The sequence below is a fragment of the Puma concolor genome, chromosome C1 (genome assembly GCF_028749965.1).
Source record: "Puma concolor isolate L17-30 chromosome C1, mPumCon1.1.hap2, whole genome shotgun sequence".
NCBI classification, from domain to species: Eukaryota; Metazoa; Chordata; class Mammalia; order Carnivora; family Felidae; genus Puma; species Puma concolor.
Window position 1 is genome coordinate 13,031,851 of NC_141674.1, and position 282,636 is coordinate 13,314,486.

General features: G+C 56.3%; 1 protein-coding gene and 1 long non-coding RNA gene across 2 annotated transcripts; one reads left to right on the forward strand and one right to left on the reverse strand.

Annotated features, from left to right (window-relative positions):
• The first annotated feature begins 5,832 nt into the window (after window positions 1–5,832).
• Window positions 5,833–237,835, forward strand: IGSF21 (immunoglobin superfamily member 21). Its single transcript, XM_086715833.1, has 10 exons — window positions 5,833–6,007; window positions 107,392–107,504; window positions 163,530–163,651; window positions 201,536–201,654; window positions 225,025–225,140; window positions 227,826–228,300; window positions 235,725–235,810; window positions 236,174–236,366; window positions 236,762–236,800; window positions 237,600–237,835. Exons 1-10 carry the CDS (start codon window positions 5,938–5,940, stop codon window positions 237,671–237,673), a joined length of 1,407 nt encoding a protein of 468 aa, XP_086571959.1. The 5' UTR covers window positions 5,833–5,937; the 3' UTR covers window positions 237,674–237,835.
• Window positions 164,046–166,505, reverse strand: LOC147577807 (uncharacterized). The gene is made up of 3 exons (XR_015254137.1): window positions 166,347–166,505; window positions 165,823–165,977; window positions 164,046–164,243 (listed from the first exon to the last, which is right to left on the reverse strand). It is a non-coding gene; the product is annotated as an uncharacterized LOC147577807 (long non-coding RNA).
• Window positions 237,836–282,636: the final 44,801 nt, after the last annotated feature.

Here is a 282,636-nt window from a genome sequence, read left to right on the forward strand (position 1 = left end):
TCATACTTAGCAAATTCAGTGACACAGGAGAAAGTCAAATCTTACTGATACTTTATTTTTTTTTTAATTTTTGTTTAATGTTTATTTATTTTTGAGAGGCACAGCATGAGTGGGGGAGGGACAGTGAGGGAGGGAGACACAGAATCTCAAGCAGCTCCAGGCTCTGAGCTGTCAACATAGAGCCTGACGTGGGGCTCAAACCCACATACCGTGAGATCATGACCTGAGCTGAAGTCAGACGCTTAACTGACTGAGCCACCCAGGCGCCCCCTTACTGATACTTTCTAATCTTGATTCATTTATCCATTCCTCCATCCATGTGCTCATCCACCCATCAATCCTCTACACACTCACCCACCATCATCCATCCATCCACCCACCCATCCACCCATCCACCCATCCATCCATCCACCCACCCACCCACCCATCCACCCATCCACCCACCCATCCACCCGTCCATCATAACTCAATAACTCTCACCTCCAGCTAGCCATTCATCCACCCACCCAATCATTCTCTCAGCCATCCATCTTTCCATTCATCCATTCTTCCTCCCTTCCATGTATCTATCCAACGCTTTCATGAACACCTGCCACCTTCCAGGCACAAGTAAATGTGGGGACAAATCAGCTGTGGTCCTCATCCTCATGTTGGCTGTAGTCTCCGAAATACATAAAAAACAGTGTGATCTAGGCAAGAAGCTTCACTTCTGTGCCTGTGTTTCTTCGTCTTATTCTATTGGGGTTCAACACAGAACCTGCCTCATAGGATTATGGAAAATGTTCAATAAATTAGTTCAAGCAAAACACTTAGAACAGCACCTGGCAGCCAGTAAGCCCTCAATAAATGTCATCACGTGGTGGTGGCTGTTATTGTCCTTCGTGTGATTATGGTGATGATTATGAGTGCCACCATTACTACGATGGCGACACAGGGCGCTTGTCCAGGACGGAAGCGGCAACTCCCTCCATCCATCCCGGGTCTCCACCACTCTTGCTTATGAGATGTTTATAGGTATTTATGCAAAGAAGTTTCGCAGGCCAAACAGTTTGGGTTTCAAGGAAATAGAACTGAAAAGCTCTGCAGGATTTCTCATAGCCTTTAATATGCTCATGTGAATTGTAAATCTCCAAGAAGGGGGCGGGGCATGACCTCATATGCGGCATTTCAAGAAATGTTTATTGCAAACTTGCAAAACAAGTGGTTGGGGGACCCAGCCATTGGCCTCCTTCTCTCTGCCTGAGCGGGTCCCTGGGCCCCGCATTTCCTGTCCCTCACTCCTTCACGAGGCCCCTGCTCATTCGAGTCTCTGAGCTTTTAATACTGAAGCCCGTTCAGCAACCCATAGCCTCAGATTCCCCAGGGAAAACCCTCTTGGGTCCACCTGGGGCAAGAGTTGCTAGGGCGGGCGTTTGAGAGTTCAGGTGGGGCTGAGGTGCATTAAGGACACAGCGTTGAAGTTCATTCCGAGCCACTGACTCCATATCGATTTGGGTCACCGGTGTTAAGGCGTCACTTTCAGTGGTGTTTAATTTAAACAAACAATAAAAAACTCAGTCCTGTCTGATGGATGTTTAATTCCCAGCACGGAGAGGCAGAGGGCAAGGAAGGAAGGAGCCTGAGGATGTCGGGCATGAGTGTGTCGGGCAGGGAGGAGGGGTGGGGCGAGGAAGAGAGAGAGAACGTGTGGATCTTGGGGGGGAGGCTGGGGATGGCCCACCCTAGATGTCTGTCCCCAGAACCCAGCATCCCTCTACCTTGGCTGCCTCAGAGCGTTCTTTTCACCGCTGAGTCTCAGTTTACTTATCCATAAATTGGGCATAAATGAAGCCGCCACAGAGGGCTCTTATGAGGGACGAGGGAGGTGGAATACGCCAGGCTCACGCATCTCATTTCCCAGCCAAGTACCGGCTCCCAGGGTGTGTGCGCGGGTGTGTGTGCACGCGCACACGTGCGCCTACGCGTGTCTCGTGTGCACTCGTGTGACTTGGCCCAGAAGGGCTTCGAAGCGCTCTGGCCTCTCCCTGGGTTCACATCCGGCTCGACAACGAACCTTGCTGTCCTGGACAAGTTGCTTAACCTGCTCGTGTCTAAGTTCTGTCATCTGTAAAGTATGGATAATGATAGAACCCACTTTGTATGTTACTGTAAGCATTCTTATGCTCCCTGATCACTTTAAGGGTGCTTGGCTAAGAGAAGCACTTACATAAATGCTTACCACCCCCACTGTTACTACAAATGCCATGCAGTGTCATTCCCCAAACCAGCAGAGCCCATCCCCCTGGAAGCCAGGCTGGGGGAGGAAATGATACGCCGCCGCCGTGTTCCCCGCCTCCCCCCCTCGCTCCTGGAAATAAACAAGCTAGAGGTCACAGAGGGGTCTCTTTGACCTCTGGGGTTGTTCCCTAGGGTCAGGAGAAGAGAAATTTGCTTTGTGCTGCAGTGCCCTCTGTTGGGAGAGCCTTGATCAGTAACCACGGACAGAGGGAGGTGGCTGCTGGGGGAAGTTTCTGGGCTCCTGCTCTGCCCAGGGCCCAAGGAGGAGGCATGTCCCGTCGTGACTCATGGGTCTGAATGCCAGGACTGCAAAGTGGAGGCTTCGCGCTGGCAGCCAGTCCATTAAGAGTCAGGAACAGAGGGACGGTAAGTGAGTTAAAAGCCTGGGGCTGCCTTGGGTGAGTCACCCTGTGCGCTCTGCTAACCGTGCCTCTCGGTGCTTCAGATGTGCCTTTCTCTGGGGCGAAAGGAAAAGCTCCTAAACTGTGTTTATGAAGCAGGAGCTGGAGGAGTGGGCTTCCCCAGGAGAAGGTGTGCAAAGGTAGCGGGATCATTAGGAACAATCACCATATGGTAATAAACACACACTTTGCAGCCCAGCCCCTTTGGGAAAACCAACTGTGCACCCGGGCACCATGTCCTGTCTCTGAACGCACCATCCAGCGGGCTGTTGGTTCTTTGAAAAGATTCACTGCCACAGGATGCCTCCTAGCAACTGCTAAGTGCCAGCCTCGTGCCCGAGGAGCTAAGGAATAGAGCAGATCAGACAGAGTGCCCTGTCTTCATCCATCGGTCCGTCCGTCCATCCATCCATCCATCCACCCCTCCATCCACCCTTCTGTCCAAGAAATATTTATTCTGAGCCTACTGTGTGCCAGGCCCTGGCCAGGAAGACGAGAGATTATAATACAGGGTGATGTTACAAGAGAGTGGAGATGATTTGGAAGTTCTGGGGCTGAAGGAGGGTTAATCGAAATCTCTCCCACTCTGCCCCAGCCCAATCCTTGGTCCGAGGAGGCAACCCTCCCTTGACTCTCAGACCTCCTTTCCAGCCTCTTTCCAGGTATCATTCACAGCTGACATAACGGAGGTGACTCCGGACCCCCTTCATGCTGCTCCCTGGGGATTTCTCTCCCAGCAGGTATGGGCCAGGGCTGGAAAGAAGCATCACCCAGGCCGGTAGAGGAGCTGGATCCCCACTGATCCCTGGATCCCCTCTCTAATGGCTGGGCCCACAGTGAGTGCGGACAGGAAACCCCACCTATTCAGGCTTTCACCTGGCCACCTGCTGCCAGTGCACCTGCCTGGCTGTGCTCTGATCTGCTCTGGGCCAGCGGAGCAGGAATGCCCACATGGTGAAGCCTGGCATTCATGGCCCGTGGGACTCACGGCAACATGCCAACGTGAGGATCCTCCCAGATGGATGCTGCTCCCCAGCCTGGAAAGCTCTTCCATGGGAGGGCTCAGCACCTGGGAGGGAGTGGGTTTTCCCGGCTTTTTCCTAGGCCAGAGGTGGGGAGGTAGAGGGGAAGGCAGAAAGCAGGGAGGGACTGTGCCCCGTGGCATGGCTGGGCCAGCCCAAAAAGAGGGTTTGGGGGCGAGGTGACCTCAAGCTGACTCTCAGCAACTCGGAGAAGGGGAGACCTGGGGGGGGTGGGGTGGGGGGCGAGACAGAGCAAAGAACAGCCAGCCAAGGGAGAAGGGTCTTAAGACTCCAGGGCTGGAGCCATATCCAGCCCAATCAGCCTGGCAGCCAATTAGTCTGATTCAAAAAAAAAAAAAAAAAAAATACCCACGTAGGGACAAACTGTAATCAAACACCTATTTATAAGGGTTTATTACGATCATTATTATTATTTTACTGAGAGGATCATTCTAAAGCCTGTCAGGTGAACGTATGCTTTCAGATCTTCATAAATGCAAATCGCTCCTTCCCCTGGGCGGGTAGGCGTGAGCTGCAGCGAGGTTGGCTTGGGAAGCCCTGTAGTGAGGCTTCCAGAGGGCAGATGGAGGGAGCCGCTCCCTGCCATGGGGCATCGCTGCGAGAGGCTCGCCTAAGAGACAGCTTAGCAACCACCAACTGCCCATCTCACTCCCTACACGCCCTCGAAGGGCTGCTGGAGATACACCTGGCTGTATACCCATTGCCCATCCAGGTAAACAGAGCAAAAGCCTTATGCAGCAACCTGACGAAGCTGGGAATTCTCTACAGAAATGGCAGCTGGAAATTCTCCATAGAATGTCATAGAAAGAACACTGGATCAAGAGCCCAGAGGCCTGGATTCTGAGCCCCAGTTCTGCCCCTGGCTGTGATGACCTTTCTGGGCCTCAGCTTGCCAGGGGTGAAATTCCCTGCCAGACGCCAGGCTCCTTGCTCGGAACTTCCCCATCTAACCTCCACCCCCGCCCCCAGCCCACTCCAACAACTGGAGTACCTCTCCCCTCCCAGGAGACCTCAAGGCTCAGAGCCAGGCCTGAGGCTGAGTGGTGTGTGTGTGTGTGTGTGTGTGTGTGTGAGAGAGAGAGAGAAGATACACAAATCCCGAACAGCACTCCTCGGGCCTGGGGAAAAAGTGTCAGGCCTGCCAAAAAGGTGAAAATGTGGTCTCTGCCAGGAGGAAACAACCAGTTCCTAAACCATTCCTGGCTGGATTCAAGAATGTAGCTATTTTTGGAAGGAAGGAGAAAACACAACATTCCTGTCGGTACCTGGGGGAGGCCATCCATAATTTGGGAAGTTTCAGATGACTGATGCCCCTAATGCTTCCCACTGAGAGCATTAATAGGTGGCAAGGCCAGTCCTCTGGGGCCACACCCTGCCTGCTCCGCTGGGGGGGGGGAGCGGGGGGGGGGGGAGGCAGGGCTTGCTCTCAAGGGAGGCTGCCTCCCTCCATCAGGCTTGGGGGTGGGGGGTGGGGGGTGAGCCCAGGGACGGGATTAAGTGGAGGGGGACCGGGTGGAGCCGACTTCTGGAGGGCAGGGGTGCTCGGTCAGCTGGGGGAGGGCTGCGAAGCTAAGGACTGCGCGGCGAGTTGCGAGTGAGGAAGGGAACCTGGGGTAAGGAGTGGGGGTGGGAGACAGGGAGGAGGGGGAGGGGGGGCGGGGAGGGGGTGAGCTCTCCTTCTCCCTGCAATAAATCGGCTTAGCGGACGAGAGCCGAACAGCCCAGAAAGGATTAAAGAAAAGTCTGTATAATACAGCGGAGAGCGCGGCGAGGGGAGGGAGGGACGGAGGGCGGGGGGCGGGGAGAGGGGGAGGGGCGGAGGGAGGGCGCGGGGAGGGGGGCGCTCGCGCCGCCGGGAGAGGCGAGCGCGAGGCAGAGGGAGCGCGGTTCGGCTCCAAACTCCGGCGCTGCCGCCGATCCGACTCCGGGGCCGCGGTGGGCGCCGCGCGCAGCCGGGGGAGCCGGGAGGCGCGGCGCGCCGGGAGGACGCCCGGAGCGCAGGGTCGCGCGGCACCCCGCAGAGCCCGAGCCGAGTGGAGCCCGGCGCCCCGGCGGCCCGGCCGCGGCGGCATGGGGGCGCCCCCGCGGCGCCCGGCGCTGCCCGCCACCGTCGCGGCCGGCGGCCGGAGGCAGGAGCGCGCCTGAGCCCATGGCGAGGGGACCCGCCGCCTCCGCCACCGCCTCCGCCTCGCCACCGCCGCCAGCTCCCGGGCACCATGCGAGCCGCCCCGAGCCTCCGCGGCTGCGTCTGCCTGCTGCTCGCCGCGATCCTGGACCTGGCGCGCGGTGAGTGCGCGGGCGCCCGGCCGGAGCCCGGGGTGGGGGACGCGCGCGGGGGCGGGCCGCCGGGGAAGGGCGCGGGCCCGGGGCGCCCCGGAGAGGCTCGCGGCGCGAGCACCGGTCCCGGCGTGGCGGTCCGCGCGGTCGGTCGGCTCGGCCACGGAGGGAGGAGGTGTCCTCCGAGGAGAGCGCGCGCGGGTCTGTGCCAGGTGTGTGTGTGTGTGTGTGTGTGTGTGTGTGTGTGTGTGTGTGTGCGCGCGTGTGTGTGTGTACGAGCGTGTGCCTTTGTTGCGTCTGTGGGTAAGGGTGTCCGGGAAGGAGCTGTGTGCGCAGAGGGTGCGGGAGTGTATTTAGAGATGTGAGTGTGCAGATGGGCTGTTTGAGTGTCTCTGTCAGTTCCACGGAGAAGGTGTGCGTGTGAGCCAGAGTGAGCCAGAGTATTTGGGGGTGTGAGCTGGTGCCGGCTTCTCGGTGAGGTGTGAAGTGTGAAAGCTTGTGTCATTGTGTGTGTGAGCGTGTTAAAGGGTGGGGAGTATGTGAGGTGTGGCGTTTCTCGCGGGTCCCGAGTGTGTGAGTCTCTTCAGGGGTGTGCGGCAGCAGATGACTATTTCGGGGGGGGGGGGCGTGTGTGCATAGGATGGGGGGGATGTGACACTTGGGCAGGAGTATGCGTGTATGTGGGATGTGTGGAGGTGCAGGCGCGTGGGGGTTGTGTTGCTTCGTGGTCCGAGAGCGTGTGTGCGTGCGATGGAGCGTGTGGTTTTAGTGTGGAGGTAGGGACGGATGCGCCCGGGAGCCCAGGAGGTGTGAGCAGTCGGGTGTGTGTCCCGCAAGGACTTGGTCCTGGCCGAACCAGCTCAGAGAAGCTGGAAGCTGAGCGGGGTCCCCAGAGCGAAAGATGCTGGCTCCGCAGCTCCAAGGTCCGGGGCTCGCGGCCGCCTTCGGTGCCTCGCGCCCGGCGCCGCCGCCTGGTGGGTCTTACATGCTACCGGAGCCCATCCTGGCGACCCCGGCACCTTTCGGGCAATGAGCCGACCCACGGGCTAAGAGCCCAGCAGGGGGAAAGCGGGACCAGCGAACAGCCACGGGCGCGGAGACCAGAGGGTCCGCGTCCTCGAGTCCCAGCCAATACCAAATGCTAAACCTGGGCGCCCAGAATCGGCCCCTCTGGAGTCACAGCCATGAAGGGGGGGGGGGGTGCGGGGTGCCAAAAAGTAGCCATTGTGGCCAGTAGGATCTCAGCCCCTAGCCCAACTCAATAATGATGGTAGGGGGTCAACTCTGTTTGCCTTGCCCTGCCGGGAGGTGCCTCACCAGGCTCTGAGAGTGCCTGCCAGGAATGGGTGCTCCCCCCCCCCGCCCTAAAATAACCCCGCCCACGAGGTCCTCGGAGAGTGCTGGGTCTGCGGATGGGAGAGGCTGCAGAATTTGAGCCTGAATGGTGGTCTTGCTGGCAGAGAGGGGGAGGGGTTGTGTGTGACCCAGAAGAAATGTCAGCCCCATACTTTGTCCCCTACCCTTTGGAGCAAAAGACTTTCCAAAGTGGATCAGAATCTCCCCCCAACTTTGGGGTGAGGGCTCCCTCCGTCGGATGCCTCTAGAGGGAAAGGTTATATGGGGGGGGGGGGTCCCGGTTCCAGCGTTCGGCACTGGGCTTTGTTGAAAGGCACTGGAGCCCTCACCTGGACATTGCAGGGAGAAGGGATTGGGGGTTGGGGGCAGGAGGGGAGCATCGTTTCCCCCACCCCGGAACGTGCAGAACTGACGCGGCAGGGGTGGGGTTGGCGACTGATGGTTTAAGCCAACGTTGGGAAACCCGGCCCCGTCAGGACCCCACCCTGCGAGGTCTCCCCAGGGCCCGAGAGCGGCGTTCTTCGGGCTGCCGGGCTGCGGAGAGCTGACCCGGCGTCCTGGCGTCTCCGCTCCCCTTGCCCGCCTCTGCAGGCTGCAGGGCGCAGGGGGGGGCTCGGGAGCCGCGGGTGAGCGCGTCTGGGCCGGGGGAGCCGGCGTGGCCTAGAGCTCGCTGCTCAGGGTGAAGGAGGAGCGCTGACTCGGATCACGGACGGGAAACTTTCCGAGCCTGGGGCGCAGGCAGGGTTCCTGGGCCGCCGGGGGGCCCTCTTCTCCTCCGCAGAGGAAGCGAGCGTGCGCGAGGGTGGGGTCCCTCTTTCCCGGTTCCAACTCTGTGCCCACGAGGGGGCGGGGGTACGAAAAGGGTCAGCGCGAGATGCAAGAGGCTCTCTTGCCGGAGGAGGGCGCCCTTCCGGGATGCGACCGCAAGCCGTGCACCCAGCAGTTGGCTTAGCCCGGCCACCTGCCACGGGCCGCCTGGGAGGGCGAAGAGGGTAGAATCCAGGGCAGGCATTCCGAAACACGCCTGCCAGTGGTGGTGTGGAGGGGCCGGGGGGAAGGCGATGGCGGTCTCTGTTAGGTAGGGGCATGGCTAGCGTCCCCTTCCCTGTTGTACCCCTAAGGATCGCAGACAAAAGCGTTCAGCTTTGCAGAGGTGAGTCTGTGCCTTGGGAGAAGGCGCTCCGCTGCACACAGGACTGGCTGGGCCATTAGCCCCTGCCCCTAACTAGCCCCCCTCCCCAATATCTGACTCTGCATTGGAGAAACCCACGTTTCTCCGGCTTTCCGGATCACCCAGGAGCGCCCCGAGGCGTCTTCAAGTCTTCGGGCCCCAGTTTCCCCTGCCTGGGCACTTCTGGGAAGGAAGTCCTGCGGTTGTCCCTGTGCAGTGGCCCGGGAGAGGGGGCACCGGGGATGGGGGGTGGAGGTAGGGAAGAGAGTGGTTCTTGGTCCTGCCTCCTTTGGCCCCGGGAACTTCTCCTGGAATTGTAGTGGGTAGGCAGGCCCAGGTAGGGCGAGCCAAAGGCCCCTGCCGTTCTCCCTCCGCAGCCGCGTGTCAGCAGGTGGGTGGGTGGGAGGGCTGGCTCGGGAGGGCCGAGGCTGCCGCAGCACTGAGACTGCGGGGGCTGCGCGCGCGAAAGCTGCTGTGCCGACTTTTAAGTGTTTATCCTTCCTCCCCACCCCCACCCAACACTCTGGGCGCGGGGCGGGGGGTCGGGCACCGCTGGGTTCCTTCTTAGCCCCCGCAGGGCAGTGACGGGCCGAGCCGAGAGCCGGAGGCTCCGCCCCTGCTCCCCCAGCCGCCCCGCCCCCAGCCTGGCCCCACCCCACAGCCATAAACCCCACCCCTTTCCCACCCCAGCTGCAAACTAGAGTTTTTCCTGAGAGGTTGAAGTAATTTTTTGCCTTTTGAGCGCAGAGAATGTCGGAGCTGGAAGCGACTTCCGCGATCATTTATTCAGTGGTTCTGAAACTCCTGGTTTTTGTTTTTAGCAGGAGGACCCTCTTAGCGTAGGAATTGATTCCCACCCCCCCTGAAATCCTAACGCCTGGGGCAAGACGGCAGGCGCAAAAGGAGAGCTGCTCGGGCTCACGCGGGCGAGGAGGCTCTACGTCGCGCGATCCTTACACACGAGAGTCTCCCGAAACAGCCTGAGATTGCTCGTTTCCTAGTATCTGGCCGGGATTCTGGTTTTTCAATAGCCACGATTGTGTGCATCAGCTGCAGCGTGTCACGCACGTGCTAGCCGCTTCACAGGCCTCATGCAGCTGCAAAATGGGTTTAAGCTCCTTTTTTCACAGATTAGGAAACTGAGGCTCAGAGTGTTAAGATTTATTGGTGGCAGGACATCTGGCTCCGACCAGCTCCCACCTGGCCCGGCCCCAGGCTCCCTCCTTGTTTCTAATGTTCCCTCTATGTGGGGCACAGAGAATCCCTTGGGCAGGGGCGGCCGGCCACCGGTGATGCCTCAGGTTGGCCTGGCTAACCCGACTTTGCAGAATATCTGTCGCATGCATTCTTGGGGCACTTTAAGTGACTTTCTCGGGTTTCTGGGTTAGCAGGCATGAATTGGAAGGCAAAGGCCAAACAAAGAGCCAAACAAGAGACTGGTTAGTTCTCTTAGCTGGGTTTCCTGGGATCCACGCAGGTGTCTGACTTGCCTTACCACCCTACCCACATCTGCAGCATTCCCCAGACCGCTTGACGTGTTTACTCGGGTGCCCAACAGATGTTTATTGTATAGTGTCTATGTGCCAAGCAGAGTGCTAAGCACTGGGAACATGACCTTGAACACAGTAGAGAGTCCCTTGCATGTATGGTGTTCACAGCTTAGCGGAAAATTGATTTCTTCACTCATAGGGCAGGGGCTGTACCTCTGACCCCCACCGAAGGCTCACTGTGTGCCAGCATTCCGCCCTGAGCTTCATCGTTCTTGTCCCGTCTAATCCTTACTAGCACGCTGGAAGGTAAAATTAGCCCCGTTTTGCTGATGAGGAAACTGAGGCTGAGGGAGGTTAAGTGACTCGTCCAAGGCCATCCAGTCAATAAGTGAATGAGCGATTCAGACACAGGACTGACTCCTTCCCTCTGTGCTCTGATGTCTGCTGGTGATGATGGCCGTCAGGCACTTTCTCAGCTCCGGCCACGTGGAGGGTTGCAGGGTATGCAATTCCCTGTCTGGATGTTATCCTCATTGAGAGGGAATTAGCCGGTGTTGTTCTGCACAGATGGCGGAAGGGATTGTCCCCAAAAGCCCTCGCCATCATCAAGACAGTGAATGGGCATCCGTTGTGGGCAGGGCATGTCAGAAAAGAGTCACACCGGGACCCTCACCCCCGCGGGCCGAGAGGTCGGGCAAGTTCATGGAACACTAATAGCTATCCAGGCGGACATGTGTCCAAGTGATTGACATCCCCTCCAGGAAGTTCTTGAGGAAGCGTGATTCCTTGGGGCTGTCAAGGGGAGGCTTCAGAGAGGAAGGAGAACTCGAGCTAGACCTTGAAGTAAAGAGAGGACATGAATAAGCCAAGGGCTAAGGAAGAAAATGTGCCAGGGGGGAAGCCTGGCTGAGCAAAGAGCTGGAGGTGAGATTGTATGTGGCAGGACTAGCTCAACTCAAGACTGGTCTCCCCAGAGTCTTTTTTGAGGACTGGGAGAAACGAGAGTGATATTACGGATAGCCACCATTTATTCCACACCTATTAGATGTTCCTGATACATTAAATGCTCTCGGGAATCTGGGCGGCAGTGTCATGAGCCGTGTTTTGCAGATGAAGACGAGAGGCCCGGGACCTTTCTCTTTCTCTCTCTTTTCCTTCTTTCTTTTCTTGTCTTTCTTAAATAATGAATGAGGCTCAGGATCTTTTTTTTTTGTATTATTATTAAGTGGAACAACTGTGAGTTTCAAACCCAGGTCTGAAGCAATCTAGAGACACTGCTGCTCCCGGAGGAGAGGAGAAACTATTTATTTTTTCATCACTGGAAGAAGGAATGCAACAATCCTCTACCACTTGCTAGAGGATGCAGAGCCTTCTGTTTTATTTTTTTTTTTTAATTTTTTTTTCAACGTTTTTTATTTATTTTTGGGACAGAGAGAGACAGAGCATGAACGGGGGAGGGGCAGAGAGAGAGGGAGACACAGAATCGGAAACAGGCTCCAGGCTCTGAGCCGTCAGCCCAGAGCCCGACGCGGGGCTCGAACTCACGGACCGCGAGATCGTGACCTGGCTGAAGTCGGACGCTTAACCGACTGCGCCACCCAGGCGCCCCCAGAGCCTTCTGTTTTAAACGACAAATGTCAGTGGTGGCAAAACGCATGCCATCACTTCTTCAGGATGAGGTTCCTGGGAGGGAACAGGGGGTGGGGGATGAAGTCCTGGGACCCACTTTACACTTTCACTGGGGTCCAGTAGCAGAGGGGGCCCATGATCACCAAGACCTACTGGCCAGGATTTCGTGGCTGGAGCGAATAAATCCATGGGGCTGGAGGTGCACAGAGTCGCAGCCCAAAGGAACAGGAAAGGACATGGTGGCACCCAGGCAAAGAATCGGATCTGTCGGTCCTTTGTACATCTACCGTTCACATACTGGATTTGCTTTGGGGAATTGTGCATGCGCCCTGCCCCTCCCTATGGTATCCCATCTTGGTAGGTGGCATAGACAGGTAAGACATCCCCAGACGAGCCCATCAGACACTCTCCCAGGGATCTGAATCCAGAACAGAGGAAGACTGAGAACCACCAGAAAGTACTCCTTGCCACTGGGGGCCCCCGTGAAACTGTACTTCTCTAGTTCCCTGAGGCCAATAATGACAGGACCTACCTCCCGGGCTGTTGACGGGATGGGACGACTCATTACATGCAAAGCTCTTGGCTCAGTCCTATGTGCTCTGATGATTGCCAGTATGAACCGTGGTTATGCCAGGGCTGTTATGGCACAAAGGGCGTGGGTCCTTATAGCGCCTGGAGCTTCGGCTTGCCCTCGTGTTCTGTGAACTTCCAGAATCTTCCACAAGTTACTTTTTTGGGGCTTGAGTTATCCAGAGTTGGTTTCGGCTGCTTGAAAAAAAAAAAAAAAAAACCCTCCCTAGGCATGGGGAGCCTCATAGTTGCCAGTAACACTGAAGATGACTCATGGTCCCCTAGCTCGAGGGTGACTGATCCCACCACCTGTGCCCTGACTTTCCCCGGAGGCCTAAGGCATGGCCAGCGCCCCTCCCCAACCCTGTGAAGCCCCATGAAGGCAGGGGCCCTGGCCGGGTCTGCTCGCTGGTGAACCTTCCCCACAAAGCCCATGGTGGGTGCTCAGTAAACTTGGCTGTTTAGATGCAGAAACCATCTTTGGCCTTTACACGTGGGTGTCCTGGTTGAACAGACTCTTTGCAGAAATATGTATGGAAAGGCTTACAGCATGTGGAATTTAGGCTGGATTCACAGGTAAACTTTCCGTTGGCCCAGTTCTGCTCGTGGATCTACACTCTTGCCTTTCTCGCGGATAATCAAAGGGCTGGAGGCTCGGGCTCCAGATGCTCCCGTCTACCTGCCGGTCGTCCTTGAGAGTTGACAAAATGCTTCCACACCCATCATGTCATCGAGTCCTCCCTCACATAAGACACAGAGGCAGCTACTCTTGTGCCCACAGACCAGGGAAACAGGCGTGGGGAGTGAAAAGACGGGGACAGGAAGTGGCAAGAGTGGAATCTGGGTTTGGTGGCTGCGTGCCCAGCCTTCCTTCCATTCCCCCTCACCTCCCGCCCACCCAGTGTGTTGCTCCATTCAACTTACAGGGTTCTGGAATGGGACAGGCCATTCAACAGACCAGTCAACGGACCAAAGAGCATGCACTGTGGACTGGGTGCTGTCATGGCCACTTTGGGCAGCGCTCGGCTAGAAGGACCCTCCTCTGGGACTGGAGAGGCTCGAGAGTTGGTCTCCTACCAAATTGAGAGCTCTTGAGGGCGGGCATCCCTGCTCCCCCAGCCCTGGACAAGGCCTGGCTCTGGGCAGATCCTCAAGACATGTTTGTTGAATGAATGAATGATTCCACCCCCACCCCCACCCCCGCCCCCACTGAGCCTGAGGTTCAGTCCAGACACCAGGCCTGGGCCTGTTTCCCGGCCCTGACCGGTCACCTCTGGAAGCACGTCCTGGTGTGAGAATGTGTCCATTGTCCAGCACTGCTCACCATCACTCACACTGGCATCACGGCTGGCATCTGGGGGACGAGCCAACAGGGGGATGTGGTAGGAAGACCAAAGGGTTCCCTGTTCCCTCTGGCTTCTCCTTGTGTGTGTGGGAGGGCGGCCCTTGACTGGTGATGGGTGGGAGCTGGGGAAAGAAAGGACGGAAGGAACCAAGGAAGGAAGGAAGGAAAGAAACATGCTTTGAGCTGCTCCTATGTGTCCAGGCCTGTGCCAGCCTTGTTCACGTGCGATGTCCTGTTAAATCATCCCAGCAACTTTGGGAGGTGATAGTCTGTCCCATTTTATAGATGAGGAACAAGGCTTAGAGAGATTGTGTGATTCGCCCAAGATCCCACTGCTGGTGATGGGCAGAGCGGGATTCATACCCAGGCGTTGATTTGCACGTCTCTTTCCAACTCTGAGCTGATCCTGCCTGTGGCTTGAAAGTGACCACGGCAGAAGCATTTACACCGCGGAAATTGGCAAACAGTCCGATCAGAGCTCCCTGCAAACCCGGAGCAGGTTGTTCACATCGGCCGACACAGCGCCGGGCGTGCCGGTCCTCCCTCGATCACTGCCTCTGTTGGACAGCCACCCGCTGTTAAGGGACTTAGGTTTCCATCTGAACTGGGTTCAAGTCCCAGCACAACGACTTCCCAGCAGAGCACATTTGAGCTAGCTGCCACCTCTCTGAGTCATGGTTTCCTGTCTCTTGAAAGTGGAGGGTGTTGTGAGGATGAGTAAAACAATGCATGACAGCACTTGGCCTGAAAGTGGTCCCCAGCCGCTGGCGCCTCCCTTCCTCCCCACCCCCGGGGGTAGGATCATTTGGCCTTGGAGTCCCTCTGATAGGCCAAGTGGGCTCACACTTTCTTCTCCCTCTGCTGGAGGCCGATGTGGGAGCCAAGTCAGAGGATCCAGCCGCTTCCATTAATCGAGAGCGGCGGCCCTCACCTCAAGCTGGACCAGCAGAGACGTCCCTCAAGGAATTTCAGCCCCACATGACACAGACTCATTTGAGAACAATAAACGATCGTGTATAATAAATGGCCAATACAGGGATCCCAAGGATAAATCTTTGGGGATTAAAGGAGTGGCCCAGGAAGGTTCTGAGGGATTGAAACACTCTGAGTGGGTGAGGAGGGCATCCCGGGCAGGAGAAGAGCTCATCCAAAGGGTGGGGGAGTCAGAGTGCTGTGTAGGTGTGTGAGGGGTGGGAGGCAGTGAGCCGGCTGACCTCCCTTGAGCAGAAGGTGCTCATCGAGAAGCTAGGTTTGAACCTGGCTGGAGCTGTTGGCGGAGGCCCGCGTGCCCGGGGCCAGGGGCCTGGATTTGAGCCCGGGGATTGTGGGGAACAGTTGAAGAGGGCAAAGTGACACTCCCAGGGCAGTGTTCTAGGAAGATGAATTGGTTTTTCTGGGCCACCTGAAGCTGGCAACTGTTTGGAACCTCCACTGGGTTATAAATGGCTGTTCTGGGTGCCCCCAAAGACGCAACGGCCTAAAGGAAGAGATGCCATAATTCGGGGGCTGTTATCTCACCCAGAGTGTCCAGACCTGGCGAGGGGGGAAAAGCAGTTATGGCCGAGATGGCAAGGCTGACCCTAGGCGGAGCATGTACCCTGGGCCTGAACGGAGAGTGATGGGGAGAAGCTTCTAGATCTCCAGGGAGCATGGGCTCCGGAGTCTGACCAGGGTTCACCTCCCCTTGCCACCACCCCTCCAGCATGTGAACCCAGGTAACCTCTTCATTGCTGTCAGCCTTGATTTCTCCAGCTGAACCCGCAGCTCGTCGCTGTGGCCTGGTTTGGTGAGGGCAGCTGGGCAGGGTAAATCACCTACTACGTGGGGTCCACATGCACGGTGCCTGGCACATGGTAGGCATGTGAGAAGGGGCTGTTCTAATGAGGCCTGGCTCGCGCAGCGCCCCCGAGCGTGAAGGGGAGTAAGTGTTTGCAAACCTCAGTGCTCAGCTGAGGGGGTGCATTGTAGGTGTCCCCACGTAACGAGTCCTCAGGCTTGGAATCACAGAGCATCAGAGCCAGAAGGGAGCTGAGAAATTATGTGCACGATCTCCTTCCTCCCATTGGAAGTCGGGAAAAGTGAGGCCAGAGAGGAATGTCACTGCATACCCTGTGTGTGATGTGGGGGACTGGTCTTCTCCCTCCGAGTCCTGGGGGCCATCCCGGGGGCTCAGTCAGGTGGACCCACCACCCTCATAGCCTTCCGTGGGGAAGCATCGGGGTCCCCCGGACTCGGGTGGGGATCTCGGCGGCACTCCAGTGGGAGCGACCCCCCCGCCCCCAGCCTCATAAATCATGGGAGCAGCTTGGGAGGCGCCAGGGAGAGAAGCAGCTGAACCACTGGGTTTCTTGTTCCCTTGCCAAGCTGTTCCCTTTGCCCTTTTGTTTCTCTTTCTGCAGAGGCACTCGTGCCCCTCCGATGGGGTTGTCTGTCACCAGTCGTTGGCGCCTCCTTTATGTCCCCAGCGCCATCTCCTGAACGCTGCCCCGGAGGAAGGCGTCCATCACAGGCTGCCCTGGCATCGTGCTGGGCTGGCAGGGAGGGGCCACGCGGGGGGCTCGGAAGCACCCGCAGGGTGAGGAAGGGCTGGCACGGCCAGAGGGTGGACGGCGTCCTCACCTGGAGCTGGTGCTCGCTGCCCCGGGCACACAGGTTGTTGTCAAGAGAGCATTCAGGTGGCACAATAACCCAAGGCCGGGTGCCCGGTTAATACGCGCAGGTGACAAACTAACTGTTCATTGTCACCAGGCACCTAGTGTTGCAGGTGGGGGCACGGGGTGGGGGTTGGGGGGCAGGGGGAGCCAGGTGGGGGGCGGGGAGCGACAAAAGCAGCCACATCACAAAGACTTCTTTGTTCGCTGGGGCAGCAGAGAAGTGGGCTGGGGCCCAGCTCAGAGGAGAAGAGGCTTGGGAAGGCGAATCCCTGGGCCCCCGTTGCCCGACTGAGGGGCCTGGTCAGCGGAGAAAGGCAAGCCCCGGCAGGAAGGGTGCCTAATGGGGAAGAGTTAGTGGTTCCCAGGACGGTTTGAGTTGCAGAGAGGACACACTTTCATTGCAGGATGCAACGTAGTTCGTTCATTCATTCGTTCATTCATTCACTCACTCACTGACTCCGTCACTGGTGCAGCCAATGGTAATTGATCGCTTCCTGGGGGGGGGGGGGGGGGGAGGGAAGCCCTGTGCTGTTCTAGAAATCCAGAGCAGAATGAACAGGCAAGTTCTTGCCACCCCTCCCCCCCACCCTGGGGCTTACCGTCTAGGGCTGTACTATTCACTACTCGGCGGCCCGTGGCCGTGGCTGTGACTGAGGACTGACATTTACATTTACAACTAAACAGAGTGTCTCCGCTTTTATGTAACTGAATTAAACAGAATTCGGTTCTGCAGTCACACCAGCCACATTTCAAGCGCTCCCGAGTCAGACAGGATGGATGGAAACGGGACGTCGTTACAGAAAGTTCTGCTGGACCGAGCGGACCTGGGGCCACTCTTCAGGTGGGGCCTGTGCATTGGCCACAAGTGACAAGGAATCGGGGAGGGAGGGTCTCTTCCCCTGTCTCTTTCTCATCCCGTCCTTCCAGTGGTGCCAAGGAGAAAGCCTCAGGCTGATGATATCATGTCTTTAATGCCCTCTATCGCGTGCTGATCTGCCTTTCCAACAAAAACAGGTCTGGGGCAACACACCTTCAGTGAGCCCAAGGGAGCCAGAGCTGTAGTAACAGCGTTTTGTTTTCATTGTAATTCTCTTTCAGTTACCCTCTGTTTAAGGCGAGGAAGTCTGGTTTGCCATTTGGGGCAGTGATTTAAATTCTCTCTCTCTCTCTCTTTTTAAAACGGCTTATTTAAGTAAAAAATGAGTCGAGTTAAAGAAAAATGTTGAATATGCTGCAGAGCAGGTGGCACACGGATAAGGCCAATCTGTAAAGGTGGCGGGTGTGCACGTCAGCCGCGGAGCAGCCCCCGTTCAGATGGGACAACGCAGGCTTTGGAGGCAGGCAGAGGAGGGTTCAAGTTCCAGAGCCGCTGTGTGTGTGTGTGTGTGTGTGTGTGTGTGAGCTCTGTGACTTTGGGAGGAGTGACTTCCCTCCACATCAATCAGGTGCCAGTTGGGAAACACCAAGCTCAAGCGGGGAGTCTCGGAGGAGGCGGGCTTATTAAGGGGACAGTGTATATGGGGGTTGGGGCAGACAGCAGGGAATGGTGTCGCTCTGGGCTTGGCGCAGTGGGTGGCCGTTACCACCCGTAGACTGGAGAGGGCCACGCAGAGGGGAGCTCGAGGGAGAAGTACCCACCATTCCCCCCCACTCTTGTCTTTGAGTGTTTTCCTGGCCGCCCATTGGCCAAACCCAGTTGGAAGCCCAAACAGGCAGGTGTCTCTACAGAGCGAGCGGAGGAGGGAGGGATGTGAGCTTGAGTGCAAAGAGCAGAGATCTAGCACCATCCCGCTAAGCCTCAGTTTCCCCATCTACAAAATGGGGATTGTGCTTCCTGCCCAGTAGCGTTGCTGTGACCACGAAGGGGACCACGTGCGGTGCTAATGATGGGTGGCTGTGTATACCAAGGACCGTGGCAGTAATAAAATGCCCGTCCTTGTGCCCAATCCTGGGCTGGATGCCGGATTTTCCTGAGCTGAAAAGCAGCATATGAGCATGGGGGTCTTTGGGAAGGCGGAACTGGCTTTTCAGGAGCACGTGGGCTTGAAGCAGCAGGTAATGCGGGGACAATGTCGCAACTTGTAAAGAGAAACCGCCCGCATTCTCCACTGCGGGTGTCGACCTTTGCAATGCGTCATCTCTGCCCTAGACTATTCAGTGTCCCTACACCTCCCTGTCCCCTGGTCCAGCTCGCTGATTGATGACTCCACCCCAGGGCACACCGATTCGTCATTCTGCAGTCTATTTCCCACGGAGAGGTGCTTTCTCCTTACATCCATTTAGGTCATCTTTCCTGCCATCCGCACTGGCTCCTACCGTGGGCAGCCTGCTCGACATCCGTCATGAACGGGCTCAAAGCTCCCTGCTTCCGAGTGGAAAGGCAGGTGCCCTCCGACTGCCAGCCTCTCTCACCGGAGGCGGCTTCTACCCTTGCAGGTGGGGGAGCGGTGGGGCGGGGGGAGCGTTAACAGTGAGTGAGTTAGCCCTCTGGACCCCCAGCCGGATCTTCATCCTTCACCCGAAGGCTCAAAGTGCCATCGCCACCTTTAGAGACATCTTCTCTGCGGGCCGTAGCTGGAGTTCAAGGGAGCACCTGGCTTCGAATCCGACGACTATTTCCTGGGAAACCTTCCACCGACGGCCCCCTCAGCTCACAGCTTCCCGGTTGGCTGAGGTGGCTTTCTTTCGGCCCCTCGATTCTCCTTTGTCTGGCCCTTCCCCCCCCCCCTCCCCCGTCTACCTTGACTGCTCAGAATGACTTTGATGGGGACTAATTCTGCCAGTTGAAATTCATGCGACGCTTACACATTCGGCGCTTTGCTGAAATTGCTGTGACAAATACCAGTGGCAATTTCTTCCCTGGCTCATTCTCTAATGTGCTCCGGGCAAGACGGAGGGCCCCTGCCCCTCGCCAGCGTGCCATCTGTCAACACTGCCGTCGTCCGCCAGCCCCTCGGCGCCCCCTGCCCCTAGGCGCAGGTCGGTCTCAGCCCTGCCTACTGGCTCCGCGGCAGAGTCACCCTTCGGGAGGGGACAGGTCGCTCCCTGGGGTTAAGTATTCATCAAGAAGAGCTTCACCAACGGCCCCCTTAGACCTCGGTTTCCACGTTGGCCAGAGTGACGTTCTTTCGTTCTGGCCCCTTCTCATCTACCTGACTGTCCACATGGGCTTTGGCGAGGACTGGCTTTCCAGCTGAGCTTGGGGCCGTGTCCCGCAGGCTGGGTCTTTCTCTGTGCGGGCCGTACGGCCCCCACCTTAGCCCCAGGATGTCTGTCACTCTGCCTTCTTGGGCTGGCTCCGGGGTCTCAGAGGTAGCTTCTGTCACCCATGGGTCCTCACTCCCTGGGTGCTGGTGCCTCCTGGCCGGCTGGCTCTGAACCTCTCTCAGCAGTGATTGCCCAGCCCATCACCCCCTTAGCGATGTTCGTCGTCGCTGCATCCCATCCCCGCCATTGTTTACGTTGCCGTTCTCTTACAATCACATTTGAATTGATTTCCTCTCTCTTGACTTGTTTCATGTAAAGATACACTGTCTAGGTTTGTGATGGCGAGTCTATACTTTTTTCTTACTTCATAGTAAAATAAAATAACATGGAACTATTTGAATTTTTTTTTTTTTTAATTTTTTTTTTTTCAACGTTTATTTATTTTTGGGACAGAGAGAGACAGAGCATGAACGGGGGAGGGGCAGAGAGAGAGGGAGACACAGAATCGGAAACAGGCTCCAGACTCTGAGCCATCAGCCCAGAGCCCGACGCGGGGCTCGAACTCACGGACCGCGAGATCGTGACCTGGCTGAAGTCGGACGCCCAACCGACTGCGCCACCCAGGCGCCCCGGAACTATTTGAATTTTTAAAAAGCTTCCCCATACGACCCAGCATCATCACGAGCCGCAGTGGAAAAAGCCAGTTGGGTCGAAGGGGCACCAGCCTCAGCCTTAACGAGCCACGGGATCTGATTTCAACGCCTCCAGTAACTTACTGTGTGACTGGCTTACCCCCTCCTCTGAGTCTTGGGTCCGTCAAACAAAGGGGTGGGTCTGGACGATTCCAGTTCTCAGATTCTGGGATGGGTAATAGGGTTGGGAAGGAGGGTCTCATCTATGTCCAAAATATTTCCTTTAAGACGTGTCGTTACCCTAAAATTCCCACCTTTGGGAATTTGGAAGCATCCAGTGGAGCTTACTAAGGACCAGCGACGTCAATGATGAGGGCCCCCCCCCCGGTTACTCAGTGTGGGGTGCACACTCACAGCCTCATTGTAATTCCATGCAGCTGCCATTTGCTAAGCGCCTACTCTGGGTTGGGCCCCGTGCTGAGGCTGGCACCACATGGAAAAGTAAGACCCAGTGCTGGACTTCAAGGGGTTTGCAGCCTCCCGGGGCAGAGAGGCAGGCAAACAAATAAATTGTGGTTATAACAGTGGAGACTTTACCATTGAAATAGCTGCAAGTCCTTGCAGGAATGCAGATCAGGGGATAACTAATCTGTCTGAGGTTTGCGGGAAAGTTCTATATCACTAGAAGTGGTGACACCCAACTGGGTCTTGAAGGATGCGTAGGAGTTTGCCGGGCTAAGAAGGAGATGGAGAGATTTTAGGAGGAAGTAATAGTAGGGACAAAGATTCATAGGCTGGAAAGGGCCTGGATCATCTGGGAGATTCTGGGAGACAGTGGTGAAGGGGTATGAGTTGCAGGAAAGAAGCGAGGCTGGAGGTGACTCAGGGGATCGATCGAGTGCATTTGCCGGAAGTGGGTTAGTCTTGCGACGAGACAGATTTTCCCAGTCCGGACCCCCAGGTCCCTGGCACTCACAGTGGCCAGGAGGAGCCTGCTTTCCTGTTGAAAACCCCCATGGGGCCATTTGCCCCCTACAGCTAGGGGGCAAATGCTGTGGGGGGTAGGGGTGGGGACAGAGCCGTGTGTTAATCTGGCTTGATCTCTTTTTTTTTTTTTTTTTTTTAAACGTTTATTTATTTTTGGGACAGAGAGAGACAGAGCATGAACGGGGGAGGGGCAGAGAGAGAGGGAGACACAGAATCGGAAACAGGCTCCAGGCTCTGAGCCATCAGCCCAGAGCCTGACGCGGGGCTCGAACTCACGGACCGCGAGATCGTGACCTGGCTGAAGTCGGACGCTTAACCGACTGCGCCACCCAGGCGCCCCCTGGCTTGATCTCTTTAAAAGATGCCCCCTCCTATTAACCTGGGACAGCCTCTGGTTACAAAGTGGCCTCTCTCAGCTCTTTGGATCCAGGGAAAGACTCCTGGGCTTGGAGTCAACAGAGCTGTGTGGTCAGGTCCAGGCTCTCTGCCTGGGCCTCCTGGACGTCACCTGCCAAGTGGTATTAGTAGGAAACGTGTACTGAATGCTTGCTACGTGCGTGCGGGCACTATGGGAAGCTCCTGCTTGTGTCAACTGTTCACTGCGCCATCTGCATAACCCCTCGGAGGTGTGCGCCCTAGCACCCCCACCTTACAGCAGCAAAGACTGAAGCACAGAGAGGTTAAGCCACTTGCTCAGGGTCACACAGCTACTAAGTGGCTGTGCTGTGTTGAACCCAGGTTGTCTCGCCTTTTACCCGCTTTCTGTTCTCTCTGCTTTCTTGCTTCTCTGCCAGAGATCCCTTCCTTTTGTGCCTCCGGGACTCTCCAGACCCCCCATCTTGATCCCACACAGCTCTCAGGGGCTCGGGGCCTCCAGCTGCAGCCAGAGCTGGGCCTGGGCCCCATGCACGGCTGCACGACGACTGTGAAGGCCACAGGCCTGGCCCCTCCCTGCCCTGGCGGTCACGGGGTGGCAGCCAGGCTCTGCTCTGTTGTTTCTGGCCTCATTATTATTATTCTTTCTTTCCAGCGTGCCGCTAAAAGCTTCCCGCAGAGAGCACGCATCCCAGCTCTTTAAAATTTTAAGGGCTTTACTTAATGTTATTTCCCTCGGAAAGGAGACAGAAGAGGCATATGTGACGGTTATATTTAGTGCAGTGTGTGGGTCTGAGCACATGAGTGTTCAGTGGGCCTGGAGGTGACAAGGGAGATGTGTCTGTGGCGGTGGGCGGGTCTGCAGCTGGTCTCCCCTCCCTCCCGTCTCCCAGCAAGCGAGGCCTTGGCGAGAACCTATCGTGTGGTGTTCTGGAAAGCGGAAGATGGATGCCACCCGAGGGGAACCACCGAGGAGACAGAAAGCTGGACCGAGACCCCCATCCTCCTGCCGTCCCCCTCGGCACTGAAGACACGGTGGTCCTAGCTGCCCCAGGGCCTTTGCACATGCACATGCTGTTCCCACTGCTGGAACCCACCTCCTTCTTTGGACTAAGCCCTGTTCATTATTCAGGTCTCACTTGCACGGCACTTCATTTATTCATTCCACAAGCATTTTCTGCGTATCTACTGTGTCCACAGCACTGGGGGGGGGGGCACGCCGGCCATCGGTGACCCATCTGGCACAGGTCCTGGTGCAGAGAAGGCACCGGCAAGTGTTCACGGAACTAACAAAAGCCGCACAGATGCTGTGGGATCTGGAGAGAGGATACGGTTGCCCTCCAGGAGCTTACAGCCTCTGTTGGAATTCATACCAAAGACACTGTGAAACGCGAGTGAGCCCGTTAGGCCTGGCGGAGCGGTACCCGTCCGGGCCAGGAAGGGAGACCTCACTCCCTTTTGAGCATCCGTCCGTCCGCCTGACAGCTTGGACTCTTGCTGTGCTCCAGGAACTGTGCGAGGCGCTGGAGACAGACTGGAGGAGGAGCGATGGCAGGAGAGACGGAGCCCGCCCTCCGGGACCCTCCCTTCTGCAGTGTGCGACTGGCACACGCGTGAGGAGGAACGTTCGCGGAGAGGCAGGGCGTCATAACTGCAGTGAGGGGGAAGGAGGCTTGGAAGGAGCCATGGCTACCTTGCAGAGCTGCGGGGTCAGGGCGGGACCCGAGTACCTGGACATCTCCTCCGGCCCGGCCCTGCAAACATGGGAGATGCCTCATCGCCGACGGCAGTAAATGCTAACATGGAGAGAGAGCCAACGTGCGTGTGGCAGTGACCGGGGGAGCCCCACGATCAGCGGGGCCCACACTGAGGTTCTGGGAGAGAAGCTGGGCCGGGGGGGGGTGGTTTTCAAACTGTGTTCCGTGGAACCCCAGCTTGCCACGGAGGTACCCCCGGCTTTGGAAGGCCGGAATGTGGGTCGGAGTGCGAGTCCGGGGGGCCCTGCTTTGCCCGTTCTGGGTGATGGAGGGAACCATCAGGGCTGGAGAAGGTTCTGGAGCTTTCCTGTTTAGGTTCAACCCTCCTTTCCCTCTACCTGTGGGGAAACGGAGGCCAACAGGCAAGTGACTGGTCCCCGGTCGCCAGCAGGAGGGGGCCAGGGCTGACGTGTGTCCACCCAAGCTGGAAGGAAGGCCTAGGGAAAGGCCACCCTGAGCCTGGCCAGGAGGCCTGGGGCTCCTGCCCCCGGCTTGTGCCTGCCCGTCCCCCAGCCCAGCCTCAGGTCACCCCCCCCCCTCATAAACCTGTCTCCTTTGCCAGCCCAACGGGTCTGCCCCACCCTCGTGAGGCTGGGAATTAGATGAAATAGTTTACGATCCCACGCTTCGTTATGTTTTATTAAAAGTGCCCGTGCTGGCTTCCGCTGGCACATCTGCTGGGCTCAGTCCTGGGGCTTCCTCTCCCTCCCCGCCCCCACCCCAGACAGCTGCCACCCTCCCCCCCCCACCCCCTTCCCTCGCCGAGCAGGGCCCCAGCCCGGCTGTCAGGTGTCTACGAGATAAAGGGGAATCCCGCAGGCGAGGACAGATTGGGGGGATGTCGAGCCGTAATCCTGGGTGTTCACACATCCCCGACCCCATCTGGTCCCACAGGTGCCCCTGGGGGGGATTGGTGCGGAGAGGGGGAGGGGCAAGTCCAGAGCTCCTCGCGCATTCGAGGCACCCGGGCCTCTGTTCTTGGTTCTCCCCGTGTGCCCTGTGCGAATCCAAGATCAGGCTGACGTCCCTCCCCAGGCTGGCCGCCGGTGACCACAGGGAATGGCTTGCTCTCAGCAGGCTGCCGGTTTCAATCCTGGTGCCAGAAGGAAAGCCCCGGCGTCCGGGTGTTGCCGGTAGAGAAGCAGCCCTCAGGGTCCGTCCTGGTGGGAGGTGCTGGGCCGTATCAGGGGGGCAGGTGGAGTGCTTCGAGTGTGGCCCACCTGGCTCTGAATTGCACCTGAGCGACCTGCTGGATGTGTCATCTGGGGCGAGGCATCTAAGTGCTGTGAGCCTCAGTTTCTCATCTGTAAAATGGGAGTGATGGTATCTGTGTTGCTGAGAGGGTCTTACACCTCGTAGACGTTTCGTACACGGTGGCAATTTTTTTTTTAGCTTATTTATCTATTTTGAGAGAGAGCGAGAGAGCAGGCACAAGTGGGGCATGGGCAGAGAGAGAGAATCCCAAGCAGGCTCTGTGCTGTCAGCCCGGCTTGAACTCACAAACCATGAGATCACGATGGGATTGCCCCATTAAAGGTGAGAAGGCATTTAATCAGATCTTCGTTCGAGGAAGAAGGACGTAGTAATCTTGCTTATGACGATGATGATGGTTAGCAAATGCTACTGGGGAACTTGTTATTCATTTATTAAATACTTAATGACCTCCTACCGTACATTTGAAAAAATGGCATCGACCAAGACAGAGCCTTGCCCTCCTGGGACTGACATCACGGTGGGGGAGGCAGAAATGAACAAGCAGATAAGTTGCCTCACTCCGGATGGTGCCGTGCTGTGAGGAGAATCCCACAGGGTCCCGGCATAGTGCGGGGCTTGGGAGCAGAGTGCTTTCTCTAGGTTGGGTGGTCAAGGATGGCTTCTTGGAGGAGGTGGCCTTTGGTGCTGGAAAAGGAGAAGAGAAGCAGGGCGAGTTGTGTCTCCCAGCCAGTCCGTACATTTGTGTTTGACTCCTTCTCCTGACGGGGCCTTCTCTGGACCCTGCTCTCTGGAACCAGGAATTGGCCACCCGCACGCCCCGCCACCAGCACTTGCCGACTCAGCTGGTCCATGACCGTACCCCCTTCCCCCCGGGCCAGAGACCCAATGAGGCAGAAGGCAGAGGCCTGTGTTCGGCACCTTCCTGACCTGCTCCTATTGAATCGTTGCCCATGTAGGAGGTGGGTCTGTGGCTCTCTCCATTCTGTGGGTGACGAGCCTGAGACTGGATGAAAACCTCATGGGTGGTTTGAGGAGGGGTGGCCTGGGTCTGTCCCTCCTGAGTTAGCCACCGCCTTGTGCCCGCTGGCCGTATGCGTCCGTGTCTCGTGGAGGTCGAGGATTGGGAAGCTCACGCCCCTTCTCCTGTTCCCCTGAGACCCCAGAGCACCCCTGGGCTGGGGCTGGGCTGGGCTGGAGCCTGAGCCAGTGGGGTCACGTGGGCTTGGGGGGCAGGGAGCCCAGAGTATTGATGGCCCTCAAAGCTGGCGGGTGTCAGGAGGCAAAAAGGTATTAATTAGCAGTTATTCCCCGGCAGTGAAGAGATGGATAGAGATTAAGGTGGCAGCCCGCGCATCCGTTTTGTAGCAGCTGAGAAGTAACAGTAAATCAGTGCTATGAATCGATACTGTAAGAGGGAGATACGTTTTAATCTTATTAGCGAGGAGGGAGAATGCCTCACTCTCCAGGCTGGGTGGGAAGTAGGGAGTGAAGAGACAGGGGCTTGGACCTGCTGGGGGGGGCACTATTGGAAAAGGCAGGGGTTGGGAGGTGGGAAGGCAGTTCTGAGTCAGGAGAGGGGGGGCCCCTGCCTTCTTCCCAAGGCTCTCTGCCATAGGCGTGCTCCCCTCCCGCCCCTCCCTGTGAGCCAAGGGCTCTGGGTTGGACAGTGGTTCAGCTGCTGGGCACGGATGAGGCTGTGATGCCATCGCTCAGCCTAGCCACGCCCACACCGTGGGGAAGGTCCGGAGGCTGGGAGCCGGGATAGCACCTCTGGGCAGGTGTGAGCTGTGAAGAAGACAGAGCTGGGCAGCGATCAGGGTTGCCGTCTGGCGAGCACCCCCCACGGCTGGCACCGAGCGCATGGCTTTCGTTCCTCCAGGCGACGGCCATCAGGATGGGCGCTTTGTCCCCACGCACCGAGGGGGACAGGTGCAGGGGAAGGGGCCTGCTCACGAATGGCCATGCCGGGATTTGACCCCATCTCCGGGCGGCCAAAGCCTGTGTCCTTCCCACTGGAGCACCAGACCTCCCCCAGCCAAAACCGTGGGAAAGCCCATGAGGTCCAGCCTTTAGTTGTGACTAGAGGCTTAGATTCGGGACACCTTCTTTCTCCTTCTCTCCCTGGCTTAGTCCCACTCTCCACACCAGGACAAGAAGCGCCTGTAGGAAGGAGCCAGGGATGCCGAGGAAAAGGTGGAAAGAAACAAAGCAGTCAGGATAACTCCTAGCACCCACCTTTCTGTTCCACCCAGGGCAAACAACAACTACTCCCTTTGGGCCTCGTTTTCCCCATGAGATCCTTCAGGGCCCTGCGAGCTAGAACGTTCTCAAAGTCTGTGTTTCTCCCTCCTTGAATGATCAGTTGCCTACTATGTGATTTAATCCCCTCCAGAGTCCCTGTGATGCCAGCGTTATTAGCCCCATTTTACAGATAGCTAAACGGAGGGGCTCATCTCTGACGGCTTCGATCTGGCCAATGGGGATGTCTTGGAGGTCTGCCTGGGCTGCCAGAGACTGGACTAGGCCTCTATGTCTATGTCCTTGTTTCCTCTTGTCCTGGGAGGAAAGAAGGGGGCTCCTCGTGTGGATTGAGAAAAGATAGCAACTGCCAGAGGAGGGAGGCTCTGCCTGGAGAGCTTTTGTCCCTGCTTGGGGAGGGGAGACACCAGGGGCACATTTTTTTTTTACAATTTTTTAATGTTTATTTATTTTTGAGAGGGGGGGGAAGGGGCAGAAAGAGAGGGAGACACAGAATCTGAAGCAGGCTGCAGGCTCTGAGCTGTCAGCACAGAGCTGGACATGGGTCTCGAACCCCCGAGCCACGAGATCATGACCTGAGCTGAGGTCAGACGCTCAACTGACTGAGTCACCCAGGTGCCCCACCAGGGGCAGATTTTTTGTGGTGTGTGTGTGTGTGTGTGTGTGTGTGTGTGTGTGTGTGTGTGTGTTTCTCCATGTGTCTTGTAACAGAAACCATTCTGATGGCTCAGGGATAAACACCCAGTCCCAGCTTCTTCACCCAGAGGCAGACAAGGACTCCGCCCCCTCCTGTGCCACCCTGTGGCTCCCTGTCTGTATTCCCAATGAGAAACATATCGCCTTGTAAAGTAAGTGGATGTCAGGGTTCAAATCCCGGCCCACCACCTACCAGCTGTGTGACTCTGGGCAAGATACTTCACCCCTCTGAACCTCGGTTTTCTCATCCATGAATGGGGGCAACAATTACCTACCACATGTGGTTATAAAAATCAAATGACGTGACTCTATGCCTTCATTCACCTACAGAAAAGTGCTTTGTAAAATGTTAGTGTATTTGGGCAGCACTTGATGATGTAACAAGCAAGCCCCCCGGATTTCACGGCACAAGCTCAGTAGAAAGTTGGTTTTAGCAGACGCTGCAGGCATCTTTCTAGGCAGGAGGCTTTCCTCCATGTGGAGACTCAGGGAGCCAAGCTCCTTCCGTCTCCTGGGGCTTCGTAGTCCTTTCCAGCCAGTGGAAAAGGAAAGAAAGTAGAGAAGCACCTGGGAAATGTTGTCTATGGAGAGGTGGCATTTGCATCCTGGAGTCAGCTCCGTGTTGTGAGGCAGGGCCACTGTGTGTGTGTGCGCACGTGTGTGCGTGCATGGAATTTTGGTAGCCGGCTGCTGTCTCTGCTTTAATAACTGTCCCATTTACTTACCTTCCTCACTTACTCCATGAAATCAATAAGGATAGAGTTCCTGTTTATCTTATTTATCCTGTCCTATTAATTTCTGTAACAGAATTCTGTGAGCACAGAATGCATTTATTAAATCTTTGGATTGATGGATGGATGAATGGAAGAAGGATGCATGGAGAATAGATGCATAGATGGTGGGTGGGTGGATGGATGGATGGATGAAGAATGGGTGGGTGGGTGGATGAAAGATGGGTGGATGGATGGATGGGTGGGTGGATGGGTGGGTGGATGGATGGATGGATGAAAGATGGGTGGATGGATGGATGAAGTGTAGGTGGATGGATGGATGGAAGGATGATGGATGGACGGAAGATGGATGTATGGATAATGGATGGATAGATGATGGGTGGGTGAATGGATGGGTGAATGGATGAGTGGATGGATGAAAGATGGGTGGATGGATGGGTGGGTGAGGGGATGGATGGCTGGATGGATGGATGGGTGGATGAAGGGTAGGTAGGTGGATGAGTGGCTGGGTGGATGGATGGATGGATGAAGGATGGGTGGGTGGATGGATAGATGGATGGATAAGGTGTCGGTGGATGTATGGATGGATGAAAGATGGGTGGATGGTTGGGTGGATGGATGAAGGGTAGGTGGATGGGTGGATGGGTGGGTGGATGGATAGATGGATGGATGAAGGGTAGGTGGATGGATGAGAGATGGGTGGATGGATGGATGGAAGATGGATGTATGGAGAATGGATGGATAGATGATGCGTGGGTGAGGAGATGGATGGATGGATGGATGGATGAAGGATGGGTGGGTGGATGGATGGATAAAGCATAGGTGGATGGATGGATGAAGGGTAGGTGGATGAAAGATGGGTGGATGGATGGATGGATGGATGGAGGATGGGTGGATGGGTGAGTGGGTGAGTAGATGAGTGGGTGGGTGGGTACATGGATGGATGAAATGATAATTAACAAGTCAAACCACACTGACCTATGACTAGGGAATCCAAAGATTGATGGTCAGTCCTGTGGGGCATTCTTGCCTTGTCAACTGTGAGATTCCCATCTCTCAGCATTATAAGTGGCAAATGGTTTTCAGTTGAATGGAATTCTTAGAAATCCTCTGGAAGGGTCACTACTTGAATCTGGGCAGAGCCTTGGAAGCCTCAGCAGGCAGGCAGAGGGATGGCCAAGTAGACCTGGGTATGCACTGACTCCCCAAGTTGGGAAATGGAATTTTCCCATTTGCCCCAGCAGTGGATTTTGGGCCCCGACTGCTTACTGGAAGGGAGAGTTTGCAGATCTCCCCAGGGATTCGTTAAAAAGCGCCCTGCCCTCACTTGAGTGGCCCCTGGTGTTTCCAGGCCTCATGGTGAGGCCCCCGGTGTTTCCCTGCTTTCTCCCCTGGCAGAGTCTGGGCCTGTGAAGCAGACAGGGAGGCTCTGAGCAGACAGAGGAAGGGCGACGGGGAGTCCACTGAGACAGGGTTAAGTGCATTTCTCTCTTCTTGCCAGGCCAGTGAGAATTTGGCTTTAAATTTTTAACCTAAATAGAGTTATATTCATTCTCTCTTTCACTAGATGCAAAGCGCTCTTTTGGAGCAATTAAGGAAAAGCATAAATCAGTCCGTTTTTAAAAGCTCAGGCTGACTTTGTGGCTGGCTAAAATTAGTGTCTCCATAAAGGAGGAGGAGGAGGGGGAGGAGAAAGCTGGATTTGGCTTCAAGACGTCCATTCACTGAGGCTGGGGGTGAAGCCAGCCCTCTGCCCTGCGTCGGCCAGATCACGGGGAGCCCGGGCCTCCAGCCCCGTCTGGCTTCTGCCGACCAGCACACCCTTTCTGCTCCAAACCCTGTCTCGGGTCTTTCCCGCTTCCTGGATATGGTGGAAGGAGAGCAGGTTTGCAGAGCGGCTGGGCTTGAACTCCAGCCCCACCCCACACCCGCTGTGTGGCCCTGGGAAAGTCACCTCACCTCTCTGAGCCCCCAGTTTCTGTGGCTGACAAACGCCACCTTCTCATCTTCAGACCTTCCCTCCTCCACCTGACTTTGGATCCACACAGCCCAGAATATGAAGTAACGGCCCTCCTCCCATGACCCCCATCTCACTTTGTACTCACACACGGTCAGGTCAGGGTATTGGCTATTTGACCACAGCCCACTCCTCTGCTGGGCTGGGAGCCCCTGAAGGGCCTGGTCTGCTTGCTCATCATTGTAGGTGCACAGCCAGGATTTATTTCTTGCTGAATGAATTCATAATGACCACACGGACCTGTCCCTTTACCTCTCAGAGCCTCACTTTCCTCACTGTAAAATGAGAATAAGAATTTCTTTTCTTTGCGGGTGTTAAGTGTGATAAATCCCATATCTGGGAGACCTTTGTTAAGCTCTTATTACAATCTAGGCTTCGGGGAGAGGGCAGCGAGCAGGACAGGTGTGGTCCATTACCTTCCAGCATCTACCAACTAGTGGGAGAGGTTTTAGCACCTAGGACAGCGTCCCGCCAGATGCTCTTTGTTGAATAAGGAGCCAATGAGTGAACGAATGAATGAATGATGGAAGGAGATTCCTCTCCCACCTGTGGCTCTCTTAATTCCCACCTGTAGCATTTCCACTACACATCTTCTGGGGAGTTGCCTTTTATGCTGACAGCCTAGAGACTTGGTTCCACTCTGGGGTACCCGGCCCTCTCTGGGCCTCATTTTCCCATCTGCAAGGTGGGGGATGGGGCACTCATCTCAAACTCCCTTTGACTGGGGAGGGATGTTCTGGTTCCTGTAGACAGGACCTCAGAAGCTTCCAGACCTCCCTTCTGGTCCGGTTCTTCCATAGGTCTGACTCTGACGCCAGCTCGGTTCCCAAGGGGGAGGGTTAATTACTCACGGGCACTATCTGCACATCTCCCAGGCCTCTTATCTGGGACGTAAGCATTTAGGCAAACACATTAGGCCAGGCCCGGCACATGGGAACCGGAGCCTTTTGACAAACATCTCTGGGCTTCTCTCGGCCGTGGAGGACGGACGCGGGTGCTGGCCTCCGCTCCTCACTTGCCCCTGACCCCGAAGGCCTCTCCGGCACCCACACCTTCAGGATGGACCCACAGCTCCTGAAACTTCCAGGCACCCGAGTTCGGTCCTCCCCCAGGACCGTGTTCAGCAAGACTGAGCTCTGCACCGGCCCTCTCCCCACCAGCCCGCTCAGCTAGACAGCTCAGCTCCGACAGGGCCTCAGTCCATCATGGCGAGGCGGAGAAATCCTACACAGAGCTCCATGGCCATGCCTGGGAGATTAGGGGATTCTCGGTGATTTAGATTGATCAACCGATTTTCCTGGAGGAAAGCGGGGCTGTCACTGAACATATGCCGTCCCCCAGGCCTGGGCTCAAACTCTCACGTGCACCAGTCTCACCCCTGCTCCCACCAGCCTGTGAACTGGCGTCTCGGGCTGGAGGAGCTGAACCCCAGAGATGCCAAGTGACTTCCTTCGGGGATCTGGGGAAGGAAGGTCGCGCTGCCCGGGCCCCTTGGGGGCAGACCCTGGGGCGGGTGGCTCCCTTTCCTGTCTTCCCCATCATGTTCACCTGACCCTAAGAGATGGATGCCGTTATTACCCCAGAGGCGGAAACTGAGGCTCTGAGGTGTGAGGCCACGTGCTCCAGGTCCCACGGTGGCTGAGGGGACAGCACCATATCTCCTTCCTGCCGCCGGGGGACTTCAAAGTCCCTTCTCTGTGTTCTGCACTACAAAGCCCACGGAGGGAAGCCCCTTTGGGGAAATGGAGATAGAAAGAGAATTCATAACTATGAGATATTTGCGTGGATTTCTACCATGTACAAGGGATTTTCACATATTTATCATCTTGTGATTCCACCGCAACTCTTTGGGGTAAACAGCATAGGTGTTTATTTAACAAATATTTACATAGTACGTACCGTGTGCCAGGCATTCTTGTAAACGCCTTATAAATATTAAGGTGTTTAACCTGCATTCAAAAGCCCCTGAGTTAGGCTCTATTATTTTCCCCATTTTGTAAATGAGGGAGCCCAGGCACAGAGTGGGTGAGTCACCGACTTGAAGCCACACAGCGAGTGAGTGACGAAGCTGGGATTCCTTCTCCAGCAGTCTAGCTCCTGGCTCTTCCCCCTTGTTCTGAGGCTCTCTTGTCCCCACGTTTTCAGGTTGGGGAGGTTTAGCGCAGGGCAGGGAGGGACCTGCTACAGGTAAGTGGCAGGGCTCAGCCTTGAATGAAGCCCCTGGGTCCCCAGCGTGGAAGGGCCTCTTTGTCCCGCAGCGAGGTTGATGCGCTTAGATCTGTTTCGGGGAAGCGTTCCTCTGCCCCAGGGTTGAGGCTGAGGAGAATGGGGCCCTAAGTGACAGGCAGGGCCGAGCGGGGATTAATAGAAGTAGAGACTGTGCCTGAGCCCCACACGCCGGCTGCAGAATCAGTGAGCTTTAAGACCCTTATCTCACCGCGGAAATATAATAATCCCTCCCAGGACATGTGGCCTCGCTTTCTTCTATTCCTCATCTTTGTCCTGCTGTTTATCGCACTCAATCCCCCGACGGCCTGAGAAATAAGCGGGAGCAAGGGCGGTATTGCGTGTCGTGCACTTCTCAGGTATTTAGTGCTGGGGGCTGTATCATTTGCTTTGGGGGTTCCCATCAAGGCAGAGCCTGAGGCAAGGATTCGGGTGCAGGTAGTTTATTTGGGAGCGACCTCAGGAAACACCCGCGAGGGAGGAAAGGAGACAAGAAAAGGAAGGAAGACGGTACAAGATGCAGCCAGGCCGGCCGAGAAGCTGTGCAGCACGTACCTCAGGATCGACACCCCCCCCCTACAAATGTGGAAGCTGGGGTATTTATCCACCAGTTCCCTTCCCTCATTGAATGAACATCTCTTTGGGGCGTTGTTGCTCTGGTCTACACATGTGGGCCCAGTACGGCCATGGTGGGGTCTCCTCTGCAGTGGGGATGCCCAGGATGCCAGCCCAGCATCCACTTCCTCACCCCATTAGTGTGTTCCTGCTCCTGCCACCTCTGTTAACTGAGCACTTATTATGAGCCAGCCTCCTGCTAAAGGCTTTTTCTGAATTATGGCACCTAAATCCCCTTTCCGTGGACTGTAGGACTGACAGGTGAGGAAACTGAGGCACAGTGAGGGCCCCTCACAGAATCTGTGGGAGGGTAACATTCAGACCCAGACACTTCATCATCAAGCACTTGAGAAGCACCTGTCGTGTGATCGGTCCTGGCTGGGACTACAAAACCCACGTCCATTACCGTTGACCTTGGCACCTCTCTGTGTGGTCCCAGTCTCGTCCCTCCAGGGTACAGAGACTGTATTTTCTAGATTCTCCGGGATGGCCCCAGTTGCAAGTACTTTTTTTTTTTAATTCTTTTCAATAAAGACAATTTGTGAAATATAGAATCAAATGCATGCTAACGTTTAAACCTTTGTAAGACTTTTTGCATGAATAAATACACTCTTCCTTCTCCATGGGGAAGCCATGTCTAACAAGAAATTCTAGTTTGGGCTGGGAAAACGTGGCCATTGAACCAAAGGAAAGAAAGCCTAACTCAGCCTCAGAACGTAGGGCTCCAGAGAGCCCCTGTCTGGGCCTCACTGACTGAGGTCATTGGGGTTCCCCAGCCCCTCCCTAGGGCCTGGAACATCTCAGGGCTCCCTAGGCAATGGACCTCACCCCCTCTCCTTCCAGCAGTCTTGGCCTTCTGTGCCTCCTGTCAGGAGTAGGCCGCTCTTGGGCATCGTGGCTCCATGCTTAGGATTGCAGGCCCTGGGTTTGAGCCCCACAGTGTGCTGGCTTGTCACCCGGCCCTGGTTACCTGCATGCTCCGGGCCTCAGGTTCCTCCTGTATGAGGTGGGGCTAATATGGTAGCAGCCACACCCCCTCCCGGAGAGCCAAGTTCTGTTCACTGTGAACAGGGATCCTGTGCCTGGGAGGCGCACCCTTGGTCTGGGCACAGGGCAGGCCAGAAGTGCAGAGAGCCAGTGTCCCCAAAAGCCGCCCTCGACCCAGGATGGACAGGAGGCTTCAGGACAGGGTGGATGCCCCACGTCCTTGATCTCGGGTGGACATGGCACATGCATCTTCTACACTGGCTCCCAGAGATCCCCAGCAGGATGGAGCTCTAGGCGCCCACAGTGGCCGGGGGCCGGCGTGATGAGACGCCCACCCTTGGCTGCCTCCTCTCACTGGCCTTTCCTGGGTCACCTCCCAAAGGAGCCACCTGCACTTGAACTGTTTTCTGAGTCTACCTCTGGGGGACCCCAAACCAAGCCATCGTCGTACCTACCTTTACGGCAGCTGAGGGGATTTCGTGAGTCTTCGTAAAACACAGAACAGAACCTGTGTGTGCCCGTGCGGTTGGGTGAATGTCCCTGTCATGAGTTCATCAGACACGCCGCGTGCTGCCGTCTCGTCTCGTCTCTGTGCCTTTGCTCCTGCTGTTCCCTCTGCCTGCTCTGCCTTTCCCTTCCTCCTGACCTGGCTCGTGCCAGGGTGTGCCTCCGGATTCCGTTCAGAGGTCCTTGACCTCCCTTTTATTGGCACTTGCCCAGGGAGGGGATTCCCTACTCTGTGCTCCCACAGGCGTCCTCCCTTCCTGGCGTTTACACCCAGGATTATAATCCTCTGCGGACTGTCCCTTCTCGCCATCCGTTCTTCGAGGCCAGAGACCACATGTCCTTGCTCCGTGGTCCTTTGGGGAAGGAAGGTGGGCACGTGTGCATGTGACACGTGTCTGCACAGACTAGGGACCCAGCAGACACGGAGGGACGGTGGCTTCCAGCCCACACGGGAAGGACTCCGGACCCTCAGCTCCTCTCCCCCCGCTTCCCCCCTCCCCACCACCTCCTGGGGTCACCATGAGGGACAGGATGCTGGGCCAGGGGGACCTCGGAGAAAAGACGAACATCCAGGATGATGAGAACCGGCTTTGGGGAGGAAGGATCAAGGACCTTAAGGTCAGGGCGTCCCCTGGTGAGGAAGCCGGAGAGAGAGAGACAGGCAGAGAGGGAGCCGAAAGCTTTGAGGCCTGCTTTGTTTCATTTCTATTTTGATGATAACAATGGCTATTTAATGAGGGGGATGCTGAGCCAAAGTTTCCCCCATCTGCCCAAGATAAAAAAAAAAAAAAAGGATACAAGTTGGTTTTACAGCAAGAGAAATTGCAGTCGGACACGAGGAGTAACTTCCGATCTCTGGTTGGGCGGGACTGGCCGTCGCCACGTCCTCCGCAGGCAGTCAGCAGAATGGCATATGCAGCGACAAGAGGGCCTGGAACAGGGAACGTGGGGCAGGATGACGGCCCGAGAGGTGCGAGAGAGGCGGCAGGGAGGATGGGGCACAGAGGGGCAGGGTGGGTGCCGCGGCTCCCCGCCAGCCGCCGTGGCCAGAAAGGGCAGAGAGGGAGGGGACCGGAGACCGAATGCCCCTTCCTGCTGCCAAGCTGCCGGATGACTTCGGGCAAGTTGCTTCACCTCTCTGGGCCTCAGTGTCTTAATCTGTGAAATGGGGACACGCCCCCAGCCAGCTTCACGGGCAGTTTCCTAAGGCGTCGGGGTAGAACTATGCTTTACGCACAATTTAAAACACTGTCGAGATCAGAGACGAGCGAAACAAAACCCAGCGGAGTGAGGGGAGGAGAAGCTGGAGAGAACCAAGTATAATGCTTCTTGTTCTGGTGACAAGGGGATGCCCTTTAATGAGCAACGATTCTATGCCTATAGCACTTCCCCTCCAAGGACTGGTGTTTTTTAATGTTTACTTATTTATTTATTTTGAGAGAGAGTGAGCATGAGCCGGGGAGGGGCAGAGAGAGAGAGAGAGAGAGAGAGAGGGAATCCCCAGCAGGCTCTGCAATGTCAGCGCAGAGCCCGATGTGGGGCTTGAACTCACAAACGGTGAGATCGTGACCCGAGCGGGGATCAAGAGTTGGATGCTTAACCGACTGAGCCACCCAGGCACCCCTCTAAGGATGATTTCACTCCTCTCAAGAGCCTGGCAGGAGGCATGGCCTCCATTTTACAAATGAAACTGCTGAGGCCCAGAGAGGTCAGTTAACTTAGCCAGAGTTACACAGCAGCAAATGGTATAGAGTGAGGATTAGAATTCAAGCTTCTCCGAGTCAAAGCCTCAGCTTCTTCCCCTTTGCCGTATTTGCGGAGCTGGGATGGTTGCACGTCTCGTGTTCAGTCCCAAGATGGCCTTCTCCCTGTGCCCAAAATAAAAGATAAGAGGCCAAGAGCCTTGGGCCCTCCCTGCCCCTCTCCAGAAGGCCCTGCACAGGCTCATTTGGCCTCTGGAGGGGAGCATCAGGCCCAATCTGGGACTTGATCACCTATCCACCCAGCCAGGCCTCAGCTGAGAAGAAGCCAGGCTCCGAGCCCAACAGATAAGATCCCAGGCACTGCGGCCAACCCTGGTGGCCTGGCCAGGCAGTAGGCAATGCTAATTGCTCTGTCGACGGTGGAGCCTTGTTTGCATATATGCAAATGGGGGGGCTTATTAGCTGTTCTCCCAGATGGGTCAGTTCAGGCCTCGGCCTGACCCCTGCACGGCCCGGTCTGAAGCCTTTACTAACCAGTGGGACAAATGCCCAACCAGATGGAGGGCCCAGCAGGCAGGGGTGGCCCGTGGCCTTGGCAGCTGAAGGCTCCAATCAGGACCTGAGGATTTGGATGCGGGAACCAGAGGCTGTGGTCTGATGTTTCTCTGGCTCTCCCAATCTGGGGGACCCTGGGATATCCTTGTCCAGCTGTGAGGGCTCCCATAGACCAATAGGCATCCACAGAGGAGGACCCTGGGCCCGTGTCCTTGAGTCCAGCCAGGCAGCTGTGCAGACGCAGTCATGGAACCTCATCACCCCTCTGTCAGGTGGGGCTCAGGGGGCAGAGCTTCAGGACTTCTGTCCAGCATCCCCCACCGCCAGGCCCTCGGGCCAGTCCCTGAGTCTCCTGCTTCTCTACTCCTCCCCATGCCCTCCTCCTCCTGGCAGCCCAGCTGATCTTTTCAAATCACAAATCTGATCGCTCTCCCCCCTGCTTAAAACTTTCCATGGCTCCCCAGTGCCCAGGCGTCAGGTCCAAACTCCTAACCTGGCCTGTACCCATTACATGGGTGTCCAATCCCTGCTCTCCTTGTTAGTGTCCAGCACCCTCCTCCTCCACATGGTGAATTCCTTGGGGGACAGGGAGCCAGTCTTGTTAGCTGCCATCACCAGAGAGCCTGGCAGAGCTGGGTTGGACTTTCAGGGGCCGGAGAAATCACCTTCTCAGGGAGGCCTTCCTGGATGCTCTTTGTGCCTTTCCTTCTTTCTGGGTTTTGAGTCCCTCGGGAACTCAGTAAAACAGATACTCCGGTGGGCCCATGCCTGCATTTCTGTGTCTACATTAAAGATCTCTTTTCTGGATAAGGGTCTTCTCTGTTAGATTGGAAGTTCTCCAATGGTAGAGGGACACGTCTCCCCCATCAGACTCGGGACCTCCCGGGGAAGGGTTGTATCTCTCCCATCAGACTCAGGACCTCTTCTGGAAGGGCTGTGTCTCCCCAGTCAGACACGGGACCTCCCCAGGGAAGGGTGGTGTCTCTCCCATCAGACTCGGGACCTCCCCAGGGAGGGCTGTGTCTCCCCCATCAGACTCAGGACTTCCCAGGGAAGGGTTGTATCTCTCCCATCAGACTCAGGACCTCTTCTGGAAGGGCTGTGTCTCCCCAGTCAGACACTGGACCTCCCCAGGGAAGGGTGGTGTCTCTCCCATCAGACTCGGGACCTCTCCAGGGAGGGCTGTGTCTCCCCCATCAGACTCAGGATCTCCCCAGGGAAGGGTGGTGTCTCCCCCATCAGACTCGGGACCTCCCCAGGGAAGGGTGGTGTCTCCCCCATCAGACACGGGACTTCCCCAGGGGGGGGCTGTGTCTCCCCCATCAGACTCGGGACCTCTCCAGGAAAGGGTGGTGTCTCTCCTGTCAGACTCGGGACCTCCCCAGGGAGATCTGTGTCTCCCCCATCAGACTTGGGACCTCCCAGGGAAGGGTTGTATCGCTCCCATCAGCTCAGGACCTCTTCTGGAAGGGCTGTGTCTCCCCAATCAGACACGGGACCTCCCCAGGAAAGGGTGGTGTCTCTCCCGTCAGACTCGGGACCCCCCCAGGGAGATCTGTGTCTCCCCCATCAGACTCGGGACCTCCCAGGGAAGGGTTGTATCTCTCCCATCAGACTCAGGACCTCCCCAGGGAGGTCTAGTGTCTCCCCAGGGAGGACTGTCTCTCCCCCATCAGACTAAGACTTATGATGTCAGGGGTTCTGTCTCCCCACATCAGAGTGGGACTCTACCCCTGAAGGTAGAGTCAGCCCTCCAGCACCTTACCACGTTTCAATCTAAAGAGAACGTGAATGTCCATTCTGTGTCCGGTCCGTGATGTTTTCACATGGCTGTCTCTGGGAGAACGCATGCAGAGGAAGGAGGGCTGGATACGAGGGGGTCTCTGTCCCCCAGCCCAGGGTCTACGTCACACCCCTTCCCTGGGACAGGGCAACATCCCAGGAAGCCTGAACTGACTGGGGAGGACCGGGACCCCCAGGAAGCCGGAATTGACCGGGGGTTCCAGTCTTCCCCGGTCAGTTCACAGACCACACCTCCTCTGCACCCTCCTCCAGCCAGGCCCTGCCCAGAGGTGGGGCTGCTCCCCATTCCTCCCTGCCTAAGCTGCCTGCACTGAAGCAGCTGACTTTGTGCCACTCCCCATCCCTGAGGGCATCTGACCCCCTTTTCCTTCCACACCCAGCCTCTGCCTCTGCTCAAACGTGACCTGGCTTAGCCTGGGTCTGGAACCTTCTGGAAGCATCTAGATCCCGTCCCCCATACCCCTGAAGACACCACCAGGTTCTAGGTGGCCAGAGTCACGAGTCTGACCAGAGAAACCTCTGCTAAACAGCCTCTCGGACCACCCAGGGAGAATGCCAGGGGCCCTCCAAAGTGAAAGCCCCTCACCCCATCTGAGGATTGCCAGCTGCAACCTCCCGCCCCTGGGCCAGCAGGGAGCCTGGACAGAGAAGGGTGAAGGCTGTGCTGGGAGGGGAAGGGTGCTGGTTCCCGTTGGGCCCCTTTTTCTGTGTGACCTTGAGTAAGACGTTTCGATCTCCGTGCCTCGGTGTCCCCATCTTTCAAGCTGGAGAATCGTGTTGCGAACAAAATGAGGTGCCCGAATAGGAGCCCCAGGGATGGGTTATTACTGTGAGTGAATCGTGGGTGCCTGAGAAAACCTTCCTTCCTGCTGCATTGGATTATCTGACTTTTAAAGACCACTTTTGTCCTCCCATTACAAAAGTAATACCCGAAAGCTGGAAATAATTTGGAGCATTTAGAAAGGCACAGAAAAGAAAATACCAGCACTCAGAGATGACCACCATTAACTCTGGGGTGATTATCCTGCCGGCCATTTCTGTGCCCGGAGGCACGGAATTTGGGGGCGAAAACATAAAGGAATTTATGTGAATTTTTCTTTTAAGTTATCATTGGAATGGTTTTTGTGGCAAGATGCTGCCTCTTTGCCTTTGTTCCTTGACCCTCGTGTGAGTGTCTGAAAGCCGCCCATTACCCTGTTTTTGCCACCAATTTTGTCGATTCATACTCCCTATAAACCACCATGGGGAACTTTATAGACCCACAAAGGCATTCAAAGTTAATGGTAAAACCAACCATGTGAAAAGCCACCATAAACCCCGCCTCCCTCCCTCCCCGGTGCCCTGAGTGCCCCAGCAGCCGCCCCCCCCTCACAGTCCCCTTGAGCCTCCGGTTCCCTGCTGCCCCAGCAGGCCCTGGGCCCCAGGACAGGGACTGAGGCAGGGAGAGAGTCCTAGGGGTGACCTTCGCTCCGCCAGGACACGGAGTGCACACACGTTCTTGCCAGCACAACCCAGAAGCAATAAATATTGGGGCTATAATTTATGTAGATGTTTTGGAATCCAAACAGAGGGGTGGGGAGGGCCTAATGAAATGGCATCTCTCATGTCGGCTTCTCAGGGCAGAGAACATAGCACGTTCATAATCTGCAGGGGCACTCGCTAGCCTGAGGACGGAGGTTAGATAAATCCCCCTGCTGGCTGCCCTTGGGCTCCCTTGCCAAGGTCAAGGCTCTGTTGGGGGGGCGGGTGCAGAAGTGGGAAGGACTTCAGCCACTCCTTTGTTCGTCCCTTCAGTAAATATTTGCAGGTTGTGTTCTGTCTCTTGCCCAAGCCCACCCGGGCAGAAAGATACAGAAGCCCAGCTTGGACTTTTAGTGCAGATGTGTGTGGCTGCTGCTGGGGCAGTGGACAAAGCAAGGGCTTGGAACGGAACCTGGCTTTGCTGTGTGACCTTGGGCCATTTCTCGCGTTCTCTGATCCCATTTAGACCCCCATCGAATGGACAGAAGGAGAGCGTTTAAGGATTGGGAGCCATACTGGGCAGAGGGGGCCTGTATGATAAATGATAGTTCCTCCTCACCCTCCATCATTTCCCAGTGGCCGGTAAACGGTGAGGGAAGACAGATCCCAGGTTTGGAGACTGCCCCTCCCTCTTTTTTGGCAAGTGACCTTGGCAGAGTCCCTCCAGAGAGCTTGGCTCCAAGGCAAGGAAGGGCCAGGCTGCCCCCCGCCCCGCCCCCCGCCAGCCCAGCCACACTCCTGCCACCTCCCCATACCTGCAGGGTAGAAGTCCTGCTTTGGGGCCAGGCTGGGGTGGGTCCTCTAAGCTAGAAGATCATTCCGTTTCAGCCTCCTTTGCTGTGCAAGGGACCTAGAACTGGTTTCTGGCGAAAGTCAGAGCCACCGAGGGTCCCAGGTGAGACCGGAATCCGGCCCAACATCCCTGCCCGCCACCCCCAAGCCCCCTCGTCTGCTTCTCTGTTCAGAGCCTTTGCATCTCTGCGCCTTAATCTTGATTGATCCTCATAGCAAGCCCTGTAAGGGCCCAGATAACATCACCCCTAATCAATAAATGAGCAAAGCAAGGCTCAGAGAGGTTAGGTGACATGCTCGAGATCACAGAGCGAGTTCATGGCAGGGTCAGAAATAAAATGTGTGTCTCCTAAAAATGTCAAGACAACAACAACGAAGAAAACGGAGTCAGCCTTGATTCCTCTCTTTCTCTCATTCTCCCAGTCCGGCCAGAGACCAAGTCCTGGCCACGCTTCCCCCAGCGCATCCCGAGTCTGGCTGCCTCTGTGCACTGTGGCTGGTACCCCTGGTCCAGGCCACCATGGGTCTGCACCTGCCGCGGCCTCCCCAGCTGGTCTCCGTGGCTGCCCCCCCTCACCCTCCAGCGCTCAGCTCCTCTGGTGTCCAGAGAGACGTTATTAAAATGTAAATCAGATCAGATTGCTTCCAGGCTTAAAACCCTTCAAGGCTCGTCATTGTACTTGAAGCCAAATCCCACTCCTTACCCTGCCTCCTCCAGCTGTGGCCGCCCTCTCTGACCTCACCTTGTCTCCCCCTCCTGTATGTTGACGTTGTTCAGGCCACTCTGGCCTCCTGCTTTCTTCTCCACGGGCTAGGAGCTGTCCAGCCTGCAGGCCTCTGAACTTGCACTTCCCTCCGCTTGGATCACTTGTAGCAGGATCTTCCCACGGCTGCTTCCTTCCCTTTCCGCAGGGCTCAATTTCAGTAAAAAGACCTAGGAGATGTCCTCCCCGGCCACCCCACCAAAATGCCTTCTCTCTCTCTCTCTCTCTCTCTCTCTCCCTCTGTCCCTCTCTTTCTCTCCCACTTTCTTCCTCTATGAACACATCTGGGCCATCCTTTAGGGCGCTTTTTGCTATCATTAGTGTTTTGCTTGGTTATTTGTCTGTTGTTGATCATCTGATTCCCCGGAGAGTTTGTTATTATTATTGAAAATGTTCTCCCTCCTACGTACCAGGACTGTTCTAGGCATTTATACACCTGACTCGTTTTAAATTCACAACAGCTCTGTGAGAGAGGCACTATTAGTATATCCATTTTACAGATGAGGACGCTGGAGCCCAGAGAGGTTAAGTAACTTGCCCAAGGCCACACAGCTAGTTAGTGCTCAAAGTGGGATTCGAAGGCAGTCTAGCTCTAGAATCCTGGCTGTGACCACACCTGAGTATAAGCCGCATCAGGGCAGGATTCCCGATCCCTGTTCCCCGCCCTGCGTCCCCGGTGCTTGTCACAAGTTCTGGCACGGAGAAGGTACACAGCGGTGGTTGGTCGGGTGAAGCTGTGCAGGCCACAGTGAGCAAGAAATCTCATATTCCAGCTTATTTCATTGCTTAGGAGGAATAGGGAAATACACGAAGAAGTAGAGAAAAACAAGCCTGTATCATTTGAAGAATGAACGTTTTATCCTTGAGTGAGTGAGGTGGTTTCTATTCAAGTACAGAGTGGCCCGTCTGCCCCTGTGCAAACGAGTTAATGTTTTTTGCCCATTAAAAAAAGCCAGCGCGTAAACCCAATGTGTGAACTACGTGCCCATGAGCTCTTACTGCAATAAGACACACGCTCAGCATCCCGGGGACCCATGACGGGCCGTGCGCATGGAGAGGATTCAGGGGTCTGTGTGCTCCCTGAAGCACCCCTGCACCCCGCCTCACCTGAGCCAGCAGCCCGGCCAGCTGTGTACCACCCACGGGCGCCCGCACCCGTGTGCCCGGCCTATGGCACAGCCCCTGTGCCAGTCGGTACTGAGGACCGGTGAGCCTGTCGGGGAGGTGTGTGGACATAGTGGGGAGCACTTGGGGTTCAGGGGAGACCACGGGGTGTGGGACGGTCCCTAAGGCCTCAGGGCGAGGGACAGACTCGAGCGGGCCTTGCCAGGCAAGGCTGACACGCACAGAGGGAGGGGGTGGGCATTCCGGCACGGTCCGGAGGCTCAGGCTCATTGCTGTGCTAATCATTAGCGTCAATACCGTGAGTGCCCGCGAATCAGGGAGCTAATGTTGCTAGTAATAAGGGGCGATATATCCTGCCTCCCCCGCCTTGGCTGGGTGCCCAGGGACGGACCTGCCTCCCCAGCGTCACTCAGCTAAATAGCTGAGTCCACTCACCGTGGGCTCTCGGTGGCAGGCCGGCCCCCGCAGCTTGCCCTAATGATGTGGGCGGGTCATGGAGCTCTTGGGCGTCTTTGTGAGGGTTCTGCCGAGAACCTGGCCTCATTTTCCCATCTCCCCATCCTGGCTCCATCATTTTCTGGCTGCGTGACCTTGGGTAAGTCATGCTCCCCTTCCGTTCCTCATCTGTAAGATGGGAAATGCCCGTAGCGATACGCGTGTCCGTTACTCAGTGGCAAGAATGTAGGCTGTGGACCCAGGTTGATCTGGGGGTAGAGTCCCCCCGCTGCCACTCAGTGTGAACGTGGGCCTCTCTGAGCCTCAGTTTCTTCATCTGGAAAAGGAGGATAATGGCTGCCGTATGGGAGATTGGGAAGATTAGAGGTAGTGCATCTATAACACCCGGCACCGGGGCGTGGGGGGAAATCTCGAGATACTTAAGGTGGCTTAAAGCTGGGTGTCTGCTGGGCACCAGCCACTGTGCCCAGCGCTGGAGATAATTGTCCCAGGATTCCGTTTTAGCTCCGGGCGTTGGAGGCAGTGTGGGGACAGGAATGCCGGCCTCCTTGCAGACTTGTGTGGGAGGCTGGGTGGGGACAGGTGCACAAGTACCTAGTTCAGGACCAGGCGGTGCACAACCATTTGGGCCTTCCCTTCTCCCTGGATTCCAGAAGGGTCACAGTTGATGTCTAAGCACTTCCCAGGGGGCTGACATCCCTGAGTTCAGAGTCGGCCGGGTGATCTAGTTCATCCTATCAGGGCCAGCAACATCTTCCTGGGACAGGTGTCACCTCCACATGGTCTGAACACGTGGAGTCACGATGCCAGTACATTCTGGGCCATTCAAAATGGAGAGCGTCTGGTCTGCTGGCTGAGGCAAGAGCGGCCTGCCCTCAAAGCCCCCTCGCAGCTGCTACCACATCAGCCCCTCCGCCTTGAACCTGCAGGGGACAAAGCAGGGGCGGTGCCTGTCCCGGTTCATGCCGGTGAAGACAAATTTGTGGGCAGGGTGTATAATCCAAGCAATGTGGCCAGACGGTGAAGGATGAGACTCAGCACTGTGCGTCACTGGGGCTTCTGAGTCCCCAGGGCCTTTGCGCGTGCTATGCAGTCCCTCACTTCCCTGAGATCTCTGTTCCCGTGTTCTGTCCTCTGAGAGGCCTTCACTGACGGCTTATAATTGTCAGGGTAATTAATGCCAACTGCTGTAATAAAAAACTTCCAAACTCCAGTGACCTAACTCAGGAAGTGTATTTCTTGCTCAGGCAAAGTCAAGAGCATTTATACCTACTCAGAGGTTTACTCAGAGGCTCCCCTGAATGACTCACCTCTGAACAGTGGTTCAGGGATCCCAGGCTCTTCTGTTTTGTGTCTCTGTCTCCCCCCGCCCGCCCCGTCACCCCAGGCCTCCTGGGGCTCCCCACCAGATGCTTTGCATTCAGCCGGCTGCAGACTCAGGAGAAAGACCTGGAAGGTCTTTCCTACAGAAAGGACCTGGAAGTGACACACGATGCTCAGGACTTCTTTCCGTTGACCATAACCCAGTCACCCGCTCTCCTTAACTGCAGGGCGGCTGGGAAACACTTCTGTCTGGATCCTGGTGGACACGAGCCGTTTCTGCCCCACGACCTAATCAAAGATAGCCTGATAGTGTTTCCTATCACAAGGGTGGCCGTAGAAATTTGCCATCCAGACGGGACAGTGTTAAGGTGAAAGGGGTCACTAATGGTTATCCGCCGGACACAGGTCTTAAACCACAGTCGGCCCAGCTACCCCGGGATGTGTGGTCACCCTGCTCATCACTCCTGTCTCCTTGACCTGCTTTATTGTTCTTTCTCACCTTGTCTCTACGTGACGTTTCCCACCCACGTACCTGTTCGCTGTTATATTATCTGTCTTTCCCCCTAGGGTGTAGGGTCAGGGAGGGCAAGGATTTTTTTGTGTATGCTTCTATCCTCAGTGCCTGGGCCTGGGCCCGGCACATAATAGGTGCTCATCACGTGCTTGTCGAATGAATGAATGAATGAATGGATTTACTCGATCATCCCACAGATTTGGTTTGAGGACCGGCTCTGCATTCGCCCACAGTGTCCCTGGCCCTCCCAGAGCTGAACTCTACTGGAGCAAACAGACTTTGCATCGGTGGGGGGGTGGGGGGGGTGGGGGTGGGTAAAATTCAGGGGCTCCGGGCGGGGTCGCAACAGCTCCGCTGGGGAGGTGATGTTTGAGCAGAGGGTGTCTAAAAAGCATATGCCACGGATGCCATTCGAAACGGTCTGGAGCTCACAGTCCAGTTTGGCCTTTTAGATGCTGTGTGAGCCTGAGTGAGTTGCTTGGCCTCCCTGGACCTCAGTCTCCACGTTTGGAGAGTGAGGCCGAGCATCTGTAGCTTTGCAGGCTGGAGGTGATGTCTGAAGGCCATCTTGCTCAAATGAGCCCGGCAGGCTGGTTGGGACCCAGCAAAGTGTCGCGAGTCGTCGCCGGTGTTTCTCTGGCGTAGATTTCAGACTTGGCTTCCATCATCGTGTGTTTTGGCTTTGGGCCACGCAGGGGACACGGAGGTGTTGTTCTGCTCGTTAAGCATCCCCTCAGAACCCACCAAGGACAGCTCCCAAGACCCCCGTGCGGGAGCCTTTAATGGGGTCCGCTGCAGTGTCGCTCGGCCAGTTAGCGGCTGTGTGCACCTGCACAGACCCAAACCGCAATGGGCCCAGCCACCCCAGGATGTGTGTCTTGCGGGGCTAAGGTGAGGATTAAAGAGATCACTCAACGCAAGAACCCAGCACGGCTCCGTCCCATAGCTTCGAGGTAGCACGGGGCAGACGTGCCCCGATAGCTGCAATGTTATCTCCAGCAACGTGACAGCGCTGGGTCTGGGGGTCCTGGGTGAGAGCCCCCGGGGGGCATAAGGACCCCCTCCTCCAGAAGTGGCAGTAGTAGGGCCGTGTGGCCCTGGAGGGAGAGGGGCATGGTGAAGTTTGCTCCCATCGTGCCGTGCTGGCTTGGAGAGGCGGCCAGTGGTGAGGAGGCCGGGAGAATGGTGGGGACCGTCCCCGGGTGCTGCTTTGGCTTTGAAACAGACCGCGTCACGGTTATCGATGGTTTCGTTCCCTCGAGCTGTCCGTCCACGACCGCCTGCCGACAGCACGCCTTCCCGCCTTCCCTCGGCAGGAGAGGCCCAGCCGGAGGGATGGGGTGGACTCCAGGCAGCTCCGGCCTCCGTGGCCCGGTCCCCGCAAATCAAAGTCCCCAGCCTGGGGCTGGACACACTGCCCTCGCTCCGCCAGGCCCTGGTGGCCGGGCTCGCTTCGGGGAGGAAGGAACGGGGCACGGCTACCAGGGAAATGGCCACCATCGTGCACAAGGTCCACGGGGAGGGATGGATGGGGCAGTGTTGCCTCCGAGTCAGGTACCGCGTGCACGCTGCCTTCTCTAATCCTCAGTGCCTCGTGTCCGGTCCTCTTTTCGCAGATGAGGGTCAGGGAGGTGAAGCAGGCTTCTAGGGTGGTGCAGCTAGGGGTGACCAGGGGATGGCGGCTGGCAGAGGGGGGGCTAGGGCGCGAGGTCCGGTTTCTGCCACCCCACGCGGTGTCTGTGTAACCCCCCATTTACCCAGGGAGCCAGCGTTTATCCCGTTTCATTGGCTACTGACAGGTCAGCAGCCCTCACATAGCATCAGGCCTGTGTGTTCATCTAACAGATGGGGATACTGAGGCCCAGAGAAGAGGAGGCCCTTCCACCGCCGTGTGGTGAATGAACTGTAGTGCCCGTCGGTTCCTAGGTCCGACGGCTTTCAGGTCACTGTTCCCACCCTCTGAGCACACATTCCCCGTTTCGCCCCAGTCCCCACCACTCCCTAATGCCTCTCCCCTGGCCTGATTCTCTCGGTCATATCTCCTGCCTGATAACCATCTGCTTTTGCCTCCCGGCCTGGGCTCTCCTTCCGACGGACTTTGATGGCATCCGACCTTGTGCTTTTCTCCCTTACCCCGAGCACACCGTTGCCCTCAAGGCCTGCCAGCCCCAACTTCCACTTTATGTCTTTGCTCAAACCTCCCTCTCCCGCAAATACCTTCCCATTCAAAGCCCCCACACCCGCAGCTTCCTCAGATTCTGCTCAGGGATGGAGGAAAGCAGAAGAGAGAAGCTAGCGGCCACACGGGCTTCTCTTCTCGGACGTTAATACCTGGACGGGGGAGGCTAGGGTCAGCCCTGTCACCTCCCTGACTCTGTGCTGGGTCCTGCCCTGAGAGAACGTACATGCATTTCTGACCATGATGCACCTGGTGCTGAGAATGCCTCCCTTCTAGGGAGAGCTGAGAGAGGGACTTTGTCCCCAGGGAGGGCCAGCTGTGAGGGGCTGGTGGTGGGCAGGGGTCGGGCAGATGCCCCCTGTAGGTCCGAGCTGAGGCTGTTAGAGCCAAGAGATCAGGACTGCTAGATTTACTCTTCCTCCAGGCAGCCCTCCAGGACCTTTGCCGCTAGATTTACCTTTCCTCCAGGCAGCCCTCCAGGACCTTTGCCGCTAGATTTACCCTTCCTCCAGGCAGCCCTCCAGGACCTTTGCCGCTAGATTTACCCTTCCTCCAGGCAGCCCTCCAGGACCTTTGCTGCTAGATTTACCCTTCCTCCAGGCAGCCCTCCAGGACCTTTGCAGATTCCAACCGGTCTCCGGAGTCTCCAGGAGTCCCTCCCCTAAGGAAGGGAGAGGACAGAAAAGAAGAGAGGAAAGGGGATGGGAGAAGAGGAAGAGAAGTGAGCACCGGGGAGGGGAGAGGCATTTTCTTTGGGCCTAAGGGGCTGAGCTCAAGTGCTCCTGCCTGGAACGCACCCCACCTTAACCACATCCTTCAAGTTCTAGCCCAGAAGCCGTTGCTCTGACTCCCTCCTCCCTTCCCTCTGCTCCCACGTTGCCTGTGCCTGGATTTCATCCCTTATCTTTGTCGTCTGCCTCCTCACGACAGCGGGACCCCTGGAGGACGGAGCTGACCCCTTACCCCAGCACCCAGCACAGGGTTCGGCCCGGAGAGACCCTCACTCGCGCATGGGAGCCGCCCCAGGAGTGATCAGAGTTTCAGTCCCGGCTCTGCCACGTTGGGGTCCTGTGACCTCGGGTGGACCGTTAGCCCCTCGAGGCCTCTGCTCCCGCATCTCCAAAATGGGGATAACAGGACCTACCTGCTCTGTACGGTTGCCATGGCAACAAGAGTCTGGCGTCCGTGTGCCATGAGCTTGGCACTTCAGGATTCATGCGGCAGTAACTGTAGCAAAGAGGGAGAAAGCAGACCCGCCCCGGGCCAGCTCGCCCCCACCCCACCACTTCAAGGGCGATTCTGCTGGGCCCCCAAAGGGGGAAGGGCACAGGGCCTGTAGGATCCAGGCTCTTCGAAGAGCTGGGGTCCCTCACGGAGGGACTTAGCTCCACCCCAAAAAGCAAGGGATAGGGACACACGGGTCATCCTAGCAACCCTGAAATCAGGAAAGACTGACCGGCCAGGGGGCCGATGAGCAGCCCGGGGTGCAGCCTGGAGTGTGGCGGGGGGGGGGGGGGGGCGGGCCGGAGCGGGGCAAGCCAGGGCTGGGCCGTAACCTTGGGTGAGCCCTGCTCCCAGCCCCCTCCTGGAGGAAAGAGAAGCTAATAACCACAGTCGGTCGGGGAGGCTGGAAGCTTAATTGATTAATGTTGGTTCATGTTTTGACGGGCCCAGATGCCGTGCTGGTGAAAGGTGAAGTATTAATACATATAATATATAATTACGATGTACCACTGGCCTGGCAGCCTGTGTAAATAGTTACCCAGCTGGGAACTAATCCGGGTAAGTGGGCAGGCCGGCTGCCACCCCGGCGGGAGGGGCCGGGCTCCGTGCACCGCCAGGGACCATTCTGCCTGGGTGGGGAGAAAAGGTGATTTCTTTCTCACCGACCTTTAAGAGGCTGCAGCCGGGTTGGCAAGAAGACCGGGTGGGCTGAACGCTCACTGCTGGCTAAGCGCTGTTCGCACCTGACCCCGCTTCCTGCTTTCTGCATCCCGTCCCCTCCTCTCTGCCCAGGAGGAAACACTTTCAGAGAGTGTGAGTAACTTGCGTAAGGATGCACAGCCCATGGTGGGGGGGCGGAGCTGGGATTTAAATCCAGGCCCACCAGGCTCCAAGCCTGAGTGCTGTTTCTTGGGGGAAGACAAGAGCAAGGCCACCCCCGCCCCCGCCCCAGGACCCCCTGTAATGAAGATGCTGAGGGAGGTCTGCTGCATCCTGGGTCCTTCTCCCTAACGTAATGTGCAAGCTCAGAAACGAGGTGTCAAAAAGGGAGGTTGAAGGCAGACCTCAAGCAGCTCTGGCCTCCCCGACTAGCCAGCTGCAGGGTTCTCATCTCCAAGGGGAAGCACAGCATGGCCAGGAGGCCACAGTCATTGGTGTGAGGGACAGCGGGTGTGGGGCTAGGAGGGGCTGGGTGGGCGGGGCTGAGGCCTTGGAGGGGGTGTGCCCAGAACAACATTCAGATTCAAAAAGACCTTCCTGGCTTTCCGGCTGTGCCTTCCTAGCCCGGAACTCCCCAGCCCTCCAGCCTTCTCTGCCCCTCAAGGCCTTTCTGGGGTGTGGAAGGTTCTAGCCTGGTCTCGGGAGCTCCGGCACTGCCTGGCTGGCTGTCTCCTGGCCTGGGCTGAGCAGGAACCTGGTCGCGGTGAGTCCTCTGCACAGTGAGCTCGGGCGGTGAGCTCTCGCTGTCCTTCCAGGGCGCCAGGGCCTTGCTGGGCAGCCCCCAAGCCGGGCACTCCGCGGGCAGGGGGACTCACCCCCCTCCGTGGTCTCCCGTCGTCTCCTGGGCGTGTGTGCGCCCCGGCTTCCTGCCTCTCGGCAGGCCTGGTACTCAACACTGAGGCTCACCTTCAGGGACGCTGCCTGCCAGTCGGGCCCTTCTTCCTCTTCCTCCCCCGGGGGGCGCAGCTGAGAATGGGATGCTAAGTGCCTATTTTGCAGATGAGTACATTGCGATTGAAAGAAGTTAAGTAACTTTCCCAGGGTCACGTGTTCGCTTTGTCGGCCTCCACACCCCGTGATTTTCCCACTTGCTCAGGTTGCCTCTTGGATGGATGGATCTTCCAGGGTAGGGATGTTTCCCCCAGCCGACCTAGGCTCCCTGGGGAAAGAGCTGGGTCTCTTCCATAGAACAGGCATTTGCTCGCAGCGGGAACTCCGTCTGTGCCATTAGATTAGACGTTTCCTGAGGGCAGAGGCTGTGCCTCTCCAGTCAGCCTGGGACTCTCCAAAGGCAGGACCCTGTCTTCTCCGCCGGACGGGGCATATCCTAGGGTGGGGTCATTGCTTTCTCAGCAGACCGAGATCTTCCTAAGGGTAAGCTGGGTGCCTCCTGCATCCGACTGAGAGCTCCCTGAAGGCAGGGGTATGTCGGAAGTCCCTCAGTGTCTCCGCCTGTGCCCTGTCCCCCACCTCACCCCAGCCCGAGGACCCTCTGCCCGTGACTCGCCCTCGGCCCAAGCAGAAGCTGCCAACGGGCCGCTAAGCCACAGCTCACCCCGGGCATTAATTAGCGTTGCCGCTGGTAAGTGTTTCTTCCCATTTATGCAGATCGGCGAGGTAAGAGGCATATAATGAAGTGTTTGTGGTTTAATACTGTGCAGTAGGAAGGAAGATGAATTTTAATTACTGGCTCCTAATTGGATGGACGGCTTGTTAATATCCTTCTGATGGGATGTCTGAGCCCCGGCTGCCCACCCACCCGGGCCCAGGTGTCTGCCAACCCATCCCAGGGCAGCGCCTCTGGGAGCCTTCCTGCCTTGTCCTTGTGCAGGGGTCATGCCGGCCATCCCTCTGTCTCTGCCTTTGGAATTCTACTGGAGGCTTGTCCTCTCTCCCCCACCCCCCTCCACGCCCCTTCTGCCTTTTGCAGGGCCCTGGGGCTCAAGCCTCGATCCCCACTGTTCACTTCTCCCCTCTCTGAGCCTTGGCCAAGTGCCGAAGAGTATGGATGAGGGGCAGTGGGAAGCCTGCAAGGTGGTGCGGTTAGAAGAGGTTTTTCGGAAGGGTGGAGATCCTGAACCATCAAGAGATGGAGAGGGGACAGCCCGGGTGGAACCTGGAGGAGAGGGAAGTGTGGGGTGTGGGGCGCGTTGGGACATGGGCGCTGCCCGAGTTCGGGGGGTGCTGGGACCTGGTTGAGGGTCCCTGCCCTGGGTTACTGGAGAACTCTTGGGTCTGATGGCCTCTCTGCCCCCTGCCACGTACGTCGTAGTGTCTGTCACGTGGTGCTGTCACTGCCCATTTTGCATCCACCATCCAGGTGTGAGCTCCGTGGAGTACAGGCTGCTCTGTTTGCTCCCCCTGTGGCCCCGTGTCCAGTGTGGCTCTGGGACCCAAGAACGAGCAGCAAATTGGGCCCGGTTCAGGCTGGACCTGTCTGCTGAGGGTGTCCCAAGGCAGGGTACCCTTGGGAATCTGGAGAGGGCAGGCACTAGGGAGCCATGCAGGACTCTAAACAGGGAGCGGATGAAATACTGTGCTGTGGCATCTCCGTGGGCTCCCTCTGCCTCGTCTCTCACCTCCCTCCGCTTTGAGCATCTGACTCCTGACATGGTCCCAAGTCTCCAGGTGACAAATTCGGAAGCACTTACGGATCCTCTAGGCTGGGCGGAGCGTGAGTGAGAATTGAGAAGGGCAGGGCTCAGCGGGGAGAAGGAATCTCTTCTCACCGGGAATTCTGCTGAACTGGCTTCAGAAGTGTTGTCAACAAGGAGAACTGGAGACTAGGTCCTTTGTAAGACAAGGAATAGTCTCCTTGGAAGGAGACGCTGGCATTTGAAACCGGCTTTGAGACCTAGCCAGCTCTGTAGTCTTTCTGAGCCTCAACAGGCTAATCTGTAAAATGGGCTAAACCTACTTTGCGGGTTGTGTTGAAAGAATAAATGACGTGAAGCATTTCCGATCCTCAGGACATAGTAGGTGATCAATAAATGAGAGGTGTTAGCGTGATTAGATCTTGCACAACAGAGAGAGAGAGAGAGACACAGACAGACAGACAGAGACAGAGAGACAGAGAATGCTTACTTAATTCCTAGGAGTCTGGGCTTGCTCTCCTGGGTGCAGCTTCCTGGGGAGAAGCACAGGTGTTCAACTCAGGGCACACCTACCTGGCTGTGTCACGTGCTAGCCCGGTGACCTTGCCTGTTTCCCTCCCCACGTCATAATGTGTCTGTTGATGAGATGGGAGTCCCGTGGCACATACTCACGGGGTCTGGGGACGCTTAAATAAGGAACTAACTGCCCAGGAAGTGCCTGATGTTCGGTGAGCTCCTGTGGCTTAGAGGGAACAAAGCGAGTCGCTTTCCCGTTGCGAACTCCGGCTCCCTCGTTCTATCCAGGATCAGAGTCCCCTCCTAGACACTCGCACGGAACCCTCGCGAAGACCGCAAAAGCAGTCACCATGCAGTCTCCTAAACTGCAAAGTGCCAGGTGTGAGGTTTACCGGGCTCAGGTGGCCGTTCCTGACAGCCGACTGTGCTGGCTGGCTGGGAGGTGGCCGTGCCCTCCTGCGCCCCCTCCACCCAGCTGGACACCAGGAAATGATGGTGGGCGCAGAGCCTCGGGTTCTGGCTCTGCTCCCACCACCTCTGCCCTCCGTTTCCCACCCCCAGTCCCCGGGGCCCTCCGAAGCGTCAGGAGGGAGGGACAGCCAACATGCACTGAACGCCGTCCGTGGGCAGCAGGCGGTAATCGGTAGATAAGGAAACTGAGGCAGCGTGTCTGAGGTGGTGCAGTGATGAATCTGGAGCTGGGGTGCCGGCCCGGGCCCGCCGACCCCAGCACAGTGCTCTCTCCTCTGCGCCTGCGGGCGCCTGCTCCGTGGTCCTACCCGGGTCCCCAAGAGCCATATTCACCTTCCTCGCAGCCCGCCTTCCTGGGGCTTATCAGGCAGAAGCCAAGGCAGCTGCTCGCGTTGCAAACACTTGTTCCAGATGCCCTGCCGGTGACAGGAGAACAAACGAGGCTGAGCCCCTCAGGAGTCCCCTGGCTGAGAGGCCTGCCAGGGTTTTTAACGGGTAGAAAAGCCATGAAACGGGCGTTAAAAGAAAGCATTTGTTTGAAAGGAAAGCAGATGCCGGACAGATGTGCTCCCAACCCGCACTACAGCCATCTAATGCGGGGGTGGGAACGGGCTCTGTCCTTGTGCAAAGCGGCCAAAGATTCATTAAACACTCGCGGCCAGAGGCGAAGCAATGCGGCCAAAGGCACAGAGACTTCAGGGCCAAGCAGATGAAGCAGGCGTGGGGTTCAATCCCAGCCTCCCGTCTGAGTGCTGTGTGGCCTTGGGTATGTCACTTAACCTCTCTGAACCTCGATTTTCTCAGCTGTAGAAGGAGAGTCATCAGACCCGTCTTATAGGATTTACTAATATATAATAAGGACCTAGCATAGTACTCGGTGACGCACTCGGTACATGTGTGTTCCCTTCCCTGTATTACAGAGGCTTTAGCGATCTAAGGGTACGACCCTATAGACGAGGCTGATGGAAGGGGGGGCACGCCCCAGGAATGACGGCACAAAGTGGGATCCAGGAGGCGGGAGGGCTATGGAGCAGGCTTTGGACTTGGGGTGGCCAAGGCAGTGAAGGTGAGGGCTCGAGAGGACCTCTGATGGTGTCCCGCTGGGGGAGGGGCCTGTCGGCGTGGTAACTGGAAAGTGGGTGTGCACGAAGTGGACGTGGGGAGGCTGTCACTCTGGGGTGACTTCTGAGCTGAAGAGGTCCGTCTCCAGGGGGCCGGACGGCATCGCAGCAGAGGCCGGGTGCCGCCTGAGCTCTGAGCTTGCTGGTGACTACCTGCTGACCTTGGACAAGACCGCTCTAGGTCTCCAAGCCTGCTTCCCAAACTGTGAAACAAGGATAGTACGACGAACCTTGTAGGGTTGTTGCAAAACAATAAATAAATAAAGGAGGAAAGGAAAGAAAAGTGCCAGGTGGGCGGTAAATGCTCCGAAAATCGTGGCTGTTAGCGTGTTGCTGGTGTTGATGGCCCCGGGGGGCGGGGAGGTCTGGCACCTGGGCCGGTGGATGATGGGGGATGAGTTACCAAGGGGATGCGTGAGGACGAGGATCCGGGGGGTGGGGGTGGGGGGTGGTGTAGCTGGGTGTGTGGGAGGGTAGATGGGTCTCTGTTAGAGCATCATCTCCTTGGCACTGGAGAGGAGATCCTTTTATGTGAACCCTCGCTCTGGACAAGCCTGCACAGGTCATGCACACTGGCCTGAGTTGCCCCAGCGGGAGGCAAGGCTCCTGAGACCAGCCCCCCTGCCTTCCATCCACTTTGCGTCTGTGTTGAGGGCCGGCACGGCTTTAGTTCCCCTCCAAAACCGCCTGTGCAGCCAGCTTTGCTGTGGGGAACTGTGTCCTCACCAGCCACTGCCCCTTTGGGAGGGGGGGAGCGCGGAGAGGGGGAAGGAATCAAAGTGTTCACCAAGGTCTTAATTGACGTCATCACCCGAGGCGAGGCCGGGGGCGCTTCCTGGGGTTAAGCGTGGAGATCATAACTTCCGGACCCCAAATCGGGGCTGAGGATCTCAGGAGAAAAGTTTTCTGATTCCTGAAAGTCCACTTATATGGAGAGGGAAGCACAGTGATCGCTGTTATTTTTATCAGTTCAGCGTAGTTACTGATTTGGGGAATCACTCTGCTGAAAAACAAGCCAAGAAGGTGAAAAGAAGCGAGGAGCCCCCCGGTACGAATACCCAGTGATGGCACACAGAAGGACCGTGACAGTGACAATGATGGAACCATACCAGCCCCATCTGTGTGGAACATACTGCCACCGTTCCTTTATAGATGGGGAACAGAGGCATAGACAGGGTCAGCAACCGCCCAAGGTTAAACCGCGGCAGGGCTGGGATTGAACCCAGATTTGACTGACTCCAGGACCCAAGTTTTTCCCTTCTTTTTCTTTCCTTCCTTCCTTCCCTCCCTTCCTTTCTTCCTTTTCTTTCCTTCATTCTTTCCGTTCAATACTGCCTAGTCGCCATCTACAGGCTTGCACGTTTTGACTCCTGCCGGCCACGTGGGACAGTCCCTCCTTATCCTCCCCCCGCCCCCCACAGTCTTGCCAAAGGGGTGTTAGCAGATCTTTGGAAATCGGGTCCACCTGATAAGAGAGGGATGGCATCTCGCTGCAGTTTTAATTCATCACGAATGAGGTTGAGCACCTTTTCATAGGTTTGTGAGCCATTTGTATTTCTTTCTCTTGTGAATACCTGCCGTATTCTTTGAACATTTTTAACATTAGCTTGTTGGTCTTTTTCTTATTGATTTCTAGGAACTCTTTATATATTAAGGCTATTATTCGTAATCGGAGACTGTATTAGTTTGCTTGGGTTGCCGTAACAAAATACTGCAGATGAGGCTGCCTCAACCACAGAAATCTATTTTCCCACAATTCTAGGGGCCAGAACTCCAAGTGCAAGGTGCGGGCAGTTTTGATTTCTTCTGAGGCCTCTCCTTGGCTTGCAGATAGCCGCCTTCTCACTGTGCCTTCACAGGGTCTTTCCTCCGCGCACACGCGTTCCTGGTATCCCTTGTGGTCCCATTTTCCTTTTCTTCTAAGGACACCAGTCAGATTGAACTAGGGCCCACCCTAATGGCCCTACATGAACTTAATCACTTCATCTCCAAATTAGTCCCATTCTAGAGCACTTGGGGTGAGAGTTTCCCCAAATATGAATTCTGGGGGGAACAACATTCAGCCCGTAACAGTCCTCCATTTTTTTTCTGTTTGTCTTTATACCTGACCTTGTGTATTTTCCCTCACCGTGTTGTAAAGCCTCCTCAAACTCCTGCATATGAGTGTCTGACATCAGGACTGATCCAAAAAATGAGCGTTCTCTTTGCCTGTTCCCTTGATCTGGTGGCCCAGGGAGAAGGGTGTGGCAGATTTGGGAGTCACTCTGACCTGGTCTGCAGTCCTGGTGCTTTGCAGGGACAGAGTGACCTTGGGCAAGTCACTTCTGCTGAGTCTCAGGGTCTCACTTGCATAAATGACGCTATTAATCGCCAGCTGACAGGGCAGGTCTGAGGATAAAATGAGGTGATGTCTGTAAAACATGGAGCTCCGTGTCTGGCCCAATAACGGAGGTTCGATATGCTGTAGCTGCAGCGACTTCCTTTCTGAGGAACAATCCCTGTTGATGAAGCAGCCAGGACATGCAGGGCACGGGGAAGGGCGTGTCTGGGTGACCGGGGGCTCCTGGTCTGGGAGGGGGCGCGTGGGGAGGGCAGCTGGAATACCTGGGCGGGGCCCCACTATTCTCCAAAGCTGAAATGGGGAAGGGAGGCATTCAGGGGTGTGAGGGGTCACATCTGAGTCTTGAAGGTGGCGGAGGGTTTCTGCAGGTGCGAGGGGAAGGGCCCAGGATGCCCACGAGCAGGAGGCAGGAAGGTGGGGATCACCCTTAAGGGGTCGCGTCTCCTTCCACTCTGGGAGGGGTCTGGGAAGAAGAATGGGAGTGGGGGCGTCTCTGGGGGAAACAGAACCCCCTCCTCCTGAAGCAAGCCGACCCCACGAGTGTTTGATGGAGTTTGCTTGCTGAGTAAGCAGCCACGTGAGCGAGCAAATGTCTAAGTTGCGCATCAGTGCTCAGCATGGGGGCTCGGCGTCCCGGCTGCGGCTGAGCTAACGCAAGGGAGGGCACAGCCTGGCACCGGCCGCTGAGGACCCGACAAGGGTGTGTCTGTCGCCCCCGGAGGAAGGGGTGGCCAAAGTCCTGGGCAGGAAGGTCGGAACTGGCCCCAGGGACCACAGGGGAGTGGAGGTGGCTCAGCGACACCGTGAGACGGGACCCCAGTGCCTGGCACTTTATCTCCTCTGATTCTTGCTTCCAACCTGCAGAGTGGATGTCACAATGGTCCTGTGGGACCAAGGGGGAAATTGACACAAAGATCAAATCGTTGCCTACCGTCGAATTAGGGGACAGGTAGGGCAGCCCGGCTCAGAGCCCAGGGTGTTTGCGTTCACTCCGTGCACCCCCGTGCCGGTTGCATCAGGGGTCTCAGACAGGGGTGACTGTCAGGAAAGCAGTCCCCATGTCAGGGTCCAGTGCCCCAAACCATCATCTGTCATGCTGAATCCCCTCCTTCCCCACGGAGAGTGGATTTGGTTAAGCAAGCGCGGGGTTATGGTGTGCCCCGTTCGGCTCCCTTCTTAGGCGAAAAGGACCCCTTCCTTTCCGCCCGGAAGATCACTTTGTACCTCCACCCTCGTGACCTGGTGCGGGGAGCACGTGCTGGGTCCCACCTTTGCCCCCCACCCCTGCTGATACCCAGGAGAGGAAGGGCCCCGCTCCCTCCATTCCCTGTGGTGGGAGGAGCTGGGGGGGGGGGCACGGGGAACGCTCTCACCGTCCGTGGGGGTCCCGGGTACCACTCAGAATTATTTTGTTGGATCCCAGGGCCAGGTCTTCTACGCGTCCCTTGCTCTCCCTGCTCCAAGCTGGCCGAACATCTTTATCCCTTGTATTGTAGGAACATCTGCTCTCCTTCTGAAGCTCCCATTCCTGGTGGGAGGCCCACCCGCTCGGCATCGTGGGCCAGAATGTCTCCCAGGGCTGGCGGAGAGCTTGAGAGTCCAGCGGGGTCACCATGCTGCCTTTGGGACGGGGGCGGGGCGGAGATGCGATCCATGCTCTGAACCCCAGTGAGGGTCTCTGGTGCTCCTGCCGGAGCCCCTTCCGTGTCCCTCTGCCCGCCGTGGAAGGGCATCTGGCCGTTAACTTATATATAATAACCCTTAAACACTGCCATTAAGTCACCTCTCATTCTCTTAAACTACCCAGGAAGGGAATTCAGGGTGATATATGGAGGCTTTTATGGCTGGTACTGGGCAGCTTAAGGACTTAGCAGCACGCTGAACACACACATTGTTGCATAAATACGAATCGCTGTGATATCAAAGCATCATTCAACTCTGTGTCAGGGCTTCTTAGCAGCACCGAACCCCTCCCTGTGCTCCGAGTCACTGCCACTTGGGAGGAGCCACCCTGAGGACATAGGGATTGGCCCAGAACTGGACCCCTGGGTCCCCATGATGTCGCCATAGCTGGATGCACCAGGAGACCCCGTTCCTCTGTCTCCCCGCTCCTTGTTCTCAATTACCCTGCCTGTTGTGTGACCGGCAGGGGATGGAAGAGAAAAGGCATTGACTGTATCGGAATCAACCTAGTAGATGCCAGGCCCCGTACACGTGTCATCACAGCAGACCCTCACTTTTGCACAGGAGGAGAGCTGTCCAGTAACATGGCCAAGGTCACCCCGCTCGTGAGTGGCAGAGCTGGGATTTGAACCGTGCCTCCGTGCCTTGCCTGGAGGCGGTCTGTGAGAAACACGAGGCTCTTGGGCTTGGGCTGGGGTGGGGGCAGGCCCCGGTGGACAGCTCAGGGGCCCCGAGGAGCCCCGTGGGGGTTATAAAGGCAGGACGGGAGGGCGGGAAGGGAGAGTTCAGGGCTTGTCAATGGCTTTGCGGCCGAGAGAACGGCTTGCTCACCCGGCAGGTGCACTCACATACAAGCGCATGGACAGTGTTAATATTTAATGAGCAGCGCTGGCTGTGGGAAGATTGCTGTGTACTCAGCCATCCTCTCTGACCTCCCTCCGCGGAGGGCTCAGGGCCCCACGTGAAGGCGTGTCCGAAGGCAGGCTGAGCACTGGGGGCGCCTGGCCCAGAGTTAGTGCTGGCCGGGGGGGGGGGGGGGGGGAGAGCAGAGAGCCGAAGTCCTGTCACCATGCTTGGGGACTTCCGTCTCCGCCCAGGAGCCGCTGAAGACAAAGCCCAGATAACGTTTCTTCCTTCTTGCTTTCCCGTAACCCCCCGCCAGCCCTCTCTCCGACACCGCCGGAGACCCCAGCCTTTGTGCGGGGGTCTCCCGCTCTTCCCCACTCACAAAGGCAGCACACGGGTTCGAGAGCTAATTGCATTTTGTCGTTAAGACCTCAGGGAAACCATCCACCTCCATTGCTATTCCCGCAGTCCTGAGGGCGGTGGGCTCAGGTGGCCACGGTGGTGAGTGTCTTTGCTTATGGCTGGGAACACCTTTGCCCCGGCCACCACGGCCCCCAGCCAAGGGGGGGAAGGTCTCACAGAGACTTCTAGTTACTTCTGATTGACAATCAGGGAAGACAAGCGTATTGCCGGGGAGTATGTGCTGTGCCTATCTGGTGGGGGGACCCGGCTTTGCCGACCCCAGAGTACCGGGGGATGGGGAAGGGACTGTAAATGGGGTTCCTGGTGCCGCAGAGTTTTGGGGGGAGCAGTGCGGGTGCTTGCTGCTTGTCTCCGTAGGCCGTCTGCTGGGTGGCTGGGGGTGTGTGGGCTCTAAGCCAGGAGAGGGGCTGGGTCTTCTTGAGTGGGACTGGGGAGCACCGTTCTCTGCCGACGGGACCGGGAGAGGTTCAACAGAACAGAGCAGACGTCACGGCCACGTAAGGCGTCACAGCCATGGCTCGGGGCTCGGGCCTTGGGGCCGCACAGCTCTGTGCTCACACCTAGTCTGTGTCACAAGCCTCGGCACTCAGCAAGTACCCGCTGAGCGGTGCTATATGATGCTGTCACAGGAAAGGCGTGGTTAGAGGGCCCAGCACGGGCAAAGGCGTAACCGAACCTACGTGCCGCGTTTGGGGAATCCTATTCCAGTACGAAAGGATGTGAGAAAAGGGCAGGGGGTGGGTGGGGGTGAGGTGGGAGAGAGAGGTTGGGGACCAGATGTCTAGCTGAGGAATGGGGCCTTATGGCCAAAAGGGAGCCAATGACCACTTCTGGGGAGGGGTTCTAGAACAAGACAGAGCGGTGGGTTTCTGACAGCCAACATTGAGTCCTTGCTGGCCGGCCCCAAACAACCCAGTTGGGACAAGACCTAAAAATACAGAGTTCAGGGTTCAGAGAGTCGGATTCAAACAGTAAAACACCTACTATGTATCAAATGTTTTCTAGTTGGGAGAAGCGGACCCTCTTCTTCCCAGGACAGGGTTGTGTCTGCCGGCGATGGCTGGAGTGGACGCAGCCATCTTGTAGCCATGAGGGGAATTAAGCTAACAGGCAGAGGAGGGCAAGAAAGAAAGGTAATGAGACCTGGGACCTCTCTGAGGGCCTGGGCCACTGAGTTAGTCAGCCCTAGGAGTCCCGTCACTCAGGATTTCTTGTGTGAGGTCATCTGTTCGCACCATTGTTTCAGCCAGGTCAAGTTGAGGTTTCCTGTTCCCTGAGCCGGCAGTATCCCCCTGACACCCTGTATTAAATAAGCACAGGGGTGTCCTGGCCAAAGGCACTTATGAACACATAGTTTCATGGTACCCTCACAGTGACACAGCAGGATTGGGTCCCTTAGCCATAGTTAGCGTGGGCTGCCTTAGCAGAACGCTGCAGACGTTGGTTTCCTCAGGGTCTCCGGTGTGGCCCGTTTCCGGACAGCTGTCTTCCAGGCTCGCAGATGGCCACCCTCTCTCTGTGCGGCCGCCTGCCCCTGCCTCTGCGTGCTCTCGGGGCAGAAGTCTCTCCGTGTCCCTACGAGGTCACGAGTCCTGTTGGATTAGGACCCAACCCTACGGCCTCCTTTGCCCTCGATCACTTCATTGCCTGCGGAGGGCCTCTCGCCAGGGACGGTCGCGCGGCTGCTCAGGGCTTGGGCGTCAGTGTTGAGGGGACCCAGTTCAGTCCACAGCAGTACCGTGGGCACAAGAACATCTAGGCACAGGGAAGTGACATGACGTGTCCCAAGTCACACAGCTTGCGGGGGGACGGAGCTGGGATTTGAACATAAATCTGTCTGAATCCCGAGGTTTGTGTGCCTTCTGTACTAGTCAAGGGCGTGTGTTTTGTGTGCCTTGATTCCCAAGTCATCCCACTCTGAGATACGCTGGGTTTATTTATTTTTCTTCTTTTTAAAACCAGCACCAGTCGAGGACTCATTTACCTACAGAAGCGTCACCAGCCTGAGCTGCTCAGTGGCAGGACTTTGGGCAAGTGTGTGCATTCGCGTAAATGCCACCACAATCAAGACACAGAAAGAGTCCCTCACTTCCCCCCCCAAGTCCCTTCATGCCCCTGTGTCCCCACCCCAGGCCCCGCCAGCCATTCCCTGCTCCCAGTCACTGTGCTGGAACCTCCTGGAAACAGCACCCGACGGTCTGCGTCCTCGGCCACTCGGCATATGGCCGAGAGGTCGCGGTACGCGGTGAGTATCCGCCGTCCTCCCTCTTTACTGCTGAGTTGTTTTCCACGATAGGGACGCACCTGCTCTGCGTTTACCCGAACATAAAGAGGGTGCTCGCGCGCGTGGACGCTCCAGGAAGCTCAGCCCCGCTTGTCCTGTGGCTTCGTGCGGGGCTCCTTCCCGCAGGGGCCGCCCGTCGCGGGCAGGCAGGCCGGGGGCGGTGGGGACTGTGCCGCGCCCCTTCCGCGCCCGTGCCCTGAGTCTCATCGGGGCTGGCTCCCCGGTGCCCCCAGGGAGCCCCTGAGGCGCTGGGGGGAAGGGATCCCACCCGTTCCCCAAATCCTCCCAGCCGGTGAGTAAGCATCTTCACTGATGGGCAGTTGTGCTTCTATCCGGTCCTGAACCTCCGTGCTTCGTTACCTTCCTCCCTGCCGCGGGCAGAACGGGGGCTTTGAAGTGAGGGAAGCGTGTGGGTCTGGAGGCGTGAGGGAAGGTGCTGATAAGCCGAGCCAGGGGTCCCTCCTCCCGTCCCCGGTGAGGCGGAAACTGCTTAGCGGCCTGACAGGTCCCCCTCCGTCCCCCTCTCTGCTCCCTTCAGGACACGCCGCCCGCTTGGGCCGCCAGCTGGGGCATTTCTCTGCCCGAGGGCTTTCTGTGCCTGGCAGGGCCCGCTCTGCCCACACGGTACCCCACCGCCTTTTCCCCTGGGGTGTGGTGACTCAGGCTCCCAGCGTTTGCCGGGGGACTGAGCCCTAGTCACCCACAGTGGCGAGCCGCCTGGTAACATCCTCGTCTGGCTTCCCCAGGGCTCCGATGGTGCTCCTGGGAATCGCCCCTCGAATACACAACATGCGCTTGAATCCTCGTCTCGCTCTGCTCCTGCGGGCCCATCTGGAGCTGAATGGTATCTTCCGCTGAGCCCTTCTGGTCTGTGAGGCTTGGGGCTAGATGCTTGCGGTGTGCTCATCACCCGCGGAGAAGCCCCTTGAGGTGGGACCCCGTCCCACGACGGTCATTTTGCAGATGGTGTCACCGAGGCCCAGAGAGGATGACGGACCTGTCCAAAGTCACACAGTCAGCGGCCAAGCCAGGTTTCAAGCCCCCAGCACTCACCCCACCCCTGAAACAGACACTCAGGATGGCTGTGTGCGCCCCCGCCTGGAGTCTGGGTAAGGCGCTCTGTCTTGGGAGTCCAAAAGTCAGAATTCTGTCCCCGGCTCTGCCACACATGTACTGTGTGGCCTTGGACAAGTAAGTCACCTGCCCTTCTGGGGCCGGTCTCCCCATTGCAGTCTGGAGGGATCGGATTGCTTGATGCAGACAGGCTCTTCTAGCTCTGGCGTTGGGTGAAATCCAAGGTTGGAGAAGGTGATTCCAGGACAGATAATAGGGCGCCCTGTTTCACCCAGTGGGAAGTTCTAAGTAGAGTTACTCCCAGCAGGTGGTAGGGAGGGAGAAGAGAAAGAGTCTTGAAGGATGAGGGGAAGTTGACCATGGAGTAAACCAGCAGCCCCCGGAGACACAGCAGGGGTGAGGGTGGGGTGTAGAAGGCCAAGGTGAACACAGGAGGGTCAGCCTAGAACCTTTCCACCATCCTTCCCTTGGCTAGAAGTATCCTGGAGAGAACCCGGGGAAGAGGTCTCTGTTTTCCGTCCGTTCTGTGGGGTCCCTGGAGCAGAGGCTCCAAATCCAAATCCTCCCTCCCAGGGTGGCCCACTCTCTGGGGGGTCCTCTCCTCCCAGCACAAAGGAGTGGCGGATGAGGTGGAGAGTGCCACGTTCCCTCTACCTCCGAAAGCAAAGAGCAAGGCGGAGGGAAGAGCTGGGTGAATTATGCATGTGCCTCTTAATCATGCCCTGATTAAAATGATCGTGCTAATATTAATTCTCCCAGCCCTCTCGCAGGAGAGGTGCCGGGGGCCCCGGTGGAGGCCATTGCCCACTCCCTGCTCCTGCTGCCAGATCCTGCCCACCAGACCAGTGAACCTGTAGGATGTTGGCTCTCTGTCAGTCCCTGAGCACCCCCTGGGTGTGGGCTCACCCCCCAGGCATGTGTCCCCCATCTTGTGGAGAAGGAAGGATCTGGTGATTGACCTGGCCCAAGGAACCCACAGAATGAGACTCAGAAATATCGAAGGCCCCGGGCACCTGGGTGGCTCAGTCAGTTAACTGTGGACTTCAGCTCAGGTCATGATCTCACGGTCTGTGGGTTCGAGCCCTGCGTCAGGCTCTGTGCTGACATCTCGGAGCCTGGAGCCTGCTTCGGATTCTGTGTCTCCCTCTCTCTCTGCCCCTCCCCTGCTCATGCTCTCTCTCTCTCTCTCTCTCTCTCTCTCTCTCAAAGATGAATAAACATTAAGTATATATATATCTCAAAGACCTAAATGATGGGCACGCAGCAACGGGTTGGTTAGGAAGCAGGCTTCTGCTCCCCAGGCTACGCGCTATGTCTAGAGGAGGGGACAAGGAGGCTTTTGAAGGCAGTGTCTCCCAGGGAGCTGCTTTGGAAAAGAGAATTTTCTTCGTTTGGTCAGACAACTGCAGGAGGAACACGGGGGGACATCCTCAGCTTGCAAATACCTGAGTTGTGAAAACCCAGACGTGTGGGATCCATTTTCAAGAGCGTTAGCTGAGAGCACGGACTCTGGGAGCCAAACAGACCTGAATTCTAGCCTGGCCTCTACCAGCTCTAAGGGGTAGACACTAACTGACCCTGCTTCCCTGAGCCTTAGTGGTCCCATCTGAAAAACGCGGTAATGATGCCCACCTCCCAGGTATGTCATCGAGATTGAAGCACCTCCTGGCGGATGGTCTGCTAGCATGAATCTCCCAAGGAGAAATTCTTCTCTCCATCCATGTGGAGGGTTTACATGTAACTGGGAGTTTCTACCCCACCCCCCACCTTTCTCCCCTGCCCGCAAGGTTCTGGAGGACTATGCCTCCTTTTCCTGGCCAGGGGGGAGGAGTCCCAACAGAGAATTTAGAACACAGCACAATTCCCCCCCCAGGACACTGTTTTCAGTCATTGGTGACCACAGGCACCAACAGAACTTTGTCAGCTGCCCTTGGCATTGTGAGGGCTTGGGGGGGGGGCGGGCATCCTGGGACTCAAAGAGCCATCAACAATGACAGCGGTGCAGCGACAGTGATTCCAGTGGCCACACCCATGGTTTATTGAGTATTTACTGGGTGCCGGGCACTTGACGTGCATTATGTCGTGTTTTTTTTCCAACCCATTTGAGGTTGGTGGATATTTTTGTTCTCCCCCCTTTTATAGAGGAGGAAGCAGAGTGGTTCAATTATTTGCTGAAGTGTGCCATTCTCAAAGTCTGTGCTTTTTCACCGTGACCTTGTTTATTGCGTCCGCTGACACTGTTTCTCTGGGAAGATGTATTGCTTAATCCAAGAAGCTGACTTGTAAGTGAACCTTGGGAACAGACCCTTCCATAAACTAAGGATTGCGTGGGCTCTGGTGGCCTCGAGGATCAAGAACCAGGAGCAGTCCCATCAGTGGGCACTTTCTGAAGGGCCCGGGCCCCAGGGCAGGAGGGTTCTAGGGCTTGAGGTTTTGCCTCTGCCCAGAAAAGTCCAACAGAGCTCTGAGCATGTACCAGAGATGGCTGGTAAGAACTGTGTGTGTGTGTGTGTGTGTGTGTGTGTGTGTGTGTGTGCGCGCGCATGTGTGTGCGTGTGCGTTCGTCCATGCACACGCACGTTGGTGCAGATGCATGAATCTGTCTGTACTTGCCTCACATGTGCATCAAACTTGCAAGTTTGCTGGGATGTAGTGTTTTTCCCAGCGGATTACCGCCTTGCCCTGTCCCCTCATCTCTCATGGGTACATACACTCACGGATGGGGTCTGCGTTCGCTCAATTTGCAGAGGTTTGCATAGCGCCCGAGGGCTTATTGTGATGTCTTACTCCCCTCCCCTCACTCCCGCTGGCAGTTCCCTCCGCTTGGAGAGCAATGACCCTTTGCAAGGGAGGGTGCCTGCGTCTTGGAGATTGGACGGGGGGAGATGGCCCATGTGCTTTGGAAAGCAAGGTTCCATACGGCTGTTGTCTTCAGACCCTTTGCAAGGGAGGGTGCCTGCGTCTTGGAGATTGGACGGGGGGAGATGGCCCATGTGCTTTGGAAAGCAAGGTTCCATACGGCTGTTGTCTTCAGACCCTTTGCAAGGGAGGGTGCCTGTGTCTTGGAGATTGGACGGGGGAAGATGGCCCATGTGCTTTGGAAAGCAAGGTTCCATATGGCTGTTGTCTTCAGAATATGTCCTCCAGCAAATCAAGCTTCTTGGTGGGTGGAGAAGACAATGAAAGTCTGAATTTGAACCTGCTGGGTGGGGAGGGGTATGTGTGGACGGAGGAGCCCCTGAGGTCGGTGAGTTTAGCTGCGAGGGAAGGGGTTATGGTTGAAAAGCCTCCCGGAGAGTCACAGGCCAGGAACTGCAGCTCGGTGACGGGCTGTGAACAGAGCCACGGCCGCTGGACAAGCCTCCTTTGTGTGGCAAGCTCTCATTGGCCAGTTTCGAAGAGATCACTTAGGTTTCAATCAGCGGTAACAGATGCAACCTTGAAGTGGCAAGTTTGGTGGGAAAAAGCAAAAGCAGCCGGAAAGGAGAGGGGGACGCCGGCTGGAAAGAGAGAGGGCGAGGCTGTCGCCTGAACCCCTGCTATGTGTCCAGCCATTTCCCGGCAGCCTGCTGAGGGCCAGGCCTTCTACCCTCCTCGAAACGCCCTGCGCTTTTGCAGCGAGGCAAATAGAAGCTTAGAGAGAGGCCTCTTGGCCACCCAGGGGGAGACTCACATTTCAACCTCACGTCTGTCTTCCTGGGTTCAAATGCCCGATCTGCCTCTTACTGGAGTGTGATATCAGATGAGTTATCTAACCGGTCCGTCGTTGCCTCAATTTTCTCCCCTGTGAAATGGGGACGATGCTTCGGCACTCCACTGGGGTTGGGTAAGCATTAAATGAGTTAATACATGTGACATGCGTGGAACGGTGCCAGGCACACAGTAAATTCAGTACAAGGATTAGCTATTAGTCTATTATTGTTATTCTATGTGCGTAGTTTGTTCAGCACGGCCCCGAAAGCCCTTTTTCTCTCTTTCTCTCCAACCCCCTTCCCACCAGCGCCCCCTCCCTTGTAGAGTCCAGCCCTGGTGTTACCTTCCCCAGCCCCCCAGTGATGTGGGCGCCCCCCAACTCCCACCCGGGGGCTCAGCCTCAAGGAGGACTGGTCTGCCCATGTTGCCCAGACCCCTCGTGGCGGGCGGAGCCGTGTGGGTGGGGGGGGTGCGTGGGGATGCGGGTCCCCCACCCCTCCTCTCTGAGAATCCCAGGGCATAAGTTAGATAACCGTGACACCTGTTTTAAATTAGCCTTCAGAAGCCTCCGACAGCTGAGAAATTATTTAACAGGGAAAGAATTGAGTACATGAATAAATATTAATATTAAATCACCGCTTCCCTAGATTTAAGGGGAAGGAAGGGGGACTCACTGAGAAATGGAGGCAGCGGCTTTCCCAGAGACACGGCTGCCCGTGGCTCGGAGAAGTGAAACATGAGACGGCATTGGGGGCATCAGGCCATCGGTCTCGGGTTCCTGTCGCCAGGCGGGGGCTCCATCTGTCAGGGGGGCCGGGCAGGTGGCAGAGACTCGTGGCATCTCAACAGGTAGCTCATTTGGGCTCCAGCCTTCCTGGTCCGAGGTCCCGGAGGGGAAGAGGGGCGGCCTGGGGGCGGCCAAGTGTGGAGCAGGTGTCCAAACCCCCCTCCCCGCCCTCAGAGAGGAGCCACATGGGGACTTTCGCAGGCCTGCCTGGAAGTCCTGTAGCCGTGGGCACCTTCTTCATAGAAGACATCTTAAAATGTGTATTTTGTGGCCACATTGGCATAAAGGCAAATATGACCCAGGCTGGGTTCGTGATTATATATTCATTATTATTCTGTTCTCTCCCCTCTCCCTCGTTGTAAAAGAAATCAAAGCCGGGACATTTTCGTGGGCTCTGGGCACTGCCTGCTGGTCCTGGCCGGGGTGGGGCTGCTGTTTGACCCCCAGGGGGGGCACTGGTGAGGAGGGCTCGGCCTGGGGGTGCGGGTCCTCCAGGAAGCCAGAACCACCTGAGGGTGATGAGGATTGGGGAGCTCAGACCCTATCTTTCAGCTCCAGATCACATTATATTAAGGGATAGTAATAACTTACTGTGAACAACGAAAGTCGTCATCATGATGATTACGAGCAACTCATTCTGCATCGGCTGCCCCGACTTCCTTGGTACTCAGGTGCTGAGTGCGGGCTCAGAGCCTTGGCATTTGTCTCCGTTGGCCGGGAACCTTCTTTTTCTGGTATCTGTGTTGTTCCCGCTTCCCTCACCTCCTGGGGGGTCTCTCCTCTAACATTGCTGCCTCCGCGGGGTCCTTTCTGACCCACCCCTTTTCCTCTGTGTCCTCTTACCCTGCTACATTTTCCCCGTAGCCCTTTTGATTCCTTATAGCACATTATGTGACAGGTAGAAACCTAGAATACGAGAGATACCATATATAACACATGTTGTCTGTGTTCACGTGGCTGTGGTCTGCCAGCCTGTGTAGAAGCTCCTTGAGGGCAGAGGCTGTGTTTCAATCAGTCTGTGTCCTAGTATATAGAGCAATGCCTGTTTTCCAGTGTGTGCCCAGCAGATGTCTGTTGAGTGACTGAGTGAGTGAACGAATGAATGAATGAATGAGGCATTTCTGGCACAGGTAGGTACCAGACAACAATCATGGTGCCTGGCAGGTTGGAGTGTCAGGTCCTCACGACTCCGTATGTTTCACATCCTTCGGGGAGGCTCCCAGAAAGACCAACAAGCTTGCCCCCAAAGCAACCACGGTTAGATCTAGCATCCTTCGATAAAAAAAAAAGTATGGAAAGTCCAAGGTGTGGGAGGTGCATTTAGGGAGGGGTGAGGCGTGAGGAGCTGGCTTAGTTCTCCCGCCTCCTCCAGAATCAGCATTTCAGTCCCTGCCTGCTTCAGAGCCTTCCAGGCGCTCTTTTGAAAGTTGGGGATGCCGTGGTGATCAGGAGTCAGGAGCCTTGGTAGAGCGCCTGCCCCGTGGAACCTGCCGATCTCCGGTCTCTGGGCCTCACTCCCCACCTGTGACTCCTGCACTGGCCGTGGGCTCAGTGCTCCCCTGTCACCAGGGAAGGGACTGTGCCTTCTTAATTTCTTCCCCTTCCTCCTGGTCTGTGCCATGCCAGGCACCCCCATTCACCGTCCTTTCAAACCCTTTTATTTTGGGGCGCCTGGGTGGCTTGGTCGGTTAAGCGTCCGACTTCGGCTCAGGTCATGATCTCACGGTTCGTGAGTTCGAGCCCCACATCAGGCTCTGTGCTGACAGCTCGGAGCCCGGAGCCTGCTTCCGATTCTGTCTCCCTCTCTCTCTGCCCCTCCCCTGCTCACACTCGGTCACTCTGTCTTCCCCTCTCTCTCTCAAAAATAAACAACATGAGAAATGTTCTTAAACCCTTTATTTTGGGGGACAAAGCCCTGAGCGTCTGGCAGGTCATGCTTCCTTTCTACCAGAAAGTGTCTCTTGAGGGCGACTCATTCCTGCTTCCCCTGGGCTGGTGGCCTGGGTCCCGTCCACCTGCTGCAGGCTGTCACAGGACACCTGTATGTTCCCTCAGAGCAGCCGTCGGAGCTGTGATCAGGTAACTCGAGAGTCTCCCGAGAAAAGACTCCGTGTGCCTGTCTTCGTCGTGATTGTTGAATGAGTGCACGCACGCACGAGTGAATGAAACGTGGGGCTCATGCCTGAAATCCTTCCTCTCATCCCCCCACCAAGCTGCCCCCCTCGGTGACGGCCTGGGAGGGGGGTCACCAGTCCAGAGAGGAGGGACCGGGGCCAGTGTGCCGTATGGGGTCGGAGTCCTTTCCATCTGGCAGAATTGCCTGTGGACGCACCGCTGTGCCCGTCTGCGTGACCCGTGCTCCCGGCCCCCATGCCCTCATTTCTCGTCCTTCCCATGAACCACATCAGTGCTCGTGATCTTATCCAGCAGACGCACCATCACCCTTCTTCACCCGCTGCATCCTGGGCCCCTGGCATTGCGGGAAGCTGCCCCGCCCCCTCCTCACCTGACCTGCGGTCCCCCAGGTAATATCCCTTTTCTAATAGAGTGACCTGAACCCAGTGTGCTGTTTTAAAAGCAGCTCGGAAGCCCCTGAGAGAGGCAGCCAGGTGATTCCTAAGCTGAGGCGCGATCTTGATCTTCCGTGGCTCCCCGTCTGGGCCCCTGCTGGCTGGCTGAAGAGGCTTCCTCCCCTGGCGGTCTGACAGGAGCTGTGGGGGCAGGGCACCGACCTAGGAGCCAAGGAAGCTGGTGCGAGTCCTGGTCCCCGGAGGCCTGGAGCAGCATCCGACTCTCGGGAGATCCGTAAGAGCTGCCGCTGTGGGATAGCCGGCCCCAGACTTGGGAGGCTTCAAACCATCAACTGATCCCGATAACCATGGATCGATGGCCGGGGGTGGGGGTCGGCTCATCTGGACCGGCTCCTCGGGCGATTCTGTTTAAGCTGCGGGTCCAGCTGGGCTAGGCTCCAGGTTGCACTTGACCTGCCCCACGTGGGTTCATTCTGGGGTCCCCGCTGAGGGGGGCAGTGGCTCCTGGGGAAAGCTCTTCCCGTGGGGAAGGCAGAAGTGCGAGAGGTTTTGGGGACACCTACCACCCCCCTGGCCAAAGCAAGTCGCGTGACCATGCCCTGGCTTCACGGGTGGGGAGGTATGTTCTGCCCACAGAACAAGGAACAAGGGATCTGCTGAATAATAGTCCAGGTGATTCCAAGGTAACTCGGAGGAATAGTTAAGAATAAGGCCAGCTCGGGTCCACGTTCTGATACTCATCAGCCGTGTGACTTCGGGCAAGTAACTGTCCGCTTGTCTGTGCCTCAGTTTCCCCCTCCGAAAAGCAGACGCCGGGCGTAGCCCATCAAATTACGTAACGGCCATCAAGCTTCCTAGCTCCGGCTTCACGCACAATGAGCACCTACATCAGCCGTTGTTTTGGAGATGATGAGAGATAGTCCAATTCCATCGCTGTCATTGTTTCTGGTGCCCTTTGCCCCCACTTCCTTCCTCTGGGCCAGACCATCCTCTCCGCTCCCCCTCCCCAGGGTCTCTACTCCGCTCTCTTCAAATATTTGGAAATGTTCCCAAAGTCCCCAATCTCGGTCATGGTTAAGCCAAGCTACACAGATTTAGTTCCTTTAATCTTTCCTTGTAAATTAATCCCTCTGAACCTTTAATCATTTTCCTCGAACGAGATTCAAATGAGACACATCTCGGGGCCCCCACCGTACACAGGCTGCAGCCCGGTGACAGGCTGTCAGCTTCCTTGCTCTGCAGGGAGGGCGCACCAGGCTGCCCCTGAGATAAGAGGATCGGGGCCTCGGGAGCCTTCCCCCGTCCCACGAACCAGCCCAAGGTTTTGCTGGGGTCCTGCCACAGGCCAAAGGGTCATCTGGACCTGTGTGTTCTCTGCGGGGGTGGGCGGGGGGACGCCGCCTGCTCCCTCACCTAGCCCCCTGTGGCAGTCGGCCCCCATTTATCCCTTGCAGGTAATGTGCGTCCTGTCTTGTATGCAACGGGTCTGATCTTCCAGTTTAGCTCTGAAATGGTGAGAAGCCATCTCCTTGTGCAGCTCCAAAGCCTGGAGAGGCCCCACCCCCCGGTTACCCTTGGAGAAAGGGAGCAAGGCGCCCCCACAGACTGGACAAATGGGTGGGACTGAGAGGCCCGTCTGGGCCCTGCACCCGGGATCGGGGGCCAGCGGCACGCCAGGTACGCGCCCATTCCCCCGTCCTGTCTTTCCCTGAGCTGCGGCTTTGGAAGCTGGCTGCTTATTTCTACAACCTTCCAGGAAATATTCTCCTGACTGAGCTCCGACGCGGTTTCCAAAAATAAAAGCCAGTGATCGAGGAGAGACACCGACACATGGCTCGTGTCTGCCCCGGGGTTCTTCAGGCAGCAGCAAAACCCACACGGATCTGTGATTCCCAGTGGCCTTTCTCAGGCGTTTAACACACGGGCCGTGTAGCCCACGGGCAGCTGAAGTACTGTTACATGGACACTGGGCAGGTCAAGCTGAGTTCCTCGCTCCTGGTTGTGAGAATGCAGAATACAGATCTCGGGGTGAGACGTCCTGGGTCAGGATCCCAGCTCCTCCGCCCCTCGCTGGCTGTGTGACCTCAGGCGAATACCTTTGCCTCTGTGTGCCTCAGTTTCCCCCTCTGAAAATGGGGATTCACGATAATACCTGTCTCACAGAGTTGCTGTCAGGGTGAATGAACGAAATGTCCAAAAGTGTCTTTACGGCATGAGGCACGGAGCAAGGGCTTGCCGCTGTTATCGCTGTGGCCATTTCGCTGGGTCTCCCCATAGCCTGGCGGGTCATTTCCCATGTCTGAGCCTCAGTGTTTCCATCTATAAAATAGGCGTGCCGCCACCTGTCTCCGGCGGGGGGCGGGGGGGGGAGCCGTTGTGAGAATCAGGTGACATCAAGTACGTGAACGCGCTTTGCAAAATGGCAAAGCGTTATGCACGTCGAAAGTTTATTGCAGAGCTGACGGCGTAAATGTGCTGGCAGTGAATTGGGTGATGAGCTGTGATATTTAAATGAGAACTTCTAGGCTCCCCGGAAGCCTTTATTCCCCCGTCCCCAAACACGTATTGTGTTGGGACATCTCGTAGCTTTCTGTTCTCTACCTGGGAGACTGGTTCTCTGGAAATTGGCAGAGAGGTTCGGGGCAGGGCAGGAGTGAGGGGTTTTGACTCTCTCAGAGCAGGGAGTTGCTGGGCGCTGAGGAGACGGGTTGTAGGATCTTAGGTCGCTCTCCGTACATTTCCCATAGCCTGTAAAGAGCCTTCCAGAATGTCCCTCGGGGCCGCCCCCCTTATCCCCCTCCTCCGCCACAGAGCCCAGCATCTCTCCCCTGAATGTTCAGTCGCATCCTAGCGGGGCCCCTTGCTTCCTTTCTGCCCTCCTGGAATCCATTCTCCAAGCAGCGGCTAGCAGGGCCTTTGAAAAATGCTAATCTGATCCTTCTCCAAATCGTCGGGAGGCTTCCCTTTGTTTATAGGAAAGAGTTCAAAATCCTCAGCAGTAGGTACTGTTATTATCCTGCTTGAGGAAACCGAAGCCCAGCCCAGCTGAGTATCGCTGGCCCCAGGCGCCTGAGCTGAGAAGTGTCAGGCCTGGGTCATTATCCCAGCAGCATGGGTCCGTCTGCCTCTCAAGAAGCCAGTGGTCTTCTCCTGTCCCTCGGATCAAACAGGTTCCACCTGACCTCGGAGCCTGTGCGTATGCCTTTCTTACCACCTAGAATTCCCTTCCCTCCTCTCCCGGTCTCCCTGACCCCACCTCGTGTCATCTGGTGGATCTGGGTGGTTCCTATGCCTCCCCCACCGGTCGCCATTCCCAGGGCGCGTGCCAAGGTTGGCCTCCCCGGCTGGGTCTGGGGTCCGCACGCTCACAGCCTCTCTGTCCGTATCTTCAGGGCACAGATCCTAATACAGCCATCATCCCACTTGGGACTGTGTGCTGCGCATCTGCCTCTCCCAGTACAGCAGTCTCTGGTGGCAAGGGAGGTGGCCCAGCCAGCTTGGGAGGCCGTGTGTTCTTGAGGCTCCAAGGCCACGGTGCGAGACGATTCAGCTCCTGGTGAGAACCTTCTTCCTGGCTTGCCTTCGGCCACCTTCTCACGGTGTTCTCTCCAGCGACAGAGACAGGGATGGGGGAGGGAGCTCTGGTCTCTCTTCGGGTACGAGGACTCTAATCCCATCATGGAAACCCACCTCAGGACCTCATCTAAACCTAATTATCTCGCAGAGCCCCCCCCCCCACACACACAAATACTATCGCCGTGGGGGTTAGCGTTGCAACATAGAGATTTGGGAGGGAGGGGTCACAAACATTGAGCCCAGGCAGGTGGTATATATATCTTGTTCCCTCTGGATCAGTGATTCCAAAGCACCCAGCAAGCACTCAGCATTTGTTGAAGGAATGAGTGAATGGATGAATGAAGGAAGGAATTGTAGTGCTGCCTGGACACTGAGGGGTGAGACGGATCCTTCCCAGATGCGAGAGGAACCTGCCAACCCACTTACGTCCCAAGAGGTTTTGGTGACACCAGAGAGGGCCGGACAAATCCCCACTTGGCAAAAAACAAACAAAAAAACAACCTACCGTTTATTAGCAGCGACCTAACCGTTGGCAAAGTTGGGGCGTGCTAGGATACTCTCCCTTTTCCTGAAACATAAAAATATACGTATATTTTAATGTTGAAGGGTAAAAAGTCACGTTGAGCATCTCTGATCTCCCAACCATAAAATATACGCCTGGGATTAGATCCCCGCTAGGAAATATTGCCCCGTGATTAGATCTCAAGCCATGAAATATACCCATGGGTTTAGATCTCCACCTTGGAAATACAGTTTGCTGATTAGATCGCCCCCATGAAATATGGCCTTTGGGTTAGTGCATGCCGGTAAAATATGGCCTTTGATTAGATCACTGCAGGGAAGGCTGGGTCGCTAGCTGGGAGCGGGGAGTTTTGCCACATCCTCACAAAGTAAAATATGAATATACGGAGAGGAAGAGAAAGCAGAGAAGGTAAGTTAATGACCGTGACATTTTGGAACTTGGGCTTTCCTGGAGGTCGTCAGTCAGAGGGGCGGGGATGGGGACCGACTTGGCGTGGAGACCCTCCCCCCCACCCCCCCACTGGCAGCGTCCTCAGCCAGGTGACGATGGTGGTGGTCATGGCTGGTGCACGGTGGGGTTCCCACGTGCCAGGCACCGCGCTGAATGCGTCACGAAGGTTGGCTCTTCCGGTTCTCGCGAGGAAGGTGATGTATTTACGGTTCCCAGTTCCAGGTGGAAACTGAGGCACAGGGCAGGGAAGCCGCTCGCTCAAGGATGCATGCTAGAATGTGTCAGAGCTGAGATTTGAACCTGGGTCATCTGCCCCTCGGGACTTTATCCAGAACCACTGCCCTTTGGTTGGCCAAGCTGATGCCATCCATCCTTGGCCTGTGGTGCTGGGGACATGTGGCCCCCGCAGCCTCCCTGTGCCGTAGGGGTGAGGGGTGGGAGTCCCCACGAGAGTCAGAGATACACTGGTGCTGCTGTTGGATCACCGCGGTGACGATCAGGACAGAGAACCCTAGGATCAGAGCCCAGAGAGGCATGGGGTCCAGCTGGGCTCATCCCCCACCCAGTGGCTGCTTGATGGGACACAAGGGTGCTGTCCTCTTGCCTCAGTTCAGGGTCATCTCAGCTCCAGAGCCCCCGGGGGGCCAGCTGAGGACCACAGCCCGCTCCCCTCCGCCTGCCTTCCTTCCCACACTTCCTGCGCTCCCCTACAAGGCCCCCTGCACGCAGCTCTCATGGTCTCATGGTCTGTATCCTGGAGCCCAACAAGGGCTTCCTAGGCTTTGTTGGAGGCAAGCAAGTGATGGCGTGTGGTTCCCGGCACCCAGTGAGTGAGCGGTGACATTTGCTCAAACCCCCAACGGGCGATCTCAGGGAGGAGCAAACAGCTCCGCCCCTTTCCTCTGGGGGGGGGGCCGGTGCTGGGGGGCTGGGGAGGGGGTGCGTGGGGGCCACAGCAGGCTCTCCCCACATGTTAGCTCTGGCTGCATCTTTCCTCCCCGCGTGGGTGCTCAGCGGGCCAAGGGAGGGGAGAGGTGGGCATCTCCTTATCTCGCTGGAGCCAGCCGACTGGCCAGCTCTTATCGCGGATTTGTGAGCTTGTAAAACATGGCCGGATATCACGCCATCTCCCCGAAGCAAGGGTGCTCTCAGCTGGCCCTTATCAAGGGGTGATCTTGGCCTGTGATTGAGGGGAGAGCTGGGGTTGTCCTGGGCGGGCAGCGGGCAAATCTGCCGGGGTGGGGGGGAGGTGGCATTAGGCTGGCCCACTGGGGGTGATGCTGTAGCAGGTGGGTGTAGCATGTGTACCAAGCCCCCTTCCTTATTCCCTTCCCCGCAACAGGGTTTCAGGCTGCGGGGTGACCCCGAGAAACTCTAGGAGCCCAGAAGGAGAAAATTCCGAGGGGAAAAGGGAGGGACTGCATCAACCTCAGCGACCCCCTTCATTCTCCCCTTCCTGGCTGAGCACCTGCTGTGTGCCAGGCACTCCTCTGGGCTGGCCAGAGCGCTGGACTGCAAGGGAAGTGTCAGACGTCCTGTCCTGCCTCTCACGGTTTCTAGCTGTGTGACCTCGGGCCGGTCACTTGCCCTCTCTGGGCCCCATGTGTCCAGTGGGAATAAGAACACATCTGGCCGGGTTATTCTCGGGGCCTCGGAGGCGGCGGGTGGGAAAGACCCGCCCTGAAAACTGATGTCCTGTGCCCATCGGAGCCGTGGGATCAAAGGATAAGCTGCACGAGGATCACACACAGACGGGGATAACGGAAGTCCCGGGGACCAGAGCGGGATTCCGTGAGCGGGAGCAGGTTGTGCTAGGGTTTGCCAAAGACTCTGGGGTGGAAGAGGGAATAAACAGAGAGGGGCATTCCAGGCAAAGGGAATGCTCTCCACAAAGGCCGGCTGGGCAGGGGACACACGGGGCGGGCCCTTGCCAGTGGTGCCGGAACAGGCGGCCCGGGCCGTGCTGGCCTGTGACAGCCTTGCTGGCTGGGGAGGCCAGGCCCATCTGGCTCTGTTTTTCTCCTATCATTTGGATGCTTTTGTGCTGAGTTCCCCATTTGTCACTGCTTTCCTGTGATTCTCTTTTGAACACAGCATCTGCTGGGGGCTCCATCCGGTCCCCGCCTCCCGTGTCCCGATGCTCGGAGCCGTTTGCAACCTGGGCCTCTGGTCGCAGGACAGTAGGTGGCTCTGGCTCCCTCAGTGGGTCTTGGGGATGGAGGAGGGGATGGGTGGGGCCAGGGCAGAAGGCCTGCGTGGCAGGCGCTGGCCGCGTCCGACCCCGGGCATGCGGCACCTGCCTGTTCTGAGAGTCGGGTGCCACCGTCCCTTCCCCTGCTGCGTCCTGGGCCAACGGGCGTCCCTTTTGCTATCGGTTGTGCATCTGTCTGTCCCTCCCCAGGCTCCAGGCGGCAGAAGAGCCCCCACCATCCAAGTACTTGCTTTGGAGCCGAGCAAGCCTGGGTTTGCCCCTCGGCTCTGTCACTCACCAGCTCAGTGTCCTGGGGCCTGTTTCCTGCCTCTGTGAAAGGAGGATGGTGTCACCTGCCCGGGGCTCCTGCAGTGCTGTGGGGTGAGCACAGCCCTGGGCCGGGCCCCTGGAGCTGCATCCTGATTCTGCCGGGGCATGTCAGTTAACCTCTCTTTGTGCCTCAGTTTTCTCATCCACGAGATGGGAACCAGAACCGCCTCATAGAGTCGATGGGAGCAGTCGGTGAGGTGACCTATCTGTGAAGTCTCAAGAAGAGCCATGTCTGCTGCAGTCACAGTGACCACCCCTGGACCATTGTCCTGTGGCTGCCCTGGGGCCCAGAGAGGACAGAGGCCACAGCCCGGTCCACAGAGGGGACACTGAGGACCAACAACATTCAGCAACTGGACTAGGGTCATACTGCCCATTAGGATTTGAATGTGTGTGTGTGTGTGTGTGTGTGTGTGTGCACAGGCACACGCAGGGAGGGTATTTGTGAGCATACGGACACGGTGCCGTGGTTTAGAGGACGTTCAGGAACCAGGAGAGAACTCGAGGAGTCAGCCTCTGAGATACTTTTTGACCCGGAGACTCTGACTCGATGAAGGAACGATCCTGTGGCTTGTTTTCCGAGTCCCCAGACCGGGAGCGCGTGTAAGATGATGGGAAGAATTTAGGAAGAAGCCGGGTGTGCACCGAGCTGCAGCGGGCAGGTCGGCAGGGGAAGGCCAGGAGGCCTCGGCCCCTGGAGGAGGGAGGGAAGGGGGGCGCGTCTGTTGGATTAATAAAAAGCAACAAGCACTAACGTGTTGGGGCATCTACTCGGTGCAGGCTCCATGCTAACTGCGCGAACTCCGTATTTTGGCTCTTACACCCACCCTGTCCGTTTTCCGGGGCTGCCCTAACAAATTACCACGACCCGGGTGGCTAAAAACAACAGAAATTTATTCTCTCACGGCCGTGAAGGTGAGACTTTGAACTCAAGGCGTTGGCAGGGCCGAGTTCCCTCCAGCGGCTCCAGAGAAGGATCCTTCCTTAGCCCTGCTGGTCCTCAGTGATTCTTGGCGTCCCGTGGCTTGTGGACACGCCCCTCTCTGTCTGCCGCTGCCACATGGCACTCTCCCTGTGGGTCTGTCTCTCCTCTTCCAGTAAGGACTCTCATTGTAACTGATCACCTCTGCAGAGACCTTACTTCCGGAGAAGACCACATTCTGATGTGCCGGGTGGACGCGAATGTTGGGGGGGCCTGATCAACCCAGGACGCCCCCTCTTGAAGGGGGATAATAACGTCACTCCAATCTCACGGAACCTCCTGAAGGTTAAACGTCCTACTCAAGGTCACATGGGGACAAAGTGGCAGGGCTGGACTCGAACCCAGGAGCACATCCGGCGAGGGCTCGCTCCTGCACACCACCAGACTGTCTCCCGTGGAGGGCCGGGCACTCCCTGCCTCCAGCGGCACAGCACGAGGAGGCTGGAGGTGGGTGGGGCTCCAAGGATAGATGGGAGGCCCGCGGGGAGTCCTCCTTTCCCTTCTTTGTTCACCTTCCGGATCCCTCAGCACCTACCAAGGACCTTCCCTGGGAAGCACCCCCCAGACGCCCTCACTCCGTTAGGACGTGTCAGCCCCTGCGCCGAGCTGCCCCCGCCCTGTTGCCTGTGTCTGTCTGGAACGAATTCTGTTCTCTTTGCACCTTGACGTTCTCTGTTGGTAAGTCGCGTCCACCCTGGTGCTCAGTCTTGACCTCCCCCAGGCAAGGTGCTGGGCTTGGTTCTTCTGTGTTCCCAGTGCCTGACACGGGAAGCAGCACATAGTAGGTGCCCCGTGGATTCTCTCATTCCACACGTAGCTGCTGAGCACAACTGTGTGCCAGAAACCGAAAACACAGCCTGGGACGAGAGACCGTCTGGAGGGGCGACAGGCACGCAGACGGAGACCGTCCATGGGGGAAGCGCAGGGCACCATGGGAGCCAGCGGGGAGCCCAGTCCCGAGGCAGAGAAGGCTTCCCACAGAAGGTGACAGGTGAGGCAGTGCGCTGATGTGGAAGGAGAGGGAAGGTCGCCGCGCAAGGAATAAGCAGCAGGTGCCAAGCCCTGCCAGCAGCCGTGAGAGCTCAGAGCCTTCCAGAACTGCAGGCACTCGCTGAGGCTGGCAGGTGCGTCCAGAGAGAAGGTGGGCGAGGGGAGCTCAGATGAGGAGGCTGGGGCTTTCTCCTGGGGTGGCCTTCCCCTTGACACAGACACTGGGGTGGGGGAGGCATTGAAGGGGCTTAGTGGGGACCGAAGCTGGCAAGAGCGATCTGCTCTGCGAGGCTGGAGGCAGGGAGGCAGGAAGGAGGTTGTCCCGTGATCCCAGGGAAAGGTGCCAGCGGGCTGAACAGATGCCGGGGTGGTGGGGGGGGGGGGGAGCGAGGGGAGAGATGTGGGTATTACATGCTCACCGAACCGATTCTATATTGACCTTCGGGATTCGATTTGATCTGCATGCAGGGAGGAGGGGCCATATCTTGGACAGCTCCTGAGTCCCTGCTGAGTGTAGAGGGCATCGTTTCTGCTGTGGGGGTGCGGGTGGTGGCACACAAGGGGAAGAGAGAGAACTGGTCTCTGTTTGCCATTTCCTGGCTGTGGAGCCCACCCACCGTACCTGGTGAGGTCCGATTCTCTCCCTTGCCTGCCAGGCCCAGAAGTGTGTTGAGATATACACTGCATGGCCCAGAGATCGACAGCCAATACACTTAGACGTCAGGAAGAGAGCCTGAGGCCTGTTTTCACAGCCACAGCTTAGCACGGGGCTCCACGGGTCCTAAAGTTGCCCCCCACCGAAACGATCCAAATCAGAGCTGACATTTATCGATGGCTCACTATTCACCAGACTCTGATGCAGGTGCTCGCGATGCATTATCTTACCTGAGCCGCATAACAGCCCCGTTATTATGCCCATTTGTCAGAGGGAGAAACTGAGGTGTTGGGAGGGGAAGTGACTCGCCCAAGGTCACTCCCCTAGGAAGCGTCAGAGCTGGGACTTGAACTCTTGTTCTCGATTCCCAAGCCCAGGCCTGGGCCACCACCCCAGGAAGGCGCTGTTTTCCCAGGACGCCGATCTGTCCGGAAGATAACCTTCTGCCCCCGCCGCAGCGCCGAGTGGGAAAGCCGTGCCACGTCCCATCCAAATGAGTGAAGGAAGACTGACGGGCTGGCTTCCTCTCTTTCCCCAGCTTCCCGGTACCAAGTATATATTTTTTCTAATCGGCCTGGCTGCTGATGGTTATCTGGCTTCGCGAGAGAGCGAAAGAGACTTTGTGTCAAATGCTGAAAAATGACTTTTCAGGCAGCCTCTCTGTCTCCTGAAAGGAGGTGACGTGCTCCAAGCATACAAATCACTCAGTGCTCGGGTGTCTTGATGCGAGGAAGGAGTGTGTTTAGATTGCTAAAACCACTCCTGTCCCTTCCCAAGGTCATGGGCAGGCAACCCAGCCTCGTCAGCACCTGGAGGGCAGCGAGGCCTAGAGAAAAGAAGTGGTGTGGCCCCGGATGGCAAGCCTGGGGGACCGTGGGCTCGGGAGGGATGCCTTGAACGCAGGAGGTGTGAGAGCCCAAGACCTGGGATTCCAGGTCTCCGTCAGCCCACAGTAAGCTGTGTGACCTTGGACAAGTTACTTAACCTCTCTGGACCTTGGGAATCCTCCTGCACCCATAGTCCCCCCACAAACGCTGCCTTCAGCAAGGCCATTCATCCAGCCAGATGTTCTAATGAATGAGCTCGCCTGATGTCAGCTGATGCTCAGAATCCCAGACTGGCTGCAGAATTTCCTGAGAGGCCACTGGGTGTCAGGCAAGAGGGTGGGCTTTGGACCACACCAGGATCTGGTGTGAACCCAGGATCTGGATTGGGCAGCCTGCCTGGGTTCCAGTCCTGGTTCTGCCGCTCCAGCTGTGTGGCCTTGGGTTTGTGGCTTACCTACTCTGAGCCTGTTTCCTCATCTAGCAAGTGGGGAAGTAACCAAGATTATCTCAAAGGGGGGCGCTGTGAGGAAAGCAGAGGGCTTAGAACAATGCCCAGCAGATGGATCTGCTCTTAGTAGGGGTGGGTATTGTTGGGGTGGCTGCTTCTTAGCTGTGCTTCCTGGGCAGACCTGCTCACCTCCCCAAGCCTCAGCTTCTCCATCTGTAAAAGGGGATGAGAATTTAAAAAGTCAAAGTTAAAATACTTGGCTCAGAGGAGGCTCCTAATCCCTTCCAGACATTTGCGCAGAGATGGTTTTTAACAAAATTTCAGTCTTTCAGCGTAGATGATGTTTCGCTGTCTTCTGACAATTGATGACGAGGTATCTCAAGATCAACATGGGATTGAGTAGAATGTCCCGTTTTGTGCCTGGGCCACGGTCGGGGTCGACTTCGCGGGGTGGGGAGGGTGTCTGTTTACCAGAGTAAGAGCCCGTGGAGGTCAGGGCTGGGGGAGAGCGCCCAGAGCGGGCTCCGGGGCGTCGCACGTGCCCCCGTCTTGGGTGCCAGCTCCAGTGCCCTGGGGCAGGTGTCTCACCTCCCGTTTTTTTCTTGGACTGCCAGTGGGCGGGAGGGTGGCCCCGACCTGTGCAGGGAGGGAGGCGGCTGCCAGGACGTTCCCCATTTGTCTCTCCTTTTTTTTATTTTCCTAGCTATAAAACACGGACAAACCACCCCGCCAGGGCTTGAAAAATACAGACGGTCTCCAGATGAGTTTGTGATGTTGGATAAGGCGCGTTCCTCATGCTGCAGCAAAACCAGTGGTCCTTCCGGGCCGGGAAAATTTCTAAAATTAGGGAGTGAGGCCAACCGTATAAAATGTAGGGGGTTAAGAGGGAGGGCAGAGTATGGAAGCAAAGGTACCAGGAGGAACACAGGCCTGGGCATCGCGTCATAGCTGGGTGACCCGAGGCCGGTCACCCCCCCCTCCCGGCCCCACTTAACTCTTGGGGTGTTGCAAGGATCTAAGGAGATCATGGAGGTAAAAGGCTTTGTGGTTTGCAAAAAACTGGCATAAAATGACGGTGGGAAGGCCTCTGTGGTCCCTCTGCCCTCGCCACATACACACACAGGCTCCATGGGACAGGTGGGGGTGGTTGGATGGCTCTCCCTGTCAGTCCCTTCTCTCCCTCTCATCTGCCCAATCCCTCTTGTTGGTGGGTCTGGGACTGAGGCTGGGATGCCCCAGGCGTGGGGCCAGATGCAAGCTGGTGGCCGGTGGGGGGAGTAGGGGGGCAAGGAGGACCCGGAGAGAGGAGCATCTTGGAGAGATCAGGAATGCAATCCAGGTGCAGTACCCAAGGGCTGGACAGAGAGGGAGCAGCGGGCACCAGGAGGTGGCACACAGGGCAGAGGGGCAGACGGGGACAGTAGCCAACAGGGGACCGACGGTCCTGGCATCGAGGAGAGGGGCCCTGCAGCAACTTTCTCGGGGCGCGGGCTGCAGGGAGGGACGAGGCTCCAGGGCGGTGGCCCCAGGGCTCGAGGACTTTACTTGAGGCACATGAACCAGACCAATGTCCTCCCAGAGCACACAGCTTTATGCACAACTTCGTGTCAAACAGGTAAAAGGGGACCTGCTCCAGTTAGAGCAGTTTGGGGACTCTGTGTCCCATCGGCGAGGTGCCCCCGAGTTCAAGTGCTGCCCCCGATACTGACTGGCTGGCCAGGTGATGTGTTTACATAACTTGACCTCTCCAAGCCTCTGTTGCATCATCTGTAAAATGGGGAAGACAGGCAGGGTGTCCGACCCGACTAAGACCTCCATGAGTGTCCCTGTCACAGCAGTGACTGCCACTGGACTCCCTCATGCCCCGGCCCCTCCCAGATCGCTCAGGTCTGCCGAGCACAGCGTGGGCACCACCCTTCCAAACATCTCCCAGCGGGACGGTCGCATGGAGCATCCTCTGACCGTAGAGCCCTCAGCATCCCGGACCCGGCGACTCTGTGGGTCTCTGATTTGGCGATGTTGCCCTTGCCTGACGGGGACTGTGCATTCTGTTACGTTGCCTGTGGTGGTGGTGATGGAGCCTGAGGGAGCCAGCAGCCACCACCCCCCCCCCCCCGCCCCCGGGCGCCCCCACCTCCTGCTCCACTGCTTCACTATCTGTCACCTCTGGCAATCACAGCCACTGAGCTCGCAAAAGCGCTGTTTAATCGCCTGCATTGTCTGCTGTGCGCCCGGTAATCTGGGCTTGGAACACATGTTAACAAATGGGCAAAGTTTTATCAGGAGCTGCACCCCACTCCCTGCTTCGTCAGGTGAGGTGGTCCCGCCTCCTGGGCTCATGCTCCTGGGGAATCAGCCCCCCCCCCCCCGGGGCCATCGCACAGCCTGCAGAGGGATGATGGCAGGGGGGGTGGGGGGCACCCCTAGGGAACGGCCCCTCAGGGCTTGCGACCCCCCGAGACTCTGTTGGCCATGGGACTGGGGGTTGGGGGGGACCCGTGCAGGGGACCTGGGTTCGAATTCTCCCTCTGCCTCTTCCGGCTTCTGGTGTGGCCGGCAGTCTGCGGCAGTCCTTGGCTTGTCGATGTGTCCCTCCAGTCTCTGCCTCCGTCGCCACATGGCATCCTCGTGGCTCTGTGTCCACATTTCCCAATCCTTATAAAGGCACCAGATATTGGGTCCGGGCCCTTCCTCATCTTGACGGCGTTTGCAAAGACCCTATTTCCAAGAAAGGCCGCGTTCACAGGTGCCAAGGGAAAGGCATTCACGTATCTTCTGGGGGACACGTTTCGCCCCACCTGCTACCCTTCGGCCAGACCTTCCTCACTCCAATAGTGGGGATCATTAGTGCCCTTGGAGGTGACCTCTGCCACTAAACTGGCCCTGCTCGGAGTGTCGTGGGCCTTATCTACCTTAGCGCGGCCCCGTGAAGGGCGTTGCTGAGATGGGGCCCCCATCCCGTCCTCGGCTGCTTCATCCTGCTCTAAGCCAGGCATGGGTGTGTAAACAGATGACAGTCTTTACGTGCGACGGGGACCCTGCCAGAGAGACGAACGTTTATGGAAGCAAAGATACAGCGTTCCCCTTACGCGAAGGGGAAGTGAAATTAGGAAGGCCCTCAAGGGAGCAATTAACGGAGCCCAGAAGGATACCGAAGGACGAGGAGGGCATTCTGGGCAAAGGGAACAGCAAAATGCTGGAGGAAGGGATGTCCTTGAGCGGCCCCTGGTGGCTGGGTCAGGGACTGAGCGTGTACTGGGAGGGGGACGGAGCTCCCTGGAGGAGAGGCTAAGGGGCAGCTGGACTGACATCTGGCAGGGCTGAGGAGTGCAGACTTCAGCCTCCAGGGCACTGGGGAGCCAGTGAGGGTTGCGGAGCAGGAGAAACGGTGGCGTCCGAACTGTGGCTCAGAGGACTGATCCAGCAGCAAGAACATTCGAAGGCTGTTGCTGAAGGGAAGGCTTTCCTACCTAGGGACACAATTATCCCTGGAATATTAAAGAGCTAGAGAAATCTTTCGACCAGAAATTTCCCAGCAGGTCTGTAAGCCACACCAACAGCCTTCTGGTCCCAGCTCCTTCTGCACGTTGGTGACGGACATCAGACTTGATCCAGGGTATCCAGGGGCTGGGACCCAGCTATTGTCCCTCCTCAGGGAAATAGTAAGGGGGGCACCTATCCCTGGGGCCTGGCCCCCTTTGCCCCTGACTAGACCATGAGGATCGGCCCTTCTTCACAGGCCTCCCTCCCCCATCCCGCTCCCAAGATTTTAAGTTTTACATCCGAGCCTCAGCGTTCTGAGTAGAACCTCCTGGAAGCCAGCGGTAAGAGCTCCAAAGCACCTGGCGCCCGTTTCTGTGCCCTGTGCGTAAGTGGAATCATTTATTTCCGTCTTCCAATCTTGATTAAACCCACCTACAAATGAGCCAGATATTAAATCTGTGACCTCAGTCCTCTCTCCCCCTGACCTCCCCTCCCTCTTTCCACCTCAGGAGTGGCCAATTTAGTCCCGGGGAGCACCGAGCGACTGGAACATTCCGTGCCGGGCTTGCAGGGCTCCTTCCGCCCGGCCCCCCCGCCCCTGCCTCCCGCCTGCCCGTTTCACTTTTAACTCCATTCACATCCTCCAAGCATGTCAGATTTCTATCGTGCACTTTCCCAACGTCAGTCTTCCCACGACGAGAACAAGGCTGTAAACACCCATATTTTCATAAGCCTATTATAGCTCTCCGTGTATTCAAAGTAGATTGAGCGATGCTATCTCACACTCCTCGGGCCGGCAGGGGCTGGCGCAGGAAGCTGGCCCACGGCGAACACCAGGAGCCTTTATCATGCCCTCGATGATTGGACGACCACTCTGATTACACTCTGGTGGCCCTTCCTCCCTGCCTGAATTGGCGTATCCGTTTCCGATCGACACCATCAGAACCTGCTGGACGGCGAAGTCAAGGGAAGGGAGGCATGTCAACAATGACACTCAATGAGGGCACAGAGCAGGCATCCGCTAAGCCCTGGCCGCCCCAGGGAGAGGTACCTTGGGCCTGGCCCACTGGCCCCACGCGGGGTCGGGTGATACGAGAGGGACACCACTGCTGATGCTCTCTAGGATTCTAGGGCCCTGGGGAGGAACCGAATATGTTGGGCCAGTGTGCGATGGTGGGATTTGAAATCCCTGAGCTTCTCGGGGTGGGTGGGGGGGTGGGGGGGGCTTTCTCTGAAGGACATAACATATCAGCCACCAGAGGAGATTCCTGGTCAATGCAGTTTCAGTAGAGACCCCAGAATCCTTCAGTAGAGACCCCAGAGCTTGGGTATGGCAAGGCTCACCACAGGCGGCCCTAGGTGTCGAGCGATGTGAGGCCCGTGAGGACAGGCCCGTGGCTGGCTCTGCCTGTGGGCCTTGATAAACAGCCATTGAACGAGTAAATGAGTGAAAGGTGTTTGAATCTCCTTCACATGGGCTGAGGGGGGGATACGTCTGCTAGAACCAGGACAGCAGGGTCTGTCTGGAAAGGGACACCTTTGGGACTTGGAATGCCACCCCCGGCCTGTAGCCCTTTCTGAGCCTGGGGTTACGCTTTCTGAAAGAGCCAGAGAGGTTTCCAGGCCGAGAGGTAAAATCAAATATGTTACGTGGGTAGTTATATAGCCATTTAAAATGCAAACCATTTACAAACCTAAAAATCATTCTGAGCTGGTGGGCCCTACCAAAACAGGCGACGGGCAGGAGTTGACCCTGGGAGGGCCGCAGTTTGGCGTGTGCCTCTCTAAGCCTTGTGTCCTTTATCTGCAAGCTGTGACCAGCTCTTGTCTTATCGGTGGTTGTGGAGAGTCCATACAGCAGGTATCAAGGTGTCTGACAGGGTTCAGCCCATGATAACAACACCATCGTAAAAGCTCTGTGGTTTGGAGGGCTAGCCAGGTACCGAGCACTGCTCTGAGAATACGAATTCATGAACTCCTCTGACCCTATGAAGGACTGCTGTGGTCTCCATTTCACAGATGGGGAAACCGAGGCTCAGGGTGGCGCAGTCACTTGCCCAAGGCAGAGCAGGGATTCGAACCCAGCTAGTCGAGCTCCAGGGTACGGGCCCTTAGCCGCCGTGGTCTGCTTCCCGCTGCTGTCGCTTCTCATTCATAACCACCTGAAAGGCACCTAACGTGAGCCGGGACCCGGACGACCTCCAAGCAACGGGTGACACCCAGGTCCCCCTATCGGGACACTAACTAGGACGCTTGTTAGTGTTATGTGGCTGCCAGCTTACCTTCTGAGTGCCAGCTGCTTGGTGTGACATCTGTGAGCCCGGGCTCAGGGACGGAGGGGAGTGAAAGGGAGGAGGTCCCGGGAAGGTCGGGTCTCGGAGAAGAGTCGCTCGGATTTGCAAACATGGAGACAAAGACGCAGTCCTGAAAACAAAGACGCAGGTGGGGCAAGAACGGAAAGAAGGGGGAAATCCTAGAGGAATGGGGCTCGCATCCAGTTCGTGGCCTGGTTTCAGCCTGGAGGCAGGGGGACGGGCAAGTTGACCTCTCAGGCCATATCCTGCCTCCCTGTTGAGCTGGGCAGCGGGGTGGGGCCTGCAGGAGAAACTCCTTCATAGTTGCAAGAGCTCTCCTGACAGTTTAGGTGTTCGAGACCCCCTTTGCGATGTTGTTTGAGACAGCCCGAGGTCGGAAACACAGGATCCGAGAGGACTTACGAGAGCCCCCCTTCTCTGGGCTGGTTGGGAGAAGTTTTAGATTATTACGGTGTTGCTGTGATGGACTGAATGTGCCCACCCCAAATTCGTATGTTGGGATCTGAACCCCCAAGGTGATGGCATGAGGAGGTGGGGCCTCTGGGAGGTGATAGGTCACGAGGGCGGAGCGCTCATGGATGGGATCGGCGTCCTTATGAAGGAGACCCCGGAGGGTCCCCTCACCCTGCGAGGACACGGAGACAAGAGCCCATCTACGCGGCAAGAAGGGGCCCTCACCAGACCCTGAATGTGTCAGCGCCTTGATCTTAGAATTCCCAGCCTCCAGAACTGTGAGAAACACATTTCTGTTGTTTATAAGCCCCTCGGTCTGGGATATTCTGTGAGAGCAGCTCCAACTGCCGAAGACAGAAATAAATAGTCAGTAGCGTCTGCACATCTAATCAGAGTAGAGAGCCAGTTCCGGAAACCCCAGAACCAAGCCAGAAAACTCATCCCCAAGATTCTCTCCCTCTAGACCCCACTCTTGGGTCTAGGAAATCTGTGTGAGTCAGGGCTCTCCAGAGAACCAGAGGCGGAGAAGTCCCACGATCTGCCGTCTGCGTGCTGGAGACCCGGGAAAGCCAGTGATGTGATTCGGTCCGAGTCCAGACGCCTGAGAGCCTGAGAGCCAATAAAGAAGCAAATTCCTCCTTCCTCTGTCTTCTGTTCTCTTCCTGGGCCTCCATGGAGTGGCGGCTGCCCACCCACGCCGGGAAGGATAATCTTCTTTGCGGAGTCCCCTGATTCAAACGCTAATCTCATCCAGAAGCACCCTTCCAGACGTGCCTGGCAATAATGTTTAGCCTGGGCCCCCCATGACCCCTTCAAGTTGACACGTGAACTTAACCCTCACGGGGCCACCTGACCTTTGGTTTCGGCTCAGGTCATGATCTCCCGGTTCTTGGGATTGAGCCCCGAGTTGGGCTCTGCACTGACAGTGTGGAGCCTGCTTGGGATTCTCTCTTTCCCTCTCTCTCTGCCCCTCCCCTACTCGCTTGCATTCTCTCTCTCCCTCTCTCTCTGCCCCTCCCCTACTCGCTTGCATTCTCTCTCTCCCTCTCTCTCTGCCCCTCCCCTACTCGTGTGCATTCTCTCCCTCTCTCTCTGCCCCTCCCCTACTCGCTTACATTCTCTCTCTCTCCCTCTCTCTCTGCCCCTCCCCTACTCACGTGCATTCTCTCTCTCCCTCTCTCTCTGCCCCTCCCCTACTCGCTTGCATTCTCTCTCTCCCTCTCTCTCTGCCCCTCCCCTACTCGCATTCTCTCTCTCTCCCTCTCGCTCTCTCTCTCCAAATAAATAAATAAACTTAAAAAAAAAAACACCTTAACCCTCATTATTGGGCATGAGACAATTTGGGTTTACATGTCCAATGACACCATGTCACTGAGTCCCATTAAAATGTTGATGGGGGGTGGGGGTGAGGATTCCAAACTATCAGCAATGCCTTTCTCTGTGAGGACAGGGTGGTTTTTTTTCTTTACTGTTACTGATATTATTTATTTTCTGCAATAAACAAATATTCTTGAAGTCACCGATGAGCGAAGTCATTAAAGATAAAAATATTGATAAGAGCAGGCTGGGTCTCTTCTTCCAGAACCCAGCGGGAAGTTACCTTCTCCGTGGAAAAAAAACCATCCCATGCGTCCAGGGGACATTTGTCATCCTTGGTCTTAACCCGACCCCTTCTTATCTTGCCGACAAGGAGAAGGATGGAGAAGGGGGCTGTAAGCAAGTGAAGCTTACAGGAGCATGACTCAAACAGCCCATTGTGAAGGGAGCTAACCCCGAGAATCGGCTTTGGAAATAAAACACGAGGCCAGTCTCGTTTCAGTTTGGGTGTTCAAAACCCCCTTTGCGATGTTGTTTGAGACAGACTGAGGTTGGAAATACAGGATCCGAGAGGACTTAGAAACGCCCCCCCTCTCTGGGCTCGTCGGGTAAAGTGTTAGATTATTACGGTGTCGCTGTTATGAACGGAATGTTTGTGTCCACCCCAAATTCATATGTTGGGATCTGAACCCCACCAGGGGGTGCCTCCCGAGCCTTTTGCCTCCAAATCTGCTGAAGCCTTAAGAGTCCCAGCTGTGCCCCCGGGACAGCTGACTCAAGGTGACCTATACACAGGATTCTAATCAAAAAGGAGCCCAGAATCAGAGCCAGGGAAAACCCTGGAAGCTGTCAAGGATTCGTGAGCAAGTACAGAATCCTGCCTGTGGGATTTTTCTTTTGGAAGCTTGGTCTGTAGGATAATCTGTCGTAATGTCGAAGGATGGTCGTGTTGACTCGTCGTTTTCCTGAAAGTAGTTGAAAGGGCGGGCCTACGCCGGCCGACTCCATCTTGTTCTGTGTCCTTCACCTAGACCACGCCTCCTCCCCTTGAGTAACCTCCCTCCCACTCATTCAAACTTCCTGATCAAAACACGCCCAGCGACCTGCGTAACAGGACTCTGACCCTTCCCCAGCCAATCGGCCGAGGCCACGCCCCTTCCCCAGCCAATCGGCTGCCCCTAGACCCCTATAAAACCTTTGTGCTTTTGAAACTTGCTCTCTCTCCCTGGTATCTCACCGCTGCGTCGGTGCAGGTAGGGGACTGAGCTCGAGCTAGCTCGAATAAAGGCTCTTTTGCTTTTGCATCGGACTCGGCTCCCTGGTGGTGTTTGGGGATCACGAATTCTGGGCATAACAGTAGTAAACGGCACCTAATACAGCGCCTCGCTCACTGTAAGTACTGTATGGTGGTGATGATTCCCAGGTGCCGTCCCCGGTGCTGGAGACACTGCAGTGAACAGATAGACAAAAGAACATCCCCTTGTGGGGCTGATGTTCTGGTCAGCGGGGATAGAAGGGTATCCGTAATTGTTACTAAATCCACATAAGTTAAAACACCGTGTCGGACAGAGACGTAGGGTTATGCGAAGTAAAGCAATTTCAGGGATAGGAGAGAAGTTAGGTGGGCATTTTGGAGAATTTTAGATTGGGCGATCAAGGAAGGCCTCCGGAGCCGGGGGAGGGGGGATGGTGGGCCTGACAATGAGCAGAGATCAAAATGAAATGAGTAAGCAAGCCATGCACATAGGCTGGGAAGATAGCGTTCCAGGAAGAAGAAACAGCAGGTGCAAAGGTCCTGAGGTATGAACGAGCTTGGGGTGTTTACGGCAAAACAAAGAGGCCAGTGTGGCTGGAACGGAGTGAGCCAGAGGGTGTGGTAAGAAGCAAGGGAGCTGTGCTGGCCTCCGGACCACAAGAAGGCCGTGGTTCTCAGTGTCCAGCGAGCTGGGAGCTGCATGAATCTTTGGGACAGGGGAGTGGTGCGGTCTGCTTGGCGCTTCAGAAGGCACTGGCTGCTGTGGTCCCAAATAAGCATGTCATATCGGCGGCTGAAAGCAACAACCATCTCTTGGCTCACATTTCTGTAGGCGAGCAGTCTTCGTGGGCTAGCCTCATTTCCCTGCTCGGGGCCTCACAAGGTGGTGGCCTTCCAGGCTGTCGTCCGGAGATTCTGGGGGAGAATCCACTTCCAATCTCGTGCGGCTCGCTGCAGAGTTTGGTTCCTTGTGGGTGTAGGACTGAGGTCTGTGTCTGCTCGCTGGCTGGCCGTGGGGACTGCTCTCTGCCCCTGTAGGCTGTCTGCATATCCCCTCATCAGCCAGCAAGGGCATGCCGGGTCCTTCTTGGACCTTGACGTGCTTTGCCCCCCACACACGCGACACCTACTTGCGGGAGGGCTCTTTGGGTGTGAGCAAGCCTCTCTTAACGTAGACTTGGAAATTCAGAATTACACCGTCAGGTCAACAATTCCACCCTCCATCGTGCGCTTCAGAGCATTTATTAGGCGCTTCTGTGTTCCTAAGGCTTGTTGTGGATTATGGAAGGATCGAGGTGGGGAGAAAAGCAACCACAGAGAATTTCATCTCACCGGGAGCCGAGACTAATGGTGCAGAAAGCAGGCGGAGGATTTGGGAGAATACAAGGGCGCCCGGGGCTGAAGGATGCAGAAGGGGAGAGAATGTGCCAAGAGGTGCGCTTCTGCGTTTACGCATCTCCCACCGGCTTAATTCTGGGCTCTTTCCAGGTGCGTGGGCCCAGCAGCTAACAGGGGTTTCACAACTATTTGTCCGGTAAGTGAGCAAGTAGATGAATCCGTGGGCTTCAGTTTTCCTCCCTGAAAAATGGGGATATTGGCCTCCCCACAGGCTTGTGCGAGGATGAGACACAGAAGGACTTGCCTGCGTGCGACGAGCAAAGCGGTTTCAAACGCAGTGCCATCTATTTGGGGAGGGGTCGGAGATTGGCTTTGATGGGCCCCTAGGAGACGGTGGCGGGAGGAGGGACGGGAAGAGCCCTTCCCATCAAAGGCAGTTAAGTGGCCAACATTCTCACGGGCTATCCCGAGTGCCCCTGAGAGGAAGGGCAAAGGTCCCAGAGGGCTGCGTGGGCACGTTGAAGGCAGCCTTTGTCTTCATTACCTACCGGTGGGCCTCCCCACCAGGACCTGGTTGAAGACAGAGATCAGTTTCCCTGGGAAGAAAGGGGTTGGCCGGTTGTCCCCTTGGGCTAAGATTCATATTTCAGTGACACGATCGGCTTTATTTATAATCTGCCCAAACTAGAAACCACCTGAAACATCCCTCGGTGGTAGAATGGATAAATGCATCGCGGTATCTCTTACAACAGAATATTACCCAGGGATCATATTTTTAAGGCACAAACTGCTGATAAACGCAACTCATAGATGAATGTCACACACACCTTGCTGAGACAAAGTGGCGGGACACACAAGGGCGCGTCTTGCGTGATTCTATTTCTGTGAGGGCCAAGAAGCAAAGCTAATCGGGGATGGCGAAGCCAGAACAGAGGGCGCCCTTGGGGTGGGGGCAGGGGCCTGGCGAGGAGCGCGAGGGAACTTCCAAGGCTGCTGGGAACGTTCTGTGTTTTGATCCGGGTTGGGGGGGGGGGTTGCGTGAGCGTGTGATATGAAGACATTCATCGAGTTGCTCGCCTGAGATCTGTGCATTTTGCCATAAATCCTGCTTCTAAAAAGGAATAAAATCGTGCCGACCGTGCTAGGGTCAGCCGCGTATTGAGTGATACGTTAGCGCTGTGCATGTATTCTCTCCAACCCCGGGAGGCAGGCATCGGGATTCTTGCTCGATGGCTTACGAAGACTGGAGCCTCGAATTCCCAGAGCATGGAGTTAGGAACGGAGCAGGATGCCGGCCTGTTTTCACGGTCCGCCTCAAGCCCGTTCCTACCGGAAGGGCTGGCTGGCCTGCTCAATGCCTGAACACAGCAGGCTTGCTGTTCTTGGGTAAGTTGAGCTAGAACTATCATGGGAGTCTCATTCCTGAATTGTATCTGGCCCTGGACGTGGTTCGTGCAACTCTTCCGTCGAGGTCCCATGCCTTTCTGTCCTCCCTGGGAAGCAGGAAGCCTGGAGCCTCGGAGGATGGGACTAAATATCTCCGGCTCACCCCGCACCGACCCACTTCCTCCCCATCTCACCCCCCCCCCACTTCAATCTGTCCCTTGGCCTGAAGCAGGAAGAAGTTAGATGGTGAGCGAATCAGGCCCGAATAGCCTTCAGGTGACAAGAAGGCGCTCTATAACTGAACAGCTGTAATAGGCTGATGTGTATCTTGCACGACGCGTGCGTTTAATAAAGTATTAATATGAGGACCAGATTGCTTCTGCCAAGCAGGCAGAGCAAGAGTGGTGAGGAGGGAGGCGCTGAGTGCTCCCCTGGGAGGCAGGAGCCCTGAAGACTCTCCCCTTTGTGAGCTTGGGCTCCTTTGCTTTGCAGAATAAATGCATTTGGCCAAGGGTGACCGTGAGAGAACTTTCTCCTGGGATGCTTGTATTGCACGTTCCAAATAGGTTCTGGAGGGCAGGAGAGATGCTCTGAGGGAATGAGTTGATCCGTTTCGGGGGTAAAGAAGCTCGGGTGAGAGGCGTCGGGCACAGCGGGTGCCGGGGTCGTGTTGAGGGGGAGGTTTTCAAGAATCCACCTTCCCAGCTTCAGACAGCTGGTTCTGATGTGTGCAGGCTCTCTCGGGCTCTCGTGCCTGCAAACTTCCGAGCGCACAGTCCTACCTTCCAGAAGTTTGCTCTCCTTCGCTGTTGGAGGCACGTTTGGGGCCGGACGGCTCTCGATGGCGGGGCTTCTCCTGTGCCTTAAAGGATGTTTGCACATCCCTGGCCACGACATGTAGATGCCAGCTGTGACAGCCAAAAAGATCACCAGACCCTGCCAGATGTCCCCTGGGGAATGCAAAAATTGCCCCTGGTTGAGACCACGTTGCTTTCTGGGACCATTTCTTGTTTTTGTTTTTTGTTTTTTTTTAAGTTTTAGTTTATTTATTTTGAGAGAGAGAGAGAGAGAAAGAAAACGTGAAGAGGGGAGGGGCAGAGAGAGAGGGAGAGAGAATCCCAAGCAGGCTCTGCACTGCCAGCCCAGAGCCTGACGCGGGGCCCCAACCCACAAACCGCAAAATCATGACCCGAGCGGAAACCAAGAGTTGGACGCTTAACCAACTGAGCCACCCGGGCGCCCCCATGGGACCGTTTCTAGTGGTTTCTAGAGTGAAGGTTGGAGGTCGCATGGACCAGTAAGGCTACCGCCCTAACGACTTGAGTCGCCCTGCTTGAAGAGCCTTCACTCGGGGGCTTTGATTCTGCCAAGCGAGCCCGTCCCCTAAATCATCAGTGGGAAACTCTGTCACGTGAGTTTATTTAGCACCCGCGCAGATCCAGTGAGCAAAGCCATGCTTCATCGGGACCATCCGAATCACAGATGGGAGGAGACGATGGCTACTGAACGGATTCCCTTTGCAAATTTCCAGATCCGTGGGTGCCAAAGTGAAGGAAGTCCAGTGTAATGCAAGATGCCTTTTTGGGAGAGAAAAATAAAAGATCCAAAACTTAAGGATTCCTTTATCATGCCTTTAGCTTCCGAGTCCAACAATTAATTCTTATAGGCTAAAGGACCTCTGTGTTTCTGAGGCATTATTATTTAATGTGGGCCTATTTTAAATTGTAATTTTTTTCATTAAGTTGCCTCGTTTTGCTGATTAAACCCAGTTTATAACCTAGCTTAGACTATGTTCCTTGAGTAATAACTATTTTTCTTTTAAAATATTCCTTAATAACGTGTGATCCATATTTTAAATTTTATTCTAAGTCAGAGAGGCCTCCCAGTGGCTCACGAGTCTGTCCTCGTGCTCTCGAAGGAAGTTGGAGGACACAAGTCAGCCAGGCGCTCTGTGTGCTCCGTAGAGGGTACAAGGTGGGGGAGGGCGGTGCCTGTTCAGCCTCTGTGCTCCCAAGGCTTAGCCCCAACGGCCAACCCAAACTGGGCCGTCTGCCCCAAAGCTTTCTAGAAAAGTCCTTTGAGCAGTCTTGCTGGTGCCAGAGGGGAGCCCGTGGGGAAGCTGGGCAGCCGAGGCAGGGGAGTGATGGCCGGGCGGTCCCCACCTGCACCCGCCCCTCGTGAGGGGCACGGCAATCAGTTCCCTGTATCTGCCTTGTCCCCGGCCCTCCCAGCCCTCAGAAATAAGGAGAAGTATCCCCACACAAAGAAGGCGTTTTGATGTCACCATTGCCCTGAGCAGTGAGCACCGTGAGCCCCTCTTTCAGAGGAGACCACTGAGGCCTTGGGAGGCATGGGGACTTGCCCTGTGTGTCCACGGCAGAACAAGCCAGGGCTTTGGCTTCAAGGTCGGAAGCTGTTTTCCTTTTCTTCCTGCCACGTCCTGTGGCTTCCGCGTTGTCGGCTGCACAGCCAGCCCTGCCCGGGAGGGCCCTGGCCCTGGAGAAGGCCCTGCAAGGTGACCAGGGCTCGTCGGGCATTTCGTGGGCATCCCGCATCACAGCCTTCTGCCTCCTGGAAGGCCCACCTGTTCTTGGATGCTGGCCTGACCCAGGGATAGAGAAACAGTGGTTCCCCTCACCCGCCCCCAAGGATGCAGAGAAAGCTCCAGAGGGCACGTACGGCAGGCTGTCCGATGAAATACAGCTGGAAAGAAGCCGATGGGCTGGCAGAAGGGCCCCAGGACTCTGCTTCAGGAGACCTGGGTCCTGGTCTTAAGTTACTTGTCGATTGTTCCTGTGACCTTGGCCACGGCTCTTCCCTTCTCTGGGCTTCAGTTTATCCATTTGTAGAACAGAAGGGCCCCGGTTCAAGATCAAGAAGGCCACTTCCCCATGGTAATCTGTGGTTTGGGAGCCCAGCTCAACGACAAGGTAGCCAGAACCATCGACTGATCTTGTGGCTTATTTCTTTATCTGCCCGTTCACTTTGTTTTCACTGAGACCCTTCTGAGTACCTACTGTGTGCACGATATTAATGGAACGTATTAGTAGAATCGCTGCTGTGACAAAAATCTCAGCAGCTGAACACAGTAACGTTTTATTCCTCATTCGTATCCTTGTCCATCGGGGACCGCGGGAGGACGTCATTCCATGCGGTCATTCAAGTACCCAGGCTCTTTCCGCCTGACGGCTCTGCCCCTCTCCAGGTGCTCGGCGCCCCCTCCATCCAGGCAGCTGGCACAGAGAGAGGGTGGGGAGGATGGCACAGGCCGTTCCTAGGGCTCAGGCCTGGAAGCCACACTCCACTGCCAGGATTCAGTCATATGGCCCCACCATCCCATCCCGCAAGGGAGGCTGGGAAATGAGCCCTCGGGGGAAGAGGGATAGGGTTTGGGTAGCACGCACACATGCAGAGCAGGTGCCGTGTACAAGATAGAGCAAAGACAGCTTCTGCGCCCCGGAGGGACTCGGGTGAAGGAGCCTGTGACGAGCAGAGCACGAGGTTCCAGATGGAGACCAGCATCAGCCTCCTGCAGGAACCCAGACCCTTGGCCCTCTTGTCAACTCAGGACACGCCGCCTACTGAAGCTTTTCTCCCCCATCACCTTCCCTGGTATACAGCTCAGAGCCAAGGCGACTGACTGAACGAATCCTGCCCTTCTCTGTCCTCAGTTCTCCCATCCACAAAATGGGAAGAAAGACGACCCCCTCCCCATCTTGGCTCGCCAGGGAATTGGAGCAGCGTCAGGCGTCAGCAAAGGGTCACAGCACAGCCTTCCCCAGCCTTCTTATTAATAGTATAACCACGTCATTATCAATAATGAAACACAAATTAATAATAAATAAACAAACTAATGATAAATAATGTATACGTCATGAATAATACATTAATACTACGAGGCTTTTGAGCGTCTATTGCGTCTGACAGAGGGGAATTTGATTAGCTGGCTGGAGATCACAGAGTGGGAATATTTCACAAGAGCCTGGAGATTGGGGCAGGGATGGATGCCGGAAAGTAGCAGCACGTCTCCCTGCAAAGGCTGGGGGGGCTCAGAGCTGAGCTGGGGGAGGTGAGAACCAGGAGACGGAGGGTAAGGACCCCCCGCCTAGGTGTTCTTTCATGGCCTAAATTTAGGGTAGAAACCCATAGCCCATTAAGGCAGAAAAACAAAAACTTTTCAGCCCCAACAGAATCGGATGTTATGGCCAAGGCTAGGCCGGCTGAAGTTGGCTGTAGAATTTATTTGTTCGGCCATGAATTCATTCATTCGTTCGTTCGTTCGTTCATCCATTCAGTAAGTATGCCTTTCATGCCAACAGTGTAGCCAGCAGCATGCTAAGCCCTCATGTTGCAGGTCATGAGACATGCTTTTGGCTCTCCAGGAGCTCACAGTCCGAGGTAGTGGGAGACAGATTAGCCAAACGTGTTAGGGTACTTAACGTACGGTGCTGGGCGTGGGGTAGGTGAGGTTGGGGCTGGTGTCAGGAGAGGCCTCTGGCATAAGTGATGTCCAAGCTAAGCCCTGAAGGCTCTATCGAAGCCATGAGGGTAAAGTGATGGCAGGTGCATAGACCCAGGAGCCCCACGATGTCTAGTACATATGGGGAGCACTGAGTGATTCCGATGGCTGAGGCTCTCAGCCTATGGAAGGCAGAGGGATAAGCGATGAGCTGAGGAAGAGGCAGGCCAGGGGGGTGAGGGGAAAAGGTTTGGACCTCATCCCAGAGGCAGCGGGGAGACGACGAAGGATTTGGATCCAGTGTGTGACATCAGGACACCGGGCTGCAGCATGATCCTCATGCGTCCAGGGCACCACGGCCACCAAGCACCGTCATATGCCATGTCCGTGCGATGGCTCGTTCACTACCTCTTCTGTGCAGCATGCCGGCTGAACACCCATCACGTGCCAAACATCATGCAGGAAACCGGACAAGCACATCAGGTCCCCGACCTTAAGAAGCTCCCAGTCTGACGGCAGAGACATACACAAAGAGCCGTGTGTGACATTATCGTCGGCGTGGATGGCTATGATGGAGACGTTTACAAGGGCCCGCGAGCTCAGAAGAGGGAACATCAGACTCGGATCAATCAAGGAAGGGGCAACTGTTGCGTTGAACCTGGAAGGGCATGGACAAATTTCCCTAAATGAACTCAGAGACGGGCATTCCAGGAAGAGGAAGCAACCCAGGCGAAAAGAACAACCTGAGGGGGTGTGGAAGGGGTGGTGGGTGGGTTCCACGGTGGCACAGACGCAGCGTGAGACTGATTGAGTTGGAGATGCTGAGAGAGGCGAGATCATTAGGGACCCGGTTGGCCATGACAGAGTCTGAACTTGATCCTGAATTGGAAGGCAATGGGGTAGGGAAATCGCGTGGCATTAGCCAGGGAGGTGGCGTCATCATATTTGCATCTTAGAGACATCACTGAGACCCCAGGTGGGGCTGCATTGGAGGGCCATGGCTGGAGGCTGTGCAGGGTCCTGGGGAGGACTTCTAGGGGCCTAAACCAAGGCAGGACTGGTGCGGGGCAGAGACAGTTTGGAGAGCTATTCAGCAGGAAGAATTGATCCGTCTTTGAGACAGGTGAGCCGTTAACCTCTCCTCTTCGCTCAGAGGCTTTTCTTTTCTCAAAAGGCCCCCTCCGCCCTCTGCGCCACCCCTCACCCCGGTCCCTGGCTGGGAGCACCTGTTAGCCCAGCACGGAAGGTGTATTTCACGGAACCCTCTGTACCTGCCTGAAAGATCTGGTTGCATTAATTGTTTTGCTGTAATAATATTTATTATGCTAGTAATTACGCGGCACAGGGAGCCCAGGGAGGCTGTCACCAGTGCCACGCTGCGGTATTTATCTTCATGAGGTGGGGTGACCTCTTTTCTTCATGAGTGGTGATGCACGGAGCTCCCGCTTTCACATGGAGGTAAATCCCAGCGCCACAGAAAGGGGAGGGCGTCATCAGGAACTTATGTGACCCCGACCCCCATGGTCGACCGCCCAGCAGGGCCTTAAATCCAGCTGGTGGGGCTGTTGCCAGCATCCGACTGTCTGTCTGCTCCGAGTCACGTCTTGGTGAGCCCAGGCTGATTCTCCCCAGGGAGAGGGGTCCTGGAGTCCCTGCCCGCCCACAGGGAGCTCCTGGTCCGATGGTCTGATTCCTCTCTAGCTACTTTGCCTCAAAAAGTGATGACTTCAGTGACACAAAACAGGCACTTCTGGGCCAAGGTGACTGTCCAGAGCTGGGATCGGGGGACTGTATGTCAGGGATGCGATAGAAGAAATTCATCCATCTGGCCTCGGGTCTCTCGCCGTCCTGGAAAAGTTATCAGACACGTTCCCCTGGCCTTCCTCGCATCCTCTGCTGGCTTTGAACTTGAACGTGGCCTCAGCTACCAGTCTTCCTGCTGCCCCTTGTGGAGGTGTTGTGTCCTGCTGACCCAGCCCGCTGTCTGATCCCGCTGGCCTGGAGCAAAGCTTCTTGTGTCCTTCTGGACACCTGCCCCTCCTCCTCACCCCTGCTTTCCCCTTGCTTACCATTGGAGGGCAATGGGCAGGGGGCTCTGCAGGAGGGATAGCGAAAGAATACTGGATTCAGAGTCAGAGGGCCGGCCTGCCACGCCAGCTTCTGGGTGATCACGAGGAAGTCGTTCTGTATCGCAGAGCCTCTGTCTCCTCACCTGTAAAATGGGGATGCTATCCCACAGGGTTGCTATGGTGACCAGTGAGATAACAATTACAGATATCCTTTGAAAACTGCCCAGCACCAGTCACCTGTTTTGGCTCAGTTTGGGGCTCATTCAACACATATTTATTGAATTCCTGTTAAAATGCCGGGAACGGTTCTAGTTTCTAGGGATTAAAGTCGTGATCAAACACCACAAAGTCAAGGACTTTGGGCTGAGGCTTCTTTTACCATCTGCCAACACAACTGTGAGACCTGGACAGAGTGGATGGACACCTATTTGAAAAATCTAACGCATAAATCCTTGCAGGCGGTTTGGGGAAGAAGCCTGGAATTTAAAGCACCCCCGAAAGAATGAGTATAAACACGTCCATAAACCAGACTCTCGTAAGGTAATCCTGAAAATGTCCAAGATACAAACTAAAGTCACAAAAGAAACTGTGAAAGTCTCAGTTCACACGAGGCGACAATCAACAGGCCCCACTGATAAGACGGCAGCTGGCTTGGAAGGTATCTGACAGGGACTTTAAAGTAGCTATTGTAAAAATGCTGGGACAGGCAATCACGAATGGTCTTGAAACAAGTATTAAAATAGAAAGTCTCAGCAAAGAAATAGAAGATATAAAGGAGAACCAGGCAGAAACTGTAGAACTGAAAAATACAATAACTAAAGTTAAAAAAAAAAAAAAAAAAAAGAAACCTCACAGGACAGACTCAGTAGCAGGAATGAGATGACGGAGGAAAGTCTGTGAACTTGAAATAGATCAATAGAAATCATCCGATCTGAACACCAGGAAGAAAAGATTGACATATACACACACGTGCACACACAAAATCTCTGCTCTCATGAAGCTTCCAACCTGGTTGGGTAAGGGGGTGGGAGAGGGGAAGATCAGTAGACAAACAAATAAATGTGTATCAGGCAGGAATAAATGTTTAAAAAAGAATAAAGCAGGGTAAGGAGCAAGAGAATGGCAGGGATACGGTTTTATATAAGATAGCTGGGAAGGGCCTCTCCAAAGAGCAGAATGGAGGGATTGAGCCACGTGGGTGCCTGGGGAAAGATTGTTTGGGGAGGCGGGACCGGCAAGTGCAAAGGCCCTGAGGTGGGGATATGCTTGGAGTATTGAGGGGCGGGCAGAGGTCATTGTGCGGGGGGTGGAGGAATGAGGAAGAGAGTGAGGGGAGATGAAATCAGAGAGGGCAGAGGTGGGAGCAAGGATCCCAGTTGGGAGGCATTGCAGTAGACCAGCAACAAATTATGGTGACTGGGCCCAGGGGGTGGCAGCGGAGGGGTGAGGGAGTTGGATTCTGGATGCATTTTGTAAAGAATGCAGGCCTTGCCTGAGCCAAGGAAAAGTAGGGGGAAGCATCACTTCCGTTTGGTTCGTTTGAGGTGCCTGCAGACATCCAAGGGTGCATTAGGCGGTAACGCAGGACCCTAGGTTCGGAGTTCCTAACCCACCTGCTGCAAGGTGCCCGGTCACCTCTGCTGGCAGGAAGGGACACGGGACACCAGCTCAGCACAGTGCCCCCAGGAGGAGTGGGACGCTGTTCAGAATGCACCAGTCACGCTGTCCCCTAACATTGAGGCTGCTACTTCTGGCCGTCCCCCCCACCTCAAGTGGACGCACGCTATTTGCTGCTCTGGGGTCCTGCCGGATGGCGGTTCAGCAAGGGCCATTACGCATGCTGTACCCACTGTGTGGCCTGCTGACTCGGCTGGTCTGCCTTACATCCTCCCGTGACCGATAGGGTGGCCACTCACCGCCCAGGGCTCATTTCTTCTGTTGGACAGAGTCCTCCTGCCTGACCTCCATGAGAGGCCCCTGGGTACTCCAAGGCGGCACCAGTGCCTGTCCGGGCAAATGTGGCCAGAGAGGCAGGTGCAGAAGGCACCTAAAGCTAGGTGACACAACCTGGCCCAGGCTGTGTCACACAAGGCCACCGGGAAGAGGTGCTGGCACGAGAGCCCTCCTGGACACAGCACCCACTCTATGGAACAGTCCAGGGCATGGGCCAGAATTAATCTGTTCCTTCACCCAACAGAGACTCTGATGGAGGCACTGCTCCAGGCACATAGGTAACACGGCACCTGGTTACAGCCCGTGGCCTCACATCGTGGTGACCATTCACCAACTACACCGTCACAAGTCCTGTTCCGTGATCTAAGCAGTAGGGGACAAGGGGTGTTTTGGGGACTGTGACAGCCTGGGGCGTCAGGAAAAGATTTCCCGGGGAGGTGAGATTTCCATTAATCCTGGAAAGATGGATGGCAATTTCCCAAGCCAAGAGCGAGGGCTCAGGACAGAGGGGACCATCTGGGCTAGGACCCAACAGCGAGGGACGGGGCTGCTCTTGAGGAAGAACAGAACGCAGAGGGGCCTGGACGGGGATTTTTGAATTAGGCGTGTGCCAGATGTCCCCGAGAGGATCCACAACATTTCCTATGAGCCAATTCGAAGCTCTGAAGGTCCCTAAGAAGGCCAGAGGTGTGCCTTCTAGAGAAAGCAGCCTGGCTGCTGGTGGAGAATGCTAGAAGGGCATGAATGGATGCAGGAAGTCCAAACCAGACCCCGACCTCACGCTACTCCGTTAACCACCAATGTCTGCTGAACCCCTATGGGGTCGAGCACCAGGGACGAGTTAGCCTTTACTCTGCCAGTCCTCGAGTTGGTCAAGGGAGGTATGGTCACCCTCGCTGTTGAACTAGGTAGGGAGAGGTTTAAGCGCTGCACCAGGCCATCCATGGGCCATGGTGGAATTATAACTCACGTGACCACCTTGTTTTGGTTTCCCAGGGACTTTGTGGCCCTCGTCCCAGGAAAGTTCTCGATCTGGGCAGACTGAAACATCCACATAGGTCACCCTGATATAACTTCTGTCTCTTTCCGCTGCATCAAGGCAGGCCTGCACCCCTTCCAGGGGGCCAGACGTGAGCCGGCCTTCTGGAAGCGTCCCCTCTGAGCTGGGAAAGGGGAGAGGAGGGGCGCTGGGATATCACAAGGCGAGTTACCGGATGCAGGAGCTATTCGTCATCACCTCGATGGGGAGGGTGCCTGGTGCCTACACATGGCCTGTGATTTTGCTAAACGTATCTTAACAGGAGCGGTATAAATGATGTCAGAGATAGAGGGGGAGAGTGATGGCCGCATTCGGGATAATGAACTGCTTAGTTAAGATGAATCCGGCTCCCCTCCTGATCCTGCTTCTTGATACTGTGCTCGGGGGCTCTCACGCAAAGGGCTGATGGGTGGCAAATTTAACGCCGAGAAAGACAGAGCTCCGTCTTTAGCCGGTGTCGGATTAATTGACAGATTCACTTCTCGGTGAAATGGTGTTGAGTTGTACCAGGAACCAAGGTGGCAAGATTTGGGCTTGGTTAACATCCGACTTGGGGTTGATTGGAGCTGGAAGGCCTCCAAGATCCAGTTCCTCCCTCAGTTTGCAGACGAGGAAACTGAGGTACAGACAGAGGGACAGCCTGCCTGAGGTCTCAGAGCTGGTGGGCAGCACAGTGGAGACCAGAACTCAGGTCTTTTAGGCTCTTTTGACTGTGCTCCCTGCCTCCTGGCTGGTGGATGAGCCCCTCTCCCCTGACCCCTGCCTGCTCAGCCTTCCCTTCCCACCAGCCCGATTTGGGCCGTGGCGGCAGGGGCGAGGTGGGGAGGTGGGGAGGAGGGGTCCTGGCAGTAGGGGGCCTTCGCAGATCTCTTCTCTTTGCTTTTCTGTCCTCCGCCTCGGGAGAAGGGTGCCATGTGGGTCTCCTGGCTCCAGATCCCCAGTCATCTCTAAATCCTTTCCTCCTTGACCAACTTCCAGATATCAGACCCCGCTCTTATCCGGGACCTTCTTTCTTCAGCCAGACAGTGGGAAGTGAGAAGGAATGCTGGTCCGGGAGGCCAAGAAGCATGGTGTCACCTCACCCCATCGGGGGGCACCCGCCCTAGGTGGGCTGTGGGTGGTGAACAAAGCCCTAGAACCCTGTGATGATTCCCATCTCCACATTACATGTGGGGAGACTGAGTCCTGTGGGGGCCACATAACTTGCCCAGGTCACTGCTGAGCGGTAGGGCAAGAAACTTGAACTGGATAACTGACTTCAACCTTGTTGGAGGCGTGTGGGCGGGAGAAGCAAGGAAAGTGAGGGAGGAACTTTCAGACAAAGAACCGATGTAAGGCATTCGGAAGGCGATGGAATCTTGTGGAACAGCAAGCGGAGAGATGTTAGCCGGATCTAAAGGAGATCTTCTGTGCTTTCCTTTTGCCGAAACCTCCTTGACCATGAACCCTCCTGTGTGTGGCTGTGTCTGGGATGGTGAGTTCTCACCTGTGGTGCAGGTGCTGATCGGCACTGACCCGGTCCTCTCCTGGTACAGGTGTCAGAAAATTGCCTTGTCATCTGGCTCTCCCTCCCTGCCTAGCTAGCGACCCTCCCTCCAGACCTGAGGCTTAGAGCCCACAGTCACTGAGGGCTCGTCCTGGCCTTGGACAGGAACCATCTGGGAGCCTGCAGCTCTTTATGAGGCTCCGATGGCAAGCCTCGGAGGGAATGGGCTGTCCCCTCCGCCCAGCTTCCCTGATCCCAAACCCAGGCCTCCCTGTTCGCAGTTTCCGTCGCTCCACGTTGGGTTCCCCGTGTGCCCTTCTGGCCCCTGCATTGGCCGTCCCGCCCCATCTGAGAGCCAGGCCACTGTGAAGACACAGTCAATGGAGTGGCGAATCGGGGCTACCCTCCCCGAAACCCCACGTGACCTCAGCAGGTCATGCGACTCCGCTCCGGGTAGCCCCAGGAGGCAGGGGTAAGAGACTGGCCTCCAAAGGGGGCAGATCTGGGTCCCAGCCTTTTCTGCTTAGGTGGTGGTGTCACTGGACAAGGCCCTACCCGCCCCGCCCCCGCCCCACCAACCCCCAACCTCAGTTCCTTCTTTAGGACAGAGAAATCCCCCCGGGGCCGTGGCGGGATCGTCCCCACCTGCTCGTAAGAAAGCTCCAAAAGCAGCACTTGTCAGATCTCATTTTAATACTCTACTGATATTAATGGAGCTCGCATTCCAGAAGGAGAGGCAGATGTGCAAACAGACAATTACACTCCAGCGTGACACACGCAGCCAGCGCGGCATCTTATGTTGCACAGGTTGTTGCTAGAGCTGAATGGGGGCCAGAAAGCGCCACGGGCCCCGGGAGATTGTAGTCCCTGCGCGGTGGCCGGAGCCCCAGTGTGGCTAGGCTCGGCCCTGTCACCCCGCCCCCGCCCTCCGAGCAGGGGGACCTGGGGAATGGGAGCCACAGTCCCTTCCGCTTCCGGTTAGAGACCTGTTCCTGGCGTTTGTTGCAAAGGGCTCTAGCAAGGCCAAGGCCAGGAGGAGGAGAGGCAGGCGTGACTCGGGGGCTGCGGAGAAGGGAAGTGAGTGCCTCCCTAGCCATCTGTCTCACTTGTCTCCCCTCGGCCCCTACCCTGGTTCTAGTCCTGCAAGGTGCTGAATCAAAGATGGGCTCCCGGGGATACAATGTTATGAACAGATTTCCTACCCGGGCCCACCTTGAGTGAACACCCTGAGCGCACTCCAGCTTCAGGCCCTTTGCCCACGCGGCGTTCTCCATCCGGAACGCTTTCCCCCTAGAGACCTGCATGGCTCACACTTGCCTTTATTCTGGATCCCATCCGAGAGGCCTCCTGGGGCCACCCTGTCCAGAGGGGCCCCTGCCCCGCTCTCTGTTCCCCGGGGCCGCTTTACCCTGGTTTACCTTGATTCATGGCATTTATCAGCACCGCCCGTATTTCCTTCCCCTCGTTCGCTTCTTTGATTGTAGCCTCCTTTGCTGTAGCCTCAGCTCCTGGAGGGCAGGGCTTGTCTCTTCTCAGCACTGTATCTCTAGGGCCCGGAGCGGTGCCTGGTACTGAACAGATTCCCAATTTTTTTTCTTTTTCACGAATGAAGGCAAGACGCAAGAAGGGAAAAGAGAAAGGTCTTGAAGGAGAGAAGGGTGCTCCATTTTGTTTTAACGCAGTGCCGGGAATAGAAATCCTGTTGCCTGAAACATTTATCAGAAGCTCTCTGTTGTCTACACGCCCTGCGAAATGCTGTCTTAAGGTGTCAGAACCAACCCCCCCCCCGGACCCAGGTGCCCCCCTTCGAAATCTCCTCTTCGGGAGTCCCACCCCCCCACCCCCTTCCCCCCGCTGCTGTGCAGAGGGCTCTTCCCTGCTCTCACCCTGCACGCCCCTGAGCCCTGTTGCCCCAAACACCGGCTATACCTTGCCGTGTGCCTGTCACACGACCCCTGGTTAGCCGAGCTTCACGTGTTCCCCTCCATCCCCACCGATTCACACCTGTAATTCCGCCGGGGCTTGGCACCAAATGGCGACCCTGCAAGCTGGCACCTGTATCCCACCCCGGCCTGCCTCACACGCACGCACCATCTGCACTCACCGCAGGCCGGCTGCGAGATTCACCCATCCGAGAACGTGTCCTTCCCACCTCCTTGCGGTGGGAGGGGGGCCCTTCTCTGCTCTTGAACTCCCCAGCCATCTGGCTCGTCATTTCAAAGGTGAGACCCCCCTCCCCCCCCCCAAGGAGGGCAGCCACGCTGGAAAGGTGAGCCCAGGGGTCGGCCCCGGCCAGGGAGCGATCAGCAGATAGGATCGGGTCCTAGACTCCTGTCTCGGCCCCCTAGCAGCATCTCCCACTCCTCCCCTGTGCTGGCTGGGAAGGGTCTGCCGACCCTTTCCTCTCCTTTCTCATCATTAGAGAGGCTGTGTGGATAGCATGGCGGTCAGAATGGAGCAGACGGTGGGGCTTGAGTCCCAGCTCTGTCGCTTAGAGCTGCGGGATCTCGGTAGGTTACTTTGCCTCTCTGTTTCCCTTCGGAAAGCGGGAGGAATGCGGGCTCTTCTCTCCTGGGAATTCCCTGACAGCCTGTTGAGTGAAGGCGTGTTGTGCACTTAGCCTGGAGCCTGTCTCGTTATTATTTCCTGCTCGGGATCAGCTTGCCCAGAGTCCTCTCTGTCGTGGGCCTTCCGCCTCCTGAGGGCAGCCTCCTTGTTTGTCGTGGTTTGGGACCCAGCTGGGCTTGGGGACTTCCCCGATTGTCCAGGCCGAGAAGGCTTCCTTCCCCCTCCTTTCACAGCCCCCACTGTCACCCGCCCACTGAGTGTGACCGTGTTGCGAAACTGTCCCCAAACTGTGCGCGCCTAGAGGACAGGGCACTGCTAGAACCACCCTGCTTCCTGGATCACGGTCCTGCTCAGAGCAAGTGGGAGCAAACTTTGGGGCTGAATGAATGAGGAAAGGAGGGAGGGGCATTGATCCTTCCAGTTGGTTCCAGTCACTGCTCTCAAGGACCACGCAAGCTCCGTGGGGCTTCCTGGGAGCCTGACCTCCAGCCTGAGGTTGAGGCTACCTAGAGGTGAGCCCCCTGCCTTACTCCTCACCCTGGCCATTGGGACCTGACGCCTGGTGCCACGCAGGTCAATTCTGACTCCAACTTCCCCATCGATCCTGCGGAGGTCGATTCTTATTTCTTCCCGCCCCCCCGCCCCCCTCCCCCCGGCCCCCCGGGAGTGTTGTAACCATTAAGCTGCAGGCAGGGGTCAGGTCCCTGGGCTCAATCCGCTCAGGTTGCCTGCACAATTGAAATCCCTGAACCCATCCTGGCTAGTTTTCTCATTAAGACAATTGGACTGGATTGATGCATTAGATCAATGGCCGGATATCAGCCGGCGGGAAGCCAATCAGAGGGGCCAGGGCGATCGGCCTGAGAATGAGGCCCCCTGGTGAGCTGGAATGGGGCTTGGCCCTTGGGGATGGGGCTCTGGGAGGCAGCGGAGAGGGTCAGAGGCCTCCCCGAGCCGGACTTTGGTGTGGAGACAGGAGTGTTCCCCAGGGTGTGGCTACCAGGTTAAGAGTCCTAGCTTCTGGGGCTCCAGGGGCAGCTGGTGGGCGAGACGCATCACCTGGTGCTTGCAGAGGATTGGACTCCTTCCCAGGGTGGTCAGCTCATAACCACCCCTCCCCACCATGGCCTCCAGGGGGTACTAACTCTCCCCTTGGATGGCAAAGTGTGTGAGATGGGAGATTTGGCGGGGGGTGGGGGAGGTTTGGGGGTTCAGGAAGCAAACAGAAGTTCCTCAGGGAGCTCTTCCCCTTTCATCAGGAGTGATTTGGTTAGAAGGCTGGGAATGGAGAGATCTGGGCACCTCGGGCACCATGTCCCAATGTGGGTTCCATGGAACCCTGACTGCACAGGGGGCTGAGGACTTCAGGGATGGCTAAGAGACACGTAGTCAAATAGGTTTGGAAATGCTGGGTTAGATGCTTCTCGGCGGGCTTGTTTCCCATGAGGCTTAACTGGCTAATGCATATCAAGACCCTGCAAAAGGGGGGAAAGAGGTATAGTGGTTGACCACAGGACCTTTTCTCCGGGCATCTTGTAGAAGTCCATTGAGGCATTACCTCCAGCTGCCGGCAGGTCCTACTTTCAAGGGAAAATTGATCCCAAGAAGTGTTTCAGGACTAGAGAGATCCACAAGCTCTCAGGACGGAGACATCAATGACAAAGAAGAAGAGAGCAATGACCTCCATTCAGGCCGGGCGGGTACTGATCACACAGGCTCCAGTGTGAACAGCACCCCTGCAGACGGGTCAGCTCCCTCCCCCCCTCCCCGGTCAGCCCAGCCCTTCCAATCCTCCCATGCCCTCACCTCCCCTTTCTTCTTTTTCCTGTAGGCTACCTGACTGTCAACATTGAACCTCTCCCACCCGTGGTGGCTGGTGATGCCGTGACCTTGAAGTGTAACTTCAAGACAGATGGTCGCATGCGTGAGATCGTGTGGTACCGGGTAAGTGATCACAGTTGTCCCCACTATACCACCGCCAGGACTGAAGGTAGAGTCCCCAGAGCCCCTCTGGAGACCCTTGCAGGCTTGGCCATGTCCTCAGTCCTAACGCAGCACCGTGTCGTCCTGTGCCCTCTGCCAGGCTCCCATCCTCTGCCCGAACCCTCCTGCAAGACCACTTTGTTCAGCCTTCTCTTCTGTCCTCAGGAACTATCTCGTTCTGGTCTCCTTTGTGTCCCTAATTTGCCCCTTTGCTCAGGAGACCCCAGCAGTACCAAGTATGAGTTAGTAAGAACACTGCTGTGTAACAACCAAGAAACGTCGGAGGTTGGGATTTCAGGCTGGGGGCTTTGGGTAATCCTCTTGGTGGAGGAACAAGAACAGCAGCATGGCATCCTGCCCTCTTAAAACGAATTACAGAGATGGTCTGCCTTCTAATTCAATTACGTATGGGACTATCCTGGTGACTGGCACCTGATCTGGGTCTGAGAAGGGGTGCCGTTAGAGACACAGAGAAGCCCACTGGTCCAGGGCCCAGCTGCTGGCAACAGAAGGACCCGCTCTGGGTGTTGGGCACAAGTGTTGGCCTTTCCAGCCACCGATAGGAACCTTCTCGTGTCTGGACGGGGCATTCCAGCCCGGTGTCCGTTGGCCACCGGGGAGTCAGGGCTGGCCGGGCTCCGGAGAAGGTCCACTGGGAATTGATGTTCCTGCAATGCCACACTCAGGATTGCACAGAGCAAAGTACCGCCATCTTGGGAGCAGGTTAGGCAGAGAACTCCCCTTCCGTGATCTAAAACAGGCTTTGGCAACACTTTTCGGTGAGGTCCAGATAGTAAATATTTTCCTCTCTGGGGACCGTATGGTCTCTGTCACAGCTACTCGGCTCTGCTGTGCTAGTGTGAAAACAGCCACAGACAACGTGGCGATGGAAGGGCATGGCGGGGTTCCAAGAAATCTTTATGCATGGACACTCAGACTTGAATTTCGTGTAATTTTTATATGTCACAAAATACTTTTTTATTTTTGTCACCCATTAAGAGAGGTAAAAAGAAAAAGAAAAAAAACATTCTCGGTTCATGGGCTGTACAGAAACAGGCTGTAGGCTGATTGGGTCCACCGGCCGTGGTCCACCAACTCCCGATCTAAAGCCACACTTCTTTAACCTCTGTCTGCAGCATTGCCCTTAGAGCTGATGGAGTGGCGGCTGGACAGAGCTGATGGGGGTGGGGGGGGGGGGGCAGGTGGCACGGGCAGTTTGATAATCACGCATCTAGAACTGGTTCCTTTGCCCCTTTACACCCCTTTACACGGTGCGGTGCTTGGAAACCCTGTGTTCGAGGATCCCGCTGGGGCACACTCACCATTCAATGCCCTGACCCAGAACTCCGCTCCTCAATCTCCTTCTTGCTCTTGCGCCAGCCTTTGGTGGGACCCTCCTGTCCTTGCTCTTCCTTCTTGCAGTCTTGGTCTTTGACTCCTCACTTGCTGGTCGCTGCTGTCTTGTTGACTCTGCCTTGGGTTCCTTTTAACCAAGATCATTGTTCTCCAAGGTCGGGTTGTAGCCCCTCCCACTTAAAATTGCCCCTAGCCGCCCCCCCCCCCCAAGCTCTCCAGGCAGCCTGGGCCCCACAGGTGTGAACCTGATGCTCTCGACACCCCTGGGGGCCCCAGCTTTAGATAAGATTTCCATCCCGGATAGATCAACAGGCCTAGAGAAAGTCAAGGCATATGTTAAATAGTGCCATGAACTGAATCACTAAGAGGCGTATTTACATGATATGGGAGCTGCTTGGCTGACACACACAGCCAGCATCTCATTAGCACCTGGCAGAAGGACTGTGCTAAATTAACTGCAGCTCACTGCTAACGATGGGACTGTCTCTCCCCCAACCATCCGTAGATGGGATCGGAATGAGGGGACGTGAAAGACCCGCCCGGCTGGCAGAGAGAAACGCGGAGACCCAATGGGACCGCTTAGCGGAGGTGAGGGGGGGAGGGAGCTTGCAGACAGGGAAATACCAGTGGACGACACCTCATTGCCTCCCCAGCCCTCAAAGCAACCATCCTCACTCTTGTTTGAAATGGAATTTTTCTGCGTCGGTGGTGAAAGTCTACCTGCAGAGGTGGCTGCCGACGACGTGCGGACAGCACGAAGGCCAGGGCCAGGTGTAGGAAACCGGGCGCAGGCTTCCACGTGGCTCTGCGCTATGTTCTCTGAAGATGAGGGAGACGCGGGCTTTCCCTTCCCGTCTCTGCACACCCCCCCCCCCCCACCGTGCTGGGACTCCCCCGTCGCCACCGCCCCCATCTCTCCCCACCCCCTCTCCCCCGCCCCCCAGACTGCGATCACGTTGATTGCCTTAAGAATCAGTTACATCTCTTACGGTGGCGGGTCCTGTGTGCTGGGCTATGGTAGGCTGCACTAATGAATTTATTTTCCTTCATTTCACATCCTTTGACTCGGTGCCTCTGGAGTGGGGAGGGTGTATGCAGATGTATGCAAATCACATGCAAATTGCCCACTGGAGCCAACTGTTTGGGCCCTTGTGATTCTGTAGCTGGATTGAGGTAGCAGGCTCAGCTGACTTGGAACTCTCCTGGGGACCAGGGGAGCCCCGCATGCCCTGTCTGTGATGGTGAGGATGGGGGCAGAGGCCGGTGGCAGGGCAAGGGGGTGGGGTGGGGTGGGTGGGGACAGCTCCAGGGAACTGGCTCCATGCTTCCAGTTCTCTCTGCCTGTTGCCACTCTGGCCTTCCCTCACCGATCGCCTCTTTTCCCAGGGAGCCAGCTGAATGGAGAGAGATAAGAGCTTACCAAGATGGGGGCTGCAGAAGCCAAGGCTCCTTATGCGGGGTGGGGCTTCTGGAGGACGTGAAAGAAACAGCAATGGGAGCCCCGCTCTCCTTCTCCAGTCAGAATCCACCCCCCTCCAGACAAGTCCCTACATCTCTATTCTCCCACCTCCATTTCCCGGCAGCTCCTGCCCCCCAACCCCCGCCAAGCAGGGAGCTGCCCAGCGTTGTTTGTTTTCTGTACGTCTGTTTGCTTCCCCAGCTTCCTTTGCCCATCCTCTGTGAATGAGCTTACAGAGCCCGGCTTGGAAGGAAATGAATAGATTACACAGGCCCAGCCAGGGCCGTGTCTCCAATCTCTTTAGAAGGGAAAAGCAGGGCATTGTGATGAGGCCACCACTGCCCGCTCAGCCCAGTGGGCACAAAATGGCCCAAGACCTGTGAAGCCCAGCAGCCTCCCCTCTGGTCCTAAAGACATTATCTTAGCAATGGAATCATCCTGAGCTTTCGGAAATGGAATGAATGGGTTGGATTCTTTGGGTAGATTGGCAGAGCTGATGACGTTGCCCGAAGCAAAAGGGATCACTCCCTTGGGGTTCACAAGATCTCTGGCTGGACATTGGGGAAGATCTTGCCATGTGGATGTCTTAGGCATGGGGTGGGGACAGGGGATAGGAGGAGGGGGCCAGGGCCTGCAGCCTGGACACTATGCCCCATAATCTTCCCAGTTCATAGCCGGGGGGAAATGCTGAAACTACAGAACAGATTCAAAAAAATATATGTGATCAGATCCCCAGGCTATTCAATATGGCAGCCATGGCTAGTCACATGTGGCTATTCAATCTGAATTCAATTCAATTCAAATCAAATCAAATCAAATTAAAAATTCATTTCCTCATTCAGACTAGCCCTATTTCAAGAGCTCACTAGCCACATGCAGTTGGTGGCTACCATGCTGGACAGAGCAGGTATGGAACATTCCCATCATCACAGGAAGTTCTATTGGATATCCACTATGGCTATTTGCAGTTTTTTCTGAGGCTTCTGGAATATACTGTGCTTTCCCGGCAAGGGAAAAGCCACTGCTCACGGGGCCAGTTTTCCAGGCAAACTTGCGCTAAAGTGAATTTCAGAAAAATGAATTTTATTTGTTCTGTAACCTGCCATCATTAGATTGTGGAGGGATGGTTGGAGGGTTGGAGGGATGGGAAGAGGGACCATCATTCTCAAAAGACCTCTTTGAAAACAAAGAGAAGGTGTCACAAAAGTCATCAGGCACCTGACTGGGTTTCCTAGCTGTCTATAAAAGCCCTGTCCAACTTTAGGATGCCTCACAGCCCTTCTCCCCATCCCCTCATGCTTTCCCCACTTTTTCATGGCTTCCTCTCCCAGATCTGAGTTTCCCAGGCTCCGTCTCTGCAGCTCATGCTTTTTTTTCCCTAGAAATATTCAGTGGCTAATAGAGCAGGGGTGCGATTTCATAGTTGGACAGTAGGGGGCTGTCATCTAAAAAGCAAACTACCCTAGTACTAAAGTCAGGACTTGGTTCCAGAAAAAAAATGATTGATGATTTCCTCTACTTAACCATTTCTATCCATTTACATCTATAACTGGGGACTCATTTAGTAATGCTGCTAATTCTAATCTGAGTGGCTTATTAGCCAATAATATTTATTGAGTCTTCACTACGTGCCAGGCACTGCATACGTGACCACATTTCATTTTCACGCTGGCATTGTGAGGTCGGGTCTATTGTTGTGCCTGTTCTTCAGACGAGGAATCTGAAGGCCGTCCATGGAGACCACGTCTCCGCTCATGTCACCTTCCCTGACTTCTGCAGAAAGTTCTAGACACTCCCTCCTCCATGATTCCTCTTTTCGGGTCTACACCCCAGCTCTTACCTCTCTGTGCCAAAGCACCCATCTGCCAAAGCACCGGACTGCGAGCATCTCAAGTGCAAAGGCCACGCCTTATCCCCCCACTGTATCCGTAAATGTTTGTTACGTGCACAAGTGATAGAGCTGTGAATACAAAGGCGTGTGCACGTTTTGGTAGACCGTGCCACGTGGCCCACTTCTGTTTCAGGTGGGCGTATGTGTGCGGCCGACGGTATCTGTTGGCAGGGGAGTGTGAGTCATTGTGTGCTCAGGGGGCTTTGTGGATGTGGGAAAAAAAGGAACATTTCTTATTAAGGAATACTGTCTAAACTCATTTAGTTGGAGGTCAGCTGCCCAGCAGGCAAAGCCAAAGGTCTGTTTATATCATAGAAATCCATTAAACAGCCACAGAGAATCATGGGAGCTTAGCCTTTCACAAGTTTTTATCATCTCTCCTTTGTTTTGTCCCTTTCTGTCACAATCTGTTCCCAAGAGCTGCGCTGGGCCCAGGTTACAAGGCCACAGAAAAGAGAGCCACGGAGCAAGATAGAGAAGGAGATTGGTCAATAGCGATAACGCACCGCTTTCAGGAACCCCGTATCTCACTTCTGTCACCTTGTGGGGAGCGTGTGCCTGGGTGTTTGCTTTGTGGTATGAATGCCTCCTCCATGATGCTACCTGGCTGGGGCGAGCTCCCACCCCGGGGCCTTGCTCGATGCCTCCGGGGTAGGGGTGTGGCTGCTCTGGACCATGAGACTGGGAAGGGTAAGGTAGGAAGATAGAGGGCTGAGGCGTCAGGATACGCGCATATGAGTTCAGGGTCTGTGTCTGGGCAGTGACCTAACCTTTCTGCATTCTAGAAACCTCATGTGGAATTGGGCATGCAAGCCCCTACGTTGTAGGCTCCAATGAGATGGTGTCTGCAGCCAAACAAGCATAAGGGATCGAGGAAGGAAAGTCATAAAGTGAGGGTGGCAGGTCTTTTCAGAAGATCACCAAGGGTCGTCGGATTCCTCGAATTCCATCCCACCACCTACAGTCCCCAGGCAGACAGGCAGAGACAATGTAAAACGGTACACTCTTTGTTTCTGTGCAGTTATGCTGACAAACTCGCTGGATTTCAGTTCTTGGAAATTGTCATCACATAGCTAAGCCCTTTCAATGGATCTTAGCTCTTCTCTCCCTGAAGCAAAGAGTTATTTCAAAAGGGTATTACTGGCATTGGCTCTCTCCTAGTGTAAGTCCTTGACGACGTTTTGTTGTCCGAAACCAAACGAGAAAGTGACGATCGTAAGGGGACGTAACAGTCCAATGATACCAGCAAGGGCGAGAAGGCAGGTGCACTCTTGGTGATGGGTAGAGGAGGACCTAAGTCCTGGAGGAGTGGGCTGGACCACCCCTCGGGCCCCTCTGGCCTGGAGCCAACCTGGCTCTTCCTTGTCCCCGCCCTGGACCCACAAGCTGATCTTACAGCTCCTGAATCTGGACGAGGAAGGGAGTAAGGAAAGCAAGACACGTTCTTCACAGAGCCGGAGCCAAGCTGGTCCGAACTGCCTTGTTTAGGCCCCCCTCCCTCGCCTCTGGCCTTCCAGAGGGACAGGCTGTCTCTGATGAAGAATGCCCCATGCCCTATCTCGTCACCCCTGTTGCATAAGTGGAAGGAGGGCCTGCCAAAGGACAGCTGATTATAGAACAACTCTAATCACCCATAAAGAGGAAGTCAGAACACATTTCCAAGTCTAGTCCCATTGCAATCCTTTTATTCCACCCTCAGGAACAGGTTGAATCTATCCCAGACCCTTTTCCCCCAAAGCTCAGGCTTCTGGGGGTGGAGTGATGGAGAAACCGTAAGCTCCCCCTAGAGGTAAGAGTGTGAATTGCAGTTATTGCGGCCCCTAATCCCAGGTCTTCAATGATGGCTTGGCTCTAAAAGGGGCAGGGGTTGCCCACTCTAGCATCTTGTAATGCCCTTGGCCCAGCCAGGGACCCTGTCCTGGTGCATGGTAAACTCTGATAGGAGCTAGCTGCCCCGTTCAGTCATTCGACACTAATTCAGCATGTGTGTAGTTACTAAGCAGGATGGTCTTAGACACTGGGCGTGCATCAGGGAACAGGGCAGCAAGATCCCGAACGCCTGTGGTTTAGCTTAGAGGCAGGGAGAGGTAAAAAGATAAACGAACAGGAAAAACGGCAGGTAATGATAAGGGCAGTGCATATAATGAAAATAATCTGGCGGGGTAGAATGGGATTGGGTGGTCAGGAAAAGGTTCATTTAAGCTGAGACCTCCAAGGCAACAAGGAACCCGCCTTGCTAAGGGATGGAGGTGGAACATTCCAGGCAGAGAGAAGAGAACATGCGTTGGTGACAAGCTTCGCGTGTTCAAGGGACAGAAAGCGAGTCCACCGAGGGGCTGGAATGCAGCCGGTTGTGGGGAGTTAAGAGATAAGGTGTGACAGATAGACGGGCAGGACCACTGACGCCAGGCCATGTGCCCCAGGGCGCTGGGTCTGGAGTTAATTCCAAGGGCAGCTTTGGAGGGTTTGGAGCAGGAAAGTAACGGGACCTGATTCACTTTATTGAAAGGTCACTTCTGGGCGGAGGATGGGTTGTAGGGGAGCAAGACTGGAATCAGAGGGGCCACGCGGAGGTTGCTACAGAGGTGACAGCAGTGGAGACGGTGGGAAGGAGTGGAGTTCTTCCATCAACTGCAGGTGGAATCTAGTGGGCTTGCTAACGTGTTGACGGGAGGGAGGCACGGAGCATTTGGGGTGACTCCCGGCTTTCAGGCTCCAGCAGCTGGGGCGGGGGGAGTGGTGCTATTTCCTGAGGCCGGAAGGACGGGAGGGGAGGAGAAGGCTGGAAGGGATTCTCTGTCACTTGTGTTAAGTTACAAGTGCCCCTAACGTGGGGCTGGAGTTGTTCAAGCAGCCGCTGGGGCCACAAGTCTGGGGTTCTGGACTGAGGTCAGGACTGGAGATTTATACTTGGGGGGGTGGCGTCAGATACGAACGGTGGGCCTGGGTGAGATGACAGGCAGAAGGGGATGGGGGATGGGCAAGAGAAGAGCACACAGTGCTGGGTCCTGGGGAGCTCAAAATTTAGAGAAAAGGAGACTAGGGAAGAGGCTAGAAGGAGCAGCCGGCAAGATGCGAAGAAAGCCAGGCGAGTGGATGTCCCAGATCCCAAGGGAGAAGAGCCAGCTGTGTCCCATGCTGCAGCAAGATGACTTAGGACAAGAACAGAGAAATGACCATGGATTTGCAACGTGGAGCCCACTGGGAGCCTGGAAAAGAGCAGTCTCCTTGGAGTTAGTGGGGCAGAAGCCTGCCGGGAGTGGGCTGAAGGAAGCACTGAGGCTAGCCGTGGCACGCCTCGAGGTTTCAACCATTCGGGGATTTGACCTTGACCTTCTGGACAAACCTTTGCAGTAACATAAAGACAATTGCTTCTATCTGGTCCCTCTCCGTCTGTATGTCTTTCATAATGGTAGCTACATTATCTATTCCAAACTTGCCGAGCCTTGCAATCCAGACTTGCTCTCCTCCCAGAATGTTTGGGGGATCCTGGAGGAACTCGGAGGTGCGTTTGGCGTTTGGGGGGAGAGATCCCGGCTCTACCAACTGATTAACTCAGTTGGGGTGAAAGCCGTTCACAAAGCCTCCCCGAGGCTCTGCTCCGTGCTGGGCGCGATACTCAGGGCTGGAGAGAGAGAGAGGGTGAGGTGGACCCGCTTCCCCTGAGGGGAGAGCTTCGGGTCCAGCTTCATTAAGTTGTAAAGATCTGTTTCCTCCTCTGGCCAATAGGCTTGCTCGCCTTCCCCCCCCCCCCCCCCCAGCATCTCACAGGGATTTGTGTGAAACAAAGGAGATGTCTTGCAGACAAGCCAGTTTCCTTCACCCACGGAGCAGGGAAATAGGGCTGCACTTAGCTTACTAAATCCTCTCTTTCCGCCTGGCCAAGCCTTACTCATTCTTTCCTCTGTGAGGCCTCTGACCTCGCCTACCAGGATAGAATTAAGAGATCCTCCTGCGAAGTTCCATAGCATTTTGTACGCACTTCCATTAGAGAGGCTTCACTTGGTATTTTAGTTATTCATCCGGCCTTTGCGTCTGTTGCTGAGTTTTATTTATCTGCTTCTCCAGTAGGCGCTGTGGTGCTGGCCGACTCCGGGCCAGCGTCCTTATGTGGGATCTTTGGATCCCTACGGAGGAGGTAGATGAGCTTCTGGGGCTTCTACTTGAAACCCCAGAAAGTATGCCTAAAATGTGATGTGCGTTTTGGGTGGGGGGGGGGGAAGGAAAGGGGTTGAATATTCTCAAAGGGGTCTGTGCCATCGCCCTGTGACCACAGTAGCAGGTGTCTAGGTGGTCGTGAGTGTAAATGAGCAGGGCGTCATTATCTCCACCCTTGGGTCATCAGGGCCGCCACTCAGGGTGGATCTAGGAGACCAAGGGGCTCCAAGGGTGCGTCAAAGAGCCCGTGATCCGCGAGCTTTCCGGGGACCTGGCGGGAAGAGGGAGCTGTCCGTAGTCAAGCTTACATGGGAAGGGCGTCGGGCGGGTGGGCTGAGCCCAGACGCCACAGGACAGTCAGCCTGGACGTGTGCACAGATGCCTTCGGGTGGGAGAAGGAGGTGAGGATGCAAGAAAGGAAAGGCTGGCTTTGGCAATAGATCGCTGTTCTCCCTGGCACAAGGGAAGGTGTTTTGACCAGAGAAATCCATCCTCTTTGGGGGATTAAGACCAGGTTTCTGATACTGGCAACGAGACCAAGTTCTCTGCCTGGAGACTTTCATACAAGACTGATAAGGGCGTTTGGCTCCCACAGTGTCGAGAGGGACCCCCAAATGACAAGACATTCTACTGGGCCACACTTGGACCCCTCCCCCCCCCCCCCCACGAATAAACTCTCGCATTGGATGGACATGAAAGATACAGTAGACTGGCAGGTCCAAGGTGAACATTTTGATGACTTAGCTCGGTCTGGGGAGTTTGCCCCTGCTTACCAAGTGCACAGAAAAGAGGGGGATTCCGGGACCCAACATCCTGCTGTGTGACCTTGAGAAAACCAGTTTCCCTCTCTGAGCCTCAGGATCTTCATCAGTAAAATAAAAGGGTCGAAGTGAGATGTGGAGAGAATGTGTTACCCCTTCCCCGCCTTGCAACCAGCCTCTCTCCTTCCCCCAGGGGACTCTAGGCTGGGGGAAGAGGCTGGCATTTCTTGCTCGGGGTGCTCTCAAGGTGAGGCTGGGACACTCTTCCTCAGAGGTGGAGAGGCCCCGACCTGCTGTCGGGCCTGTGAGCCTGTGGACGCTGGGTGCTATATTGGGCCCAGAGTGTGATTTCCGGCAGGCTTGGCGTGACTTAGCCCTGCTGGGTTTAAGTGACAAGGGGCTGACTTAACTTGTCACAGAAGGATTAAAGGTAAACTTGTGCTCCCGCCCGCCGTTGAAAGAAAGTAATGTGACTGAAATGAGGGATGTTTCCGAGAACACCAGCCCGGGGTCCTCCTCCCCTTCAAGTCCTTCCTTCTCCTCCTCGGCCCATCTCCTAGTTGGATGTGTCAGGCTCGTGCGAAGGGCCACTGTGCCCTCTTACCAGGGGACTCAGAGACACCCGTGGGCAATCAGACAGTCTCTCTGTTGCAGACAGGCACAGCCCGGCACTTTTCTAGAATGCACAACCCATCACTGATCATACGATCATACGTGACTGCACTCCCACCTCTGACCCCGCCCTTTACGAGAGCGTCCCATCACCTTAAGGATCACGTTCAAGGTCACTGGCCCAGCCTACTAGGTCCTTCGTGATTCAAGCTGTGTTAGCTGATTTCTACAGCATTGCTTCCTACCGAGTTCCCATCGCTCCCATCTTAAGGCCCATTTGCAGTTTCTGGAATGTGCGGATGCTCTCTCCCACCGCTGTGCCCATGCACGTGCTGCATTGCCCTCTGCCTGCGCCATCTGGCAAACTCCACTTGCCTTTGAAGGTCAGCTACAAGGTCATTCCCAGCAACCTCCCTCCCCCCAGTCCGTTTTCCCCTTCCAGCTGCTTCCCCATTCAGCCACCGTGACCCGGCTGAGTTAGAGTCTCGTGATGCTCTCTACATGCCGAGAAGCCTCCCTCGTGACTTAACGCGCTGGACTCGTGTTCGTCGATGGGGCAGATATTTCTTGGACACCTTATGCCAAGCACTGGGAATAGAGCGCCGAGTAAGAACAACATAGCCTTGTCTGTATGACGCTTGCAGCTAAGCAGAGCAATGGCTAGTACATGAAAGGTCATCAAATAAATGCTTGGACATTGTGGTAACTGCCCCCCAAAAGGACTGGCATCTGCTAGCTGAGAGTTCTCAATGGGGTGATTAATTATAATAGTGGAATGTCTTTCTCCCAGAATGGGACCCCTTGTTGGTAAGGATCCAGTGTCCTTTGTCTTTGTGTCTGAGCACATAACCTAGACAATGAATAAATGAGTGAGTGAGTGAATGAATGAATGAATGAACGAACAGTTTATGTGGCTCTGAGGGACGAAAGATAAACTCTTAGTGGATGAGCTAACAGATTTTCTCACAATTAAGAGCTTATCAATTTTGGATGGGGTGTCTTGGGGACTGGAGTGTCCCCCAGGCCTGGAAGCGTCTAAGCAAATGTTAGAATGGTCACCGGTCAGAAATGCAATACAAAGGATTTCTGGGCTTCCTGTGGCCCAAGTGAGCACAGAGCAGGGTGATGCCGTTCACTCCAGCTCTGGAATATTCTATGCTGTGTCAAGTCCAGCTGCCCAGCAGTGACATCATGACGAGGTAGGGGTGGAGCATCCGCATCAAGTGTGGGACGCCAGCTTTCCAGAAAGTTCTAGATTCCCCAGGAGAGCCGTGGATTGTGGGTGTTCTGAGAATCACACTGGTGTGGGTGCCCCACCCTTAAGTGAACCTTCAAAGGGGACGAAACGGCAGACCCCTAGGAGCCAAGAAGAGGCAAGAACCTGAAGGAAATTGGTAAGATCAGATCCAGAAGGCCACTCTGCAGCCAAAGGCCTTTGAAGACACGCCTGTGTCCGTGTTCCCCTGCTTGAAACACATCAAGGAAGCATCCCTGTTGTTCTCAGGATGGAAACCAGTATCCCTGCTGTCACCGTAAGCTGTGGCCCCTGCGTCCTCTGCAGGCTCACCTTCCTGTGCTCCTGTGAACGAAGCATCTTCGGGCATTCAGAGACTCAGGGAGCCTTGGGGGAGGGCAGGACGGACCCTGCAGCCCGAACACCATCATTCTCATTTCAGAGCTGGGGTCCTGACGCTAGGCTGCGTAGCCGTTGTGCGACCGAAGAATGGCCAGTCACGCTCCGAACCCGGCCATCTGACTCCAAGAGCAATGCCTTCTGGAAGGCTCCACAGAAGGCAGAAATGCCATACTGCTGGGTGGGAGGGACTTCCCCAGAGTGACAGGTGACCCGAGGGCTGGACCCTCGGAAGGGCTGAACCCCTGTGGCCTGGGGAGCCTGTCTCTCCCCCTTAATCACCATTGACGCCATCCTTGTGGCACAGGGCAAGGCGTGTGAGGGCCGTTCAGAGTCACCTCACTGAATGCCCATAGAAACCACTAGATGCAGATACTGTTGTCCACTTTAGCGCTGAGGACACTGAGGCTCAGGGACGTTAAGTAACTGGCCCCCGGCCTCCCAGACGGTAAGGTGGAGCGGGTTCGTATACCAGCTTGACTTCGCCAGGGCTGGTCCACGGGACTGACGGGGGCCATGTGGATCCCCTTTGGTGAAGCTTGGAACCCCCGCCACTCAGAGAGGGTGGGCTGGGTGGGCGCTGTCCGGGTCAGGCTGCCTGGGGCTGTTCTCATGGTGACACAGCCCGGGGCCCGTCTGCAGAGCCGTGCAGTGGCCGTCAACCTAAGAGGAGGACCCCAGGGAAAACAGCTTCCACCCGCAGGGCTGAGGCCGCAGCACACTTCCCCCACCTGGAGACCAACGCACGGGGCAGACAGGTGGAGGGGACAGGACCTGCCCCCACCCCGGGCTCTTTGCTCACTCAGCGCGGCTGCCCCGGGTCCCTTTAGCGACTGTAGGGAAGTGTTTGGTGGCTCCGTCCAGAGGAAGAGGGGTCTTCTTCGAACCGTGTCGCAGAGCCCTCGGGAACCCTGCTAGTGAGGTTAGATGGGCAGCCCAGAGGAGCAGGAAGTCTGAATTGGAGACTCGAGTTCAGGAGATGAAATCTGAGTTTGACGATTGTGATTATTTTGCAGGCAGTGGAGGGATTCAGATGTGTCTAAACAAGTGTTGAGTAGTGGTGCTTGGGGGACCCGCTTTAATGGCGATAATAATCACTTGAATCGGCACATTAATTATATGTGAGCAGGTGCTTCCAAAATAATTGAGGGTGTTAGAAAGCTGCTTATTTCCTTAAGTGGTTGAAACATCTCCCTTTGACCCTGTTTACTCGATGAATATCCCTTTGTGCGGGACGCGGGCGCCCCACAGGGGTGAGGTCCCTGGCTCACCCTGTGCTGGGAGAGACAGGATGTCACAGAGGCACAGGCGAGGGGCCCCCACCCTGGTCTGGAGCCGTTCTGGAAGGAGGAGGGGACAGAGGGAATGGCGAGCTGAGGAAGGACAGGTGCAAGGCCCAGAGGGCGGCCCACTGGAATCCCATCAGGCACTGGTGAAGGATGGAGGGCTGGAGCAGGGGGAGGAGGCTGGTGGCAGTCAGGGACTCAAGAAGAACGTTCCACATCTGGGGTCCCATGTAATGGAGCTTGGATGATAGCCGCAAGGAACACTCGAAGAATTTTAAGCAAAAAAGCCTCTCGACACCGCCTTACAAATATCGGATGAGCATCTCAGACCTGACAAGGCCGAAGGAAAATTCTGGATTTCTCCTCCAAATCTATTCCCCCCTATTCCTCCCCATCTCAATAGATGACATCTGGTTACTGAGGCCAAAAACCTCAGGGAGGTCTCTCCTGTCTCCTCCCTTCCTTTTCCTCCCCCCCACCCCCATCCTACAGCCCTCCCATTTTTCCATTCAAAAAACTGCCCTGAATGCACGTGTTTCTTCTTATATCCTGGCTGCCCCTCTCTCCCCAAGCCTCCATCCCCACCAAGAATCGGCAGCCCCTAACTGTACTCCCTGCTTCTAATCTTCGCCCCCTTCTCCCCCACCCCCCGCCCTGCCCCGTCCAGTGTCCGCACAGTGGCCAGAGTGCCCTTTTAGAGACAGAACCAGCTTGAGTCATTCCTTAGCTTTAGAATGAAACTCCCTGGGCCCTGCTTTGGCCCCGCCCCTCCCTGACCTCCTCCCCCCTGCAGGCTTCCACCACCCCAGCCTTATTAGTGTTCCGTAAACACCCCCGGAAGTCCAAGCTGACCCGACTCGATCTCCTGATGTTCAAGACCTTGTGTCTGCTGGTGTGTCAAAGAAGAACAGCCTGTGCCCCCAAAGAGTATGTGGACCAGAGGTGGAGAGGCCGCTGAGCCTGAGGGATGCTGGAGGCAGAGAGATCGGAGGTCAGTTCCAGGCTCCGCCTCTCCCACTGTCACCTCTCCACATCCGCACTTGCAGAATGGGCTCCAACCTCGTCGAAGAGCAGTGAGAGTTGCCGTGCACCCCAGTTTGCCTGGAACAGTCCAGGCTGTGCTTGCTATCTGAGGGCGATGGTTAAGAGCATCCCTCTTCCAGTCTCAAAAGTATCCTGGTTTGGGTGATGAGTCGCACAGTTGCCTATATGGCATGCGGGAAGTGCTTTTCCTATGTTAGCTTGATATGGGCATAGCTTTCCTATGTTCCTACGATGGCCCTCTGCCTTTCCGTGGACGCAGGCTATGGGGCAGATTCAAGGACAGCGCTCCATGCACTGCCAAGGGTCCAAGAACGCCCTGGGCATCGGTGGGGAAAAGGGAGGGGGCCTGGCCCGCTGGATTAAGAGCACTGACTTAGGCTTTCCCTCCCTCTTGCTTTCCAGCAGGGACAACAGTGCCATGTTCCCGCCCGGCTGTCGGGCTGAGACAGGACAGGGATGGCCTCACTGGCTTGAGGGGGTTGTTGCGGGGACCCCAGAGGAGGCCTCCTCTGCATCTAAGAGCACGTGTTGGAGGGGGACCAGCTGGAGGCTGGAGGGAAGTCGTTCAGCGGATCCCTCTGAGAAATCCAGCTGCGTCGCTGACCCAGTTTGGTCATTCCAGATGACGGCAGACTCTCTGTTGATTCAGCTTTCAGCAAATAGTTCTTGGGAACCCACCATGTCCCAGGCAGGGTGCTGGGCGCTGCTCTAGACGTTCTTCCCCTGGTGGAATTCAGGAAACTGTGATGTGGACATATTTGCCTTTTATGCAGACGTCTTACTGACTTGTCAGGCTTTTGAAAAAAATTTCAATCTTCGGGATTTTTTTTTTAAGCTCTGCAATTATATGATCTGCAAATAACAGCAACTTTTCTAACACCCAAGAGACAGTGTCTCGTGATGTATAACAGCACATGTCTGGGGCGCCCGGGTGGCTCAGTCAGTTAAGCATAAGACTGTTGATCATGGTCATGATCTCCCAGTTTGTGGGCTCAAGCCCCGTGTTGGACTCTGTGCTGACAGAGGGAAACCTGCTTGGGACTCAGTCTCTCTCTCTCTCTCTCTCTCTCTCTCTCAATAAGACGAATACACATTAAAAAATTTGGGGGGCACCTGGGTGGCTCAGTCAGTTAAGCGTCCAACTTTGGCTCAGGTCATGATCTGACAGTTCGTGGGTTCGAGCCCCGCGTCGGTCTCTAGGCTGACAGCTCAGAGCCTGGAGCCCATTTCGGATTCTGTGTCTCCCTCTCTCTGCCTCCCCCCCGCTTGCTCTCTGTGTGTGTGTCTCTCTCTCTCAAAAAAAAATCAATAAACGTTAAAAAAAAAATTTTTTTTTAAAGCATATATCTGGGACCCGATCACTTGGGTTCAGACCCTAACGCTGCCACTTTGAAATGGTGTGACCTTGGGCAAGTGACTAAATCTCTCTGTGCCCCAACGTTGGCACTTTACCTAGTAAATTAGGACAGTGCCTGGCATTACTTATAAAACTTACTATAATTTCTTGCCTTATTCTAGTGTCTAAAACCTCCAGAATGCTTGTAAAAATGTTTCCTTGTCTTATTGATGTTTTTCATAGGACTGCATTTATTTTCACAGTGCCAATGATATTTGCTGCTGGTTTCTGATAAATACTATTACTGTCATATAAAGGAAGTTCACTTCTATTCCAATTTTACCTAGAGTTTTTATAAAGAAAAATTAATTAAATGCTTCTTAAGGATCTATTGAAGTAATCATATGGTTTTTTCCCCTTTAATTTACGAATGTAATGAATTATGTTGATGGTTTTCCTAATAGTGAGTCTCTATTGGGTTTTTATAATTTCTTTACACAAATATCTTGTGTCCCCAATTAAAAGAACTCTTAGTATTTATTTTTTATTATTATAAATAGAATCTTTTTCATCGGATTTTCTGTGGGTTTCTGGGATGTAAGAATGCAGTGCAATTGATTTTTCTGCGGGCTTTATCTTGTATTCTACAAATTAGATGAATTCATTTATTCTCTTTAATAAGCATGTGGTGGCTTTCCTTGTATTGTCTGGGCGTTCAGTCTCCCCACCTGACATTTTTATTTCTTCCTTCCGCGTATTTTTCAGACATATTGCATTCATCAGTGAACAGGCACGTGTTAAGTGCCTACTGTGTGCCGGGCACCGAACTAGTCTCCGTCCCCTCGATGACTCCATGACTCTTGTCACTGTTTGGCAGGATGAGAGGGTCAGGGTATATTCTCTACTGACATGTTGAGAACAGAGACCCGAGGAAGGGAAGAAATCCCTCCAGGTCCCAAAGCCCCTTCGGTCGTGATCGGGATTCAAACCCCATTAACCCTCAGGCCAGGCTGCCTCCTGACTGATGACTCTCCCGTTTTGTGGGGGCAGGAGTAATTAACCTTGACCCCCAAGGGGCAGCCAGACCTGTGAAACGCACTGGTCATTTCTCGCAGATGAAGTGAAGACAGATGCCCTTACACTAACACCTGGCCTTGAACGGGCCAGCCTGCTGTCCCTCTTTTTACCGTTGGATCTGGGACTGGCCTGGAATAAAAAACTACAGGGTCTCAGTTCTAGTGTTTACTCCCAGCCAGGAGGGGCGTGAGTTGGAGCAGCAGCGTGCCTCGTTCCCAGGCTTTCCCCCTGCGCCTGCGGACCATGCTCTGTACCATCCCCCCTCCCCCGCTGCCCCCTGCTCCTGAATTGATGTCTCTAAGAGACTGTTGGCATCTCGGTCCCCAGCGGGCTGTACTGCCAGCCCGGCTGGCCTCTTGTGGCCCCAGGCCTCACACTTCCCGCCTGCTGTCTCCTCGCTCTTGTTTCTAAGCTAATTACCCCATCTCATCTTGCACAGATGGCCCCCTTCCCGCTTCCCCGCATCTCACATCCCCAGGAGCACGTACCTCGAAATCTCCCCTCACCTCCACCGGACAACCCCTTCATCCATGCAGAGCCCTGGTCCTGCCCTCAGACTCACCCTCTGCAGTCTGATCCCCCCACCCTCACCCCGGACATCGTGCTGTGGACGCCGTGGACTTGGCCCCACCCATTGCCCCACTGAGAATGCAAAAGGGCCGACTCAGCGTGTGCTCTAATCAGCGAGCCCATGCTCTGGACATGTTCATTAATTCACACCAAACCTCTGTGTGGGTTTGTGACAGCCTGTCTCCCACGTGGCACCGAAGAGCTGTCCTGCCCACACAAGCCACAAGCTTGAGAGCTTCCTGGCGTCCCAGGCAGCCCTTGGGCTCAGTCCCCAACCCCCACCCCGGGCTCTCAGAAGATTCTAGCAAATCCATCAGCTGCCGAGGCTGGCTTTGGAAACTCCTTGGGACTCAAGGAGGAGCCCCCCCCCCTTGAGTCCCCCCTCCTTGAGTCCCCCCTCAAGAAACTCCTTGGCTATTCACGTCATGCCGGGCCCTAAGCTAAGAGCTGTCTGTGTGCCACCAGAAGCAGGAGCTGTGAGCAGCTCCATTGTACAGAGAGGGAAACTGAGGTTCAAATGTGTGATGTGAGTTCCCCAAAGTTGCAGGGCTGGGACTCGACCCCAAGTCCTTCTGACTCTGGAGCCAGCTCTGTCAGGCTTCCGGAGACGTGAGATTGGCGCTCCAGCCTGTGCCTCTTTCTCCTCATCGAAACCCCGCCCGGCCCCCACAGCCGCAGCCCCACCCACTGCCTGTCTTTGTCATCCTGAGTGCGGTGGCAGCGAAAGAGGGCATCACCTTTGAGAGCGAGCTTCCAGACCGCCTGGTGGAGGTGGGTCCCGGGAGATGACGGGAAGGAGGGAGGGAGTTCACGCGGCTGCTCCCGGGCTCCGGCCCACGACCTGTCAGCCGGGAGCCAGCCTGCGTGGCTGGTGGCAGGTCACCGGCCCCTCCTGGAAAATGAGGGAAAGAATAGCCCCCCTGTGGGGTGTTACGGGGCAAAAAAATGACATGTTTCCGGCAAGTGTTTGCTGAAGCGTGTGGCCAATAGAAAGAGAAAGAGAAGCTAATATTTCCTCCAGGCCACTGACTCTAGGCCAGACGCTCCGCGCCTCACACATATTGGCTCATTCAGTCCTCCTAGCAGCCCTGGGGGTAGGCACCGCCCTTGCCTGGCTTTCTAGAACGGGGACTGAGGCTCAGGAGCAAACACGTGCTCGAGACCACGCAGCTGGTAAGTGACAGAAGTGGGATCGGCCCCTGGCGTCTCGGCTTCGGCGTCCACACTCCTCTTTAGTAAGTACTTCAAGTGCTGGGACCTCCCCACACGCTGCCCGCCCAGGCAGATAAGAGTCAGGAGCCGGGAGAAGTAAACACTCAGATGGAAAAGCCAAAGAATAGAAGTGCCCGCACCGCAGGGAGGCTCGCTCCCCAGCCCTGGAGAGAGATGCCCACATGACACCGCCCGAAGGGGAGGCAGCCAGCTCCCTGGGGTTACGGGGTTCCGCAAGCTGAGCTGGCGTTTCCTCCCTCGCTCAGTCCCTTCCGTGCTCCCCACGCGGGGCCTTGCGCGCACGGGGGTCCCGCCGATGCCGGCTAACTTGACTTTGAAGGCGACGCTGCAGCTCATCTCAGGCTCTGGGATAAACCCTTCTGTACATCTCCAAACTTTGCAGGACGTGGACGTGGGGGAGGGTTTGGCAGACGGTCAGAGGCTGACTTCTGCGGGGCGGGTACCGTTCTGCAGCGTGATTTATAGATTGCCTTTAGAGAAAAGCGGTGCTGGGAATTTCCATTAGAACAGGGCGGCTTGCTGTTGTGGCTTTCTAGAAGGTCAGAGGGTAAGGGGGCTGAGCAAATGCTACCGAAGCAGACAGACAGCCTCCCCCGTGGGGCCTTGAGAATTCATTTAGGATGCTCACTTTTGCCTGCCATGGTCCCTGGGACAGGGGTGTTGGTAAGACAAGGTCCGACGATGCCACATGGTACGTTGTCCCGTGCAAGGTCCTCCGGACAAAAATCATTCACTATTCAACACCCCCAAGTCACTCACTTACTTCACAAATATTTCTGGGTGCCCACGAGGTGCCAGATGCTAAGAATAGGATCCCAAACAAGGCAGACAGGTTCTTTCTGCTCCCAAGGAGCTGACACCCTGTTGGGAGATGGAAAAGGCATGGACCAGAATCTTTTGTCAAATGACAGGGACATAGCATGGACCCCTCCCCTCACCCCAGCCCAGACTCGAGTGGTCAGGCTGGCTTCCTGGAGGAGGGAAGCATAAGCTAAGGTATGAAGAATGAGGAGAACTTAGCCAAAAGCCTGAGGTGCAGAAGCGTGGCACTCCTGGAAAAAAGCGGGCCGTCTGGGGTGGAGCCAGCCAGGGAGAGGCGAAGAAGCAGAATGCAGCTGGAGGGGTCAGTGGGGCCTGGGTCAGTTTGTATCTATTTAAGATGCTTGAACTTAACCCCAGGGGCAAAGGGACATCCCCGCCGCCCTATTTGAATGCCGTCTGCTCTGAGGTCAGTGAATGAGGATTGGGGGAGGCTGGGGCGCCCGGGGCAGGTGAGGGCCCCAGGTCGGAGGCTGGTGCAGTAATCCAGGTGAGCGACGATTCGCCAGACTGAGACGGTGAGGGGGATGGAAAGGTGGTCCGGGCAGGGGGAGCCGCATGTGGGTGTCCCGGGCAGCCTCTCTGAGCTCAGAGGGCTTGGCCGGCAGAGCTCGATCGCCACTCCAAAGCCCGGGCCCATCTCTCCCCTCCCTGTGCCCCTAAATCTCTCTGGCTGACACCGGGGAATGGGCCCAGAGCCACGAGGCAAGAGAAGAAGTTCCAGCCGTACAAAAGTAAAACCTGCCATCATGTGTCCTCATCGTAGATTTTGCCTCCCCTTCCCCACACTGGGCAACAGAGGAGGGACTGGGGCAGCCGGTGCCGTGATGGAAACCCGCGGGCGCATGCGTTGGTGACGGTCGGAGCCTACCGCCGGACCCCGGCTCCCGACCACCCTCCCTTTGTGTCCGGAGACTCCCTTCTGTTGCCAGGGCGGCCTCAGCAACGTGTGATCCTCTGCAGGCTCGCCCAGGGCACGGTCTGCTCTGCCCTCACAGGAGGGAGGGGACACCCCAGGGCTCACAGCGCTCTCTGTCTCTGTCTCTCTCTGTCACCGTTTCTCTGTCCCTCTGGCTGTTTCCCTCCATGTTTCCTTTTCCTGCTCTCTCTCGGTTCAGTCTGTACAGATGAGACTTTTTAGGTGCCCTGTAAATTCGCACGTGCTCTGTCCATCTGTCCATTTACTCTCACCGACATGTTGCTTTGTAAATGCTCTGATGATTCATTCAGGAGCTGGGATGCTGCCTTCAGCCTCAGACTGTGTGTTCTTTCGGGAGAAAAGGACCCCGTCTCCCCCATCAGACCGGGAACCCATGAGGGCAAGGACTTAATAAAGAGAAGTTATGAAAGACAGAGTAGACACCCTTCTTTGTGTTGGGTCATAAACTCCACGTAATTAAAATACCTTCGAAAGAAGCAACAATTATGGTGTAGGAAGAGGATGTCCGTGGAGTTAGAGCCAGGTTGAAATCTGAGCTCTGCCATTTCCTGCTGTTAACCTCTCTGGGCCTCAGTTTCCTCCTGGGCTATGCGGGTATAGTAACTCCCATCTCACAGAGCTATAAAAGTTAATGTTCCCAGTCCACAAACACTTACAAAGTGTCTACTGGGTGCCAGGAATTATGCCAGGGACTGGAATATAATGGTGAATAAGACAAATGATATCCCTGCTCTAGGAGGGGTGGGGTGGGGAGACAGACCATTAATTCATCAATTAGCAAGAAAATATCAGACGGTGATGAGTATGGTGTAGGTAATTTCGGATGATGTGACAGAAAGTAACCACGGCTTCTTAGATTGGATAGTCTGAAAAGGTGCCTTTTAGGAAGTGACATTGGAGCCATGCAAAGATCTAAGAGAGGCAGGGAGGACACGTACGGAGGGGATGAGCTCAGGCGCACTGTCCCGAGATCAGACATGTGCCTGGGACATGGAGAGCAGAGGGAAAAGAGAATACGAGTCAGAGAGGAGGCAGCAATATCTTACATAGGGCTTTGTAGATTAAAAAAAAAATTTTTTTAATTATTTTCTTAGAGTGTGAGCAGGGGAGGGGCAGAGAGAGGGGAGAGAGAGAGAGTCCCAAGCAGGCTCCACGCTGTCAGCAAGAGCATGACACGGGGCTCAAACCCTTGAATGGTGAAATCACGACCTGAGCTGAAATCAAGAGTCGGACACTTCACCGACTGAGCCACCCAGGCACCCCCTAAATTTTGTTTTAATTCAGGTATAGTTGATGTACAATATTATGTTAGTTTCAGGTATATAGCAGAGTGATTTGACACTTACATACGTTACAAGAGGCTCAGTAGTTACCCCCGTCACCTTATAAAGTTATTACAGTGTTACTGACTACATTCCCTGTGCTGTACTTTTCATCTCTGGAGATTTACTTATTTTATAACCGGAAGCTTGTACCTCTTATTCCCCTTCACCTGTTTCACCCGTCCCCCCACACCCCTCCCTTTTGACAAGCACCTGTTTGTTCCTCTGTGTTTGAGTCTGTTTCTGTTTTGCTTTACTTGCCCATGTGTTTTGTTTCTTTAGATTCCCCATGTGAGCGAAATCATATGGTATTTGTCTTTCTCTGTCTGACTTCTCTCACTTAGCCTTATACCTTCTAGGTCCATCCATGTTGTTGCAGGCGGCAAGATCTCATTCTTTTCTGTGGCTGAGTAAATTTCCATTGTACACACACACACACACACACACACACACACACACCACATTTTCTTTATTTGTTTATAAATGGACACTTATGTTCCTTCCAGGACTTTGTGGATTTTCTTCATAGTATAATGTGGGACTTGGTGGAGACTTTCAAGTAGGGGAACATGTTTGGTTTTTTTTTGTTGTTGTTGTTGTTGTTGTTGTTTTTAATTTTTTTTTAATGTTTATCTATTTTTGAGACAGAGAGAGACAGAGCATGAGTGGGGGAGGGGCAGAGAGAGAGGGAGACACAGAATCGGAGGCAGGCTCCAGGCTCTGAGCCATCAGCCCAGAGCCCGACGCGGGGCTCGAACTCATGGACTCACGGACCATGAGATCTTGACCTGAGCTGAAGTCGGACGCTTAACCGACTGAGCCACCCAGGTGCCCCATGTTTGGTTTTTTTTTAATGTTTATTTTATTTTTGAGAGAGAGCACGCACACGCAAGCTGGGGAGGGGCAGACAGAGAGAAGGAGACCCAGAATCCGAAGCAGGCTCCAGGCTCCGAGCTGTCAGCACAGAGCCCGACGTGGGGCTCGCACCCATGAACCGTGAGATCGTGACCTGAGTGAAGTTTGATGCTCAACCGACTGAGCCACCCAGGCGCCCCGGGGAGCAACACGTTTTGAAAAGAATCCCAAATTATGTTTTGAAAAGACTCCTCTGGCTGTTGCACAGAAACTGGGCTAGAGGAGAGTGTATGGGGCCGGACAGCCTTGGTTGTGGTGCATTAACAGAATAACCCCCCAGGCTGCGTGGCTGGATGCAGCAAATGTGGATGTGGATGCGGGTTGTGCCTGCCCAGGGCAGCTCTTCTCCGCGAGATGACTCAGGGATCCAGGCTCATTTCATATCATGGTCCTACCCTCGCGTCATGCATGTGACCACCAAAAGGGGGCACACGGGCAACAGAGTCATGCAGTTGCTCTTATGGGCCGGTCTGGGAGTGGCTTAGGTCTTGTCTGCTCTCATTCCACTGGCTGGCACCCAGCCGCACGGCTGCAGCTGCAAGAGAGGCTAGAAAAGGTAGCTTTACTGGCTGTGCAGGAAGAGGAGAGCACTATGGGACTTGGCCATCATCCCGCACTGTCTCTGCTCAGGACACGTGCCAGTAGAGAGAAGGGTTGGGAGGGTCTCACAGCCTCCCAGGGGAGGAAAGGTGGTGGCCTGGACAGGGACGATGGTGACAGGGATGCAGAGAAGTGAACAAACTGTAACACTCTTACAATACCTGGCACGGTGCTCGACCCGTAGGCTCCCACTGAGCGATCGCTCTTGCTGTAATCCCTTACGGTGAAAACATGTAAATATTCCTTCTCAGGATGGAGTCCGATTCCCCCAAGTGGCCTTTTCTCTGATTCCAAAGGTCCATAGGTTGAGGCTCTCTCTGACCGATGCTTTTAAAAGACCTGGTCTTAAGACCCGGAGCCTTAGCCTTGGCGTGGCTCTTAGAGTGGTCCAAGCCCACCCTCTGCGCTTGTCAGGTGGGAAGAGAGGCCCAGAGGGGTCTGTGGACTTGCCTCAGATGTGGAGGAGGTTACTAGCTAAGCGGAGGCCAGGGGTTGGAGCCAGAGCCCGGGTCTGCACACTCCACGTGCCTCTCTATGCAATCACGTGACATCTGCATTTTTCCTTTCTCGGCAAGTTTAAGAGTGGGGGGGAGGGGGAGAGGACGGGGGGGGGTGGGCTGGGGCTTGCTCACCCAGGCCGGCTGCTTCTCTCCTCCCTGTCTCCATGCTCCTGAGAAACAGCGCGTGGGGTGTGAGAAAGGCCACAGGTTCGAATCCACCCTGTGCCACCTTCTCACCATTGTGTCTTCAGCTGGTTACTTAACCTTTGACAGGGAAGGGGGCTAATGAGATCACGTAGGTTAAGGTGCTCAATCGATGGGAATAATCACTGAGAACTTCTGCCCCTACCCCTCCTACCCACGACCCTGGGTGCCGACTCTGTAGCATCTTGTCAAAGCTCCTCTGGGATCAGGACAAGTTTAGGGGCCCGCTCTGCCATGGTGAACGCTTTCTCCTTCCCCGAGAAGTAGACAGACTTTCCTGGCATCTTTATCCACTGTACGGGGTCCACGGGGCCTTGCAGCTGAGTATCCTTGCCACCACGTCTGGAGCTCAGAGGGACCACAGCGAACCCGAACCGTCCCGAGTTGTCTGAGGGGCTGCACTGTTTTCTGGCGGGCAAACATCCTTAAATAGACTTCTGTTGTTTGCATTGGATCAAATTTAGAAGGTATAGGAGGCTTGTGGCGGGTACAGGGACCCCTTCATCTCTCCTTGGCCCTGACCAGGGAACCTCCAGGCTGGATCCTGCCAGTCCCTGGGATCCAGCACGGGCTCTCAGAGGTAGTTCAATAAGGAGAACTTTAAAGCCTTTTAATGCTTAGCAGGAAATCCGTCCTTTGCCAAAGCACCAATTAAAGGTACAGGCCAGTTCAACATGACTTTATTACTAGCATTTTATGTTTGAAGAGAAGTCACGGGGGAGGTGCGGACACTGAAGGATCTGGGGCCGTCATCTCAGCTCCCCTGGACAGGACAGGTCTATCGTTACTGGGTGCTTGCCACTGAACACTCTACGGAGAGGCCGAAGGACCCCTTGACTGTTCCCCTACCCTCAGGAGCTCGCAGAGCAGTGGAGAGAAATGACACAGTGGAGTGAGGTTGGTCAAGGAGGGTGTCCTGAAAGATGCAGGCTTTAAACTGGGCTTTGAAGGGTAGGAACAGTTAGGGCAAAATGGAGTGAGGCCCTGCAGGGGGAAAGGCAGGGTTAAGGGGCTAATCGATGACAGCAGGGGACCCTTTCTGTGTCCCAGGAGCTGTGCTGTGCACTTCATAAACAATCTCTAATCTCGGCAACAACTTGGTGACGTGAGTTCTGTTATTGTCACCATTTTGTCGATATAGAAACTGAGGCATAGGTACTTCAGCCCAGTTCATGCTTCTGGTAGGTACTGGAACCTGGACTAGATCCAGGCAGATGACCTGTGTTTCTGCTTTTAACGCCTCAGCTAAGAAGTGGGAGAGAAATGTGTTGGGCTCACGAGTATGGGATTCAGGAAGCTGGTAGAGTTTATGTTTATCTGAAGCTCACAGGTCTTCATGTCCCTCTTTCTGAGCCTCCCAAGGACCTCTATCCACCCGTTTATTTCTCCATCCACCCATTCACCAGATCTGGATTTACCACCTAAACTGACCTGGCCTGGGCCCCAGCGCCTCTTACCAGCTGTCTTGTTCCCTGCTGTTCTAACAGGTGCCTTTGAAAACTGTGTTACTCCCAAAGGAGTGTGTGTCAGATGGTTGTAGCTGATGACCTTGGAATTTGTCATCAACCACCAAATAGACAGATGCCTACACTACTCCTGGACATAGGTGCCCAAGGCCAGTGGCTCTGTCACACTTCTGCAATCTTCCAAAGGGACTTTGTCCATGCCTAGAGCCCATAAGACTATGGTGATCATTCAGGTGTTTGACCGTCCATTCACCTCATCCATCTGTCTGTCCATCCATCCATCCATTGATCCATCCATCCATCCACCCACCCATCTACCCACCCATCCATCCATCCACTCACCCATCTATCCAGCACATATTTAGAACCAGGGACTTTGTCTTCCTTACACTGGGCCCTTGGCACTGTAGACCAGGACTTTCTTTCTAGAAAATGGAGAAGTTAGTTCAGAGCCCATCTCCCTTTAGGCTTTGTCAAGTGATAGATGTTCTGAATCCACAAAGTAAAATATACTGACTCCAGGACAAATGACAGGCTTGGATCTGCTCAGACTGGTCTTTCAGTCTCTAGCCCTTTCTGCTGTAGAGAATGGTTGAACTGTCCCAACACTCATGTTACAGAGTGAAAAACTAAGGCTTGGAGGAGGGGGCTGAGCAATCAAGAGCCAAACCCCACTCTTGGTCCCCTGGCCACCTGCTCTGTGCCCACCCAGAGTGGTGCCCCTGCTGGGCTTATGGGGGTTCCCTTGTGCATCCAAGCAGAGTAGCTTTTGTAGAGCCCAACATTGCCCGCATTTCTGTGCGGTCCTGCTGCGAGGCTGTGATTATGGACAGACGCCGTGGCAGGGCACACGGGTGACGGAATAAAGACTCGAATCCCTAATCCTGATGGTGCTGTCATGCCCCACACTCTCTCCTGACCCTCCCCTTTCCCTGTGCTCCTCACTCTCATCTCCCTGTCCATCACTGTTCTAAGTCACTCCACCTCTCTTTCTCTGTACCTCCCTCTTGATTCCACCCCGTTTCCCTTTTCTGCCTCTCTCTTCTTATTCACGCTCACACACACTGACACTTATCCTTAAGCCCCCTCCTCCTCACTCTCCACACCGTCTAAGCCTTGCCGATTCCAATTCTTAAATCTCTCTCCAGTGTGCCCGCTGCCCTCCATCCTGAGGCCCCACCCGCTAGCCCACTCCACCATCACCCTGGTCAGAATGCTTGTCACTTCCTGACATGCCCAGTGGTGTGGGCTTGCCTGGCCCCAATCCATGCAGCTAGAGGGAACTTTCAAGTTGCAGATCTAAGTATGTCATTTCGTCACCTAAAGCCCTGAAGCAGCCTACTGTTGGCCTCAGGATGGAGTCCAGCTCTGTTCCAGGCCACAGAGAGCCCTACGGAATCTGTCCCCCGCCCACCTCCCCACCTCATCTTCCACCAGCCCCACCAGACCCTCCCACCTGACCTCCAGTCCTAGGGAGCTTCTTTCAATAAGCCATTGCCTCCCTTGCCTCTGGGCCTTTGCCCATGCTGTTCCTCTCTCTGGAACATATTCACTCTTCTCTCTTACTAGGGTTATTCTGACTCATCCTTTAGTTTGGCAGTCTCTCCTCCCCTCCCAAATCTGGGTTAGATGTTCAGCTCTGCATTTCCACGATCCCCTCCGCTTCCTCTAAGTCATCGCACTTATCAAAGCGAATCTGAATTGCCTGTTTAGTTGTCTGCCTCCACCGCTGAAGCCACAAGGGGTTGGGGTACAATAGGCTTCCAGTTTCCCAAAGGAAAGCCTAAGGGCTGATCCCTAAGTCAGGGTCCCAGGTCACCAAGGGAGCCAGGCTCTTAAAGGCATTGCTGGGAGCTGTCCACGGTGCTGCCGGCTCCCATGTTTCATTGAGGAGCGGCCTTCCTCAGACATCACCTTGGAGGTATCCTGTGCCCCCGGATATTTCCCACGGAGGAGGGAAAGGCCTTGGTCTGACCTTCTGAATTCTCAGTCTGCTCCACCAGGTGAATTTGGGTCGCCTTTATGCGGTAAGCTCAGTGGGAAAGCTTCAGGCCTCCTGACACCGCACCTAATTCTTGGCATTTGGCCAGACTTGGGAGAAGGGACCATCCCAGCAACAAATAATTTAGTAAAGAGCATCTCCATCCACTAGCCTAAGCCCCGTGGAGACCAGGTCCCCTTTCCTACACCCCAAGCTCAGAGGCCAGCAAGGGCCCTCTCTCCTGTCAGCCTGTTGACTCCACAGCCTGCCAGGAACCAGTTTGCTATCTCTGTAACTCCCGCATCTCACTTGCCTCCCCTTCTCCTCTCAACTCAGCCCTCTTTGTAATATTGGATCAGCCCACTTTCTTGAAAGCTGATTTCTATTTGCATAATCCTCCCCTCTTGGAGTCGCCAGGCCCTCCGTGATAAGCCGATGGGCCGGGGCAGTCAAGCAAATTATACACTTTACTCTGAACAGCTGCTAAAAGTAGAGGAAGTTATTATTTAAAAAAAAAAAAACAAAAAGAAGGCACACTTTATTTTAATCTCCACATTCCTTTTGACCAATAGTTGCCATCCCAGTTCTGGGCGCACTAGCCTACATTTCCTGGAGTACATAGATCCTAACTAAACAGGATGGAAGTTAGACCTTAGGAAGGACTTCCTAACAGTGTTAGAGGAGAGAATGCACATGAAAGCTGCTGGGAATGGCCACACATTGCACTTTATATAAAGGACATCTGATTTTTCCCCCGGGAGACACTATAGGCACCCAGGACAAGCATCTTTCCCAAGTGACAGTCTAGACTCCTAGACTACGTTGAGAGACCTATGTTGAGGTGTGGATGGAGGAGAAATAGAGAACCCGATCTCAGTTTTCACGATGCCTAATTCATGGAGCTCAGTTCCAATCAACAAACACTCACTTCCTGCTCTGCGGCAGAGGCACTGAGCCTATGGGCCAGTGAGCCTTTTATCGAGGGCCTGCTGTGTGTCAGTCTGCAAACTAAAGCCCTGGGGGATTCAGACAGGCCAAGCGGAGGGGAGAAGAGCTGAGAGGAAAGCCCCTGTTATCTCTTTGCCCAGTCCCGGGACAGAGGGCACAGGAGCCCTCTGGACCCTCCCCGTGAACCCTTCACCTGCTCGTTTTGTGAGGCAGTCTCCCACTCACTCACAAGTGAATGACACTCTTCATTGAACTGGGGCTGTAAGGACTGCTGAGTTGTATTTGTACAACTTGTAAATCAGCATGTCTGGCTCTCCTGCAAAACCCAGGGACTTTTGTGTAGGGAGGCAGCAGCTCAGTTGGTGGTTTCCAGTCTCCCCAGAACAGCCACGCTCCTTGACTTGCCTTGAGCCTGCCAGCTTCCTCAGGTAATACATTCGCCAAAGATACAGAAGCAAAGACGGAAGGGATGGAGGGGAAGGGAGCTTCTTTCCTTGCATCGGGCTTTGCTCTCTGCAAAATCCTTTCTAGGGGATGTTTGGGTATTGAAAGGATTTCTCTCCACCGCACTCATTGTTTCCTTTCTCGTTCAAGGCTGGCTGATTAAGGAGGAGAATGTGCCAGAGGCGGGAGAAGGGACTTAGTGACCCTGAAGGGCCAGGCGGACCCTGTGGTCTTTGGGGTTCCAGATCTTGGCCTTGGCAGAAAGAGCACAAGACTGGGAGCCAGGAAACCTAGCCTTGATCTTGGTCACTGTTTGAGCTTGGGCGTGTCCGAGCCTCAGTTTCCCCACGTGTGAAGTGAAGCCTCTGGTATGGAGCATGCTCTGCAGGAAGAGCTCAGACCTGCATTCGAGTCCTGGCCATCACGTTTGCTGCCGTGTGAGCTCAGGCAGTTTGTTCCACCTCGCTGAGCCTCAGTTTCCCCATCTGTAAAGTAGGGAGATACGTCTTTCCATGTGATTTTGTGAGGACTGGGGTATATACTGATGTCAGGTTTCTGGTGCAGAGTGCTTGGCACCTACTAAAGGCTCAGTCGTCCCCGTCTCTCCCCTTCTCATGAATCTGGAGAAGCTTTCTGCAACGAAATCCCACAGAGTGCCCGAACCTAAGTGTTCGTCTGAGTTCCATGGTGTACGGAGCCAGGCATGGAGCCAGGCAGAGCCCCTTTCTCCCTCCTTCTCCCTGCAGCCTCTGGTGGGGTCCTTTTGAAAGCAGGTAAAACGGTAATAAGTGTTGAAAGAAAGGAAACGGGTCTGGCTGCTGAGTCTTAGGATGAATAAATAAAACATCAAAATGGAAAAGATCGCCCCGGAGTTGGGTATCTGCCAGATCCCCTGGGGGCCGGGATGCACTGCCGAGGCCAAGCTTATGAGAGAAAATGTGGCTTATTGCAAAGACCAGGCACTCTGGGGCCAGGCTAGCTTGAGTTTGCATTCTTGATTCTCCTTTTGGGCATCCCCGGGATGGTGAAGGGGACCGCTCTGAGCCTCGGTCTCTTCATCTGTGAAATGAGAAGATCCATACCTACCTTACAACGGCCAGGATTAGAGAGAAAGTATCTGGCAAAGTTCACGACATCCAGTAGGTGTTCGATACAAGCTGGTATTTCACCATCTCCCGGGAGCCCCCAAGACCACGGAACAAAAGAGAAGCTTTTCATTAATGAAATCATCTGTGTTAACTTTAGGGGACCAAGAGGTGGTCTGGGAAAGGCCAGTGGGCTCGGTGCCATGAAGCTCCTGGTGGAGACCCACCCATGAGCTGTCTTCACTGTGTCTTCATCTTCCCAGAACCTTCTAGCTTCCCCCGGGCTGCTGGATAGGGTCTTCTCTTTTGACATTTCATGTTAAAGAATAGGAAGAACAGAGAGTCAGGGTTCAAGGGGGGGTGTGTGTGTGTTCAGGACGGGGAAGCCATCCCCACGGGCTGGGGAGAAGGAGCCGTGGATGGGAGAGTTTGGTGGTGAAGGTGGGAAGGGATTAGGAGGCAAGGCCCCAGCACGTGTAGGAAAGGGCGGGCTCAAGCCCTCAAGCGGAGGGGTAGCCACGGGAAGGAATTTGCGTGCACACGTGGCAGGGAACGATGGCGCTCCGGGCAATGTGCACATTCTGGTGACAGACAAACCTGGGTCCAGGGTCCAGCTCTGTCACATGCCACACGTATGGCCTTGGTCAGATCTCTTCATCTTTGAGCCTCGGTCTCCTCCCTTCTCCGATAGATATAACAGCTGCCCCCTTATCGCTTTGGGGCGGGTTTAAAAGAAGCTTCTAGTATGGTGCTTGGCATTTGGAATGTTCGTAGCAAATGTTAGTTCCCTTTCCTCCCTGGGCTGGAGGAATACAGAGGGGGTGAGGGAAGAATCAGGGAAGGGGCGGGAAGGAGGGATGCTGAAGTGGTCCCAGGAAATAAAAGTCCAGTGTGCTTTCCCAAGTGACTCCCTGTTCGTGTCAAGGGAAGGGCCAGTGGCTGGTCCTGGGACCTAAGGCCTGTCACGAACCAAGAGGCCCAGGGACGCTGGCCGGGGCTCTGCCTCATGCTTGGAACTCGCATACACGGGCTGGTCTCGGCTAGCGTGCGCTTTGGCCACGCGATGCTCACTGAGGTCACCTGCGTGAGGGAATGTGTGGAGGGTGAGGGGTGAGTATATGGGGCCAAGGTGAAAAGATTGGGGCCATCCCTTTGCCTTCAGGCCAGAAGCAGCCAGAGGCAACTTCCTGTCGAATCATTGCTTCCTCGTGCCGATTCGAATACGAGGTCAGACTGTCTGGAGTTCCCGGCGGGGGGACCCTAGGCCAGCCAACCTCACTTTGCCTCAGTCCCTTCCTATCAGGTGGCTAATCCCAGCGCCTACTCCAGAGAATTGTTGTCGCAGTTAAATGAGATGATACGTGTCAGAATGGCCCAGAAGAAACGCCCCGTAAATGTCAGACGTGAAGGAGGAGGAGGGAGAGAAGAAACGTCCATCGGGGGTCTTGGACCCGGGTATTTGGGGCCAGAATAGGAGGACCTGGCACTTCTCAGAACTCACCCTCCACGCCAGCACCCAGAAGGCCTCTCCTCACCTTTGCCTCTAAGATGCCATAGAAGGAGCTGGGGATCAGGTCTGTGCTCACGAGCCTGAACCGCTGCACTCCTTCTTCAACACAAAGATTTGACTCTGACTCCTCTATTCCGGAGGTGACCCAGGAAGCGTTTTCGGAGAGTGGGGACGTGACACAGGGAAGGGAGGCCGGCCGGTAAGGAGGGTGCTATCGAGCAGCTGGGGACCGAGGCTCAACACCCGCCTCCAACCCCAAGGGGCTTCCGGAGACGCTGTAAGGCAGGACCTGCTACAACTTAGGTGTGCGCCAGAATCCCCTGACAGGGTTTTTAAAGGAAACGTCTGGAGCCCCCCCCCCCCCCCCCCCAGAGATGCCGGTTGTCTAGGTCCTGGCCGGGGCGCTGAGTTCATCTTTCTAACCACCTGTCAGGTGATGCTGACGCTGCACAGAGTGTGGCCCTTCCCCAGCCAGGGTCGGGGGGAGGGGGGCTCTGGGCACCTGTCTGCCATTACTGAAGACAGCTTCTGGGGTGGGGACACTCTATTATTTGGGCAGCCGAAGACCCGGGCCGGCAGAGGGTGGTGAGGGGGGCGGCAGATTGGGCACGTGGCCGTGGGTGTGGAGTGGGTGGGCACCTGCTACCAAGTCAGAGGGCTCGGGTCTGAAGCTTGGCTCTGTGAAGTCAGCAGGACTCAAGCCAGGTCTGTAATCCCTTTAGTGCCTCCTCCAGAAAGTGGGGCTGGTAATTCCAGTGTCAGTGTCACTATGGGGACTTCATGGGGTCGGTCTAGCATGCGTGTCTGGCACATAGTAGGTGCACAGTGTGTTTGCTGGGTCTGTAGCAGCATGGTTCCCGATTGGACGTGCGCAAGCTTTGGATCCTAGAGTGGGTTGGAAACCAGAAACCAGTGCAAGTCCCATCGAAGCACTGACTTGCCTCACCGCCTTGAGGACCAAATCGTGTGTTGAGGGAGGGTCTTTTTTTTGGCTGAGAACCAAGTCCATTCCATCTCAGGAGAGCTCTGGCAGAAACCTGGCCTCGTGACCTGTTGTGCTCTCCGGGGCGGGGGGCTCCGGTGGCGGGTCTGTATCCGGAGCGACGGTTGGCAGCTGTAACCACACAGTGAGTGACGCGGCAAGGGGACTAATCAGCCCCCTCCCCTCCCATCCCAGGTCAGTCCACAGCCCTCCTTTCCCCCTCCCTGCCCTCTGCATCTCGAAGACATCAAAGGGAGGGCTCAGCACCCTCGAGACACCAGCAGAGGTGTGGACTGAGGAGGGGGGTAGACAGTACAGAGAACCCAATGCCGGCATCCTCTGCGGGACGCTGCTGAAAGCCCACCTCGGGAATGGCCCTGATCTGATGCCCAGGATAGGCTGCGCTTTCCCAACTGGGTTCTTGTCCTCACTTGTGACTCTCCTGCTGAGATGAACCCGAGGAAAGAGAAGGAAGGCTTTGGGGTTCTTCCAGTCCCCCTGCTTCCCGTCTAGGCGTCATGGTGTCGTGGAACCAGTGTGGCCCTGAGCATCCGAGTTCTGGCCCCGTTCAGCCTCTTACTTGCTATGGGACCGTGGAGCTCTGGTTTCTACCTGTGATGTGAATGTATCAGATTATCTCTGAGCCCCGTTTCCTGCTCTGGCAGCTTCCAAATCTTCATCTTCTAGGCATCTCTCAGAGCCGTACCCAGTCCCAGCCAGGGAGGCTTAAGTAGGGCCCAGAGCCACAGCCCCCAGAGCCCCAGTGAAAAAGTGCAGATTCCTAGGTCCCACCGGGGGCTGTGTTGTCTTTCCCTGCCTGCCCATCCCCCATCCCCGGGACTCTCACACACACTGCATTTTGGGGACTCCTGTCAAAAAGGAAAAGGCAGGAGACCGTCCTCACCCTCCCTCTCTTCTGTAGCCAGTTAAGCAAAGCCACCCAGCCGGGCCAGGTCACCCGACACCGGCGCATGTAATTTCTAAGTGGGAACAACAACTCATCAAACGGAACGGTTTGCAATTGCCTGGGATAAAACTATTTTCTTTTCAATCTTCTCTGGAAAGTGACAGATAATAACCAGCCTGGAGATTGTAATATTATTAGGGCCAAAAATAAAATAAAACCCCTTTAACTGCTTCTTCTTACAGAGTGAAACCAAATATTCCTCAATTCATTTAAATAAAGTGATTGTTTTCCTTGTTCATTTATCTTAACATTGCCAGGAGCCTGCACTACCCTCCCTCCCTCTGAATAGGGGGCGGTCCTCTCCCCTCTCCCCGCCCCGCCCCGTTGTCTCCTGGGGTCTAATCTCTGATCTGGCTCCAGCTTCAAGAGCATCCTGTTCACACCCACCAGCTAGAAGCCAAGCATTTATAAAGCGCCTTTAGCAAACCTGCTTCCAGTCCAGCCCCACAGCTTATATTAAATGAGATAATACGCATAAAGCACACAGAACCAGGCTTGGCATATAATAAGTGCTCAACTAATGCATAAGTGTCATTATTCATAATATCGTATGTGGCGCATTCGAATGCCACGATTTTTGTCACGCGAAGACAACACGGGCCCTCAGACAGGACACTGCGCACTGAGCCTCAGTTTCTCCAGCTGTGAAGTGGGGAGAGAAGGTATGGACAGAGCGAGCCCAGAGGAGGGATCAGCCTGCTGGCATCTCTTTCCAGGAGGACATCATGATAGGAAGCCCCCTGGGAAAAGGGTCAGGTGTCCTCAAGGCCTCGTCTTTCTCTTACTCTGTATACAAACAGAAACAGACCACAGGGTGCAGATTCAGCTGATGAGCCATTTAGTTCATACTGAATGAACTCTCTTCCTAAGTACGTCATTCCAGATGATTCTCTGAGTACATCTTGCTTCTTTTATGCCCCTGCCTCCTCTTACCAGGTGTGGTGACTTAGGTGCTCCCATGACCTTGGCAACCTTGCCTTTCCCCTTCTCCACCAAATGGAGGAGGCCACGCCCATGATTTAGGGCCATGATGAACATTCCAGCCAGCCTGTGAGCAGGGCTGACCTGATGGATGACCTCACACATGGACTCAATGGAGGGGCCGCCGAAAACCATGCCTTCATTCTTACTTTGTTCTCACGAATCCACAACGCAACCTCTTACTGGCAACCCAGAAATCGGAAAAGATCTGACAATTGAGATTTTCAAAACAAAAACAAAAAAAAAAAATTTTTTTTTTGGTGATCCATTTGGTGGCCAGACTGGACCCGACTCGAACTGATTTGGTGGCAAAACCCAGCCTGAGCCGATGGGAGGTTATCTATGGTGTTTATTTATCTCACCTAGTGTTTCCGTCCAGACGTTTCGCTGCAGAAATATCGATGTGGGTGATTACGGAGTGATCCCTCAGCCCCGCTGGCGGGTGATGTAACACACTGGGCAAGCACCATATAACCCTCCCGGAGAGAGTGAGGCCTGGCTTCCAGGTTCCGGATGGGGACTGTGGGGCGGGTGTCACGGCCAGGCCCAGATTCTCTCCCCTGTGTGTCCCTGTGTGCCTCCTGCGAGCCTCCACTCCTGGCAAGTCGGGATTCAGACAGCTGTCTTCTCCTCTCAGACTCGTGCACGGAAATCCAGCTCAGGTCACGGACCTGAACACAGCTCCTCGCCACCCCACACGCACACGCACGCGCGCGCGCACACGCACACGCACGCGCGCGCGCACACACGCTCAGCGGCCGCTTCCTCGGGATGCTGAGTCTCCCTTTTACCACGCTGCCTCATCACTATTTCTAGGCCGATGTCCGCGCCCACCAGGCAGCTGGAAGGCGAGTCCTCCGCCCTGCCTGACGTCCACATGCTTGCCTTCCCCCACGCTGCGCTGCTGGCCGAATTCTCTGCTCTTCACGCAGATTTTTTGGCACTGGGTCCACGCGGCCGGGGATCTCACAACCGAAGTGTGCGTTTCCGAGGCAAAACCTGCTCCTTCCTTAAGCTCCCAGGCGGAGGAGCCAGTGGACGGAAGCCCAACCAATCGGCTCTGTCCAAGGTGCTGGAGCGTCTTCGGCTGGCGTCTTCTCCAGGAGGCTTTTCTCCTGAGCCGCAGAGATTAAGAGCTCGAGGCAGCCACTGAGGAAAGAATCTTTAGTAACTCACTGTAACTCTGGCCGAGCCAGGAGCGGCAGGGGGTGGGAGTCCCTTTCTATCAGACTGTGCAGAAGTGGGAATGGCCCGGAAATGTATCCCTGCAGGTTCTGGTCCAGCTCTGGAACGGCAGTATCGAGTTGGTATTTCTTGACCATCTGCCACGTGTCAGGCTCTATTCTAAGCACTTGACACGACCTATCTCATTTAATTCTCTCAACACTTTATGAGGTGAGTTGTATTATTACCTTTCCCTTATAGATGAAAAGACTGAGGGCCAGAGAGGCTAGGTGACTTGCTCCAAGCCACACGGCTAGTATTTGGTGAAGCCAAGAACTGATCCCAGGGAATTGGACTCCAGCGTCCAAATTTGTAACCATAAATGTATCAGCTACCTATTGTGGTGACAGTGCTGTATATAACAAATGGCCAGGAAGTCTCAGTGGTTATAACAGTAAGCACTTTTTGTTCACATATCTGGAGTGATGAGCTAGGCAGATGTCTGTCCTCTTGGCTGTATTTGCTCACATGTTCTGTGTGTTGGCTGATTGTTGGTGGTACAGACACTGCCCTCACCCTCATGGGAACAAGGGCCAAGGTGGGGCACTCATGTAATCAGGAAACAAATGTCACTGTGTGTGGAGGGCCGGCTGATTCAGAGAGATACAAGAAAGACCTGATCCAAGCGACTCAACCTGGGTGGGCATCCTGTAGGAGGTGAGACTTGGCCACAGAGAGGCAGAGGAAGCTCCAGGCTGGGCAAGGGTGAGAGGGTGGAGTCAGGGAATAGAGGGGAAGAGGCTGGAGGAGGTAATTTCCCAGCACCTTGGCCTGTTGTGAGCTTCCTACGTACCCTGGCCTGGCCTCCCACTCGGGACCCACTCTCTGAGGGTCTTCTGTATTCCCTCTACCTCCCTCTCTCCACGGCAGCCACTGTGGGAAAGGACATCCCTGGGCTCAAAGGGAGAGTGTATAGGGGGGTTGGATAAGGAGGTCCCAAGCCCCTTTGTGAAACTTGGAGAAGGGAGGAGAGGAGGGAGGGGAGGGGAGGGGAGAGAGCACAGGTCCCGCAGCTGGAAGCTGCTGGTTTTTCAAGGCACGAGCTCTCGCAGGGCTGAGGCTCTGTTCTTTGGGCCGTGTCTGGCTCCATCATCAGAGACAGAGGAGCTAATGTTCCAGGGTGGGTCCCCTGGAACAGGCCTCAGGAATAGATGGAACATAGGCCAAATATGGCCCACGACCCGCTTTTGTAAAGAATATTTCATTTCAACACAGCCATGCTCACACATTTTTGTACTGTCTACACTGATCAACAGCAGAAGTGAGTAGTTGTGACAGAGACCATGTGGCCTGTTAAGCTTCCAATAGCTTCAATCCGGCTCTTCACAGAAAACTCTGTGACCCTGCTCTAGAACGTGAGCTCCGCAAACCGGGGGCCGGCGGGGGGCGGGGCGGGGGGCAGTGTCTTTGTCTGTTTTGTTCACTGCTCTGTCCCCGGCGCCCAGAAATGCACCTGGCAGGGAGTGGGTGCTTGATCAATGTGTGCTGAACACAGAAATGGCCTCTTGTCTGTCCGCCTTCCCCCACCTGCTGATGATCCCAAACACGCACTGCCTGTGGTGGAAGAAGGAATCCCCTTCCCCTCCCACGAAGCAATTTTGTTCTGGTCCTTGGTTTAATTTTGCCCGGGCTGATCATTTCACAGTTGAGGAAGTAGAACTTGGAGAGGACAAGGTGAACAGCCTTAGTCTTCCAGCCCACCAGCAGCGAGCCGGCACTGAGACCCAAGTCTCCAGGCTCGCGTCTCAGGCCTCTTTCTGGAATATATCCTCAAATCTTCCCTCCCTGCTGCCTGAATGATCCGCTTTGAGGTTTCCTTCTTTGGTGTTTTGTAGAGGGTGCCCAGTGGGTGCACGTACTGTGGGGTTGTGGTGGTGGGGGGGTGGGATTAGGGACTCCAGGTCCCTAGGGAGTGAAGCAAAAGCAGAGATGGGCTCCCAGCTTGCCTGTGGCTCGTCCAGAACACCGTGTGCACTCAGGTGGGAGGTCCTGAGGCCCGGGGCTGTGATTTGTCTCTCCTCCAGCCCTGCTTAGGGCGGCCACCCATATGGCTTGGGAGGAGAGGAAATTACTTGTCACCAACTTGCAAAACAAACAACGAATTAGTTCTTCCCAGAGCTATAAGCAGATGAACGTCCAGGAGACATCAAGCCTGGAGCTAGCCTCAGTCCTGGGGGACTCGTGCAGAAGGGGCCAGGGAAGCAGCTGGACAGCTGTCCCGCAGGTCGCTCTGGGTGGAGGAAAGTCATTCGTCACACCTGGGCCACACGAGGCAGGAATCCCCACCCCACCCCCTTAGCCCTGTCGATGGCAGATTCTACAGGTTGAAATGCACGCAGGTTTGCCTCACGTTGCAATTGCTCTAGGGCCTTGTGTACCCTGAATCCTTCACCTGTGTCAGTTCAGGGCGGTCTCTTTCCTGAGCTGGTCGGTTGTTCTTGATGTCCCCAGCCCCCCCACCCTCCCCCCCCCGAACCTCCTAGTCCAGGAGCAAATGGGCTGTAAATAAACATGTCAGAGTGTGAGAGGAGCAGCTATTTCTGGCACAGTGAGGCCTGGGCACCCTGCAGAGGGAGGGTCTGGTGGCAGGAGGGTGACTTCAGCTTCTGATGGGCTCTGACATCATTCGCAGGTGGGGGAGGGGGCCTCATGCTCATGGGACTTGGGGTGATAGGCCAGGGGAACGCCTAGGGCAGGTAGGGCACCCCGAGGGACTGCTGGGGCATTGGCCCAGGCTTTGGGGTGACTGTCAGTCCATTCCTAGTGGACAAAGGAGGATCCAGGCCGCCTACATCATGTGTCGAGGGTGGGATGCAAGTCTTGAGGAGGACTTCCTGGAAGAGGAGGAGGAAGACGGGGAGGAGGAGGACGATCACCAAGCTCTCAGGTAGCGTTCACCGCAGGCCTCCCTCAGCCGAGGGGTGGCCTTGGACAGAAAGCCTCCTCTCAGCCTGGAAGCTTCCCCAAGTCCAGAGTCTGCACCTTTTCACACAGAGCTCTGTCTCCCACATCAGACTGGGAGCTCCATTAGAGTCAGAGCTGTGTTTCCCCCATCAGTCTGGCAATTCCCCAGGACTGGGGAGGACATGTGTGCCATCAGACCAGCGGCCCCCAGAGGGCAGGTGCTGAATCTCCCCAGTCAAGGATGTGTCTCCCCCATCACCCGGCAGCAAGGAGACTCCCTCCTTGCTCTCCGTGGACGGTCCCCAGGCCTTCACCTCCCTGCAGGGCCCCAGGACTGTTGGGAAAGAGCAGAGGGCTTCCAAGAAGCCAAGGACAGCCACCGAGTTAGCAGCTGTTTGCCGTGTGACCTTAGGCTCGTCCCCTCCCCTCCCTGGAGCTCGGTTTCCCCCCTATGTAAACCAAGAGGCTTCCCGGCGTTTCCGAAGCATATTGCTGGCTCTGTGCGCCTCCTGCCACTCACCTTCCAGAGGGATCCTGCTTCGGCGCTCGCCCGCCATCCTCCCCCTTCAGGCATCTCCCCCCTCCCTCCTCAAGGACTCTGGCTCCGAGGCTGAGGCTGGCTGCATGTCTTGTGCTGGCTGGCGGCAGCTTCATTGCCCATCTCTCTGTGTGCCAGGCATTCCTGGGGGCTGAATTACCAGCCCTGTAGGGAACCAAAATCAAGAGACTCCGGACCCCTGCCCGGCCACCTCACCTCCTCCCTCCCGCAAAGCTCGGGGAAGTGGCTCCTTTGAAGACCTCTGTTCAATCCAGAGAGAAAACAATTCTGAGAAAGTCCACTCACTCGACTAGGTCCCCCCGATTTGTTTCTTCCCCGGCTCCAGATATTCTAGGAAGAACGGGAAGAGGACTGGGGGCGGGTCCTCAGATGATTCATGTCCCCCAAGAGTCGGCACGTGCTTCATTCGTCTCCAGGGAAGCCGGGAGCAAGAGGGGCCACATCAGCACGGAGCTGGCACCTAGTAGGTGCTTTACAGAGGCAGGCCCCCTCCCCCATGGAGAGGGCCTGAACCAGGTCCCCCTTGAGGCTGCTCCGCGCCCGCCACTAACCAGCGACCAGATTTATGATCATGACCGTGGCGATTACAGCGCGAGCCGCCCTGGAAGCGGGCCAGGCTAGGTGGAAACTGGGCTTCCTGCCCTCGGGGCAGACTCCACCGCCAGAGGGGGTGCGCTGCCGTCTCCTTCGTGAATCAGAGTCTATCAGCCATTTTAAAAGGGAAGAAAAAGAAACCACCCAACTACCCAAACGGGCGCTATTGAAACTGCCAATCACTGCTCCCCACTCTTGGGCTGCATGTGTAATTTGATGCACTAGTAACATTTCTGCAAATTACACATCATTCTCCCCACCAAAGCCGCACCTTTGACTGCTGTAATATTTACCTGACCGTGCAAGTAATTTTCAGGCCTCACTTAGTGGGCTGGTGAGGCGTGGAGAGAGGCAGGGATGGAGTCGGGCTTCAGACAGCAGGCCCAAGAGAAGCTCAAATGGCGGGGGTGGGGGGGTGGGGGGGTGGTTCCTAACAGTGCCTCTCGGCACAGAGACAGGACTTCTCTTTGCGCTTCACAGACATAGGGACGGAGGATGGACTTTCGGGGGCTCTCTACCAAGCATCCTCTAGCTGTTGTTTACATGCCCCCAACGACGGGGAGCTCACCACCCGCTGCACATACTCCATTCCATCTCTGAGTGCCTCCGTCAGTTAGAAAGGGTGGTCTTGACATTAAGGGTATCTGTCACCTGATGACGTCAGCACATTAACTCTCTTTCTGCTTCATGAGTGACGGAGACTCAGGCGGGCCCTTGCTCGGCGAGTCACTGTGACGGAAGAGGAGGGCCTCCCGAGACACTGGCAGGTGAGGCTGTGAACGCACTCCCAGGGTCTGAGTGACAGGTCGGGCAGTGCGGCTGCCCCTCCAGCCTGAGCTCCAAGCCCAGTTCTGCCAGAGCCTTGCTGCATGACCTTGGGCCAGTCACTTCACCTCTTGAGGCCTCAGTTTCCCCATTTGCAAGGTGTGAAGAGTAAGAGCCCTACTTAATAGGTCCTGGAGGACCTGCTGAGCAAGTGACTTAGGCACTGAGCACCGTGCCTGGCGCCGAGTAAGCTCGTGGGCCGCAGCGCATCTCAGCCCTTGTCACTCTCCCTGTCATGTCCATCGTGACACTGAGGCTGCTTGGTCCATTGCCCGTGTGACCACGCCAGTGGCTTCTTGCATTTTCTGGTGTTGGAATGTGTGATTCGGAAGAAATTGGATCTCTTGCCGGGGTGGGGGGTCTGGCTGCCTGGAGTCGGGGAGGGGCCTTCCCGAGCTTCTGAGTCTTGCCAATGGACAGAATAGGCACTTTAATCCCAAGCTACCCGAGGTCCGAAGATCCTCAGGACCCTCTCCGTTTGGCCCTCAGGTGTACATTGAAACTTCTCAGACGGCAGGAATATGCAGGAAAAAACGACACCACCAAAGGAATGGATCAAGGGCCTCTGTCCCATCCATCATCAGATGGCACCTGCTGTCTGCGTCATGACTGAGGAGGCTCTGGCCAGATCTCCCAGTTCCCCAGGCCCCACAGTCCCTTCTCCACCAGCAGCCAGGGGGATCTTTTAAATTTGTAGATCAGGTCGGATTACTCCCCTGCTTAAGGCCCTCCTGTGTCTTCCCATTACAGCAGGAAAACCATTCAACCTCCTCACACCAGCTTGTTAGGTCTTATGTGATCTGGCCTCAGGTAGCTCCCTGAACAGAAGAGGGTCCATCGCTCTCCACCTTACTCACCCCATTTCCACCCTCCAGTCGCCTTTCTCTTCCCTCGTAGAGCAAGCTTGATCCGTCTCAGGGCCTTTGCATTTGCTCTGACCCCTGCGTGGCGTTCTCTTCTCCCTGGCGTCTCCAAGGCCGGCTCCCTCTTATCATTCAGCTTTTAGAGAAGCCGCCTCTGGCCTTTACGGGATCCGCAGGTCACCTTCTGGCCCCTCGCTGTGGCTTGTTTGCTTCGTAGCCACGAGCATCACTCAAAATCGTCTCGCTCGGTTGACTTTCTGGTTTTTAAGTGTATTTATTTTGAGAGAGAGAGAGCGCACGGGAGGGGCGCAAAGACCAGGGGAGCAAGAGAGGATCCCAAGCAGGCCCCCCGCCGTCAGTGCAGAGCCCGACACAGGGCTCGAAAACAAGAACCGGGAGATAGTGACCTGAGCTGAAATCAAGACTCGGACGCTTAACTGACTGAGCCACCCGGTCGCCCCTTCCTCTTTTGACTTTCTGATGCCTGTGGGCATGATTGGTGTCTCAGTACAATGTACTCTCCCTGAGATCAGGGGCCCCGTCTCCTGTATAGGTGCTTGGCACAGCGTGGCAACTATCGATTACATCACCCTTTCTTCCTTGCCCCAATCCTGGGAAAAAGGGAGCAATATCCCCATTTTATAGACAGGAAGACTGAGGCTCACAGAAGTTAATGAACGATCTAAGTTTCTCAGTGACTCTATGGTCAAGCTGGGATTTGGACCCAAGATGGTCTGACTCCAAAGCCCACTGCCTTTTTTTTTTTTCTCTTCCTCTTTTTAATCACCCGGCCGGTGAAATCCTTGCTCTCTGGGGACCAGAAAACAAAACACAACCAGACCTATAATGAAAAGCAAATGGGATTTTGGGGGGATGTAATAACACCAAGTGTTCATTCAACACCAGGTAAAGATTTTTCTTTTTAATATACTGGGTGATTTTTATTGGACAGTTTCCTTGTAATAAAGACCCAGCACCAGACTTCAATTTTCTTTCCCTCAGAGGAAATAATCCAGCCCTCCTGCTGACCCAGTGGGGAGAGGAATGTCCTTCCTTGAGACCGGAGATAATAGCTGCCCGTGTGGCCCTCCTGGCTCTGTTAGGAAACCAGTGCCTAAGTCCAGCCCCTGACGATGGTTGAAACGGTCCTGACCTAAGAGTCTGAATCCCACCTCTGTCGCTAGCCTGCTGCTGTGTGTCGTGGGGCAAGCTGCTCAACCTCTCTGGTAAAGACATCAACCAGGTCCATCTCAGAGATGATCCAGGGGCTCAAGTGGTCCAACTCAAAGGAAAGAATTGTAAGCATTTGGCTATGCATTTGGGTATCGGTTCACTCATGTTGCTAACACATTATTATGCTGAGATTGGAGATACACGGTATTGAACAAATTGGTCCCAGCCCCGCCCTTCGGCAGGACTCCCCAGGCGTTTACCACAAAGCTCCGTGAAGGCTGAGGCTATGCTTCCTTGCTCACTACGATGGCCCCTGTGCTTCGCACAGAGCTTGTTTCTTAGCTCAGGCTCAGTAAATAGATATGTACAGGTGCTGGTGGTGGTAGGGGTGGGAGGGATTGCTGAATAATCCGAAGACCTTAGGGAAAGCTTTCGAGTGGAGTCGTAAAGAATGAGCCAGAATCAGACAGGGAGACAAGGAGAGGAGAGGCTCGCAATCTAGACCAGGGCTTGGCTACCGATGACCTACAGGCCAAATCCAGCCCATCATCTATCTGTTTTTACAACTAAGGTTTCGTTGGAACGTAGCCACGGCCGTTCATCTGTTTATAGATGGTCTGTGGCTGCTTTCCTGCTGTAACTGCAGAGTTGATTGGTTGTGACGGAGACCGTATAGCCTGAAAATTCTAGAATATCTACAAGTACGGAAGATTTGCGGAGTCCTGGTCTAGTGTAAGGAATCGGGCCAAGGGAAGGCCCAGAAGACTCTTGCTCGCTTGGACATAGGCTTGACTACCTCATTGGCATGGCCCGGTATGAAAGGAAGATGTGGGGTCCTTCCCTCAAAAATGGTTACAAATTTCAAATTTCCAGGAGGCAACAGCAGAGCATTAAACCGAGCACGAGGCCGTCTAAGACAGGGCCCTGTGTGAGCACACGGACGGCGTACGGTGGGGCTGACCCCACGGTGGGCAGCCTCTCCCATGGAAAACTGGAAGACTATCCTGGGAGCGGTTATGGGGAGAAATGTCCACCCAGGGCTCTGCTTTGGGGCTCAGAGTCTCCAAGCCCCAAGCCAAGGGAGTGGAGAGCCAGCCTTCCTTTCTCAGCTCCCCTGCCTCCCCACCTCACAGGGCCCGGCTGTGATGCAAAAGCGGGGAAGGGCCAGCCCCGTCTTTCCACTGGGTGCAGCTCGGTGATCAGACGTGAGGCAGCCGTGAGAAGAAACGTGACAGTCTATGGGAATCTCTCTGACAGTGCTGTTTTCCGTGTGCTCGTCAGCAGCCGTCCAATGAGGGGAGCGGAGGGGACAGGGACCCCGCTCTACCCGGCTGGGAGACAGCCAGATAAGGTGCAGCATCTCATGGAAACCCCCAAGCGAGGCAGCCACTCAGGCTCAGCCTGCTGGATCCCTAGACTGACATCCATGCCATCTGTCCCTCTGTGGACATCTTCCCGGACTCACCTCATCTTTTTCCATCCTTCTTTGTGCCCAGAGGCACAAAGGACCAGTGGCATCACTAGGCTTCCTTGCCCGCTGGCTTCCGGTTGCGTTTTGGGCCAAGAGGAAGCACCTTCCAGGGTCTTTGTTGCACTGGGTCCCGTTCATCCTGACGTTCTGTGCCTGCTTAGAGCTTTCAGAGCCCAAGACCCCTGCCCAGGCTGGGGTCACTGACACTTAGTAGGTTCTTGGGGCGGGGAGCGGGGAGCTAACACATAGTAGGTTCTCAGGCAACGCTTGTTGAATCAAATTGACCCTTTGGCCAGCAAAGCAGTAGCAAGTGAAATAAACGCATAGGTCCATTAAAAAGCCACAAATGCAGATGCTGTAAGCATGCTGACAAGAGACCACAAATGGGGGTGTCTTCTTCCAGCGGAATACTACTTGTGATAAAAAGGAATGGACTGTGGGGCGCCTGGGTGGCTCAGTTGGTTAAGCATCTTATTTCGGCTCAGGTCACGATCTCGCGGTTTGTGAGCTCGAGCCTGGAGCCTGCTTCGGATTCTGTGTCTCCCTCCTTCTGCCCCTTCCCAGTCACACTCTGTCTCTCTCTCTCTCTCTCAAAAATAAACATTAAAAAAATTTAAAACAAGGAAAAAGGAACGGACTATGAGTGCACGCAGTAACATGATTCGATCTCAGAAATATGCCAGGAACCAAGAGCTTTCGCTAAAAACCGCATGCCGTAATCCCATTCTATGAAATACTAGAACAGGGATAAATGGGGTGAGAAATCTCGGAATCACGGTCGCGCTCTAGGGGAGAGGACTGACGGGGCAGGGGAAGAAGGAACTTTCTGGGATGATGGTGGCGTTGGACATCGTGAGAGGGGTTTGCGTTACCTAGAGGTGTGCCGCTTATCGTTGAGATTTGTGCGTTTCGTGGCACGCAAGTTCGAAACCTCCAAAGAGAGAACCGTAAGTAAACATGGAACTCGTAACGATGTGTGTGCCGGAGCACTTAGGGGTAGAGAGCACTGATGTCCGCGACGTTCGGATGCCCGGCAGGAACACAGGCAGGTGGATGGGGAGGGAGGATGAGAAGGAGCAGCGTGTGATGAGCTGGTGTGGCCAGACGGCCCTTGTGGAAGCTAGGCAGCAGGTGTATGTTTGAAAATGTTCACGATCCGACACTAGAGGGGATAAGACATGAAGCCCCAGGACCAAGCCAGGGAGTGGGACACCAGCGATCTGCATAAGGACGCTCAGCCTTTCACAAACATTAAGACTGGCTTTGAGGGAGCCCGGGTGGCTCAATCAGTTAAGCATCCGACTCTTGGTCGCGGCTCAGGTCGTGACCTCACAGTTTGCGGGATCGAGCCCCGCGTCGGGCTCTACGCCCACAGTGCGGAGCCTGCTTGGGATGCTCTCTCTCTCTGCCCCTCCCCAACTTGCGTGCACACACGCACACACGCTCGCACTCTCTATCTCTCCAAATAAATAAATAAACTTAAAAAAAAAAAAAAAGACCGGTCTTCGGGAAAGCGAAAATCAGTTGCGAAGACGCAATAAAACGAGGGTTGTAGTTGCTGGACTGGGTCTGGACTGGGCACGCCAGCGAATCCATTCACCTCCCTGAGACCTGTACCCCCATCTGTAAAATGCAGGCAGCACTGCCCAGAGGGGTGTCGTAGGGATTAAATGAGAAGCCAGAAGCTTGAACAAACAGGACTTCACAGGGAGCAGGTGGGAAGCAAGACTGACCCTGCCTCCTCATTGCAGTGGCAGCTGAAATGTGGCCTCCTGAAACGGGCCGCCCCAGCCACCTAATCTGCCGTGGCCCCCAGTCCTTCCACCCGTCACTCTCCCTTGCATTGTCTGCACGACACATATCCCAATCTGATACATGTCTTCGATCTCCCTTCATTTGTTTTGTTATCCGTCTCCTCCTACTGGAGTGCGGATTCTAGCAGAAGAGGGACTTGGTGTCGTTCGCGGCTTTATCCCCTACACCTAAAACAGCCTCCGGCAATAGCGGGGACACGGCGAGTCTTTACTGAAGGAAGGAATAAATGAACACCACTGGATCGGCTGTGGTGTGACCACTCAAGTGCAGGATTCTGCCACCCACGTTTGCCCACTGCCAGCCCCACCTGCACGGAATACCGAGAAGCGAGCTTAGAGATCAGCCATTCTCCACCCCATTTAACAGATGGGGAACCTGAGGCTCGGAGACAGAATGCAAATTTCCCAGCATCCACTGCCCGTGAGTGGCTGAGCAGGGACGGGGTCCAGGCCTCCTGGCTCCCCGCACAGTGCTCTTTCTCTCTAGCAGGCTGCTGGGGCTGACGGGGCCGCTGCAGACGGACGGAAGGACAGGGTCCACCGGGCCTGGGCTGCCCGCAAGGCCACGCGCGAATGGCATTGGGCAGGATTCGCCAGCCTAGCAATATTCACTGGCACACTCCGCCCTTGTTTAGCAGGTGGGCGGGCTGGCACAGGCAGCGGATGGGCCACGTCCACGGTCCGCGGGCAGCTGATGGTGCTGACACAGGCCGGATTGGCACGGCGGGGCCCCTCCCTGAGGGCTGGCGGCCCTCCTGACTGCCGTGGTCAGCCAGACGACCACGAGCTGGCATCTGTCCCCACAGTCAGCCCACAGGTGCGCTCGCTGACGGGCAGCCCCAGGGGTGGTGGGAGCACCGAGTGCCGAGCGTGGCCCCTGGGGGACATCACAGGGGTGTCACAGGCGGGGGGGGGGCCACAGCCTCCCACACAGATACACAGACACCGGAGTCAGACAGGACACGCCGGCCCCACTGGCTTGTGGGACCCGAAAGCCTAGTTGTAACCCTGAAAAGGGGCCTGGGGGGAAATGGTCGCTTCTCTTTGCGCTCAAGGCCTCTTCCCAAGTCCAGACCCGCTGGCCCCTGGATCTGTCGTCCACCCTGCAGCCAGAGGCGCTTTCTGACCCTGATGGGAACTTTCCCTCCCCTGCCTGAAGCCTTCAGTGGCTCCCTGTCTCCCTCCCACGAAATCATAGCAAAAACAAGATCTACTATGTACAATATACCGTGCTAAGCATTTTGCCACTGATAAGCTAACGCACAATTATACCGTTTACCGTACGTTAGCCACTCTTCAAGCACTTTACCCGGAGACGTCAATTCGTCCTCCAGCCACCAACAGGGTGGCGCTACTGTTTATCCTCATTTTATAAAGAGAAAACTGAGGCAGGGAGACGTGAAATGACTTGGATGAGATTCAGACTGAGGGGCTCGACTGCCGAACCCAGATTCCGTCTGTGTGAAGCACGACCCTCCACAGTCCTGCTTCCGCCCCCACCCCCACCAGGCTCCGAGTCCCTGCACCCCCACCGCACCCCACGGGTCCCAGGTCGCATCCTCGGTCACTCTTGTCTGCTCTGGTGCCTTTGCCTGGCCGTCTCCAGGGCTAGACTGTTCCGCCTCTCGTCTGGCCCGCAGACTCTCCCCGTCCTCCAAGGCACCGCTCAACACGCCCTCTTGTGCGTAGCCCGCCCTGAGCCCTCCCCTCACCCCTGCGCTCCAGGCTGCTGTGGCCGAGGCCCGGTGAGCACAGGTTGCCTGTGTTTCTCTCTGCGATGCCCCTGCCCCGCCCTTTCTGTGAGCTCTTGAGGACCAGGACCCTGTCTGATGCCACGATCTGGCCACAGGCCCGACCCCCACGAAGCGCTGAATGAACCAACAAGGAAATAGACCAATGAGAAGCTGAGGTCACTTGAGCTGGAGGAATGAACGCTAATGGCAGGAAGTGAGGAGTGACCTTCGGGGAGAGAGAGATGGGACAATCCCTCCTCCCTCCTCCGTCCCAGCGCCATCTCCAATGCTGGGGCTCATCGTCAGAAGGCAGGGAGCAGGATATGACACCCTGATTGACAAGAATGTCCCCGGTGCCACAGCTATACGGCACTCAGTGGGGATGCGTGGTTTCTGGGGTCTGGATTGCGAGCATCAGAGGTGTGCAGGGCTAAGAGGGGGTTCTTCAAAGCCAAGGACCTGGTTCCCCCCGCCCCGGCCCTGCCACCTCCTCCCTGTGTGACCCTGGGCATGTCCCTCTCCTGGTTGGACCTCAGGTTAGCCTTCTGTAGAGAAAGGGTCTAGAGGGGCAGTCAAGGGTCCTTCCTGCTTCCAGGGCCTCCCAGGACATCCAAGGTCTGGTAGTTGACAGCCACCTGGGAAAGCTGCAGAGAGGCCCTATTTGGGGGCTGGGGGGGGGGTGCCAGGGGCTTAGGGCAGAGTCTCCCTCTTGTGGTCCCCAACCCCTGCATCCAACCGACCCAATGGGGCTTGTTAAAAAAATGCAAAACCCAGGTCCCGCCCAGGACTCACTGAATTTGAACCTCTGGGGTGGGCTTTCAAGGAAATTGACATTTTTAAAACCCTCCTCCCACCTGGCCAGGTGATTCTGCTGTGCGCAGAAGTTTGAGCGTCTTTGTGCATCTGTATGCGTCCTCCCGGTCTCCCCAGCTTCTTGGCCACTAGCCCCGCAGTGTGGGTTTGGGGGTACACAGGAGAAGAGGAGGGAGGTCTGAGAGCAGCCCATGCCTGGTGGAGTCTGAAGGGCTCAGGTGGTTGGGCCCTGACCTATGGTTTTGCATCTGACTGGCGGGGCTGGGAGATTGCCCAGGGCCCGGGCTGGGGTGATGGTGCCTCCCAGGCTGGCATTTCTCAGAAACATACGGGCTGGGGGCGCCTGGGTGGCTCAGTCGGCGAAGCGCCCAACTTCGTCTCAGGTGGTGATCTCACCGTCCATGAGTTCGAGCCCCGCATCGGGCTCTGTGCTGACAGCTCGGAGCCTGGAGCCTGCTCCTGATTCTGGGTCTCCCTCTCTCTCTGCCCCTCCCTCCCTCTCTCTCTCTTAAAAATAAATGTTAAAAAATTAAAAAAAAAAAAAAAGAAAGAAAGAAAGGGACAGGCCGCACACGCACACCCTAGCCGACATCCCCTATCCCCGTGGCCCAGGGCAAGGAACAGGGTGTATAAACTCTCACGCTGTGGGTGCAGGCATCATTCATGCACACGCAAGTGCACACACTCCACGAACCCACAGACCGACACACACAACCCTGAACGCGCACACACACAGTCACTCTTGCACACCCACAGACCCTCGCATTTGCGCACACAGGACACACACGCACATGCCCGCACACGCGCCTGTCCTTACATGCAGCCCCAGAGCGCACAGATTTGCACACTCAGCCCTGCCGACACGCACCCGCCCCCCCCACCCCCAAACCACAGGTTTCCTCATTTGCACCGGGGCTCACCCTCGTGACCTGGCCCTGGGCTCACGCCAGTGGCACACACACGTCCTCACGCTTGCACGAGCACCTGCCCACGAGTGTGGAGCCCACGAAGCCAGCAGCCGCGCTCTTGCCTGCCATTCTCAGCAGCCCCCCGGGCCCTCGGCCCGCCCCACTCCCCATCCCTGAGCTGCTGTCTGCCATCCCACAGTAACCAGATGAGACAGAGCAATTTATGACACCAGCTGTCTCTGTCAAAACCGGATCTGCCACCCACACACGGGGGAAGCCAATTACCCCGAGCCCGGCCCTGCCGGAAGCCTGGACTCACCAGGGAGACAGAGCAGGGGTGGAATCAGGCCATCCGGGGAGGTAGGTGGCGCCTGGCTCGAGGATGTCCCCCCCACTTCTGTCCTCGGGAATCCAGCATTTTCCTCCCCCAGGCCCTCCCTGGGGTGGCTCTGGCCCGGCTCTCAGGCCCAGGAGCTTCAAGAGCAGACCCACGGTGGAGAGCAGGTGGGCAGGGGTCATCTAGGGGAAGAAGACCGACCCCAGTCACCATGGCAACCAAGAAGCCGGGAGCCCTGTGCCCCTGCCCTCCGCAGCAGGCCATGGGGAGGCTGCCTCACTGGCCCCTCTGCCTCTTGCCTTCTTTTTCTCCCTCCTCCCTGAGCAGATGGCCTCTTGCCCTGCGCCCCTGCCCAACTTACCCTCTGTCTAGATGCCCCCTGCCTTCCATGCCCCCTGCCCGATATTTCATCCAACCCCGCTCCTGGATCACTTCCTATCTGGACCTTGGAACCAGACCCGGGTTTGAATCTGCGCTCGTCCACTTACCGGCTGGGGAGCCTGGGCGAGTGGCAGCCCTTCCCTGGACCCCATTTCCGCGCCCGCAAACACGGTGTTCGTTTCTAGAAACATATGGACCGAGAGTCCGCTCTGCACCAGACTCTGCTCTGGGAGCTGGGGAACAGCACCGAACGAGATGATGAAACCCCAGCCTCCTGAGTTCGCCTTCTGCTGGTGCAGGGGTTAGAAAACACCCGCCGCAGAAATGTAGGTGAGGCGGTTGCGTTTCTTCACCGTTGGGCGGGCTGTGTTCCCAGCTGTGCTCCCGAATCAGGCGCGGCTCACAGAAGAGCTCGGTCGATAAAGGAAAGCGCGACGGCTTGAGCCCTGCTCTGGGGCTGGCTCGATCTAAAGTAAGCCCGTTGGGAACGCTAGTGGGTCTGCTGTCCTCTTTGCACGTGGGGCTGCGTGAGGCGGGAAGGGGCTTCTCAGTCGTGGCTTCACGGCAGAAGTTTCTAGAATGCTCATCGCCTGTCACAGTACGAGGAACAGAGCAGTAAATTCACATCTATTCTTCCCTTTCTTTGAGTACTTCTGACAACTCTGGGGCATGGGTTCAGCTACCGTCTTTCTTTCGTTTTACAGATGAGGAAACTGAGGCTCAGAGCCAGGCAGGGACAGCGACCACGGCAGACCCGAGACCCGAGGAGGCTCAGGGTGGGCGCGGCAGTCCGCCCACCTGCACTGTCCAACTAAATGCCCCTTTCCCCCCAACAAGAGCCTTCCAGGGCTGGCATGGCCCTTGCCCGTTGGACACCAAGGGCTCTGCCTGGAAGCTGCCTGGGCTGGGATTCGAACCCGGGTCGCCCATCTCGAGAGCCCAGGCGCCGTCTGTCTTCCACGTCTAATCAGTTCATTAAAACCTTCCTTGCAACAACACCCGCCCCCCCTCGCTGCCCAGCCCCAGAGACCTTAGCTGCTCCATTTCCAGGAAAGCAAATTCCTTCCCGGCTGGAGAGGAGCCGGGATAATGTAGGCAGGCAATTTAAACAGCTCCGGCAAAATACACCAGCAGTTTTCGCTCTCTGCCACTATTACACTTTCCAGCCGCGGCGGGATTGGCCCATAAGTGGGATATCAAGTTTATTACAGCTATTTCCAACCTGTAATTGGTTTTGTGGAACACAAAGAGAAGGAGGGGGGGGTGGAGGTGAGTTTTTTTCCCCCCTTTCTTTCTTTCTTTTTTTTTTTTTCCTCTCTTCCGGATGATGGCACCTGGGGACGTGGGTGAGGAGGTGTCCTTGGAGGCATTAGTTTCTCAAATGAAAAATCCCAGCCGGCCGGCCGTGCGACGGGCTGGACTGAGCCCGTCTGCCACGCTTTGGTGGCTTCGCTTGAAAATCAACCCAACCCAGCTGAAGCCAGATTTGCCGGATTTGGGGGACGGCCAGCGCCCTGGGACAGGGTCTGCTGCCTCGGGGCCTGTGGGCGGCTGCCGAGCCCTGGAGGGCAAGGCTAGAGCAGGAGTGGCTGTGGTCTCCAGGGCGGGCTGTTCTAGCACCAGAGCATTTGGGCATTCAGAGTAGCAATGGTCCTCAGAAGTCACCCGGCACATGTCCTCGTTGAACACTTAAGGAAACTGAGGCCCAGAGAGGGGAGCAGTGCAGAGGCCAGCCTGTGGGAGGCAGAACCCGGGTCTCTGCTTCCTACGTCCCTTCTGAGCAGTACAGGCAGGCCGGGTACATGCCAGTTCGGACTCGGATGCTTTTGCCGAAGTGTGTGCACAGCCTCCTCTCTGCTGTCCAAGTGGGCCCTTTGCACAAGGAGGATGCTTTCCTGTAGCAGGTGGACGTCTGAGAAACCACAGCTCAGGTTCCTGCTGATCCCCCTTGGATCACTGCCTCGTGGTCGGTCCGAGGCCACTTCCCGGCTGGACCAGCCCGCTCCCACCAGGCAGCCGCGGTCAGATCGGGGTGTGGACACAGCGGGCCATCCTGGGGCAAGGAGTGTTCTCCTTGTTCTTCGTGGTACCCCAGTGCCTGGTACCCCAGTGCCTGGAATTGAAAGGACTCAATTCCATTCATTCATTCATCCAACAAATATTTATTGAGCGAGTACCGTGTTCCGGGCTCTGGGGACAGAGCAACGAACGGGACAGATAAAGGTCTGGCCCTCGTAGGGTTTATGTTCTAGGAGTAGCTCACACGCAAGGACCTATTTACTGATTCGGTGAAAATCTGTCGCAGGAGCGAATGAACACTCAAGCATTTCATCCTCCAGGGAGGGGACACGCACACATTGCTTGGGCCTTGGCCTTCCAGGACAGCACCTTGTCTGCTCCCACCAGCCTTGCCGTCCTCTGCCTGCCATGATCTCACGGTCCCAAGCCACGATGGCCACCAGAGGAGCGTGTCAGAGCCCCAGGGACGAGCCTGCCTCCAGGTGCTTGCTCAGAGCGTCCTTCATTTTCTCTCTGGGCTGATCTCATGAGTGCGGACAAGTCTCTGGGCCCCGGCTCTACGCGCCCACCTGCCCACCAGGTCTCCAGTCCATGCTTGCCAGGCGGGCCCCCTTCTGTCACATACTGACATTCTACACCCTCTGACTTCCCAGTAAGAACTGTTCTGCCTTCCAGCCCTAGCTCTGGATGGTGGGAAGGGACCCAGAAGCAGGGATGACCCGGAAAAGTGTTAGCGTGCATAAAAATAACCACACACCAGGTGCTGTTACAAATGTCATCTCATTTAATCCTCCTGAGAGGGACAGAGGTAGGTTGCATTATCCCATTTTACAGATGAGGAAGCTGAGGCTTGAAGAGGCGAGGCGTAGAAAGTTAGTAACAGAAATCAAGAATTTGACTGGGGGTGGAGAAAATCAGCCTTGCTTCTTGCCTGAAAGCCTCCCACAGGCCGGGAGCACCAGGCTGGGACTAAGCACCCTTTGAAGAGGCCCACCTCCACCCGGAAGCCTTCTGTGATCACCCCTCCTCCCAGAAGAATCCTTGGCCCCTCCATGGGTGTCAGGTCACAGTTGGCAAATATCTTTGCCACAGCCTCACTTTCCCTGGCTCTGCTGTCTCAGGTCCTTGTGGGCTGTGTATCCCCACCAGACGGACTGTGGCCACATCTAAAATGTGGTTCGTCCTCTCCCCCGGGGCCTGGAACAGTGCCTGAAAGTCTTAGGCCTGGAACATGTTTCCAGAATTAAAGAGAAGGTGTCACTCATCACACCTGCTGCCCACCCATGGCCTGTGATAACCCCTCTCCCCCTACCCAGCCTCACCTCAGGGACTGCTGTCACCAAGAACCACAGAATATCCTCCTTGCAAATAGCCACTGGCCCGTGGCCTGGGGCCTGATGGTGCATTCCAAGGCAGTCCCTTTCCAGAGCCTTCCCCGAGCCCCAGGGAAGGGACATCACAAGCCTCGGGCTCTGGCTGTCCCAAGCTGCTTTAATGGGAAGCAGTTATTTTCTCCTAGGCTGACAGGAAGGCCCCAGACTTGGCCCCAGGAAAAAAAAAAAAAAAAAAAGATGTAAATAAAACCAAAGGAAAACTAGGTGCGTCCTTGAAACTCCCCTGTCCCTCGGCCTGAAACAGTGATTTACGACTCAGATAATTCTTCCGTGCTTTATCTGGGGTGTGTGGGAATGTGTGGACGTGTGGGGTGCAGGTGTATTTTCTTAGTAATAAAACCCTCAGTCCCGGCGAATAAATTTGTGGAGACAGTTTCACCGACAGATTTTTTTCTCCTTTGTATAATAAAAAAAAAATGGAGTGAATTTCGAGATTGGGACGATAAGGGCTGCCGCATTTTAGGAGGAGATAAAAAGCAGTACCTGAGAGAAGAGGCAAGGCTGCAACTCAAATGGGCAGGACGCCTTCCACTTTTATGACTTCGGGAGAAAATTCCTCAAACCTCCGCTGGGCTCCGGGCATCCTCCTGCTGACAGCGGAGGGTCGTGGGGACTGGGGGGGGGGGGGGTGCTGGTTTGTCCTCAGCCCCTGGGGGCCCGCCCCGTGGGAGCCAGAGCCCTGCCAGGAGCCCCGCGTGGGACCGTGGCTAAATCTCCTTTCCTCTCCAAGCCACAGTTTCTTCATCTGCACAACGGGCCACCTGTTGTCTCTGCCGCTCCCTCTGCAGGGACCCTGTGTGCCAGCAGGAAGCAAGGGCTTAAGGCACATTTCTCATGGGGGGGGGGGGGGGCCAGATCACCTTTGGGGCCGTGCTGCTCATCGTGGGCTGGTTACAGCATCCCCGCTCTCTGCCGCTAGATGCCAGTACGAAACCCGCGCCCCCGCCGGGTTGTGACAACCAAAGATGATTCCACACGTGGCCAACTGTCCCCTGGGGGTTGGGCAGTATCATGCCCTCCCCCCCACCGCCACCGAGGGTCCTGGTTTGAAGGTTCTTGGCTCCTCTTCCTCCCTGGTCCTTCAGTCTCGGCCATCCCTCTCTGGGAAGCCGGGCCCAGTGCTGCGGAAGAGGCCAGCGGGGAGCACACAGCCTCAGAGGGGAGCACACAGCCCCCAGAGGGGAAAATAAGTGAAAAGTATGAGCTGAAGGAAGATAAGCCCAGAGGAGAGTCAGAGAGACCTGAGCTTGGCAAGGGGTAAGCAGAAACCCTGCAGAGGGGAGTCCCAACGCTGATCCTGCGCCCCGGGTTCCGGAAGCTTATCATCACTCTGACCCTGCCCATTGGGCTCCCTGGGGGTCCCGGGACTGTCAGGGGCCTCCTGACTCCTCATGAGCTTGCAGACCGTGGCGGGAGTGGGGGTGACACGCATTGATGTGACCCGTGCCTGGCACACAGCTGGCGCTCCATAAATGCTAGCCAGCTTGCCTTGAACCTGTGTCCCCTAAGCCAGTAACGACACCACCTGGGCCAGACAGATGTGGTCCAAGCCAGATGTGCCCAGAGGGGCCCAGCCGCACCCAGGCCGGGGCTCCCAGGAAGGCTACAGATCCAAGCAGCTTCCAGGGTCCCCCCCCCCCAGCCCAGCCCCTTGGAGAAAGCCCTCCCAGCCGGCCCCCCCTGCCTCCAGCATGCAGAGCCGCGGGGAGTTAATTCCACTTCTCCAGGCCCAGGCATGAGGCCTCCCTGGTCGCAGGCTGTTAGCGCGGAGCCCAGCTGAGCAGCGAGAGGCTGCAAGCTCCCGGTCTATAATAGAGTTGCTGACGCAGGCGGAAAACTGTAGGGAAAACTGCAGCCGAGTAAACAGATAAATAATTGAAACAGTGACAACACATACCTTGCTGCTTTGTGGAGTAACACTTTCATTAGCTGGAGGCAGCGCAGGCAAGAGGATGCGGCGGGCGGCGAGCTGGAGCGCGGGACGCTTGGGTCCGGCTTTCAATCAGCCGCGAGCAGCTGGGCACCGGAACAGCCTTTGTTTTCCATTATAGGCTTTCCTGTCTCCTCCGGAGGTCCCCTGACTTCTCTGGGCCTCCGTGTGCTTGGGGAGGTGGGGGCCTCGTGACCTCCCTCCCGTCCCCAGGGCAGCTGGAGGAGAGGGAGCCCCCAAGCTGTCCTCTTCCCTCCGCCCTGTGACAGCAGAGTGGGTTCTCCCCAGCCTTCTTAAGAGCCCTCTGCCCCCAGACAGGCCCCTCCAACCATCGTCACCCTACAGCCTGAAGGAACCTGTAAATGGAATCCAAGGTGACCCCCTCCACGTCGCCTGCAGGGACAGTTGAGGTCCCTTGCCTACCGGGCACGCTGAGCACAATCCTCTTTCCCTGAGCATACCTGCTCCTTCCTACCACGGGGCCTTTGCTCCTGCTGTCTCCTCTGCTTACAGAGCTCTCCCACCTTTTGCCAGGCTGCCTGTCTCCTGTTCTCCCTTCAGAAGGCAACTTAGACATCCCTTCCTCTAGGAAGCCCTCTGTGACTACCCTATCCCCAGACGGGGGCTGCCTGGGCTCCCCTGCCATTCTGTGCCTACCCCTTACAGAATTTACCAGAAATTCTTGTCAGAGAGGAGAGCCAGCTGTGCTCCTTCCCGGCGTGGGACCTTGGGAAGTCCCTTTGCTCCAGAGCCTCGGCTTACACATCAGCAGAGTGGGGATGACCTGGGAGCGTTGTGGTGATGGCAGTGACGCGTCTCCTGGCAGCCTCGCCCAGGGCCCCCGGGGGCCGGGCGTCCTGGCCCTGAATCTCCAGTGTCCCTGCGTCCGTCCGCGCTCTGTCTGGGGGAAAGGGGCGAGGCCGGCCGAGCGCTCCCCTGTAGCTGCCTCTGTGCTGTCTTGTAGGTGACGGACGGCGGCACCATCAAGCAAAAGATCTTCACCTTCGACGCCATGTTCTCCACCAACTACTCGTACATGGAGAACTACCGCAAGAGGGAGGACCTGGTGTACCAGTCCACCGTGAGGTGAGGGGCCGGGGGCCGGGGGCCGGGGGCCGGGGGCTGCAGGCCGGGGCTAAGGATGGAGGCCAGGGGCCCGGGGGCTGGGGGCTGGAGGCCGGGGGCTGGGGGCCGGGGGCTGGGGGCTGGGGATCGAGGCCGAGGGCTGGAGGCTGGGGGTCGAGGCTGGGGGCTGGGGGCTGGGAGCTGGGGGCCGGGGGCCACGGACTAGGGATTGAGGCAGGGGGCCAGGGGCTGGGGGCCGGGGTCTGGGGACTGGGGGCCGGGGACTAGGGGTCGAGGCCAGGGGCTGGGGGCTGGGGGCCGGGGGCCGGGGGCCGGGGCTAAGGATTGAGGCCGGGGGCCGGGGGCTGGGGGTTAAGGGTTGAGGCTGGGGGCCAGGGGCCAGGGGCCGGGGGCCGGGAGCTGGGGGCCAGGAGCCAGGGACTAGGGGTCGAGGCCGGGGGCTGGGGGCCGGGGGCTGGGGGCCACTTCCCCAGCCCTTTCCTATCTGCCCTGCGATGCTCTTGCCGGTTCTCTGGATCACCTTCCATGGGCTTGGAAGGCAGGGCTGGGGGCTGTGCTGCAGAAGGGAACCCGGCGCCTAGAGGGACGCGCCCTGGAAGGAAGAGCAGGAAAGGGGTCACGTCCCCACTCTGCCGCGTGCCCCTCGACGTCGGCCTCCCCAGCCAGCTCCTCCCAGCAGTCCCGCAAAGTGGGTTTTCCAAACCCAGTTTCCAGGTGGAGACACTGAGGTCTAGAGAGGGTGAGCCACATTCCCCAAAGTCCTGCAGCCGGGAAGGACAGAGCTGGGATGTGAGCCAGTTCTGCCTGGTCCTGAAGCCCGTGCAATACCCTCTCCCAGTCCCCACAGGCCCCTGCCCGGCAAGCAAAACCGACCCTAAACAACTGGACCCCAGGTCGGAAGCGGCAGCAGGTTGGGGAGGAAGAGTCCCCGGGGACAGAGATACTTAATATTTCTACCCCTACCCTCTTTCCAGAAGGAAGCAGATCCCATCCCATGCGCTGCCGTGTTCTAGGTGTGTGGGTGCCACTTTCCAAAGGCCCCAGTCCTATTTTACATCTGGGACCCTTAATGCTCACTTCCCAGTGTGCCTCTCCCTCTGGCGACCTGGTAAACTCCTCACCAGGCTTCAGGACCCACTCAAGCAGACGCCTTCCTGCAGGACACCTTGTTCTGACGACCCCCCCCCCCCCCCCGCCGTAACAGAGCAAATCTACCCCAAAGCCGGACGGCTCCGCGAGAGGGGTGGGAGTCCCGCTGCATTGATGAAAAGCTAAAGACTGGCACTGAACGGGCATAGTCTTGCACACACACACACACACACAACACACACACGTGTATGTATGTTTTTCCACACAACACAAGCAAATGCATTGCCCAGTGCCCAGGCAGAAGGCAGCAGTGTGCAGGGCTGGCACGTAGTAGGTGCACAGTGAAATCTGCACCTTGGCTAGGTGACCCTGCGTATGCTCCTCGTCCCTTTGAGCCTCAGTCTCCCCGCGGGTAAGATAAGAAAACGGGACGGGAAGGTTGCCCAGGGCTCACCCAGCCCGGCACGGGGAATCTGGCAGATGATCATCTGCTGTGCACTTTGTAAGCCGGAAGGTGGGACCTTTCTGGGTCCCCCTCCTCTCCGGGCTCTGTGCCAGGAGCTGAGAACCAGCCCGCCCTTGCGGGGGCAGGTCTGGTGAGCACGTGGGCGCGAAGGGATACGGAGGCGGCGGGCAGATGGCCGCACAGATGCCTTATTGACGTATATGATTTCCCCTGGACCTGCTTCCAAAAAGGATTTGGGGCACCTTAAGGTATTAAGGCACACCTAAGACAAGCCAGTTACAGTCCGGATGAAAAACTCATTTTGGACAAGAAAACAACTATTCTGGGAACCACAGATGATGCTGGGGCAAGTGCACATTCAGATCAGCCCCCATGCTTCCCAGACCCCCACCCCACCCCCTCTGCGCCCTCCCCACGTGCTTACCATCACCCCCCCCCCACAGCCTGTCCCATCATTTCCAACCCCCCCCTCCATCTGATTCCTACACCCAGAAGGAAGCCCGGGACCACCAGAGCAGCCCTGGCCCCCCACCCTCTCCCAGAACACAGCTCAGCCACTCCCGACTGAGTGACCTTGGACAAGGGCCTTCACCCCTCTCTGTGTCAGTCTCCTCACCTGTCAACAGACTTCGTAGGATCTGCTTCGTACAATCCTTGTGGGGTTTAAGGGAGAGTTCTGTCCCACGGCCTGGGTTTCCAATCCTTGCCCCTCCGCCCACCTTGCATTAGTGTCACCCCGGCTTGGGGACTCTGCCTGAGTTTCCCCAGTCTCTAGAAGGCAATGACAACAGTAAGAAGCTCGCTCCAGCCTTGGGAGGGTCCCCGGGTTAATTCACATAAAGCGCTGCCTCAGTCGCTGAGCGATGGCTGCGTGTTCCTGTTCTTGCCCAGAAAAAATCCTCCTTCTTCCACCATTAAAAAAACAAAAAAACCCCACCTTTCCTCACATCTCATAAAGGCGCCTTAGACGCCCTGAACCTCTGCTAATCCCCGCGAACAACCCTGTACATGCAGGCAGATTTGCTGTTTTCTCTAGCCCTGGTTTACAGACGGGGTCAAAGTTCGGCGAGGTCCAGGGTTCCCTGCTGGAACGACACAGACCCCATCAGGATCCCAAGCCACCTCATCCTGTACCCACACCTTGCTGCCCTGCCCATTTCACGCCTGACGGAAACGGAAGCCCAGAGAGGGAGATGACTTTTGCCCGAGGTCACACAGCAGTGCTGACTCGTGGCCAGTGTTCTTTCCTTCCCCAGCCTCGGTTCCGGTGGTGGCCTCCCAGGTGGAGCGCACCGAGGAGCCTGGGGGAAGCGAAAGCAGAAGGGAAGGAGAGAGTCTAATCGGATCACGGAGAGCTGCCGGCAGCCCGGAGCAGCCGTGCCGAAGGAGGCTGCGTCTCCAGGCTGCAGGGCCCCATTAGGGCTGGCGGAGGGGCGCGGGGACTCCGCATTTACATATAAATGAAGATATTTACAAATTAATGCATTTCAACTAGAGAAGAGTCCCAGCTCCACAGCTGTCTGAGCTGCTTGCTCTTCAGCTTTTGGGAAAAGTAGGGGGAGAAGGAAGCCTGGATGACCAAGAATTGGCAGAGAGCAATTCTCAGGCAGCGGAAGGAGCCCCAGGGACTCCCAGAGCGTCTCCGCCCGCTGGTGGGGTTCCCGGAGGGGCGGGCATCTGGTGGGGGTGACGGGGCTTCTGCCGCCCGGGGTAGCACCCCGGTTCATGACCTTGGACAAGTCACTGCCCCTCCCAGTGCCCCAGAGGCCCCATCTATCACATGTCTGTCGAATGAGCCTCAGAATCCAGAACTTCCCAGCTTGGAATTGGCAGTAATTCATTCCTTCCGAGGACGTTTTAATTGAGCACCTAATAGGAGTCTGGCATGGTAGAATTAAACTCTCGTCGGGGGGAAGATAGTAAACAAGGGAAGTGAGACGTAAGTGAATGGCTCAGCACATATTCCGCAAAGGTGTGAATTTGAATGAGGGGCGAGCGGGGTGCAGAGCCGGGAAGGACCCTCGTGCTGGGGTGCCATCCAAATGGTTGGCCAAGGCCTGAGGGATGGGAAGGAGCCATCCTAGTAGGGACGCGGGCGATGTGGCAGGTGTCCGCACCCACTCACACCCTTGACCGCTTGACAGCCTTCTCAGGCAGCCGTAGCCCCACTCAGCTTGCTCAAGGAGTGGGGGTGGGTGTGCCAGAGAACTAGCCTCGGCCGACGGGAGATATTGGATGGATCTCCTGGCCCCCCTGCCCCTTGGCTGGGACCACCCAGACAGGTGCTCGCTGTCCCCTCGAGCTCCCCAGCAGGACTGAGGCTGAGAGGCTGCCCACAATAGCCTCCGGGATGCACCTGTATCGGCTTCTTCCCTCCCGTCCTGGCTTCCTGGGACACCCTCCCAAATAGGCCACCGGCTCCGGAACCCCTGGTCACAGGGTCTGCTTCTCAGGGGCCGCCCTGAGTGGGTGACAGTCCCACCAGCTGGCCTCCTGCACATGGCCATCCTCCACACCTGCCCTCGCAGGCCCTGCCTCGGCCCCCGTTCACCCGTTCACCCGTTCCACCAGACCAAGAAGAGCTGGAGCAAATGGATGGGTCCCCCCACCGAGGGGAAGACCGCGTGGGCAAAGCTCACTAATCCCTGCAGAACGTGCCTACCCGTGCCCCATCGTCCGCTGCTTCCCCTGTCCCGTTCCGTCTGCTCAGGATGTCGTGAGGAGCTCCAAGCAGCCTTCGCTGTCTAGGAAATCTAGACTCAAGGGGCTGAGTGCGCTCCTGCCCCTCCCGCACCTCGCCCACCTCCCTTTGCCAAGGCCCTGAGCATCCTTTCGGGTCCAGCTTAAACCCCACCTCCTCCAGGAAGCCAGTCTTGACCGCCCAGACTGGGTCGGATACCCTAGGGTGCTTCCCCCCCCCCCCCATACACTCCCGGCCCTGACAACTAGGAGTTCAAAGTCTGCTTCTGCCACTGGACTCGAAGCCCGTGGACAGGGCTTGGGTCTGTGGCCTTCCCCACTGTCTCCCCAGCCCAGCGCCCCCACCCCCACCACACTGAAGACAGTTTGTAGATGCTCGTGGAGTGGGTGAGTCCTGGCGTTCTTCCACCGCAGCTGTCCCTGCTGCGAGATGAACGTAAGAGGGAGCAGTTCAGGCCCCCGTGCCTTCTCTAACGTCTTCGTCCTTCATTCATCACCAAGGAATTGAGCAATTGCTATATGTCAGGGACAGTGCTGGGGATAAAATGGTGAGCAAGACATAATCAGACCTGCTCTTGTGAGGTTTACGGTGTAGGGGGCGAGGAGAGACAGACCATAAAAATACGTTTAAAAGAATGAGGGAAAATATTGACAGCTGGCGATGAGTGTGTGAAGGAAATCAGGTAACGTGATAGAGAAGGACGAGAACAGTCTACGGCCATACCACCCTGAACGCGCCCGATCTCGTCTGATCTCGGAAGCTAAGCAGGGTCGGGCCTGGTTAGTACTTGGATGAGAGAAGGACGAGAATAACGGACTATGTGGAGGCGGGGCTACAAGGTGTCTCATAGGAGGTGACATCGAAACAGCGATCTGTAGGACAAAAAGAAGTCACTGGCAGGGTTGGGGTGGCAGGGGGAGCATTCCAGGTAGAAGGCACAGCAAGTGCAAAGGTCCTGAGGTGAGGAAGCGTGATGTGATCTCGGGGCTACTGGATGGCCGGGTGACCGGAGTTAGGGGGCAAGCTGGCATTCATTCTCAGTGTCCTGGAAGCCGCTGAAGCGACCAGAGGTCATGGTCTGATGTGATATGTATCTTGTAAAGCTCACCCCCATTGCCAAGTGGAAGGCGGGTTGGAGATGTCCGGGAAGGAAGACAAAGCCCTCCCCGGATGAGCCTCTGCTCAGCACTAAGTTCCCAAGTCTGAGTAAGCTGGGAGAGGGCATGGGACTGGCAGGGGCCAGGAGGCAAAGCAGTGCCAGAGAGCCAGCTGTCCTTCCAAGGGTTGCTTACCATTCCCGTGAACCCGTGCGCCGTCCCCTGGAGCCGTGGCAGGAGGCGGAGAACAGCTGGGTGGATGGGGAGGAGCCTGGGGGCTGCGTGGAGAACGCGAGTACACAGTTATACCTCCCTGATTCATATTTATCAGAGGGGGGAGATGTGGGAGAAATCAAGTGAATGCTAGAAGACCCTGGAGGAGAAAGGACGCGGGAGGAAATGCCACTTCCTTTATGACTTCGAGACAGCGCGTATTGAACATTTGCTGCATCCAAGGCACAGAGCTGGGGCATGGCGCCCAGAGGCGGTCAGGATGCGGCCCCAGCCTCCTCGGAGCTTAAAGCCTGCCCCCTACCCCCACCCCCACTTGCCCAGAAGCTCCCCCAAGGCTCCGCTCTGTCTTTTCCATCTCAGTAACCCCATACCCTCACCCGGCCTTTAGAGAGGAACCATAAATATTTGTGGAGTGAAGGGAGAGAAAGGGGAGATAAAACACGGAGATAAATAGCTAACCATTCGCGTAATAAAGTGATGGCTGTCATAGGAAAGATTCCGATATAATGCGGTGATGAATCAGAGCTGGAGAGACCGGGGAAATCACAGAGAAGGTGGCGTTTGAAGTGGCCCTAGAAGCAGAAGTAGGTTTTAGACAAAGAGGAGCGGGGAGCAGACACTCCAGGCGGAGGGCACTGCCTGGGCGAAAGCGTGGGGGTCGGGGAGGCGCTGGACCTAAGGACTGGACCACTCGAAGCAGCCAGGCAGAGACCGCAGAGGAGAGGAGGCCCCCGGGATCTGTTCGACGGAACACCGTGCTGGTTTTTAGACACATGCACGGTTTGATCCAAAGAGCAGAGGGGCTTGCTTCCCTTTGGGAAGGTAACTGGCCCTTCTGCAGACTCATCTCGAAGGTGCAGGGCAAGCTCCTCCTTCACTCTCCGTACAGAGAAAAGGGCGGTCGGACCCTGGTTGATCTGAGAGTCTGAGTCCCATCGCGTCCTTGTCCTTTTCTGCATGTTATCATGAGCCGTGCATCTTTTTTCGCCAGGATTCACATAGCACACGAAACGGTGGTTCATTTGTTCGCTCATCTGACCACTCGGCAAATACACGCCGAGTACCTCACGTGCCGGGCTTGTGCTAGGTCTCGCCCCGTTCTTGACCCACTGGAAACCCTCTCCCCTCTCCTACCCAGTGAGCCTCTAGGAGTGCAAAAGAGCCAGAGTGACATTGTGAGGATAACCTTGAGCCCTTTTCTTCAGTTTTTTTTCAGAACAGATCATGCCTCTTATCCACATCTGGATTGAACAGCCCAAGCGGGAGCCAGGTCCCCATCTGAAACCCAGGGGTTCTCCTCCCGGCCACTGGGGGTGTTTGCAGCCGCGAGCCCCGCGCTCGGAGCCTGGGCTGCAAGGTTCCCTCCCCCCACCCCCCACTCCTCACCCCCCACCCCCACTCGGCCCCAGCAGCAAGCTGCCCCCCGCCCCCAGACCACCTGCATTAGGATCGCCTTGGGAGTTGCTTAAAAATACCAATTCCTGGGTCCACCAAGACAGAATTTGATTCAAGGCCTCTGGAGCGGGGCCCGGGGAATCCGTCTTTTTAAAAGTCTTCCGGATAAAGTTTCTGGCAGCATCTGTTCCACACAACACCTTCCACCTGCTCCGATATGCAGACTGGGGCCAGAGGACTCGGGGAAGAGGCAAGGCACAGACACGTCTAGGTCCTGCTGATAGCCGGTGGCCAGCAAACGGTTGTCCTAAGGCCCCCGGGGGCCAGGCTCGTTCAGGTTGAAGGTGACAAAATAGTCGACCAGCCAGTGACCTCACAGGCACCGACCAGCTCCCGAGCCCGGGTCACACCTCCATGCCCAGCTGGCACAGTTACCAGGGGAACGAAAACAGCTGGTGTGTGCGTGGCCCTGTGCTAATCTTCTCAGAAAACGGGGCCTTGGCTAGGGAACAAGGGGGCCCAGGAGCAAGGTGCCCTCCCTATAGCCCCCTGGCACTTTCCCCAAAGGAGCCCTACTCACCCAACCCCAGGCCTCTTGCCCCCAGTGTACCAGTCAGAGTAGGAGTTACTGGACCCGTGTCTGTGTCAGACCCATAGGCAGGGCCCTCAGCCTCCCCTCCTGGGCCTGTCAGGGCGGGCACCCTCCCTAGTTCATCTCTAGGTCCTCAGTGCCTGGCACACAGGGCCTACGAGGGGGACCCAGGGCCTTGGTAAAGGTTTGTTGAATCAAGAGACTGACAGCTTATCCAAGTGTGGAATTATCGTTTCAAACAGCAAAACTTTTTCCAACCCAGCATCCGCTTTAACTCTAACAACCATCCCGGGGAGTACAGATCTCAGACTCGTGGAATCCTGTTGTAGTCGGTCGTGGCACAGAAGAACAGAGAGGTGTGGTCACTTGTCCAAGGTCACACAGCATACACATGGTGAAGTCTGGGTTCACACACCAGGCCAGATTGGGTCTCTGGGCCGTCGGGGGCAGGCTCGTTCAACACAGTCACGGAGTGCCTACCCACTCAGGACCAGCACCAGGCACTCGAGACTGAGGAACTTAGTAAGGACATGCAACCTGATGTGTCCATCCCCCCCGTGCACATGATGAACATGCACACACACACACACACACACACACACACACACACACACACACTGGATCTGTGGCCCAAGATACTTGGTGCCTCCAGGTAGCAAGCTGCCAGAGTCAGTCTCCACTTTAAAAATAGCTGCTGCCTGGCAGTTCCAGGCCCCTGGATGCCCCCGCCAAGGAGACCAAGTGATGCCCAGTCCCGGCTCCAGAAGTGGGTCTCCAGGAGCCGCCCATCTGCTCAGCTGTTGGTGTCAATCCCACTGACTCGCAGAGACATCCGCTTAACCTGCGTGTTTCCACGGCCCAAGCGGGACACGCCTCTTGCCCCCCTCCCCCCCCAGGTCCCTCCCCCTGCCCTGTGGCCTTCCTCCCAACACCCGCCCCCGCCCCCACCGCCCCCGTCCTGGGCGTCACGCAGCTCCTTTCCCAGCCCTGGCCAGTCCTGCTCTGGCCTCTGGGAGCCGGGCTCCTGAGGCCTCGCACAGCCCTCCCGGCACAGCCCCCAGCCCCCTCCCTCCGGCAGAAGGGCCCTGCAGTGGCAGTGCTCCGGGAGCACGATGGGCGGCGCATCGCCGCTCTTCCCGCGCCAAGGGGCCCTGGGCGGCTCACACAGATGCCCCCGCCACCCAGGCCCCGAGGCCCTCTCGCCCCAGACGCGTCCTCAGCTCAAGCCTCCCCAGGATCCTCTCTTCCGGCCTGGAGGGCCCACCCTCTTTTCTCTTGTTCCCTGACAAGGGCAGGAGCACTTCTCCACGTTGGGTCTGGGGTTGGTGGAGAGTTGATGCGGGGGACCGAGATGTGCCCTGCCGAGCGGGCAGCTAGCGCTGGGCAGCCTCCTCCACCCGCTGCCCCCACTCTGTGTTTGCGCCCAGACCCGTGAGGAGGCCCCTGGGGCTCCCAGGACGCGCCCTTCTCTCAGAGGTCGGTCCCCCTGGGGAGGGAAATGCTTGCAAAGCTGTCTGCTGCCCTCTGGTGATGCACTGGGGTATTGCAATAGGGGGTGCCCCGCCTATGGCCCCTCCAATCACCCAGGATGGGTCTTGTCCCTTAAGAATAGGGAACATTCCTTTCTTCATCTCTACAGCGTCAGTGCCCAGCACGGGATGTCAGTAGAGATTTGTTAAATTAACGATCTGACAGGTTATCTAAATGTGGAGTTATTATTTCAAACGGTCAGCAAAACTCTTTCCCATTCATCATTTGCCTAAACCCTAACGACAACCTATAGAGTGCAGATCTCAGACCCTATTTATGGGGATTAAGCAGCCCAGAGGGGGGGGGTGACTAGCCCCAGAGCTGGGAGAGCTTCCCCGTCAAGCAGAAATTTCCTCCCTGGGGGGCTTCCCCAGTGAATGGGGCTGAGCCCCTGTGCCGGTGGAATGGGGGCCTCTGGGGTAACCCTCCCCTCCTCCGGGAACAAGCCGTCCTTACGAAGGGCCTTCCAGAGTCAGTGCCACCACCCACAATCAACCACAAGGAGTTGCAGACTCACATCACACAGACCCTGGGGCGGGAGGCAGGGGGTAGTTCCAATGACGTGTCGCACGCACCGCGATAACGTTTCAACCACCGCGGGTACGGCTCGCCCTAATTATTCATTTGCCGTTTGAAAAGTGTTTCTTTGTGACCCGTGGACATCAGGAGACAGAGGTGAACAAGGGAGGTAAGGTCCCTGTGCCCATGGAGCCAACATTCTTGGGGCTGTGACACAGGGAGGGGCTGGGGGAGAGGTCTCTCTGGGATCCGGAAGAGAGAGGAAGCCACCACATGAAGGTCAGGGACTGAGCATTCTGGCAGAGGAGGAGAGCAAGGGCCTGAGCTGGGAGCCAGCTTGATGTGTCATTGAAGAGGAGAGAGAAGCCGAGTGGCTGGGCCAAAGGACACTGCAGGGAGTGTGGGAGATGAGGCCACATCTCACGGAGCCTCTTGAACTTGACTGCGCACAGGCCCTGCTTGGTCTAATTCAGTGGAGGGGTGGGGTGTGGGGAGCCCTGCCATGCTGTGTTTCTGGTCGTCTCCCAGGTGACCCCAGTTCTGCGGTCTGCAGCCCCCATTACAAACACCCAGGGAGCTTTGCACACTCCTGACCCCCAGGCCAAGCCCCAGCAGTTGAATCAGAACCTTGAGGGCAAGAGGATGGGGACACAGACATCAGGTTTTCAAAGTTCCCCAAGGGGATTCCCATAGGCAGGCAAGTTTAAGAACCGCTTGTCGGAGAACATTCTGGGTCATTAGCGTTTGAATTGTATTCTGGAAGTGAGGAGGAGTCATTGAGATTGATCCCGTTTCTACTTTGGGGCTGTGGGAAGATCTGCCTGGGCTGCCGGGGAGGATGCTGGAGTGGAGGCAGGGAGCTGAGGAAGTGAGGGGCTGGGCTGGCCAGGCCGAGGGGGCGGAAGTGATGGGGGAAGGGCTTGGAAACCCAATGGACTGGAAGTGGAGGCCGTCAGAGGGACAGGAGCTTGAGCGTGGCCTCCAGGACCATGGCCAGAGCACATAGGTGGAGGGGCTCCTTCCCGAGACGGAGAGACCAGCGAGGACCGGCTAGGGCTGGGGATGGGTCCAGGATTCCCGAGTTCTGTTTGGGCCAGGTGAGGCATGTCTGCGAGACCCCTGAGCAAAGATGGCTAGTAGGTGGATGGAAACACAAGGCGGGGGAGAGGTTTCGGTCAAGAGGTACAACTGTAGGACCCACAGATGCCATTGAAAGTCACCGTCCCCTCCCAGACTCCGGGCAGATCTGCCAGGAGCCTTCGGGCATCACCCAGCCCAACCCCCTCATTCTCCAGGTGAGAAAACCAAAAGACCAGAGACCGTGGATGACTTCCCTAAGGTCACACAGCTTTGGGCAACCAAAGCTCATCTTCTGACGCCTAGACAACCGTTTCCACAGAGCTCAGCGCAGCTTTCCCCGACCCCAGCCCGCGGGGCAGAGTTGCTGAGATAGCAAATCATTTCTATATCTGCAGTCAGACAACCAGGGCTGTTAGAAATTATCTACACACACACACACACACACACATTATCCTTTTCCTTCTAAGTAAAAAATCAGTAACTGGGCTGTCAGCTTTATTACTAATTATGCAACTACTTTATTACTGGTATTAAAAAAAATTGAAGGCTAAAAATGTCCAGGAAAGACTTAATTTAGTAAACGGTTCAGAACAAAGTATTTGTCGCCGCGGTATTTCTTCACATTAGACTTTGCTCCGGGTGATTCAGACCTCCTCTTTAATATATTATTGCAGCCCTAATAAAGTTCCCAGGTTCTGGGAGAATCTTCTGTGCCTCGGAAGGTAATTTTGTTTCAGGAGGTGAGGACTGGGGGGGATTGGCGGTGAATGGAAGGTCTGGTAAGCCTAAGGGTCCTGGAAGTTCAGTCAGGCAAGGAGAGGGCAGGAGACGTGTGCGCACTGCTGAGCTCGCAGCAGGCTTGAAGTGATGGCAGGTGCCAGAATGAGTGGGGCCAACAAGGCTGCGGGCCAGGGAGGTCTTTCTCATCTCAGAAAAAGCCAAAGAGACAACCAGAGAGCTTGAGTGACTTCTTCCAGGTCACACAGTCCAGTAGCAATGAAGGAGCCAGGACCCAGGCTTCCTGGCGTCCAGTCGAGTGCTAGCTTCTTCTTCCCGGCTCCCGACAGCTTGCGTCCCTTCTCTGCGCCTCTGGACCCCTCACTGCCCAGGTGCCTTCTATCCCCAGCAGCCAGAGGGAGCTTTCAGATCATGGCACCTGCTACTTGAAGCCCCGCAAGGGCTTTCCAACTCGCTTGGGAGAGGATCCTGGCTTCTGGTAGCTTCGGGACTACAAGATCCCAGGTGATCCCAACCACATGGCCAGCCTCATGGCCCACCCCTCTTGCTCCCTGGCCATCCTCTGGTCACCTCGGCCTTTCCTACCTCAGGACATTTGCTCAGGCTTTTCCTCTGCCAAGCACACTCTCTTCCCATCCCAGGTCTCACATCAGATGTCACCTCTGCATAGATGTCTCCCTGATCCCCCATCTGAAGGGCTCCCCCCATCCAGTCCTTTGTTGCCATTTGTTTGCTCTTTGCTCTTCATGGCTTTGACTACTCTCCAGTGCAACTCTCTCTTTTATGTATCTGCATACGTGGTTTCCCTTTTGCTTGGTCTTTCCAGCTCTCCTCTGTTCCCGTGGTGTCCAGTTGATGCCAGGCACCTGTGTAGTCAGCGACCAATAAATACTTCTTATACAGAGACGTGAACTCCCGGTCAGAGGGTCGGGTTATTAGACCACAGCCCGGCACTGAGACAAGAGCCCAGGAGCCTAGTCGCACGTCTGCAGTGGCCAGGGTCTCGGCTTCTCTGAGCCCCAACGTCCTTTTTCCAGTGCACCAATGGGAGGGAGCACTAGGTGATGGGCATCCCTCCCAGCTCTATCCCTACCTGCCGCTTCCTTGCTGTACTCTCGGTGGGAACAGGAGGGGGACCCAGTCCGCAGGGTGACCGGTCTCCGTGCACAGCCAAGGCTGGGGCCCGGGAGACAGGAAGCCCAGAGTCCTGAGAGGTGCCGGGATCCCTCCTCGGCACCCAATGGGTCCTGCGTTTTCACGTCCGGATTCTCAGGGGAGCGGCGGGCCCTGGCAATGGCAGTTTTCTTGTGAGCTGGGCTGACAGTCCTAATTATTATTTGGAGAGGTTTGGGGAGGCTCGGTTAATTGATTACATATTTCCTTCCTTGACAGGGCATTTGTTTGGTCGTGTGTTTTTTTTTTTTTTTCTTTTTTCTCTTTCCCCTGCTAAGTTAATGTTCCTGGGCATGTTGAGTGTTTTGTGGGGACCATGGGACCAAAGCCAGTCATAACTCTTCCCCCCCACCCCCGCTTGCCAACCCTGCCGGGGGCTTTCGAGCACTTTAATTTAACTTCCCTGGACCTTTGCTTCCCCCACGAGAGTGATGATACCGCCAGAGCCCTGCGATCTGAGGACTAATAGTGAAGCTAAGGCCAGTGTTTGTCAAGCTCTGACTGCTATAAGCAGTTCACACACGTTGACTTGCAAATCCTCAGTTTGGCGGGGGGTGCTATTTCTATCCCCATTTGTAGGTGAAAGGATGAGGCTCAGAGAGGTTAAGTGACTTGCCCAAGGTCACACAGCAGGAGCCATATGAGAGGGGAGAAGCAGGCCACTGGGCTCTCAGCCAGTGCTCTAAATGCCCCAGGAGGCTTGGCATATGGGGATATGGGACCCCATCACCCTTGGCAGTGGAGAGGGTTGTAGGAATTCTCTTTTTTTTTTTTTTTTTTTTGAGAGAGAGAGAGAGAAAACATCAACAGGGGAGGGACAGAGAGAGAGAATGTCAGCAAGGCTCCATGCCTGATGCAGGGCTTGATCCCCCAACCTTGGGATCATGACCTGAGCCAAAACCCAAAGTCAGATGCTCAACCAACTAAGCCACCCAGATGCCCAAGTTGTAGGAATTTTTTATTTGTTTGTTTGTTTAAGTTATTTATTTTGAGAGAGAGAGAGAGAGTGAATAGTCTACATGGATTTTCTCATTCCAGCCTCACGTCACCCCAGGAGACAGGCCGTGTGCCTCATGCCCCATTTTACAGATGAGGAGACTGAGGCCCAGGCAGACATGAAAAGAGACCATTCCACTACCGCGTGTGGGGCGCTGGGATGGGCAGGAGGCCCGAGGCATGCAGGCAGGGGCTCTCCATGCCCAGGCTGCCCATATGCCAGGGTTGCGGAGCGAGTGTATGAGAGCTGCCTGGGTCTGGAGGCAGTGGGAGGGGAGGGGTCAGAGGCCCAGCACCTGAAGCCTCCACCTGGGTGCTTGCTCTCTGCCTGGAGGGTGCTGTCTCCTCTACACCCACAGCCCCAGCTCCCCCCTTCCCACCTTGCCTGGGGGCCCTCCTCTGGAGATTCTGCCAAGGGGCAGAAAAAGCCCGCTTTTCTGGCTTGACATGAGTGCGGTGAGAAGGCAGGGGGATGGCCGATATGACCCTCTGAGATCTGTGGACCCAGCAGAGCCCAGATCCACACCCGGGACCCATGCAGCCTGCAGGGACCGCCCAGAATTTGAAGCAGGCGTCAGGCTGGGCCAGGGCCACCCTCACCGAACCCTGCTCCCACCCCCAGCTTCTCCCCCTCATGAGACTTTGAGAAAGAAGAGACGCCCACAGACTCTGTCTGTGGGTCGGACGTCCTCAAAGGGCTCCCAAGCAGAAAGGTGACTTTTGTGGCCTTTGTCTCTGTAGCCGCCACACTAATTACGACAGCAAGCACTTGGCTGGGGCCGCCTGGGTGCCAAGCCCATGCACGTTATTGGTAAAAACTCACAGCTTTGGAGAAAATGTCGCTACTGGTCCCATTTCACAGATAGGATAACCGAGGGGCCGAGAGCGCTCAAATGTTTTGCCCCAGGTTAAGTACGTGCCGGGATTTGAACCCAGGCAGTCCACAGGTGTCCTTCCGAACGAGACCGCACCACCACTGGCCTGTGAGTTCATTCACTCATCTGAGCGCAGCCTCTGGGGAGGGGCCGGGCTCTGGGGTGAGGCTCACCAGAATGGGGGGCACAGAGCTGCCTGCCGTGGGCTGTGGGGCCAAGCACTTGCCTCACTTCCCGCGACAGGATGCTCAGTCCCACGCTGGGTGGTGTTCCATCCCCTGCCTCTAGCCAGCTGCCGAAGGCCTTTTTGCCCATGGAGGAAGCTCGTGACAAAGGCTGGGTCCCAGAGCAGCCAGAGGGCAGGTGCAGAGGTCTGACGGCAAACCCCAGGGCGCCCTGGGAGGGAGGGAGCTGATGAGCACCGAGCGGGGTGCAGCAGCGAGCTGATAAGGAGAGGCTGGCAGGGGAGGGAGAGAGCCCGGGCTGTCTCTGCATCATTACCTCTCTCTGCTCTGTTTCTCCCCTGCTCGCCCAGACTGTGATGCCAGCGGGGTGGGGACAGGCACATGGAGGCCCTGCCAGCTGCTCCAGCTGATTCTGGGCCAAGTGGTGGTGGCGGGGGGGGGGGTGCTGGACACATCAATCCTCTCTCGATGCCACTAAATACCCCCAGTCCTGCCCACGGCTGCCTGCACCTCGCCCTCTGCTCAGCATCCCTCTATCCCCAGCCTCTTGGAGACCAGCAAAACCAACTCCAGAGGCCTCTGTAAAACTTTTGAGGCCCTACCCTGGGGATCCCCATCGCTTTCTTTTCCTTTTACGTGAAGACATACACACAGTAAAGTGCTTCCTGTAGAGGGTCCAGCTCAGGGAATCACACACATGTACCCCGCCGCCCCGCCCCCGGCGCAGATCAGGACGTAGCACATTTCCAGCGTCCCACCGGTATTCTCCGAAGAGGGACACGGGACTCGAACTCTCGAAAGAGCTTCGGCTAGTTTCTCCCGCCCCTGCTTCGCACGTAAATAGAATGACACCTGCGGCGTCCGGCTCCTTTCGCTCGGCGTGACGTCTGGGAGGTTCGTCTGCGTGGCTGCGCGCGTCGGCGGGTGACCCTTTCCCGTTGCTGCGTAGCGCTCCGTGGCGCCGATCGATTACCGTCTCTTGCTCCGTCCTTCCGCGCAGGGACGTTGGGGTTGTTGCTTCTAGTGTTGACAAGGGCAGTCGCTTTGAACGTGAGAGTTGGGCTTCTCTCGGACGCATCCCCAGGAGAGGAGATTCGGGAAGGTAGGGAAGGCAGGTGTTCGACTTCAGCGGAAGCAGCCTGTATCAATTTGCTCGGGCCGCGGTAACAAAATACCACAAGCTGGGTGGCTGAGGACAGTAGAAATTAGGGCCCACGCTAATTAGGGTGGGTTCCGGTGGGCCCTAACCCAGTATGACTTCATCTTACTTTGGTTACCTCCACAAAAGACCCTATTTCCAAATACCAACTCATTCACGGGTACCAGGAGTTATAATGTTGACCTATATTTTGGAGAGACGCAGTTCAGCCTACAACACTGCCCCTTTCACAGCCCCACCAGCAGGGAAGGAAAGTTCTAGACGCTCTACATCCTGTGTGTTCCTGCCCTTGGTCCAGCCACAGGGGTGACTCCATTTCTTAAAGCAGCCACCATGCCTCTCCCTCACCTGACTTCGCAGAAACGGCATCCACCACCCCCGCCTGTCACATCCCCCACAATCCTTCCAGGCCAAACTCACACATTTCTGCCCCTGGGAACCTGCCCGGGCCAAATTCAGTAGGCCCTCCCTGGTCTTCAAACCCAGGTGAGCAACTGCGATCAGTTTCTTTGCCTAGAACGTTCCAGATGTCCACGTGGCTCCCTCCTCCGGTCCATCCGAGATTCTGCTCAGCTGTCACCTCTGCAGAGAGGCCTTCCCTGACCACCTTGCCTAACACAGCATCCCCATCACCGTCTCTACTCTGCCTTTTTTTCCCCCCCATAGAATATATCTATGTAACTTCCCGGTGTTGTGATACCTACTTATAGGTTTGCCTGGTTATTGTCTCCCTCGTCCTCTAGAGATCACAACTCCTCTGCTCTCTTGCTCACCATCTCCATCCCCAGCACCTGGAAGGTTCCTGGGCCATCGATAAACACTTGTTAAGTAAGCGAGTCAACTGAATCTATAGAATGGGGCGAGCACCCGCTTACCCCCGGGAGGGTGGCCACTGGGAAATGCAACGAGATCTCCCTTGGTCGGGTTTTCACGCAATAGCAACTAACCCCATCCATGTGGCTGTTACATTCCTTTCCTACCGTCTCTGCCACAAATCACCATAAACCCAGGGGCTTAAAATGCCACAAATTTAGGATCTTACAATTCCGGGGGTCAGAAGTCTGGAATGGGTCTCACTGGGCTAAGATCGGGGGTCAGTTCCTACTGGAAGCTCCGGGGAAGAACCTGTTTCTTTGCCTTTTGAAGTTTCTCGAAGGGCCCACATGCCTGGGCTTACGGTCCCCCTGTGGCAGTAACGTGGCTCCCACCTGCTCGTCTGTTATCACCTCTCCTTCCCTGAGCCTGACCGTCCTGCCCCTCTCTGATAAGGACTCGTGATTTCATAGTCCAGGAGAACCTCCCCATCTCAGGATACTCAACTCCATCCGTGAAGCCCCTTTGACCATATGTAAGATGCAGGGACCATCCCTTCCCTTTCTGTATCTCCAGTTCCCTCTTCAGGGTCTGGCGCACAGTAGGTGCTCAGGAACTTGGGCACGGGCTCCTTGAGAGCAAGAAGCTTTGCTCTCCCTCCCCATGCCCCCCCTCCCCACACTGTCCTGGGCTGGCCCAGCAGGCTGAGCGGCTCAAAGGCGTTTGTTGAACTGAGTGGACCTACTGGGTGCTGGGTGGGGCCGGCGCGGAGACTGCCTGGGTAGAGAAGCGGGGGCCTGGGGAGGAGTTCGGAGGGAGAGAGGAAGCAGAAAGCATGGCAGCTGGAGAGGGAAGAGGCGGCCAGCTCAGGCGGGGTTTGGGCTCCAAATGAAAGGGTTCGAGTTCGACACCCCCAGGGTGTCATGGAACGGAGTCTTTGTTAGAAATAATCAAGCCAAAACATAAGGAACCCTGAAGACAGGAGATGGCATGATAGGGTCACCCTAGAGGTAGGCTCCTGGCGTCTGAATCCCAGCCCTGCCACCCTGGCTATGGGACCCTAGACAGTGCCTCAGTTTCCCCCCCTAACGATAATAACAGTACCTACCTTGTAAGAATGCTTCCAAGGCTTAAATGAGCTCAGAAAGCTCTTAGAACTGGCACAAAGCACCTGAAGCAGGAGTGGGGTGACGATTATGGGTTAAGCACCTTACACGGACGTCAGCCTTTGCCACACTCACCCAGCAACCTTTACTGAATGCCTGTGATGACCAGGCATAGTGCTGGGCTCTAGGGAGACAGTGGTGACCAACCCCACACAGGCCCTGCTTACACAGGGCTCTCCGTTACCATTCAGGTCGGAATCACTATTGGTCCCATTTCAGAGGTGGGAAAACTGAGACCCATGCATCCCAAGTGCTTGGGGTCACATGACCGGAGAGCTGAGGCGCTGGCATTTAAAAACCAGATGGTCTGCGCTGTGCCTGGACCCGGGTCCTCTGTCGCTTCCTGATTTGCACCCCTAGTACCCAGAGGCCTGGAACTCTGCCCTGCATCTTTCCGGAACACTTGGAAATGGTTCCGAAGCAGGGGTCTCTTGCCTTATTACAGCCATCTCGGGAAGACGTGAAAATTTGGCTCTGATCAAATTAGACCCGTGTTGTGGTCTAACTTTCTACGTTCACCATAAAGCTAATAAACTAATAAATTAGACAGAATGAAAATATCATCGGGCAGGACTGCACTAAAGTGTTGCCGTAATTACTCTCGCGGCCGGGGCCAATTTCTCAAATTTCGCCTTGGCCAACTTTCCTCAGCTCACCGTGTCCCTAATAAGGCATAACTCACTCTATACACATTAAATTGACTTATTTATTTTAAATTACAGTGGAACTGAAAACCACCTTGATAAACCTATTCTCATGCATGTGCCTTCCCGTGAACGTAGCCCGATTTTTTTTATTTTTTATTTTTTATTTTTTTAACAAAGACATTGTCTAGTCAGCCTCAGCCCGCCTGCTCTTCCTCCTCCAGCCCAGCCTGGCTGCTGTCTCTTGCCACGTTCCACCTTTAGAGACTTGACTCATTCTCTGGAGGATAGCAGGTCATCCGTCAGGGACAAAGATGATTCACACCTAATTAATAGGGATAACGGTACTAACATTTATTGAGTGCGTGTGACCGCGACTGTGGGCTGGGCCCTCTGCTCCGGCCTCTGTGTACGTGAACTTGTGGAAGCCCCATAATACGCACGTGAGGGTCATCCTTCATGGACCCCACATTGCAGACGAGGAAATGGGGGATCCGAGAAGGCAAGTGCCTTGCCTGAGGCCACATAGAGAATGACTTCTGGCAGAGTCATGACCAGCCGGGGCGATCTGAGGCCAAAGCCTTGGTCCTCACCCTCTGCCGCCCTATCTCTCTGCAAGCTTTTGCACAGACGCCAATGATGCATCAGGCCCGGGAGAGTGGCTTGGAATTCCAGCTGCAGTGAGACACATTTCTTGAACTGTGGGAGGCACTCATAGCCTGGTGGGGACCCTGTGAGTCCCCAAGCATCCACCTGGCCTGGCTGACAGAGGCACAGGAGGGTGAGGGGCTTGGGCGGTTTATCAGAGGCCATGCTTGATGGGAAATGGCCAAAGAAACAGGAGGAAGGCTTTCCAGTTGGGGGGCACAGTAGGGGCAAAAGCCAGGCAGGCATCCAGTGGCTGGAGTGAAGGCAGGGCAGTGTGAAGCACCGTGTGAGAGGGACCTCAGTGGTGGGGGATGTTTGCTCTGGTCCGTCCACACCCTAGGCTGACACAAGCTGGCTTACCTGGAACCACCTGGAACCAAGGAATGAGGGAAACTCTGCCTCCAGCTAGCAAGCCTGGCCACACTTGAATCCAGGGTTTGATAATGTTGTTCTCGCCAGAGATTAACTTGGATAGACCCAGCAGCAAGGCACATTATATAACTTCCCTGAGGCCTCTCCTCGTGTACAATGGGAGTGCTAGTGCCTACATCAAGGGCATTGAGTGGCACATGGTAGACACTTAATGTAGACTTGTTAGATGGATGGGTGGATGGATGGATGAGTGGAGAGGTGTGTGGTTGGATGGATGGATGGATGGATGGATGGATGGATGGATGGAGAGGTGTGTGGATGGATGGATGGATGGATGGATGGATGGATGGATGGATGGACGGATGGACGGATGGACGGATGGACGGATGGACGGATGGATGGTTGGATGGATGGATGGATGGATGGATGGATGGATGGATGGATGGATGAGTGGAGAGGTAGGTGTATGGATGGATGGATGGGTGGATGGATAAATGGACAGACAAACAGATGGAAGGATGGACTGGTGAAGGGATAGATAGATGCACCGAAGATTTAATAAGATCCTATGTAGAAGCCCCCAGCATAGTGCCTGGAACAGAAAAGTCTTTCAGTGTTTCTGTGGTTGGAAACGCAAAGTCTGGCCACACTGCTGCCGGCCTCTCAGGCTCACTTTCTGAAAGTCAGAGTCCCTGATCAGAAACCGAGGCCCAGAGTCAGCCCGAGACAGAAGTATGACAGGGGCCAGTTGGGGTCCGCAGCCTGTGCCAGTCACCAGGCCTGGGCTCTGCCAAGCAATGATGCAGAGCAGTGGGGGTGGGATGCCCTGGAGACCGTGGGCCCTGTCAGAGCAGAGCTGTCATTGTCCCCTCCTCCTCAGAGCCAGAGACTGAGTTTCGGTGGGATCTTTGGCATGTTGCTTAACCCCTCTGTGCCTCAGTTTTCTCAGCTGTGGAACGGAGATGATAAACGTGCATCCTGTAGTAACTGCATAGTAACAGCCACAGGGTTGTTAGAAGATTCGAGGAGCCACTAGGCGGAAGTATTTGGCACGCTAAGCGCTGTGTGTTCTGCGTTATTATTCAACAAATAGACATTGAACACCGATACGTGCCTAGCAGAGTGCTAGGTGCTGGGGACACAGGTGGACAGATTGGCTCATGGAGTTAACATCAACGGGCAGGGCCCACCCCTCGTTCCGCTTTGCAGGACTGATGACGTGTCTACCTGAGGCAGGTCCTGTAACCCAGAGCCCCCGGTTTCCCATGGGGTCAAGGGCAGCTCCCTCCCCCCCCCCCACATTCTCTCTGTGTGCACCCTGGCGGCTCCAGGACCCCCGGTCCTTTTCCTTCCCCCACACAGGCCCTGGGTGCGAGTCCACGTCCCTCCCCAGGCCCCTCAAGGGGCAGCAGGGGACAGCTGGGTGACTTCCAGGCAGTGTAAACATTAGTGCTAATGACAGTGGTAAAAATGAACAGGCAGCTTCGGGGCAGGCAGTGCGTTCTGTGCTGTCCGCGTATTATCTCACTTAGTCCTTCCAAAAGCCCAAAAGCCCAGAGGGAAGGTATTGTTATGGTCCCAGATTTGAAGGTGAGGAAACAGAGGCGCAGAGTGGTGCGGTAAGTTGCTCAAGGTCACATAGTTTGTCAGTAGAGGAGTTGGAGGGGTGCCCGGGTGGCTCAGTCGGTTCAGCGTCCGACTTCAGCTCAGGTCACGATCTCGCGGTCCGTGAGTTCGAGCCCCGCGTCGGGCTCTGGGCTGACGGCTCAGAGCCTGGAGCCTGCTTCCGATTCTGTGTCTCCCTCTCTCTCTGACCCTCCCCCGTTCATGCTCTGTCTCTCTCTGTCTCAAAAATAAATAAACTTTAAAAAAAAAATTAAAAAAAAAAATAGAGGAGTTGGAATTCAGAGCCTGGTGCTCTAAGCACTGCCGTATTTTTTTTTAATATGGAATTTATTGTCAAATTGGTTTCCATACAACAGCCAGTGTTCATCCCAGCAGGTGCCCTCCTCAGTGCCCATCACCCACCCTCCCCTCCCTCCCACCCCCCATCAACCCCTTAAAAACCCAGTTTTTAAGAGTCTCTTATGATTTGCCTCTCTCCCTAACTTTTTTTTTCCTTCCCCTCCCCCATGGATTCCTGTTAAGTTTCTCAGGATCCACATAAGAGTGAAAACATATGGTATCTTTCTCTGTAGGACTTATTTCACTTAGCATAACACTCTTCAGTTCCATCCACATTGATACAAAAGGCCATATTTCATTCTTTCTCATTGCCACATAGTACTCCATCGTGTATATAAACCACAATTTCTTTATCCATTCGTCAGTTGATGGACATTTAGGCTCTTTCCAGAATTTGGCCATTGTTGAAAGTGCTGCTATCAACATTGGGGTCCAAGTGCCCCTATGCATCAGCCCTCCTGTATCCCTCGGGTAAATTCCTAGCAGTGCTATTGCTGGGTCATAGGGTAGGTCTGTTTTTAATTTTTTGAGGAACCTCCACACTGTTTTCCAGAGTGGCTGCACCAGTTTGCATTCCCATTTAATGCTTATTTATTTTTAGAGAGAGAGAGAGGGCAAGAGAGAGCGCACAAATGGGGGAGGGGCAGAGAGAGGGGGGGACAGAGGATCTGAAGCGGGCTCTGCACTGACAGCAGAGAGCCTGATGTGGGGCTTGAACTCAAGAACTGTGTGATCATCACCTGAGCTGAAGTCCGATGCTCAACCGACTGAGCCACCCAGGTGCCCCTTTTTTTAAATGTTGTGTTTATTTCTGAGAGAGAAAGAGAGCACAAGTAGGGGAGGGGCAGAGAGGGGAGGGGGACAGAGGATCCGAAATGGGTTCCAAGCTGACAACAGCAAGCCCAATGCAGGGCTTGAACTCATGAACCATGAGATCATGACCTGAGCCGAAGTCATACGCTCAGCTGACTGAGCCACCCAGGCGCCCCCTGAACTCTACCATCTTTGGTGTCCACGGTGCCCACACGGGCATGAGCTGTGGGTCTGGAGAATGCCCAGGACGGGCCACCTGTAAAATGAAAGGCCTTCCCCAGAGCCAGGGGGTGGACGTGTTGACTCTAGATGGCTTTTCCCAGGCCGGGATTGGGGACCACCCCACACCCCACTGCCGGCACTGTCCTGGGTCGAGGCAACCGTTACGTGACGTTGCTGTGGGCATAAGGGAGAGCCCCTGCCCCCTCCCCCCATGCTCACAGGCGGGTGGACAGTTCCTCCATTCCTCATTCTCACTTTCCAACACCACCACCAAAAGCACATCTCCTCCTTACCTGGGCAGTTAGCAGAAGGGGCAGATAGTGGAGCCTTTGGTTGAGAGGGACGTGTCCATTCAAACGCGCCAGCCGGCCAAGACAGTGCTCGCTTCTGGGGCTTTGTGTCCACTGAGAAGGGGTGTGTGTGTGTGTGTGTGTGTGTGTGTGTGTGTGTGTGTGTGCTTGGCTGAGCAGAACTGTTTCTGTCTGGCCTTGGTGGGGATCCCTGGTGCCCACTCCAGGACTCAAATTCAGCAAGGCTCATGGACGCTGCCCATGCAGGTGACAGCCACCTTAACTCTTCCACGGTAGGCTCCAGCAAGCACCTGGCCGTCCCAGCTCTGCCACTCGCTTGCCCGTTAGGTTTCTCCTGTAAGTCCTTCCTCCCATGGGGTCTCGCTCACAAACTGGGGGCACACAGTAAAAGGCAGTAAAAGCCAGCCAGTAAACAAGTTGTTTGACCAACACTGAGGGGGTTTGTGAATTAAAAAAAAAAAAAAAAAAAAAAAAGTTTTAATTACATCAATGGCAAACTTTTGAAAACCAGGAGATCGCACATCCGTATCCTCATTTTCGACTTTTCTTTAAAAAGCTGAAGATGTGGGGCGCCTGGGTGGTTCCGTCGGTTAAGCGTCCGACTTCGGCTCAGGTCATGATCTCATGGTTCGTGAGTTCGAGCCCCGTGTCGGGCTCTGTGCTGACAGCTCAGAGCCTGGAGCCTGCTTCGGGTTCTGTGTCTTGCTCTCTCTCTGCCCCTTCCCTGCTCGTGCTCTGTCTCTCTCTGTCTCTCAATAGCAAATAAACGTTAAAAAAAATTATTAAAAAAAAAAGAAGCTTATGAGGTGGCCTTTTTACCAGTTATTTCCAAATTAGAAATAATTTACCAGTTATTTCCAAATTAGAAACCTACTGCCATCAGTAGTGGCTGGATTTAAACGAGGGCATCCTGTCTTCATTCCCCACCATCCACCCACTTTCTGTTGTCTGAAACTGAATCAGTTAATATGTGTTTGGGCTACATGCAACCAAAACCCAAAGTAGATGCTTCTTAAACTAGATCAAAGGTTATTCTTCTTTTTCCTGAGAGGCCGTGTAGCCTGTCCAGAGCGTGGGGGGTGTTCCATGGTGTCAGGGGCTCAGGCTGCTTCACTCCTGAAGCTCCCCTGTGACTGGCTTCCATTCTCAAGGTCGCCTCCAAGTCCAAGAAGGCTGCTCCAGCTCCAGCTCTTGGGAGCACATTCCAGCCAGGAGGACCAGGAAGGGGAAAGAGAAGGACACGCTCCCTCTCGAGGATCCTTCAGGAAGTTGTAGGTGGTACCTCTATTTGCATTTAAAGCCCATTGGCCAGAATGTAGTCACATGGTCAGTTGAGCCACTGCTTCAGGGGTGGCTGGGAAATGTAGTCTTTATTTCAGGCAGCCATGCGTTCAGCTGTCAGGGGTTCTCTTACCATGAAAAGCGAGTAGCTGTTAACCTCCTTACACGGAAGGTAAGCCCGTGAAGAGGACACTTTGTCTTTGACTTTGTCTCTGAGCTTCTGTTACTTCATTGGTAATTTGCATACCGTCCTTCGTCTTGTAAAGTCCGTCCAAGGAAGTCACAAGGAGATGATGGATGGAACCGTGCCTAGGAAAATTTGTGGCGTTGGGTGTCAGTGCAGTGATTTCCAATCACAGTCGTTCTTCCCCCCAGATGCCCACACGGCTCGCTCACTCCCGTCCTTTGGTCTCTGCTCAAGTGTCCCCTCCCCTGACCACCCTGCAATTGAACACTTAAAACGTAAGCTCCAACCTCCGCTCCCAGCACTCTTTCCCGCTGCCCGTCTATTTCATGCACATATCACCACCCACATGCTGCCTCTTTAATGGCTTTGTCTGTGGCCGGTCTCCCTCATCTGGGACGTCAGTACCACAAAGACAGTGGTTTTCGTCTGTATCGTCCACAGCTGCATCCCAGCACCTCCGTCAGGCCCTGACACGTAGTAGGTCCTCAGTAAAAGCACATCGAGCGAGTGTACCGATGAACGGATACTTCTAGAATGTCCTCTGTGTGGGAGACACGGCGCTGGGGTGAGAGACCGAGCAGGGAACAAGATCCCTTCCAGTTTCCACATCCCCATGGCATCGAGCCTAAAGCCGCGCACACTAAGATAAATACCTATTACCTTGGATGGGATCTCGGTGCCAGCAAGAGTCCGGGCGCTTTAATTTTGTTTTGACAAAGAGGCTGATGGGAGAGGCTGGCTGGCTCCACCGTCTCCCATCTGCCGGCAGCCCCAGGCGCCCTGGCCTGACCTTCCCCGCACTCAGCCCCACATGCTCAGGACAGTAAAACATAATTGGCCTGCCCTACTTTTTAAGAGAACCCAGATTGAAGGATTGGGTTTTTTGGTGGGCTGACCTGTTTAAGAGTCTTAAGAGGAGGCTGGGAGTTTCAATTCCCCCCCCCCCCCACCACCGCCAAAGCAAGGCTGTTTTTAGCTCAGCTTTGATGAAACAGCAGGAATCGGGTTCGGCCCCGGGTCGCCCGTCAGCTGACCTGGATGGGCTAGGCCTCCTGCAAGGCCCCAGGCCTGGCTGCAGGTTTGCAGGGAAAGTTAAGGCTTTCTTCACTCAACGGGAGTAATTGGTCCTGCTCTGAAGCGACCCCCGGGGCCATCCCGGAGGAGGAGGGGAGCTGCAGGCCTCTGTCTCGCGTTTCATCCTCCTGATGGACACTTGGGGCCCCACACTCCTGCAGTTCCGCCCCAGCTCTTCCAGACATTAGCCGCACACCTTAGACAAGTTGCTTGGCCTCTCTGGGCCTCAGTGTCCTGATCCGCTAAGCGGCTCGTCATTTCATCGCGCGGGGCGGCTGCAGGGACTAAATGAAAGAATTTCGGCTGGCTGCTGTGTCCATCTCAGACCCCGGAGAATATGTCCCCCAGTCATCTCCCTGTAGGAGGCTGGGATGGACGGTCGCCCTGGAGGGCCGGGCTGGCTCGGGCCGGCGGACGAGGCTTCTGTGAATTGCAGTGCTTTGGTGCACCGCCCGCCTGCCCGTCTAGGGGTCAACAACCATGTCTTTGAGCCTCTTTTCTGATCCCTTTGTCAAACTGTGGTTGAAGAGATCGGCCTTGGGGCCACTCCGGTCCCGTATTGGAGGGGGTCTGCGCGGGTTTGTCTCCGCCACCACCCCCCACCCCCCGGCCCTGACCTTGCAGAAGCCTGTGTCACTCTCACCTCGAACGGTGATGAGCGTGGGGGTTCGGGGCCTCACCTCTGGGGCCCAGCTGCCGGGGCACGGGCCCCGTCTCTGACATCGTCTGGCCGAGTGGGCACCAACACGTTCCAAACAGCATCCCCGTGCCTTGGTTTCCTCGTCTGTGAAATCGGCATGATGGCACGAATACCCGCCTCGTGGGATTCTTGTGAGGATTGGGTTTTACAGATGGGGAAACCGAGGCAGAGACAATGACTTGTCCTGGGTCACTCAACTCAATGAACCACTGGTGTGCAGGGACGAGGCGTGCACCGTTCCCTAGAACCCTTGGTCCAGTGGTCCAGCCCCGCCCCTGCACACAGCGGGGGTCGGCTGTGTTCACTGAACAAGACCAGAGTGATCACTGGTGCCAGGAAGTGTGGGGAGCCTGAGAAAGGCTGCGTCTCACGCCTTCCTGCTCCTGCTCTTCAGCTCGATCCTAAGGGGCTTGGGGTCTCACCACCGCCCAGCAGGGAGGCAGAAATTTCTGTTAAAAAGCAAAGCATTCACGGGGCGCCTGGGGGGCTCGGTCGGTTGAGCGACCGACTTCAGCTCAGGTCATGATCTCACGGTTCGTGGGTTCGAGCCCCGCGTCGGGCTCTGTGCTGACGGCTCAGAGCCTGGAGCCTGCTTCGGATTCTGTGTCTCCCTCTCTCTGACCCTCCCCCGTTCATGCTGTGTCTCTCTCTGTCTCAGAAATAAACATTAAAAAAAAAAAAAAAGCAAAGCATTCACGGGGACAGAAAGGGGGCAGCGGGCACAGACATGGGGCACCAGCCTTTCCGCCTCCCATCTAGCTGCTCACCACCCAGTTTCCTTTGTCTGGGGTCCCTTTGGCCCACTGCCTGCTTTCTGGTTCCCCACCGTCCAATGTCTTTCCAGGCGGCACCTACCCCACACCCTGTGCCTGCCGGGCCTGGGGTGGGGCACGGGGCGAAGCGGACAGAAGCGTCGCCCTGAACCTTTGGCCCCTCCCGCCCTTGCCTGCCTCCCCACCCAGACCCTGAGCTGAGCGCTGACCGTGAGAAATGGATCAATCAGGACTTGGAGGAGGAAGAGGTTTCCATGGCAGCAGCTAGAGGCTGGGGAAGAGAAGCCAGGAGAGGAAGGGGAGGGGGAGGAGAGAGGGAGGGTCAGAAGGGGAGGCCCGGGGAGGGGGAGGTGGCAGACCAGAGAGTCAGGACAATGGGGTCCCCAGAGCGGGAGTAGGGGTGGGAGTGAGCTGAACGGGGTGGGAGAGGCCGGGATGGATGGCGCAGCGACCCCCACCTTCCACCGACCGGGGGTCCAGGAGGCCAGAGCAGCAACGGCCAGTGAGCCCCCATCTGTCATCATCCAGGGTCCCAGTTACTCACTTCCCAGGGTCTGGGTAGTCTAAGGATCCCAGGCGAGGCTCTGCGGTTTTTGCTTTGCGAATGCATCATGGAGGATAAAATCTGATTTCTGAGAGGTGTTTTTGCACCTCGGAAACAGGTCACTTGCCGTGTGGCCCCTGGGAAGTCACAGCGGCCATCCTTGGAGCACTCTTCCGGGCAAGGGTGAGGGGCCTTCCCCAGAGACCTCATATGAGCCTCAGAACAAAGGCTCCCGCACAGCCCGGATCCAGAAGAGGGTAGTGACCTGTCTGAGGCCATGAGCCCCTAGGAGCTTGAGCCAGATTGGCACGAGCACCCAGCACCTTCCAGTCCAGGAGGAAAGGGAATGAAAGGCTAGGATGTAGGGGGGGTGCAGCTCAGGGGGAGGGCAGAGGAAGATTAACAATGGAGGGGCCGCCTGGGGGCTCACCCTCCACCGCCCTCTGCCCGGCCAGACCCCTGCAGCGCTGGGGCCCCAGTTAAACCTCCTTAACTGCTCAGGGGCCGGGATTGCCAACCCACAAAGTCTGGGGCCAGGCAGGGCCTGAGGTGGGTCCTCTAGGCTCCTTGGACTGGGGAGGCGAGCTGGGGGCAGGGCCGAAGGGGGCTGGCATGTTCTGGAACTCCTCCCCCCCCACCCTTTGCCCTGCTTCCCCATTATCCCTCCCTCCCAGACAGCAATTTGATTGGGAGCCACAGATGTTTTGCACCCACTGAGCAGTTTTATGATGGAAACCATTTTCGGATTGAAAGGGGGATAGAAATCACTAATGGCTTTTCAAAGGCCCCAGAAAGAAAAAAAAAAAAAAGAGTTCAGGCAGTTTCTGGAAAGAAAGGGGAAAACATACAAGGAAGAAGGTAATGAAACTCTCAGTGCTGAGGGAGGGGCTTGGCCCTTAGCGAAGGGGCTTTTCCTGCAGTCCCAACCGCCCCTCCTCCCCACCCTGCTGCCTCCCTCTCCTTCCCCCACCCCTGCCACCTGGTCCCTGGGCCTCCCCCATTCAAGACAGCCTGTTCGCCCCTAATTGGTGCCGGCCCTAATGTTCTCAGGTAAGCCCACCACGTTGAGGCTGGACAAAGCCTTGACTGGCTTCCCAGCTGGGGAATGGCCGGAAGGTGGGGGCGGGGTGCTGTGGGCTTCCAGCCCCCAAACAGCAATTCTGACTCTTGTCCTTCTCCTGCTTGCTTGGGGGCAGGAGAAGTTGGCCCCAAACTCTCCAGCTCTGTGGTACGAAAAGAGCCCCGGGTATTTCCGTGCTAAAAGGGGAGAGTCTTAGACGTAGCAGGGCTAGCTGGTCGCCCTGGTGAAGACCAGGATGCATTGGGAAATCTGGAGCAAAACTCCCAGGCTCCTCCTCGTATACCCTGTGCCCACGGGACACGTCCCACCGCGTAAGGGAGGAGAGTCTCCTTCCTCCACCGGCGCCTCTGCTTGTGAAGTCCCTGTGGCTCCACACCTGCCCAGGGCAAACGTCTCCCCAGTCCGCTCCTCTCGAGGGCTCGCTGGAGGAGAAACTCCAGGAATGGACCAAAAGGAGGCGAGGGAGTGGTTTCTGGGTTTCAGAATGTTCCATTCCCATCCCACTGGGGTTGAAACGTCTCTCTCCACGGGCAGCTTCCCCGGGAATGTATTAATGACAGGTGGCTCGGGTCTTACCACTTTAGGTGACATTAGCCGAGTCCCCACCAAGTGGAAGGAGACACAACTTGGCCTTGATCTCAGCCTACGGTCTGGGTTCCACTTTCCAGGGTGAGCTTGAGTTTAGACTCCCCTGCAGGGGGCCAGGAAAGCTTGAGAATTTGTCATCTCAGAAGCTGGAGGACAGGGAGCAGGTGCAGGATGTGGTCCGGGAGGGCAGAATGAGGGGGACAGAAGCCATGCTCTGTGTGTGGCTAGCTTTGTGGCAGCCCCCATGGGTTGTTTTTTTTTTTAAGTTTATTTGTATTTTAGAGCAGAGAGAGTGTGCGAGTGGGGGGAGGGGGCAGAGAGAGAGAGAGAGAGAGAATCCTAAGCAGGCTCAGCACTGTCAGCACAGAACCCAACGAGGGGCTTAAACTCACGACCATGAGATCATGATCTGAGCCAAAATCCAGAGCCGGATGCTTAACCGACTGAGCCACCCAGGTGCCCCTTGGTGGTTTAAAGGACCCACGTAGAGGGGCAAAATCTGTCCTCAAATAATTTCTACTCAACAGTACTCACTGCAGACACACAGGTGTCAAGCCTTCCAAACTCTAGGTTCTGGCATTTGGGGTTTGGTGGAACCGATGGAAGGGACCACCCAGTGTGTCTGGTGGGGGAGGGTAAGATCAAACAGATGGATGGACCTACTGGGGTTGGAGAAGGACCGAGAACCTGAGACTTGGGGTTTGCTGGCCAGTAGCAACAGGCTCACCTAAGAGCTTGTTGGAAATCCTGAGGCCCGGCGCACACCTACCAGAATCTGCATTTGAGCCAGACCCCCGGGGAGTCTTGAATACGTTCGAGTTTGAGGCCTGTGCCCCCGCACCCTCCCAGAGTCTCCGTAGAGGATCCCGTCTCAAGACAAGGCGCTTTCTCGCCTGTCCCTGGCCGCTTTCCCGGGTCTGCCGGTTTCCTCAAACGCTACCCCCCCCCCCCCCCCCCCCGCTGGTAGCCAGTCCATTTCCTCGCACTGAGGGGTTCACGCAGCCACCCAGGGTGGCGAAGGAAAATCCAGAAGCAGCAAGAGCAGCTGGGAAGGGGGAGCAGCTGGGGCTGGGGCTGAGCAGGTGCTCACCTGGGCCACTGGGCCAAACAGACAGACCTGAGCTGCCCTCGGGCTCCCAGCCAGGCTCTGCAAATTGCACAGGTGCGAGGGAGGGGGCCCGGGCCCACCCCTGCTCTCCCCCACCCCCCCTGCCCTTTTCCAGAGAGCAGCAAACCTTTGCCAAGTGTCTTACTAGCAAACATCCCAATATAGCCCCCGTGGCTGCCAGAGAATTTACGGCCATTTTTATTAGCCCTGCCTCAAGGCTCCACAGAGATGCAGTGGGCATTCTACAACAGTTGCCCCAGCATTGCAGGGGCACGGCCCTGAACTTGGAGAGTAAGCAGGTGTCTGAGGGAGGGAGAGAAAAGGTCTGGACCTCAGGGGCTGTGCAGCCAACGGGGGAAGCGTGGCAGATGTGCGAACAGTGAAACTTCATTACTTCCCACTTGAGATCTTTCCAGCAGGAGTGACGGAGCAGCGCTGAGGCAGGCGCTAGGCTAATCAGATTGCAGGGGGGGGGGGGGGTTAACCTACTTGCAAGAAGGAAGTATCTCCGGGCTCCTTAGAAGCTCCGTTTCCATGCAAACAATGGTTACACAAATGAAAAGGTTCTCTCCTCTCTTCATTAAAGCAAAGCCTCAAAGGACCGATCGCTACCTGAATCTGCTCCATTAGCCCAGAATGAGGCACTGTGTATATAAATGAAGACATCTGAATTACAAAATGCTTTTTAAATAGGGTGGATTATAAAAGTTTGGTCCTGACAAGTCTTCTTATTTAATTGGGGAGTTTTGGCGAGAGACGGGAGGCCACACACTCCTTTCCCTGCCCCCCCAACTCCCTCCCGTCCCTCCTTCCTTTCTGGGTCCAGAGCAGGGAGGGTGTCAGTGTCACTGAGTTTGGACTTGATGCTCCAGTGGATGGAAGCCGGGGAAGGTTCGAAGTTGGAAAAGGACCCGCCAGAGCTCGCTGTGTGATAAGGTCACTCTGGCGGCAGGGTAGGGAGGGGATGGCCTGGAGAAGCCTCGGGCAGAGAGAGCCGGCAGACGCGTGGACAGGTGGAAAGGTTCCGGGCAGAGCAGCACCGGCAGAATGGAGAGAAGCAAACGACCAGGTGTCTGTGACCTGCCCTGCAACCTCCCCTCACCTGAGAGAAGATTAGAGCCGGAGAGGGCCAGAAGCACCTGCACAAATGCCATGCATACCTTTCTCAGAGAAAACCAATTGACCAGAAATCCTAGGAAATGTGAGTTACGGTAACAGCACATCGGTGGTTGCCTGGGGCTGGGCAGCTGGGGGGTTACGCACGGACACGGGGAGACTTTGGGGGGGGGGTGCTAGAGCTGTTCCTTATCTTGATTGTGCGAGTGGTTTCAATGGTGTCCACATAGGTCAAAACCCATCGAATATGTAGCCTTTGTGCAACTTATTGTTTGTCAATTATACCACAATTAATCTTTTTTTTAAATTTCTTTAATGCTTATTTATTTTTGAGAGAGAGAGCACGTGAGCAGGGGAGGGGCAGAGAGAGAGGGAGACACAGAATCCGAAGCCGGCTCCGGGCTCTGAGCCGTCAGCACGGAGCCCGATGCGGGGCTCGAACCCACGGACCGTGAGATCATGACCTGAGCTGAAGTCGGACACTTAAACGACCGAGCCACCCCGGGCACCCCTAAACCACAATAAATCTATAAATGAAAAAAAAAATATTTTTTAAGAGGCACAGATCCCAGGAACCTGTAGTATAGGGGACAACCTAACCTGACACGCTGCTCTACCCCTAGGACGTGGCGAGATGAGACTGATGTTTCTCATGATGACCCTGATCCTAGGGCAGCTGCATTAATGTCCAGCGCTCTTCTTCCAAGAAGCAGGGAGGCATAGGTACAGGCTGGATGGAAAGGATGTTGTTACAGTGTTGCTGTTGAAAACGGTGGCCGTGTATGCCCTGCTTCCTACTCGACACCGCAAACGGTGCCTGGGATCTGGGAGGCACTTAATAATTTGTTTAAAAATGTAATCATTTGGGGCACCCGCGGGGCTCAGTTGGTTAAGCATCTGACGCTTGATCTCCGCCACGGTGCTTGATCTCCGCCACGGTTCGTGAGTTTGGGCCCTGCATCGGGCTCTGTGCTGACAGTGCAGAGCCTGCCTGGGACTCTCCCTCTCTCCCTCTCTCTCTGCCCCTCCCCTGCTCGCTCCCTCTCTCCCTCAAGACAAATAAATACACTTTAAAAATGTAATCATTTAACGGTGGAGGGGGAAGAATCTGACAAGCGCCTGCCACCCACCAGGCTCTGCTCTAAGTATACTTGGGTCCAGTTCATTCATTCAGGCTTCCTTTTGCTGTCAGCCAAAGTCCCTCGCCCGATCACATGATTCCCCAGCGATACAGGACGGGGAAACTCGGAGATGCGTTCGGATTCCTCCCAGTCCTGCCCCCTGTTCCACGTCCACCACCTCCACTCTGTGAGAATCTAGGATTCTTCCCAGTGGAGAGACAAAGCGCGCAAAGGAGAGGCGAGCGGAGGCTGTGAAGTCGGGTCAGGTGTGGAGAATGTGAGCACAACTTGTTCGGGGAGCCGCCGTCAGCGGAATTAAGGGGCCCACTGGAAGCTGGAGGAAGGGAATTTAGGAAAATAAAAGGCCATCCTGTTCCTCCCAGCAGGGAGGAAGCAGATGGTTCTCATTACCTGGAGAGTGGTAGGGCCCAGAATAGAAACGCACTGTAGAGCCGTGGAGGCGAATGCTGGCAACCAGGGAGCCTGGATTCACCTGCCAGTTGGTGAAGGAAGATCCGAGGAGCAGCCACGGGTGGGGCGATGGGGCCCGAAGACAAGTCTTCAGCTCTTGGTTCCAAATCATGGCACCCACCTGCTTACTCTCTGGCCTCGGTCCTGTTACCTCTTGGGTGGGTGCCTCAGTTTCCTCCTCTGTACAAGGTAGAGATAATAAGATGATGATTGCTCTCTAGTATATTTGGGCATACTTTCTGTACTGCGTGATAGCAAGGTCCCGTCGAGGATTCGGTAAGATGCGGTAAAAGGCTTAGCATAATTCCTCTCGAGAGAAAGTTACCCTGTGATCCCACAAGACAGGTATTATCACACCCATTTATCAGATGGGGAAATCCAAGCTCAGAGAAGCCAAACGAGCTTGTCCAACCTCACACAGCTAGTCGGGTGCAGAGCCCAGACTATCCGAGGGCACCTACCTCCTGGCCTAGACTGCTTCCGCTGCCTTCATCCGCACGGTGGCTCTTCCCTGAGCACCCACCGCGTGGCCAGGCTCACGTTCAAGGAGCTTCTATGCTTCCCTGGGAGGGAGGACAAACAGGTAACAATGTAGCATGTTGTGGACAGGTAGGTGCCCCCAGGCATGCAGCCTTGGCACAGGGAGCAGGCAGTCAGGGCAGCCTTCCTGGAAGAGGTGGCATTCGATGTAGAACCTAAGGATTGCGGTACGTAGTGATTCTAGCCCATTGGTCTCTCACGCCGTGTCAGCTCTGAGCTAAACCCAACTCTCTGATGGGGTGAGATCACAGGTGGGGAAAGTCAGACCCACCTGCTGGGCTCTGAAAGATGGCTAGAGGCTTGCCATGTGGCCAAGAGAGGAAGACGGGTCCAAGCAGAGGGAACAGCCCAGGCAAAGGCAGGGGAGCAGGAACCAAGTCCTTGGCATCTCTGCATCGGCCGCTCGGCCCCTAGCCTCGGCACGAGGCATGACACACAGTAGGCGCACATACTTGTGCTAGCCCTCGGCCTGGCAGAAACCCCAGGGACCAGCCCTTGCATGGCCTAACCCGAACTCCGGCGGCCCCCGGGGACAGCCAGCGGGGCCCCCACTATCTGGGTCTCCAGTTTCTCAAAAACACAATTACGTGGCTTTCGAAGCTGCTGTCAGTGTTGGTAAACTCCAGCCGCTAAACTGCATTACACTGATTTTGCCAGAAACCTCTGCAGTTATTAATAGTTTATTGATCGGAGCCCAACGCTGATGAGAGTTGGTGTTCTTACCCCAGCCCCCTCGGGGCCCCGCTATCTGTGCAAGGCCTTTTATGCAGCATGCAGATCAATGCCGCTCAAATCTGGGGAGAGGGCATCTCTGGGCTGCTTAATCCACTTTAGAAGGACGACACTGAGCGCACAAGCTCGGATGAGGCATTGGGTCCAAATCAAAGCAGCTCCCTGGAAGCCCTGGGGTCCGCAGGTAAGAATGAGACTCCGTGCCTGCTCTCCAGCACAGGGGGAGACGGGTTTCTCCGTGCTCGCTCCAGGCCGCCCATTTACTGAATGTCGACCGAGTACCTACCATGGTGGCAAGTGCCACACGAGGCCGTGGGACATGCTGGCGACCCAGACAGGGGCACACCCTACCTTTGCAGAGCTTACCGTGCGTGGCAGGGGAGGAGGGTGATCGAGAGTCACAGAGGAGAGTCATCAAGTTACAGTTTAGACCAGTACTGCTGTATCAGTTAGCTGTTGCCGCATAACAAGCCATCCCAAGCCTGGATGGGCATCAAGCAACAACCATAAATGATTGCTCGTGAGTCGGGGTTGGCTCGGCTCACTCCTGAGTGTGACCTTGGCTGGAAAGGCTGGGCCAGCTGGGGTCTCTTTCCGTGTCTCCATGAGCTCTTGTCCACATCAGAGGCTTGTTCTCAGGAAGAAGCAGGGAAAGGGAGAGAGAGTGAGAGGGGGAGGTGGGGCTACAGAGAGAGAGAGAGTTCTTTTGAGACTTAGGCTTGGAATTTGTACACTGTCACTTCCAACCTTATGACCCGCAAGTCATAAGGCCAAGAATAGGGAGAGAGACTCCACTCCTAGGTAGGAGAAACTATCGAGGCTGTTTGCAAGAGGCATGGATGCAGGGAGGCTATTAATCAGGGCCACCAATGCCACCAATCCCCCACACCCACCTGGTCCGGGTGGTGGCTAAGAAAGCGACCATTCCTTTGTAATCGGAAGGATACCGCCAGGGAAAGAAAATGAAGCAGCCCCAGGAAGAGAGAACATTACAAGCAAAAGCGCTGAGTCAAACAAGGCACTGGGCTAAATGCACCTGTAAGGGTCACCTCTGAGGGGTCCTGGATGGGAATCTGGAACGGAAAAAGGACATTAGTGGAAAAACTGGGGAAATCCGGAAGGAGTGTGGGCTTGAGGTAACAGTGACGTATCAGTGTTGGTTTCTTAGTCTGACAGCTATACTGTGGTCTTGGAACAGGTTAACCATGGGGGAAATCGGGTGAGGGATGGGCGAGAATGCTCTATTCTCTGGGCAACTTTCGTGTAAATCTAAAACGATTCCAAAATTAAGTTTATTTTTTAAGAAGGCACCTGGCACATGAGAGGAATGGAAAGACAGAAAGCCATCGTAGCTAGAGGAGGACGAGGCTAAGAGGTGGCTGGAGATGTGGCAGGAAGCAGCCACGCTGGCCTGGTTGGCCAAGATAAGGATTCCCGTCTTTATCTGAAGAGCCCAGAGAAGTCTCCCAAGGACTTTAGGTAGGGGAGTGCCATTAATTCTATTTGCATTTGCAAAGATCTGGGTTCTACCCGCACAACGGATCTGAGGAAGATTAGTGAGGGCAGAAAAACCAGTTGGCCATCCGGCCCTCCTTCCAGGTGAACAAAGATGGTGGCCGTGGGGCTGGAGGGAAGTGGATGCAATCCAGGATGCATTTAGGAGATAGAGCAGTACCAGGACGTGCTCAAGTCCCTGAGTGGTGGCGGAGGTGGACGGTGGTGCCCAGCAGCAGGACCGGGACCCGCTGGGAGAGCTAAGGAGCCCCGTGAAGGACCACACGAGTCTGTAGAAACAGTCCCAAGTGGGAAGCCGCTTTCTTCACAAGGCGCCAGTCCAGGCGTCACGTCTTCGACCACCTGTGCTGTGTCATCCGCATGAGTCGCCCACACACACCGCTTATGTTCCTGTCACCTGAGCGTGCCATCAGTGGAGCAATGGCCTAAACACGTCACCTGTGCTGCTGTCACATAAACGCGTCTGTGTGTGTCCCCCACATGGCGGTTGCCTGCGCGTCTCCACCTGCGTGCCCGCCATGTCACTATTAACTTATTACATCACCTGGGCGGCTGCCAGCTACGCGTGTCTCCTGAGCCTGTGTCTTTATGGGGCTGTCCCCTGAGCGTGTTGCCTGCACACAAGTCACTGAAGCAGGTCAGCCCTATAACTGATCCCTATGAATGTCACCTAAATATGTCACTCCAGGCGACTGTGGCTCAGCACCAGTGCCCGTAGAGGGGCTGTTTTTCCAGTCTAGCCGGGTTACAAACAAAGGGAATCGCTCCCAAGGGAAGACAGGCCCCCGCTGTTCCACTGACACGGTGCCCCCCTGAGCACGGAAGGGAGGGAAGGAGGGCAGCCTTCTCCCCGCAAAGTTTCCCTGGTGAGAAGCTCCTGTTCTGAGTCCTTTTATGACAGTCGGTAGACCAGATGTCAACCTCTGCGTATTCTATGTAAATGAAGGTGTTTGTTTATGCTAATGCGTGCTGGCTCAGAGCGGAGCCAGCAGCCCGGAACCCAGGCTGAGAGCCCAGGTGTGGGGGGCAAGGTGCAGGGAGGTGGGGGACACTGAGTCAGGAGGGAACCGGAGCTCGGAGGCAAAGCTGGGGATAGGGGTGGCAGCTGACATAAGGGAAGAAAGGGAATCTGAGGTCAGACTGCCCAGCAGAAGCAGATCGCAGCGGGCGGCTTCGCTGAGTAGGGTGGAAATGTGTCCACGAGGGGGTGGGAACAAAGAGCTGGATTGAAGGAACCCCCTTCTGGGGGGGGGAGGGGGGCGGGGCGGGACCCACACTCAGAGTCTGTGCTCTTAGCCACCGCCCTTGCATTCCCCGGCCGGGGCCTCTCTGATCAGACCGCGGGGCCAATTTGGTGGGTAGGGAGCCACGCTGGCCCTTTACTACGGCTGCCGTGACCGTGACCGTGAGCGTCTTCCTGTGTCGTGCTGTGGTGCAAGGACCTCTGAGACGGAGACCCCGCTTCTTCTGAGGTGTGGCCAGAAGAGGCTGTCCTTTGGCCGCATGATTAGGCCCAGAGAAGGTTGGCACTTGCCAGAGAACCCCCCAGGTTTCCCTGACCCAGCAGCGGGCGGCCTCCAGGTCAAGGCTCCCTCCTGACGACCTCAGGCAGGACCAGCTGCTCCCTGCTCTGTGCTCAGAGAAGCCCCCCCTTTTCCACGTGCCTGGCAGTGCGGCTGCCTCTCTGCCTCCTTGTCCCCCAGGACAGGGGCTCCTTGGAGATGAGAAGTTGGCTGTGTTTCTTCTCAAGCTCCCAAGACTGGGCGTGAAGGGACAGCAAAGGCAGTGTGGGAAGAGGAATGCAAATTCCCATCCCGGCTCTTATGAGCCATATTGCTGGGGGGGGGGGGCGGGAGGGGCTACCCGTGCCTCCTCTGGAGCCTCAGTTTCCATGCTTATGAGACGGAAATGGCGATCCTCTGTGGAGGGCTGAGTGATGTGATGCCCTAGGGCAGTGTTGAGCCTGTATCACACGCCTGTCATACTCGGGGCCCTCTAGGTGTGGGCACTGTTACCATCCGCCGTTCATGGAAGCACAGGTGTAACTCCAGCTAAACACAGCCCCCCACCCCCTTCACCTCCTGAAGAATAAACCGCAGGGACTGGCATACAGTCGGTGCTCCATAAATGTTGCTGCTCCCCCCAGCATAGCGCATGAGCACCTGATCGATCCAGAAGCGTTTGTTGATCCGAGGCTGAACAGTGGGGTTTGGCTGCGCCTTCCAGCCCCGGACGATGGGGCCTCATCCTGTCCCTCTGCCTTCCCCCAGGCTGCCCGAAGTCCGCATCTCAGACAACGGTCCCTATGAGTGCCACGTGGGCATCTACGACCGCGCCACGAGAGAGAAGGTGGTCCTGGCATCAGGCAACATCTTCCTCAACGTCATGGGTGAGCACAGGGGCCCTGGCCCCAGGGTCCCAGCGAGGAGCTTTGCACATGTGCGTGTGCACAGGGGGGCTGTCCTAGGAACACTCTTCTTTCCCACTCCTGCCACCGAGGGGAGAGGAGACTGGCCTTGCCGAGGTGTGACAGGTGTGGCCTTACCACCCAAAGGTTTCCTCTCAGGAACCCCTTCTCCGACCTGCACTGATATACCCTGACCTCATGGACGCAGGGCTGTGGCTCGTCCCCAGATCCTCATGGCCTGGGCACTTTGGAGGGGCACAGCTGACACGTTGACTGGGACAACTGAGGGACTGAAGGAGGAATGAGGGCTTCCCGAGGGGCAGCAGACCCCAGCGTCCACTTCTGTAAGGCAGGGGTGGGATGCAGGCCTGACGGGTCATTCGTGGACCCCCAGCTCTGGGCCCTGGGACCCCATGAGGACACGGGGAGGAAGAAGCTGGGCACTGTGGGAGCACCTGTGGGAGTACCTTTCCAGGCGGAAGACAAGAGCCACGTTCATAGAAGTGCCTGTGGGGACGGTGCAGGGGGGCAAGCCCCCCCCCCCCCCCCGCCCCGCCCCAGGGACAGGACAATCTGGGAGCCTCCCTGGGGGAGGTGATACACACCTGCTATGGAGAGTGATTCTGACGCTGGACCTCCTACGGCCTTTCCCAGGACATTGAAGCATCAAGTGACCAGTGAGAAAGTGGGTGTCAGGACTGGGTTTCGGGGTGTCCTGCCTTCTGACCCTGTGTCTGCCTCCATCTGCAACACGCGGATAGTAATGCCAGCGCCCGTCTCTGGGTGGCGCTGTCCACCACCCCAGCCTCGGTTTCTCCCCTTGTAAATCAAAGGCCTGGCTCCAAGCGGTCTCAGGAGCCCCTGGCAGTGCTGACATTCTCGTCAGCCACACTCTCCGATTCTGCTGCCAGAATTCTAGGGACCCGGCCCTGACGCCGGGCCCCAGGGTTCTCTGATTTTCTTATCAAATGATATTTACCAGGGAAACGAAGCTTGTCGTACTCAGGCAATCAGTGAGAGCATAAAGGCCCCGTGGAAAGCCACAGCTTCTGGGGAAATGGAAAACCTCCAAAGGGCAGACCTCCAGAGGGACATTGGTTCCCGCAGCGGCGGCACGTGGGGTGTTCTGGCTTCCTGGGGGATGGGCCGCGGCGGGGACACGGCGACTCCCTGAAGGAGACGTCTTGGTGCTCAGCCCAGGGCTGGTCGCCCCGGGGAATCTGGTGAAGAACAAAACTCGGTTTGCACCATCAAGGGGCCCCAGTCTGATGAGGGACATGCACGTAACCATTTATTTATCGGATGTTTATTGAGCACCTCCTACGCGCTAGGTAATGGACACGCTCCTTCAATAGGACGAGGTCCTTGGGGAGCTGTATCCAGTGCGCGATGCAAACGTAAAACGTGTATAGGTGCACACACAGGTGTGGAGGCACAGAGAGGGCAAACCACTTGCCTGAGGTCACCCAGCCAGGATCACAAAATCTCCCTGTGATAGCAGCTCAGTGCTGGGGCCAGAAGCCAGGCATCTGGACTCCCACACCCCCTTTCGCGCCCCTGAAAACAGGTGTAGATGCTCCAGGTGAGGCTTCTCTCTCTGTGAGCAAGGACAGCATCCTCAAAAGCCACCTCCTCCAGGAGGCCTACGCTCCCTCCTTCATTCACCAGAGCTCCTTGTGCAGGTGCACTCTCCCTCTGTGGCCTCAGTTTCCCTCTCCATACGGTGAGGGGGTGTAACCAGACGGTCCTAAGCGTCCTCCTAGCTCTGACATCTGTGAGTCTGTTACCCCGTCCGCTAAGCAAGCACCTGAGGCACAGAGAGATCTCGTGGGGCCAACCAGAACCACACGGCGGGCCTGATGGTCCTGGCTGAGCAAGGCAGTATACTCCTGGCGAGCATGAGCCAGCTGAGAATTCTCTCCTCCGGTCTCACTCTCCGGGCAGCAGGGAACGGTGAACCTCTGGGGTCCTCTCGATGCAAGGTGGCAGCCATCTGGGATGGGGCAGACAGATGATGTGATCCCAGTTACTGAACAGGAGGCTGAAGGCTGGCAGGGGCAGGGGGCGGTGGGGGAGTGGGGACCCGGGAGGGGCAGGACCACGCAGTGGCTCCCAACCCAGGGAAAGGCTCTGACCCCTGGAAATTCAGGGTGTTCCCCGGGCAGGGTTCTTCCCGAAATAGCACTCGCCCATCTTGGTCAGTCCTCTGACTGACCCACTGCTCAGAGGTCATTGTGCTTGTTAGCGGTCGCCCCTGCCCCGTTGTCCCCCGGATGCGGCAGGTACCCCCGTGCTCGCTAAGCCTGCAGCTGAACTGATAACACAGCTCCTGCCCATCCCTGGCCTGTGCCTGATGGGGCGTGAGCTCCTGGCTTCATGCACATTGTCTCACGGAATCCTGGCCACAGCCCTGGGAGCCAGGAGATCTTATAATCCCTTTATACAAGTTTAGGACACGCAGGTTTCGGGCTGAATCCCAGATCGGTCATTGCATTCGTTAGCCTCCCTGGGCCTCAGTTTCCCATCTGTGAAATAAGGATAAGGGTGGCTACCCTCCAGAGTGGTTGTGAGGTTTTTTTTTTCTTATTGAAATAAAGTTTGCAAAGCACCAAACCCAGACGAGGCAGCCACAGGGTTCGTCAGGTTAGACCTCAGCATCTTTAGGGTCATTGTCGCGGGCCCTGCCCCCTCTTGGGCACAGCGGTGGCTGCTTCCTTCTTTTGCCCCTGGAAGTCTCGTCGACGATTCATGACTCCAAGGAGCTTCAAGCCAGTGTGAGAACGGAGTGTTCACAGCTTCGTGCGCTGAGTCCCTGCAAAGGGACCCAGGTCTGCCCTGGTTCTGGGAGTGGCAGGACGGCGGGCCTCTGCCTACCTGTCCTCCTGGCCTCTTCCCAAAGACCTAGGGGAGGAGCCAGCACATACCCCGACCTTGGTAACGACAGCCACACCTCCCACTCAGCCAGCTCTGCCAATTGTAAAGTGCTCTCAATGGAGGGGTTTGCCTGATCTTGACAAGAGCCCCTCGGGATCAGGATGAGACTGGGGCTGGGGAAAGGGAAAGGATTTGCCCGGGGCCAGCGGGGCTGTGGCTGTCCCCGTCCCAGAGCAGCATGCCTTCCTTGGCTCACCAAGGTTGGGAAGGTCCTGGGCGGGCTGGGAGAGACAGGGGGCTGAGTGTGAGGATGTCCCCCCCCCCGAGGGCAGCTCCGGGGCTCCAGCAGCTGCGCGGGCCTGTGAGGCAGAAACTACACTGCGTCCATTGCCCAGACCCAGGCTCAGAGAAGGCAGTGGCTTGGCCAAGGTCGGGCCATTCAATGAGATGATCCCCAGAAGAGAGTGTTCTGAGCCCAGCACCTGGCACGTTCCGAGTGCTCAATAAATAGCGTCTCTCATGACAAATAGGCCTCATGTCATTTAAACGTCAGGCACAATAAGGGACGCCTGGGTGGCTCAGTCGGTTAAGCAGTTCGGATCTCGCCGTTCGTGGGTTCGAGCCCCATGTCTGCTGTGTGCGGGCAGCTCAGGGCCTGGAGCCTGCTTCAGATTCTGTGTCTCCCTCTCTCTGCCCCTCCCCTGCTCACACTCTGTCTCTCTGGGCCTCTCAAAAATAAATGAAAACATTGAAAAAAATTTTTTAAACACTAGGCACAATTAGACTTGAAAATTGTGTGACTCCCCCCTCCTCCTCCTTGACCCTCCCCTTTCAATATGTTTCAGGGAAGTTTCGAACGCTACGATCTGCTCACTGTCCTGGCCCATCTGTGACATACCTTAGACCCTTTCTGGTCACACGCGCACGCACACACACACACACACACACACACACACACATGCACCAAGACCCTCCCTCCAAGTGAGTGGAGGCCTTTGAAAGCTGGGGTCTCCTTTATGCACCAAGGGACTCTAAGGACTGTGGCGGCCAACGGTGGGGCGAGACAGCCCCCTCCCCAATTTGGGGGTCAAAGGGAAGCTTCCTAGGACAGCGGGCGGGGGGGGAAGGGAGATGAGGCGCAGGGCACGTTGCACGGCCCCACGTGCATCAAAAGCACGAGCAGTTGTGCTGGAGAGCCCGCACCCAGGCTGCCTCTGCATCTAGCACATTCTAACGTGCCGTTTCCACAGGCCTCGGGGTGCAGATCAAAATGCGAGAGCGGCTGTAATTTCACGCCTATAACATCCCCGCTATGTGGTGGGAAAAGACATTTGGGAGCCCCGTGGGTGACACCGAGGGTTCATGCCGCACACAGTCATTAAAATGTTTTTATCCGAGCTGCAGATAAATTGTAAGCCAATTTGAAAGTCGCGTGCTGGGCCCCAGGAACGCATTATACACAGTCACGGAAGGATTGCTGCGGCTCTTCTTGGGGGTGCAAGTGATGCGGGGGAGCATGTTCCGGGTGCGATGTTACAATCAATTAAATGTGAGCCCGGACACCCCACCCCCACCCGCACCAAAGCCAAGAGACGCTGCTCTCCTGTTCCCACCGGAAGAGCGGGAGGCCAGGTTTCTCTGCCACCCCTTGGACCCATGGCTGATGATCAAGGCCGCTTCCCGTCAAGCATGGAATGTGTGGCTTTGTGCTGAGCGTCCAACCCAATCGTGTGACCTTCACGGGGGTCCTCCAAGGCGGGCCCGGTCACCCCCCCTGCTTCACAGACGAGGGAAGGAGCCTCTGAGAGTTTAAGGGGCTCACCCACGGGAGCGAGAGAGCCGGGGGTCCCACCAGTCTGCCTGAGATCAGAGCTGGAGAGCCTGACAGCCACTCTGAGCCCCCAAGGGACACGTCCCCCCTTTGACACAAAGGCTATTAGTAACGCAGATGTCAAGGGAGTGCGGCGGGGTGCAGAGCTGAGGCGGTGGGGGCTCCAGGACACTGAGGGGATATCAGGACACTGAGAGAATATCTTCTCTCCTAGTTCTCCTAGGCCAGAAATCAAGGCATTGGCGAGGCTGCGCTTCCTCTGAAAGTTCCAGGGAAGTTCTAGGGAAGAAGCCTGCCTCTTCCAGCTCCTGCCGGTGACTGGCAATGCCTGGCCCTCCCTGACTTGTACATGCGTCCCTCCATTCTCTGCCTGTGTCCTCACGGGGCGTCCTCCTCCATGGGTCGGTGCCTCGGTGTCCGTGTTCCCCTTTTATAAGGACACCAGGCATCGGATCAAGGCCCACCCTGAGGCAGTATGACCTCGCCCGACCTTAGTTACATCGACAAAGACCCTGTTTCCAAATAAGGTCCCATCCGCAGGCACTGGGGGTTAGGATCTCAACACATCTTTTGCGGAGACCATTTGACCCACAAAAGTAACTGAGCCAGGAGGGGGCAGAGTGGAGGAGTCGCCATCTGACTTTGAAGGCGACACTCTCCTCCCGACCACCTAGGTCACCCTTCACTGAGGATTTACTGCCACGCCAAGCACTGTGCTAAGGTCTTCATAGACTGACTTATCAAATCATCTCAAAAGCTCCGTAAGATGGGTACTGCCCTTTCTTCGCCAGGTGAGGAAACGGATAGGTACACCGCTTGCCCAGCACACCCAGCTAGCCAGCGGCCAAGCAAGGGTAAGGCATCCCACGTGCTTAACCACTCTGCTCTACCAGAAGTCACGACATATTAATAAGCATTCATAAAACGTTCTACCTCGGGATCCCTGTCTGTCTTCCGTAGGCTTCCAAATGACGTCAGCAGATAAAGGTAGAATTTTGGCACCCAAGACCACAGTGGCACCAGACCACACCAGATGCTTTCCAAACGTGGGGCCAGGGGACACAGGTCCCATCCCGGGGAACAGTTGCTAATGAACTTTGCATAGCTTGCTTGCTATTTATTTGTTCGTTTGTTTGTTTGTTTGTTTAGGTATGTTTTGCTGAATTTTTAAAACAAAATTTTTAACGTTTATTTTTGAGAGAGAGAAAGAGACAGAGCACAAGTGGGAGAGGGTCAGAGAGAGAGCGAGACACGAAATCCGCAGCAGGCTCCAGACTCTGAGCCATCAGCACAGAGCCCGACGCAGGGCTCAAACCCACAGACTGGGAGATCATGACCTGAGCTGAAGTCGGACACTTAACTGACTGAGCCACCCAGGCTCCCCTTTACTAAATTTTTATTACGTGCATTCGGTGTGCTTTTTTCTAAAAATTATTTTGTTGAGCTGTCATTCGTATGACGTACAATTCACTGGTTTAAAGGATACAACTTAATGGGTTTTACCATAGTCACCAAGTTCTGCAAATACTTTTAGTCGTGTAACCAATTTCAGAAGATGTTCACTGCCCCCGAGAGAAACCCCGTGCCCATAAGCAATGACTCCCCTTCCTGCACCCCTCGCCCGGTCTTAGGCAATCACTCATCTGCTTGGTCTCTCTGTGGATTGGTCTGGACACTTTCTAGAAATGGGGTCATAGAAAACGTGGTCTTTTGTCATTCTTGGGACTTCTTACACTTAGTGTCAGGTTTTCAAGGTTCATCCACATTGGAGCACGTATTGGGACCCCGTTCCTCGTCGTGGCTGAACGATATTCCATTGCATGATGCCTGACATTCCGTTTGTACATTCACCAGTTGATGGACGTTTCCACCTTCCAGCTGTTATGAATGATGCTCCTGTGAACGTTTATGTGCAGGCTTTTGGTGTGAACGGATAGTTTCCAGATCTCTGGGGGGCGGGGGGGGGGGGCAGTGCAGACCCAAGCACGGAATTGCTAGATCGAATGAGAACTCTGTGCATAGCCTTTTGAGGGCGGGCAGGCAGCTGTGCCCTTTGACTTTTCCTCCAGTGGCATAGGGTCCCAGTCTCTCCAGATCCTCACCTGCACCTGCTGCCTGTCTGTCTGAAGGCGACCGTCCTAGCGCACGTGAAGCGGTTCTCATTGCGATGCGATTTGCGCTGCTCTGATGGCCAATGGTGTTGATGGTCTTTTCGGGGGCTTTGTAGCCCTTCGGAGATCTGCTTTGCAGAAATCCCGTCAGATCGTTTGCTTGTTTCAACCAGGTGATCTGGCTTTTCATCATCATGCTCTAAGAGTCCTCTATTTCAGGTGCGAGGGCCGTATCGCGTGTCACATTTGTGTACATTTTCCCCTTTGGCGTGTTACCTTTCCCCTTTCTTGCTGGCGTCCTGTGAAGGACGAAGGGAGTTCGTCCGGATAAGGTTCACTCCATCTACTCATTTTCTGTTGCTTGTGTTCTGGGTCTTCCAGCTGAGGAGGCTCTGCCCAACCCAAGGTCACAGTGCACTCCTGCTTTTCTTCTAAGAGTTTTAATAGTTTAAACTCTTACGTTTAGGTGTACGATCCATCTTAAAAATTTTTTTTTTAACGTTTATTTATTTTTGGGACAGAGAGAGACAGAGCATGAACGGGGGAGGGGCAGAGAGAGAGGGAGACACAGAATCGGAAGCAGGCTCCAGGCTCTGAGCCATCAGCCCAGAGCCCGACGCAGGGCTCGAACTCACGGACCGCGAGATCGTGACCTGGCTGAAGTCAGACGCTTAACCGACTGCGCCACCCAGGCGCCCCAAGTGTACGATCCATCTTCAGGGAGTTTTTGTGCGTGCTGTGGAGGAGAGGTCGGCCTCCCTCAATTGCATGTGGGTGACCAGTTGTCCCAGCACCATTTTGGAACACACTCTTCTTTCCCCACTGAACTGTGTTGGCCTCCTGGCCAAGAATCAATTGACTATAAATGTGAGGGTTTATTTCTGGACTCTCCCTCCTATTCCATTGACCTTTACGTCTGTCCTTACATACTTCTGATGCTTTTTAAAGCCATCTGGCCATCTCCAGTCTGGCTCTGTTGCTCCCCTGCTGTGTGACTTGGGGTGGGGAGTCCCCAGGAAGTCCTCCTGGGGCCAGTTGCTCGAGCTTCCCTGTGACAAGAAGCTCACCCTGGGCTGGCTGGTGCTCTCAGAGGAAAGGAGACTGTGGCACGCTGTGGGTGACGGAGCTGAGCTCGCTTCCACGAGGCCAGGCCAGAACCTAGGATTTCTAGAGGCCTGGAGCTCTGCTTTCTGGGACCAGATGCTTGAACTCTGTTCTCTGGACATCCAGCCCAGTGCTCCTCTCTAGAAGAAGCAGCACATTCCCAGGGCCAATAATTGGAGTGTCAAGGACCTCTCCTGACCTGGGAAGGAGAAATGTCCACGGCTCCAAAAGTGATGGGGGATCTGAGCCTGCACCCCTCAAAGGCCTGGTGTGGCCGCCATAGGCCTGAGCAAAAAGGAGAAACACAGCTCTTTCTCTCTGAAGGACGCGAGCGGAAAAGCAGGCGGCGGTCTGCAGACCCCGTCTCGGGAAGCCTGCCTGCGTGCAGGACAGCCGTGGGGAGATGTGTATCTCCCAGGCAGATCCAGCTCCTGCTCAGAGTATATGGCGGTCCAGGGGACAGCTTAGGTCAATGAAGGGAGGCCGCTGGTCTGAGAATCCCTGGGGGACCCCAAGCAGGGTAGCTGGAAGGCGAGACTCAGAGCTGCCGCGCAGCCCCCTCCATAGCCCACGATGCCTGCCGGGTGGGAAATGATCGGCTCCTTCCTTGTCTTGGAGCCTGAGCGGATAAGCTGCCTGCTGGGCCTACACTAATTACATGAACTGGCCCCAGGCGATTGCAGTGGCCACAGGCTCCAGGGAGCAAGGCTGCTAAGAGGAGGGGGAGGGGGAAGGGGAGGGGGAAGGGGAGGGGGAGGAGACGTGGCGGGTTGGGATCCAAGCCAGAGCCGAGAGGACTTTGGGGTGCTGACGGGTTGCAAACGCAAACCCCCACATCCCACTCCCGAAGCCCTCAGGGTCCTGAGGACCAGGCCTGGGCACTCTTGTCTCCCAAGCAAATGTCCATCCAGGCAGGCCCCCCTCCAAACCCCCTCCCCTCCCCCACCCCTCCCCCACCCCCACACTGGAGAAGTGACAGTGAGTGACCAAAGTCCTCCAAATTGAAACCAGGAGAAGGCTGGGAGGTCCCCAGTGAAGAATGAGCCCTCTATCCAAGTAGGGTGACGAGAAATAGTGTTTACTCCCTTAGAGAGCTGGGGAGTATTTAAGGGGGTGAACGTGAGATTCAGGCAGAGGTTTTAAACCCAGTTCTGCAACTCCCGATAATAAAAGCAGCAAATGTTTATTGAGCATTTGCTGTATGCCAGGCACAGTTCTGCCCCGCACCTGCTAGCTCATTTAATTGTCTTAACAGCCCTCTAAGGAGGCGCCACTATTACCTTCCACAGTTGACAAGTGTGAAAGCAGAAACCCTAACAAATGGGCCCGAGGGCACGGGCCAGCTAACAGCTGAGCTTGATCCAGACCCGGGCAGGCTGGCTCCAGAGCCCTCAGCTGAGCCACCACACTACACTGGCAGGTGGTTTATTTCCCCGCCTGAGCCTCAGTTTCCCTGTCTGCTAAATGGGGTTACCGTAGCACCTCCCCTCTTGGGCCCGTGTCCCAAGCTCCTAGTGAGCGCCCCTAAACAGGACCGTTGTTTTTACTTCCCACCCATGTTGTCCTGACCTCCCCCCTGTAAGTGTCAGTGAGGCCAGGGAATGGAGTCAGAGCCGCAGGAAGTGACACCGGGCAGCGACTGCCGTGGCGTCCCACGCTCGCACTGGTAGAGGAGGGCAGGAAAGAGCGGAGTCACAGCTGTGGTCCCGTCCCACCCCCTCCCCAGTCGCGCTGTGACTTGTCCTCTCCAAGCCTCTCTTACGTCTTCTGGAAACCGGGGCAGTGAAGGTCACCACTCCCACAGGGCTGTTGTGAGGGATAAACGAGATGGAGAATACAGACGGCACCTGGCCTGGGTCGGAGGGCAGGGCAGGCAGCCGCAGCGGGTGAGACGGCACCAGTCAGCTCGGGCCTTGGGCCGTGGAGGTTGGAAAAAGATACGAGGCGTTTCCGAACAGAAGCCATAGGACTTGGGGACCAGTTGGAAAGCTGGGAGCGGATGTGGAGGAGATGGCAGGACCCGGCACTGGATGGAGATGGTCCCTGAGAAGTCACCAAGGAGACCTGCGGTCCCGCTTAGCAGACGGTGACCTCAGGAAATGGGCTGAGGGGTGGAGAAGCCCGGGGCCGCGATCTGAAGGCTGTCTGCAGGCCTCCGTCCCGATTGCTGGAGCTTCCGAGGGGACAGCTCGAGAGGCAGCAGGGGCCTGAGACAGCTGGCCGGGCTCGGCTGCTGGAGTGGGGCTGCGGCCAGGGTCTTCCAAAATGGACCGCAGAGCATGTTGAGAGACTGCGCACGGCCGTCTTGAGCGCCTCAGCCTGGCCAGGGACCTGGAGGAAGGATGCTTGCTCTGCCCACCCGCCCACCCACAGGCCTGTAGCTAACACTCAGGTCACCGGCTGAGAGCCCGTTCAGAGAAGGGCCAGACAGATGGGTTTGGGGCTCAGAGGAGCACTTTGGAGCTAACTGGGTCATCTACCAAGGACGGTCGCTTCCCAGTGTCAGCCCCAAAGGCCCGAGCCTGCTGACCGCCTCCTGGACAGAACCCTCCTTCTAGAACCCTCCTTCGCTCCCTCACTGAACACAGCCCTGCAAAGGAGGCACGCCCTTGACCGAAGCCCACTGTGTATTCGGCAACAGGCCCAGCACGTTCTGTTACCCGCTGCCCCACCTCTGGTCTCCCCGCCCCGGACGGGCCCTATGCTGCCTCAGTTACAGTGGGTACTACATGCCCTACACAGAGAGGGCAGGGAAGCTTCCCAACGTCGCACAGCAGTGAGTGAGATGGGATTTGAGCTCAGATCTGTGGGAAGGAGGAGCCCCCCTTTTTCCCGCCACACGAGGCTGCCGGGAAGACGGAGGGTCGCCGCTCCTCACCGAGTGTGGGGCCATGGGGCTGCCACAGGGGCCTGGGCCACGTAGCCTCTCAACAGAGACAGCAGGGAATACCTGGGCTGCATCATCAGCCGCTCCTCCAGCCGTCTGGGAAGTCAGCAAGATCAGTGTCCCCATTTCACAGAAGGGAAAACAGAGCCTGCTGATAAAGGGAAGCCTAGAGTAAGAACCCAAATGTTCTCTGACTTCTTCCTCTGGGGAGGGGGGGGGGCCTGGAGCCCTGGGCTGGGGTGGAGGCAAGGCCTCTGAAGTGCACGCTGGGTGTGATCTGGAAAGCTGAATGACCTCTCTGATCCGCAGACGAGGCTGGAAGAAGCAGACGGCTTAGCCAAGCGTCCTGTGCTGCTTTGCACGTCTTGTCCGTAGGGCCGTGGAGCTGACGTGACCGGCCTCTCCCTGATGGAAACAGACCGTTTGCCCATCGATTCCTTATGCACACACGTCCTGCTTCACCCAATATCATAAGCCCCCACCATGTGCCTGCCTTGGGGGAGCGACTGAGAGAGATTCGTGTTCATGTAGGTCGGCCAGATCATACTAGAATAAAGGTGAATTTTGCAGCCGCCATATGCCACACATGTTCCAGTATGTTAAGTATGTTAATTCCTCTAATCTTCACTACTTCAGGAGGTAGGGACTTGTAGCATTTCCATTTTGATAATGAGGAAACAGGCCCAGAGAGGTTAAGTAACTTGCCCAAGGTCACCCAGCAAGCGAGCGGCAGAGCTTGTTATTCAAACCCAGACCGCCTGGCTAAGGAGCCTGTCTGCAGCCTCTCACAGAATGGCCCTCTGTGCCCTCTTGAGCCAAGCGGTAGAGAGTCACCTGCTCCCTGAACCGTCCAGGCAGGTGGCTGCCGCCTCCTGAGACCCTCACCAGCTCCCTGGACTTCCTGTGTCTCACAGACCAGGAGGCTCAGTTCTTGTTCTGGGGTCGTCTCTCTCCACCTACTACGTGACCCTCTTGGCTGCCCCCCAGGTCCCGCCAGAGCAGGCCCGCAGGCGCATCATTAAACCTTGACAGGTGTTAGGTCAGTGCGATGCTTTATCCCCTCCACCACCGGGAGCTGGATTTAGTGTCTCCAGCAGAAGGTAAACTTCGCGTCCCTGGGACAGGCCCCTTAATTACAAGTGATATGTGGCCGTTGAAGCTGCGGTGCCTCGGGCCCAGTGATTTAAGGAGCCGGCATGAGTCTGAGGGTACAGGTGTTAACAGAGCTGTATCGGAGCTGGGAAAGAGGGCAGGGGCGCCGAGGGAGGCAGTGAGCCGGCCCCTGGAGCGGGGTCTGCTTCCTGTGGACAGACGCTCCTGGGGAGAGGGACCTAATCCCTCCCTGTACCGAAGGGGACACTGAGATCAACTCCGCAGGTTGCTTTGCCCTGGGAGTCAGCGGTCCTGTCTCTGCCGCCAGCTTGCAGGGCGCCCCTGGACTGTTTCCCCATCTGTTACCTGAGGAGGCAGGAATACCTCACGCGCGCTCTAGGGGTGATCATCTTAAAAGCAAATAAGTCCTAATAATCACAATAACCTTCACAGCAGAAACTAGCACCGACCGAGGGCTTATTACATGCCAGGCGCTGCCCCGGGTCCTTTACGAACACTCTCGTGGTTGATTCTCACCGGTGCCGGGGGGAGAGCGGTTGTACGTATCCCCATTTCAAAGACGGGGAGCCCGAGGCTCCGGGAGAGGAAGCAACTTTCCCCGAGATCCCGCGGCTAGCAAGTGATGAACGGAGACTCTCAGCCCCTGTCTCTGCGTCCAGAGCAGAGTCCCTGCAGGATAGGGGAGTCCCTGAAGGAGTCCCCGAAGGACAGGGGAGACAGAGAAGAGTGCAGATTTCCAGAACCGAGCAGAAGGCAAGTGAAGGTAAGGGGAGGGCTAGGTTGCAAGCTGTGGGGGTGCCCAGGGAGAGGGTCTCCTCCAGGAGGAGGCATCAGGAAGGCTTCATGGAGGAGGTGGCATACAGCTGGGCCTCGTAGGCCGGGCTGGGGGCAGACAGGACAGGGACATTTCAGGCAGAAGGAGCCCTGTAGGCGAGGGTGTAGGAGCAGGGAAAGCTTGGCAGGTGGAGGGAGAGCACTGCTGTGTGGCGGGACCCCAAGGCCCGGGTAAGGAGGGGACAGTCATGACAACGGCTGACCTCTATATTCAGTGCTGCAGGTGCCATGCCAGGGTCTAAATACCTTACAGAAGCACCTGTCACATAGATACGATGATCCCCACGCTACAGATGAGGAAACAGGCACGGTGGGGGGAAAGTGACCTGCCAAGGTCACCCAGCTCGCAGGTGGCAGGGCCAGGATACAGCAGCTTGGTCCCCGAGCCCGTATGAGGCCAGCCGCTGGGCCCGGTCCTGGCATGTCAGGCTACCGCGGGCCCTGCCTGCCCTCCGTCCACCAGGCCTGGCCCCGGGGAAGAGAGGAAAGGCGAGGCCAGAACAGGGCCCCGAATCCAGGGACGTGTGTTCCAGGGAGGCCATGGGAACTGGATGGGCCTGGGGTTTGAGAGCAGGAGTTTGGGTAGAGAAGGTTTTCGCTGGGAATGATGGCCCCAGCCACACCCTCCCAGCTGACTCTCCTGTGGACCCCGAGCCCATCAGAGGACAGGCCCCAACTCCTGAGGGCCGCCGTCAGGGAGGGGCCGGCCCCGCTCTGCTGACCAGTCCCACCGCCTCACACACAGCTGCTCAGGACCGGCCCCCCCTCTCTAATCTCCAGCCCTCCTGCTGTAGCTTCTGCCCAGACCTGAGCCGCAGACCTCAGCAGTGACCCAGCCCAGCCCCGTTACTGCCTCACAGAGGAAACGGATGCCCTGAGAGACAGCCCGCAGCATGTGAGACGCGGGGCCGGGCGGTGCACTCGGGGTCGTGAGCCTGGGCGGAGGGGCTTAAGCCAGACGCGGTACGTAAAGCTAGCCTTGGTCCTTGCTGACCGACTAGCGGCGGACCACATCGCCTTTGAAAACCTCCGTTTCCGTCTGTCAAAGGAGAGAACTACCCCTACTTCCTGGGATGGGTGAGGCTCTAATGCATTAAAGCATTTACCACGGAACCTGCCCCCAGAGTGACCACCAGTGAGTGGAGATGTTGGTCAAGTGCTCTCCCCACCCCTCACCCCCACCCACTGTGTGCCTGGGGACCCCGCGTGCCCTCAACTCTGGGTGCAGGGGGATGCTCACTGAGCAAAGCCTCCTCCCAGTCACCCCTGCAAATATCAACTCATCGCATGCTCGCTGAGGGCTGCCCTGTGCCCCCCATACTCGGGGCCCCCGGTCAGCAGGATGCACAAGTGTCCCCAGAGTGAGGGCCTCTCAGGCCGGTGGCCAGAATGAGTGGTGTAGGCAAAGGCCAGCCACTGGCCCAGGCCAGCGATAGAGGCTGCTGTTCACACATATGATGGCCGGTGGGGGTATGGTCTCACCAGTACCAGGCATCCTGCAAAGCACGAGCTCGGTTCACCCTCACAATGGCCCCGTGACGCCCAGGTACTGTGACGAGGCACCAACACCTGTGACCAGGTACTATGGCAGTCCCGTTTTACAGATGAGAGAACCAAGGTGGGAAGGAACCTGGTGAGGGACGAGGTTAGAGGGGTCAGAGATGAATAAGTGGCCCAGGCCCCGCCCATGGGGCCCTGGTGAGGCTGCACGTGCTGGATCTCTGAGACCTACGCCCCCCCCCCCCAAATCGAGCCCCTCCACCCCAGCCAAGAGTTGGTCCCGTTGGGAATGAAGCATGGCTCTGCCTCACCCAGCTCTTTAAAAAGACACAATCCTTGGGGCGCCCGGGTGGCTCAGTCGGTTAAGCGTCCGACTTCAGCTCAGGTCATGATCTTGTGGCTTGTGAGTTCGAGCCCCCGCGTCGGGCTCTGTGCTGACAGCTCAGAGCCTGGGGCCGGGGCGCAGAGTTGGGGCCCTGCTGGGAGCTTGGCTGGGGTGGCACCTGCTATGTTCTTCAGTCCCCACGAGCACCCCGCATGGGCCAGTGACTCCAGAGTCACCCTTGCTCTACGGGTGAGGCCAGGAAACTAGCAAGTGCCTAAGGAGGGCGGTGGCTTCAGGCCAAGTGCCCCAGACCTGAGTGGGGAAGGCCAAGGGTGAGCCCTGTTCTGAGCCCCCAAACACAAAGGCCCCGGTTCTTGGGGGTTCAGTTCTGCTGGAAAGGACAGAGGTTTTGGGGGGGAAACGGGGGGGGCTTCCTCCAAACTTGTTCTCTAAGCTCTAGCCCACTGCTCTCTGGTGGGCGTGGGGGTGGGGGAGAAAAGTAGAGAGCAGGCTGAACTTGAACTTGAGCAGAAAGAACTTGAGCTGGATGCCACTGCCCCTGGCCAGATCTCGAACGTGCTTCCCCCACCAGCCAGGGCCTCCCCAGGCTTCTGCAAGCTTCCACAGGCGTTTTTCATATAGCTGCAAATATGGCACCTGGTGCAATCGCCCATGTGTGTAATATATACCTCTGGGATACATTGAAAACATCCTCGGAATAGCCAGCCTTGCTGCTATTTAAAACGGATTCATGTCACACCCCATAGATTTCGTCTCTGCAGAAATGGCACCTATCATGGGCCTGAACACATTTGCTCTATTGCCACATAAACTACAATGGCGCGGCTGGCACGGTGGCTGCAGACAGGCTGCTGGGCAGAGGCTGCCTCCAGCCAGGAGACCCCAGGCAGGGGGAGGGTCCACACGGGACTGGTGGCCTAGGAAGCCAATCAAAAAAAAAAAAAAAAAAACGGGGAACATTGCCAAGCAGCCAATCAAGGCATGAGCCTGAAGTTGAACTGCTTGTGGGGTGGGACTTGGGGGTTTTGAGGTCCTTTGACTCAGGGGAGAGAGTTCTACCCTTGCCCTGTCTGCTGGGTCCAGGAAAAGCCGAATAGAGGTTCTCTAACTCTGCCTGAATCTTGCTGTCCCAACCAGCAATAATTTTCTCTGTTCACCGAGCACCTATTGTGGCCCCAGTGAGTCTTAGTACCCCTAACTTAGAGATGAGCAGACCGGGGCTCACAAGAGTCAAAGAGTGGTTCTCACACTGAGCTCGCATTAGAATCTCCTGGAAGGCTTCTTAAAACCCAGAAGCCTGGATCCCACCCCGCCCCCGGAGTTCTCTTTCGGCCGGTCTGGAAGGGGGCTCGGGAGTTGGCAGTTTACAAGTTCCAGGTAAGGCTGATGCTGCTGGTCCGGGGAACACACTGTGACGGCGACCAGGTTAAGCGCGTCGTCTACGATGCTGCACCTGGCGTCCCCGCCGCCCCTTCGAGTGTGTCGGAGCGTGCGCGTGTGTGTGCGTGCGCGTGCACGTGCGTGCGTGAGCATGCGGGATTTCATTTCTCCGTCAGCAGTAACCCGAGTTGGGTCCTGCTTGTCCCAGCCCCACCGATTCTCCGCCTCACAGGCTGCGCCCCCCCCCTCCTCCGGCACCCCCCTGCTTCCCCCAGAGCTGTCAGCCAGAGCCTCCAGTTGGGGTTGTTAATTTTATCTTCCGCCACTGCGTAAGCACAGCAGCTGGCAGGGGAGGGCCGAGGCAGGTGAACCGATGCTGCCAGCCAGCTCCCGCGGAGGGGGGAGGCCTGGGGGCGGGGGGACGGATTATGCCCGCGGCCACCAGAAGTCCCCTGGTGACCCCATCCGCTCAGAAAGGCCCCCACCCCCGGGGCAGGGAGGGTCCCGGACAGGGCCCACCCACACTGGCAACGCCCTAGACCCAGGTCCCCGTCCGTCGATGGCATCGGCGCGTGGGTTTCTACCCAGTGTCAAGTTGGAGGGGGTGGTGGGCTCGGCTGAACAGCTGTCGCCCCTAGAAGCACAGACGCGGCGTTTGTCTATCTCGTCGCTGATGGTGGCTCCATTCGGGGGTTTTTTGTCAGGCCTTTTTTTCCCTGGGCTGCTATTACTCCTCAGTTCGATATTTAATTTTCCCATAAACCAAAGAGTTGTGCTTTTCTGCTCTCTTTTCCTGCTGGAGGCCCCCGCCCACTGGTGGGGTCTCCCTCCTTCTTGGGTTCCTGCTAGGAGGGAGGGCCTTGGGCGGGGCCAGAGACTTCAGCCCTTCCAAATGGGGCAGGGATGGGGGGGCACGACCCTTGGGTCCCTCCCCCCGACTCATTCGTTTGACCAATAACTACTGAGCAAATCCTTGTGTGTCCGGCCCTCGGGATGTGACCTTGGGAAGTGACCATAGATAAGCGTCCCTGCCCTCATGGTGCTTGCATTCTAGTGGGGGTGTCAGATGCAGAGGCCTTGGGGTTAGAAGGAGCTTAGGGTGTTCACGGACCTCCCCCCAAATTCTCAGTGCGTTCAGAGCATGGCGTTGGGGAAGGTGGCCTTGGTCAAAGCAAGGCAGGGCCCACAGCATTCCAGGGTCTCGAGGGATCCCTTCCACAAACGGGCTCTGTGCTTGCCTGGGCCGGGAGAAATGAAGGAAGGAGGGAAGGAACAAACAAAATAAGAATTGAACTTGAACTCCTGTGTGGCAGGCCTGCTCCAGCTCTGAGGTTAGGTGGGCAAAAGACGAAGCTCCAGACGTCCGGGAGCACAGTCTCCTGGGGAAACAGACGTGGACCCGGGACAGGATGACAGGCACCTGTGAGAACGACAGGTGTACAATGCTCCAGGAGCCCAGAGGATAAGCCCTGACCGAGTCTGGCAGGGTCCTAGAAGGCTGCCGAGGGAGGCAGTCCCTAAGGCCAGCCCTAAAGGATGAGGCAGAGTTAACCAGCAGAAGGATCGCTTTGTGCAGGGCACGGAGGAGGTGAGCCAGCTGCAGAAGGAACCTTGGGCAGCTCAGTGTGGAGCAGGGTGGCTGCCTGGAGGAGGTGCTCCTTCGAGCAGCGTCTTGTAGAAGCCGGAGAGACCGGTGGAGAGGATGGAAAGACACTGTGACGGGAGACCCCCCTCCCAAAAAAGGAAGAAATTAAAAATAGGGAACGTGGAGGGACATTTGTATTCACGCATGGACACTTTTATATATTAAGAGGGTGGCTTTCTTTTTCCTTGCAATTCGGTATAATGACTGGTTGCTGATTGAAGGGAAGGCAGTCAATAGAGCAGGCATGCTGAGAGAAAAGAATGGATTTTTTGCAAATAACATAATTTTGAACTTCTCTTCCCCCCCCACCCCTCCCCACGTCTGATTGATTACCACCCCATGATAAATGACATTCAGAGCAGGAATGTGCCCAGCACCGTCACACTGCGGTACCCAGAGAACAGGACGGATTATCCCTCCCCCAGACAAGGGCCACTCCTGGAAGAGAAAGAAATTCCCTCAGGCCAGGAAGGGGCGTGGGCAGTCAAAGGGGTAATATAAATAGTCCCTTTCTGTTCGTGCAGCTTATAGAAGGTTTGTGTCCATTTCCTCATTTGCTCCTCCTCTCAAAAATCCTGGAAGCAGAAACGTTGGCAGGGTGTGTTTTATTGAACCCATTTTATAGATGGGAAGACTGACACCCGGTGGGTCAGCTGACTTGCCCGTGGTCCCATGCGATGTTGGTAGCAGGGCCTGCACCGGAACCTCGGTGTGGCTCTCTCGGAGCCGGGACCCCGGCAGGCGCTGGAGAGGACCCCACGGGCGGGGAGAGAACCGGACTCTAGGAGATGCCGTTAGACACGGGCCTGCCGGGGTTTGTATGAGGACAGGTTTGTGTTCCCAAATTTCAAAGGCCACCAGACGATTTACAGAGCAGCGAACGATCGCATTATCTTCAAAGTGAGTTACGATGACCAAAACAAAGTTCTGCTTTCAAGATAAAGACAGGCAATATTTCAGAGTTAATTTCATAAAACTGATCACCCGACCATTACCTCACTGTGTCGATGTTAACTGTGAAGGAGAAAATAACGGCATCCCTGGATGGCCGTGGGACAGAGGCAGCAGAAGTTGGCTGTGGCGGCCGCTGAGACAGAGGGGCAGACACACTTTACCTGTCCCGATGCTGGACAAAATGGGTCCAAGAAACTTCCAGCAGCAACCCTCTCTGCTTAAGACAAAGAAGTCACACAAAACTGAGACGTTGACCGGCTGGACTTGGGGACAGGGGATCCGGGGGAGTTCGGTGGTGGTGGTCTTCGTGCGACCATGGACGTGTCGAGCCAGGCGGGGTTGGGGGGCGGGGTCTTCCTACTGCCCAGGGCCGGCTGTGCGCTAACGTGTCCGGAAGTGGCTTGGAAATCCTGAAGCTCCGCCCATATCCGGGCTCTTACTGCCGTGACCGCAGCCATGCGTCCGATGCAAACACACCTGCTCGGTGTCTCTTCACCTGAGGACGGTCCTTTCAGGTAAACGGTGCAGGTGGGTGCTCCCCGCCCCCCGGGAGAGCCCTGCCTCGGCACAGACACCTCTGAAGACGCACCCTCAGATCCACAGGAATGAGACACTCCTGGTGGGTGCACGGGACCCTGGCCCGGAAGAGTCGGGGGAGAGACTGCTGAGCCAGGGGTCTTGGTGGATTCTTTGCCATTCTATGCCACGTGGGTCACAGTCAGGTGGCCTGCTTTATCGTGCTGATTCCAGAGCCCAGCTTGGACCTCGGGATTGTTCCTGTCCAGGAAGCTGCATGGAAGTTACGCTTGGGCCGCCGCTGGCCATCTGCCTTTGGCTGGACAATTGTTCCCGGGGCCGCGGGGCCAATCCCAGGGGGCACATAGGGGGCTGCTTGCTGTGACCTCGGCCAGCGATTGTAAGAGGGACAGGTGTGGGGATGAGAGTGGGGGTGGCGTTGGGGTCTGGGAAGGGATGGAGGCAGAAATAAGCGTCCACAGTTATTACAGCTCTGCTGTGTCATCGGCCATACAACCGAAATCTGTTATTGTCTTAGGAGCTTGATTAACTGTACACATTGCTAACACCTGCTCGGAAACATAACGAGGGACAGGGACACGTCTCCCAATCAGGGTCTGCGTGGGCAGCGTGCGTGACGCGGGTGCAGATCTCCGGAATGGGGATGTGGGCACGCACGAAGGTGCGTGTGTGTGGGCGCGCGTGCGTGTGATTGGGGACAGGGGCGCCCATGCTCTGCAGAGAACCCTGGCCAGGCTTTGGAAGTGCTGGGTGCCAGTCTGGGCTCTGCCAACGGACTTACAGTGTGACTGTAGGCAAATTTCCCCCTCTCTGACCTCGGTTTGCTTACCTGTAAAATGGAAGGTCTCGACCAGTGTTGTCCAACAGAGACCCCACGCAAGTCCCATATGTAATTATAAGTTTTCCAATCACCACATTGAGAAAAGCGTTGCAAGGTGAATTAATTTTAATAATATGTGAAGTCCAGTAGAGCCCAAATATAGCTTCAGCAGATAACCACTATAAAACATTAGTGATACCTTTGACATTCTTTTTAAAATGGCTTTTGAACTTCAGTGGGTATTTTACGCTGACAGCACACAGGAACTCAAAAACGCCTTTCGAGTGCACAACAGCCACATGGGGTGAGTGACTCCTGCTTTGGAAGGTGCCCGGTGGCACCTTCTGGGCTTCTCACTTACCTGTGAATGCCCCCGAAGGCAGAGACCTTTCATTCTCCTGCCCAGTAGCAGGGAGCCTCCAGAAAGAATGTTAGTAATGAATCCTGCTAATAAGTGCCGATGACACGTACAGGGTGCACTTTCAAAACACCTTTCAGGTACTATGTCACTGAATCGTCACAGGTACCCTGTAATCCCCTTTTGTGGAGGCAGAAACTGAGGTTCAGAGAGGTTAGGTAACTCGCCCAAGGTCACACAGCCTGTAGGTGGGACAGCTGGTCTTTGAACTCTAGGTAGGCTGATTTACAGCCCACACTTTTAACCACTGTCCTGTCCTTCCTCCTGACAATAGCGATGCAAATAATAAGGAAAACTGCTAGACTTCCCCCCCACCCCACCCCAGGCATCTTGTAAGAATCATCTCTGCTCCCCAGAGCAGTCCAATCAAGGAAGGTTCTAAGGGTCTCAATGAAAGTGAGAAAGGATGAGAGATATCGAAGGTGCCTCGTGCCATTTCTGAGCCTGTCGGATTCTTGGAGGGTATCCTTACATCCGTGCACACGACCACGAGCGGTGCCCGAGTTTTACGCCAAAGCTCGGATTGGTGTGGTCCCTTCATCTCCGGGGTAGCCGAGTTAAGTAGAGCCACCCACAGGAGAGCTCCCGAGGGATCTGGGTCACAAGGCGTCCGTGAGGGTTCCCCGTGGCTCAAACGTGTCCACGTGGGGCTAAAGGCACCCACAGAAACGAGCTCTTTTCTTCTTTCCAAAGACCACGGAGGCGCAGCCTCTTGTCAGAGCTGGGGCTCTGGAGTCGGGGCGCTCAGGTTCAGATCCTGACTCTGTGAACCCGGGGACGGCCTCCCGCACCTCTTCAGTTTCCCGTCTGTAAAATAGGAGTAAACACACCCACCTCGTGGACTGATGGGGAGGATTGCCTGCGTTCACCCAGGCGAAGGGCTTAGCACAGCTCCTGGCTGCATCGTGGGTTCTTGCTGTGGGGCCCCAGGTGTTTCACTGGAGTCTTAGAGTAAGTTCACGGCAGAACCTGGGACTTCTGGGTAATTGAAGCGCTCCGTGTATGTTTCCCCTCACGGAATTCCTACCCCACTTACCACCTGCTTTATACAATCTTACACTTAATTACAATTCTGCATCTGTTGTTTTCCCATTGTTTCCTGTTCATGCTGCTTCCCTTGCCAATTGCACAGCGCGTGGTGGCTGCGCGAATGAATGAATGGCTCATACCTGGCTTCCTTTCACCAGACCTCAAAATAGAGTGGCCAGGCGGCTGTCACCCCCACCCCCAAGCCTGTGAGCTTCTCTGTTTTATCACCCGGCGCCTGGCACCGTGCCCGGCACCTAGTAGGTGTCAGGAAATGTTCGTTGAGCTTAATTAAACTTACCTGGAGTGAAAACCCCCTGCAGGAAGGAAAGGCCCCGGCTCTTCATCCTCTCCGTTTCCCCCGCCGCGCTTGACCCCAGGCTGGGTAAGCCAAAATGGACAGCCCTTCCCAAGTGAAGTCCTCAGATCCTGGCTCCTGTCCTCCTGAATGCAAGGGGACTGCGGAAATAATAGTGTGAATCCGAAGAATAGCAGATTCCTGGGGCGCCTGGGTGGTTCGGTCGGTTAAGTGTCCTCTTTCGGCTCCGGACGTGAAAGTGGTTCATGAGTTCGAGCCCCACGTAGGGCTCTGTGCTGACAGCTCAGAGCCTGGAGCCTGCTTTGGATTCTGTGTCTCCCTCTCTCTCTACCCCTCCCCTGCTCTCTCCCTTTCTCTCTCTCTCTCTCTCTCAAAAATAAATATTAAAAAAAATAAAAAAGAATAAAAAAGAATAGTAGCTTCCTACCATGTGCTAAGCCCTTTCACACCTAGGAGCTGGCCCCTCCTTCACATCCATCTGCCAGGTTTTACTCCCATTTAGCAGATTGGGGAACTGAGGCTCAGAGCTTTGGTAACTTGCCCCAGGACGTGGAGGTTTGGCGACCTGGCTGAGATTTGGATCCAGAGGTTCCCAATGGCTCCACGGGTGTCCTTTCCACTACCCCACAGTGCCCACCCAGGAGCCCTGGCTTTGTCACACCAGCCAGTGATTGCTGAGCAGAGTGAGCCAGTGGGAGGCGGGACCAGCCAAAATACACCAACTTCCAGAAAGAAAGGAAAGAGGCAGCTCTTGGCCCTAAATGCCTCTCAAAGTCACCTACTCTCTGTTGCCCTCACCCTGCTCTAAATGGACAGCCCGTCTAGCCTGAGTCACACTGTGTGTTTTCAGCGTCCAAAATCAATCCTGATCGTGGCGCTGCTCTTGCTTAAAACTTTCAATGGCTCCCCACTGCTCTCAAGACAAGAAAACGCATGACCAGTGGTGTACTGGGAAACACCCTCTCGGGGGGCTGGGGCAGAGAAGAGAACACACAAAAAGCCTTGGTTTGTGGTGGTGGCCAGTTTCCGTGGCGTAAAGCTCCCTACTGTGGCCGATTTCAGGCTACCAGAGCAGTCCTGGAAATGGCACATCTGGGTCTCAGGCGCTGCTAGGAACCGGCCCTAGCGCACCACTGCAAGCGTAACCTACGGTCAGCGGCTCTGCTTTGCACTCCGCACACTTCCCAGGGCCCCTCCGCCCCCATCCCCAGCTCCTTGCCCTCCCCCTGCCGCCTGCCCCGGGCTGACATGCTCCAGACCTCCACATATGCTGTTCCCTCCAACTGCCACACTTGTCCTTTATCTCGGGTTGCTTTCTCGGGTCACAGAACTTGCTCAGACTTGGGCAGGGGCCCCTTTCCTCCTGTTACACCTCCCGGCACCTGATGCGCTTCCCACGTTTAACTGTATGGTCCCTTGATTCATGCCCTTCTTCCCAGCAGGCTGTAGGCCCCTTGAGGCCGAGCCCTTGTCTGTGTGCCCGGCAGGGACATCGTCCCGACTGCAGTTGGTGCCAGTAACACCACCTGGAGTCATGCAACCCTCCTCCCCTTCCTGCTCCCCGCACCCAGCACGGGACCTGGCCCATCTCAGGGGATCTCTTCCTGAATCTTCCACTAAACCTTTGTTTCGCTGTCCTTCCCTCTTGGGTAGCTCCCCCCACCTCCATCGAAGTGATGGCCGCAGACATGCCCGCCCCCTTCAGCCGCTACCAAGCCCAGAACTTCACGCTGGTCTGCATTGTGTCCGGAGGGAAACCAGCGCCCATGGTGAGTACCTCTGGAGTGCCCAGCTCCTCCTCTGTCCCTGCCGGGCCACCCTGCCCTGTGACTTGTCCAGCTGCAGATGTCACCGTGGCGTCCACTTTGCAGAATAAAGGGGAGAGGGTGAGAGCCCCTGCCTTGAGCCATCTGCCTTGGTCTGACCCCATCTACTCATCTGACCCACCCTTGGGATCTTGCTCCTAAGATCCCAGCACAGAACCCCACTTTTTCTGGACCCTGGGGTCCCAGAACTGCACAGTGGGTCCTTAGGGAAGCCCAGCATCAAGCAGAGCCCTGCCCCACTTATCGGACAGAATGGGGACAAATGAGGCCCAGAGAGGTGAAGGGATGGGTCCAGAGTCACCTACAATGTTCTTGACAGACGTGGGACTCAAGTTCATGCCCTCCAGCTCCAATTCCACTGTGGAGGGAGGGAAGGGAGGAAGGCCGGAAGGAAGGTAAGAGAGAGAATTCCTGTTTGGACCAACTCCGACCCACCCTAACTGCTTTGAGGTCCGCCAGCCCAGCCCATGCATTATCGTCATGGCCACTTCAAGCGGTGAGGGCGCTAACATAGAGAACTGGGTTCTAGCCCCTGCCCTGCCTTAAGCAGAAAGATTCCCCTCTGCTTCCCAGTTTCTGCAAAGAGGCTTAGGGAGTGGACAACATTAACATTTTCAGCCTTTTTTTAGGAGCACCAGGACCTCTTTGGTCCAAATGAAATAGACGCAGCCCCACATGTAAGACATGTAAGAGTGAAGGAAGGTCAGGTTGCCCTTATGGAGCCCTGAAGCACCTGTGTGGAACCCTTGATTCCCTGAACCCATATTGAGAATCCACGCGCTACGTGCTGTGAAGGTTCCCTCCAAGAGAATTGTATAATACACCTGACACTGTGAGTCTCAGGTATCACTAGGATTCGTGAGGGGCTGGGCTCGAGCGGAGGATAGGTAGGGTTAGAGTTCAAGGTGGGAGACAATGAATTCCAGACTCTGTCTCATAGGCGTGGTGCAGTGGGGTTACCTGGGGACCCAGGCCAGTCTCACCCCAGGATCTAGACCTAGATAGACCCAGCTTCTCAGGGCAGGGCAGTAAACAGGTGCAGAGAAACCCAATACAGGGCAGTGGCCAGGTGCACACAGGCGCAGGTGGGGCCGTAAGCAAGGTTGCATAGGTACAAGTGGGGCAGTAAGCAGGTGTGCAGAGACACAGGTGGGGCAGTAGACAGGGGTGCTTAAATAAGGCTTTGGTAAGGCCCATCTCCCTGCACCCATACCTCATGGTCCCAAGGAGACAGATAGATAAAAAGGCAACTTCAACCCCAGCGATTGGTGAGAGCAGGAAATGGTCCCCAAGTTTCCCCCTTTGGAGCCCATAAAGAGGTCTGGCCTCTCTAAAATCAGACAAGCTGGTCTTTTTCTCCAAAGAACAACTTCTTTCCCAGAGGACACAAAAGAAAGTCTCCCCACGGCCCTGGGGCTGCAGGAAGACTCCCCACCCCCAACCCCTGCCTGCTCCTGCCATTTAAGATATGGCAATAAAATATTCAATATTCATATACACATATATATAGTTGCACATAGATGTAAAAGACATTTCTCTCTCTCTACACACACACACACACACACACACACACACAAGATCCTTAATTCCCCGCATTCCAGGCATCTTACGTTTGCCTGGGACATCAGAACTTAAAAGAATTCTTTGGTATAAATTACAAACCTGCTTTTGAAGCACTTTTCAAAAGAAAACGAAAGAAAGAAAGAAAAACCCAAAGCAGGCTATTATGTGCATATGAGATCCTTCGCTGGAGCTATAAACTCTGACAGATTCTCCGGGTCCCACATTTCATCCCCCCCTCCTCTCCCCTCCCCTCTCCCGCAGCCCCCCTCCTCTCCTCCCCCACATCCTCCTCCCTCCCCTCACCTGCGCCAGCATCCTGAGAAAGCTGCTTCCTGCCCTCCTCTCTCCCTGTCTCCCATCGATTTATTTACCTGATTTATTAAAAAATACACCCAATCCCCACAGGCCTCTGGGCACACGTACCAACATAAAAGACAGCAAATTAAATTAAATGCCGCCTCTCAAAACTTGGGTTCCCCATTAGAGAAAGCGAGAAGATGTTTGCTTTCACCCTGTCCCCACACCTCGCTCTCTCCCACACATGCACCTGTTTCCTTCCTTCTGGTTGCAAACCTCCAAAACGCGCCCACGGACATCCCTTCCTCGTCATTCTTCTTCGGATGGCTCACTTCCTCTCAGGCGCCTTCCTACCTTCTCCCTCGTCCAAATGCTGTCCCCAGGTGGGCACAGACTCTCCCTCGCAGCCCAGGTGGCTGCTGGGGCTGCGCCCTGGGCCCCTGTTTCAGTACATTGTTTCATTGAAGCATCCGACAGCCCCCAGAGCAGCTGTCCTTACTCCCCTTTACAGGTAAGGAAACTGGGGCTCCAAGAGGCTCACCTGCTGGTAAAGACGGAGGTGGGCTTGGCCTCTGCCACTAGGAGCTCTGTGTGTCCCCCTCGACCTGAGCTGGCTCAGAGTACTTCGGGTGCTGCAGGGAAAGGAATGAGGGAGAGTCCATCCGGAAGGAGGAGGCGGCCTTGGAAGAACGGGCATTCTGTGGCCAGGTCCTCTGAGGTCCCACCGTCGGTCATGAAATGCTTCCCGCACCCTCCTTGTAATTTCAGGTTTATTTCAAACGCGATGGCGAACCCATCGATGCCGTGCCCCTGACGGAGCCGCTGGAGGCAAGCTCTGGCCCCTTCCAGGACAGCAGGCCTTTCCGCAGCCTCCTGCACCGTGACCTAGATGACACCAAGATGCAGAGGTCGCTGTCTCTGCTGGACGCCGAGAACCGGGGCGGGCGCCCCTACACAGAGCGCCCTGCCCGCAGCCTGACCCCAGACCCCGGCGTCCTCCTCCAGCCGACCACCGAGAACGTCCCAGAGACGGTGGTGAGCCGCGAGTTCCCGCGCTGGGTCCACAGCGCCGAGCCCATCTACTTCCTGCGCCACAGCCACACCCCGGGCAGTGACGGCACCGTGGAGGTCCGTGCCTTGCTCACCTGGACGCTCAACCCACAGATCGACAATGAGGCCCTCTTCAGCTGTGAGGTCAAGCACCCAGCGCTGTCGATGCCCATGCAGGCAGAGGTCACGCTGGGTAAGACTTGGTGGGTGCCGCTCTGCGGGGACCCTGCAGAGCTGGGGGGCGGGGAGCCTTGGGTCGCCGGCCACCTCAGACGTGGGGAGGGGTGGGGCACGGAGGCGTCCGGGGCAGGCCGAGAGATCAGGGCCGGGGTTCTTAAGGAGGTTTGCTGAGCTGGACTGGGGAACGTGGGTGGTCACAGGGAGGTCGGGAGAGCTTGCTGGACGGGGTCAGGAACACTAGAAATCAGGGGAATTTGTGAGTCGGAGAAGTTTGCTGAGTGAGTAATTAAGCAGAGGAGGGTTCAAAGGTGGACACTATGGCCCCAGAGCCTCGCTCTTAGCCTCTCACTGTGCCACATCCGTGGTCTCGGGCAGCTGCCCCCGAGCACTTCCGCGTGTCATTCCTTGGAGACCTCACGAGCTCCCCCTACTGCCCGGCCCTGTGCTAGGCGCTGGGACCTCATCAACCCGCAGCCTGCCCCTACCACCCTCTCCGGACCCCTGCGCTTCCCACTGTCCTTTGGTGAATGTGAACCTCAGGATGCCATCTGCTCCGGGCTGGGAGGCAGAGCAGCCTCACCCCTTCGCTTTTTCCCCCAGGAAAGCCGTCCCCTGCCCCTCTTGCCCAAGCAAAGCTCGGCTTCCCTGGGATGGTGCCCTGCCCCACCCCCACCGACACGGGGAAAGACCAGACAAGGACTTGAGAGCAGCTGGAAAAGTGAGTGTGCAGCTCACAGCTCGCATCGCAGTGATGAGGGGGTGCTGCCCCTGGCCTGCCCCACCCCCTTGCCCTCCCGCACCCCAAGCCAGATTAAGGACTCGCCTGCCCGGTCCCTGATTGCAGCTGGTTCCCTTGACCGGAGCCGTGCTGGCGTGCACCCCACCGCCCCCCCCATCGGAGCAAGGGCAAGGCCCCTTCGCAGGCAGTGGGCATGCGCGGTCACGTGTGTGCACCCCCGGGGGAAGCGGGGAGCGGGGGACACTGCAAGGCTGCCAAGACGCAGGTGCCAGATCGGGCGGATGACACAGACCCCTGGGCTGGCTTCCCATCCAACCTTGGCTGCCGTCTGTTGGTGGGATCTCAGGCCTCAGGTCCCCGAGCCTCAGTTTTCTGACCTGTTGAATGGAGAGAATAATTGTAAGCTCATAAATATCAGGAGCCAGGCTCCCTGCAGGATGATTTGCCTACAAGTTCTCCTGGCACAGGTGCAGTGAGCTTATGGGGCAGGGAGAGACGCTGTCATTATTCCCGTTTCACAAGTGAGGGGAGCCAGCCAGGCTTGGAGTAACTCTCCTTAGGTCAGCCAGCCAGGTCCGACCCCAGGCCCACATTCTTCACCACTGTGCCATCTGCTGGGGCTGTGGCCAGGGGAGAGTGCTATGAGCTGGGGGGCGGGGCGAGGGAGAGTGGAGGACACCCTGCTGTCTGGCCACGGCGGGGAGGCAGTAGGATGGGCAGGTGACCTCGGGACACAGAATCCAATCATCTGATCAGGACTTTGAAGGTCAGGCCAGGGCGGCCCAGAGCCTCCCCGTGATCTCTGCTGTTCCCTCTGCCGGGATGTCCTCCCCCAGCTCAGACACTACTCCCCACAAGAAGACGGATGCCTGGTGGTCCCAGAACCCATCTCAGTAGATGGCGACTACGTTCTTCCCATTGGCAGAGCCTGAACCCTCAGAGTCGCTTGCTTTTCCCGCTCTTTTCCCATGCTCCGCGTCTAAGCCAGCCTCAAGAACCTGCCCCCACATCTGCCGCTTCTGGTGGTTTCCTCTCCGACCACCCAGTTCCCACCTGGATTTCGCAGCCGCCAGGCTGGTCTTTCCGCTCCCACCCTCATCCATTCTGCTCTTCGTGCTGATTGATCGGCTTAAGATACAAATCAGATCGTGACACACATACATACCCACCCCAGCCCTTCCAATGGTAGACGAACAGATGGACAAAACAGAATAGAATTCAGAAATAGAACCCAGAGAGACAGTCCATCTTGATTTTTGATGAAGGCCCCAAGGCTGTTGAATGGGGAAGGAGAAGTTGTTTTAACAGACAGCCTTGAACAACCAGAGACGCTTAAGGGCAAAATGACCCCAGTCCCCTATCTCACGCACACACAAGAATTAATTTGAGATGAATCACGGGCCTAAATGTGAAATCCAACATCATAAAGCTTCTAAAGCGACGCATAGGAATCTGGCTTTGTGACGTCGAGGTAGACCAGGAGTTTTTCCAAAGGTCACAAAAGGCACCAAATGAAAAACTGAACACTGGTAAATGAGACTGAGTCAAAATCCAAAGCTTCTGCTCATAAGAAGGCACCTTCAGGAATACATATAGAGGCTGAGAAAAAATACTCTCCCTACAGATTTATGACAAAGGATTTGTATCCAGAATATATAAAGAACTACTACAGATCACGAATGGTAAGACAACTCCATTAAAAAAAAAAAAAAAGAAAGAAAGAATACGTCTGAATGGCCCATAAGCATATGAAAAGGTTTATAATATCATTAGTCATCGGGAAAATGAAGATTAGGACCTCAGTGGGGTACCGCCGCCCAAGCAATAGAATGGCTAACGTCGAAAGAACGGGTAATGTCAAATGCCAACAAGGATGTGGAGCCATCAGAACCTTCATGCGTCGCCAGTGCGAGCACAAACCAGTGCCCCCATGTTGGACGATTAGCACTTGCTTTCCCAGATGAAAACACCCTTACTTTATGACCTAGTAATTTCACTCCTAAGTGTTTACCCAAGACAAATGGAAACATTATGTCCACAAACGTTTGGAGGTGAATGTTCACAACAACGACAATAAAAACTGTAAGGAACCCGAATGTCCGTAATTGGGAAGGTGGGAGAACAAAACCGTGCTATCGTCCTACGATGAGCTACTTCTCATCAATACAGATGAACTCCTGTTAGTGGCAACCACGTGAACAGAGCTCAGAAAACATGATACCATGTGCAACACGCCAGACGGCACAGAGTACACACTGCGGGATTCCGTTTATACGGTAAACTTCTAGAACATTTACCAAAACTCTCCAGTGAGAGAAGTCAGAACAGCGTGTACCTATGGGGGGTGGGGGGAGGTGGAAGGAGGCATAAAGGAACCTTCCGGAGGGATGGGGGTGTTCTAGAGTTTGATTGGGACGGTGGCTACACAGGTGTTCGCATTAGGATTCGCTAAGTTGTGTTCAGAAGAGTGCATTTCCCTGCACAACTGCCATTACATTTAAAACCAAATCCCAGTGATGTCCGTACATTACCCCCCTCTGCTCTGTCCGCTCCAGCCACGGGGTCCTCTTAACTCTTCTGTGAATGCACCCAGCTCGGGCCCACCACGGACTTTGCACCGGCTTTCCTTTCTGCCTAGAATAATCTTGCCCCAGATATTCTTAAGCGCTCTGTCCCTAAGGCCCCTGTTCAGATCTTCTACTCAGAAAGTCCCTCCTTGAACACCGTATCTCAAACAGCCTCTTCCTCCTGGCCCCATCAGCTGCTTATCTCACTTTATTCTCTGGCATCACATTTCGCTCAACCTGCAGGTACATTACGTGTTTCCTTATTCCCTGGATCTCCCACTGGAATTTAAATTCCGTGTGGGCAGGGTCTCTACCTGCCTCGTTCATACGGTACAAGGCTCAGAATGATCCCTAACATATTACTCAGTAAGCACCTGTCTAAGAATTAAGTCATACTTTTCTGGGTTGTTGTGAAGATTAAATAAGGCAGTACATATCCAGTGCTTAGCATAGTGACAGACAGAGTAAGCACTCAGTAAATATCAGCTACTGTTATATTCATTGTTATAGCCCCAGCATTGCCCTGCACAGTAATCGGCACAGTTTAGGTGAACCACAAATAACTAGATGTATAGAGCAGATGAATGAGTGGGTGGGTGGGCGGGTGGGCAGATGGATGGATGGATGGATGGATGGATGGATGAGTGGGCGGGTGGGCAGATGGATGGATGGATGGATGGATGGATGGATGGATGGATGAGTGGGCAGGTGGGTGGATGGATGGATGCATGGGTGGGTGGGTGGATGGATGGGTGGATAGAAGGAAGAACAGATGGATAGATGGACAGAAGCGTGGATGGATGGATGGATGGATGGATGGATGGTTGGATGGATGGATGGATGAATGGATGGAAGAACAGGTGGAAGATGGACAGAAAGGTGAACAGATGGATGGGTGGGTGGGTAGGTGGATGGATGGATGGATGGATGGATGGATGGATGGATGAGTGGGCAGGTGGGCAGATGGATGGATGGATGGATGGATGGATGAGTGGGCAGGTGGGTGGATGGATGGATGCATGGGTGAGTGGGTGGGTGGATGGATGGGTGGATAGAAGGAAGAACAGATGGATAGATGGACAGAAGCATGGATGGATGGATGGATGGATGGATGGATGGTTGGATGGATGGATGAATGGATGGAAGAACAGGTGGAAGATGGACAGAAAGGTGAACAGATGGATGGGTGGGTGGGTAGGTGGATGGATGGATGGATGGATGGATGGATGGATGGATGCATGGGTGAGTGGGTGGATGGATGGATGGATGGATGGATGTATAGATGGATGAATGGATGGACGGATGGACGGACGGACGGACGGACGGACGGACAGATGGATGGATGAATGGATGGATGGATGGACGGATGGACGGATGGACGGATGGATGGATGGATGCATGGATGGAAGGAAGAACAGGTGGATAGATGGACAGAAAGGTGAACAGATGGATGGGTGGATGGATGAATGGATGGATAGATGGGTGAATGGGTGGATGGATGGGCAGATGGATGGATGGTTTTAGTGAACACCCAGAATTCCTGGGGGAAACCTAGAGGAGCTTTTCCATGAGATTTCACAAGGCTGTTCTTGCAGTGGAATCTTCAGGAGAGATAAGGAGGGCAGCTTATATCATCAGGATCGTTTATACTCCCCTAGACAGATGCACACCACTTTCCATTTCACGTTATAGCCTCCCATCTGTCCTCCATTATCATTTTCAGAGTAACTCCTCAAAAAGTGTACTAACCTATTGTCCCCCACTTACAGGTAAGGAGACTGAGGCCCAGCAAAGTTGAACTGATACATCCAAGTCATGCTGTCAGAGAGCAGAAGGCTAGGCCCCAATCCTGGGTCTCTGGACCCCCACTCTTTCTGTGTATCCAGGAGTGGAGGGCAGGGAAAGCCCAGGGGCTCAGAACATTCCTTTTGGAGACTCTCAGTGCTGTGTTCTAGGAGCAGGTGGGGGTTGGGGAGGCAGAATTTGACTGCCAGGAGCTGCTGGTGGCTCTCGGTAGGAGTGTGAGTGGGGAGGGTGACAGCAGCTGGCCTGGCTTGTGGAAGCAGCATCGGAAGCAGCAGTGATGGGGGCGGGGGTGGGATCTTCCGCCAAGGTGCTGGTTGGTCAGCAGCTGCCGGGATGGCGCTCAGAGTGAGGGCAGGACAGACCCCTCACCTGCCCCCCTTCGTCCCCCAGGGCCAGCTCCACACAGGAGCCTCTGGGAACCTGCAGCTCAGGCAGCCACGGAGAGAGTCTGGCTGCCCGAGTGAAAGACAGCACCCCTCCCTCCCCACCAGCCCTGGCCTCGGGGCCTCCCTCGGAAGACCCATCGAGCCCTGCTCCCATCACTTCCTTGCTGTGTGGCCTCCGGCCGCAGCCCTCCAGAGGGCCAGGTGTATGGCCTGCAAAATGGGTTTCATGCAACCCTGCCTCTTAAGCACCCTGAGGATGGGGCGATAGGCCTAACAGGGAGTCTAGAGCATGTGAGGTTTCCTCCCACCTCACTCGCTAGGCCCAGGCCTCCGCTGGAAGGGGCGACCGCTAGCACTGGCGGGGGGGGGGGGGGGGGGGGGGGGTGCGGCAGGGGGCCCGGCAGGCGGGGCTGTTCTCATTGTTCCCATCATGCACCTGGGGAAAGCCCCGTGCAGTGACCCAACCAAGGCCACGCACGCTAGACCGGAATCCGCCCCAGCCTCCCTCCCGTCTGGCGCTGGCTGGCGGAGGTGGCCCCGGAAGCCGTCCCTGCGCCCCCAATCCTCCCACCCGTGCGTCCCTCAGTCCCACGTGGCACTTCAGACGCCTGGCTCGTGGTTTAATTAATAGTCCTTTCGTTTCCTTCTCAGAGAATGAACTTCGCAATGCCAGGGAGACCACCCACATCTGCGGGCTGCTCTGATTTCCACTTGGAGAGCTGAGCGGGGAAGGAGAGGCTGGGGAGGAGGCAGGGGTGGGTCGGGGAGAGCCCAGGCCAGCCCCAGGGCCTGGGACACAGCTTTTCTCCTGCCGTCACCCCTGGAAGATGTTCGCAGAGAAGGCACAGGGTGTGGCGCTCTAACCAAAGCCTTGAGGCCTCCCTCCAGCTGGGGAGGCCTCTCCCCCATGACTCCTGACCTTCGGCCTCAGTGCCCACAGGACCTGGCTCCTCCTTCCCCCCCTGGAACCCTCCTCAGGAGTTTCGTGTCTCAACTGAAATGTCACCTTCCTTGGAGGAGACTCTGGCCGGCACTCACCCTCCGTGTGAGCAGAGCATCTGCATAGTGGTTTCCCGTCTGTGCACTTGCTTGTGCGTGGAACGTGTGCCCGACTCAAGTGTGAGCTCCCAGCCGGCAGGCACCTGGCTTGCCCACGCTGCGTGCCCCCCGCACCGCCCAGAGCCTGGCACGGGAGTGGCTCACTAATTGCCTGTTGAATGACTGAATGAGTCTGGGGGAAAGAGCCCCAGGAAACATGGGAAATTAACCGCGTGGGTGACCTTGGATAAGCCCCTTTGTTACTCCCGCACCTCGGTTTCCCAATCTGATCCTGAGGGGACGGGCTCAGAGGTCCCGGTGGCTCTCCCAGCCCTGACATTCTCTTGTGCGCAGGACGGCAAGGCCCCGGGCGTCTTGTCCCCCAAGCTCACGATATAAAGGGCCTTGAAAGAAGTGATACAGAAGGTGAGGAAAGAGGCAGGGAGGACAAGGGCCGACGGGAGGAGATGCTCCCCCCCCACACACACCTGTCTACCCCCCGTACCTCTAACCTAGGGATTCCAGAAAAACCCCACTGGGCAGATTACCTAGTAGAAAGAGCATCGGGTCAGAAGGGAGACAGCTGAGTCTTGTCCCGACTCCTACTCACTGCGTGACCTTCGGCAAGTCCCTTGCCCTCTCTGTGCACCACCACTGAATCCCAGGTCTCAGGGTCGGACTGATTGCAGGGGCTCGGGGACTGAGTGTGCGTAAGAACGCAGGCGTGGATGGATGAATGGGCATCGTCAGAGCTCCTGGCTCAGTGGCAGCTCCCCCCAAGGATGCTCGCTGCTGGACTGGAACTTTCTCTCCCGCTTTCCCCGTGCCTCCTTTCCTCGCTCAGTCTCCCCTTCTCCATATATACGCATACCTCTCTGACCTGGCCTTCCTCTCCCTACAGTTGCCCCGAAAGGACCCAAAATCATGATGACACCCAGCAGAGCCCGGGTCGGGGACACAGTGAGGATTCTGGTCCACGGATTTCAGGTCGGCCTCACTCCGAGCATCTGGAAGGGTGGTGGGAGGTGACAGGGACACCACTGGTCACCGGTATCCCTCTTAGACACTTCCCTTGACCTCAGTCCCCCAGCCAGTGAGGCGGAATGGCCTCTGATGAGGAAGGGCAAGGTTTTGCTCTCCATCCAGAGCCCAGCGCAGACCCAGCTCATGGACTTCGCATCCTTTCCGGCCCTGGAGTCCTTCTCTTGCTGGGGTTCCGGGCAGCCACTCCTGCCCCATCGGATGGCAGCGTGTGTCCAGCCCCGGCCAGGCCATGCCTCTGACCCCTTCCTGCTCTGGCAGAATGGTTCCCCCTGTGACCCAACTCTCCCCCCCGCCCCCGACCCACAGAACGAAGTCTTCCCGGAGCCCATGTTCACCTGGACGCGGGTCGGAAGCCGCCTCTTGGATGGCAGCGCTGAGTTTGACGGGAAGGAGCTGGTGCTGGAGCGGGTTCCCGCCGAGCTCAACGGCTCCATGTACCGTTGCACAGCCCAGAACCCCCTGGGCTCCACCGACACACACACCCGGCTCATCGTATTTGGTACGCTGCCCTGAGCGGGGGTTGGGAGGGCGACCAGGGGTGGCGCCCTGGCTGGAGCCGTCCCAAGGACGAAGGAGCGGCCGGGGCCCGGGGCCCCTAAGTTTGCCTGCGAGGATGCCCCACACAGAGGCTCCGGAGTTCGGTGCTTGAAGCCGGATCTCTGGGTTCGGATCCCGGACGCATCACTTCACAGCCGGGCAACCTGGGGCAAGGCGCTCGACCTCCCCCATTTCTCCGTCTGTGAAGCAGACCTAATGCCACGTCCGCACAGCGGCTTTGGGCTGCCCCGAGAGGGCGCCCGCGATACCACGCGGCAGGTGCTGGAAACGGGAGGGTTCCTTTACGGAGCTCTGAATGTCACCCCAAACCGGTTCTCTTTCTGTCCTTTCCAACAGAAAACCCAAATATTCCAAGAGGAACGGAAGACTCCAATGGTATGTCCTCACCCTCAGAGCTTCTCGCTAAAAACCAAGGGATCTGCAAAGGTCTGGGCAGCCCCGGTCTCCCCAGCGGCCCGTTCGTATACCCTTGCCTTTGCCTCAAGCCTCAGGCAGGCAGTTGCCCTTTGGTTCAACAGAGTCTGGGTCAAGGGTGGTCAGGAATGGGTGCTGAGGCACTAAGGGGGACTCAGCACCCCGAAATCAGCCAGTGGGGGTTTCCAGGGACCTAGCGTGTCCCCCCGCCACCATCCACAATGACTCTAGCTCGCTCAGCTAACTTAGCTGCCCTGGCCCTAAGAGGATGTGTCGCCATTGACCATGGGCTTGTGCCCCCGGGCTCGGGGCAGTGGGGAGCACACTCCACAGGGCAGTGAGGAGCACATTCAGGTGTCTCGGCTGGAGACTCTTATACCCCCCTCCCTGAGCTCCTGCCCAACCTGAGCACCGGTCCACGGGACCCAAACACCGCTCCCTGGCCCACCAGCCCTTTCCTCCCCACACTGGGCTGATCTCACATTTCACAATGGAGGCCCCCACACCCGGTCCCCACTGGATGGTCCCAGTGGCCACCAGGGAGCCTGAGCTCAGTCCAGCAAGCCCGGGGCAGGGAAGGGGTCACACCCAGTTTGGTGGGACGGGTGGCAGAGCTTGGATTTGAACCCAGTGCATCCCGTGGCTGAATCCAGACTCTGCTGGGGCCCTTTGAAGCTCTGCCATCCGGGATCCGTTCCTGCCCCGCCCATCAGGATCCGCGGCCCTGACCCTGACCCCGCTCCCTGCTGCCCTGACACAGGTTCCGCTTCTGGCCCTGCTGGCGTCCGGCTCACCTTGGTGCTCGCCCTGACAGTGGTCCTGGAGCTGACGTGAAGGCCCGGCCGCCGCTCCCGCCACTCCACCCCACGCTGACTTCGCCGCGATCGGTTTTCTTTTCTTTTCTAAACTATTTCCAGTCTGTTCTTCGTCTCTTTCTGTCTGTGTCTTGGCTTCTTCAACCAGTTTAATTAAAACGAAACAATTTTCCCCACCTTAGTCTGCGGCTCTGAATTCGTCTTTTGTTCTGTGGCAGCGACTGGCACTCCCTGGCCCCCAGTGTCAGGACAGGCCCCGGGGAGGGGGTGACAGAGGGGACGGAAGGCACGCTCCTTCCGGGAAGAGGAGCGGAGGTGCGGCTTACCGTCTCGGTCCAAGCGACCAGATGCGAGAAGTGGCCGGAGACTCTCAGGAAATGCAAGGCTCTTTGGGGCCGAGTGTAACAGTCAGCTGTTGCCGCAGTACTGCTGCGTAACAAACCAACCCAACCTCAATTTACGCAACAACACGCATTTATTAGTATGCTCGTGTTCACGATGAAGCCGTTCCGCTGGTCTAGTCCGAGCTCAGTTGGGCAGCTTTGCTTCAGGTGACAGGTCGACTGGGCTGGACTCTTGGCTATGGTCGGGTTCAGGTCTCCACCACAGGTGTTTGCTCTAGGCCCAGGCTACAGGGGCAGTGGCTCTCTGACATTTGATGCTCTTACGGCGGCTCACCAAAGCTCAAGGAGCAACCCAAACCCCACAGCCATAGGCAAGGCATCTGCCTGTCGTGTCTATGAATGCTTCTTTAGCCAAAGCAAGTCACCTGGCCAGAGCCAACATCAATCACAATCACGCAAAAGCCAGTGGCAGAGGTTCCAGAACTTTCTACCCGACCATGAGAAGATTCCCTGTGCCATTCGGCTATTAGCTCAGAGGGAAGGACTGAGAGACCCTGGGGAGGGTTGGGGTTGGCCCCTCTGAGCTGTAGCCAAGACTGAGGGTCATCGGGGGGACCCCACAGAGGACTGTATTAGTTTGGATAGGGCAGGCCATGTTGCAGTAACACAGTAACCCCAGAGTCTCACTGGCTTGGCATAATAACAATTTATTTGGGGTTCATGCAGGTCGGGCAGCCCTCTTGCATGTTGTAGCTACACTAACCAGAACATGGGGCCTCTGGAATCTCCAGGGTGGGGGAGGGGAGGGCCGGAGGCTCGCCGCGGCAGGCAGGACAATGGTCCCCCAAAGATGTCCACACCCTAATCCCCGGAACCCATGTATATGTTACTTCACACGACATAAGTCATTTTGCTGATATGATTAATTTAAGGATCTTGAGATGGGAAGATTCACCTGGGTTATTCCAGGTGGGTCCCATGTCATCCCAAGGGTCCTTCAAGAGTGAGGCGAGAAGGTCAATGTCCGCAGCAGGAGATGTGACAACCGGAGCAAGGGACTGGAGTGAGAGGCCAGGAGCCTACCCGTGCAGGTGGCCCTGGAAGCCAGGAGGGCACCGGAGCAGATTTTCCCCGAGAGCCTCCCGAAGGAGCTGGCCCTCTGCGATCACTTAAGTACCAAAAGACTCTTTCGGACTTCCGATCTCCAGGACGCTACGGGAATAAATTTACCTTGTTTGGAGCCACGAAGGTCGTGGTAATGTGTTACAGCAGCCACGGGGAACCCATCCGATCACACAGGGTGTTTTGAGGGACCAGGCCTGGTGGTGCCACAGGCCACCTGTGCCCACCTCCCATCGGCCAGACGTACTTACGTGGCCCCAGCTAACTGCAAGGAGGCTGGGAAATGGGTCTCCTGTGTACCCTGGGAGAGGAAATGCAGTGGAGAGCACAGAGCATTGTGTCTGCCATGGAGAAGCACAGGACGGAGGGGGAGGGGGGAGGCCCTGTCCCCAGGAGTGGCCCCCACCTCTGCCCCATGATGTCACTGAGCTCTTTGTGCCTCTCCCAGGAATTGTGCTGGGGAATTGGGGGGGGGGGGGGGCGTCCCTACCAAATCTCTAGACCCCAGACATGCCAGGCTGGGAATTAAGCCGTGGCTTTGCCCCCCTTGCTGTCTTCACGGCCCCTTTGCCTCTGGCCAAGTCAGGACCTGGATGGCCAATTCTATTCATTTCCATATTGCCTCCCAAATCTCTACCCCCCTAACTTCCCTGCAATTCCAGACTCAGAAATCCGACTGGCTACAATTGGCCCCTCCCCGCATGGGTGTCTAACATGCCCCTCCCACTCCCTGGGGGCTGAAACTCAGCTTTGGATTTGCCTTCCCGTACATGCTCCTCCTCCAGACTTGCCCTTCTCAGAAAATGGTCCCCATCCACCCGGTTGACCTGGTGAAACATTTGGCTTTTATCCGTCCACCTCTTGCCTTCGTCTCTCCACGTCCGACCCGACAGCCTGTTGGGTTGACTCTCAACTCTCATCCTGAATTCACTACCTTCCTTCTCCACTGCCAGCCCTCTACGCAAAGCCACCTCTAACCTGGGACACTACCTTGGGTTTCTTACCCGGTCTTCAGCTTCCCCTCTTGCCCAGCCCCCCACCCACAGCAGCCAGAAGGATGCTTTTAAACAGAAATCACCCCACGGCACCCTCCAAGTCAAAACCCTCCAATGGTTTACTAGAAACTGCAGTTTCTAGTAACTGCACAGACTGAATGTCTCTGCTTTCCCCAAATTTATGTGTTGGTACTTAATGCCCAACGGGATAGTATCAGGAGGTGCTGAGTTCATGAGAGTAGAGGCCTCATACATAGGAGCAGTGCCCTTAGAAAGAGACCCCCAAGAGCTAGCTTGCTTTTTCCACTGTGTGAGGACACGGCGAGAGGTCAGCAGTCCGCCTCTGGAAAATGCGGCCTCACCAGAACCCCTGATCGTGGATGCCCAACCTCCAGAACCATGAGCAATAAATTTCTGTTGGTTCGTAAGCCACCCAGTCTGTGGTATTTTGTTATAGCAACCCCACTGGACTAAGGCACCACCATGCAGGAAATAAATCCAAAGCCTTTACGAGCCACATGGGACGCAGCCCCGCCTGGTGACCTGGTCTCATTCACACACATCCCCCTCCGTTCACGCTCATCTTTCCGTTCCTCAAACTGTTCAAGCCCACGTCTGCCTCAGGGCCTTTGCCCTACCCTTGGCCAGAATGGCAGTCTTTGAGCGTGGGAGCCACGTCTGTATCATTCACTTTTGTGTCCTCAGTGCTTGGACCAGAGTCTCACACATGGCAGGTGCTTAACAAGTATTGAGCCAGTGAATGAATGAATGAATGAATGAATCAGCACCTCTCCAAGACCTGCTATGGACCGGGTCCTGTCCTAGGCATCCAGGCTGCGGAGATGAGCAAGATGTTCTCTCTACCCTGAGGGAGTTCATGGTCTAGAGAGGGGAGGACATTTACCCGACTAACCAAGGTGACTCAGTGAGATGAGTGTTCAGCACCTCCCCAGAGCTCTGGCGCACTGAGGTGGGAGAGATCCATTCTGCCGGGGTGGGAGAGATGGGTCAGAGGAAACCAAAGAGAACAAACGCCAGAAGGAAAGAGAGAGGCTGGCCAGGCAGAGAATATTCTAGACAGAGAGAACAGAATGAACAAAAGCTTAGAGGTAGGACAATTCACTACGCACTGCGGGGAGAGACAAGTAGTTACATCAGCACTTCCAAAAGTACATCAACTTGTTCAACAAATGTTTATGAAGTCCTCACCATGGGTCAAGGAGCACGAGGGCTGCAGATTCAGTAGGAACACTGTCGTGCGGCTCTTGTATCAGTTCTCGATCGCCACAATGCTGCTGTATAACAAACATCCCCAAATCGTCAACATCAACCACCATTCGATATTTTCGTCACGCTGCTGAGCTGAGCCAGGCTTAGCTGATGGAGACTGGGCTCCCTTTTGTATCTGCAGTCAGCTGGGGGCTGCCTGGTCGAGGGTCACCTTCACTGACATGACCCAGCTCTGTCCCGTCTGTCATCCTCCAGCAGGCCAGCCCACGGAGGGCCGAGGAGCAAGAGGGAGAGCCAAAGCACACAGGCCTCTTGTGATCCAGGGGAACCCACACTCCATCACTTGTACCACATTTCACTCACCAGTGCAAGTCACAAGGCCAGCCCAGCTTCAGGGGGCAGAGAAACAGACTGGACTTTTTGTTGAGAAGAGCTGCAAAGTCCCATTGCATACTGTGTGGACACGGGGCAAGAGGCAGACGTAGGGCCATTTTTTGCCATCTACGCGATCCGTTCCTTCGGTGAATATTTGCCTACCTACATTTGGCAGGTTGATAGCAACACTGAAGCACATGACTTTCAAGGGTTGGGGGCTGTCAGATGTTCATCGGGATAAATATCCAGGCCGGATCAGCAGGCCACAACCACATAGTGCCACCGGCCTCCTCACCCTACTTCCTTCTTCCTCGAGGCTCTGTTCTGTCTCACATGAGCCAACCTGCCCCCTCTGCTGCCTGCCAGCCATCTTACCTAAGCCTCTGTCACACGACGCCTTTGCCTGTTTTCTGGAAAGAATAAAAAAAAAAAAAGATTTGTTCCCACTCTTTGCCTTAATAGAGGGAAGCCCATGTCGGCATGAAATTGGAATTGCTTTGCCCTATTAACAGCACGGCTGTTGGCCTCCACTGACCCCTGAAGCGCGTTAATATCTCAGCAGCAAGTGGACGGACCGCATAAAGTGGCAGGGGACACGCCCGAAGAAAGCCAGCTGAGTGCCACGAAGGATGGGGGCGGCCGCCCGCTCTGGGCTCTGAACTTGAGGACTTCGTGGCCCGAGGAGACTGGAAATGGTGGTTTCTCCGAGCTGGGGTCAAAGGGGAGGAAGGCGGGCTGGGTAGGGCGGAGCCCAGCCGGAGAGGGCGGGTGGATTCTTCATTTCTTTATCTGCTTGTCTAGTCTCTCCACTGACGGACACTGAGCTTCCCCTGGCCCAGGCCGTGCCATCAGAGGGCTCCCGTGATGCCCACTGATCGCGGTGCCTGGCTAGCCAGGCAGGTGCAGAGGCCCCTTGAGGCCACTCCCATCCCCCCCACCCCCAGCCCATCGGCCAGGCTGGCAGCCCACCTCCTCCTGGTCCGCGGGGCTCTCCGAGTTGGGCTCGTCGACGGCAAGTGCTCACGGCTGCCACTCGCTGTCTCTTGCGGTGGCTCCGAGATGGGACCACCCTTCTGTGGCCTGGGTTCTCAAGCTGTGGACACCGGGGGTGCCCCCATGACTTGGGTCACAGGAAGTGGGAGAGGCACATAACATTCACCCCGCTGCTGCCCCTTCTGGGGAGGAGGGCCGGGTCCGGCTCTGCTGGCAGTCCCTTGTCACCATCTGCTCTTTTGCCATGGGGACCCTGGGGGGGGGGGTCACATGGCTCCTCTGCCTGTGCCTCCGTAGACTGGAGACAGTCCCCCCACCTGCTTCTGCCCTGGCTGAGCCATTGGCCAAGCAGGAGCAGATCTGGAGACCCACCTACACCGCCGGCCTCTCTTCCCAGGCTCACAGCCTCCTTGTCCACGGGGAGATGCGGACAGCCCCTCCTCAGGGCTCTGGTGCCACACCAAGACAGGAACCCAGCCTTTCAGAGTCGCTGTCCTGAAAAGCTGTAGGATTTAGGGGATGTACAAGTATACACACAGCTGGGGAAACAAAACCAAAAATAAGGGCCCTGGTGGGGGGGGGGGTCTCTGCCCCTGCGGGGGTGCTGACAGCCCCAGACGGTCCCTCAAGCTGGATGCTCACCCATCCTTCTCCAGGGCAGCACGGACGGGTGGCCAGCGTCAGGGAGACTCGGCCAGGAGCCCTGACTCCTGGCAAAAAGGAAAGCTGGGGGCGGGGGTGGGGGGTGGGGAGGGAGGGCTGCTGACCGAGGAAGCCTGCTTGGGACACTGTGGTCAGGTTCACCCTGGGATCAGAGATCTTGGGGAGACAGTAGGCTCCACAGAGGGGCTTGCAGATGACGGATGGAGGGGGCAGTGACGGGGGTCACTTGGAGGAGACTCTGGAAGAGGACCCTCCCGTCCAGTTGGGCTCTTGCAAAACAGAAAGAGACCAACGCCGGGACTGAATGCAATAAGGAGAAAGCTGACGAGTCAGGAGCGGGTGGAAATGAGACACAGAGACAGATAGATAGAGAGGAGGAGGGGGCGGGGAGGACACAGAGACAAAGAGGGAGAGACAATAAGGAGAATGAGAGAGAGAGAGAGAGACAGGGACAGAGATGGAACAAAAGGGCCTGACCCTGCAGCCCAGCCAGGAAAGTAGAGCCACAGACCAGAGCGGGGAGTAGAGTTTTCCAGAAAGCACTTAAGCTGTTATGTCAGCAATTACGCCCTGGGCCTCCTCCGGGAGCGACAGCCCTAAGTGATAGGTGGAAGGAAACAGATGCGCGAAACACATGCATTTTTGTCAAACGGGCTCAATTGCCAGCGACAGGCCGAAATGTCAGCACACACAGCGGAGTCCCCGGCTGCCAGCTGCACTGACCTTGGGGCGGAGCTTCCCTGGCCACCGCCCGGACTCTGCCCCCTGATCTTCTCCCTCTCCCCACCCGGGCCCACATTCCCCGCTCCGCCTCGAATCCCACTGACCCTGGAGTGCCCAAGGCCACAGACAGAAAGCATTTTGGAGGAGTCCTTTCCTAAGCTGATGCCCACACCCCACCTCCTGCAAGAACTTCCTTCTCTGACCCAAGGGAAAGTCTCTTAAATCCCCAGACGGGGGGGGGGGGGGGGGGGGATGTGACGCCGTAAGAGGGGCCCCCAGAGCGGCCAAGCGCACAGACCGGGCCTGGGCCCGACGTCCAGTTCCGTCGCTATCGCTGTGACACGGGCACTTGACTTACCCTCTCTGTGTCTCCATTTCCTCCTCTGTAAAATGGGCCTGCCAGGGTTCACAGCATTCATCCCAGAGAGTCAGATGAAAGACTGGGGAGCTCTTACTTAGGATGAGGCCTGGCATGGCCGAAGTACTCCGCGAGCGTTAGCTACTGGTATCCTCACAAGGCACTAGGGAGCCAGCGAAACTTACGAGCCAGGGGTGAGGGCATCAGAATCACGGAAGATGCTCAGAAGCAGACAGGAGGGTACTGCCGGGGGAGAGTTCTAGATCCTCGCTCCTCGGCGTGGTCTCTGCACCAGCAGCATCGGCGTCCCCTGGGAACTTGATAGCCGTGCAGAGCCTTGGGCCCCACCCCCGCCCCCCAGACCCGCTGAATCCGCGGCGCTATTTTAACAAGATCCCGCATGCTCGTGGGCCTAGTCAACTTTGAGACGCCTGCTCTTGGCACAGGGAAGCCAGTCAGGTGCTTACTTAAGTCGCTCCCGGGAGAGGTTCCGTGAAGGTCAGCGGCGCCGGCTGGAGGGGAAGGGTGTGCGAAGCTTTGATTATGTACCACGCACTGGGCTGGAGGCTTTAGCCCTTGAAACAATGCCGTCTGTCCCCCACTTTCCAAACGCAGGGACAAAGCTCAGAGGCGCCGTGGGACTCGCCCAGGCACCAACACGCCTTGCGCAGCAGCACCGGGGAGGCGGCCTGGGCGATCCCAGGGGCGGGGCCAGGCAGTGGGGCTGGGGGAGGGCAGGAGCCTCAGGAGGGGCCCAGACCTCCGGGAAGGGTGGGTAGGGAGGGCGAGGGAGCCGTGATCACGAGCCAGAGGTCCTTTGGTCTGCACAGCCAGAGACGGAATAAAGGGTCCGGAATGAGAACGCAGGGGGACGTGGTAAGTTTGACGCTGGACACCCTGAGTGCGCGGAAGGAGGGCCGTGCGCCGCATGACTTCCGGCAGGTCTGGGGCTCAAGCGGGGTGCCGACGTGGCCTCCTCTGTCTGGAGAACAACAAACAGGCGTTAAGCGCGGACCGTCTGCCAGGCGCTCGGGCGCGCTGGCCCCGTGGACAGGTGTCCCCCTATCTTAGAGAGGAGCAGGTAGAGGCTCAGAGGGTGAGTCGTTTGCTTAAGGTCACACAGCCCACGGGCACAGCTCTGAGATCTGAGGCCACGTCTGCCGGGAGAAAGCACTCGTGATCTTTCCATTGCGCCAAACCACGGATAACCCACGCTGGAAGTTTGGGGCGGGGGGAGGGGGAAGGGAGGGGCTTAATTTAGCCCTTCGCCCCAAGGCCTAACCGACCAGTTCCTGACCCCGAGGCAGCCCAAGCCCAGGCCCGCGGAGAGCTACCAGGCGGGGCTGGAATGTGAATGTCACCCAGAAAGGGGCTTCGTTGTGAGGAAGATGTCCTCGGGGTTGGATGGCACAGGGCGGGGGCGGGAATGTTCTGCAGCCGGGTGGGAAGAAGCCCGGGAGCTGCCCAGTCCAAGCTCACCCCATCCACAGTGAGGGCCAGGGACGCAACGACCTTGGGGTAGAAAGCGTTGCGGGTTCAAACTGCAGCCCTTGCCGGAGCGCCTGCGTGGCTCAGTCGGTCAAGCGTCCAACTCTGGGCTTGGGCTCGGGTCATGAGCTCACGGTTCGTGAGTTCAAGCCCCACATCGAGCTCTACGCTGAGAGGACGGAGCCTGCTTGGGATTCTCTGGCCCCCCCCCCCCCCCCGCTCTCTGCCCCTCCCCCGTGCTCTCCATCTCTCAACATAAATCAACAAACATTTTTTAAAAATAACTGTAGCTTTGCCGTATTCCCACCGCGGGACCTCGGGCCAACCGCTCAACCTCTCTTAAAGTCTGTTTTTCCAACTGTGAAATGGACCGAGGCAGATGGTTCCCCTAAATATTCTAATGATCTCAAGCTGCGGTGGTTAGGAAGGTTAGCTTTGGAGCCCAACTCTGCGGGGTTCACATTCTGGCTTGGCTTTTGACTAGCTGTGCGACCTCAGGCCACTCACATACCCTCTCTGTGCTTTAGTGGCCTGTCTGCATAATGAGGGTAATAACCGTACCTGCCCTTAGGGCCAAAAGGCAGGGGATATAGAAAGTACTTAGAACGCTGCCTGGCGTGTAGTACGTGCTCAATAAACATTACCTGTCATTTCTCACAGATGATAACATCGGTCTCCGGGTTTTAGTGCTAGACAAAAGGGACCTCTTGGGGTTCCTTCCCCTTCCCCCAAGGTCGTGCTGTGCCCTCAGATCATCCCAGCATAAGGGGAAGGGGGTGGAGAAGGAAAAAGGATAAAGGAGAGAGAAACGCCCATCTACCAGCTGGCATTGTTTCAGTCAGTCCACGCAACAGCCGCGTAAGGTGAGCACGACTGTGCTCGTGTCGTAAGTAGAACAAGAAGGGAGGGCCAAGGGGGAGAAGGGACTTGCCCGGCATCACAAGCTATGGGTAAGAAGTGACTCTCTCTCCCCCATTTCCTGCTTCCCCTCGGTGGGGTGACGTGGCCGCCCTGACACCCGCCCTCCGCGGGCACAAGCCAGAAACCCCTGGCAGCGGGAGATGAATGCCACCCTCTCCTGTGGCCAGGGGCAGCCCAAAAGAAACAGGAGAGAACATTCTCCATGGATGCCCCGGGGCAGACCCTCTGCCTGCTACAATAGGGCCCGCCCCCTCACCCCGACACCAGAGAAAAGGCCTCTCCCTGACAGCTGAAACAGAGAGGGATGTCGAGTTTCAACCCATGTTACAGCTGGGAAAACTGAGGTCGCGGGCAGCTCCCCAGGGGTTACCGCAGGTAGGCAACAAAGCGCAGACGGGAAGCGGGGTGGACTCACCCCCCCCCATCCCTTTTTCTGGAATTACACCCAACTGAGCTATTTCTGCCTGGTAAAGAAAATAGTAACTTGGCTCCTTTGGGGGCAGGGGGGGGGGATCTTGGAATCCGTGCCAGGAGAGAACTGCAGGGCGGGCCAATCTGGTTGGGGGAGGAGCTTGTGCAGCCTCCCCAGTGACAGGGTCCAGCAGGGGGCTGAGGCCTGAGCCTGGTGGCCCCTTCCTGGGGCTGGGCACGGTCTGTCGGACAACAGCCTTGACTTTGCGACACCACGCCCAGCCTTCAGCTGCTCCGAGGGTCCCGGGTTCTAACACCTCCGAAGACTTTTACTGGGGTCTCTGGCTGAGGTCCCGAAAAGAGTCCAGGTCTGAGATAAGTCTGCCTCACCGTGAGCCTGCTTCCACCTTGTTCTTTTTTTCTCAATTTCCCCTAAAATATATGCCTGTGTGTGTGTGCGTGTGTGCGCGCGCTGAGGTTGTTCCTGGGGGACTATTAACTAAGAATAATTTATCCAAGAAATTTGTTATGTTAGAATTACCAATTAGATATGATTATAACTTACCATGGCTAACGCCGCACTACTGTTAGAAATCTGAATGCCATTAAAATCGAATTAGCATATATTAAGTCGAAGGCGGTCTTACCGCAGTGCGCCAGCACATTCGAGCCACGCCAGGCTGGGCCCGGGGCTTTGCTGCCCCGCTTCGGCATGCGGGCCACGTTGCCCACGGCGCCCAGGTGCGTGCCAGGCAGCCTCCGGGCAGCTTTTCTGATCCTAAGCCGGGACCAGATGGTCCGTGCCCACGGAAAGGGGCAGATTTGAAAGTGGAGGTGACATTCAAGGCTCTGTCCCTGAACGGGTGGCGAGAACCCATGGAAAGGCATCTGTGGCTGCCACAGTCAAGGCGCCCTGGGGCCGTGCTCTGGGTTAAGAGGACAGGGGGTGGTTCGGGCAGTCCCCGGGAGCCAGTTAGCTCGGTGGCTGAATGCTAGCATCACAGGACTTATCAGGAAGGACACGGTGGGTCCCAGTGTGGGGGCGTGACTGCTGTAACCTCATACCTACCAAAAGCCTCCTGGGCTCCTGCAATTCGACTAAGGGCTTTACTTTCTTGTGCAAACTTCATCCTCACAAGACCAAAAGTTCTCGGGGCGCCCGGGGGGCTCAGTCGGTTGAGCATCCGACTTTGGCTCAGGTCATGATCTCACGGTTCCTGGGTTCGAGCCCCGCGTGGGGCTCTGTGCTGACAGCTCGGAGCCTGGAGCCTGCTTCGGATTCTGTGTCTCCCCCTTTCTCGGCCCCTCCCCCCCCGCTTGCGCTCTGTCTTTCTTTCAAAAAATAAGTAACATTAAAAGTAAAACTTAAAAAACGCTTAGAAAAGTTCCAATGTCATGCCCATTTCATACACAGTGAGCCCAAGGCTTAAAGAGGCTAAAGAACATTCTCCAGGCCATGTGGCCTCTAAGTGGCAGGATCAGCATTCGAACCCCAGTGGCTTTTTTTTTAAGTCTCTCTTTCTCTCTTAACAACTTGTGTCGGGGATGAATGAAGTCCATCGTCCGGGTCAGGCCCGCAGGGGAGGCAGTGAGAGCAGAGGCAAGCTGGGGCCAGGCGGGCTGTGATAAGGGGCAGCAGCCACAGGGTCACTCGATGACACTCCAGGTACAGACTAAGACCCCAAGATGATTTTCCAGAAAGATTTGCTGAACGCCATGATCCCAACCAGTCATTTTTGAGTTTTGGAGGGGGAAAAGAAAATGCCTTCTTTGGTTCAAAAGTTTATAGAAAAAGGGCGCCTGGGTGGCTCAGTCAGTTAAGCGTCTGACTTTGGCTCAGGTCACGATCTTGCAGTTCGCGAGTTCGAGCCCCGTGTCGGGCTCTGTGCTGATAGTGCGGCGCCTGCTTGGGATTCTCTCTCTCTCCCTCTCTCTCTGCCCCTTCCCCACTCGCGCTCTCTCTCTCTCTCTCAAAATAAACAAACTTTTAAAAATATTTTCAAAGTTTATAGAATGTACCAGATGAGATTATTGGGCAAAAAACATTCTCTCCTTGTCCGTCTCCTCCAAGGTGATGCGCACTTCCCTTTCTGCGACCTGTCGGTGTCCAACATGGCCACGTGACTTGCTTTGGCCAGAGGGATGCTGGCGACCACGCCATGAGCACCTTCGAATGTGCTTGCCCACGAGGCTTTCCCACTGGCCCTTCTGCCATCACTGGGACAACACGCCTTGGGTAGCCGCGTCCAAAGAGAGCGAGAGGGACGCGTGGGGCAGACCCGGGCCCGGCCCTCAGGGGGAAGCCAAGATCTGCCAGGTCCAGCCTCGATCTTGCTGAAGCCCGGTGGGCCGTGAGTAAGAAACCAATGCTTCTTGTTCGGTGCCACTGAGGTTCCGGGTGGTTTGTCGCACGGCCACAGCTGACCGATGTACCGTGGGACGCCCGTCTGTGAAAGAGACGAAAAGCAAGCTGTCCTGAGCACATGTAGGACAGGGGACAAAGCCCCGCCGTCAATCACCACCAGCCTTATTTCTAATGAACATCTTCATCACACGCTTTCCTTCCCGCCCACGCCACATCCCACAACACACACGCACAAACGCGGTAGGGACCCGGGACCCACCGTCCGCCTCAGTCACCTCCTCTCCGAGGCCTCCGGCTTCAACCCTCCGCGGCGTTGAGGCTCCCCTCCGCCTCCTGCCAGCCTGCAGGTCGGGGGGTGAGTGGGGGAGGGCCAGACCCCTCTGCACCCAGCACCTTCCTCCTGCCACCTTGTGTGGGTCACGCCTGGGTCCCCGGAGGCCTTCCACATCTTCCTCCAACAGCGGGGCAGCCTCCCTGCCCCAGCCCTAATCCCACAGGAGGAAGGGGAAGCCCAGGGAGCCGCACAGAAAGCCAGAGGCGCGCATTTCCCCCGGCGTCCTAGGGCTGCCTTTGCTCGAGACAGTGAGATGACCCGAGGGTCAGGGCACAGGACAGGAGCCTGGTGGGGTCAGGAGAAGCTGGAGGAAGGAGCGTGGTGGGCAGGGCGAGCCAGAGTGAGAGAACGAGGGACCAGCCCCGGGGGACCCTCCAGAGGCCGAAGCAGGGTGGCCCTGATGTCACATGGGGTCGAGGGAACAGACCGGGGTCCACTCCTCTGGCCCCTGTGCCGAGCTGAGACTTTAGGTAAAATCGCTGCTTCCCCCTCCACTGGGGCCTATAGACGCAAGGCCTGGGGACGGCAGGGAAGCCCCGTGCCCCTGTCATCTGTGAGCACCAGCCCAGGGGCTCGAGAAGACGGCCGGAGAGCGGACGCCCGGCCAGTGTGCTCGGGGCTGTCACGACACAGCATCACAGACACTCAGGTCCTCACCGTCTGGAGGCAGGAAGTCCGAGGTGCCCGCGGGGGGGTGCAGGCCTCTCTCCTTGGCTAGTAGGCGGCCACCTTCTCCCTGAATGTCTCCCAGGGTGTCTGTGCCCTAGTCTCTTCTTATAAGGACACCAGTCACACTGCATCAGGGTCCCTCCTAATGAGCTCATTTTAACTTAATTGTCTCTTTAAAGACTGTCTCCAAATACAGTCACCTTCTGAGGCACTGGGGGTTAGGACTTGAACGCGAATTTGGGGAACAGGGAACACAGTTCAGCCCACTGTGTGGAGGAGAGGCCATCTGGCCAGCTTCTCTGGACCAGGGCGGCGAAGGACCTTGCTGAGGACAGGAGGCAGGGCTCTGTCCCACAGTCACGCAGGGTTGTCCCCTTTTCTTTTCTAAAGTTTATTTATCCATTTTGAGAGACAGACCGAGAGAGAGAGAGAGAGAGCAGGGGAGGGGCAGAGAGAGAGAAAGGGAGAGAGAGAATCCCAAGCAGGCCCCTCACTGTCCACGCAGAGCCCGACACAGGGCTAGAACTCACGGACCGTGAGGTCACGACTTGAGCTGAAATCGAGTCCCACGTTTAACCAACCGAGCCACCCAGGCGCCCCACCCCTTTCTAAAACTCTGCCGGCACAGCAGCGGGAACGAGGCAGCTCCAAGCACCCGCCGCAGGCGGAGCGGAGCCCCTGGACGGGAAGGTGAGCAGGAGTTGTACACGGGAACACGTGCACAGAAAGTTCAAAGGCCTGCAAAGCGAATCTACGCTATAGGAAGGGAGGACCCACCGAGGTTACCCTGGAGGAGGGGGCAGGGGACTGGAGGACGCATGGAGGGGCACTTCCGGGAGGGGCCAGGGACTGGAGGAGGTGGGGGGCACTTCCGGGAGAGGGTAGGGGACTAGAGGAGGCACAGGGGTGCACTTCCGGGAGGGGACAGGGACTGGAGGAGGTACAGCGGCACTTCCGGGGTGCTGGTCATGTTCATGCTCTTAGTCTGGACGCTGGCGTCAGGGCCGTGAAAGCCCACTGAGCTGTCCACGTAAGACACACGCACTTTTTATTTTAGTTGATAATATTGTACCAACATCGACTCCCTAGCTTCACAGTGTCCCGTGATTTTGTAACCTGTCGTCGGGAAAAAGCTGGGTAAAGGGGAACCCGGTCCTATTTCTGCAACTCCTTGTGAGTCTTGTTTCAAAGCAATTTTTAATGCCATCCAGGAAATCACTGGAGGCTTATTTTAAGGTTTTACATTTTCAGACCCAGAAGAGTTGAAATAAATCTTAAATTAAAAAACAAAAGAGATTTACGCCCTTTGCCGCGTGCATGTTATACTTCAATTAAACGTTAAAAGAGGAAAAAAACGAGCCTCTGCCGGTCTCGGCGCCGACCCAAAGGACAAGGAGAGAAACAGCGTCCACGGAGCACCTGCTGTGTGCCAGGGATACGTAGGCGCTCTGCCCAAGTCGTCCCACTCATGACTCAGAGAGAGAGCTGACTGTCTCCGTTTGCAGATGAAGAAACAGGCTCAGAGAGGCCAAGGGCCTGCCCAATGACACACAGCTCATTCGGGGCTCGGGCGAGGCTCAAACCCAGTGCCATCTGCCTCAGAAGCCCTGCTCTTGTCCCTGCCCGTGCTTAGGTCCCTCGGAAGGACACCTCTCCCCACCTCTGCTGCCCCGAACCGCCTGGCTCAGCCTCAAGATGAGGCGCCAAGGCCTCGAGTCAGCCCCTCTCCCAGCTCCCCCTGGCAAAGCTGCCGATGTGGGCTTTTCCAAGGCCTTTCCACCTGTCAAGCTCCCTGGCTGGGACTGACCCCTGCACCATTATTACCGCCATTGCAGGGCTGAGTATGCAGCCCTCCTTTGTCGGCTCCCAGAAGACCCCAGAGCACATTCCATGCCGTGCCCCCCCCCCCCCACCACACACATATATACACCCTCAGCACCAAAGTTCTCGAGAGGCTTGGAGCTTGGACAAAATTAACTCATTTATCCAAGCAACCCACTGGGGAGCATGCCTGCTTGTTGCCACGGCCCTAAAATGAACCTGGTTCATCACGTCTTTTGAATTTTGGCTCAGGCAGCACTTTCCGGGACTTTCAGGCATCTGGGAACAAAAAACTTGCTGGAGAGGTTGGAGCTGAGACCGTGAGGCCGGCCTCAAGGTCACCTCCCAAGGGGGACCGAGGCCAAGGGCAAGGATGGCATGCCACCGACCTGGGAAGGCTGTGTCTTGTGGACGTAACTGGGATTCAGTTTGTTGGAGTCCTCCTCGCCTAACAGCCCCCAAGGGAAGGCCATGGACTGTTCTGTAGGGTGCCCGTGGGGGTTGTGACCAAAGGAGTTCCCTGAGCATAAAAACTTGAGACAATATCCTTCCTGCAGGACTTGTCAGAGCCCTTATGACGCTAATGTGCCCCCACAAGGGTCCAAGAATGGCCCTTCCAAGACTATTTTCCACCCTCCTTTGGAATGTTCCTCAGAGAGATGCTGGTCCACATCCTTCAACACAGATGTGTCTCTGGCAGTTCTGGAACAAGATGAAAAAAGGAAAGAACCGGTTAGCCTGGGTGGCTCAGTTGATTAGGCATCTGACTCTTGGTTTCTGCTCCGGTCATGATCTCACTGTGTGTGAGTTCAAGCCCCACATCAGGCTCCGCGCTGACAGTGGGGAGACTGCTTGGGTTTCTCTCTCTCTCTCTCTCTCTCTCTCTCTGCGTCTCCCGACTTCTCTCTCTCTGTCTCCCAAAATAAATAAATGAACTTTAAAAAAAAAAAAGAAAAAGTAAAGAACTTACTGATAAGGTGATGGCAAGAGTATTACTGTTCCCATTTTGCAGATGAGGAAAACTGAGGTCCAGAGAGAGAGAGAGAGACAGACAGACTTTCCAGGTCAGCAGGAAAATTTGTGACAGAGCCAGTCCTAAACGTCAACAAAGGGTTCTTTCCTCTGCTTAGGGCTGAGGTCAGGAGGGTGAAAATCTGCTCATATAGATAATTTCCAGGGGTTATAAAGCTCTTTCAAAACCATGCTTTGTCATTTTTTCACAAAGCTGTCGTTGTCCTTTTTAATCTTCACAATCTTCCCTTAGATTTTGGGCATCAGAGCCCCATTTTTAAAAAGAGGCAACTGGGGCGCCTGGGTGGCGCAGTCGGTTAAGCGTCCGACTTCAGCCAGGTCACGATCTCGCGGTCCGTGAGTTCGAGCCCCGCGTCAGGCTCTGGGCTGATGGCTCAGAGCCTGGAGCCTGTTTCCGATTCTGTGTCTCCCTCTCTCTCTGCCCCTCCTCCGTTCATGCTCTGTCTCTCTCTGTCCCAAAAATAAATAAAACGTTGAAAAAAAAAAAAAAAGAGGCAACTGGGCTTCAACAAGGTGACGTGATTTGTCTAACGTCTCCGGTCCCACCGATGCCTGAGCAGGGGTCCCTCCTGGTGTCCTAAGATCCTGATCCCTGGCCAGGTCCCCATCCATCCTCAAGGACGGCACCTGGTCTTGCTCAGTTCGGTGGCCCTGTCACCCCCACCTGAGTGCCCAAGCCATGCAGAGGGGAGCCTGGTCTCTGGGTGCCGGGTCTCCCCCCAGGGAGGGCACTAGAGGGGTGATTGGGGATCCACATCCTCATATATCTGAAGAATCGCCCCCTTCCTGCCGCTGCTTCTCTTCTTTTCCTTCTCTCCATGCCTCCGGGGTCAAGTTCTGCTCCAGCAGCCTCGGTACGGCAGGACCCCTTAAAGGAGGGCTCTCCTCCCTTCTGCTCACTTGTGGAAGAGGTTACCTGGGATTTGGATTTAAGCTCCCGGGGAGGAAATATATCCTCTCTGGTACAAATCAGGACGTCAGGTTCAGGATGCTCAAGCAGCTTATCATGAGTCGCGCAGTAACCAGAAATAGAGTTGTTGACCCAGCTTTAGCCACCAGACCAGTGACTCTCAAACTTGGATGTGTGTTAAGAATCCCTCGGGAGGAAGTGGGTGGGGCAGACAGGTGTTTGCGTAGCCGGCTGAGACTGCTGTCCCTGCCAGCCTGGCCCTGGGCAAACTACGTGTCCTGCCTGCTTGTCTTCTGGGAGTCTGGAATTTTGGAGCGAGACCGAAAGAAGGCGCTTGCACGACGAGACCCCAGCCAAAACCCTGGGCACCGAGTCTACGATGAGCTTCCTGGGTAGACAGTGCCTCCACGGGTGTAGCCAAAACGCGTTGCCGGAGTAAGCACGTCGTGAGTGACTCCCCAGGGCGAGGACTCTTGGAAGCTGGCGTTTGGTTTTCTCCGGACTTCCCCGTGTGCCTTTTCCGTCGGCTGATTTTACTCTCTGTCCTTCCGCTGTCGGTCGCGACCACGAGTGTGGCGGTGACCTGAGGGTCCTCCTGATGAATCAACCAGCTGGAGGCGGTCTTACCCCCGCCCCCCCACCGACACAACCTGCCCCATGAACTGCCATCCAGGGGGTCTGGAGGAGGCTCAGGAATCTGCAGGTTTGCACCGGTTCTGGGTGGTTCTGGGAGGGGGGCCGGCCCGCTTTGTTTTGAGAAACACCATGGACTCGTTCCCTGGCGCGGAGAGTTCACCCAAGAAAGGGTTGCCCGGGAAGCCGCCTCCTCTGAAAACCTCCTCCTCTGAAAACCTCCGCGCGGCCACCTGCGGGGGACCAGGGGGGCAGGGGAACGGACCAGAAAATGCTGTGGAGGTGTGCTCCTGGCACCACATCACCACGTTCCACCTTGTTCCCCTTCTGAATGAGAGCCCCGCGCCCGGGCCTGAAGCTCTTATTTCTTTATTTTTTTTTAATGTTTATTTATTTTTGAGAGCGAGAGAGAGCGCGCGCGCGCGCAAGCACTAGTGGGGGAGGGGCAGAGAGAGGGAGACACAGAATCCGAAGCCGGCTCCAGGCTCTGAGCTGGAACACGCGGGGCTTGAACTCATGAACCACGAGATCATGACCTGAGCTGAAGTCGGACGCTTAGCAGACTTTATCCCAGATTCCGGAACCAAGGCAGGGAACGGGGAGGCGCTTGTCAAGGTCCCCTGGCCGCTTCATGACAAAGGCCGGGCTGGAACTCAGGGCCCTGAGCCTGGTTAGGCACCCTCCCTTCTACCCTCTGCTCTGGCCAGGGGTGGGTGGGAGCTGATTGCACCCGACCCCCACACTTCCCGGAAAAGTTCCGGGCTTCGCAGCCCCTACCTCCAAGCCCCTGCCAAGGAGGGAGGTTAGAGAGGATAAGGACCCCTGGTCTTTGCCTTACCAGCTCCATCTGAGACCGTGGCAAGTTTCACAGATGGGGAAACTACTCTGCTGCAAGAAAGACATGAAGTCATGGAGAAAGCAACAGACTGGGATGTGCTCTATAATTACAGTATTTTTTTTTTTAAGGACAATAATGATGCCTCAACAGACCTAGACCTCATGAGGGCCACCCAGACCTTTTCAAACTGCATAACTACCGCGAGCAACTGCCCGGTCCAGCCAGGTGCACGTCCTTCGGTTTGGGACGAGCACCGGTAGAGAAGACGCTCGTGGGGCACATTCAGAGAGCAAGTCCATGCCAAGCTGGGGGACGATGACAAGGAGTCATGAGAGAGGTCAGAGGAAGGGGACAGGATGTACCTGCAGGGCCGACATGGGGAGAGCAGGAAGGCTTTTTGATTCGAAGGAGCAGCAGGTGCACCCGGGGAACCCACCAGAACTACGGCTTCCGGGTCTCCGCCCCGACTGGTGAGTATAAAACGGTCTCCTGGAATTATTCTGAAGATTACAGGAAGTAATGGATACAAAGCGCCCCGTGCAGGAAATGTTCAGCAAATGGTAGCTAATATATTAAGAGCATTAATAATCGGGGTCGTGACCATGACATCTGCTGGCGTGCGTCTCCCCCTCCAGACTGGAGATCCTCAGGGCACTGTCTCATATCTTCTCATTACTCCCAGCTTCCAGCATTGGGCTTGACAGAGGGCGGGCGTTTAGTGAGGGAACGAACGAATGCTTTAATGAATGTAAGCGGTTGGGGAGGTCAGGGAAGGCTTCCCAGAGGAGGTAAATACTGACCCAGGCTGGGGAGGACTTGGAGAATGTGGGCGGTGTGTCGGTGAACTCTGGCCTCGCTTACGCTGTGTAACAAAGAAGCACCCGGTCTCGGTGATATACACCAAAAAGCACCCACCAAGCCCCCTCGTCTGCAGGCCGGCTGGGAGCTGTGCAACGAGCTGGGTTCCAGGGCGTGGTGGTGGCCGGAGCAGAGCAGCTCTGCCCCCACCTGTCTGTCATCCTCCTTCTGGGGTCGGCGGGCTCGCTCAGCCATGTGTTTCTTGAGACTTTGCCAGACGACCAAGGGGCGATCAGAACCCGAGACCTAGACTCAGAGTAAGGCTCCCTGTCCATTCTGCCTCGTTTTAGCCACCAAAGCAAGTCGTATCGCCCCATTCAAGGCCAGAGGGGAGGCGGTATCCCCTGCCTCTTAACGGGACAAGCTGCAAGGTCCCACGGCGAAGGGCACAGATGCGGGGAGGGCCGAAGAAGCGGGATTAAATCCCAGTCTTCCACAGATGGGCCCCGGGAAGGGGGCAGGGGCTGCTCCTTGGGGCGGGAGGCCAGAGGAAGCAGGAGACGATGAAGTCCAGTCCAGGATGCTCACTATGGCACTGGAGGGTCCTGGAGGGATGGGTCCCAGTGATCCCTCGTGCTCTTGGGACTGTTAGAGCACCATTCATGCATTCGTCCGTTCGTTGGTCAATGAATGAACAGGCTTCACGGGTGGGGGCACTACGAACACAATGTGAGTAAAATGACGCAGGGTTCGGAATTTCAGGATGGAGAGGAGGCTCCCCTGCCGTCTCTGGCTCTTCCGCCCCCTTGCTCCGTGACCTTGGGAAAATCACCTCCCTTCTCGGGGCATGCCAGCCACCGCTACTAATACCTTAACCTTTGTAGAACACTTTTAACTTTATCCAGTCGTCCTCACCCAACACTCTCCGCGAAGCACCGGAGACCGCTTTTATTACGTCCCTGATCTGACAAGTGAAACTCTAACGGACATGAAATGCACAGCTCCTTGGAAGTGCTCTCCAGAGAGGACTCGGGGGGCAAACCCCTTATAACAAACCCTAGGATTCTCTCTACAACAAAGCGGGTCCCTGGATGGCGGCGACGGCAGTGTTTGTGTGGCCATGCAATTCCTGTGTGACCCAGGGACTGGGACGGCGTCCTTTATCTTCCCTTTTATTTTAAAAAGCCACCGATCTGAACATTTCAAAGATTCCCGTAGAACTTTTTCTTTTTTTTTTTTTTTTTTTTTAATTTTTTTTTTTTTTCAACGTTTATTTATTTTTGGGACAGAGAGAGACAGAGCGTGAACGGGGGAGGGGCAGAGAGAGAGGGAGACACAGAATCGGAAACAGGCTCCAGGCTCCGAGCCATCAGCCCAGAGCCTGACGCGGGGCTCAAACTCACGGACCGCGAGATCGTGACCTGGCTGAAGTCGGACGCTTAACCGACTGCGCCACCCAGGCGCCCCCCATAGAACTTTTTCAATTTAATTTAAAAAAAAAAAAAAAGCAAAACAAAGGACTGTCTTCTCCTCACTGGCTTCACAAACGCAAGAGGGAAAGTGGGACGCAAGCCAGGCCAGGAGGACAGCCGGTTCAGCCCAGGTCCTCATGTGAGAAGGGGCACCTCCGTCACCCCGGGACACCAGGCTGCGTGAGCTCCAAGAGGAAAGAGGCGAAAGGCTGCTTCCTCCCCATCCTCTCGCTAGGACTAAAGCAGGCTTATCCCGCCGGACATCTACCGGGTGCTACAGACGCTGTGCCCTCTCTTTATGCTGGTCCTGTAAGGTGCACGTACCGTCCTACAGGGGGGAAACTGAGGCTCAGGCTGACAGGAAGGCACAGCCGGTAAAGCAGCTGAGCTGGGTCCAAACTCATAATCCTCTGGCCCCAAATACTGTTTTCTCTCCCCTTTCCCACGCCACCTCTTTGCTGGGGGTGGGAGGGTGATATTGATGGGGAGCTGGGTGCCAGGTTCAGTGAATGTAGAGAAAAGAAGGAAAGTAAAGAAGGAGGGAAGGAAGGAAGGAAGGAGGGAAGGGGACAGGAAGGAAGGGGGGAAGGAGGGCAGGAGAGGAGAGGAACAGAGCGAACAAAGGAAGGAAACACCAGCTGTGTAGCTGACGTGAGCCCAGCACTGTCACAAGCGGACCATATTGTGTGATGCGTCATAGTCGGAGTTGGAATAACGTCCCCGGGGGACCCAGAGTGGCCGGCGCCTGGGGTGGGCGTTGGTAAAGGCTTCCCGGCGAGAAGCTATTGAAATCGAATCGGGACGAAGGGCAGGCAGGGACCAGGAGGGGCGGCAGCTCCCGAGCAAACCTTCGTCAAGCTCCTCCTGCTTTGGTCAAGGCCCGAAAAATAGCGAATGTGACAAAGCCCCCCTCCAGGGAGCCACCTGGGGTCTCCGAGGTCCCGCCTGGTCTCCACTGTCTCACCTCCTACCCCGCTCTCCGGCTCGACTCCGGCCGCACCGGCCCCGGCAGGTGTCCTTCTTCCTGCCTGGAGATCTCCCCCTCTTCACTTGGCTGATCTCTACTCGATTTCCACTCCGCCGACCCTTCCTTCCTTCCTTCCTCCAGCAGGTGTTTATGGGACTCCTTGGAGCTGTTCGAGGTGACGGGAACACAGCGCCCTTGCCGGATGGGAACCGGCCGAAGCGTGGGCGTGGATGAGGCCTCTGCCAGGCTGAACACAGGCAGGCAAGAGTCGTGCGGGGTGGCATCGATGAGCTGCCTACCCCAGCGGACAAGCAGGCCAGCTTCCTCAACCTGGAGTGGGACAATTCTAAGGCACGTTCTGTGCGGCTCTCAGAGGGTCTCCAGAGAGTTTGAGCCCAGCTGCCTCAGCTATGACCCACCACTTGACGCGTCTTTGGTAGACTTTTCTCTCTTCCCGGGCTCCCCTCCGCACTGCCTCGCTGAGCCTCCTGAAACCCCCTCCCAGACAAACTGCCCGCACCCAAGTCCCTGTCTCCAGGTCAGCTTTGGGGAAACGTAAAGGGGACCGTGGCGCACCCAGGAGTTGGGATCCCAAGCGTGCGTTCCATTCTGCTGTGCTGGCCTCTTGGAAGGACTCGGGGGTGGGGGGTGGGGGGAAGGATAGGATAAGGTGGGAACATGGTACTGCGGTACTGGGGAGCCACTGAAAGCCATATGCAGAGAGGGGGGTGATTGGCAGACAGCTGCAGCCCCTCTGAGCCTTGGCCTGGCCCTTGGGGACGGACTAAGCTGGGTCAGAGATGGAGGAGACCCGTCCTGCCCAGTAGGGACAGGAAGACAAGACCCTGCAAAGGGATCTCCCGCCCACCCAGCGACCCTCCCAGGTCCATCAGGGGCCCCCCCAGAGCTGTGCTCCCAATTTGCCGGCCTGACACCCACACCCCCTCCCCCCCTTTTCCCAGATGCATTTCTACTGATTATGCAAATCTCCAGGCCCAGCCTAAGCAAAGCAGGGCAGCTCCACGGGGTAAGATGGGCAAACAACAGATTACAGCCGCCTTCTCTGGGAAACACAAGTTTAACTGCTTTTTCAGAGGGGCGAGGGGGAGGGGCAGGCACAGAAATAAAACAGACCCCCAGCCAGCTGTCAGGGCCGCCACGCAGAGCACAACCCAAGGCTGGGAGCACGGAGCCGGGGGGCAGTGGGCTCTGACCCGGGGAGGGGGAGGAGGCAGGTGACGGAGGGGAGCCACGGGGCACCCCCCTCCGCAGGGGAAGGCAGAGGCAAGGGCAGAGCCTCTTGGAGGGCAGAGTCCTAGCGGAGGCTTGCTGTGGGCCGGGCAGCGGCCCGAGTGCTCTGCGTGAATTCACTATCTAATCGGCACAAGGACCCCACGGTAACGCCACCATCATCGTGTTTCAGATGAGAAAATGGAAGGTTTATTAAATTCGCTGAAGACACGGGGCGGGGGGGAGTGTTCGCCCTTCCACTCCGAGACCAAGGGCCTGTTGATTCAACGAACCCCCATTTTTACTGAGCTCTTGCCCTGTCACCTGCTTCAAGCACGATGGGTCATGGCAACCCTATGTAGCGGGCAGAGTCCTGCCCCTTACCTCCCGGATGAGGGAACCGGGCGGAGAGTTAAAGGACTAATGATGCTCGTATAAGTAATAAAGGGTAAGACTGGGATTCAAACCCAGGTCTGACGACTGTGCCTTTAACCGCTAAGCTAGACAACGTCCCTGAATACTGCTGCACACGGCCAAGCAACGACTCTAGTTTGTTGGGCGCTTAGTCTGTGCCAGGCCCCCAGGCCTCCATGCCAGGCTAGGAATGAGAGAGGGTCCCTGCCCTTGAGAAGCCCGTGACCTGTACGTAAGACACTGTGGTATAAGGGCTAGAAAAGGCGAACAGAGAAGGGCGGGAACGCAGGCGGCACCTAATTCTGCCTGTGGAGGTTAAGGAAGGCCAAACAGAAGGGGCCACATTCGAGTTGAGGCGTCCCTCTCTCTCTGCCCCTCCCCCACTCATGCTCTGTCTCTCTCTCTCAAAAAATAACATTAAAAAAATTTGGGGGGGGGGGGCGCCTGGGTGGCTCAGTCAGTTGAGCGTCTGACTTCGGCTCAGGTCATGATCTCACGGTTCATGGGTTCGAGCCCCGCGTCGGGCTCTGTGCGGACGGCTCGGAGCCTGGAGCCTGCTTCGGATCCTGTGTCTCCCTCTCTCTCTCTGCCCTCCCCCACTTGTGCTCTGTCTCTCTCTCTCTCTCAAAAACAAACATTAAAAAAATTGTTTTAAATCGTACTGCTGACAACTGCCACTGAGTGCTTGGGGGGACAAGGGCTGGCTGGGCTCTGTGCTAAGCTCCCTGCGGGTGGCGTCTCACCGAATCTTCATACTATCATTCTTCCCATTTTGCAGATGCGGAAACCAAGGCGTGAAGAAGCGGAAACTTGCTCGATCTCTCGTTTGGGGGGGCAGGGGGAGGAGCCAGGATTCCAACCTCAGTCGGCAGGACCCCGGGGTCCTGCCGCCCCTTAGCTCTGGTCTATGGTGAGGGTGCGGCCTTACTTGGGGAAGAGGGGACACAGGGGTATTTCCTTCTCATTCAGGAAAACTCCAGGCGCCAGCTCCTCTGAGTGGGTTCCGCCCTTCCCGGGGGGCTGTGTCCTCTCTGAAATAGTGGAACCAAGTCGATCTAGCTCGGCAAACACTTCCAATCAGTGGCCGAGCACAGGGGGCTGCCGAGGGTGGGAGAGAGGGGAGTCAGGCCCCCGCTGCCGGGAACCCACCCCACCTGGAGGTCCTGACCACACAATTCCTGCACAGAGGGGACATGGGGAACCACACAGTCCCCCAAACTGGGATTTAGAGAAAAGCCAAGCAAGGGGCCCTTGGGTGGTTCAATCGGTGGGCATCCAAATCTTAGTTTTGGCTCAGTCATGATCCCAGGGTCGTGGGATCGAGCCCCACGTTGGGCTCCACTCTGAGCATGGAACCTGCTTGAGATTCTCTCTCTCTCTCTCTCTCTCTCTCTCTCTCTCTCCCACACACAGATCCACACACACATCTGCCCATGGATGTTTATGGCAGCTATACTCGTAATTGCCAAAATCTGAAGCAGCCAAGAAGCCTGTCAGTGGATAAATGGATAAACAAACTGTGGTTCATCCAGACCCCAGAATATTATTCAGCGCAAAAGAGAAATGAGCTCTCAAGCCCTGAAAGGTCAGGAAGGAAACTTAAATGCATATTACTGTGTGGAAGAAGCCAGTCGGAGAAGTTGTACGATTCTAATCGTATGACTTTCCAGAGAAGGCAAACTGTGGAGACAGTAGAGAGATCAGTGGTTGGCAGGGGTTGGGGGGTCAGGATGAAGAGGCAGGTACAGATGTTTAGGGCAGGGAAACTTCTGGATGAGACTGTAGCAGCGGGTGTGGGTGGGTGTCGTTTTACATTTGTCAAAACTCACAGAGTGGAGGGGCGCCTGGGGGGCTCAGTCGGTTAAGCATCCAACTCGGGCTCAGGTCATGATCTCGCGGTTTGAGGGTTCGAGCCCCGTGTGGGGCTCTTTGCTGACAGCTCAGAGCCTGGAGCCTGCTTCCGATTCTGTGTCTCCCTCTCTCTCTGCCCCTTCCCCGCTCATGCTCTGTCTCTCTCTGTCTCTCAAAAATGAATAAACATTTAAAAAAAAAAAACCCACAGAGTGGACAACACGAGTGAACTAAACGGTGGACTTTGCAATGATGTGTCCGTGCACGTTCAGTAATCATGACAAACGTGCCTCTCCGGTGGACAAGCCTGTGCCTGTGTCGGGACAGGGAGCATTGAGGCAACCCGGGTACCGTCTCCTCAACTTTGCTGTGAATCTAGAACTATTGTCAAAAAAAAAAGGGGGGGGGGAGAAAGGGAGGGAGAGAGGAAGGAGGGAAGGAGGGAGGGAGGGAGAGAGGAGGGAGGAAGGAAGGAAGGAAGGAAGGAAGGAAGGAAGGAAGGAGAGAGTGAGGGAGAGAGGAGGGAGGAAGGAAGGAAGGAAGGAAGGGAAAGAAGGTATGGAGAGAGGAAGGAAGGGAAGGGAAGGGAGGGAAAAAGACACTGATGCCAAGTCCCCAAAGGTAGAGCAGACGGAAGCAGAACTGTCTGCTTGGACAGGGGGTGGGAGCCCTGGAGCCCACCTGCTGAGCCTTCCCTCACCGCACCCCCCCTCCCCGAATGTTCCAGGCAGGAGCTGCAGAAACAGGTACAAAAAGAGCACTAGGAAGTCACAAGTCACAGGAGAAAGAAATGAATTTTGGAGGCGAAAGCTCCTTCAAAGAGGAGCTCTGGGCAAGGAGGCGCAGGACCCAGGACGCAGCCCTGGAGGCGGGGTAAACCCATCCGGCTTCAGTCTGCCTCCCCAGCTGTGTGACCTCGGGAAAGTGGCTCTCCCTCTCTGAGCCCCCGTCTTCATCCCCGAAGAAGGGATAGCGGCCCATGGAGAGCGGGGGTTCTTGCAGGCTGTCGCTAGACAGTGCGTGTGGCTGTGTCGTGTTAAAGGTACGGGGCTTTATACGTCGTCCGGGGCCTCAGAAACGTCAGGCGCTGTTCTGATCACAGAGAACGCAGGCCCTCAGCAGGGACACAAGGTGCCACTCGAAATCCGGGACAAGCAGGACAAGTCATTGCGGCTGGTGCCCGTGGCCAAGACGCCGAGCAGTCCCCCAAAGGCCAACCCTTCTCAAGGTGAAGGGCAATTTGGAGTTACACTGACCACTGTGTGAAAAGCCCCTACTGTGTGCCAGGTGCTTCACATACACGATTTGGAGGTATGCCCCCCCCTCAGGTTCCAGATAGGAACAGGGGTGCCCAGAACGGGTGAGCGCCCTGCCCACAGCCACGGGTCCCCCCCGGGGGCCGGTCTGGCTTCCATTCCAGGTCCCTCTGTAGCCGCATCTCAGCCACGGGTTCTCCTCTTTGCAACGTAGAGGGAAGGCTGGGGGAATTGGGGGCGACGGCTCCATCTGCGCAATCCCGGAGGCCTTCCTGGAAGGGGCGGGGTGGTCAGGGTCTACCCAGGCCAGAGGAGAGAACCACCACCATCCCCCCGCCCCCCACTCCGCCCCCCACTGGCGGTGAAGAAGAACCGGCGGCCCCGAATGCCCCTCATTTGATCTGTCTCTGCGCTTAAGGATTTAAGAGGCACCAATCCCCAGTGCTCCGGGGGGGTTCATCTAAACATGATTAAACAACCATTAGGCCTCGGCGGTAGGGAAATGGAGATTTACAGACTTGCAAACCTCCATTTAAATGCAAATGCAGGGTCCTCGCCCGGAACCAAAGATCTGAACGGCATTAAAGCCACCACGTCCGGTAGCTCTGCTAGGCTGGGCCCCCCGGGGTGGGGGGGGGGCATTTAATCCGAAGGGAACAGGGCCCACCCAAGGCCACACTCCTCCGTCCTCACTGCCCCTTCTGGCCACAGTGGGCGTGCAGACGTTAGCCTCCAGCCCGAGGAGGCAGCGCGACCTTGTCAAGGTCATGTGCGCGCGCGCGCCCCTCTGGAAAACCTGGAGCCAGGACACGATCCCCAGCCTTAGGAAGGCCAGACTCCTGTTGGTCTCCCCAACCCAGGGCCTAGAAACAGCCATTGAGTTGGGTTGGGCCCCAGGAAACAATCATTGAATGGACAGCCAGTGAGAAGCCACCACTCAAGCCAAGCTAACAGCCGGAGGGACCGTTTTCGTGAGCACCTACTTTGTGCCCGGCAGAGGATAAACCGGTCCATCCTCCCAACGCGCTGTGAAGTAGGTCTGAGGATCCTTCTCTCTTTTTTTTTTTAATTTTTTTTTTAATGTTTACTTTTGAGACAGAGACAGAGCATGAGCAGGGGAGGGGCAGAGGGAGAGGGAGACACAGAATCCGAAGATGGCTCCAGGCTCCGAGCTGTCGGCACAGAGCCCGACGCGGGGCTCGAACTCAGGGACCACGAGACCATGACCTGAGCCGGACACTCGACCGACTGAGTCACCCAGGTGCCCCTGAGGATCCTTATTTCTAAAGGGGAAACTGAGCCTTGGGGGGCGGGGGCGCGAACAGCCCTCAAAGGTCATTCCTGGGGAAGGTCGTAGAGGTGGGAACGGAACTCCAGTTTGCCGGACTCCAGATCCACACCCGGAAGGACTTCTCCTGGCTATCCCACTCAGCTCCTGTGTGACCTTCGGCCCCTGACTTGACCTCTCTGGGCTTCTGCCTCTGCATCTAAACTGGGTATAATGATGTCACCCACCTCATAGGGTCTCGGATCCGGGGACTAATGGAGTTAACGTAAGTCAAAGAACTGGGAGTGATGCACAGAAAGAACTTCACAGACATCAGCGATAGTTAGTAGTAGTTACTCTTAGTTACATTCAGAAACTGCCCCGGGGCGGGGGGAGGCGCCTGGTGACTCAGCCGGTTAAGCGGTCAAGCATCCAACTTCAGCTCAGGTCATGATCTCACGGTTCCAGCCTCAGCCTCGGAACTCAGCCTCGGAACTCAGCCTCGGGCTCTGTGCCGACAGCTCAGAGCCTGGAACCTGCTTCAGATTCTGTGTCTCCCTCTCCCTCTGCCCCTCCCCTGCTCACCCTCCGTGTCTCTCTCTCTTTATCAAAAATAAATAAACATTAAAAAAGAAAGTGCCAGTGCCCCGAGAGGTAGAGACTACACAGTGGCTGGGGGGTTGCGGGGTTGGGGGGGTGGGTAGGAGTGGATTCAAGGGGACTCAGATGTAGATGTCATCCCCTGGTGATTAAATCTAGGATGGCTTCTTGGAAGAGGCAGCCCTAGTCCTGGGCCTTGAGGGGTGGATAGGGAGGGAGTCAGGAGAGGAAACAGCTGGAGAGTGTGAGACACAGTCAGGGAACAGGCAGTTGCCCTTTGAGGTCCCTGCTGGTGGCAGTTACAGAAGGGTTGGAGGGGGAGGAGGCGGAGGGGGCGGGGAACAAAGGTTCGCTGTCCAGGCTGTAAAGGCCTTGAATGCCAAACTAGGACAACGGGGGTTGTATTTTGCAGGCAGTGGAAACTCCGGTGAGTGTAGCAGGATCTGGCAACAGAGGACGTGATGAGGGGGGTGTCAGGGACCACTGTCACGGGAGTGACCGTTTACAGAGCACTTGCTGCGTGCCAGGTGCTGCGCTGAGTCATTCACCCTCTCGCTCCTTCCTCCGAGCAATCTGGTTTGGTTTTTATTACTCTTACTCGTGTTTCAGATGAGTCGACTGTGGCTCAGAAGCCAGGCAGAGCGAGTGGCCTGCACAGGGAACACGCTGTCCAGCCCTGTCTGCTTCTCTCTGACGCTGACGTTTCCAGTCGGTGCCTGGAAGAAAGGGGACACTCGGGTGGCCAAGTCACCCTGGTTTGCTCTGGACTTTCCCGATTCGAAAACCAAGTCCGGCGTCCCTAGACGCTCTCTTGAGCAACCCCGGACAACTGGTCACCCTGGTGGTGACCCGGAAAGGCGACAAGGGGACAGGGGGGTGGGGAGCTGGGGGAGTGATGGACAAACTCTTGGACACGTCGACTTGGGTCCCCAAGGAGCAGGCCTGGCCACCGCTTTGGCACGAGGTCAGGCCCGAGGCCCAGATTCGGGGTGCGCTCGTAGGGGACGGAGGGGCCCTTGGGATCTGCTCAGTCGCCTGAGCCACAGGAAGGGGTCTTTCCCAGGACAGACATGACACAAGAGAGCCTGCCTCCTGAGTGGGGGTCCGGGACGACGCTTCTCTTCTCTGGAAAACACGTTAGCTACTGGTCCTCGCAGGGCATTTGCTCAGGGCTTAGAGGCAAGAAATCCGGTTCCCATGGGGGAGTTTCAGGCTCCCCCTGGTTTCTGGAATCTCTCCAACAGGCCAGCGTGTGCAGTCCTGTTCAATGGCGCCAAAGAGGAGAAAGGGCAAGTGATTTCTGTTTCTAACTCCGCGATCTCTTCGCTTCCTGCCACCTCAGTCTCCAGCCGCTGTTTGCTTCTGACCTTTGTCCTCGGAGATGGACCACACAAGTGACAGAGGACAGGGCACGCTGAGCGGCCCGTCTCCCGGGGAGAGGCCTGAGCCGGGGTGGGTGGGGAAGAAAAAGGCAGATTCCTCTTAAGCATCCGAGGATAGACACAGTATTGGGGAAGGGATGGGGGTGGCCCGTCCACTCCTTTGGCCCAAAGTTTAGGGGGACAGAGAGAGCACCGATCTGGGAGACCCTGAACTGTAGGTCTGGCTCTCACTGACCCTGATTTGCTCTGTGACCTTCATTAGGCAAGTTGCTTCCCTTTGGGCCTCAGCGTACTCATCTGTCAAACGGGACCTTGGCTGCGAGGCCAAAGGAGGAAGCCTGGGCGTGCAGTGGTGACCCGGCCAGGAAGAAAGGAGGGGTGGGGAGGGCAGGGGCCACGAGAGTATGGATGAGGTGGCCCCAGGCGGGGGCCAGCTGGGCAGAAAGGGGGATACGGAGGCAGAGAGAGCTCGGTGAAAGGGGGAGCCAGCTGTGGGCCCCTGGATCAGTTTTTATACCCCCTGCCCGCCCCCCTCCGCCCCACCCAGCCCTCCCCGCACCCGGGCCTAATTATGAAGGCCACCGATTAAGGGGACCCAGCCCTTCGCTTCTTTGTTGGAAGCCCTCCTGGTGAATTATGCAGGAGGCTGCGGGAAGCGCGGGAGCTCAGATCGCTTCATTATTGATGAGAGATGACGGGTCCTCTGCTGACAGCCTGCCTAAGAGATATGATTAGCTTGTAAAAAATTAATCACCGTTCTCGGGGAGGACACAGATTAAAACCCCAAGGAGCGGCGTTATCGATGTTCCCTAATTTCAGGGGACTTTGAAAGGGTTTTAGCGCAACTTGGAGGAGACAATTAAATTCAATTAGAATCACAAGTGCTGGAATGTCCCTCCCTCCTGGGAGGCGGGCGGGGGAGGAAGGGGCTACCGGGGGGCGGGGGGGGGGGGGAGGGAAAGGCCGCGGGCGGGGGCGAGAGGCTGGGGGGGAGGGGAAGGAGGTGGACGCGGCCCGGAGGCTCCTCCCGCCTCGTTCTCTCTCCAGGTGATCTCACGCTTCCCGGTGGCTTCGCCGGGCCTCCGATGACTCACGCATGTATGGCTCCGGCCGGGACCTCTCCCCGGAGGCCCCCATCTCTCTAGTCAGCCTCCTTCTCAACACCTTCTCCGGGATGTCGCAAAGGCACCTCCAGCGTGACCTCCCGGCCGCCCCCCCGCCCTCCCTGCGTCCCTACCCGGTCCTCCCCACCCCGCGATCCGGGCAGCACCCCTTACCCAGCTCCATCACCGTGACCCGATGACTCCCCTCCTGGGCATTTTGAGATCCGTCACTTTCCTCCACGACCCCTGCAGCCACCACCCACCCCCCCAACCCCCACCTTTCCTCTCCTCTGATTTCACCTTTTGGAGTGGAGGGCGGGCGCCTGCGGGGTTCGAATCACTGCACCCTGATGTGTGCTCCAGAAGTGTCTTTCCCGTCGGTCCCGGGCACCTCTCACCCTGGGGTGTCTGGGTTCGTGCCCAGCACCCCTGAGGGGCGGATGGGCAGTTCTGGAATGCCTTGGGTTCCCTTCTCAGGAAGATGGAGCCCCTGTGGCCTAGAGCAGCACCCCAGCAATGGCTGTCCTGTCCCCCTGGTTGGTCACTCCTGTTCCGAGGGGGCGGGAGGGGGGAGGGGGCGCTCCCAGATAAACTCCCTGGCCCCCCAGTCCCGGTCTCAGCTCTGCTTTTGAGTGGTTCCAAGCTTCCAGTCCGGCTTCCTCCGCTCTGTTCCCCTCACTGGATGAATGATCTTCACAGACACGCATCTGGTCACGTCTTTGTCCCGCTTAAACCCCCTGAGATTTCCCGTACTCTCCAGATAAAAGCAAAACCCAAAAGCGGCCTCCAAGAGCCCGAAGCCTCTGCCTCCTGCGGGCCCCATCCCCTGTGACGCGCCCCGCCCCCCCAGCCCCGGGTGTTCCCATGACCGCCCCGCCACAGGGCCTTTGCCCATGCTGTGCCTGCTACCCGGTGTCCTTTTCCCAGCCTCCCTTGCTCTGGGTCTCATGTTCCTCCTCGGGATCTGGCCCCGTGGCTGAGTCTGCCAGAGGTGTTCCCTGACCCCCTTCTCTTATTGCTCATCAGAGTTGCAATTTCACAAAGTTCACATTTCTTTGAGGGATTATTTGATTAGCGTCTGCCTCCCCGATTAGGCGTGAGCCTCACGAAGACAGACTGTGGCTGGTAACCCCGGGGCTGGCACGCGAAATTTCGGGAAGGAAGGAGGGAAGGAAGGCAGGGAGGGAGGGCTGATTACACATCTACTCCAAACGCTTCTCTGCTTTCCCAACGCAGACAGAGTGAAATCAAGGCTACGGCTTTTAAGGCCCTGCACTGAACCTCAGCTTCTCCCCCACATTATTCCCTCTACGCACCCCCCCCCCATGCACCCCTGGGCTCCAGCCAGTCCAAAATGTTGGCCCTTCTCCATTGGGTCCTCGTTGCTGGACGCCCATTAGAATGTAGGGTCTGGGAGCCAGCATGGCTCGGCTACACCGCATATAAGCTTGTTGAGGGAACAAGAGACGTCCCCCACTGGCCCCTCTGACGATCCTGTTGCTGAAAAATTGTCACCTTTGGGCCAGACGCTCTGGGGAGCTGTTTTGGGTGCTCCTTGAGACCCTTTCTTCTATTTTCCAGATGAGGGAAGTAGGGGCTCAGAGATGTGAAGCCATCTACCCCAAGGTCACACAGCTTGAAAGCAGCAGCCTGTGGATATCAACCCAGGCTCCCGCACGGAGACTACTGCCCAGGGTCCCCGCTTCTCATCATCCCCAGTGTCCAGGTTCTCCCCATTCCCAGACATCCAGTTTAAACGTCGCCTCCTCCGGGGAGCCTTCCATGATCACCATCTCCCTGGTCGGAACAAGTGCCTCCCGTTCTGAAAGGCCACCAGAGCCTTTGTTTATGGGTCTGGTTTTGGTTTTCTTTTCGGAGCCTTACTGAGGCATGATGTACGCGCCGTTAAGATTCACCCGTTCCAAGTGAACGACTCAAAGATCAAGCCTTTGTTTTCGTACCCCGCCCCGACAGGTATCCACTTCCGGCTGTAGATATTACAACCCTCGCCTCCCCGCCGTGGGCGGGACCCAGCAGGACTTACACCTTCGGGTGCTGGACAGGTGAGTGAGTCCCTATGACACATCATCTCCCCTGCGGGAAGGAGGGCTTGAGAGATAAAGGGGGCTGGTGTTTCATGGCAGCTGCTGGACGCCAGACCCCGTTCCAAGGGTCCTCCGTGCGTGGCTTAGCCAACACACCAGGACCTCCCCTGGGAGCGGGGCCTTACCTCATCTTGCAGATGAGGACGCTGAAACACAGAAAAAGCGACTGACTCGTCCAAGTCACGTGGGCAGCAAGCAGCAGAGGTGGGACTCAAACCCAGGGAGTCGGGCTTCTGAGCTGTGCTTTTACCCAACACGCTCCGAGGTTGGGTGACCGACTGTCTGGCTGGCCTGGGCCACAGGACCTTCAATAAAAGCAGGGAAGTCCCAGGCAAACCGGGGCAAGCCGGTCACACCCATATCACGGTCACGTTTATACGGGAGACTTTGAGCCGGGCGTGGCGAGGGCTGCTCTGGGGCTGTAAGGGGCTCTTTAGGTGGCTGCGTCCCCACCCCCCGCCCCGCTCCCTGACCTCTGCGGCCGCTGTCCGGGGCCCCGTTTTCTCCCTGTGTCTGCATCAGGCTCTTGGGGCGTCACTCGCGCCTCCCCTGGACCTCCGGGGATGTTGTGAGTGGAGATGCTGGGAAAGGGCCGAGGAGAGCCGGGTAGCCGGGGCTAACCCCGCAGTCAGGGCTTCCACGGGACTCACCGGGACTATGGAGGCGGGGGGGGGGGGGGGAGCAGCTTGGGGACAGAGGCGGTGACTCTTCTGCTCATTGTCAGCCTGCTGAGTGGCCTCTGCCATGAGACACGTCCCCTTGTTCACGTGCTCGGTGGGTCCCTGCTCCTTACCCTCATCCCGAGGGTCTTGCCGGTTTGCTAGGCAAGTCTGGATCCGTTGTGTGATGGGGGCCAGGGAAAATGATCCCCACCCCCCACCCCCCACCACCAGGGCTCAGAGAGGCACACGGCTGAAAGGTGTGTCAGGGCAGAGGTTCACTCTGAAGCCATCACACTCTGCGACTTTTTTTTTTTTTTTTAATGTTTATTGATTTATTTTGAGAGAGAAAGAGAACATGAGCAGGGGAGGGACAGAGAGAGGGAGAGAGAGAGGGAAAGAGAGAGAGAGAGAGAGAGAGCATCCCAAGCAGGCTCCGTGCTGTCAGGGCAGAGCCAGACGTGGGGCTCGAACTCTCCCACCGTGAGGCCGTGACCCGAGCTGAAATCAAGAGCCGGACGCTTCACCGACTGAGCCTCATGGACTCCCTGCTCTGGGCTCTTCATCGCTCGGCTCTGTGCGAAGGGCGGGGACACTGAGGTTTAGAGGGGATAAGGACCTGTCCAGGGTCACCCAGCTCAGGAGCCACAGAGGCGAGACTCAGATACAAAGTCTAGGCTCCCGCGGGACTGAGTAACACGGACACGTAGTACCTCCCCGGCCACTGTCAGGAACCCGGGTTCTCCAGCTGGGAATCGGGGCCGTCCACGCCCCAGCAGCAGGCTGAGGCCAGGGTCCCAGCGCCCCATCCCTGGGCCAGGGAGGCCCAAGACAAACAAGTAAAGTCCATATCCGAGAGTGGTCCGCCGAGGGGCAGGTTCATTCGCTGGAATTGGAGCCGGGCCCCATCCACCTGCTTGAGGGGTTGCTAATAACGGTTCGGTTTTAATGATGCGAAATGAATAGCAATGGTGCTACAGACCTGAGGGTGCTTCTGGAATGGAGCGCATTAGCCAGAAGTGGAGCGTCTTTGCCTCAGGGCGGAAGGGGAAAGGCACCCAGCGGGGAGCGATCTGAAGGCAGTCACTGGGCCCCAGGACCTTCAGGCTAAAGGAAGCCGCAACCCAGCCCTTGACCTTGAGCCCCTTTGCCTCCCTCGCGCGAACTTGGGGCGTCTGACAATGACACCACTGCTCTGAGCGCCTCCCACGTATTAACTAATTAATCGAATCCCCACAACAACCCTGTGCGGAAATTACTTGCAGCCGTTGTAAAGCTTGACTGCAGATTTTGTAACATCAAGAGCCCTGGTCTGTGTCCCCTGCCCTCCTTGAGTCGGCCGGGCTTATAACCACTCCAACCAATAGAAAAGGACGCTGAGTGACTTTCAAGGCTCCGTCAGCCCAAGAAAAGCAGCTTCTGCCTCGGCGGTGGGAACGGTGGCTCCTGGGGCGCCGGGTCTCGGCGTATGAAGCGCGGGCTCTCCCGAGGCCGCCATGCTGCGAGGAAGCTCAAGCGACACGGAGAGGCCAAATTGGGGTGCCCCCCCCCAACCGGAGCACCCCCGCTGGGGTCAGCCTCCAGCCATTCACGCCTCCCCAACCAAGATCTCAGAGGCAAGCCATCCCCTCCCTGCCCTCTCCAAAGCCCTGACCCATAAGCACAATAAAATGGTGGGAATTGTGTGCCACAGAATTGTGGGGTGCTTTGCTTTGCCGATAACCAGAACGGTGGTATTGTCATTCCTGGTTGCGGAACCGAGGCATCCCGGGGGCTGAGCCCAAGGCAGTCTGGTCCCAGGGTCTCTGGGCTCAAAAACCCTCAATAAATGGGGGTGGTTCTAATGACTAGGGCTCCAGTGCTGCCCCTGTTACCTCTGCGGCTCAATCCCAGAGCCACGTTGAATTGCCAAAACTCGCGTTAGCCGCCAGAGGTAATTAAAAGTAAGTATATTGCTTACTGGAGTCTCTCAAGGTACATTCGAGGTCGCCCCAAAGTTTAGTCCCCAAGCTTCTGAATGCGTCCCTTTTTCCTCTCCCTCCTTACTCTCTCACAGCCCACTCTGGCCAGGGCCCCTCAAGTCTTCCTCCCCCACCGCCCCCGTGAAGTCCTTCAGCCCCTCCGCACCCCATTTCCAGGCAAGGAAGAATTCTTTTTCTTTCCAAGAGGGGCCCCGGGGGGCCCCCCCCCGGCTGACAGTGGGGGTTCTCGGCTGCGAGCAGGCTACTGTGCAGCCTGGTAATGCTCCCACCTCCCACTTGGGCCGCTTTTGGATCATTTCAGGAGTTTTGATGTATATCAAAAGATTCCCAGAAGCCCCTGGGGGGCTGAAGACGCCCCAGGGTTCCAGGAAGGCACTGGCTTTCCAGAGCCCGCGTCTCCACCGCCGGGGTGCTCCCCGTAGTTCAATGTCCCACACTGAGGTCCTCTCACCTCCCACCCGCCCCGCCCCGCCCCCAGATCTCACCTCCATTCAAACGGCGCTTCTGGGCCCTGGCAGAGCGGCTGGCAGCAGATTCCCTCCAGGGGCCGCTCTCTTTCTCGCCGCCTTGTCCAAGCAAATGCTCCTTGGATTCTCCACCGCCCCGCACCCCCGACTCATCTCTCCCGTCCTCCCCAATGCCCTGTGCCCTCCGCCCCAGCTCTCCTTCTCCCATGAACCCAGGCGTCTTCCTTCTCTCCCTCCACACCCGACGCCTCTTAGAGCGCTCTCTTTCCAGCCCTTTCTTTCCGTTCCCGCCGCCCTCACCATCCAGGCCCTCACCCGTGCCCAGGCCCTCACCCGCACCGGCCGGCCTCCCCGTCTCCAGTCTCTCCCCTCCAGCTCACCCGGCGAGGGGCAGGCGGAAGAGGGTCTTCCTTCAGGGCCACTGGAAAGGTAAGCGCCCTGCGGACAGGGATCCTGTCTGTTCACCATCGTCTTCCTGGCACCTGTCCATACTGGAGCTGTGACTGCTCCCAGCTCGGGTCCCCACTCTGAGCCCACTGTTTCAGCAGCGCTGTCGTGGGGGGGCCTGCAGTCCCTTCCTGGAGCAGCCACATCTCCTTGACCAACCTCAGGATGCAGAACTGACTGGGCCCCAGCGTCACCCTGGGTCCTGGACATTGGAATCTTCACCCGGACCCCACCATGGCTGCCGGGCAGAGACCTTCCTGCTTTGGGAGGCCGATGTGCACCACTCTGCCCCAACCTTCTGAGTCCCTCCACCCCAAAGGCCCAGCCTGCACCCCTCTGCCCCAGCCCCAACCCTCTGAGCCCCTCCACCCCAACAGTCCAGCCTGCACCCCTCTGTCCCAGCCTCACCTCCTCTGAGCCCCTCTACCCCAACAGTCCAGCCTGCACCCCTCTGCCCCAGCCCCACCCCCTCTGAGCCCCTCCACCCCAACGGCCCAGCCTGCACCCCTCTGCCCCAGCCCCAACCCTCTGAGCCCCACCACCCCAACGGTCCAGCCTGTACCCCTCTGCCCCAACCCCAACCCTCTGAGCCCCTCCACCCCAACGGTCCAGCCTGCACCCCTCTGCCCCAGCCCCACCCCCTCTGAGCCCCCCTGGCCCAGCCCAGCTGCAGCCCACTATGCCCAACCAGAGCCAAACTGGGTGCCTTCCTCACCTCCCCGGGAGGGACCCCATGTCTCCTCTCCACTTGCTTAGCGAAGCAATCCCTCTGTTGGCAGAGAATCAGAGAACCATTGTTTACAGAGCACTTTTGCCTGCTTGCTTGCTTTTTTTTTCAAGAGAACATTTGTTGAAGCTCTTATGTGCCAGGCGCCGGGCATCGTGTGTGTCTCCCGTCTCTCCTAAATCCCCACCGTTCCCTGGCCAGCTGGGCACTCTGCTCCTCATTTTCTGATGAGAGCTCAGAGGCTCTGGAAGGTTCTACATTAATAAGGACTCGAGGAGCATGAATAGGCAATTGACTGGCCCGTGCTTCCGATCCCACTCTGGGAGGGTGCAGGGGAGGGGGTGCTGACAGCGGTTCCTGCGGGGGAGGGGGTCCTGCTGGTGGGAAAGGCCAGGGCATCACCCAAGGAGCCTTTAGAGAGGAAAGAGCGGTCCAAAGACACCGGCTTTGGGTGACTGAGGGACAGAAACCCCTTGAATTACTTCTACTAGGGCAACACTAATTGTAAAGTGTCGGCAGGATAACAGTAAAGTTAGTTCCCATGTACGGAATGTTCGTTCTGCGCCTGGTTGAATGTGTCACCAAGTTGGATTCTCACCACCACCCCACCCCCGACCCTGTCCCGTGGTGCCACCGTGAATATCCAAATCAGTGACGGCCATCTGCACAGCTAATGATGACAGCCACCAACATACGTGTGGGGCCACCGTGGGCTTTGTATCCCATAGACGCATAAAATGCCTTATGCGTGTTAACTTTGCATTACAACCACCTATATGACTGATGCTATCGTTATCTCCTTCTTACAGGTGAGGGAATCGAGGCACAGAGAGGTTTAGCAACTCGCTCAAGGTCACCAAGCTAATAAGCGGTAGATGTTAAGAATTGAACCCAGGCGGTCTGGACCAGATTCCAGAACCACGACCCCAGTGCCGACCTGAATGTGAAGTTTGGGGTGCTAGCCCGGGGCACACGGTGAGTGGCTGGCAAAGCTGTGATCCAGCGGAACCAGCAGCCTCGGGCCGCTTGTGCCTCTGTTTCCCTGGCTGCCTCCCTCCCCTCCCAGCAGCGCTCAGCCTAATTAATGCTCGGGAGCTGCTAAGCGCCTCGTTTGACAGGTGTTTCTAGAGCGCAAACATTTCTCCTCTTTCCTTCTCAAACTCTCCAAACAAGCAAGTGCTTCCCAGCTCAGAAACAAGCATCAACTATGTTTTATTACTTCCTCCAGTTTCCCTCGTTTCTTGATGCTTTGACGCCCCGGGGGCCTTGCCGACAGCAGAGAGGCAGGTCCCCACAGGGCTAGCGGATTCCTAGACGGAGCAAACAAGTCCCCTTCCTCCCGTGCCTTTCATACGTGCGCCAAGCGAGCCAGAGCCATACCCCCCACCCCCTCCTTCATGGGGCTCTCACACGTCACCCCTGCCCCAATCCCCCTGGGCCAGGTGCCAGGCAAGCATTCCTTACACCCCAGAGTCTTCTGGAATGATTCCCACTGGCCAGTCCTAAACCTGCTTGGCCTGCCTCACCCATCCCTTCCTGCGAAAACCATGATAAAGCATCCGGCCCGTGTTTTCCCCTTGTCTGGCTGCCCTCTGACCGCCCTGGGACTTCCTCCTGTGGCCTGGGGGGTGCGCTCCTCCTCTGGGGATCTGTGACTGTCTTCCAGCAGAGGCCACCCCCTGATCCGATGACCTCTCCATTACTGTCCCTGAATAGTAGTAAATCGTACATTTAAAACAAAACGCCCCAGCCTGTCTTCGGGAGGGCCCCGTCCCTGGGGACCCCATCCCTGATCACCTCCAACGTCCCCTCCTGCCTGGCATAGGCCGTCCCTCTCAGCTCTCCTTCTCTCTGCCTCAGGGAGAGAAACCTCACGCGATAGTTGCTGGGAGTGTGCGTTCAAGGCCCAGCCATGCCACTCTCAAGCTGTGCACCGCTGGGCCAGTCAACCGCTCTCTGCCTCAGTTTCCCCAACTGTAAAATGGGAAAATAATCCCAGCCTCCCGGGTTTCTTGATTGCTGCTGTGCACCCCTGGGCCAGTCAATTAACCTCTCTCTGCTTCGGTTTCCCCAACTGTAAAATGGGAAAATAATCCCAGCCTCCTGGGTTTCTTGATTGCTGCCGTGCACCCGTGGACCAGTCAATTAACCTCTCTCTGCCTCGGTTTCCCCAACTGTAAAATGGGAAAATAATCCCAACCTCCCGGGTTTCTTGATTGCTGCCTGGGCCGTCCCATTAGTTAGAAACTATTACAAGGGCCCTAGGAGGTAGGCATCAGCACCCCGACTTGCAGACAGAGAAACCAAAGTTCAGAGAGACGTGTGTCTTCCCCAGGTCAGCTGGCGAGAAACTTGTAGGGGTGCAGTGGGGGCCTATTTCCCTGTGCCTCTCTTCTCCCGGCGGCAGGGCGGGACTGGGGTGGGGCACATGAGGCATCCTCCGGCATACAGAGCCAGGGAGGTACTCACTCTCGGGTTCGGGGCCCGAGAGTGGGCGCCTGCTTACGTTTTAGAGCCTACATGCCTCACTTGCCCTCGCTAGTCCCAGCTCTGCCCTCAGACACACGCCCAGGCTGCCTCCCTCTCCCAGCCCCTCCCTCCACCTTGATCTGAGGTCCCCATCTTTTTGTTTGTTTGTTTGAAATGTGTGTTTCTTTTTGAGAGCGCGCAAGCGGGGCAGGGGCAGAGAGAGGGGGACAGAGGATCCGAGGTGAGCTCTGCACTGACAGCATCGAGCCCGATGTGGGGCTTGAACTCATGAACCACGAGATCACGGCCTGAACCAAAGGTGGACGCTCAACCAACCGACCGAGCCACTCAGGGGCGCCTAAGGTCCTCATCTTAATCGACCTGCAGGGAGAGAAATGGTCTCCTGGGGACAACCTCTTCCTATACATGGAAGGCTAAGGCTTTGGGGTGTGTGTGTGTGTGTGTCAGAGGGGGACAACGTTTCCCGGGAGCAGGGGGAGGTCAGGGTGTTGCACAACTGGATGGACTCCCCTTCAGAGTCAGCCCAGAACTGCACCCACCACCAAGGATCCGGAGGTGTGGGCTCCGGGGGTGTTTCCTCCACGCTTCCCCCCCCCCCATTTCCAGTTTGGGAAGCGTCTCTATAGTGATATCAGTCACCCCTTGGCCCCGGCTTACGCCCGTAACCCTAATAAAATACCAGCCGCCGTGGTCCAGTCTCACGCCAAGGCCAAGACCGAAGGAACCCAGCCCGGCAACCAAAAGGTCATTTCAAAAGAATTCAAATCCTTTGCGTGTCTCCAGCAGCAGGACACGTGGACCACAGCAGCCACTCTTAACTTCTCCGCCGTCCTCACCGCCCCCCCCCCCCCAGAGGATTCCTGGTATGGCTTTTCTCCCCGTGTCCCCAAGTCCCTCCCCCTGAGCTGCTGGCTTTTCTTCCTCTTTCTTCTCCTTCCAGGTCATCGCAAAAGCCCAACACTTGGGTCTGGCCCCTGTGGAGCCCACCTCGGAGGCGGAGCCTAAAATCCCCTGCCGGGCACAGCCGGCTTCCCTGACAGATGCAGAGCGGGCAGAGTATAGACATTTCTGCTGTGTCGTCAGGTACGGCCTCTTGGTATCTTCTCCGAAGACCAGCTCCTTCTGCCACGTCCTCACCTCCACCTGCTGCTCAGACCCAAACCCCGAGGACTCAGTTCATCCCCTCTCCTACCTCCTACCTTCAGTCCACCAAGAAATGCGGTGTTTATGCCTCCAAATACATCCCGATGTTTTTGTCCGCCTTTGTCTCCTCTGCGGCCGCTGTCCGTGACTTCCCTGCCTCTGTCGTTCCCCTCGGGTAGTGTCCCACCTCCCCGCGGCAGCCAGAGTGATCGCTTACAAATGCACCCCGGATGGGGCGCCTGGGTGGCGCAGTCGGTTAAGCGTCCGACTTCAGCCAGGTCACGATCTCGCGGTCTGTGAGTTCGAGCCCCGCGTCGGGCTCTGGGCTGATGGCTCAGAGCCTGGAGCCTGTTTCCGATTCTGTGTCTCCCTCTCTCTCTGCCCCTCCCCTGTTCATGCTCTGTCTCTCTCTGTCCCAAAAATAAATAAACGTTGAAAAAAAAAAAAAAATTCAAATGCACCCCGGAGCACGCCGTCCCTCTGTTCGGAATGTTCCAAGGCCTTCCCGTGTCCCCAGAACAAATCCAAACCTCTCACCGTGACCTACAAGGCTTTCCATGACTGGGTTTCTGTCGGCGCCTTCTTACTCAACATTGAAAGCGGCTTCCTCCGAGACGCTGCTCTGGTAATTGTCTCTGATGGTGGTGGGGCCCCTGCCTCAATGCCCCTCTCAGCCTTTCAGATATCAGCCTGTTCTGTGAACTTGAGATTTTCCCTGTTCCACCTCGTTTTGAATCTGCCCCTCCCAGCCAGAGAGGCAGCCCCATGCGGGACGCTGCCTTCCCAGTGGCTGGTGCGTTGTCTGGTTCTTAGTAGGTGCTCAATAAACACTCGCTGACTGAATAAATGAAAACACAAATGAACAACCTGGAGAAATGCACCTGCGTTCATTTTTGGCTGCAATAACAGAAAACAGACTCCAGCCTGGCTTAAACCATGAGGACTTTTCTATTTCACGTAATGGGGTCAGGAGGTTGGGTGGGTTCCGGGTATAGGGCGACCAGGGCGCTGGCTCAGTTTGTCTGTGGATGCCTCAGCCCGGCCCTTTTCCAAGCGTGGGACTTATTCTTAGACCGGCTTCTCTCAAAGGTGTGCAATGACTGCCCACAGCACTGGGAGCAAGAGGGTTCCCTGTTCCCACCCAGGAGACAGAGAAATAGTCTCTACCCGCCGCTCCCCACCCCCCAAATGTTTCCTCCGGTCTTCCAGGACCACCCATTCGGGTGCTCATCAGCTTAAGCGCGGACTCCTAACCAATTACTGGAAACCATGACTGTGTCTGATGACTCTAATAGGGTCATATATGCCTAGTCTTGGGGATAGGGTCTAGAGTCTGCTCAGAGAACTTCGGTTACGTGCCCAAGATCATAGAGCTCATGTGCGGGGAAACCTGGCTTGGACCCCAGACCTCTCGAACTCCAGGGCTCTTGGTGACCAGGCTGGGGGCCTTCCCTGCCTGCTTAGATCCCAGGACGGGATCCCCTCTTGGGGACACAGCAAAGCAGCAGGCCCCTTCTAGTGATACAATACTGGGAGCCGTGCCTGCCCCTGCTTTGGGGGGATGAAATTTTCCCTCAACCTCTCAGGGGCTCTCCCCTTCCCTGGAGGTCTAAGCTAGGTCCCCAGCTTCCGGGAGAATTCACAGCCAGCTGGGGCCCGGGGAGTTTCCACCTGTGTTCCTAGCCTGCTGTCCTCCCAAAGTATAATTCAGCTCTGGGGTTCTTCCCCCTTGCCCCTCCCAGACTGTCCTCCTTTCTTTCAAGGTAGGAATCGGGGATCTGCCCCAGCCTCTCTGCTCCCCATACTCTGCCGTTGCATTCTCTGTCCCGGCCCTGCTCCCTCTCACCTCCACGGCTCCACATAAGCCACTCCCTCCTGCTAGCAGCACCCCTCTCTCCCCAGCCTTCAGCCCTCCTTCAGCATCCCTCACTTCCCAGTTTGTAACCCTGGCAAACTGCCTCCCTCTGCCTGGGTTTTCTTGTCTGAGAAGCAGAGGTAACAATAGACTTGTTTTGGAAGTTAAATGAGAAAATGTATGCAGGGTGCTTAGAACGCTGTTTGGCACAGAGTAAATGCTCCTACCTCTCCGCTCCCCCTGAGCCACCAGTAGATTCGCCACGGCGGTGGCAAGGAGTTCCTTCTGCTTGGAGAAGTTCCTGTCCCTTCCCCTGCCCCGTGGCGAGCACCAGCCCGGTGTTCAGCATCCACGGCCTGATTAGACTTTCTCTTCTCCCCAACCTGCCTTTCCGAACAGATGCCTCTTCCTTCCAATCAGTCCCTCTCTGCTGCTGCACCCGGAGTTCCATCAAAGGACCCTGATTTCCCTCCCATCGCCTGAGCCCATCAGACAGAATCCGGCTGCCAACAGAGGTTGACCTGCCTCACCCTCTAGGCCCTGCGCTGGCAAGGAAGCCGAGCCTGGTGTCACAGCCCCACCCTCCCCAGCCCTTCCAGGAACCACACACATCCATTCACACAGACGCGGATAATCCATGCAGGCAGATGGGAATCCAGGCAAGGATAATCCAAAAACAGGAGAGGACCCAAAAGCCATTTTTATTTGGCTTTGAAATGCATTCGATGAACTTAATTTTTGCCCCCCCTTACTACAGATTTCACTTTTGAATCCTCTCCGACGTCAGCTAATACTGAAATGAGTTTGCCTGCCCTGGGCACCCACTGGGGGCGTGACCCCGGGGTGCATCTAACAGTTTGAAATCGGCCGACACAAAGAGCCAGCCCCTGTTGGGATCCAGGGGCCCAGAGGGCAGAGCAACCCCAGATATAGACACTGAAAAGGTCTGCAGCGGTCCTCCGGTCGGCTAGGCCCCTGCCCTGCCCCCCCATCTGCCATCGGGCCCGCTCTGGCGGGGCAGCTCTGTCTCCGGAGAAACAAAGAACAGCTTCTCCCCGCCACCACGATCACACATGGGTGCACCTGCACACGTGCACACACACACACACACACACACACACACACACACACACACACTGGCCCAGCTTTTCCCAGGAAAGAACCAAAATCACTTCTCACACCTGCAGGAACTTCTCAGAACCCTGGTGGGGGGCAGAATTCCTAGCATTTCCAAGAGAAGTGGGAACTCCCACTCACTCCTCCATCTAAACTTTTCTCTGGCCACTGGGAATGCTCACGCCTTCTGGGTTGAGGAAGAAACGGATGTGGAGGCACATTTGTCTCTGTTAGGAGCTGGTTCACCTGAAGTACGTTACTCAACCTCTCTGAGCCTTAATGTTCTCTGAACGACGGGTGGCAGTCCCCACCACCACCATTACGGTAGTTAACGTTAGTTGAACACTTGCTACCTATCAGCCTCTATTTGCAGAGCTTTCCCTATATTAACTCGCTGAATTCTTAACCCTCGAAAGCAAGTATGACTGTTCACGTTCTCTTTCTACACACGCAGACATGAAGCCTTACTAAGCAGCCCCCTATCTTCCAGCGCCAGGACTCAAACCCAGCGGGGTCCTGGCCTACAGGGGAAAACAGCCATCCCCATAGGCCCACGGTGTGGTAGGGACACAGGGACACAGAGAGGGGGACGAAGGGCCATCCCCTAGCAAGGAAGCCAGTCCTGTCCTTTGGGAATGACAGCAGCCAGCCGCTTAGGCCAGCTGGGTGATGCAGTAGGGAGCGAACACAGTGGCCCTCACCTCCTCTCGATTCCCATGTCCATCCGTCTTGAATGTTCCTTCAGTCATTCCGCACACGTCCACCGGAGCCCCACTGCACGCCAGGCTCCGAGGTAGGCCCTCGTGCTGTCAGGCTCCCCTGCCCCCCACCCCATTACTACACCCCAGAAAGCCCCACCCACCTAGACAATGCTCCCGGAGGGGCCGGTTGGACCTCCGGACCCAGCCGTCAGGCCTGGGCAAAGCCAGAGGTGTTTGAGGGACGTGGGCATCGTGGCCTGCGGTGGGGAGCCCCTCACCGCCACTCGGCAACGTCCTCCTAGGAGGGAACCTGAGCAGGCCGGGTGCAAGGGTGACTTGCAGAATGCAGCTGGGCGGGGAGGCTCCCGGAGTGTGGGGCGTTCAGGGCACAGAGGCCCGAAGAGCAAACAGAGGACCAAACAGGAAGAGAGGCCACCTGGGTCGGCTCAGGTCATGATCACGCGGTCTGTGAGTTCGGGCCCCGCGTCGGGCTCTGTGCTGACAGCTGGGAGCCTGGAGCCTGCTTCGGATTCTGTCTCCTTCTCTCTCTGCCCCTTCCCCGCTCGTGCTCTGTCTCTCGATCAAAAATAAATAAATGTAAAAAAAAAAAAATCTTTTAAACAAGGAACAGAGCCTCTTTTTCCAGCAGGTGCTTCCCTTGTCCTGAAAACTGTTCCCTTCAAATCCCTACTCAGACAGGATACCGAAGGGCTTTGCGGCGAGAG

What these genes read in the sequence shown, in the direction of transcription:
- IGSF21 (XM_086715833.1), top strand. Translation starts at nt 5,938, where the DNA reads ATGCGAGCCGCCCCGAGCCTCCGCGGCTGCGTCTGCCTGCTGCTCGCC. An exon ending in GATCCTGGACCTGGCGCGCG is followed by an intron (nt 6,008 to 107,391) that starts GTGAGTGCGCGG and finishes TTTTTCCTGTAG; the next exon opens with GCTACCTGACTGTCAACATT. An exon ending in GTGTACCAGTCCACCGTGAG is followed by an intron (nt 163,652 to 201,535) that starts GTGAGGGGCCGG and finishes GCCTTCCCCCAG; the next exon opens with GCTGCCCGAAGTCCGCATCT.